The following is a 288,358-nucleotide window of genomic DNA, read 5'->3' on the forward strand; positions in this document are numbered from 1 at the left end:
GAAAATTACGTTGACTCAGAACTTTATCCCTTTAAAATTTGCTTCTCTATTAGGCTACACATTTTCACCTATAATAAGAGTTGAATTGTGAGTACATCTTTGCATTTCTACATCTGACACCCTTTCGTTTAAAAAGGTAGCACCCTGGGCATGTTGGTACTCCATAACTCCCATTGATACTCCATTCCGCCGTGTGTGTCCGTCTCCACTTTGTCCGTGTGTACCCTGTTTTGCGCAATTATTTTATTTAGTTTAAAAAGGGTGCTTTACGCGGCGCACGGGGTTTCGGGCAATCCTGTGTTCACTACACCGGGCTTTTCGCCGCAGAGGTTTTATAAAGCTTTCGCCATAAAATCTCCTGTCAATCCGCATTTCTTGTGAATACCAGTGTTGTGGGTTATGCATTCCCACTGAGAGAGAGCAACGCCAAGCTTCTCAATACGTACAAGTATCTATGCGGCGTAGACAACTCAAATTCCAGAGAAGAGAATTCCACAGTCCCTAGACGTGTAATTTTGGAACCACTCACGGCGATCTTGTGGGCAGTCTCGTTGCTTACGAAGGCGACCACAATGTCGAGCTTCCTAATATTTGTCTTGGTTTCTGTTTCCTGGAACGAAGAAAAGGCACCATGAGAATCTTACTTCGGTATCTCGTTACGCCGCCTTTTACTCAGACGGCATTAATAAAACAAAGGCCGTACTACACTCCGTCCGACGAAAGCAAGCGGGTGCGCTCCCGCTTGCAAAGTAAGTTTCAGCTGGGTCTTGGTCAGAAGTAAAAAAAAATGCCCAACTGCGCTTTGCCGTGACACCCAGCGGGTGCCTGAAATTAAAAGCTTGGCCAACCAACTCCTTTATGTGTCAAACTACGGCAGCCGTCTTGGTTGCGGTGGGAGCAGTGTTTCGGTCGGTAAGAATGGAGCGTAATTTTCATTAGTGTATTGTGATGCTCCTAAATGTGGTGAGTGGGGCGAGTGGGTCCAGTAGCTCTTCCGGATCTTCGTCCCCCGAAACCATAACCCGGGCGCCGGCTTCTTCGCGTGCCAAATGATGGGCTGGGCCGTTACCCCTCACTTCGGTTTCAGTATGGGACGGATCGTTCAGATGATGCTGATGGTCCGCTTCCCTTCAGGTGGTTGGTAGGCGACCAGGATGTGATGAGCGTCAGGGCAGATGTGACCAAGTAGGTAGGCACGGCAGGTGTCTTGAGAGTCGGTGTAGATGTAACGGGGTGCAGGATGATGGCGAGAGCAATGACCCCCTACACAGACTCTCAAGACGCCTACTGGGACTACCTACGTGGTACCATTTTCCCTGACGCTAATCACATCCTCGACACCCACCAACCACCTGAAGGGAAGCGGACCATCAGCATCATCTGGATGCTGCCCTATATTGAGATAGAAGGGAGTGGGAATTCCAGAGCCCATCATTCGGCACGCGAAGAAGCTGGCGCCCGTGCCATGGTTTCGGGGGACGAAGATCCGAAAGAGAGACTGGACCCACCTACCCCACACGCCACATTTTACAGCATCACAAAACACTATCTGGCGCCATGGGGCACTCCACCACTACCTCATCATTTGCTTGACAAGGGGCAGCAAGTCCTGCTCCAGAGCAACAGTTACCAACACCATCCAGAATGAATCTGCTCTACTCCAAGCTCTACTCCTTACTCGCATTTCCCAACTGCCAACAAACCCGCTGCACCATCTACCACATGGTCCTTGCTCGCCCCAACCATCCGGCACGTTAAGACTCCGCGTGACTGCGAGACCAACCCAACCCCTGGGAGACGGCCATAATGGCCTCGGACGCGGAGGGTCAGCGCCTGCTGGCATCCTTAGCGGATGAGGCCTGCAAGAGCAATGGGACACCGGGCTTGGGGACCAGCCAAGGTTGATCATCCGAAGTCCTTTGAAGTCATATGAAGTCATCCAAGGCTTCCTTTCCTTTAGGAGTGAAAGCTGCTCTGGGCACAGTTTCTTGTTTCATGCAGAAACACATGGAATATTTCTGACTGTCTTTTTGCTAAGAAGGGTCTACATTATGCCGTTCGCGCATAACTCCACGAGGCCATGGGCAGCAACTTCGCCTGCAGCTCCTGCCATTCTATTTCGTAAGCCCCCCATTACAGTGGTAACTTGACTGGGGCTGCGCAAAGTAAGCAAAGCCTTACCGACTTCTTGGCGTTTACAGACACCAGGACGCCGGCGGCCTTGGCACTCTTGGCCTGCTCGATGAGCTCGTCGTTGGTGGTGTTTTTGCAGCGGTCCACGAGCACCAATTTGCCTTCGAATGCGCGCCGCTCGTAGTCGCATTCGGTCTCGTTCACCATGTTCAAAAATGGGTGGAACTCCTGCGGATGTCAACAAGGACGATGACCACTGACATTGTCTTATAATAGCGAAATATAGCCATCTCTGGCGCGTAATAAACCGGTTAACCAACGCAGGCCAGTTTATGATCTGCTTTTAACTAGAGGCACGGGGGTTTCCTCAGATTGAACCAATGTAGCGATTTTTTTAGTGCACCGATACCAAAAGAACTTGGAATGAGTCTCATCTTCCAGCTTACTCGAAAATGAATATTGGGGTCGGCTTAACAGCTAATCAACCTTTTTTTCCGTGGTTTAGCAACTATATTGACGGATTCAGTTTAAAAGACCCATATATACCATTGTAGACAGCTCATGCTTCCAATCGAAAGGGCCTAATTTCTGTAGTGAATTTTAAGCAGAACATAGGCAACATTCCCCGGGAAGTGTTTTTTTAATACAACATGATTACAGTGTAAACGTGTACGGAAGGCTCAGAGCGACAATTTCGAAAAGTCATGGAGGAAACGTGTTAAATTGGAGAAAGAAGCGGACTATATCCTTTAAAGACTGGTGATACCCGTGAAATCAAGGAGGCCTTACTTCTATTCTGATCGGGCTGGCGCAATAAGCAAAATCAGAATTAAGCCTAAATGATGAAACAGCAATATCAGTACACTGCCAGTTGTCTGCGCTAACACGTATACCTATGCTATGGTTCCACATGTTCGAGCATTCCATCACGGTCCATATCTCTCCCAAGCACGAGATTCCGTTCCCTGGTGGGTGCAAGCCGGCCACTTCCTGTACGCACCGAGCGCCGCCACCTACTGTTTAACTTCGGCACTCCTCTAATTTTTGAGTAACTTCTAAAACAGCTCCGCTGTTCGGCATCAGTAACCAATAGGTAGAATCACAGGTTTCAGCGGTAACGACCTGGGTTCGAGCCCCAGCAGTGCTAAGTGTTTTTTGCGCGAAACCCGTTATTATTTCTTTTCTGCTGAAAAATGGTCTTAAAGTTAAATTAGACCAGTCTTATCGTAAATGAAATTGATTTTGCATCTTTCAGGTTGGTTTATGGCCGCGGGGTGTGGAACACCAACCCGTTCAATCAACGTTCTGCATCCCACTGTAAGTGCCTGACTTGTACGTATTTTTGGAGCGGGACGACTGACCCCTTTGACCACTGCCACACGCGTACATGCCGGACCAAACACCGAGAAGCGACAAAAAAACTCCCACCTCCCCTCGCGGGAACCCCTGTGTAGATGCGACGCATAGGCGGAGCGGCGAAGGGACCGCGTTTTATAGCGCGCATAACGTTGAGGGGACTGCGTCAGTCGGTCCCAGTCGATGACGACGTTGGCGTACTTGTAAAGCGGCGTGGACTCTAGGTGTTTGAGCCAAGCGTGGATGTTGCTTCGCCGGAGAACGGCACACCGGTTATATGCGCAGCGCGCCCGAAGGAGAGGAAACCGCGGAAGAGAGAGTACTGCACATGCGCCCGCCCCAGCGCGTCTGCCGCGGCTATGACGCAACACAATCCAACACAATCCACTTTAATCAAATCCAAATCCAATCCAAGCCAATCCAATCCAATCCAATGCCCCTCGCGAGAGAGCGTTCGCTATCGGAGAGGAGAGGCGGTGAGCGGCGGAGAGCGCAGCTGGCGCGGCGAGGAGAATGGGGGAGGGGTGGACAACGCCGACGACAACGACGACGATGCGGGAGGGACAAGGCGAGTGAATAAGATGCTCTGCATCTAAAAACACGGTAAGGCCACTAGTGAATGCGCCTTACGCCATGCGACTCCCACCAGACGAGCTGCACGCGCGCCGTAGACTCACTCATGAAGCAACCCAATCCCTGCTCCAGAGTAGCATGTACTCGCAGCGTGGGATTGGCCAATTAACCCATCCATCACGAGAAATCGTCGTTGGATGGAGCGGTGCACGATTTCCTTCTGAGGCGCTTGACGTGCCTTTATTGAAGCCCATTAAGATCATGTGCCCTCATATTGCGCAAAATTGTTGTTTTTCTGCAGTGCGTTTTCTCGTACAGTCGCCGTCAGTGAGGCAAAGAAAGCTTCGCTTTTTATGTACACACGCTTATACTTGGTCTTTGGGAAGAAAACATGGATTGCATTATCAATTGAAACTATACTTGTGAGAAACTTTGAATTGACGTGCAAAATGTCGTAATTGTTTAATTAACGTGTATAGTTTTCTGTAGTTACATAGTTCTTATATTATGATATTCTGCAATTTGCCTTGTTTTGCTATCGAATAACGCATTTCGTCAGTGGACCGGACACTCGCTTTTAGCTATTGGTTCAAATACTTCGTTGTATTAATTCCCAGAACCATTCAATAAGGTTGCCTTGGATTTCATTTCATCTCATTTCATTTATTCAAACTTCAGGGCCCGAAGGTATTACATAAGGGGGGACGTACATCAAGGTTGGAATTATCTAAGCAATGCAACAATATGAAGGTACACACTGATTACAAGAAATAAACAAATAAAGAACACAAACAAAAATAACACGCATAACAAAACAAAAAACATGACATGCGATAAATAAATTCTGTGAGTATAGTAAAAACACAACTATAAACACACAACGACATATGATGATGATGATGATGATGATGAACCTGTGTACTTCCTCCTTGTTCTTGCTTTAGCTTCTAGTACCCTACCCATGTATATGTTATCATTGTTTAATGTTTTTGTTGTTAAACGGGATATCCTAAGCGGTGACCATTTTAACAAAGCTCCCCCTCCCGTCATGTAATGACTTCGGCCCTTAAATGTTAATAGATAAAATGAATTGACATTAAAACTGAACGAAATTACAAATGTCTAATTAATCGGGCGCCCTCGCGCGATTAAAGGGGTCCTGAAATACCTTCCGCCGATGCATGGATGTACATGTAACCAAATAAAGCAATGTATTAGCAATGTCCTCCAGCAAGAATTTTGTTAAAGCGATGAGTATTAGCTGAGAAATCGTAAATCAAAAACCACGCATTATCGTCGCTCCGCGTTTCCTCCTCCTTTCGACTTACTCTCCGCTGTTGACGGCGCGCGAGCGTTGCCTCCCATGATGCTGCGCTCCTCAGCGGTGACGTACTTCCGCTATTGCGCTGCTCGCACTGCCGTCTGCTACGGGCAAGCTTTATTGACACCATGAATCCCGCACTCCGCTGAAGGTTGGAAAAGTGAACGAAAAATCTGGCCGCATGTGTGTGGCGGCCTGGCCTTGCCCTTTCGCGGTGTACGTTGGTGCAGTTGCTATCGGCGGCAGGTGACTTTTTATCAGCGGTGAACTCGCAGCCGCACGGGGCAGGAGCATCGTGCGCTCGTTCTCTTTGATGCATCGCGCACTGTTTATCCAAAAAGCGCCGTATCAGATGTGGCCCCGCTGGTGCCGGGTCTTATTTTGCGGCGGTGGTAATTCCTGCTGGCGGCATGTGAAAAAAACATTTTAAACCGACACAGAACCCGTGCACAAAACGCTTCAATCATGTGACCAGTTCATCTTGGGGCGACGCGTGGTGGAGAGCGGCAACGTTGGCAAAACATGCTCCGCCGCGGCTCTGAGCTTTCTAGCGCTGGAGCGAGCGCCATTTTTTTGACAATCTCAAACATCGGTTGCCTTGGCAACAAGACACAAACCACTCTAGAACCGTTACGGTTCTGTGATCCCGGTTCAGCTAGGGGCCCCACCTCGCGACATGTAGGCACTGCAGGCGTACCACTCACTCCCATTGGGAAGTGCGAGATGCGTTTGGCATTACAGGAGGCGATGGTGTGTGTGTTGTGGACGCCTTTGTTTCGCGATGAAATGCGACGTTGTGCTTCTGCGGGTGGATAGTGCTTCCCATGTTCTGGATTATCTTTCTCGAGCGACGTACGACTCAACCTCGCATGGGGTATGTGTAGTGTGTGTGGCTAAAAGCCATCTCGGCTTGTGCGCCAGAGTTGAGTGACTTGCTGTTCGTCCCCGCAAACCGCGCGTGAGGTGAGTGCCGAATTTACGACGGGCAGGAGGAGGCAACCCATCGTCTCTCAATCGCGGTTCAGACTTGCAACGCATGTTGTGACGTTGCGTTCGTTCGAAACGCATCTCTGGATTGTTTTGAAGTTGAATAAAATGTGTGCGTCAACCCGGGGCATTCGGCTCAGCGAGTTCGCTGCGATTGCACGAACGAAGTGCCACGAGGCTTCAACGCTTTTTATATGGGATGTACTCAGGTAAGAGAATATCCATGTCGTGTTATGGCCGTGATGCATTCAATTCAAACGGTTAAGCGTTTGTTTACACTTGTTTCGTTTGTCGTAAAAAGTCGAAGCACTCCGGCACTTCGCTGGCAGATAAGCCGGCGAGCCGACGCTGAGCAGACGACTCATCTCTTTGCCGGAAGTGCGTGAAAAAGCCGCCCAATAGCAGGATGTCTAGCTGATGACGAACATCTGGGAATCAATGGCGTAGAAATGTGAAGATGGCGGCGTCCAAAAACACGAAAGGAAGGGTGAGAAAAAAAAAAGCGACAAACTTTGCAACAAAAGTGTGAGCTTTCCGCTGCGCGTAAAAGAGTAATACTTGGCACAGGTGACGTTGACGACCCAATCTAACGATTGCGCTGGTTGATTTAGTGTGCTCAAAACGCCTTTCAGGGCCCCTTTAAGAGGCAAGGAAAAAAAATGAATGACGCTGACTGGGATTAAAGCCGAGCCTGAAATAGCAGATATAAAAGAAAAAAAACGAAAGATGCCCAAGAAAATTCTTCAGCATGCTATCATTAGCGGGGCCAGACGTAGCAAAAACAAAACAAAGAAACTCGCCCCGAAACTACATTCGGCTGGTTTAAAAGTACACACATGCGGTCAAATCCGTTCTGTCGCCTGATAGGACAGCGCCACGAAGACGATTAAACTGCGAATGTTGCGCACTATATGGCTACTTTCCAACAGGGCGCTTCGGCCAAAACTTTTCATAGTAGTAATTGGCTGCTTCGCCGGTATCTTTAGAGCTGACCGCGGTAATGCCGATAGCCAACCCTTTTTACGAGCACGGCGGCCTTCCCTCGGACGTCCTATGAGTACGCGATAAGCCGTTGTAGGTCATCTAGGGAGCGAGAGTCCGAGCAGCTATAGCAGCAAGTAGGGGAGATTTTGAAACAAGAGCAGTCTGCCAGCGGCGCTCAGCGAACGGAACTCACTGTCAAAAAGCCGGGCTGGAGAAGCCGTCCACGCTCCGTCCGCACGACAGGCATCACCGGGTTGTGTTCTTTCTTCTCAAAACATTTAAGGGCTTTAACAAAAATTAGTACAGCTTGCACTAGTGGTGCAAGGTCGGAGAAACAGTGGAGCTGGCGGTCTACCTAGATTCTTGCCACTGTGACAGCAGATCCAAGGAGGGAGGGAACAGATACAACAACTCTATGCACATTCCTAGTACGGCGAGCGGCAACCCAGGACTGTCACACTCGACTTAACGGGCCGCCAAGACGTCGTCGCCGCTGCCCGAGTCAAGTCCGCTTACGGAGCCTCCCTCTGACCCACCAAGGACTTCCCCGTCTCAACAACCCCGCCCCGGAATTTCTTGCTCAAACGACCAAAAACGCCACGCGGGCAACACAACGGCCTCCGGCTCTAAGGAGGGGTGGGGAGCCCTGTAGCGACCGCCGTGCCGAAGACGGCGACGACGAAGCCGGGAGCCCCTCACGTAGCGATATTCTGGACGACACCTGGCGCTCCTTACGAGGCGCACGCTAACGCGCACTCGTTATTATTAGGGGCGAAGCACCTTAGTAGGACCTCGCTTTGTCCGTGGCTTGTCCCTTGGGGTCCGTGTATACAGTGTTGCGTATGCGCGAGGAGCATTGGATTGGATTGGATTGGTTTAAATTGAATTGTATCGGATTGGATTGGATTGGAATTGTAAATAATGTACGCACGCGTTGTCACTAATTTACATGCGCGAGTGGGCAGCGCCACGGGTGATTTACAGCAAGAACGAAACCCAGTGTTTCCAGCCGGCCATTGCACATTGCCGGCCAGTCCGCTGTTTAAATGCCCCCCCCCCCCCCCTTCTAGCACTCAGAACGTGATACATACACCTGGGCTCTTCGATTTATAGTCGCAGACTCACCGCGGACTCCCCGAGAAGCAGTCCGGCATTCGATTTTCCCACGTATCCCTATGGCTTCGGGGAATCCTCGGACTACCCGCGGATATATTCGCGGTGACTCCGAGGGTGTAAATCGAAGAGCCCTAGTATCTAGGACTTCCATGCTTTGTGGCCCCGCGGGCGCGGTACGCGGAGGCCAGCATCATGGTTTAACTTCCCCGGGAGCTCTCCCCTCCCACCTCGCTTCCCTGCGCGGCTGGTGCAGTACTTGGAAGGCAACTTTTTATGGTGTAACACAAACCCAGCGGCCCGCCTTCCCAAGAAGCAGCATCTCCCTGAAAACCGGGAAGAGAGGCAAAAAAGAAAGCAACGCTATGAAAGAATGGCCTAGAGTCCCTGGCACTTCAGGGAGTCTAGACCCTGGTTCCATGGTACAGGGCCGCGACGTACTGAGTCACGGATTGGCAGTCATGGCCAATTTTCATTTTCGTTCAATCAGTGCCAATGCTCAACTAATCGTTGTTTCGTAAAATGCTTCCATTAAACGGTTTAAAAGCAGTAGGCCGCCTTTAATCAACCGGCCAGTAGCCAGCCAACATCCAATGTAGCCAACATCAAATGTAGCCAGCTAAGACTGCGTCCGGTAGTCTTAGCTGGGCTACATCGCATCATTCCCTCGTAGGTGGCGTGGTTGGAACGTTTATGCGCATGCGCCCTCTAAAGTAATTGGAACACGGTCTCGTAAATTTACAGGAACTTCTTCTCGTAACTGTCTGGCTGCATTGATGCGCGCCTAAAGGAGTCCTCCCTAATAGAGAAACCTTCCTGTAAACAGGCAATGTGTGTTTTAACGCCAGTAAGATAAATAATTTGTAATATTTCAAAAATTCCTTGTTCCAATTACTCATGGCGGCAACTGTACATTACAAGTTATAACATATCTGAACTGCGACGCTTTTGTGTAACGAGCCCGAAAAACGGGAGGGTTTTTGGAAAGCATTGCCGGTAAGTGCCCAATTGCAACTCTCTAGTTGCGACGGCCTGCCTTGACCTGAATGTAGACATAGTGACGACCACAATAGTTTATCGAGCACCGAGGCACGATTCTGGAAGTATCTCTCGCTTTTAGAGCAGGTTGGCAAAGGGGGTTGTCATAGGCCGGCGAATACCTTTGCAATTCTACCGCAACGGCACCTCACAACGTCACTGTTAAGCACTGGGGTTCTGGTCTCCGCAGACATGAGACCTTGGTTATTTCAGCACGCTAAGGCATTACGGATGAAGCTTGGTTTGTAATCCGGTTGCGTGCGGAGAGTGCTACAGCCCACGTACCTCAGAGTACTGCTACAATTAAAATATTTAGTAAGAATGTTTGGGAAGGTTCACTATGCAAAAACGTGTTCAGAAAACCGGGAATGAAGTACCGTTAGTTTATTCATGGGGGAACAGCTCGGTACAGCCGAAAAATTTGATATAAAAGCGTAGAGTGTATGCATATTAGCCTAGTACTTGAATGGTGCGACGGGACGCCAGAAACATCGAAGGAACAAGGAGAGGGGGAAGCAAAAGGCAACATCTGATACATTAGAGGTGAAACGATCCCCATCAGACTGGATCATTCGTCAAGGGAAGCGTGGCAGGGAGCGGCAGAAAGTTACGGGTATAAATTGGTCGCAGTTAGCACAGGATCACGATAAGTTGGGATCTATGGGAGAGGTCTTCGCCCTGCAGTGGGATTAGACATGATGATGATGATGATGATGGGGGGGTGGTGTTGGTTGTGGTGTTGGTGGTCCCCATCATGACCAGAAACGATGTTGATGACAGGTTCAAGAAACAGGCACAAGAGGAGGAGGAAGACATACGGCGCTAGAGAACTGCCTGGTGGACTCTAGTTTTGAGGAGGGTCCTTTAGCGGCCTGAAGTCTGTTGTCAGGACAGCCCGGAGTCCAGGAGGTCTGTGGCCCCTCGCAGCCGACTACGCCTTTGTTCCACTATAAAGTTTCCTTTACCGTGTAGCTTATCTCGAGCTGCTGCCTGCCCATCACCGTAACATGCAGCACTACTATCTTCAAATCGGGATACGCCTCCCGCAAGGTCAACACCCGGAATCTCGAAACTGTGAGACTGCGCGAACATTGTTGTCTTTGCCAGTGCAAGTGTGTTTCCCCGTTGCCGTACTTTACCCTGTATTTCACCCGTGAATACAATGTCACTTTATATGTATCGCCATGGCTCGCTTCTTAACGCATCACGCCCTTCTTTTTGTCCTTTCATAAGTGTTCATACTCAATTACACCGAACCCGTGTAACTGTTTCGCACTCCTGCATCCGCGCTACAGGTTCATGACGTCTCCCGCACTGTAATAACATTACAAACGGTACAATGTAAAGAAAAGCAAGATGTATACAACCTTCGTGAAAGAAGATTCGACGACATAATTATTGAGAATCATAATTTACAACTTTTCGTCTCTCGAAAATTGTGGATGTGGAGTCCAGCACCGTTAACTGCCCACAACAACCATGAAATTTTGTGAGCAGTTAATGGCCTCAAGTTTTATTTGCATGTTGAGTTAAACATTCCATAAGTGACCCCCAATGTTAAAGTGAGACCCGTCATATATAGAGGAAAGACAAGTACGCCCTCACCGCTTCTTCCTCCTCCTTGGGGATGCTCTTGATGGCGGGAATATTGGCGGCGCAGAAGAATACCGGAGTGGCGTTCTCAGCCTTGAGCAGCACCACCGCTTCTTCCGGCTTGTTAGCACACCGGACGGGCTGTGAGAGAAATAAAGTGTTCATTTTCACATGCAAATAATGAATGAAGCTCCCACTAACGCGTAAGACCTGATGGTACCAAGGACGCGAGTTCGATTCCCGGCCAGGGCGGCCGCTTTTCTGGTGAAGGCGAAAGGGGGAAACGCCCGTGTGTTCAAGATTTCACCGCACGTTAAAGATCCCCAGGTGGTCGTAAATGTGGTTGATCTCTCTTTCATCAGGATCGGTACAACACGAAAGTGAAATGTGCCTTCACAGGAGCAGTTGAATGTTCATTGTGCAGTGATGTGAACGTGCACACCGCTATTTAGATTTCATCGGTATAACACCTTTAGACGCGTCAACAATAGACACTGGATTACACGTGCTGGAGCATTGCGTAAATCCGACTGAAGTTACAGGTGCTCGCAAACCGTGCGAACAAAACCGAACTGGTTGTCAGCGAATCTTTTGGTGAAGTCACGGTACGCTGCAGCGACAGAAGCATTATTTGCGGGTCGGTAGCTGTCCTGTGGGGGTGCTTGGAGACTGAAGTCCTGCTGGCGGGTCGCTTCGGCAAAGGTGCGACCACTTCGGTCGTGCTCCGGGGTTGAGTTGCGGCGAGCTCAGCTTGTGGAACGCCTGAGCCAGAGTTCGCAGCTTGGACCGTGAATGCGTAAAGGCGTTCCGCTTCCCGCTGGCGTGTCTCTCGTCGCATCAAAGCAGACATGCGCGTGACATTCGCCAATCCGCGTCGTTGCCTTTCTGCCTTATTGGAAGATTTCTCACGCAGGGCTATCCCACCCGCAGCAGTAGCCCCAACTATCGGCGCTCATAAGCCCCACAACTTACTACTTCGCTTCACCTCTCGTAGACGACAGCACCATCTGAATGGAGAATATGATAGGGAAGGATATAAGGCGCGTTCGTAGAGCTACACAGGCGTGAGTCGTAGCCCAGTTGGCAGAGCGTCTCACATTTTCCTTTCCGCACAGAGTGATCGCAGGCTCGAAACCTAGGGCCGCCGGGTCAGTGGAACTTTTACTCGTGACGAGGTCACTTTCGTGACGCATATGACGTCGGTGAGGGCTTGCTGTACCCCGGCATAAAACACTTTCGCGTTAGAATCCGGAGCCGCGCTTCGTCGCGGCTCCGGAGGCGCGCTTCGTCGCCTGTGTAGCGTCGGCGCGTCTAACCGCATAATCAGAAGACTTGAAGGTAGTGAATCTGTACGCAACCTTCATGTCCATCACGACGGTTTAAGTTCACGATTGCAGCGCATTTGCTTCTTCGCTGCCGCAACGATCTTTACTCCACCTTCGTTGCTATACCGGCGAAGAAGAAGCGGAACGAGAGATCCCGTTCTTCCTATCACGTGTTCTCTGTCGAGCAGGTGGGGTGAATCCTCTCCCCACTGTCACAGCCAAGTGAGTGAGCCATTTGGCTCTCGGGTACTAACTCATGGTCGTAGCCGAGTAAAATAACGAAAAAAAAAATTGGTCGCACCCGAGTGGGTAAGACGACTGAGTAGTTGCGTTAGCCTACGAGACACAGGCTCGAATCCTCCCGTTGCCGGTGATTTCTCATCTTTATGCTGTTATACGGAGTTTGTGAAACGCCGGAATCAACGAATTGCTAAGCAGCTTCTCTGTTAATGCGATCTTTCCATCCAACAAGCTGCGCTTGCGTTTGTCATTTAGCTTCATTGGGAAGCTACTCGTTTCGCTGGAAGAAAAATTAAATGCCCCTTCTTGCACGACAGCGATGGTTGAAACGTCCAGCTTTCTCTGGAGGGATTCGTTCGCTGTTGTTTGGGCTGGAGGGGTTCCCAGAGTTTTGTTAACGGGGTGGTCGCCCTCAGTGGAACCTAAAAAGCGTCGCTTTAAAGGGGCCATGAAGACAAATGCGAGTTTGATTAATTCAAAAGATTGCCTCGTTAGAATCATGCTGGCACCACGTTTAACGTAAACTTCGCTCAAATAAGCTGTATAATTAGGAAAAAGGGGAATGGCCATGCGACCCAACAGCTTATTTCGCTCAACAGAACCTATTATTAGGCAGAGCTGATAACATTGCCGAACGAGCTATTTGCGCCTAAATTTAGGGCACATTCTTTTTATATCAGTAAGAATGGAGGCAAAAACACTGGAACTTATGAAAGCACACATAAAAATAGAAGTACCAATGCGCATTGCTGTTGGTACTGCGCGCTTTTTAGCTTGGTTTAGATGCACAGTACTGCGGGGCTTTAGGCTACCTAAAACGACACTGGCCGATTCACGCAAGCGACGGTGTCTTACGTGACCATATTTGTCGAGCGAGCACCATGTTTCACGAAAGAATTATTTCTTCCATGAACAAAAGAAGCCAGGTTTAAATACGGTCACAAACAAAAGGCAGAAAACAGCTTGCCGTGGTGTGGTGGCCCCATCTAGGTTGACTAACAGTAAGCAAGTCTCCGCTCCGCGCCTAGTTTAGCCGAAAGACCTGTGCTTGTGATGTCATTGCAAAGCTCGGTAAAACACACGTTTGTCGTCCTCGTCTCGTCCTTGGTCTTTTTTCGCTCTGTGTTGCTAACGAGAATAAAAATATTTAGCTTAAATGAATTAATTTCTCAGTGACTAAAGTATCGTGTGCTTCCGGATAAGCACATGGGACACTAAGGAACACGAAATCTTTAGAACAAAACAAACTTGTATTTTGTCTGCATGGCCCCTTTAAAGACCTGAACTGCGTCGACCGTGTCGGAGTAGCGCAGTCAGATAGACGTCGGCTTCATAACGCCGGGGACCCAGGTTCCATCACGACGATGGGAAGCGTATTCTTTTCTTTGACCTTCCCACAGGTAAAGTTGATCTTCACACAGTTCGTTTTGGTGATGGGTTGGTCGCCATAATTGAGGCATAAAATGGAAGGACGAAAATCATACGGCTTTTCCCGGCCGTCGTATCTTTTCATGAGGCATGCAAATAGAAATAAATCATTCTTCAAACTAAGCAAGTTACAAACTGACGCATGAACAGAAATGCACTTTCATATTTTCTTGTGCTACAGTCAACGTTTCTACAATATCTTCATTTTTTGTTTTTGTAGACAGACAGACAGACAGACAGACAGACAGACAGACAGACAGACAGACAGACAGACAGACAGACAGACAGACAGACAGGCAGGCAGGCAGGCAGGCAGGCAGGCAGGCAGGCAGGCAGGCAGGCAGGCAGACAGATGAATGGATGGACAGAGACATGGATGGATGGACGGTGGATAGACGGATGGATCGGATGATAGATGGATAAATTAATGAAATCGAGCTATGCGTGCACAGAAGGAAATGTTTTATTCGTATGGGTCTGGTAATTTTAGCGGGTTCTGTAAATTGTTGTCAAATTGAGGGGAGATTGTTAACATCAACTGGGATAATGACATACGCATGGGTGTCAGAGACCCTTCTACCAAGCGATCCTGACGTCCGGCTATGTATCATTAGCTTTATTTCCGGCACACAGTATTGACTCCCCATTGAATCAACCAACTTTATTTGCAAAACAAATTCCGTGCGGGATTCAACGTAGCCTGAGGATGGTCGAGTGTATACTATGACGAGTTTCAAGCAGGAAAGACAGGAGGCCGCAGAGGACAAAAAGTCTGACGTGACGTTTGGTTCTAAGGCAAGTCATGAATTCTCAAGGCAGGCGATTGGCAACACCAGCTTTGCTAATTAGACGCCGAAAAAATAGGAATATAGGGCATTACGACAATAATTGGACACAATTTTTTTTTCTGAGGAACCGCTGCTCAGTTTGCGCTCAACCGTCACTCGATGGTCGCATTTTCGGGTCTATTTTGTTTGACACCGGGAACAACGAAGATACTTACCTGTTTGTTCTTAAATAAAAACGATTTTCGCCTGTGGATAAATGGCGGCCGATTTGAACGTGCGAGCCAGTGCAAGCTGATCTTGCGATGGCGGCGCCACCTAGGGTATGCAGGGCGAAACGGACGACGGGGATTCACGGTCTGAAGGAGCCAAATGAGGTAACAGACGACCAGAAAATGTGAAAGCAGTTGAGTAAACCAATCCAACCTTTATTGGCAGCAATGAACCGTGGGGTATTTTATGATGATTGGTATCAGGTGTTCTGCAACTATTTGGGATCATCGTAAAGTAGAGTCTAAACAGATTTTCTGATTGTCTGCTACCTCATTTGGCTCCTTCCTGCCGTAAATCCCCATCGTCCGTTTCGCTCTGCATACCCCAGGTGGCGCCGTCGTTCCCAGATCAGCTTGCACTGGCTCGCACTTCCAAACCAGCCGCCGTTATCCCGTAAACGAAAATCGTTTTTATTTATTTGCAGAATAAAGTGGTATGTATCGTCGTTGTTACCGGTGTCAAACAAAATGGACACCAAAATGCGGCCGTGTGAAGTTATAACGCGAAGTGAGCAGCGGTTCCCTCGGGACATTTTTTTTAATGTGCTGCAATTATTGTCGTAGCGCCCTGTACTTCAGTTCTGAAAAACTTATACCCACAGTCTGTCTTTTTTGTACAATGAATGGGGTTCGAACGCACTCAGTAATCAATTTTCCTGATTGGCAGACAGGCGCAGAGAACTCTGAAACATTCGTTTCCAGATGAAACAGCCTGCAGCCACATCACAGCTTCATGTAAAGAATCCCGCATTCGGTTTTTGTCCCACTTACACCTTGCACACTATCGTGAGCTTATCAATGCTTCGCCAAACATTATCAGCAACGTAATTGCACATATTGTACCCCCCATTCGGGGCATGCACAATCACAATCATCATCGTGGAAATAACCATGCAGTTAAAGATGTCATCCCTGGAACGGGGAGTCATGACCCCGAACCCTGGCGCTTTTCTCCTCTGGACGTAACAGGACATGCAATTAGTACAATTTCCAATTAGCAATGCATGTATTAATTAAATAAAACGTCAGCGTGAACTGAAACCCTGGTTGTCGCGCTTACAAGTGAAAGTGCCTTAACTCTCGCACTGGGTTTATGACTTTCACAATGCAGGTACAAGAAATAAACAGCAAGCACTGCGGAATAACTGCGCCATAAGGAATGAGCTGTAGTATTCTGCTCGTCGGCAATTTTAGGCATCGACGAGCTGTTTGCTACCTGTAATAAGCGCACGGCAGGAAGCTTTACTTACTACCAATGCATTGCATAATCTGAAGACCAGACCACAGCATTATTTTGGATACCGTACCAGGGTATAATTGAACCTTATTCATCTACATCAACTTAAAAGATAACAAAGGACCCAATATCGCAAACAATAATGCGTACAATGTACTCACGAGGATGAAAAGTGAAAATTACATGTAAGCTTGCGTAATCGTGTACACTTAGCAGCGGTAGCATTTTAGTGACACTTTTATTCAACTGCAGAACTGCTGGGGTCCGCACCCAGGGCGTCAGCGTCAAAATCCGAAACTTCACCCCTGCGACACGAAAGCCGATAAGCGTAGCCCTTGGACCAGTAGCTCAAAGCAGGACACCACCCTGCAGTCTGGTTCACAGAATGAAGCGAAAAATTATCGCGTGGTCTGGTCGACAGAGTAGGAAATGTGAAATGCGACCCGGTGAGACATCTCCCCGTAAAAGAGATCCGTCGCACACGTAGCTTCTTTCGAAAGACCACTAAGCGACATGCGCTCAACTTACAGCCGCGACGATGGCCAAGAGCAGCAGAAAACTGGCAGGTACCACAACGTTGGCCTTCATGCTCTCTTCGGTTGAGTCTTCAAGGAAAATCCAGGGATTGATCAGGAGAAAAGCGTCGATCACTCAGCTGTCCGCTGAAGCTTCGAGAATGCGGGTGCTTCTTCGCGCGAGCCACGCGCCCACGGTGCTGCCACTGGTAAAAAGAAGAGAAGTAATAAAATAAGAATAATGTGGAACGCTGCTTGTGTATTCACATCTGTACAGCCGTGGAGTTGCTTTTGCAAATCTCAGTCGTACCGTAAGTTACTAGAGATGCTACCGCATTTGCTTCTGCATTCTCACCGGTGTTCGGCAGCTGGACAACAGTCATGGATCATCATCATCGTAAGCTTTGTTCAGGAAGACGGAGAATTAGAGGGGGAAACTAGGGAGGAACCCTCTCTCAAGGACCCTTTTGGCATTTTCCTCGGCCCAGGCTCTGTCGATCAGCTGACGCTGCTCCTTCGGGTGCTCGCAGGCCAGCGTTGCTTCCCACGCTGCTTGAGAAGAAGGAGCGTTGTTCTGTCTTTGCCGAAGGATGCGGAAATTCCGTATAGTGTGAAGTTTTCATGCAGTGACGGTATTAGGGATAATGATGATGATGTAAGTACCCCATTAGGGATGATTGGCCAACGTGAAAGGGAAGTGAAAGTGAGCTACTGACATTCAGCACTACGTGGCAATGAAAAATGGTTTTAAGAAAAAGAAAAAAAAATCAGCTACCACTCTGTCGAATCAACGATGGGGCAACGCGAAGCTTTCCAAAATCAAGTCCAACAACAAATGAACCAACCCAGACGCGACCGGACCAATCACCTTACAATGCATATAAGGTATTTCTTGTCGGGACGCTTTTCTGCGCTGTGATTGGACCAACTCTCTAGATTGTACTATCTAGTCATTTACTAATATGGGCATTGAATAGATTTCACTAGCGCTAAACCATTGTCCTTGCTAGATGGAGGGGTGCATTTTGTTGTCTAATTTTGCACGTCCATGCACCTCTCTGCAAATCCAAACTGCATCCGCCGTTCCGAAGTGGCGCAATCGGGTAGAAGCCGGCTTCATAATGCGAGGGAGCCAGCTTCGATTACGACCACGGGGAGCGTCTTCATTTTTCTTCACTCCACCCACGATCATCACAATCGTCAGAAAAAGTTGGCTTTTCTGCATTGCGTTTTGAATGGGGCTACAGATGATATCAGTAAGAGGCTGAAAGCTTCGCTTTAGACGCGCTCTTGAACCGTTCTGATAAACGCTTTCACTCGTTCCTTCCCGTCTGGAAGCACTGCGAAAGCTAGAGTTACCGCCAGCACGGAGCAGCAATAGATGCTTTTTTCGTCGCAGCAGATACCGCATCCGTTTCTGCGTTGCTTTTGTGACTTTCTTATTAAAGTGACTATCGAATGCGTTCGTTGCTCTAACCGAACAAAAGCCGGCCAATAGCTCCTACACTACTGTAATGACGCAATGTCAGCGGTCGAAGAACGCCAACACCGGGAAAGAAAGAAATTTTTTTGTCAAGTTTCTAAAATTTCTGGCTGAGATATTTTACGACCCGTAATCTAAGTACTGGATGTGTTGACTGACTACGTTTTTAAAGCATTTAGATTTTCGAAAAAAAAACGACAAAAAGTGTTGCAAGGTTCATTTAAAATCACATTGTAGGATTATGGAGAGCCTGAAGCTGTACCGGTTGCGAGAAACGGACGAACACCCGAATACAAGCAGGAGAACCACGATGACAAAATCATAACGGAGACGAAACCTCAAACTTCTCACACAGTTGAGTAATCTTGTCGGCGGTCGCATCTAGCTGGTCGGCTATGTTAGAAAAGTGAACATCACATGTAAGCGTGCGTAATCGTGTACACACGGCAGCGATAGCATTTTAGTGACACTTCTATTCAAATTTCTTGATAGCCCAATACATAGAGCATACGGCAGATGTTTTAAACGTATAGTAACTCATTGACAAGCAATAAAGTAATGTTTCGAATTCAACAAAAACAGTTGTCGGTAGAAAATAAAAATGTACGTGCAACAATATAACTCACTGTTGGCCCGAAAAAGGTAAATAGAACAGCCGACAGATGATTTTAGTCAGTTAATAGCTCACAAAAATAGAATGCATCGATGCTTTGAAGACAAAATAATTTGTTTTGATTGCGGAAGGCTATTCAGCGTAAGGACAAATTAAATGTACAAATACACTTCAGATTCCAGAAGGAATCGGAGCAGGGGGCCATGACGTGGACCTTGTATCCACGCCATGAAATCTGGCGGACGTCCGGGGCGCGGGGCGCAGGTGGCCATGTGCACATGGCGCAGGCTTCGCAGGGCAGGGCAGCTCCAAATGCTCTGCTGTAGCCTGGTCAACAGGAGCGGGACAAAAGAAATGGCTTAAAGTATGACACCTGGAACCTGGAAATGAGGAAATTCCCAGGCCGTGAGGGTGCGGATGATGATAATGGCGATGATGATGATGACGATGCACGTCCAACTTTAGGGGCGATCGCCCAACATAACAGCGAGATAACGACCGATAGGAGAAGTTGGTCATCAAAAAATGTTTTATGAAAAAGCCAAAGCGCTATTGTAGGATAATGGAGACCCTGAAGTTGTACCGGCAAACATACCCGCGCTTTACTAGCTTACAATTTTTTTCTTTGTTTAGACGTCAAAGCCTGTTTATTAACCTCGGTCACGTTGCGCAGCAAACGGTATTATGGCCAATGCCGGACATACGTGCATTTGTGGTCTGAGCGAGATTTTGTGGACATTGCGTGCTCCACTGCTTTTACGTCGGATACCACGGGGAACCTTGCAATGCAAAATACAAGGAACATCTCCTGAATTTAACACCGCTCCTTTCTTGTTAGTTGATAAGGACTAAGCAAAGAGAAAAAATTCCCCGCATTTCCCCGAGGGGAAGAATGTGAAAGTGCAAATGCACGAGTTGAATTTGCGCGGTTCGGTAATGTTCGCGAAAGAGAGATCACACACACACACAACTACAAAGAAAGAAAGATGCATTTATTCACAGACACCTATTTGTGTTGTCGCTGTACTTGATTGCTAGAGCGGATCTCAGCTTTGAAATTTCGTGTCAGTACTCCTTTAAGCGGGTGCATTAGCCCTTCTCACGCCCGATTCCTGGCCGATCCCCCACGTGGGTATGTGCCATGTCCGCGGCCAGGCAGCGCGCGCCCATCTCCCCCCGTTGCCAAGGAAGACGAGGAGATTCCTGGCCAATCGCCCACGTGGGTATGTGCCATGTCAGCGGCCAGGCAGCGCGCGCCCATCTCCCCCCGTTGCCAAGGAAGACGAGGAGCGCGCGCACCCGCAGCTGTTGCTATGCGGACTACGGCGGCGGACGCTTCAGGCTCGCTTAAGAAGTGCATTCGCACTTAAAACAACGGAACTTGTATGTACCTATAAGCATCCCAAGAGAGACTATCGTATTTTAAAATCCGGTATAGTTTTTAGTTTTTTTTGAAGACCCTTCACTATAACAGAAAGTGGGTTACGCAAGTACCGCATATTTCTGGTCCGCCACCACTAGTTCACATAAAACCGTGAACACGTTCAAGAGTTCATGTCACGCCATTTCGTCTGCGAGATTCCTGCGCAGCAACCTTCTTACAGCCTCGGTGGGATTATACAACCTTGTGTGATAGTTTAACAAGACTGTTTTTAGTGCCAAGTACTACCATATATGACAGTACGTGATACTAGATACAAGATAGAGTACGTGGTATGGGACACAGGATATTCTGAGTGAGTAGTCACTGCTAATATCTTTAAATGACAACAATCCTGGTCGACAAAAAGTCGTACAATGTAATCTTATTCCCGCCTGCTGTCAACAAACACGCTTCTTCTTGATGGAAACAAAGAGCCCAAAGTTTTCCTCTTGAAATAAAACTAATCTTTCCAAGTTTTGTATATCTACGTATACGCGTCGATTGAGAAAAAGCACGCCACAGATTCTCTTCTAGTCCCTCTTCACACTATGAAAATGATGGGGAAATTTTTCAGCGAAGCTCTAATAGTTACCCTGCGGCGGTGGTCGACGTCTCTTCGTCTGCGCGTTGCGTCTACATTGAAATTTTTTTCCGGTGTATGAACAAGAATTATATTGAAACAGGGGTAGCGTTTAGCAAAGAAATTCCAAGGAGTGCTCAATTTTCGCTGGAGGCGAAGGATCGTCGAAAAGGCGAGAGGATTAAGAAAAAATTCTTGCATCTCCACGAAGTGGATCATGACGAGTGGGCGAAGCACTGGGGATCCTTCTTACCGTAATTCACCCGTGGCATTGCCCACTCGCGCATGTTAATGAGTGACAACGGGTGTGTACAGTATATGCAATTCCAATCCAATCCAATCCAATACAATACAATTCAATTTAATCCAATTCAATCCAACCCAACCCAACCCAATACAATACAATCCAATCCAATCCAATGCTCCTCGCGCATGCGCAACACTGTGCATACGGAGGGACAAGCCACAAAGCGAGGTCCTAAGGTGCTTCGCCCCTAATAAACAAGCCTGATGGAAGGTTGCCACATCTTTATTGGTGGATTTATTCAAAGGGCTAAGATACCACTTCAGGCATTCACTATTATTCGAAGGTAAGCTTCCGACGACCGAGACGAACAGTGCTGCTTCAATGGGTTCTCCAATAGGCCGGCACCGGCCACGTAAATGCCTGCGACGTCGCTCACTACCCTGTTCGTCCTTGCCAACGCAGCTGGGCCGGAAAGAGGCCGCGCAGGAGAGAAAACCGAGGAGGCTGTTGGGAGACGTTGTGACCACGCGACCACCACCACTCGCCGGGTGACACGACCATTGCCGATGCATTTGGAAGGCGCCCACCGTAAAGGTGCATGGGCCGCGCAGTTCCGGGCCCGGATCGGTTGAGTGACCCGCCGGCGGGGCTGCGCTCGATGACGTGGGCAGCCGCGCACAGAAGCACGACGTACACCATGGCGACCACGACGAGCAGGCTCAGGCACCGTAGTACCCCCTCCGTCGCTGAGGGCTGCCGGATGGCCTCGACGGGGAAGCCTTGGACTGCGACGTGCTGGGCTTCGGCGTCTTCTACCCTGGCCACCATATCTCTCTTCTTCTTCTTCTGCTTCCGCGCGCCGAACGACGCTGCCTGGTGAATTGGTAAACTGTGTTCCTGTCATGCGTTCCGACCACCATCGTTTTTGGTTGCCATGAAAATACTATCAACGGGGAAGGAGGTGGAGTTAAACATTAACAAAACCTTGTTTCATCTCCAGCTTTCACTGGCACAGTGCAAGCAAGATCCACAGAGTTCACTGAAGCGACAACCACTGATGAGCGGGTTGGCTTTGTCACTAGAAAAAGCACTATCGACGTAAGCTTTCAGTGTGAACTTGGAGCATATTCTTGGCGCTTTCAAAAAGCATTTAACGGGTACTTTAGTAAAGGGTACTTTAAAGGGTACTTTAAAGGGTAGTTTAGTAGTCCCAGGAGCCCAAGAAAGAAGGTTATTAGGTGCCATTTCGTGGAGGAAAAGTAGGGGTGGGGGGTGGGAAAGATTGCATAAATATTTAGCGAACTCTAATATCGGTGTTTTCCCATCCGGGTGTTGTCAGTTATGTTCCACCAGGGGGCGGCGGCTACGTGGACGACATCGGGAAGCGGGAGATCACGAGGGAAAGGTTCTTTGATAATACCAAAGGGAGTGCACTGCTTTTTGAAGCCCTGGAGGGTTGCTTGCGGGCAAAAACTCTTATCCCCGAGCCGGTACAGGAAGAAATGTGAGAAGGTTGCGGCCGTGAGCCAGAAACCATGCGATATATTGGAACGGAGTGCAAAGGTATCCGTCCAGTCTTCAGTGAGGAAGACACCAAGCTTCCGGAAGCCCTTGGCTTTAAGTCTACCGGAAAACGGACTTGGATAGCAGTAGAGGTTAGTAAAAGAAAGTTACAATGTTGGTGGGAAAAGAGCAGAGAACAATCTGGGAAGACATGCGAACAAAGAAGTCAGACAAGCACAAAAATTCCATAAAGGGATTTCTCTTTTCCTTTTTTTTTTTTGGCGAGGTGATTGTACAGTGGCGCTACGACTATGGTCGCTGTGCAACGCCACTTTGTAACAAAGGGGAAGCCGCTAAGCATCATCATCATCGCATCGGGTGGAATAAACCAGGCAGTCTGCGCTGGTCTTCCCGTCCAGTTGGCGTCCCTCTCTTGTCAGGCCCTTTGGGGCCGTCGTAGACGTCACTGCACGAACAAATCTGAACGAATGACGATTGGAATAAATAATGAAAAAAATTATGAAAACGCCAAAGTATTCTTTATCACGTAATTATTCCGAAAGCACTAGTTGTCCTTTGCCGAACGGGTCATCTCATTATCATCCTTTTTCTTTGCGCCCTTTTCTCCTCCGCTACAATGACTCAGCACGTACCTGCATTTGCATCGCCAAGCAAGCAGTATTTTGAAGCGAAAGCTTTCTTTGTCGAACCAATGACGTCCTTTCAGAAAACTAATGCACTTCCCTATAGACAGGTTGGTCGACCGAAGAGCTCTGACAAGATCTCTGTATACGCAACGCGAGCGTGAAACCGGGATTCCATTTTGACAAAACGGTTACTTGGAAATCGCGAAACGGGGAACGCTTATAGATAAGACAATACACGCACCGATCATGAATAAGGAGTACAATAGTATACCTCGATTTCATCAACCCCGTACCGGCGCACATTTAGATCGTTGGTAGATGCGTTTACTTAGTGCGTAAAAATCGTCTGAGTGCATAGCCTGTAAAGGTTTCCCGATAGATTACACGCACTTTCAGCGAATGTTGGAAGCAATTTAGCCAAACGTTTTGATGCACTTTTGACGTAATTTTGATATCAGGAAGCTTTACGCTTCTCTTGATTTTGTTTATAAAGGGATGATAAAGATTCTGGCTGGAAAATACTTGGCCGCTCTTGTAATTGTTACTTGTGTAATTATCATGCTCAAGTTACTCCTTTAGGCCTCGGTACATGTAGGTGCAAATCAATTTAAGGCCGCACCGTGTCGTCGTAGCTCGCTCGCTGGACCCAAGTAGAGCCACGCGTCGTTCAGTCGTAGCGGCTGCCGTCTCGGCGTAAACCATGGAGGCTTCTAAAGCCAGGCGGATTATTTATCCACAAGTGATCTAAACTCGTGAACCACTGGCGCTTGTCATACATATCCCCGTTTAGCGCAAAGAAAACTGTAGGTACATTTCAGGCAAAATATACCGAATTAACCGGCAGCGCCCGCGTCCATTTTAGGAACGCTCGTTGAGTTGATTTTTACGACATTAAGCGAAAAAAAAATTAAAGCCGTTCCACTCAATGCGAAAGCTGTCGGAAGTACAGAGCAGGGATCCGCCATAATGGGCTGTACCGTCGTTATCCGCTTACTGCTACCACCCCATGCAATTCAAATTTCCCGCCTTCGCAGTGCTCGCGCGCCCCCTGCCTGAAACTGCACCAGTGGGGGTTCTGTTCTCTTTGTGCTTTTCTCCCGGCACGTGCCGGCGTTGCACTGCCAGATTTTGCGTTTACTGTCGTAAAAACCAACCCAACGGGCGTCCTGAACTAAAGGAACGCGGGCGCTGCCGGTTAATTACGTATGTTTTTCCTCAAATGTACCTATAGTTTTCTTTGTGCTAAACAACGGGAAGATATATGACAAACGGCAGCGTTTCACGAGTTTCGAAGTCTTATGACTACATAAACCGCTTGGCTTTTGAATCCTCTGGGGTACGCTGCGAACAACAGCGTTACCCAGGGACGCCGCCTTGTTGCTCTAGACAGAGTGATCAAAGTAAAGTCGACAGGTTTCTTTTAAAATTAGGGTATTAGGTCTACGTGAAGACCGCCTGTACAGTGAGGTTATGCGCTCAGGGGGACACAAAATTATGTGACAATTATTGGTGTCGGTGGCTTTAATTAACTAAAATTGAATAATTAACTTTTTTGTGGCTGCAGTAGGCGGGTATGTTTGTATTGAAAAGTTGGTCACGATCATGTTTATACGCAGTTTCAAATGGCAGAATTGTTCTAGCGCATCCGCACTCGGAGATATCGAACTGCGAAGTTTGCCGTTCGCATGATTACGCATTCTGAACAGCGAAGACCGGCGCAAAGCTCCTCCCTTTTGTTCTGTGTTTCGATAGCGGTTCCGATTTCTGCCGATTGCGATAACGCAAGCCAACAGTGAAAGGGTGCCAGTTAGCACCTTTGCTATGTTTCCACGTCGTTGTCAAACTAAACGCCATACACGGCGGGTACGTCACGAAGGGGAGGAGCTTTCAGCCTGTCCTCACTGCCTTGCATGCGTAATCATGTGAATGACAATTAAAATTCCAGTTCGATATCTCGGATAATGGATGTGCTAGAATAATTCTGCCAAATTAAACTTCGTAGAAACACGATTACGACCAGCTTTTCAATGCAAACATGCATGCCTACACTGTAAACGCAAACTAGCCGGAAATGGAGTTTTAATCAAGTAATGTGCCCTGAAAAGTACCTATAGCAAAAAATGTACTCCCTAGGCATGATCTAAAGAAGTGGACGAACCTCAATGGTAGTACCGTTGCCCATCCGGGTAGCAAAAGGGAGGATTTAGAACGTCTTAACACCATTTGTGAGATGGCGTTCCGTTCCTCGTATACTACCACGTCCACAATAAACGCCCTATCTGAGGTAATCATCTCAAGCGGGCGGTCGCCATGTTAGTCTTCTGTTGTCTCCGTGCACCAGCACTTCAACCCTGGCCTAATGCTAATTAGAACGAGTAAGCAGGACGCAACGGTTGCACGCAGCTACAAAACCAATACCGTACGTATACCCGTATAGATGCTTCAACCAGCGCGATCACAGGCAGAGAGCGCGGCCGTGTTGTCTCAATCTGTTTATTTTGGCGATAGGTGTTGTCAAACTCTGCTGCTAACGAAGATGCAGTTCTCGCCGTTGCAAACAATTGCAATGTTCATCTGCTTCGCTTGCTTGCGCATACATAGACGATTTAAATTCTCGTGCCAGCGCGCCAACGCACCCGACTTCAGCGACTCAACTTGCCCTGGCGGCACGACTGGCTGCCCGGATGTAAACAACTATCAACGCAGCGCGGCCGGTGACTCGGCGCGGCCGGAGCTTCAAGCCTCGCCTTGGGCCGTCGTTTTTTCTTATTTGTGAAGGACTAGTAGTGCCATTTGGTGGAAAGATTTTCATGTGCCCCTGTCAGACGAGGAACGGCCGCAAACAGCATTTGGATACGGCGACAGGTGTGGACAGCTCGCTGGTAAGTGGTCTTTCATCAGTCGATGCGTTTGTCAAACGTTTGGATAGGGTTAACAGCGAAGTACCCGGGTACCCGTGCCGCTCACAGCTCGTACACGCACGGGCAAAGAAAAAAGCGCACACTCGTATTATTTTACTTGTTTGTGGGTTTTGGGGTATGCGTTCGCATTCTTTTGTAGGCTGGTTTGTAACAGGGCATTCGAGATAAAATCGCTTGTCGTGCGCGGCGTCGTTTCAAAGCAACGTGACGGTTACTTCGTGCTGGCGAAAATCAGCGCAGTCAGACGGAAGCGGGAAGGAAGGTAGAGAGATCGGGAAAGAGGGCGCTAATATATAAAAGAAAGCGTAATAATGCAAGACGAGAAATATAACACAACCCGCCTGCATTTCTCCGAACTTCAGGACAGAGCCGCACACGGGTACGTTGTCACAAACTCGAGCGTACGACGTCTAAAAGTACCGTATATTTTTTTTTTTTTCATTTTTCAACGTGACCTGAGCCACTTATCTTCTCATTGCCGCGCATGCAGACCTGATTGTGTCCCTGTGTTTGACCGCACAGCCATCCTTTTGCGGCATAAGAACCAGCGAACGCGAGAAATTGTAGAAGCCAGCCACATCAGAAAAGCTGGTTCCGAATGTATCAGTCATCCCTCTATCGCCCTGCTTAATCGAGAAGTCGCATATTTAGACGCACATTGAGCGCTATTTCGGTGCTTCTTCTGGAAATGCGTGTTGGGGGTGGGAGGGGGGTCTTAATCCATATATGATGCGGTTATCTTTGCTGATTTTTCGCCTTTCCTGCGCCTCAAAGTTCGTTTTGTGGTTTTGTTGTTACGGTTTTTTAGTATTTTCGGCTGAGTGCGCCGAGAACTGTGACGCATTGGGGGCGCGGCAATTGGGCGCTTGGGCATATAAAGCTTTGAATTGTGCAATAATAAACTAGTTGCGAGTGTGCGCTTGTACCGTCTTCATGTGTTGTTGTCCTCGTTAATTTGCGCGCAGTTTATTTTTCGCAATGCATAATTACCAACTCGCCCAACTCGCAACCCTTTTACAGATCCTATACTCCGTAAAAATGAGTTGCCTGTCCTTTTAGGTACGGCAAAATCTCGCGCAGCGCATCATTCTGCCAGGGATCGATATCCTAATGTCAATGCACACACTATGAAAGCAGCTTGCACTTAATGCGTCACATTGTCTGCTGATAAGCATTTTAGATTCGCCCCTCTTATCATCATTCACTTCGTGGAGATGGCGGGATTTTCTTTCATAGCTTGTTGTCACTGCAGTAATTAATAGCAGAATCAGTCCTACAAATCACAGAAACGGTTCGTTTCACGTTGAAAATACTCACAGTAGCACACTTTGCACCACACGGAGGAACAATCGGTTGCAGTGATGAGGCATAAGGGTAACTTGTTGTTAAAGGGTCATTGAAGACAACCAGCAAGTTGATTTCAAACGGAAGTCGGACCTCCGCATAGCCATTTCAGCATTGATTTAGTGCCAAGATGCCTTAAGTGCTGAGAAATCGCTGTTCAACTGCTCATCAAACGTGACGCAAACACGACTGCAGTCGCTGTTTGCATCAGGATAAACCGGAAGCAAGTGAATCAGCGGTGATTAATAGCAGTATACAAGCAACTGAATACAACATTACCACGTATCAAGCAGTTTGGTCAGTTCCGGTCAAATCGCTCATGCTTCCCCAAACTCCCCTGTCATTTGCCGTTCGAGACCACTAAGCAAAATGTTTCTCCATTGGACCTGTGATCAGTATTTACGCTTCACTGAAGAAAAACATTGGCCTTTTGAGGCCCCGCAAGTTTTGGCGTCGAACGATTTTCTCATGCGTAGCTCGCATGCTCCCTTGGAAAGCGGTACTGCCACCCCAAGTATGGACGAGTAGCACCATCCAGCGGCAGCCAAGAAAGAAGTTGTGCGCGTCAGGCCACTTAAGCCCTTCCGGTGAAAACGTGTTTTTGCTAGTTTCAACCTTATTTTTAAAAAAAATGCCAGGTGTAAGAGGGGTATCATAGTGTTTTCCGTGAGCTAATCTATCAACCTAGAGAGACTTGCATTTTAACTTCACTGTCATTTAAAGTTGTGCTCGAGTATATTGTGCGGATGTAATATCTTTTTTATTGCTGCAAAAGCCAGGATGGTTAATGTACTGGCACTTGGTTTTATGAAGCCTTTGCATTCCTAATTTAAGTACTGAATCTTCGAAGGGAACCTGGCATAACAATTTTATTACTGCACCGAATTATTAAGTTCATTTAACCATAGTGTCTGTTTTGAATGTTACATGTGGGTCATTTTTTTTTTCTTTTTTGCTTTTACAGGTAGATGTTCCTTTGACTCCCTGCCTGCATTCCGCGAACGGGGAAATTAGCCTCCTCATCGATGGCCAGAGTGTCTTGACTGCATCATCTTTACTGGGAGGACTGTGTAGTCTGTTTGCATCGTTCTGGGTTTTCAACATTCAATATCCCAAGAAGGCACACAGAGCTCTAACGTTTGTGGAACATGCCTTTTTGGACCTTGCCAGCACCAAACCACGTGTGAAGGATTTATAACTAATTAACTTTTATCGCATCAATATCCCTCACCAATATTTTATTTGTTTTCAATCCTGTAATCATTGGATAGTAGTTTAAAGAATTTCGTATTATGTTTCTGACGTTTTCTTTTTTTTTTACTGAACAGGGGATATTTGATGGGCCCTTCAGTATGCTGATAATACAGCTATCTTTTAGTGAGCAATAATATTAACCAACTAGGTAATATAACTTGAAACAATTATCTAAATAATGTTGGCAACTGGTGCCAAATGAATCAACTTAAAATTATCGGAAAAACACGAATTACATGGCTTTTTCTTCTCACTCTGAAGAAGCTGTCGCAAAACCACGCATTCTGTTCTATACCCTTGCAATTAACCCCTCAGACTGGGTCACTTTTCTTGGCGCATTTGTGTCTTTATCAAAACGCACTGGTATTTTCCGCAGCATATTTCTCGTTCTTTATATTACTCATTTATCCATAGCCATCTCATTGCTGTCTGTCTCCTACATCATTTATCTCTTGTGCCTTTACCATCTACAAAATGCTCGTTACCTTTCAATATGAAATCGTTACACAGCTCTCGCTCATTTCACCACCAATTGAAAAAATGTTTTGTTGTTGTAAACCACTGAAACCATTTTTTTCACTTTGTGTACTGAGTACTGATGCGCACTGATAAGTACTCACGCGTTCTCAGTCCTCTAGTATTATATAATGATGTCACTTACCATGCCGTTGTGTTTGTGCCTATATGTTTTTCGCGTATTTCCAGTTCTTGTAGTAATATTGTTTCTACAGTTTGTTCAACTAGCACACAGATCGCTCATTTCACCACCAACTGAAATTTTTTTGTTGTTGTAAACCACTGCAACCATTTTTTTTCACTTTCTGTACTGAGTGCTACTGCGTTCTGATAAGTACTGACGCGTTCCCGACCCGCTATTATTATATAATGATTTCACTTACCATGTGGTTGTGTTTGCGCCTATCTTTGTTTTTCGCGTATTTCCAGTTCTTGTAGTAATATTAATTCTACGGTTTGTTCAACTAGCATTCTATTGCTGTCTTCCATTCCTAACTGGCGTGTTTTTAGCAATTTACCATTTTTGCTTTCTTATAAGGTCGCCCTAAGTTTTTATTTCGGAGCCTCCTTGTGTACACCATGTACCATGTAAACTTGTATGCGAAAGTTCGTTTGAAATAAACCTGAAACCGAGAAAAACCGTGTGAAATCAGTACTCCCGCAGGGAACTAGAAACTCTCCCTTGTGGCCTTGAAAAAACTCATTTCGGAAGGCCTACAAAACCGCCCCAACTTTGCAAAACTCCATTCAAAAGAAATATACTCTTCCTTTGAACCTCCTAAAAACTCCCTCGCGAGGCCTACAAAACGTAAAACTTCATGCAAAAGAAGTAAATGCTTCCCTTGAACCTCCTCAAAACGCCCCTAAAATAACATAAGTACTTCCCAAGGGAGCCATAATAGGCTCCTATTCAACCGCCTAAAAAGTCCATAAACATCACTTAAAAACGCCTTGAGGAAGTAAAGAATACTCCATTTTGATCTCCTTAATATCTCCCTAACATTTCTTAACACTCCCTAACTACCTCCTTTCTATCACCTAAAAACACCCTGTTTTGAGGAGGTAAACCAAACCTCCCTGTTCCATGTAGTAAAAAAACTCCTACAAGGAGGATCACTAGAGGACAGGCGAAAAAGAACCTCTAGGGAGTATATGGGTGGAAAAAAAGTTTAGAGTGTACTGCAGCAACAAAAAAGTTAATTATTGAATTTTAGTTATTTAAGCCACCGACGTCAATAATTCTGAGCCCATTCCGTGTCCCCCTGAGTGCATAACCTCACTGTATAGGTGGTCTTTACGTACATCTAATTGCCTAATTTTTAATAAACCTGTCGACTTAATTTTGATCACCCTTTATACTTGGGTCGAGCGAGCGAGCTAGGACGACAAGGCAAGCGCCTAAAGTGCTCTGCACTTAAAAAGTGGCAGTACAACCCCGGCACGTGCAGGAGGAAGAGCGAGCACAAAAGGAACAGAACTGCCACTGGCGCAGTTTCAGGCAGGGGGTGTGCGAGCATTGGGAAGGCGGGAAATTTGAATGGCATTGGGTGGTAGCAGTGAGCGGATAACGGTGCTACATCCCATTATGGCGAATCCCTGCTATGCACTTCCGACAGCTTTCACGCTGAGTGGAACGGCTCCATTTTTTTTTAAATTTGAAGAACAGAACGCATTCGTTAGGCCCCCAGAGCCACTAAACCTAATCACTGAACTGTCCTGGTGTTTGGGGTGTGTGCTTGCCCGGCATTCCGGAGGCGGCAGGTTGTGATCCTACACATAGCCAAAGTTACACAAATTTGTTTCACTTCAACTTTTAGAGGTGAAGCCTCTTAGGGGCTCAGGCTGTCGGCGTTTCCGGTCGTCGTCGTTTTATGTAGTCACAGTAATAAACACCGGGACACTCGTTTTCAACGCCACGTGCTAGAACGTAACGCGTACTAAAAGAAAAGTGTATTCTGGATAATAACGGTTCAAAATAAACTAACATGATCTAAATATTTGTGGAACGCTCCTTGTCCGCTTCAACAATAGTCAAGCACGCACAAGCAGAAGCTGTTTGTAGACGGGTTATAATTTTTGTTACACTCAGGTGCTCACAGGCTCTTGACGCTAGGCCTGCTGGAGTCGTGTGGTCGGTCGAAGCAAGAAATACATACTTAACTGGTGCCAGGGCCTCGTTGATCCTGAGGATGAACCCCTAGGGTGAGGCGCGGGCATTGCACTGCGCTCGCGTCGACCGCTGCCACAACCCTAAACTGGGGCAGATGGAGCATGCCGTCTGCCTCAGTTTGGTTCAACGCAAGAGAGGGCGCCACCGCTTCAGAAAGGGCGTGATCACTCCTCCCACCGGCGCTTCTCCGGCGCCCAATCAGCACGCGCCGTGTGGCAAGAAAGAGAATTACAATCTTTGCATGCAGTTATGCACTGCATCCTGCGCCTCTTCCTGGGTTTCACGTTAGTGTAGACGGCCCGGAATTTTTGTGGGAACTCCCGTGACGACTTCGGCGTCAATCCGAGCATTCTTTGACTGTCGCGTTCTTCGCGTCGCATATTCGTGTCTTGCCGCGAGAGTGACGAATGCGGACTTACAATACACGTGAACATTTGGCGCGTGACCCGAAAGTTCACCTTGAAGTCTGTGTCTGATAATGTTTTCACTGCTGTATCGTACCACTATGGTGGCCTCGGAAGCGTACACACACGCCTCTCCCGCGTACGCAGTTGCAGGGCTACTGCGGCAAAGCGCGACAACGACTGGCCGCGGCCAGTCTCTGCTTTTTCAGCGTTTTTTTTATTTTCGACATGGGCAGTTAAACCCTTTTCTCTGACAGTAAAGTCTGGTAATGCGTCAGCACCAACATGAATTCTTCCGCCTTCTTGCTCCGATTGGTCGTACTGTCTAGACCCATTTCAGGTACGTGTTACATACACACAGGCGATTATTTCCTCAAGAGTACGAGGAGTCAGGCTGGCAACAAAGGCTACAAAAGCCTTACAGAAGTCCAGCCCCGTTTGGTACAGTACAATGAATAACCAAAATGGACAACTTGAAAAATCAAGTGTTTGAGTAATAAAAAAATGTTTAAGCAGCGTGTACAGCCCCAGATAATAAAGAAAAATAAAAGTGATGTACAATAAAGTACATTAAAATACACCATAGTAAAGTATAATAAAGTAAAATGGGACAATGAGAGTAGACCTATGGTGGCGTTTTAAACATAGACACAACTACACAACTAGCGCATTAAACAACAATTCTTAAACTGAAGCAACACCTTCTTTGGGACAGGAGCGCGTTATAACACAACAGCACAACCAAACTGAGGAATACACGCAAATAAACAAGGCTTGATCAGAGCTCACCACAGCCATCGCTTGAGTACCCAAACAAATCGACCGGCTTTGGATTGCGGGGGATGTGCACGCACCGCCCTCCTCGTGAAGCGTTCCAAAAATAGTGAGAAAAAAAACTTAAGTAATAAAGAGCCATGGAAATGTTAAAGATTAAAACTATAAAAACGTGCAGTCTATTTTCATTGAAAGTTTCCGCTCATTGTAATCACGTGATCCTATGGTTCAATCAAACCAGATGACGTAAGAGCCATGAAACTAGTCGCGTAAAACCGAAAATACTTTTTGTTGTACCGAAAGGCTGCTATTAATAATTCAATAATTTATTGATTACTGTTTTCTTTGGCCTTATTAACGGACAAGACAAACTTCCTACTCGTTCTTTAAGACCAGTGATTCGCAGCGTAACGTTGAACCAGGACAGGAATCAACGGAAAGAGCTATGAAACAATTTTCTCAGAAACACGACCTGATCACGCTTTTGTCTTCAGTAAATGGGTATACTTTAGTGTGGACCCACTTCACAACCAGTTACTTCAGCGGCAGAATCACACGGCATCCAATAGTGACACGCCACTTAGGCTGACCTTTTGAAGACGATTACGAACACTTCACAACCACCCCGGAGGGTCCTTCCATCCGATAACGTTACTCCTCACCGAACACATCAGTTACTTGCGTACGCTCACATCTACTTTGAAATATTAAGATGAATACTCATTGAGAACAATTACAGGGGATGCCAGAACGTTCTAGGAATGGGAAGGGGAAAGCCTAGTCGAACTTTCTGTTAATCTGCTGTTGAAAGTTTTGTTGAACTCTGCGGCCGTTCCTGTCACCACTTGGCGAGACCCTGGGCAGCACCCATCGAAGCTCGTTCCGCTAGCTCCCCATCGCTAGTATATCCTTCTGGAGCTCAACTCACTAAAACGACGAGCGTCTACTTGAAGCGATGCTGTGCACGTCGCCTTGAGCATCGTTTCGGCCGCGGCACGAGTAAATCTCCGGGGGCACCCCGTGTGATTTATACCGTTTTCCGCCCCTCCAAGCGACGCCCCAGCCCAAGAATACATGCATTTGCATGCCAACACCGCGTCGCTTGAAGAAGACGCCCGTCGTTTCAGAGAAATGAGTCATAGTTCGCCCCCATCGGTTCCTTTACCGTATCTCAAGGAGGCTTGATTTCGACGTGCAGCCTGCCCATCTTCAGCGCTGTTGCTTTCTCCTCTCTGCGCGCACTGCGTCCCGCTTACTACGAGCTCTCCTCCGACCGTCCTCCTGAGCTGCTCTTTCCTTTGACTGGCTCGCGCTCCCACCTACACGCATGTTCAACTTCGAATGCGTTGCCATCTTCGCCGAGTACCTCCGGATCACCAAGCGTGTAATGCCCCGCATTTGCCCGAAATTGCGCAACTGACGAAGTTAATACATTTTATCGTTACAATAACTTAATTGAAAAAACAAAATAAAAACGTAAGAAATTTTAAAAGTAATAAAACTAAACTTTCAAAATCAAAATTATGGGCCATATACACCTCCCCTAAAATACGAATGCGAAATAAAAAAAAAAAAACTACCGCAACCCCAGTAGTAGGAGGGCCAGCTAGCGTCAAGCATTCAGAGGCTCCACCTTCCACTCTCTACCTCAGCTAGGGGCCATGATTTCAAGCGCAACAAAAACCACGGACGAAGAAACAGAGTATACGACACAGGCGCTATATCGTCTGCATCGTCTGCTGTATCGTTTAGCGCCTGTATCGTCTACTCTGTTTCTTCATCCGTGTTTTTTGTTGCGCTTCAAATCATGTCAACTATTCACCAACTAGCCCAGCAAGAAATGCTTCTCAGCTAGAGGCTTGCGCCCTAGGAGTTTGCCACAGGAATGCTGTGTCCGCCCTTGTCTCTTTTATTGCGCTGACAAGCCAGTTTTCCTGTAGTCAGCTAAGTGATCTGATTTACTTTTTTTTTTCTTCCTGACTATACGTTTACATTATAAATATATTTTCTGTTCTCAATCTCCTTTTCTCATTTTGGCATCCACAATAGTAGGGGTCCCTTCTTGCTTAGGTACACAACTTCTTGGCCACTCCCCCGCGTGCCATGCTCTGACGCAACCAAGCAAGTAACCAACCAGCTGGCCAGCGGCGACGTGGTTGACCAGCTTGAGCTCATATCCCGGTCGCAACCAGGTGCACGTACCCGGGGCCTCCTCAACTGAAAGTGGTGGTTGCGTCAGAAGATATGGCTCATTCCAACTCAGGGGATTGGCCAGGACTGTGGGTGCCCCCCGCAAGAGAGGAAAAGCTGAGCCATATCTGTTTCAGCTTTAATAAACGTGTTTACCGCCCCCCCTCCTCCCCTACCACCACCACTCCGAAGGTATGACAAAAACCAGTCCGGCACAGTTCATCGAACGCCGTTTTATCGAGCGTCATTTCGTCGTAGGCATTCCCGTTTTATCGAAGCCGTTACGACGAGCGGCGTTTGATCGAATCGGCGGGGCCCGTTTCATCGAATAGTAGGCACTTGCCATTGGGGCGTCAATTTCTTGACGCAAGTTTTCGGATCATCTTGCGGCTACTTTCAGACCATATGTTGGCTCCATCCCTCTCCACCTTTCCATAGCTCAAACATTTTGCTAATGGGACCTCTATGATAACCGCACGAGGCGTCCTACCAACGCAACTTGGCGGAGCAAAGCAACGAAAATTGGACAGACGTGCAGGATAGATTGGTTTTAAAAATATTACGCGGTGAAACAAACGACGCAGGATTCGTGAGAATAGAGAAATAAGACGAACAAGCTTGCTGTCAATCCTTCAGGTTGTGATCTATCGCTCTTAGGAAATCTTCGACCGGCATTTCCCCGATTAAGGCGAATTCCCATAATGCTTTGTTCTTCTGCAACGATTGCTTTTTTTTTTTTTTGCTTTGGCGGCTTCAGGAGTCGTAGCATGTAGAGGTTCGCTTTTCTCTTCAGTCGCTTGATGTTGTTGCTCAAGCCGGATTAGGAAACTGCTGAAACGATGGTAAGACGTGCCCACAACTTTGAGAAAGCGACTGTACCTGCTTTCCACGGCATTGTTTCCCCGTGGCTGCCTGCTTATATCAAAAGATGGGCAGACTACAACTGTTGACGAAATCGGGCGGGGTCTACGTCGCAACGCCGCCTGGTAGTTATCGTGCTTTGCCCACGATGAAATTTTTTTCGAACATTAAAAGTAGCTGCGACGGCGCTGGAGGGAAAGTCATTCCTTACGTGGTCAAATCCCCGAAAAAAAGATTGACACTTTCGCAATTCAGATCCGAAAACTGAGACGGCAGCGGAGCTGGTGTTTCTCACTATATAGCTTTAATCTGGCTTTTCTTAGGTCTGCCCTTTTGTTAAGAGAACGATGGTTCGAAAGTGAAGCTTTTGAACCATCAAAAAGTTAAACGCAAATTGAGTTAAATCAGTCCAAAATCGAGCCTCCTAATGTACAAAATCTAAACTGCCAAAAGTCCGAAGCCAACGCCCGCGCTACGAACCCAAAGGAAATGCTGCGCGCCTCGAATGCAACGATAGCGCAATCAAATAGACGCCACTTTCTCAACGATAGGGACCCAGGTTCGATTGCGACAATAGGAAGCGTTTTTTAATTGCAGGGCACTTCATGGCTCGCCTTGTCGTCGTAGCTCGCTCACGGTCGATGTGACTGCCGGAATCAGGCGGCGCAGCGAGCTAAGGGACCCAAGTAGAGCCTTCTGTACTGTCTTCAGGGAGTCACGCGGCTTTCAAAACACCCGCCGCGGTGGCTCAGTGGCTAAGGCGTTGCGCTGCTGAGCACGAGGTCGCGGGTTCGATTCCCGGCCGCGGCGGTCGCTTTTCTGATGGAGGCGAAAAGCAAAAACGCCCGTGTGTACGAGATTTCGGCGCACGTTAAAGATCCCCAGGTGGTCAAAATTAATCCGGAGCCCTCCACCACGGCGCGCCTCATCGCCTGCGTTGCGTCGGCGCGTTAAACCCTACAATCAATCAATCAGCTTTCAAAACACGCGGTTTAAATAGTCATAACCGTTCTATCCTCGTGAACCGCTGGCGCTTGTAATGCATCTCCCCGTTATCTAGCGCAAAGAAAACTGCAGGTACATTTCAGGCGAAATCTGTGTATATAACCGGCAGCCACCCGCGTTCATTTAGTTAGAAACGCTCCTTGGGTTGGTTTTTACGATAGTAAGCTAAAAAAGCGGCCACGCAAGAAAAAAACGGCGTGTTCGAAATGACGCAGAAAGGCTCCAGCCACGCAAGAACAAAATTACGCGTTCGAAATGACTCAAAACAGCTCCAGCATACAAAATTAAAGCAAGCGCAAAAAGAACAGAACTCCCGCTGGCGGAGTTTCAGGCAGGGGGCGCGCGAGCCCTACGAAGGCGGGAAATTTGAAATGAATTGGGTGGCAGGAGTGAGCGGATAACGGCGCTGCAGCCCATTATGGCGAACCACTGCTCTGCACTTCCGACAGCTTTCACATTGAGTGGAACAGCTTTGATTCTTTATTGAGGCGCGCACTCCCAACACCTGCTCCTGGGCTCCTTGCCTCCTCGACACTGTCCCTCACTCTTCTTGACCTAGCATTTTCCCCTGTTCACTTCACCGAGCGGAGTTTTCTGTTATCGGCCCGTATAAACAGAACTAAAGCGTAAACACCTTTTGTGTAATAAAGCAAATACAAATACTAAAGCAGCTTAAGCATTAAGGCTTCACCGTACAATTCCAGTGGATCCCGTCGCATGTCGGTGTAGCGGGAAACGAAAATGCTGACAGCTTAGCCAAGGACGCCTTATCTTCTACAAGGACGGTGCAAACGCGGTGCGATTTCCAACGCACACAGAAACAGACCGTTCGCGAGCACTTTAGGCAGCTGTGGCGACCAGTACATCAACCAGTCGTGACGAAAGGCCTGAAAAGAGCCGAAGTCTGTCTGCTCCACCGAATAAGATCAGACTCAGCCCGTACACCAGCTTGGCTACATAAAATCAACATTGTTTCATCCCATTTGTGCCCCTCGTGCAGTGTCACTGGTGACATTGATCACTTCATTATGAACTGCTCCAAAACCAACTCTGAGCGGTGGAACTTTTTTCGTGATCTCCAGAAGTTAGGAGTGCCCCATGCTACATCGGAGGACATTATTTTTTCTAGGGACCACTGGATTGTGCGAAGAGAGGTGTCTCATCTCCTACTCGAATTTTTGCAGTCCACAGGACTAAGTGAGGTGTGATGACATTGTGTGTCTGTTATTTTAAAACTAAGTGAGGTGTGATGACTTTGAGAGTCTCTGATATGGTATTTGGCACGATTAGGCGGAGCAATTGCCGGCAGCTATGCAAAGCTAAGTCCGCCTTTTTCAACAATACTTACTTACTACCTCGTCAAAGAAGCCTACGCGACGGATTCTCTGAGGTGGCAGGTACGCAAGCGCGCGCAATGGCCTTGCAGAGCTTGAGAAATCGTTGTCACTTGCTAACGTGTCTGCAGGCGAACCTTCCGAACACGCCTAGACGCAGTTTGTCATGAATGAAAAAAAGAAATAACAGCCGTGATTCATGCTTTCCGGGAAACCTATCGCTGTTGCTTGCGAATCGGTGATTATGAACCCGGGGGAAAGATGAAATACTTGGTTGTCGGATGCACCAACAAAATTCCGCGGGGAAAACAGGCGCGAAAAAAGATGGAGACCTAAAATCAACAAAAATACATTTTGGGAAGGTCACATTAAAACCGTGGACAAATAAGTGTAGGCGTCCTCTGTTTTTTTTTAACATAGTAGGAAGCAGGCAAGATCCTTGTAGAGTCGTATCTCTAATGGGTGTCTACATCGCTGGCAGCAAGGTTGTGCAAACGCTACCACATTTTCCTAGCTAACTTTTGCGAGAAGGAATAAATAACCGATAAAAAGGCGCTCGACAAACCGTCTTTGGTGAAACGGCGTTCGGTGAGACGCGATTCCACGAAACGGCGTTCAGTGAAACGGCTTCTACGCAACAGCGTTCGTTGAAACACCGTTCGATGAAGTGTCCGGAACCAGACGAGAACACGAATAAAAAGTCGTTAGAACGGACCAACCTTGCAGTGCCCTGCATTTGCATAAAAATACGTAACTGGCAAAGTTAACATTTTATCGTTATTATAGCCTAAAGCGAGATATAATTGATCGAACGGAATTTTGAAAAACCAAAGATACGAGAAGTGAAAAAAGTTCGACAATTTATAAAAGTCAAGCTACAAAATCAAAAACTTCTCTGGTATACACGTCCCTCCAAAAACGAAACGAACATGAGAAGGCTCAGTCTAGGACAATGGAAACTCGAACAAAAAGATAATGAAAACGAAACAGCCCTGTAACGCCCTCCATTTGCGCAGAAATGCCTCGTTGGCGGAGTTAACACATTCATTGGTTATAATAATTTAGCGATAATTAGGTGGAACAAAAATTTAAAGAACCAAAAAGAGCAAAAAATTATTAAACAATTATAAAACAAAACTTTCTAATTAATAAACCGCATTTTATTGATCTCCCACACAAAACGAAGACATAAATAAAAAGCCGGAAAAGAATGAGGGAAGCATGAATTCAAAAAGCGTGAAAATCTCTCTACCATGCTTTGAAACTGCACAAAAATACAAAATTGACAAAGTGAAGACCGTTAATGGCTATAATGCTTTGAATGTGCGTCATTGGCGAACGGACAAAAAAAGAAAACTGGAACAAAAATAAAACCCAACGCATTTGGTCACTTTGCCAAATCTGGCTGTAAAGAGCTCACAATGAAGAAAATCGGCGTAAGTATACTATTCATTAGTGGAAAAATTATTGAATTTGTGTTTTTGTACCACCCTGTTTTTTGTACCTCACAACGCGCCCGATTGAAATATTGAGATCTGAGGCTTTGGCCTTCAAAAAGGTGGCCTCGGGCATCAGTGGCAGGAACGGCTAAGCCTGAAACATTTCATACCACGAGGCAAGACCGTTTTCTCGTTTAGCCCCTACTCCATCCAATTCATTTACTTTTAGCCGCTTGTACACTCCAGAAAGGAGGAACGCTTTACTTTCCTTGAGTTTGCAGTAGTCGCGAATAAGGGGTGCGCATGCGCGAGCGCACATATCTGAAGCGGGTTAGATATGTCAGAAGAAAAAAAAAAACATTTCCAGGAAGCTTGCACTCCCGCGCAAGAGTTGAATGGCGTATACGCCATTCAAGTCTATAGTCTACATTAGCTATAGCTAATGTAGGTGAGCATTACCAGAGACATAGTTAAGCTTCAGTATCATTGTTTATTTTCACAGTTGCTGCGCCAGTAATCGCCGTCATTGCATCGAAGAGGTCGTCGTCTCCTTCGCGGCCAGCGGTTGATCCTCTGAGCACTGTAGACTTCCACCAGTTGTTTATCATCGACTGGAGGAAGCGGTGGCGGATAGGCAAATCGTCTCGGGAAGGATTGGCACACTTATAGCCATATCTCCAACCATCCATGATGGCTTCTGGAGAGTGCGGTGACCACTTCTAAGCAGTGTCTCTTCATCTGTAGCATTAGCGCTTGACTTTTTTTTTTTCTAAAGCCACTCTTCGAACCGGGGACACGGCGGTCGCCGCTAGGCACGCGCTCACTAGGACTCGGCCTTTTCTTCGTATTTTTTCCTGCAACGGCGAACTTACGGCCTATAGGTCAGGGGCTAGGTAGCGCTACTGATTCAAGATGGCAGCGCTCCGCAAAAAACAGTTCTGGCACGCCTAAACTCCGCAGCAGCAAGAGGTGCGTTCTTTGGAAGCACTCCATAGCACGAGGCGTTCCACACAGCGAGCTTAAACTCTGCAGTAGCGGGAGGTGGCCGTCCACACCAGCGCACCGCAGACGAAAGAAACGAAAGGATGCAGCTGACCGAACGAACCGACAAGCAGATAAATTCAGTCCTCGTCAATTCTCTCATTATACAGGAGGAGCAATGAGTAGCGGCGCAACGCGTAGGAGACAGATCAAAGACGCTAAGGAGGGTCGCAAATCGAGGTGTCCCAGTTGAAAGCCCATTGACAAAGTGAGGCGGAAGCAGATCGCGTACGTCAGGCGTTTAAATGGACAACCTACATGCTTTTGCATCCACAACTAACGGAGAGTGCGTAGATGTCCTCGGACTTTTCACCTTTCGTCGCTTAAAGTTAAGAAAGCTGAAAGTAGCAATTAACGTCATAAGAGTGTCGTACTGTCATGCGGATACGTTGGTGTTCACGTGGGACGCAGTGAAGCTCCGTGTCCTGCTCAGGTTTCCTGAGGAGTTTACCGCGCGGAGTACTTTGTGGTATACCTAATAGAGGAGCGCACACAAAGACCCCTTTTTTTTCAAAATTAACGAGGTCAGTTCGACACTGCGCGCTATTTTGCGGCGTTCGAACAGACATTGAGCGCGCTGCGTGTGCCTGCGCTCGATTCAAGGCAATAGGACGCACAAGCAAAGGCGAACGCCGGCCTACACGAAAACGCAAGCCTGTTCGTGTCTGCTCTCATTTGCATTTTTTGGCCTTCTACTTTGGAAACTCGGCGGAAAGCTCAGCTGACCAAAGATAACGGTGAACCTAGCAGTAAAACAAAGAGCCAGCGGAAGATAGGAATCCCGTGACCTGGTTTGGGTATTACTAAAACGTGTCACCTTAGAATACGTTTTGCTTTTTAGCGCTGATTCTAGGGTGTCTGGAAAGCGCAAGTTTAGACGCCGGCGCAAGAAAGACAACCGTGCCGGTGCGTGCTCAACAAGTCAACAACAGCTACAAGCCAGATTTAGTGAAATCTTAGTGTCTGTGCGCTTCCCAGAATTGTAAGTGTATTCGCTAAGCATGCCTGCAGTTTTCCCCGCTAATGCATAACGATGCTTTGATGGGTCAGATTTATCTGCTTTGTACATTTCATGGCCGGTTTCAAAGCGTTCATTTTGAGCGAGCCCTGATTGGTTGAAAGCGGGCGACCGGATGTGATGGAGCACAAGCAAGGCAGGGCGTCAATTTTTGTGCGCATGATTGGTCAGACGCCTCGCAACTGCAGCGACGGAACGATTGAAATGAATGCAAAATGAGCACGTTCGAAGCTGGGCATACCGCTGAATTCCACCCCTGATTTGAAAGCACACCGCGGCTCAGCTTTCCACAAAATCGGGGATCAGGAGCTGATTTGGAACCCTCAGACGATGCCGGCTCGTAGCTTACTCCCCGCCTTTGTCCTCCACGACGCATCGGCCGACGCACTCAAGCATGACCGTGAACATTGAAGCGAGCAATTGCTCCTCCTATGTCGAGTACAGTACACAGCGGCGTCTTTCAGCGCTTGTCGTAAGCGCGCGTGCGCTAACACCCGGCGCGCGGGGCGCGCGAGGCCCGTCTGAGGAAACTTTGCGGCCTTGGCGACGGCCAGTTTCGGGGCCGACCTTGCCGGTGTAGGGTGCTGCTGCTCGCGGTGGCGGTGGCATTCGCGCCGCATTTTCCCTTTCTCGGCCGATCGAGCGCCGTATTGAGCAGTTTTCCTCGCCAGGTGAGCGCGCGCGTGCGGCCGTCAGCCCGTCCAGGGTCTCTCGTTCCTATCACGTTTCCATGTCTGGCGGCCAACGGCACCGTGCTCCGAGGCGGTCCCCTTCGCCGGGGCCACCAACGTCGTCCGCAATGTTGGAAACGTGCACTTGAGTCTCCCTCCTCTGTAGTAGAAGCAGCGTCGGCGTCATCACGACATCGTTGTTTTGACGTACGGTTACCCGTGGACATCCCGGTTCTACTGTGTCCATTGTAGACGATGGGGTGGCCACCGGTCGTTGTCCGTCTCTGCGTCGGCTTTGCGACCGCGCTAGTGTTCGTGACAACAGTGTGTGCCGTGGAAGTGCTCGATAATTCAGCAAACAGCGGTTCATTAGCAGGCCTGGAAGACTTGAGGATACTGGAAGCTCGGTTTCTGGCACGGCAAGCGGCTTCTCAAGCACGAGAAGCGAGACTGCGACAGTGGATAGAACGGGCCCCAAAAGCGGATGTGGCAGAGTTTCGACGGTCTTCTCAGCGGCGGCAAGAAATTGTACGTCGTTTGAATGAGGATCCTCTTGGTTTGGCGACTGACACCGTAAGCAACGCCGAGGATTTGAGGATACCAGAAGCTCGGTTTCTGGCAAGGCAAGCGGCTTCTCAAGCACGAGAAGCGAGACTGCGACAGTGGGTCGAACGGGCCCCAAAAGCCGATGTAGCGGAGTTTCGACGGTCTTCCCAGCGGCGGCAAGATGTTGTACGTCATTTGAATGAGGATCCTCTTGGTTTGGCGACTGACACCGTAAGCAACGCCGAGGATTTGAGGATACCAGAAGCTCGGTTTCTGGCACGGCAAGCGGCTTCTCAAGCACGAGAAGCGAGACTGCGACAGTGGGTCGAACGCGCCCCAAAAGCCGATGTGGCGGAGTTTCGACGGTCTTCCCAGCGGCGGCAAGATGTTGTACGTCGTTTGAACGAGGATCCTCTTGGTTTGGCGACTGACACCGAAAGTAACGCCGACGCCTTCGAGAAAGGCAGTCATGACTTCTTCGGGTCGGCGACACGGGAATACCAGCGGCTTTGGAGATGCGACGGTCAGCAACGGATTAGACGCAGGAGAGCCTTCGGATTGGAATCTAGCGAGCCCCGGGCGACGCTGACCGACCCCGAGGCTGCGCTCAGCACTACGGCTGAGTGGTTCATGCGCAAACTGTGGGTTCCCGTGCAGGAGCTGGCGGGAAACGGGACACTGTCGTCCCAATGTGTGGCCGGACTGTTGGCCGTCTACTCCGGTATCAGGCACGGACACCTCTGGGCACTTAAATGTGAGTCCTTTTGTTGAAGTCAGTTTACACAATCTTGACTTATTTCCCTAGGGCGAGTGCGGGGCATGAGTACAGCACTTGTGGCAACTGTCTGCTTTACACGAACCAACTTCAATTAAAGACGCCCCAGGGAAGTTGTAACCCCCTGTTCACCGGTCATACACACAGAGATTGCGCTTCTACACCTGTGTGGGCTGCTTGAATGTAGAAGGGGCTACAAGTTCTCCTATTCCGGGGAAAATTGGGCATAGTGCCAGCATATAATGAACCTAGTGCATTTTATTATGTGAAGTTCCATCCCACGAGCCCTAACGAAAGGATAGCCCAAAAATACCCGTTTTTTGTTGTTGTTATTATGACGCCAGGAATGAGTAAGGTTGGACATAAAAATACGATGCCTTGGAGTAATCGTGCAGAGTTAGCGGCTTTAAAACCGTCTATTTTGCTCGAGTGTGGGCAGGTAATAATAGGGGTAACGAAGAAATCAATGTATGACTACTTTTGGGGGAGTGCAACAGACACTGTGTTACATCATGTGCCCGCGCAATATTATCCAGCGTGGTTAGTGGCTCAGATTATACTCATTATCGAGCATATTTAGCGGCTTAGCCGGTGTAACCTTTGAATGTCACGCTCCACCTGTGACTGGATCGCCATGTACGCTAGACGCATTTAAAAATGAACGATCCTATGTGCTCTTACTTTGATCCGCGGTGGCAGCACTGTGGCAGTGAGCTTCCACATCATACCTAATTTCATATCAACTCTCGTGTGCAAACGTCAATTCCAGGCTACAAAAAAGCCTGGCAAGAAAAACCTGCCAGAGATCGTTTAGTGGTTTTAAGTCAGTAGTTTTAGGTTCTTCCTGCTGTGTGTTTGCACGCATCTACCAAGATGGTTCTGAATACAAACGAACTGCTGTAGCTTGCGGAAAACTGAAGATGTATTGTTGTCCACAGCAATTCTTTCCTTGTGTATTGCTCGTGACCGATTCCCAATTTTTTTAGTGAAGCTCAACGTTGAAGCGTAAAATAAGATGGTAATTCTTCCACATGCCTCGCGATTCCATGCGGAATTTCGCTAAGTACTTCAAAAGCAAACGTTTAAAGCTTAGCTTTATCTTAAGAACACGACCGTCCGGCTTCTTTGCAAAAATGAAAATGCTTGTTCTCGAACCCCTATCACATTTTAGGCAAGCATTATTCTGTTTCGGGTAAACATATGCTCGCTGGAACTGTATGGTCACGAAGACTTGGAGGTTTAGCTAGGTCCGCAGTCTAAAGAATGTAAGAATACCGAAGTAAAAAGAGTATATATCTACGACTGTAATTGTAATAAACTAGAGGGCGGCGAAGGTTTTTCCAGGCCAAATGCCAGAGCTTGGTGACATTCTAATTGTTCTTTAGCGCCATCGTGATATCGAAGCTCAATAATTGTAATAATTATAATATATACAATACAAATTACAATTACACGGCATTACATTACTATATTAAATTAAAATAATGCTCGCAGCGGCATCGTAGTAATGGTACAATATTGTCATAACTCCATCCATGTAATGATGTAAAACGTGGCTTTTGGCTTTGCTCATTTTTATCATTCACTGAAGAAATTCTACGACCACATCAATCTTTTCCTGCTTGAGTGAATGCATCAAATTTTATTTCGGACCCGTGGCCGGTCTCTTTGTAGCCGGGTCGACGGTGAATCAGAAAATTAAAAAAAAAATTTTTGTCATCGCCATCAACAGACCACCAGGTTACGTTAAATTTGAACGTCTATGTTGCAAAATGTGTCTGCTTGCAAAGGCAGCGGTTTGTTCCCCAGCGGTTTTGGGAAAGCAAGTAAAGTGCGCAGCAGACGACGTCGCGTATTATACGTCATCACGAAAAGTGTCCCTTCAATCAGATACAAAAACATGTGGCATTCGCTTTCTCCATTGCTTCACAAAGATGCCGACTTCAAGGCGTCAGTGACACTAACGCGACGGAAGTATTTTATCGGCTTTCGTTCTGCTGCTCTCATTTCTTCTGATTGTCAAGATACACCTTTATCGCATTTTTACACAGTACATAGGTATTTAACTTTACAGATCAGGAAAGCGAGAATTAGCTTCGTAATTCGTTATGCATGCGCGACTGTAAAATGCGACGTCTTCAACGCGATTTCCTTTTGAAACTTTCGCCAAAGTTTTGTGTTATTATCAAGCCCGCGTTAAATCCGAGTAACGGGGTAGCCATTTCCCTAGCGCCGCAGGGGCTTCGCAGACGCCTTGCTCGTGTTGTCGCGCGACGCCCTATTTCCAACGTGATTCCAGACAAAACACACGAGATAGTGCACTCGCCATCGGAGCCTTGAGCGTGCCCCTTGGGGAGCTGCAGTTTCTGAGGCGTTCATACGGCCAACATACGGTTGATGGTATCGTTCGTCGCTGTTGCCGCTACATACATAGCATGCATAGCCCCGGATACGTAGGCGCACGTGCACGCGAAAATGCTTCCGCGCTATCCCCCGGCGATCTGGCTCCCGTCGCGGTGTTCCTCGCGCCTGGAGGAAAAGGGCTGAGGAAGTATATCAGCAAGGGGGGAAATATACTGGCGGAAGCAGGCTGCCAGTATCGGAACGCATAGACTTCTCTTTGACCTACTTGCGGTGCAATCTCCTCAATGATCAAGGTGAATCAGTCCCCTTTATGTATCATTATTTCTTAGCCTATATTTAAAGCTTTGGTTTGTCAACACGAAAACGCTGTTTGAAGTGTAAGGGCGAACGTCGTATAAGAATGCAAGCGCTACTAACCCAATTTCGCTTTGGGAGTGACGCGATGTAAGTTTGCTAAAAGTATGATGATGATCATGATGATGAATAAAGGCCCACCCTTTGAATCGGGGTGACGGCATGCGCCATCTAGCATGCCTTAGTAATGTAAATTTAAATTTAGTTGACCCTCCACTCGGATTTCTTTTTAATTATGCCCTGCCGCTACCCGTGGCTGGGATGACACTTTACCGACTTCCCTGATTTTTTTCCACCAATACTCTAGCCGCTGTCTAGTAATACCTACTGCTGACCAGTTAATGCTTCCATCAACTGCGAAGCTTAGTGCCTCAGGAAGTGGGACTTTCCCCCAATTCCAGCCGGCTGAACCTTTTGGCATTCTATTACTATGTGGTCGATTGTTTCGTTATCCCTGCCACATCCTACACATGTCTCATTCTGTGACGTATATTTACTCATGTAAGTTCGAGTTCACAAGCAGCCAGCCCATGCTTCAAAGAGCAACCCACTACCTTTATTATTGTCATAAAAGTCCTCTTTCCGGATCTCTTGTTTGATTGCTTTATAGATTCCCAGCGATCCCTTCTTTTCCATCCTCTCTGTCCACGTGAGCGTCTCTGTTTCCTTCACTTGCTTTTTAACTGCCCCCCCCCCCCCCCCTTGTTTATTCGCTGCGGTCAAGTTACATTTAGTCACCAGCTTGCGCGTCCTCTTCCGCCATTGGGTGTCCACACATTTACGGTGCAGGTACCTGTGCCCTCTGGCTGCCCAGTTCTTCTCATATAAATGTGTAAGCCGCTCCTCAAAGTATAGTATAGTCGTCATATAGTATAGTTGTCAGTATAGTCGTCATCAGCAGCGACCTCTATAACCAGCAGGCACGCTACAGCGTCCGCAGCTAACAGATTTTGCAACCTAGAGGCGGCGCAAACGAGTCTAGGAAGACCTTAATGGCGGCGCGACAATGACTCTGGAAGGGAGGGCGAAGTGGCCAGCCGTCCGAATGGACAGGAAAGATGAAGCAATCATGGTTGCAACACCGCACATCTTGTGACACTCCAGCAAGGATACAATCCTTTTTAGTGTCTACTTAAATCTTCCAACACGGACACTGGCATGGTCGTGCTAGCTGTGGAATGACGTAAATTAAACACCGGGAACGAGGAAAATCGATGGTTGTACTATTTCCCTGTACATGAACCCCCGCCTTTAGCCACATCTAAAAAATATTGCGGTGGTTATAAATCTACTTGCCTCTGCCATACACGCAGAGACATGGAATCCGTTTTAGACAGGCGGTTATTAGTCTTCTGAAGCGGATCCGAGTGGAAATGTATCGCCTCGTGCCCCCATAGGAGTGCGTTTGGTTATACACGAAGGCCAGTTTTTTTTTTCAAATAAATAGACATCTGGCTTGTGTTATCTAACTTTTTTTCCGGCCTTGTGATTCTGAAATGTGATACAAGTCACAAATCACCCCAGTTCCTTGTTTTCAAAGAAAGGAAGGAACTCAGAGAAAATGTTCGAACTGCTAAAAATGTACCGCACTGTGCACTCGGACCACCTGCCCTTTTACGGCTCTTGACGTAAAGATATTGCACTGTATGCTGTTAACTAAAAAAAGGTTTGCAAATATCTCATGTAAACAATCAAGACTCGCATTAGTTTTAACGTCTCCGTATGGACACCCTGGACACATTTTTTTTAGAAACAGTTAAGAATTGTGGGCCCAAGAATGCGTTTGGTGCTTCAGTGAGCACCGTCCGGTTCCCGTACCGTGCCGAGGAGGCATCCCAGTTCCCTAAGCCTTGAGGCAAATATAGGCGTCGAAGTCTGAAAAAACTAGAGAAAGAATTAGATGGATTCCCGCACATCTCGCAGCTCACTGGGGAGATTTTTGGTAATTTTGACATTAAATTTAGGCTTTCTCGATGAATTCTTGCGAACTTTCCTCATACCCGCTTAGCTTCGCCCAAAGTGTTACGCCTTCAACTAAAATTCTCTACGATAAATTGGTGTTTGTGGTTCCGAAAGCAAGGAAGCAGCCCTTGAACACGAAAAAAAGTTTACAGGACGCGATTTTAATTTTCAAAGCTTATTTCTCTAAGATCTTATGGTTCCACACTTGATTTGCGTTTGTAAGTGAAGTATCGCGCGTCGTAGCATTGCTGGCATACGCGTGGCATGAGCTTGGCCACCATACAGTGGTGAAATTAAATTTCAATGACGAAATAGAGACATTTTCCCCCCGAATGTAGTGATTCGATAAGTTATTTTATTGAGACCAACTACACAGACGCAATCCACACGTGTGAGGCCAACGATAGCAAAGCGGAGACATTGGAGTGAACTTCAAAGATTTTGCAAATACAGATTTAAACAGGAGGACGACGAAGGTGCAACACTCAATGCTTTCCGCAGCTTTGATTGAAATAACGCACATATTCGCTAAATAAACAAATAATAAACATACTAGGCTTCCGATTCGAGGCTTTTTTCGTGATAAGGTAATTTATATTCAGAAAACGTTAATATTCCCTTCGTCATAAAAGAAGGCGTCTTGCAGCTTGGCTGATACTTTCATTCGCTGTAAAAGGCACAATTTTTTAAGAACTGTGTAGTGTGTGTGTGTGTGCGTGCGCGCGTGTGTGTGTGTGTGTGTGCGTGCGGGTGTGTGTGCGTGTGTGTGTGTGTTTGTGTGTGTGCGTCTGCGTGTGTGTGCGTGTTTTTTTAGCAGAACATCGCCATACCACAAATCACTCTTGAAAGCTTAGCCAGCTATAAATATATCTAAATATTTACACCTCCCCCGCTGAGAAGGCCGTGCCGTGTATGACTACGTGAGAGATACGAGACTGAAGTTAGTGTATTAGATCTCTAGCAACAATAATGCAATATACGTTTATAAATAAAGAAAGTGAGAGAGAGCGATAGCTTTCTAGGTAGAACAAACGCACAGCAAATATGGTAGGAAAGACGTAGCTAGCTTTTCGCAGTCACGGTCGACTAACACAACGTTACGTGTATAACTGGCGCCTGGCATAACGTTCGCACGACCAAGAGGTTATTTTGTTTCGTTGGAGACTTCCCCACCTAAAGAGCACTCCTTGATACTATTAGCCTTCCTCACTTGACCTCGTGACGCTTGAAAAGAAAGAAGGCGGGTAATATAGAAAAAGAAAAAAACGGCACGTGCCGAAAGCAGGGTGCATTCTACAGCGGTCGCCATTAAAATGCCGTTTGCGAGGTCATTTTCGCTGCCAGAGTCCGCTGCTGCTGCTATGGGGCAGGGTAAAAGTGACGCCTGGAGCTGCAGGTAAGCGTCAAAGCGATCGTCCACTGCTCGACGCCGTCGTTGGCAGAGCGCCCTTTTGGCCCATCTCTTCGCTGTGTCCTTAATGGTCGCAGAAACTGCGGTGGTTCTCGCGTTTGGGCTTTTTAATTTAACGGGCATCTAAAACACGTTTGGAGCGTTCTTCACAATCTCAGGTGCTCTGGCAGCATGATGAATGAGCTCGTGTAGGCAATGCGTTTAGGGACCACAAAAGTTCTGAGCCAAATATTACCGCTCTGTGGACTTCAAGTAAATGGGAAACTTGCACGTTTATCGTTGTTTTTCAGTGGTTTTGAAAGCCTCAGAAATGTTTTGGTGCTGATGTGACATCACAGAAGTAAATTCGCCGCCATCGACGGTGACCTTAATTCGCCTGAAGTAGTAAAAGCAGCCCACCGTTGTTTTGTGCACGACGCCGTCGAGTGGCGCCGACGCCGGCGGGGCCTAGTCCCGAGGGCGACGTAAACGCGTCGGGGGGAGGGAGCGGCTCTGTGTAGCCCGGACCTCCCCTCTGCTGGCATTGAATAAAGTCTTTCTCTCTCTCTCTCTCTCGAGTGGTGCAATCCTACCGTGACGATACCACAGGAAATGGACAAGCATAAAAGCGTCTCCCACCTGAGTGTGAATCTTCTTTCAGCTTTCTCAACGATATGGCAGGACCTGTTGAAGCACTTGAGAATTTTTTAGCTTTGGGGGAAACGGGGCGAGATACCTTGCGAACAAACAAGTGACAACCAAATCCATGTGCGCAGAGAAGCTGGGTGGGTACATAACTGAGATGAGGTGTCCGACACTACACTCGTCCCCATTTTCCGGGCCTTAAGAGTCGCAGGCTTAGAACAAAAGATAGCATTTTCGTTGTGATATCGTTAACAATCGAGCAAATTAAAGAAAAACTTTGTTTATTAGCGTATACATCGTGCCGTCGTCGTATACTGAATGAACCCGCCACGCGTACCAAAGCGTGCTAGCCGTCAGTGAATAGCGGTCCGTAGACCATACAGCAAGAATGGCGCATTCTCACGTTGAGGGAATTTCTATCAAAGCACAATGTCTCGCTAAAGGAGCCGTATTTGTTCCCTAAATTTCGGAAAAAAAGCGATATTTTCAGTTTTCCTGCTGCCAGTACAAATACGAGAAATGAGGAAATTGCAGTGCTCGCCATGTGCGTTTGAAATAAATAAATCTGGAAAAATTATTACCGGCAATAATTACCACCGAGCTTTAAATATTTTAGCAGGCTTCAAAGGTAGTGAAGCTGCAGTGAATATGGGCTAAGCATACCTGGTATTCACTCTACAATTAAGGTATGTCACAGGAAAATCGTGAACGTTTTTTGTTGTCCAACGCTTAGCGATTCCAATTTTGGGGGCAGGAACAACTGAAATTTCGGAAGAATTACCAGGACGTATTTATTTACGAATTATACCTTAACCGGCCCTTTACAAATATAGAAATGCAATATCCACAGTGTGCCGCTTAGGAAGCAGGGGTTTACTGTGCGTATACTCTACAATAGTGGAATGTTCCACTCTAGAATAGTACAAAGTTAAAATAAAATATTAAAAAGACTTGCGGCAGCACCCACATGGGGGTACATACGCACCACAATAAATGGCATCTATTATGAACGGTTCACAACCATCGCCATATAATAAAAAGCAATTTTAAGCAAAAGATTAAAGCGGGGGGAATGTTTCTAGCGATGCAATGCAGATAATCTCTATACAATCTCCGTATAGTTTTCACCACAGAATGTCCGTAGAATCTCCGGAATCGATATAAATCATAGTCTCATTAAAACCTTGGGTTTGTTGTGCCAATGTGCTGGGGGAAATTGCTGGACTTAGAAAGATACTCAACGCCTAACCATACATTTTTGAAAATTTCCCGCCCTTTTGGATTATTTAAGTTTCGATTATACAATGTGGAAAACGATCTTTTATCCGAAAGTCGAAAATGTCGTGAATAAAGCGAAGGGGAAGCCCCTTCATTTTAAACTGTTCTTCGCAAGAAATTCCCCCGCATTTCCCCGAGGGGGAGAATGTGAAAGTGCGAATGCACGGTTGTCGGCCCGCTTGCGGCGCTTGCGCTCGGCCCCCGCAGCCCACCGCCTCGCCGCCTTCTCTTCCATCCCTTCCATCGGGTTTGTAGTATCACGTGTACACCACGCAGTTATCAAGCCGCTATAACGCCGCTGAGTCGCCAACGCACGCCGCTGACGACGTAGTTTGAATGCGTTAAAGATATAAGGCGCGTCTAACACTGATATCACCGTCGCGTCCGTGGCTTGGTCGGTAGCGCGTCGCGCTGCGGCCCGCAAAGTCCTCGGATCGAAACCTGGCGCCGGATGCTGTTTTTTCTTTAAAGAGCACTGCGGACGCCGCCGCCGCCGCCGACGCCGGCGGTGGATGGTTTGGGGTCGCTTATAAAGAGCATTCGCTCTTAAAAAACCCAAGGCAAAACCAGCACAGACATCAGCGCAATTATAAACGATTTGTAATTCTCTCAACGCTCTCTTTTCGCATTTAAGATTTAAGTCTGATGCAGCTTCCGGTGGGGGAGCCCACGTCAAGTAGACCTCACACACGTACACGCACGCGCATAGCAATTCAAGGGAAAAGCGCACACGGTCGCATCAAGTACACACGCGCACATACGCACGCGTACACTCATACAGACTTTACCACGTGTAGTGCGACTAACTGGCATCTTTTGTTACTATATCTTCACCAGTTCTGAGCAAAGCATCGAACGACAAAGGTTTCCCGGGGAAATCCTGCAGAGTCCCCAGGCGTCTCGCTCTTCTGCGTTCATGGAGGAACGTGACCGCTTATTCCGTATTATGAAGAGATGAAAATGTGCTCATTGGGAACGCAGGTCACGCAAACGTAAGCAAGGCGCTCTCGTGTGGCGAAAGTAAATTTTAAGTACTTTTTGCCCGTGGAATCTGTTTTGTGGTCAGTACTACCTGATATACAGTAAGATATTTCTCGCTGTACAAAAACACACAGTCGCACAGGGGGAAAATTGCTCGACTAAAACCGTGCTTTAACTCTACACTGACCCCGCCACGGTTGTCATCAGACAAATTTATGCTTACTTATTTTTAAAACGTTGACACAGCAGGTTTCCAGTTGGGTTTTACGCGTTCAAATACGAATGAAGATGTCTGATGTTGTTTCCCGTCGGATCTCAGAAGCCTAGACGACCACTTAGTTTTTTTGGCTAGGCGAGAACATCCATGCGTCAGAATCTGTCTGAACGCTAACACACGTACTCGCGCAAGCGTCCTTGCGAGCGAGAAAGGCCAGTGCGAGCATTATGCAAATCTAGAAAGGCGGCGACGGAACGTGCTGTTGTTATAGCTGCAGAAATTTGGAGACCCTTTCTGCCCAACTATATAGGTAATCTACACTAGGGTCCGAATGTCATTTGAACCAAATGTCATGTGACTCAAATGGGGTGCTTCGAATGACATTCAGTATCCGCCGTGCTAAACTACAATTTCGATGGCATTCGAAAGCTGTTGTCACCCTGTTCGGTTTTCGTACAATAATACAACAATCAAATTTAGGAGCAGTCTAAGGTAGTAAAACGATATCAGATTAGAAGAGACACCAGTTTTGACTCTAATGTGATGGCTGTGTGCGTAGTATTTTTTTTGTAACTGACCCACTGGTTTTGAGAGTATGAAAATTAAATATAAAATTAAATATGTTGATTTCATATTTTAAGTAAATGAACAGCCAACAAAGTTGCACAAACAAAAGTATTTTGTTTGTTTTGCGTACGGAAGTACTCTATTTTCTATTGCCGACCGAAGAAGCTGCGTGCGAGAGTGCTGGCAATGGCATTTGAAATCCCAAATGTCTCTCACGCTGCTCATTTGGCTCGAATGTCATTTGAGCCGAATGGCATTTCAAAACAGTGTAGCACCATAACTTGGCATTTGCGTCAAATGATATTTGGTTCAAAGGACATTCGGACGCTAGTGTAGCAGGGGTAAAAGACTGGGGACAGCACATCACAAAGCTAAGGTTTCCCTTTCTTCTTTGTTTGCAGTAATATAAAACGCGCCCAAGCGCGATTATACGGGAGTCCAGTGTTTTACAGAATCATTTTACTCTCAAGAACATTAGACATGCTCCATTTTATTAATGAATGCAGTGCTACCGAAGAGACGAGGTGAGAAAGGGCGCTTACAACGAGACGTAAAAATAAGGTTAGTTTGTGGTTGGAGCAAAGTTGTGCAAGGTTGTACCAGAAATGGGCACGGATGCCGAACAGGAGCGTTATTACCGACAAATCTGCCGGCTTCATCGGCTATTTCCGCTCCCCTTTATCAGAGACCGGCTGTAGCTGTCGCATCACTGCACGGTGTATGTCGAACGCATACGTTTAGAAGCTTTCTCTAAATAAATAATTCCCTTGCCTGGTGTCGCTATTTTTGCTCCGAGTTGTGCTTTAAGATTGGGCTAAGGTCTGCTCTAACCCGCGGGGCTCTTCGAGTGCTTAGAAGCCACCTGTGGCGCTATGGCGATCTTTCCTGTTTCAAATGGGCATATACATTTATGGGCATATTTCAAATGAGCACATATAATGAAGAATATATATTTAAATTTCAAGTATGGCGATATTTCTCCCGAGAAAGTGACCCGCCGCGGTGGCTCAATAGCTAAGGCGTTGTGCTGCTGAGCATGAGGACGCGGGTTTGATTCCCGGTAGCGGCGGCTGATTTTCTGATAGAGGCGGAAAAATTAAAGCCCTTCCACTCAATCTGAAAACTGTCGGAAGTGCAGAGCAGTGATTTGCCATAATGGGCTGTGGCGTCGTTATCCACTCACTGCTAACACCCAATGCAATTCAAATTTCCCGCCTTCGCAGTGCTCGCGCGCCCACTGCCTGAAACTGCGCCAGTGGGAGTTCTGTTCTTTTTGTGCTTGCTTTTACTCCCGCACGTGCCGGCTTTGCACTGCCACTTTTTTTCGCTTACTATCGTAAAAACCGACCCAACGAGCATTCCTAACCGAGTAAACGCGGGCGATGCCGGTTAATTACGTATATTTTGACTCAAATGTACGTGCAGTTTTCTTTGCAAGCGTCAGCGGTTCACGAGTTTCGAACGCTTATGACTATATAAACCGCTTGGCTTTCCAAGCATCTGGGTTAATCCACTACCACGAAACGCCGCGTGGCTCTACTTGTGTCCAGCGAGCGAGCTACGACAACAAGACGAGACCCTAAAGTGTTGTGTACTTAAAATGCCCATGTGTACGAGATTTCGGCGCGCGTTAAAGATCCCCAGGTGGCCAAAATTAATTTGGAGCCCTCCAACACTGCGCGCCTCATCGCCTGCGTTGTGTCGGCGCGTTAAACCCTACAATCAATCAATCAATCAATCAATCAATCAATCAATCAATCAATCAATCAATCAATCAATCAATCAATCAATCAATCAATCAATCAATCAATCAATCAATCAATCAATCAATCAATCCCGAGAAATTTGCGCTCACTAACAGAAGGGTTACCACCACGTTCTCGCAGTTCACCCTGACGAGCAACAATTATGATTTAAGCTGACCAGTTTTTTCAACTTTCAAGGAACAGTTTTTTCAACTTTTTTTCCAAATCTTGAATGCTTTCAAAACGTAGTCAACAAGCGTATCTAGTACTTAGACTAGGGGGTCACAAAGTACCTCAGCCAAGAACCACTGCTTTATGCCCATCAAATAACAGAAACTTGCTCAAATTTTTTTCTCTCTTTTTTCCTGAGTCTGGTGTTCTTTGAACAGCCGAATTGCGTCGCTACAGCAATTTAGCAGCTATTGGCCGCTTCCTTTCTGTCCAAGGAATAAACGCATTCAATAGCCACTTTAGAAAAAAAAAAAAGCCACAAAGCTATGCAGAAACGGAAGGGGGATAGTTCTGCTGCGACGAGCAAATCACGCACTGCCGCTCCGTGCTCTTGATAACTGTAGCTTTGACAATTCTGCGAGATGCGAGGAAAAGAGTGAAATCATTTCTTGGAAGTGTTGCAGAGTCCTTTTCAAGAGTTGGCAGTTCTTCGTCTTCTCGCCTCTCTTTAACGTAGCGCCCAGTCTGTCGCGCAAGTCCACAACTCCAACACGGCTGAATACTGTACACGCTGCTGTCAGCGCCCGTCACAAACAAACTTTCCTGCTCTTTTCTGCGGCCTTGCAGTGGCCGGGTCCCTGACCCATTGTTTACACATGCGGCACCGTTTTCCTGGTGCGCTTAAAACCACGCAGCTCCTGCACCGGGCCCTCGGTTTTCCTTCGTTACGCAATGTACCGTTGGCCGTACGACGGCAAATTTGTTTCTTGGGACAAGAGGCGCTATTGTTTTATTTTTATATTTTCTTCTTGAAGAATGACTTAGCAATCGAGTACCATTCCTCTTACGCTGTTCTTGAACTTTATTTAAGTTATTACGGAGACAAAAAACAACCTTGTTTCTATTGAAGAAAATAACCGTCACTACAATAAGAGAAATATTTACAATGATATTTACAATAAGAGAAATATTCAAAAACCGTCAAAATTTTGTCTGCGGAACGTCAGAAGATGATGACATAAAGTGGAGAGATGATGACTGAAGATGAAGTATTCGAGGAAATGCTAAAAACAGAGTTATCAGGGCTGTAACTCCATGTTCGCATTCAAGTAGTACTATCAAACGGAACTACAGGCACCACTACAACCGCGCTATCATGTTTTTTCTGCGCCGACTTTAGTTTTCGGCTGCCAATCACGCAAACAAGTCTGGTAATTTACGAGTGCAAGTCGAGAAAATGGCTAATTAAGAGACACTGCCTGACCTGTTCTTCTCTTCATCCAGTGCGCTGAAATAAGTACTATTTGTATTGGAACAAAGCAGTATTAAAAAAAACATTCATTCTGTCATTGCAGCCCCCTGAAGATCACGTGAGCATGTGGAGACACTATATTCTTCTCCCAATTATAGTCGCGAACACCGCATATATAGGTTCTACTTGCCAAAGGCTCGAAGTAGGACACTGACAAATCAATTTACTTGCAGCTTAATTAGGTTGGTTGGAATGAAGAACTTTTGAAAAATAGGCAGGAGAGATGTTGTACTAAAAATCAAAGAATATTAAAACAATTAGCGTGGTTGAGCCTACCAAACTGACAAACAGCTCACGACTGCCAAAGGCACGGTTATGTTCCTTTAGTGTATCCAAGTGACAAAAAACTTAATAGTCCAGTCACTTTTTTATGTAGGCACTGCTCTTCCAGAAAGAAAAAAAAAAACGAATGTAAAAACACCTCAATTATACCCCCAGAAACTCCTCGCGAAATTCTGCAGATACATTGGCACCCACATCACCCATGGCCTAGAAGTTCACAACCTAGCATCCCTTATTGTAATAAATTTAATTTGAATGCGTGCATAAGGCAAACGAAATATTTCGCCTGTACGTACGTCTGCAGCAAAGCATCGCCATCGCCTCATCGTGACCCGCTCCACATTATGGGAGGGGTCGGAGTGCGATCCGGCTACATAGGGCAGGCAGGGGAGGATGACTAGGGGGTAGTTATAGGCCATTGTGGCACTTAGTTGAGTACGGCATCACTACCTCTGCTTGTAGGATGACACTGTTTTGTCTCCCGCCGGAATGATGACAGTAATTACAGTCCTTCTTTTCAAGAGTGCCTTTGACGCGCTGTCACAAGGGACAGAACGAAAAAAGAGCGTGGTTTGCGTGTGTCCGCACGCCCACCCGTCAGCCCTTTTTTTTTTTTTTTTTTTTTTTTTGCTGTTACCAATGCTCGTGAAAAGGACAGTTGGAATTTTCGCGCGCATCGCCGAGCTTTCGTTACGTGGAATACAAGCTAATTTCATGAAAATCCTGTCCCGAGACTCGGTGCGCACTGAATGGCCAATGCGCAGCGATCGTGCTTCAAACATCTAGCAAACACTGCCCTCGCACCCGAGTGGTTCCTCGTAAAAGGTCGAGATAAAATCAAGCGTAGGAGACTGTTTGAGGCCAGCGGGAAGTGTAGAAAATAAACGTTCTATTGACGCGCATGTGAAGGGACGACGTCAAGGAGGATAAAATACGCCGACCTTTGTAAGAAAACACGACGTCTACGAAGTGCAAACGTCCCCCTTGTGACCTCACCACGCGTTCCCTGCCTTTTATTGGGACCGTATTGTCACGTGGTCGGCTTTACGGCGCGTGCTCGCATCATATAATGTAACGGTATGCTGTCTTGGCCCGTCATCAAACACCCGGCGGCATGGCCGTATTTCAAGTAGTCAAGTAATTTCCGCCGCAGCTCCGACTGCCGGGGATAAGTGTTCAACACGGGAAAAAGTGTCTGCGGTGTACGCGGAAACGTCCTCGCCTGCTTATATATATAGCAACTCGGGCTTATTTGCGCCACGCCTGAATTAGTTTAAATGGGCTATACGAAGCTATAAATAACGCCGCCATTATCCTCAGACTTGTTATTCAATCTCAGTGCAGTGAATGTCGGTTTAGCACCCGTCCTTCGGGGCCTGGAAAGCTGGTTTCGTCACGTCTGACAGACTTCAGCACAACAGGAAGTAATAGCGCTAATCATCGATGTGCCTGTGGCGAGGTCGGTGCCGACTTGTCCGCCGTGCTCGGCTGAATGGCAGAGCTCAATAGAGGCTTCGGTCCTTCTTGTTGACTCAGTGTATCTAGAAGAAAAGGAATAATAACATCAGAAGCATGTGATCAAACGAAGTTACCGGGTTTCTTTTATCAGCTACACATGAACTAGATGGTGAGACCCTCAGTTTAAAAAAATACTGCGAGCAAATCTGTGCGTAAAGGTTACGGGTGTGGCTGTTTCCGTATTATTCATCCGGAAGGTGCCGCCTTTATTCGTGGATGAAGTTTTAGCCGGAAAGGTTATCGGCGAAACTGTGCTAACGAACATGAACTAACGCCATTGCCAAAATTACATCTGAACCATTATTTTTGTCTGAAGAGACCTCAACCCCAAGTCCGCAATCCAAAAATACGCCAGAACTGCAGCAGGAACCGAAGTAAGAAAATCAGTTTTCGTGTCACAGAAGATGACTCCGCCCAGCGCAGCCTTCCAAGCTTGCATTTTGACGTTAGCAAAGCAGAGCACTGCCTTGTGCGCTGAAAACGTTTTTTTTTCTGACATACATGAAACACGTATATTTAAGTCTGAGCAGCTTCATTAGTCGCAATACATCCATGAGGAACGGTTTTTAATGAGTAAATAATTTTATTTTTACAATACCTGGCTGGAAATATAATTGTTACATTTCCCGGTATTATCGCATACATGCAGGATGGCAGAAATGTGAGGTATGGTCCAGTAAGCCTCAAGAAGAAACCCTGTTTCTGGAGTTAATTGACACATATATGGCTATATGTTGCTTTAAAAATAACTTTCACGAGACATATTTGTCGTGGTTTCGTAATTTTTCATATAATAGAGTTAGACTGGCTGCGGATTATTTTTTCAGGATGTTGAGGCGTTTGGGGCTGCGCGGCATTCTGAGTGAACAATTGCATGCATACAATACCTTCCGTATAGCGCACTATCGCTTTCAGCCCTGAATGTTTTCTCTCTATCAAAAAACATTTTTCTGTGTGTTTTCTTTTATCTTTGCATTCTATAAGTTTACAAACAAAAAATTGAGCTTGAGATGAAGGTAATACGCGATTTAAAAACATGAAATCTAATTAGTACCAGGCATTAAAATTTAGAAATTAGATGAGAGAAATATTTAATTGTTTTCCAAAATTCTTGAAAGCACTGAGCCCACACACAGAAAATAAAGCTTGCAGCATAAGTATATTGTGACTTACAGCCATGTATGAAAATAGGGCTTGCGCTCTCGGGGTCACCCTGACGTCAGTTTGGCCTGCACTGCAATGCCTTCCTCCATAGCGTTCAGCTTAAGCAAAAAACAAATAACGTAAATATCTATCGAAAGAGGCATCTTTGAAGAATTATTTCTCAGAAATCTAGCTACTTTGGTTTTGTTCTCAAATTGCTAGAAGGCGTTAGGTTAATGTCCTAATGCAGTACACCAGAGCCGAAAGGGTTAGAACATCCACCGTCATATCATCTTCGGCCCCTGAATCTGTCCCGTGTTGCCCTTTTTCATCGCCTGTTTCTGCTTTCTGTGGATACAATTAGAGCTTCGCTCGCCAAGTCAACCAACGGCCGTGCAAAACTACTCATATACTTCTTGAAATGCGTTTACTACCTTCTTCGAATTGCTTTTTTTTTTAATTCAAGTTTTCTCTCTCTGGGAACATTGGATCTTTGCCAGTAGCAATTAGTCGCTTTGTGGCTCTCCTTTTTTTAACATTTCCTTATGCCTTGGCACGCGTAAAGAACGAGTGTCTCTAGCCGGCCTTCATCTGATGAATGCTCCAATGTCAACCAGACCAGTTTGCCCCGTCAGGTTCGTTAGCTATACACCTTCCTATTCATGCGTCTCTCAAGGGTGTCATTTACTATCTAATAATTTCTCAGCATCTGACTAGGATTTTTTCTTCCTATAACTACTGCTGGTTATGACATTGCCGAAATGAGGCTGTTGTTTATTGGCTGTAATTATTGATTTATTGATTTATGAGCTTGTCGCTCAGTAATTGTCCATCATCACGGTGACGATGAGGATTTTGAATAAAATAACACTGAACGCGTTTGTACATTTCTCTTAATCGCCGGCCACATCTACACGCGCATGACCGATGATGTGAGGCACAGTGCCGTCAACGAGCATAAATGACTTAGGGAACATCACAGTACTGCGTATCATCCTGTGCAGACCCACCAAAGGCCGACAGCGTTATAAACGCGGCTGCAATCTTAAATGAGCCAAGTACGTTGGCTTTTCAATGGTTGAGAAACAACTGCCGGCGAAATGGCCCGTGACAGTTCTGGGTAATACGTTCACCTACGGTCTCCCTTCTGGAAAAAACAATTCTCACTTTGTGACAGGTGGGAAGTGCGCAGTCGTGCGTATGGCGGCAAGTCACTTTCTTTTCTTTGTTTTGTTCGGTGGCTGCATTCCGCCATAATGTGTGTCAGCGCTGCATGCGTGTGTTGGCCTATTCTTGTCTTCGTAGTGTCTGCTGCGCTACCTTTTCCTTTAGACACGGGTGTTGCTAAAAGCCTCGACGGCTTTGAAAAACGTCACCACGCTCTGCGTCATTCCCAGTTAATCTGGGTCGTTGTGTGGCCAGATAATGGGTTTACAATCCTGAAGCAAGTCTGCTCGCAGGGCCGCGCGTCAAAGTTGTGCCGGCTAATGGTCGTTGCCGTAGCTTGCAATTCAATATTCATTTTCGCGCACAGTGGGTGTGCGAGTACGCCCACGAAATTCGACTTTATTGCTCCACCCTTTCACTCTCCGCTTCCGCCTCAACTTGTGCGTTGGTCGACTGCGCGCAGGCGACCATGACGTCATGTGGGCTTCAGTGAACAAGGAACCACTCCCAACGAGCCACAATAGCGATTTTGGACGCTCAATAAATGTATTCTCTCTCCTCTCTCTCCACCTTCTTTGGTGTCAGTTGGTTGTTTTTTCTTTATTCAGCCTCCCTCGTCTTCGGCTCATGTGCCGCTCGCCGTACTCCGTTGACTAACAGCTTGAGCTAACATCAGCAAATGGTTTCCAACTAACTTTCGAGAAAAACACGTTTCATCTGTATGAGGATGTGAAAATTCGGGCGTTAAGTGGTTCGTCTGTGGAACCTTTCAAATGTGCAAGTTTAACGGAGAGAAAGAAAGATGTTCAAGACACTGAGAAGACGAAGTATGATGTACGGATCAAGACTAATGAACGGATATTTCGTGGGGAAGGGGGTATTCCTGGCGAAGTATGATGATAAATGAAGTGCATCATAGTGGTATGGCCTTTGTAAGCCTGCAGCATTGAATAACTAAAAAAAAAATAGCATCCCTTTCTGAAAAATGTTGAGAGATACGCGAAAGCTTTCTGGCATCAGAACTTCGTCAAAAGTGCATCCAACCTTCGCTGAAAGTGCGTACAATCGATCGCCAAACCTCCAAAGACCCAAATCGCGAACACAAGACCCGTGCGACGATTTTTCGCTCACCGAGTAAACGCATCTATATACACGAATGGTCTAAATTTATACCGATACGTGGCTTATGAGATATGGGTATACTATTCTACTCCTTCATGATCGATGCGCGTACTGTCTTGTCTAGAGACATTCCTTTGTCGTGATTTTCAAGTAACGGTTTTAACACAATGGAAGCCCACTTTCACGCACTGTGTCCACAGATATTAGCACAGGTTTTCGGTCGACCAACCTGTCTATGGGGAACTCTGAAAAACTGCGTTATTTGCGCTTGCTGCTACAACACAGCCCCCGAATTCACTAACGTAACTAAGTATCACTTTTGCTTTTTGATACTTTTCGGTGCCTTAACGCGTTTCAAGAACCAAACTTATTGAAAGGGCGCCTTTTTGCGAACTTCATGCTCTTTTCTACAGTCGAAATTGTTGAAGGGATGGTAGCTGGGACACTGTAACGGGAGGTGACGTTCTTCTTTCTCGCCGGTGGAGACGGCATTTAAAATTTTGAGCTTGTCTCGGAAAGACAAATCTTTTCGTATTCAGGCAGCAGAAATAATCCACGAAGCCACACCACAGATATTAGGGGACACACGCGACTACACGCCTACAGGCAGGCTAGCACCTAACCGACACCGCACCCACACGTGGAAACGCGGGAGAAATTCGCTAAATTAGAGCATTTCGCCAGCCTATTTTTCAGAAAAAAGGCAAAAAACCTTGACTCATCAGCGTAGCGAATTTATTACATCCAGGGTAACCGTCGCAACTCCTTCGTTAGAGGTCACACACACATGGGCTTCAATGAAGGTGAAAATGGGGAATAGAAAAACTTCGTTAAATCCAAGAATTCGTTACATAGAGGTTGGTTACACCCAGATTTAACATTAAATGAAATTACTTAATGAAGATACCATATTTTAATGACCCTTATACGAGCATCATAACGCTCATGACATTGTCGTCGTGGGCTCAGGTACGAATGCAACGGTGCAGACACGATCTCACAATAGTAGTGAGGAGGCTGTTTACACCAATAATGTTGCATCGCTGATTGGCTACTGGGGAATATTGACGTCGAGTGAAAATCGAGTCTCTTATACGACAAGCCGCCTCTCTATTTTGAACACTTTGCAACGCTGTTGCCACAGGGAAGGACATACTTTTTTAGTTACACTGTTTTCTTGAAACGAAGCTGAGCGTACTGTTGTTGCGAAAAAAGTTCCCGGACTTCTTGTCCCGGACTCCCACGCATGCTGACATTTTCATCATCATTATGTAAATAGAATCGATGGTTCCCTCTGCACGTACCGGTCCTTTGTCACCTGGTTTTGCACAAAATTGGTGCTGAAACAAGAGATCGAACCAGAGATCTTTAGATAGTGGAAAACCAGAAGAAAAAGGGCCGGGACGTGCAGAGTGAACCACAGATTCTATTTACATAACGTTGATGATAATTTTGGTATGTGCGGAAGCGGAAGACTTCTTTTCCAACATCCTTCCAACTCTGACAGAGTGAGTAAACTAGTTAGGCGATCACTGCTGTCCGTTTCACGGGCACATTCACTTCCTAGTTCCATCCAGTTCCGTTTTGGGACAGCTTAATCTTCCATCGGTGTTTGCAGCGTCGACCGCGCTTCTGACAGACACACTTGTGTACAGTTACTAGACAGCAACCACAGCTTATGTGATACAATTACTACCAGTATGAAGGCGGAAGATTTTCTTCCCAACAACTTGAAGCCGTTTATGATGGTATTTGTATAGATCATGCCTGTTTGGTTAAGTGTCTTTGACCGGTCGTGTGTGTTTGCTGAACAAACTGATATTGTGTGGCTTCCGAGGGTGCATCTGTTTGGTCATCATCACCAGCCTATCTACGCCCACTGCAGGGCAAATGCCTCTCCCATTATTCTCCAATTACCTTGGTCCTGTGCCAACTGCGACCAATTTATCCCCGCAAGCTTCTTGATCTCATGTGCTTATCTAACTTTCTGTCGCCCTGCAACGCTTGCCTATTCTAGAGATCCACTCTGATTAACGGTTATCTTGCCTTCGCATTACATACCCTGCCCACGTCCATTTCTTCTTAATTTCTACTAAGATGTCCTTAACACGCGTTTGTTCCCTGACCCACTCCGCTCTCTTCTTGTCCCTTAATGTTACACCTACCATATTCCGCTCCATTGCCCGCTGAGTCGTTCTCAATTTAAGTTGAACCCTCTTTGTGAGCCTCCAAGTTTCTGCGCCGTAGGTGAGTAACTGTAAGATGCAGCTGTCAGACACTTTCTTCTTCAGGGACAATGGTAGGCTGCCATTCATTATCTGAGAATGTCTGCCGTATGCAGTCCAACCCATTCCTATCCTTCTAATTATCTCTGCTTTATGGTTGGGATCCGGGGTCACAACTTGTACTAAGTGGATATATTCGCTTACCACTTCCACTGCCTCGCCACCGATCTCAAACTGCTGCGCTGTCCCGAGGTTATTGATCATTACTTTGGTTTTCTGCATATTAATTTTCAGGCCCACGGGTCTACTCTGTTTGTCCAGTGCGGAAAGCATGCTTTGCAATTCGTCCCCCGAGTTACTTAGCAAGGCAACGTCATCAGCAAATCTGAGGTTACTAAGGTATACTCAATTAGCCCTTACTCCCACCTGTTCCCAATCCAACGTTATGAATACTTCTTGTAAACATGCTCCGAATAGAATTGGAGAGATTGGGTCTCCTTGTCGGACGCCCTTCCGTATAGGTATTTTACTGCTCTCCTTATTGAGGATGATGGTAGCTGTGGACCCATTGTAGATATCCTCCAGTATTCTTACATAATGGTCATATACCCCCGGGTTCCGTAATGGCTGAATGACTGCTGAGGTTTCGACCTAGTCAAATGCTTTCTTATAATCTATGAAGGCTATATATAGGGGTTCAGTATATTCAGCACACTTCTCTATCACCTCATTGATCGTGTGAATATGGTGCATTGTTGAATAGCCTTTACGGAACCCAGCTTGTACTTTAGGTTGACTGACATCTAAGGTTGCAGAAATTGTGTTAGCGATTACCTTGGTAAGTACCTTGTAGACGACTGACAGTAAGCTGATCGGCCTGTAATTTCTTAAGTCCTTCATGTCACCTTTCTTATGGATTAGAATGATGTTCGCGTTCTTCCAAGATTCCGGTACATTTGCGGTCATTAGGCATTGTGCTTATACAGGCTTGCCAGTTTTTCAAGTACAATTTCTCCGCCATCCTTCAAGAGGTCTGCAGTTATCTGATCCTTGCCAGGTGCTTTGCCCCCTTTCATTTCTTTCAAAGCCTTGCTTACTTCTTCGGTCGTTACTGGTGGGATGTCTATCTCCTCTGGACTACTTTCTCGCTCGGCATTATCCTGGATGTCCCGGTTACTGTATAGATACCTATAGAACTCCTCGGCAACTGTGACTATTTTATCCCTATTTGTGATGATATTGCCTTGCTTGTCTTTAAGTGCAGACATCTGATTTTCCCCCACGCCAAGACGCCTCTTCACTGCTTTCAGGCTACCTCCGTTCTTCACAGCGTATTCGTTCCTCACCCGCCGCGGTGGCTCAGTGGCTAAGGCGTTGCGCTCCTGAGCACGAGGTCGCGGGTTCGATTCCCGGCCGCGGCGGCCGCTTTTCTGATGGAGGCAAAAAGCAAAAACGCCCGTTTGTACGAGATTTCGGCGCACGTTAAAGATCCCCAGGTGGTCAAAATTAATCCGGAAGCCTCCACTACGTCGCGCCTCATCGCCTGCGTTGCGTCGGCGCGTTAAACCCTACAATCAATCAATCATTCGTTCCTCTCCATATTATACTTCCGTATGCCAGCTGTCTTACGCTTATTGATTGACTTCGAAAGCTCCGCTAGTTCTAGCATCTGTTTGGTGCTGTTAATTAACTTCTTCGGTGGTCTACTAAATGTTCTGTCCTCGGAATGGATGTGCTTCCTCGTTTGGTATGTTAAACGGTTGAAGCGCCTGGGAAAAGGCCTAGTTGATGCGCATGGCTTTTGAGAAGGACGAAGCTCTTGAGGTTGGTTGTTCAGGCCTCTCTTTGCAGTTGCCGAGCGAGGGCTATGGGCAGGTTGAAGCGCGTCGTAATTTGTGTCCCGTGGGAGCCGCTTCTGTCCGGGTACTGGTGAAGGTAGCCGACAGTCAGGTTGGTCACTGACGAGCGGTGTGTTCTCTGAGTGCTGTTGGCGAATGGATTCTGGATTCCCAGTTTGAAAATGGCCACAAGAGGCTTCTTCAGGGCTGGCTCTATTGCTAGTAACCGCCGCGGTTCTCAGTCGCTATGGCGTCCTTGTCCTCAGCAGTCCAAGGACGCGGGTTCGATTCGCGGCCGCGGCGGCCGATTTTCTGATTGAGGCCAAAAGCGAGAACGGCTGCGTGTTCGAGATTTCTGCGCACGTTGGAGATCCTCAGTTGGTCAAAATTAATCTGGAGCCCTCCACTACGGCACGCCTCATCTGTGCAGCGTCGGCGCGTTAAACCACATAATCAAGTATTTATAAAGGGGGGACGTCAGAACTGAAGGATGTGGAGCTCGATGTTCCAGCAGTTCCTTCGTATGCTTCTTTACGATTGGAGAGTCGTATATGTTGGATAATACATCAGTGGCACCCTGGAATTTGGTTTTGATTTCTTGTTTAAAGCGCATCGTAATCTGGTTCGAGTGGCTATTATAATCTGTTCCCATTCAAAAGGTGTAGCAAATTCTTCGTCGAGACATTCGGTGGGTATGCATGGCTGCGCTTCGTGCTCCTGAAGGCGGTAAAGAAGGCTTTTGAGTCCTAGGTCACTGGACTCTGGGCACTTAACGCGGTAAAATATTCGTCTCAAATTTTCTGCATAAATGCATGGAGTGAGTGTCGTTTTACGGCAGAAAATCTAAAAGCAAGAAGCTTCAATATACTCCCATCCTTTCCCGCGTCAGCCATGATGTTTTTAATAGTTAAGATGCGGTTTTCGATTCCCTCACCGAGATTCCGCAGCGGCGATGAGCTTCTGCTGTGGTCAACATTTCCCATGGGCCCTTCAGTATGTAGGCGCGTCCATCGGCATCGGGGGGGGGGGTCTCTGGCGCCCATCGTTCTTGAACCCAAGATCGGACATTTCCGAGTCGTCGATTGGGTTTCGTTCCCTGGTTTCGGCACCAAAATTGTTGTGAACTGAAACCAAGATGCCACGGCAGAACAGAACTGCAACGCGCTTCCTCATCCTTTAATTCCTAATTATTATAGTGTACACGCCCCGCTTCTACCTCCTCTACTTCTACAACAGCACTGTACTTTGGCACCTTCGCCGCACCTACTCAGTTCCAAAACATCACCAGAATGGAGGACGGAAGAAGAGACGAACTTCGGCCGGTCGTTTACATCTCTGTTACACGCAATCCCCCTCCCAATGTGATGGCAAGTACCTCATCGTAACCATAAATGCCCCCAAAACGACGGCTCTGATTGGGAATTGTCTGAACGCACCACACTTCTTTAGATTTGAGAATTGGGAATTAGATTGAGAATTTGGGAATTGTCTGAATGCACCACACTTCTTACAATGGTTGAGCGGCACATTTGGCCTGTGCTGCTCCATTTTCTTAATCAGCGTTTAGAGCCATGACGCTAGTAATGGTGTGAACTCGCCAAAGTTGACGTATTTATATGTTGTCACGTAGCCAGGTAGAGCGCAGGGTTCTTGAAGGAACCCTTATATTTGGGCGAATCTGAACTCTGCATTCAACTAGTAGAAAGCACTAACGTAGAAGTCAGCAAAGTGGCACGCTGGGTCGAACGTCTACAAACGGAATTTCGCGCCGTTTTCCTCTCCATGCAATTATTTCGGAACGCTCTCATTCTTACAAATATCCAAATAGATGGAGGACATAGCCGATCGAAGAACAGTCGAGTTAGTGGTGGCAATGTTACTACCTTGTTTTATCAAGCAAAATTCCATGCTCGGGGTACGAGCAGCAGACGGAAGCTCCGGTTTGAATAGCCGATAAGATAACCGGGTGGGGCTGCGCTCTGTTAAGAAAACGTGTACCAATGAAAAAAATTACGCCCACCTCCCCTCGCGGGAACCCTGGTGTGATGCGATGCTGAGGGGGGTTCAAGCGCAAGCGGAGAGCAACCGTCGACCGAAACGCCGCCGGAGAGCGGCACACCGGTTATATGCGCAGCGCGCCCGAAGGAGCGGAGACCGCGGAGAGAGTGAGTACTGCACATGCGCAGCACCGCGCGCAGCGGCGCCCACCGGTGGAGTGAAAGCGCGCTGGGCCGCACACCCGCAGATGTTGAGCGAGAGTGTTCCCTCTCACCTGGGGCACGCGCCGGCGCCAGTGCGTCTGCCGCGGCTATAACGCAACACAATCCAACACAATCCACTTTAATCCAATCCAAGCCAAGCCAAGCCAAGCCAAGCCAATCGAATCCAATCCAATGCCCCTCGCGAGAGAGTGTTCGCTATTGGAGAGGAGAGGGGGTGAGCGCAGGAGAGTGCGGACGCCAACGACGACGGACGCACGCAGGAAGGACAGGGCCGCCGACAACAGATGCCCTCAGCGTCGCATCTAATAAAGCAAACACTGAAAGCTGGGCTATTTGGCAAACCATGTCTTAGGCCGGGTTCAAACTATTGCCGAAGTCTCGTAATTTCTTTAAATAATGACGTCATTTCACGTTTCAGCCGACCGAACTGCGTGAAACGCCTTTTTCTACGTCCATAGCGCACGATATGGCTGTTACGTCGGTAGTCTGAGCATAGCATTAGGCTATGGTAAGACTACCAACGTAACAGCCATATCGTGAACTAAGTACGCAAAAAACGGCGTGTCACGCAGTTCGGTTGGCTGAGACGTGAAATGACGACATTCTTTAAAGTTATTCCGAGTTTCGGCAGCAGTCTGAACCCGGCCTTACATAAAGACAGCGCACACACTGAACGTTTATTAGAAGGACGAAAGAATTTATACAAGACATGTGCGCATGCGTATCCGCACTGAAATAAAGGATGGCACGGCAGGAAAGCAGTGCGCGAAAAAACGCGCCCCAAAAAAAAACACATGTGCGCTCACAGACCGGCGAATCATACAAACATGTAGCTGATTATACGAGCTTCGTTTTCGTGGAGTGTAATCGAAGTTGCAGTGATGCATTTCTCTTTATCGCGGTTAATGTTGAACGCTTCTACCAGCTCTCTTGTAGTCTCGGTGCTAGCACCTCGGTGCTATCGAAAAGTGGCGTGCACCAATAAGATTTCAAGGAATAGTTCATGGTAATATCGTGCGGTGTATGCTGCGTCTGTATACTGACAACGTTGCGTGAACTGTAGGGTGAGGCGGCTTGCATGACGCCTAATTAAATACATAAAGCCCTGAAAGGCGTGTCTCTCTCTTGGCTTTATGCCGACAGAACTGTCTCGATCCGCTTCGTTCCCCTTATTAATGCCGTGCGGTCCTCTTGCAAACAATGAAGCCCTATTCATTGTTACCCCAATGACTTCGTACGTACAACGCCACTGCCGAGGATTGTTTACCGCGTGCATGAGGCTGGGATGCCTTGCATACGAAGCAGGCATCAAGCCGACCTCTATTCAGTCTCAAGGCCGCGCTTACACCGCTGTAGTTGCGCGCACTAGTGCGGAAAGTAGCACGTCGTATTAAAAGAAATCGTTGTAGCAGACTGGCTGGAACAGTGGCGAATAATAAATATGAGTATATTTCATTATATCGGACATCACTGAATTAAAGAAACAATAAATTATGAGAGAAGCCTCTCAAAGCGACACACATCTCAGATCTGAGAAAAAATTTGCACCATGATCAACGTGTGCAGAGACCGGGCAGTTCGTAAAGACAACCAGCGCGGGTGGCGGGCGGTGCGGGGTTCGACTGCGGGGTGGAGTTTTTAGAGCATAAGCTCTGTCACTCCAGGTACGAACCAAGGAATCACCTCATTCAGTCGATCTGACCTTCAAAAAATGTCAAGACGCCTTCCCTCCGCAACCTCGTTGGGTTTAAAGGGACACTGAAGTGAATTTGTCAAGCTCCTGTTTTTGCTTGAACTGCGTAGACTGGCTCAAATTAGCACACTTTTCATCATTTATCCGGTTGACTAATCGGTAATTATATTACAAAGCGCGAAAGAAGAAAAACTACCATGCGCGGTTTGCGGCGGCCGCACCAACTAAGACTGTGACGTTGGGAGGAGGGGGCACCGTGATTGGACGATACCCAAGGTTAGCAGTCAAACACGTTTCGGTTTCGGTTTCGGTTCTATAAAACACAACCGATGGCGTTGTTGGATGGGCATTCTCAATATCTCAGTAATCATCGTACCGCGCTTCTGTCATGTTGTCGGCTGTAAAATGCATAAGATTAGCCTCCCAGGACGGCTTGGAATCGTAGCATTCACTAGCCGATGCCTACGCAGTGCATGAACGCCCTCCGCGTCCCCGCAGACGCTCAAATGGCATGCGCTTTTCCCCCATATTTGGAGCTTGCCTCACTCATGCCTGTATCGTAAAAAGCGTGTTCGCACCAGGCCAAGGGTCTGTTGATTCTGGCCTGTGCCCACTGCCCGCAAGCAGTCGGTGCTTACGGGAACAGCACGCCAACGAGAACTCGCTAGCGCGCCAGTGCCAGCCTGCGCGCGTTCTGTGAACTAGTTCGTGGAGCAGTGAACGTTGCGGCCCCAAAAAAGGTGAACTTAGTACAGAAAACATCGGCGGAAAACGAAAAAACTAACTTATATAAAAAAAGAACGTACCCGCGGGGATTCGAACTTGTGACTTGCAAAACACTTGCGATAACACATCTAGCGCTCCAAGCCACTAGCCCACAGGCCAGCGCTGGCGACCTTGGAAATATAAGGTATATAATGCATAACCAGTTTACACTTTTATTTAGTTTTAGCGTTCCAAGCAGCTTAGGTGACTATTTGTTGTTTTGCGCTTGTGCAGTAAACATCCCTCAAGTTTTCACAATATCTCACGTCTAGCAATTGCATTACTTAGACGGAAAAGCGTTCGCAGATGCGTAGTCATGCTGCTGGCCGCTGTGCTTGTCCGCCCAGCGCAAAAAAGTGCTTCCCGCACCCTAGTTTACGCTGTACGGTAAAAATATCAGTTGATTTTATTTCCTTAGTACCTATATTGACTTCGCTGACTCTTCTACCCCTTGAAGAGGCCTTATATTTTCCTACTGGCGTACCAATCAGCGAAGCGTCGCATGTGCGCTTCTGCAGCGCTTGTGTGAAGCGACCTTGACTTGGAGCTAGATACAGTGTACAAACTAACCAAGTAAAGAAAGGCCCATTCTTCCATTCACAAACGTGTCCTGGCTTCGTTTCAAGTGAGCGAACGAATTGCGACGACCCGTCGGCGGCCGGCAGACGAAACGCTGGGCTGACTGACTCTGTCTGAAGGCCGGGGAGCCGTGCAGTAGCGCAGCCAATTGCGGGCTCGGCTCCTCACGACGTCACACGAAAACGCCACAAAAATGGGCGAGCGTAAAGAGAGGAGGACAGGATTTTCGAATTAATTTTTCTACTAAATAAAATCGCGTAAACGCGCCCAGAGTGGTCGAAACATGGCCTGGGGACTCCATCCTACATTTTGCACTAGTAATCCCGCAATGTTTACTTATCACTTCAGTGTCCCTTCAAATATCTAAAAGGTCTAAACATTCGCACTAGTATCACAATAAAGTATAGTATTGCCACCACTGTTGCACGCTAGTCACCAACGGCGGCCATTTTAATGCTTATCAGTGTTGCGAGATTGCGGCCTCTACGGCCTCGCCGCTACCTTTGAGCGCTTCGGTTGTTAACAACACTGCTGAAGGTTCAGCAAAACGGCATCTTCGCAAACACTTTTGCTGTTGAAATGCTGTTACACGCGTTGTCATTGATTTGCGTTCGCAGCGACGCAAGTAGCGCACAAAGCAGCCGCAGAGCAGAGAGGACAAGCTATGTCAACCAGAGTCGACCGACTAAAAACGGATAACCCACAAAATGGCGGCACCCATGTACCGTCGCAGTGCAAACAAATGTCACGTGAGGCGAACTGGCCAATGATCATGGCGGCGGCACGGAACAATAGGAGAAAAGAGTGCCGATACTCCGGAACCTTATCTAGTGACACTAGCTCGTACGTTTCAAGGAAAATGGGAGAGATGGGGGAATATGGCGAGAAATGTGGATGATTCCTCTGTCATAGGAATCGGTAAAACACTAAAGGGAAATTTGCAGCGAAGTCTGCAGCTGAGCATGATTTGCGGGTCGGCGGATGTCTTGTGGGTGGGCTTGACGAGCGACGTCAGGCTGGCGTGTCGCTTCGGCAAAGCTGTACTGGCGTCATTTCCGTGACGGATATGACGTAAGAGAAACCTTTGTGTACCCCGGCATAAAACACTTTCGCGTTAAAAAATAAAACCCGAGAACAAACAACCCTAAGTATTAGTTACTCTATAGTACTGAAGGTTGCTTCCCCGCAAGAAGACCCTATGTGCAGGAGTCCACCCTTTACAGGCCGCTTGTTCGTTGTACTGGCGTCACTTCCGGGACGGATATGACGTCAGTGAAATATTCGTGAATCCCTGAATAAAACGCATTCTTTTTAACGAGTAAAGGCGCGCGCCATCAGGAAATGGTAGAAGGAGGCGCTGGCTGCATCAAAGTTCCTGCGGGCACACGCCTAGATCGGCGACTGTGCCGAGCAGAATCTGTTTTGTCTTGCGGTGCAATTGTGTGCGCGTTCACTGCGGGATCTGGGGCCCTATTCTCGACGCACTAAATCCACTGTGAACTGCGAATTTGCCGGTAGTTTTTCCTGATTGGCTTTCAATTTTGGTCACGTGCTTCCGGTTTACGAAGCAGTGGTGTGTGCTTTTGTCATCTTGACGTTTCATGACGTTTACAGGCCTCCAGTTTTAAAGTCATTTCCAGTTTTAAAGCCTTATTTCTCTCTACTGAAAGCGCGTTATTCTTGGCGGGCAATGAAAAACTAGACGAAATGCAGCGGACATAACAACGTAGGCCTGCCTTTACTGTTCGACAACACTACGGCTTGTATGACACGCCCTCTTTGTGATTGGCTGAGAAGAGGGGATGTAATTTGAATAGTTGGCGGGAACGCTAACGCCGTACATGGGCAACTTCAGCCTGCGTAACAGTGACGTATTGTAACGTAACAGCCTGCAAATTCCGGTTCCTGTCGTCGTGAAATAGGGCAAAAAATTTCACCGACCCGGTGTGCGAAAACCGAGCTGTCGTGCGACAACTTGGTATAACCGCGTTCAACCTCGGGAATTTTTTTTATGCAAATAACGTTTAGCAATGTACGAAAAATTTTTTAAAAATAAATCGAAACAATTGAAATGCGTTTTTGTGAGCATTGCGAAAGTAAAAGCTGTTTGTAACGGCTGGTTTGGACTGGTAAAATCGCAGATGACACGCACGCGCGGAATGTTGACTTAATCATTCTGCCAAAAAAGGCTAGATAAAAGCAAACGAAAATCCGGAAGTATTAATTTTTTTCGATGTGCCCACATCTTTTTATTTGTTACCTTCGCAAGCATTTCTTCTGACATTCTGGCCGAATTTCGCGTATTTCGGCACTAGCCATAACGTTGTAAGCCAAGCCAACTTCAAAACTTGGCTTGGCTTAGAGTTCGAAGTTGAAAATATGAATACTTCCCTTGATTCTCACGGTGGCACGGGTTCAGAGAAAGCTGGGCGAGTTGAAACGGATTCATGATTAAATTCGAACTTCGCGACGGGAGTGGGACAAGAAAGGGCACGAACGAACGAAGTTTCACACCTAAATGTTTTATTGGAAAAAATTAAATGTATAGGTGTTGACAAGGTGCTTCACATTGTACTGCATGCAAGTAACCGAAAGCACTGAACTCCTGATGAAAAAAAAAAAAAAAAAAAACAAGAGGCTCCCGTAACACGAGCTGTCCGTGGGTAGTGACTCGCCGTCGCACTTGTCGAAACACTGCCGGGAATGCCAGGAAGGCTGTGGAGGCACGTGAAAACCAGCGTTTGCGGAGGCCGTTATTTTATCAAGAGACAGGAGGCCGTCAAACAGGGAATTAATGGAAGCCTTCCCCACTAAAAGAATAGGCGACGCATGCGTGAGGCAGCCGTCGATCATGCTTACCCAAAATGAGTACTCCTATCTAAGCAGTACATGCAACTGGAAAGACTACCGCCCGGATAACCGAAAGTTTCCAGATCACTGCGTCCTTGATCCCCCCGCCCCCCATTTCTTATTTTCAGTTTTTTTATCATGAGTTCAATGTTTTCGGTTAACTTGTCTACAGTAGCTCGAGAAGCAACTTGTACAGTCGAAAGCTTTATGACAGTAAACACGGGAGCGCGTGCCGCTGAATACATAGAGAGCGCTCTGGTGAGAAGCTAGCGTGCTCTCGCAGTTTGTGCGGTTGGCGGACGCACTCCCTGAAAGCGCTTTATCGCGCGGCTGCCTGCTGCACTAGTTACGTCACGAAGGATAACACATTTTTCATCACCCAATAGCGCAGCGAAGAGCAAACGTTTTAATGCGTTCGCTCCGTTTTGAGCTTGATAAAAAGCCCCTCATCGGCACATGTATTTTCTGGAATCGTTTCCAGATACCTAAAGTAGCTGCCGCAGCAGACAACAGCACAATCAACCGTTGTCAGGGAGTGGATCCACCAAATGTACGAAAACGGCAGTTCGCCCTCCCATCGCTAGACCGCTCTGCATGTATACTGAGCGACACGCGCTCCCGTATTTACTGTCATAAAGCTTTCGACTGTACGCACCAATATATTTACGTTTTTTCAATAAAAAGTTATTTACGAAACTGCACTCTTTGGGCCCTCTCTTGTCCTCGTCCCGTTGCGTAGTTAGCATTGAATCATGGGCATGGATTGCATCGTTGAGTCGCGTTAAGGCTAGCGCAAATTTCTTTGCCTGGAATATGAGGAAACGTTTGTTTTACCACGCGGCTCCTGAGCTTCAGTATTTTGCAGACGAGCCTGTCCGGGATATCCCGCACTGTGAAAAAAAAAATAAGCCATTTTCAGCACTTTAGTTGTATGTCTTATGTCTTGCAGTAAGGCGTGATAGGCTTTGATTTAGAGTAGCCGCGTTTGAGCGAGAGGTATTTAAAATGCTGGTTTAGTAACAAAACAACCATTTAACCCTGGGCCACTTAACTTCACGCAGTCCTGGATGCCACGGGCAAGTTTCCGAGCGGCGTCCTGGCGGCGTCGTCCCCTTCCTCGGACCCGGGCTCGTACGAGGAGTGCCTCGCTATCGGCTACGAAAACGTCGGGTCCGCACGAAGTGGCAAGCACCCCGGTGGAATCTTCGGCCAATACTGCAGCCTACGGTGGGATGTCAGCAAAGCTTCCATCGTTGCTAGACACACAGACGACCCCGGAGACGACGGAAACACGGTGCGTTATTCCCTGAAACGGAATCTATGATAATGAATTCACTGGGGAGATTAGGTCAGCGCGTGTACCCGCGCATGCAACCGCTAGCTTTGGGGCCACCTTTTTCGTTCGCATTCAAGATACCCCGAACGCCGAGTTCCATTATTTCTAGGATGCCTTTTGAAAGCTCCAACCAAAAAGGCCCGTGTGTACGAGATTTCGGCGCACGTTAAAGATCCACAAGTGGTCAAAATTAATCCGGAGCCCTTCATTGCCTGCGTTGCATCGGTGCGTTAAACCCTACAATCAATCAAAGCTCTTACGCGACGTTACACACCGACGCTTCGAAAAGTTGCCGAGCCCATGCTTTTTGGCTGGCGCAGCAAGTTATTGCAACCTAAGTTACTACGATCAGTTTCTGAAATTATGTCGTTGCTTTGCAATGCTCTTTCTTAGTCGCACATCATGCTTTCGCTGTGTTACCTTTATTGACAGGCTTTCAGACAGGACAGCCGAGATTGTGGTTGGGCATGCACCAAGGTGTCATGGTGGGGCATGGGCCCCGACACAGCATTCCTGCGTTGAAATTATGCGCGCACAAAGCCGCTATGCTGAGTAAAAAAAACGAGCAATGATAAATTCTTCACGCGGCGTTTAATCACACTGGGCAAAATTATCCCTGGGAAGATTTAAGGCGAGGAATAGTATTTGTAGGAGAACCTATGGACGCTTTTTGTGTTTGTAATCAATATGACAGAAGGTGAACAGATATTTAATATTGCATGGGGCTTCCTTCCTCGTTCCAGAGCCGCTTCACCAAAAACATTCGTCAAGGCATCTGCGTGCCTTCCCATTGCTCAAGGCATGAGCTTGAAGCGATTGCCCTCAAAGGTAAGTACCTGTGCCCTGTTGTAGAATGTGCCTTTTTCAAAATATATTAAAATGTGGTGTTGGCTCTTCAGATACCTTTTTGTCATACCAATTTCAGATATAATTTTAGCGAAAGTAATAGTTCCTCGCCCCCAGTTCAACAATGTCAACACACAAAAAATTGCTTTGAACCTACCAGGGCTACTCTGTTAATTCCGACTACGGAAGGGTGCAAGCTTCTCGTCAGTGGAGTTAACGCGTTGAGGTTAGCCCACTTCCCTAGTCAATTCGTGGTGTCCAGATTGAGTATTGTGCTTGTTTTGACAGTTTGGGGGCAAAGTGTTCAAACTAGTACCTGGGTTACTTGGTAGAATTTTGAAACAAAAGCAAAACTACTGACTTATAGCGTAAAAAAAAATTGGGCCCATCTCCCCGCGAGGGGGACTCGAGCAAATGCGTCGCATAGGGGGTGGGTGTATTGGGTTAACGTTTAGTGTTTGGGGAGTTGGTGGTAGTGAATGCGTTGTATCAGCAGCTTCTTGACGTAGTTTGAATGAGTCAAGGATATAAGGCGCGTTCGTAGCCCTCCATTCTGTGTCGGCTTTGTGGCGCAGTGGGAAGAGCACCATGTACCTCGCGTTCCGCCAACAGGTAGTGAATGCGTTGTATCAGCAGCTTCTTGACGTAGTTTGAATGAGTCAAAGATATAAGGCGCGTTCGTAGCCTTTGATTCTGTGTCGGCTTTGTGGCGCAGTGGGAAGAGCACCATGTACCTTGCGTTCCGCCTGCAGGGTCGTGGGATCGAAACCAGGCGCCGATAAGTATTATTTTTTAAATGCAGAGCATTTCAGTAACTCACGATGTCACCCGCGTTGTCCCGTCGTAGTCCGCACCGTCGTTGTCCGCACCCCTCCCCCTACACTTAATAAAAGAAAATACTATCCGGCGCCTGGTTTCGATCCCTCGACCCTGCGGGCGGAATGCAATGTACATGGTGCTCTACCCACTGCGCCACAAAGCCGACACAGAATGGGACGCTACGAACGCGCCTTATATCGTTGACTCATTCAAATTACTGCTGACGACCGCTCTCTCGTCAGCAGTTGCCACAAGTGCAACAACATTAACGTAACGCAAACTACTTAACGTCGTGCGCCCCCGGAAATGCTCTGCATTTGATCGTGCCCCTCGCGAGGAGGATGTTTCACTGCGTCGCCATGCGAACAGTTTGCCACGCTTTAGTTTCAGTTCTTTCTTTGCTGGGGTGCCGACGAGCGGCGCCACCTCCACGCACTTCGCCGCGGGGGGATCCGCGGCGGGGGCGAGAGATGGCGCTGGCGTCTCCGCGGCCGCGTCTGCGGCCTCCGCGGGCACCGGCGCCGGCGCGGGGTCATCGCCCTTCTTTAAAATTTAGTTCGCACGCCACCCAGGAACAATTTTTTTATATAGTGTAGGGGGAGGAGTGCGGACCTGTTGTTGAGAGCGAGGAGGGTAGCGTGATGCGGGAGAGGGCGCACCTGCGCGCAGAGCTGTTGCGGACGGACGGCGGACGCTACATGTGAGTTAAAGAAATGCTCTGCATTTAAAACAGCGCTGGAGATGGGACTAAGCCAGAAGCACACAACACCGGGCCGCTGAATGTTTCTTGCTTATTCCTAATTTCTGAGCTGTTTTTTGACATTTTTTTGATGGTAGAATGTATCAATAAAACCTTAGGTACACCCTTATTCAGATTGCTATTCCCAAATTTATTACACGCTCGTGTTCCGTGTAAATAAATTAGAACCCGCCGCGGTGGCTCATGCGTTGCGCTGCTGAGCACGAGGTTGCGGGTTCGATTCCCAGCCGCGGCGGCCGCTTTTCTGATGGAGGCGAAAAGCTAAAACGCCCGTGTGTACGAGATTTCGGCGCACGTTAAAGATCCCCAGGTGGTCAAAATTAATCCGGAGCCCTCCGCTACGGCGCGCCTCATCGCCTGCGTTGCGTCGGCGCTTTAAACCCTACAATTAATCAATCAAATAAATTAGGAAGGCATAATACGCAACGCATCAGTAAGAAAAGGAGGACTAGAGAAAATTAGGTAGAGGAAAAAGATTAAAATATAGGTACTTTGTGTCTTAGGGCACCAAAATTGGCGGTATAGCTACACTCAGTCGCTTGTCTAAGCGAAATTACGACGCCTTATGCTCTTTGGCAATTCCGAATCTGTACAGGTGCCGTCAGAAGTAATTGGAGCACGGGAGCTGCGGCCGACCCGCATAGGAGCGCCGTGTAGCTGCACCGGCGGTAAACGAAAGGAGCAGAACACGCATGCGCGCCTGCCGACGGTGATAGCCCATCTATACTTCTCAACCCACTTCTTTTAACGTGGCTTCGAGCAAATTATTCGCAGCATACTGGTCTCATCGGTGGCGCTGATAGAAGAGACGGTATCTGGCAACGTCGCTCACACACTTTCAGTGCCTTCAGCGCACGCGAGTTGCTGGAGAAGCATCGCAATCGCAGGGATCTGAAGTGACAATTTTTCTTTTCTAATATTTTTAGGTGGGTATTCCATCAGCGCCATCGCTGAGGCCAGCCAGTATGCTGCGAATAATTTGCTCGAAGCCACGTTAAAAGAAGAGGGTTGAGAAGTGTAGATGGGCTATCACCGTCGGAAGGCGCGCATGCGTGTTCTGCTCCTTTCGTTTACCGCCGGTGCAGCTACACGGCGCTCCTATGCGGTCGGCCACAGCTCGCGTGCTCCAATTACTTCTGACGGCACCTGTACGTGATGGCAAGGCACAGCTCATTGTAGAGGGCCGCAAAACGGGCTATCTTCCCCAGCCAGCAAATGCGCCTATTTGACGTCCTTGAAACCGGTTTGTGTGATGCTTCTTTTATTTTTCCTTTCATTTCGTTCAGTTCTTTTGTTCTGTAGGCACACATACCACGATAACCTAAAAAAGAAGTGAAAGCATGCTATCGCAATAAAATATTCAATGAGCCATGAAGACAAAACACAAGTTTGTTTCATTCAAAAGACGGCCTCGTTAGAATCATACTGACGCCAGTTTTAACGTAAACTTCGCTAAAATAAGCTATATAATTAGGAAAAAAGGGAATGGCCATGCGACCCACTCGCTCATTCCCCGCAACAGAACCTATATGATGTCATACGAGCCTGCTCTGAGATTGGCGGAGGCCGGCAAACGCAAACGCAAATTAGGCTGAGCTTATACGCTTGCAGAACGAGCTATTTGTGCTTAAATTTAGGACAAATTCTTTTTAAAGCAATAAGAATGGTGGGACAAACGGACAAACAGTGTAAGTTACGAAATCACATGTAAACATAGAAGTACTGATGCGTACTGCTGTTGGCACTGCGAGCACTATACTTGAGTTAGCTGCACAGCACTAAGGGGCTTTGGGGTTGTCTCAGACGACACTGGCCGATTGACGAAAACAACGGTGTCTTACGTGACAATATTTGTCGAACGAGCACTATGTTTCATGAAACAAGCCAGGTTGAAATACGGTCAAAAAAAAAAAAACAAAGGCGGAAAACAGCTTCCACGGTATGGTGGCGCCATCTACGTTCACTACCGTAAACAAACGCGTGAGTACCTGGATGGAAGAGCCGCCGTACAGGGTGGACACCCTTTGAACGGCCCCGTGCCGCTGCAATTGGGTCAACGTCCTCAACGCGTTGTTCTTTTCGTTTCACACGAGGCCCAACATCGCGAAACATATGAGATCATTCAAACTTCGCCCGTAAACCGCGTTGTGGCTATACTTTTAGCGCGGTTTCGAAACACTGGCTTGCTTCGGCAGCGAGCGAGCAACCCAAAATGGCGGCGCCAGCGTATACGTGTCTCCACCCTGTACGGTGTACGCGTGAATCAAGGGATTCTAGGCTGCAGGGTGGTCGGTTCCTGTGATGTCATTGCAGACCACAACAGCACACGATTTAGCGGGAAAATCAAAATTTTAACTTAAATTGATTAATTTCTCAGTGACTAAAGCATCGTCTGTATCCGGACAAGCGCTGGGGGCACTATAAAACACGAAATCTTTCGAATAAAACAAACTTGTATTTTGTCTTCATGGCTCCTTTCAGGCTATAATGCGCTTGTTTTGTTTGTTTTATTCCACCTTTTTTGGGGCTATACCTTATTACCACGCACCAAAGGCTGCCCATATAACGGAATTATCTGTACCTGATTGAATACTGTGGCGCGATTCGCGGCAGGCTAACCTTCAGCGAGAAGGCCTACAGATCTTGTAAGCTTACATTCAACACTCGGTAAATATATCTTGAGAAACACCCGCTGATATTTTAGCATTGGTAGCTATTCTGGTATTGATTTCCTGCTATAATTCTTTTTGAAGCTGATTTAAGGATTGGGTAACAATATGGAGCGCCGGTAAGATCATTGGGAGCCTGATAAGACGTGCATTTGTGTTTTTGGCTCTCGTAAAATGAGCTGCTGTTTTTTTCTTCTTATCTTTACATTTCAGTGCTCAACGGGTCCCAGATTTCAACCACAGTATCGGCATGCCGCTCCCAAAAAGACTTCACTATCAACCACGTGCAGCTTGCAGTTATGTATGTCACGATTTCTCCCTTTTCCTTCAGTGCTCCACTCTTTCAGTAAAGTTGAGGTCCTTGGTTAGTTGACGAAACCTATTTGACACTTGGGACGTTGATTTTAAGGCAGGTGTCGGTAATGCTACGAAAATTCCACTAATGAGAAATTAGAATGTCCTAAAAAACATGCCACAGTAGGGGGACATTGTAATCACGCGCGCACACGCACACGCACACGCGCGTACAGTGTCCCATTTCGGTATGAGGGTTTTTATTCTGCAGTGCCTCCATCTTTTCTGTAAAAACGAGACGTTCGTAGTCCCCATGATAGAATAATAGAAAACTGCGCTATAGCGCTATAGCTGCTGCCTTAACGTGGTTTTACTATTAGATGCTTGAAATGTTCATCTGCACAGCGCAATGTAAACAGGAACAACGGTAACGGCAGTGCTACTGCCAGTTTAGGAATTTTCGAGTGGTTTCTTCATACGTGTTATAGTGACGTAGTTCATGTTAGCAGTGCTCAAAGGAGTGTGCAGGGTGTGACAAATATTTGGACAACATTGAGTGGTTTCCTGACTGTATGGGCAAATGAATTGAGTAATCTGTGGAGAAACAACAAATAATATAAGAAAGTGACTATCGGATCATTAATATAACGTAAAAAATAATCTGACTTAAAACAGATAAGTGCTGCACACCACAAAATACTGACATCAACGAAGAGGTTGACCCAAATATTTGGGCGTATGATACTTTTTCTGTGTACATTGAGTGCAACCATTTAAGAAATTTCAGTCTTCTGAAAAAATTCTGGGCGTTAAAGCTGAAGAGCATTGTAATGCTTTTCTGCATCATGAAACACCTAATCAGTTATCCTACCATTGCGGAGTACCATTCATAAGGAAGTCCTTCTGTGCATTTTAGACCTATGCTTGGTATAATAGATAGAAAATGTATTAGTAACTGTGCTTTTGTGCTGTTGTGATCGTGCTGCGATGTATAACTTCGTGTAAATTTGTGAACATCACCTTTATTGCTTACACTGTGAATCGAGTGGCTGAAGCCCCTGTCAGGCCACATCCGCCTTTAGTCTCAGCCTTTTGTTGGTTTTCGCCAAGAAATCAAATCAACTCAAATCAAAGTTGTCGTGTGGAAGGTAGAGTTATTGTTGAGAAACTATATTTTAGACCGTCCTTGTTACTTTATAAATGCTGCTTTAAAGGGACAGACAACCGATTTTTGTCGAGTATATATTCTCTATCCCAAATGAAAGGGCATCACTTAAAGCACCTTGACCAGAAACGGTTTTGCTGATACCGCCCTAGAACTCTTTAAATCGAAATTTTTAGATCTGCGAGCGAGCTAAAAAGTTTGAATCGCAGACTTTCCAGTTCCGTTATGTGTTTTTTAATGCAACTGTCTCTTGTGCACGAATGCGCCATCTGTTGTGATAGACGATAGGTAGAATCTGGCTTCACGTTGTGGAGGTGGGAAGTTCGATTCTCTCCGGGCGCGACGTTTCTTTTTTAAGCTGCCGTTGGCGTATTTTGAAACTGAATCAAATATTTTGGCAGAACAAACGCCTCTGCCTCAGGCAGAATCGTCAAAGCTCCTTCACTGGGTCTGTTTACTGAACGCTGCCTTTGATACTGGGCATGGTGACTCAGTTAGCCACACTGAGAGCAATCCAGCGGCGGCGGGCGGCGTGTCTTTAGAATTTTCAAAATAATGTTTAGCAATACATGTACAATTTAACCTTTTACAAATACTTGTTGTAAAGGGTTTTCAATACGTAAATAAACGTTTCAGCAGTTACAGTAGCTGCTAGGTTTGCAGGTCACGTGACAGGAACACATATTGTAGTGCCAAGTTTCGACACTACGAACCGCCACCCTTCCGATTTCAGGCAGTTTGCTGCCAAATTAAAATTATTTCCGCCGATTTGTTTAGAAATTGCTTGTGGTTACCGGTCCATATAAAACGCTAGCTTTCATATGAGCTAGAGAACATATACGCGACAAAAATTGGTTGTCTGTCCCTTTAAAAAAGGATTAGATGCCTAAATAAACATTTTTGGCTGTGTTTCAACTGTTGCATTACAGAAATTGTACCGTAGTTCATGACAAGACTTGCTGCGTATCTATTTTACAGAGTGACATTACCATGTTTCGATGGGCCGCAACGTACTCGATTATAAAGGTCTGATTTAGGACTACGAAACGAAACTGTGGATACTCATCAACGTACCTACAGACGTACACATCTGCGCGACACTACGTATAAATTCAGGTGTAGCCCAGCCGATATCTTTCAATTTGTGGTAATGAAAGTTGAAATGACACCTCCGTCATTGGTGGAAATGTCCGGAAGTTGTAGCAAGTTATCCAGCAATTCTTTGCCATGACCAGCGCTTTTGTCCTTACATAGTTTGTTTCAGGTACTCTACGCAGCGCGGCTCTGTTTAGGCAAACTCCTCATTGAGAAATCTCGTCGAAGTTGAATAAGCCTTTAGGCGTATTGTTTAGAAGACAAATACGTACGAAATAAGCCAGAGACAGAAAGCTCAGTAATTAGCCTTAGCCAACTGCTGCAGGCACAATCAGAAAGGCTCATTCTTTCCCTGTAAAGCAGCGTGTTCAAAATGACTATGTTGGAGCGAGCGGGCGCAGGGCATCTTGGCCCCACCCATTATAATTCTTGAGTCCGTTTCTACTCGTAAGCTCCCGTACGCCTCCGTAATAATCATAATGAAGCCCTGAATCACGCTACGTGGCTTCAGAAACCCTATAATCATGTCCATGATGCCTGCCATTGAAACAAAACCTAGTTTGCCCACCGGGAGAAAATACGCTAGATGTGAGTCTGCCCAATTTGCCTTTGTAGACGACCCCTCTCACTGTATGCCGTCTTGTAAAGCCGACTGGTAGAACACGTAAAATTAGGATGCTTTTGCTGGCCCAGCATCGTTTAGGTTAGAGCTGTACGATGGATGCTCCATTCAATTCCAACCCCATTGCATGATTGAAATTTTCCGCTATATATTTTTCAAAATTCTCAGGAAAGCAAAAAAAAAATTCTCAGGATATTTAAGTACTTGCTAATGATTTTGAATACGAATACATTAACGTCCAATTAATGCCCCAGACTCTTTGCTCCAACCCTGCGTTCAAAGATGGTTTCATCCGTTTGACGCTTGAGACTATTTGCTTGCCAATCTGTTCCCGCCAGGCGTTTTCAAATGGCTTTGATCTGTCCCCTAAGGTTTTCGCCCCTGCAGGTACCTGCAGCCATGTGTCGGGAGATTAGACGACGAAGGTGGATTTCACTGCCTGTCTGTTCGGTCGCTTCGCTGCGTTATTCCAACCCCTTCATCTGCCATGCGCTGGCGTACACAGCCACCTTTCGCCATTGCCGAGTTTGAGCGCGTACTATGGAATGCCTTGCGCTGTGAAACGCTTTGAACAAGTACAGGTGGCCGAGGAACCGTTGCGCTGCTAAGGACGCCAAGGAGAATGCCAACGTTGACGACGACTTTTCACTCAATGACTATTTATTAAGTTCGCATAAAAGTTTGTCCATGCCCACTCCGGCCTTGGTAAGCACTTTCCATTACATTCCCATAATTCCATTAACATCGCACGTTGTAAGCGTGAACTGAAAGTTTACTGCCTCAAATTTAAGGAAGGAGTGGCTGGAGTAAAATCACTAGGCGCTTTCCTCAATTTTGATTGCTTGCGAAGGGCGAATCAGCAGTGTAATCCACGAGGATTCAGGAACAGACGAACGGCTAAGGGCAGCCTTGGGTGCATATATGTTGTTTGAAGAGTCATATTTACAATGCATGCTTGCATAGGTCAGAGCTGGAGACTGATACAGCTTTCAAAAAATCAAGACTACTCCATTGTACAACAAAGGCACCTAATCCGATTCCATTCCTCTAAGCGCTGCCGCCATTCCATCCGGAAGTCTTGACAGGGAACAATGACTTCGGACCACACCGAATCTGAAGCGGTAAACCCAAAATGCGGGTTCAGGCAGCCTTAATGATATTCTTAACGTGGGACCATGCCCTATTTCTAAGAAAAAACAGCGTAAAAAACGAGAAGAGAAAGAAGCACGTACAATGCATGGGCGCCATCTAATTGTAATGTTGTCTTAATCCTAGTGACTGCCACGACCTTAAATCTGATTAAGATGAGCTCGTAACTCATTCATGTGCTACGGAGTGCTCACGAGGAAGTTGCAGAAGAGCAGCCGCAGCTTCCAATTTGTCGTAACGCAGCATAGTAATATTAGGACGCGAAGGTAATATGTCTCTCCTTGAATTCTTTGTCGGGCCTTATGATCACAACCGCCACAATAGCGTGCATGCGCCGTCTGAATGGTGTGCGAGCGACACTTTACATTCCCTTGCATTCTGCCAACTAGTGAAGCAACGCGGCTCCCTTAAATACTTCTATATCATGAACGCTTTAAAATAAAATGTTACATTGTCAGAACAGCCTTGTGCGCCAATACTTGTGCTTCCACAGTTGAAAGACTATGAAAATGCCTACCTAATGCTTATTAAAGGTTAACAGTTTATGCGCTGTTATTTTGCAGAGAGATTCTAGAGCACGACGGAAGCCTATTGTGGAGCTGTTACAATGTAGTACCGGATATATAGCTTCGGCCATTGGGGCTGTTGCTGGAGAACACACGTTCCCAGCAGTCTATCGCGCTGACGACACTGGATCTGCGGATTATGTACTCCCACCCTGCTATTGAAGATCAATAGATAGAATGCAAAGACACTGTTTTCCTCCTTGCTGGCATGTGATTGTGTGCGTGGCAGCAATCTTTGGAATTTGTTTCTCCTAATTTTTCGTGCAGCTGCCTCTTCATAATGTGGGTCACTTTGACTGCCATTTCTACGCTGCTTCACTTTTGTTGGGAGCGAAAGGCGGAATCAACCAAAGATGCGAGAGGTAACAGCTTTACATCTCTAATTACCTGGAATGTATTTCAGTTGAAGGACACAAAACCTGCATTGTTTCAAGAGAGAAAACTGATATTAATGCGGAGCATTCTACGCCGAGTACCCCCCCCCCCCTCCCACCGAGCCAGCACCGTGTAACGCCCTGCATTTCCACAACAATAGATATTTCGCTGAAGTTCCACCTTTAATTGTTATAATAGCGTGAATGGAGGTGATTGGAGGGACAGAATTTCGAAAAACAGAACACTAAGAAAGCTAGAAAAAAAGGGAAAATTACGAACCGTGGAACGCCCAGAATTTCCACAAAAAGGCATATTCAGTGGAAGTAATACCTTAATCGGTATAATAGCGGGAATAGAGATAATTGGTGGGACAGAATTTCTAGAATTCAAAAATAGGAAAAGTAGAAAAAATAGCAATAATGGCAAACCGGGCAACGTCGCTCATTTGCGCAAAAGAGCTGATTTGGCGGAAGTAACTGCTCTAATCGTTATAATAGCGTAAATGTAACTAATTGGCCGGACAGAATTGGGAAAAAGCAAGAAAATTGGCTTCACAGAACTCACACTGTGGACAAACGGCATAAGAATGCTACGCTTAGTTGACTGTTTTCTGAATTTCTGCAGAGGTGTTAACGTGCGTGACGTGTATATAATTACATCGTCATGTAGCAGCAGAAAGAGCGCTTTTTTGCGTGGCATAGCTGGCATGAACGAACGTAATTATGGCACACCACAAATTAACTCAACTTTTAGCAGGCACGACATTATTTTTTTTTATTGTGCACAAAAGCAACTTCGTGATTTTGCTGGCTTGCGATTGCCGAGGCAACGCGCGAATTTTTTACGTTGCAGGACGATCTATAAATTGCTGCGAGCTATTTTAACAAATGTTTCTTTAGCACTAGCTGTAACTGAAGACAGGTACAGTGTTGATTTGATTACGTAATAAGGTTAACGTCTAAGATGTATAGAACATACTCCATGTTTTTTCTGTGTGATTAAACACTTTTGTAATGAGGGATGAGTGCTAAAAATTTGCCTTTCCAGTGCAGTATACTTTTGGTTGTATTCGCGACATCGAAGCAAGAACACATTCGTAACAGTGCCGTGCGCAATGCGACTGTTGGGGCACACGTGTATTCTGTAGAAAGCGTGCATGAAGGGAGAGAGAAAAAAAATTACACCATCTTCCCGTAGGGGAACCCTGAGTAGTATGCGAAGCTGCCATGGGGTCGACTGAAGTTCCCATTAGTTTTCAGTTCGTCTTTTTTGTTGACGTTCAGCTTCGCGTGCCTTCATTGTATCAGTAGCTTCTTGACGTAGTTTGAATGAGTGAAGGACATAAGGCGCGTTCATAGCACATGCTCCCGTCGCGGTTTGTAGCGCAGTGGGCGGAGCGCGACGTACCTCCCGTTGCGGCCAGAGAGTCGTGGGATCGAAACCGGGCGCCGCCTAACTATTTATTTTTATAGTGGACTGCGGTGACGTCAGCCCAAACGCTGACGGGGCTGAAGAGACACGCATGAGCAGTGGAGTGCGGACGGCGGACAAGGGAGGGAGGAACACAGCCCCGAGCATGGATGCTCCGCATCTAAAATTGCAATCTAACATAAGCTAGGGAACAGTCGGGATTTTGACGCTAAGACCAGATGCAACAATGTTTCGAATAGTCATGACGACTCCGTTCTACTTTGGTCGGTACCAAGGAATAGAGCATGATGAGTTTAAATAAACTATAGCTGAGGGGTTTAGGTAATTAGGGAAATTAATGGTTGTACGAGGCTAGATACATAGTGAAAAAGCGGAAAAGAGTTGATAAGGTCACATTCGGAGTCACTTTAAAAGTACAACACCTTTCTTTACTTGCCTAAATGTGTAACGTAAAGGTTTTCGACACCGAGATTTCATTGACTTGGGTTACGATGTTACACGTTTTTTTTTTTTTTCAGATTGTACCTACAGGAATTTAGTCATTGCCATTTCGGCGGTGACCAGCGTTAAGCGGCTGCTGCTCGTTCGCCAGGAAAGGCACATGGCCGCGGTTCAACCGTTGAAGGCGGTCAGCCTGGTGTGGATCGTACTGGGAATGACGTACCGGAGCAGACTCTTGGAGGGTGAGTGTGGCGTACGAAAATGTTTCTGTAAATTGATGTGAAATGCCTGTTTTAGGGAAGATGCATAGTTCTTGTATTTCACCAAAACCATACTCAGCTTTCCCGCTCAAAATTCTAACCTCACAGGAACCTAGGAAAATTACTTCAGGAAACTGATATTTGGCACAAAGCAAGAATTTAACGGGAAGATAGAAACACTGGAAGAACTTTTGAGGATTCTGAATAGTTTATGTGTTATTCGCGATCAAATTTTACTCCCCATGCATTTCTGTGGGATAGTTTCCATGGCTCAGGAACCTAGCCGCAAAACGTGCAAGACTTGAAACTGTGCGCAAAGCAAGTTTTCACCCCCAATATTAGCAGCGCGAAAGAACTTTACATTACGCTAAATAACTGCAGATTAATCGCTGTTGAACGCTGTTGCCATGAGCGGGAAAGCTGCACATGCGGAGGCTACATGTTGTGCCACGCCTATAGAATTATGCGAAAAGTTTGGATAAAAAGCAGCGGAGAGGGGAAATTCAAGTTCCTTTTACAAGCGGTAGTCTTCCTTGGCCTACCTAAAAGCAAAAAATTTGTTCCATCTGTCTGTCTGGAACTCGATTCAACCATCCGGTGGAAGGAAAAGAATGCGTGAACTCGACATATGTACAGGAAGCAGGTAGGACTGCTTAAAACAGCTATAATTGCGGTCATGGTTTATGAAGGTCCGCATTATTCAGCGCGATGAAAGCCTCAGGCGTATTTGAGGCAAAATCGTAGTCCATAACCGCGAGTTACCAGGTTCTTAATTAAATCAGAAAAACATATTCATTCGGTTTTTACCACAGCTAATGCAAAGAAAAAACGCGCTCAAACAGTGTTGGAGCGAGTCGGCCAGTGTCGGCCAGTGTCGGCCAGTGTCGGCCAGTCGAGTCAATGTCGGCCAGTGGTCGAGCTGTTTCAAGCTGAACAGAAAGGACAAAAATTCGCGCTGTATCACAATAGATGGTGCGTGGGCCGTGATGAGGCGGGAAAATTGACTTGAATTGTAAAACTGCCATTGCATTTATCATGACAAGAGGAAGAGAAGTGGGCGAGAGGATGAGGGGTAGGAGGGATTTTCGAAGACAGGAGGGTTACCTGACAGTGGTGGCTGGAAACATCTTGCGCCGACGTTTTCGGCATAGGAAGCACATATATGCGGCCAATTTTTATAAACCATGCCTTTAAAATGTTCTCTTGTTGGCATCCTTTTCGAACTTGAGGATGTGTTGGAAACATAACTGTTTTGTAAATTATGAAGCATTCTAATGCTCCGGAAGTAGTGGGGGAAAAAATTCAAATTTGATCTCACAGGAATCTCACATAACCGTCAAACCTCCAGAATGGCAGTGCAATGTGTAACAGTGGCGCCGCAGCGATATAAACTCCCAGGGGTTATGAAATGTAGGTCGAAATAGGTAGGTAGATGGACGTTGGGCCTGTGGAGTTTTTTTTTTTTTATATTTATTTTATTTATTGAAGGTTCTTGCCATGTTCTTAGTGACTTTGAAGTCCTTCTATAATACTACAATAGTCGAAATTACATGTTGATTGTTTAGGATGTTTTCAATTTTGATGTTTTCCCAGTTAGAAATGGTAAGCTGGGCTGACACATTTTTTTGTAACTTTTTTATCTTTAAAATTGCCCGTAGGTCAATTTTTCTCAGAGAATAAGACAATTCGAACTCTTTGTAATTCGGTCTCAGTAATAGGTCTCTGTGGAACAAAAGTCGTTTGTGCAGTACGCATACTCACAAAATATTATGGAGTGCTAGGATATAAATAGGTTTTAACCTCTTAATTAGTACTTCTAAGGAATGTTGTGTATGCGGAGCTAGGGGGATCTGGAATGAAAAAAAAGCTGTAAATGGCTCATAAAAGGATGCTTTACGTCTTGGGAGGGAAGCGGTTAAAATTTCACTGAATTTTCTTCAGGGGAATCGGAGGAACAATGGCGGCAGTGCAGTCTCTACACTCTGGCGGCGAGCTCGGACCTTGCGTTTACAACTGTGCTTTTAGTCAGGTAAGGGTTACGCGCGCTCCTTTTTTCAGTGGTTGTCGTCTGCATGAACATAAACGCGTGACTTTTTTTTTGAGCATTTATCATTTATGGTTGATAGATCGCTGCACCAGCTTGATATTGAAGTTGTCAAAAAATATCCCCACTTTAGAACCCACCACTTTGTGTAACAGCGACACTTTAAGCTTTTTATTTCGCGTAATGGTTACGCAATTTCTGCAATATGCTACTACAGAATTAAATTTGATTCAGGGTGTAATTGACTGAAGGCTGCAAGAAAAGTATAGACAGAAAATCAGTTTCATACAAATCGACAGCTGTGTTTGCAGGCGTTAAAGTGAAGTCATTGCTAAAAATTTTACATCAACTTTTTAACAGCAATTGCATGCCGCATCTCAATAAAAGCAGCACCACCGAATAAATCGTGCGAGATAGCAACTGTCGAATGTCGGACCCCCTCCCTCCCCCACGCCTCGTAGGTGCAAGTGCGCTAAAATGTAAGTATACAAAATTATGCAACTTCAGTGATGCGACTATGGAGTTAAAAAAACAATTGTAGGAGTTCAAATTGAAACTGGAGTGAAGAAAAGAGCGCTAAACGGACGTAGACGAAGGAGACGCATAAGACATATACAGACGTCAACTTCGAACTGTTTATTCAAACTGAAAATTCAAATTCCTTGAAAATGGAAGCGAAATAAAAACTCTTGTGTACTCTTCGGTATTAACACGACCATATTTGCTTCGAACGCAGTGGTTACGCCGTCGCCAACACAGCGCTGGAGCTGCACAGACTGAAGGTTGGCTACGTGAGAAGGCTTCTCGCTCTCCACTTCTTGAAAAGCAGGTAAGTTGTGATAAGTTGTTTTAACAAAGCAGTTGTCTTTCTCTGCATCACGAAGGTGTAGTGGAACATCACTACAGTGAGAATACGGTTTTCATGCAAATGAAATCTCTTCCAGATTTTCCGATTTGTGGTGTTGCTACTGTGTATGAGACAAGTTTTGCCTATGAGACGACACAATAAGGGCTGCATGGCATGGAAGGAGCAGTCTATAAAGAGCATGTCTTGGGAAAACGCCTGGTTTTAAATTGTGAATGCTTCCGGTGGTAATGGAGTACAGCGCAGAAACAGTTTGTGAATTCCTGGATTCCGGTAATCATATTCTTGGCTCCCTTATTCGCTCTTGCGGGAACTGCGTGGAAGTACACCCATAGACGCATGCGCGAGCGGACTACTCTTCCATCCGCTCCACACGTTGTTGAGGACCAGGTTACATGACTTTGCTCTTCTTGAGCAAAGGAATTATGATGCCTTTCCCCAAAAAAGCAATGCTGTCTAATCGTAGTAATTTATTTTTAATGTGAAAAAATATATGTGTCATGAGGCAAAAAACTCTTTTTCGTGAGCTGCGGCAGGCCCTAAATTCTACGTTCCCTTACTAAAATACCGTATTTATTCGAGTATAAGGCGGTCACGATTACAAGGCGAGGGGGGAGTTGAAGGACCCAAGAAAAATAAAAAAAGTTTGCACACTAATATAGGGCGAAATAAGGAAAGAAAAAAGGCAACTAAATTCCTTACCTTTCAGCAAAGCACACACCAAGTATTCATGAACTATCTGCACACAACGATATTTATTCGGAGCGAGACGGAAGTCCAACTTAGAAACTCTTCAGAGGTGGTGGTATCCGAATCTTCCTTGTCACTTGCGCACTCAAAGAGGCCATCGTCCTCGGTGCCGTCAAGAGCATTTGAAATACAGCACTTGCGGAACAATGCCGCAACCATGGCTTCGGGGATCGCTACCCAAGCGTCGACCACCCACTGGGCGAGCATAGACGGGGACGCCCGCTTCAGACGTCCCGACGGCGTCAGGGCCACAGTGTCAGACGCCATCCATTCATTGTACAGCCGTCTGACGTGTGCCTTAAAGTGCTTGTTAAGGCAAACGTCAAGCGGCTGTAGTTGACTCGTCATGCCCCAGGGAATGACGACCAGCTCCGTCTGGTTGTCCATGAGCTTCTTCTTCACACCTTCCGTGAGGTGCCCGCGGAAGGCGTCGAGCACCAGCATTGACCTCCGGGCGAGCAGTGCCCCTGGTCCCCGGCACCACACCAACGTTATCCAGTCAAGAAAAAGCTATTCCGTCATCCACCCTTTTAAGTGCGAAGGCACTTTATAAGCGACCCCAAACCATCCACCGCCTGCGGCGGCGGCGGCGGCGGCGGCGTCCGCAGTGCTCCTCTATATTTAAAAAAGAAACAGCATCCGGCGCCAGGTTTCGATCCGAGGACTTTGCGGGCCGCAGCCCGACGCTCTACCGAATAAGCCACGGACGCGACGCTGATATCGGTGTCAGTAACGCGCCTTATATCTTTAACGCATTCAAACTACGTCGTCAGCGGCGTGCGTTGGCGACTCAGCGGCGTTATAGCGGCTTGATAACTGCGTGGTGTACACGTGATACTACAAACCCGATGGAAGAGATGGAAGAGAAAGCGGCGAGGCGGTGGGCTGCGGGGGCCTAGCGCAAGCGCCGCAAGCGGGCCGACAACCGTGCATTCGCACTTTCACATTCTCCCCCTCGGGGAAATGCGGGGGAATTTTTTCCTGGCAACAAATGTGGACGTTCTGCGGGAACACCTCGTTCTTTGGCATAGTCTTTCTGTTCAGGATGATGAAGGGGAGAAACTTCCGCCCATCCGCGGTGCAGGCTAACATCACGGTTATCCGAGTCTTTTCGTTGCCTGTAGTGCGCAGGCTCACTTGGCGATCACATTTTTGGTGAATGGTCTGGGCTGACGGCATGTAAAAAAAATCGGAGTTTCGTCGGCATTGCCAATCTGCGCAAGTAGGAAGTCATAGTCACGTCGCAGGCTGATAACATATTTTTGGAAGGAAATTAGTTTTTCTTCGTAGTCTCCTGGCAACTTCTGCATCACGGAGATCCGCCTTCGCAACGAAAGCCCGGCCCTCTTCATGTACTTCTGCACCCAGCCCGGGCTGGCTTTGAACTTGAGAACGGGAATGTCATGCTCTCGCGCGATTTCGCGCGCCTTCATCTGCACGATGTCGGTAGTAACGGCCAAACCGCGGCCTCTTCTCTCTTTGACGAAGTCCGTCAGCACTTCTTCCACTTCCGGAAACGCGCCTTTTCGTGGGCCACGGAAAGCCTTTCTCATCGCGGCGCATGCTAAGAGCGACGTCTTCTGTTTGCGCCAACGACGCACGTTGTTTTCGGGAAACGTCAAACTTTCGACCCGCCGCGCAGTTTCCAGTGACTTCCGCCTCTGCTATGACTTTCCTCTTGAAGGCTGCATCGTAGTGGCAACGACGACTCGCCATTGCGCTGGTCTCGTGAAACAAGCACAGAGAAAGAAAATCTTGCAGCAGGGATTCTGAGAGCTCTACAAAAAAATGCAAAATGGCGTCCCGACTTGTTTACAAGCTTGGCGGCTACTACTGGCTTGGAACGGCTACTGCTGGCTCAGCTCGTTGACATGGTTGAAGGCGTCTGCTGCCATGGCCTCTTCTGTATCGCCAACTATTCAATACCCGTGCAGTTGCCGAAACTCGGTAATTACTATCTGCAACCTGCGTTTGTGTAAAATTTTATGCATTTTATCCTAAAATCTCTTTGTTACATTTCCAACAGTGTTGTCGGGCTCTTTTTGAAGCTTGGAAAGGGTTGGAAGGTGGAAACCAAAACTGTCACAACAGAATCCACATATTGGGATACTGAGCTTCGAATATAAGGCGGGGTATGTCTTTGAGACCGCACATTTTGAAAAAAAAACCTCGCCTGATATTCGAATAAATACGGTATATAAAAAAACGCTGCTGTAGCGGAAGTTCGCAGCTTCTGCACAATAACAGACAAGTGACTTAACCACTGCTCCACAGGCACGCTTTTTTCTTTAATCGGCTCTTCCAGATTGCATAACAATGGGCACGGAAAAGATATACAAAAGAACAGGTATGGCTACCAGCCTCACTTAAGCTGTCGTTGTCATTTAAGATTCCTTTATTGACATCAGGGGTTATGCCCTTGACAGCCACTCAGGAAGGCAGTCCTCTGACTTTTGCACTTCCGCGAATTGCGAAATACTCTCAATGAAATACTGTCTAGTCGGCCTCGCATCGACTTTACCGGTATATGGGGAATATCCACACGTCCGCCACGTGAAAGCAACAAGGCTTTCGAGGTACCCTTACATCTGCTCACGCACATTGAAAGCAAAAGAATGGAGTCTTGGAGTATTGATGCCTCCTTGAACCTACGATCACTGTGAGCTCCGAATGGTATTCAGACTGGTCTAGGACTAACACAAGAAGAAGCGCTAGTCCTGTCTGGTCTTTCTGTGTCTTTGTCGAATTTTTGCGCTCACATTTTCACTTATAAACATGAACCAACTATCCCAACAACAAGTTCTAATAAAACAAGAAGATTGGTCGATGACTACGGCAGTTGCCGCCAGTTTCATGCAGAACGGAATCAAATGCAGAGAGGCGCAGTGAGAACAAGTCACGGAAACCCTGCTTTACGTCTACGCCACAGTGAACAGAGTTTTTGAGGTGCACTAAAGTCTGCTTATGGCCTTTGACTTCTAAAGTATAACGGCTTCTTCTACTGGTGCTACTTCACTTCTACATGGCGTGTTTGTCTTGCTTGTTTTATGAATCTACGACAATACATATTCGGAGCGTCTCACTGCGGATGTATTAATGGTCGTTGGATTGGTCACATACGCACTCAGATAATGGGCAGTGAATATGACACCGGCGGTCAAAGCCCGAATCTCCAATTGTCATTCTTCTTTCGCATTCAAACCACATCGGCGAACTTCAGCGCCCCAGAAATTTTTCTCTCGTGCATGGCAACCCGCAATCAGATGTGTGCGTTCTTGTAAGTGAAGCACATCATTACACAAAACAAGCAGTGTTAAGGTGCAATGGTAAAGAGAAACACCATGGAATTGGAAATACTGGGATTCATAAACTTTTGCTCGTGACCGGGCGTAGTTGCAGAGAATTTTTTACTGTACACAGGAATTCACAATATCCCGAGATAAAGCCCGCCACCTCAAGTATCGCATTCTCGTAGAATAGCTTGATGAGAAATTTTCGTAGGAACATAAGGCGTGTGCAGTTTGCAAATGTTTTGAACCTTATCTGGCATGCCACCACGCAGTGTTCATGGTTGGAATATTTGCTGTTCCTGTGTATTAAGGAAGGAATTTTTTTCTCAGGCCGGTGGACGTCCTAGTCGCCGATAAGAAAAAAGTCAGACACATTTGTTACTAGCGGTCAGCAATGCCACCTTGTCGTTGGTCACGCTGTTTGTGAATACCTATGGCACATAGTGACAGTTCAACTTAGCTGAAATTGGCTCCAAGACGTAAGTACCATAGCTGGCTGCCGAAATACAAATAATGGTATGTGACATAATTGTGCTATTTTAGCATGTGAATTGTTTACTACTTGTATACTTTTATTTTTTTCTACAAACAGGCGAACTATTTGGCGGAATAATTAGGCTGCACAAGTTATATTTACTGGCTGGAAACATTCGCAGTGCTCGCAAGGTCATAAAATGATTTGCCGCTACAACTGAGCTTCTATGCGACATCAGCAGATGTTTACGAAACAGTCGTTTCAGTGATCATGCCCCTGTGGGTGAAAGTGTGATGTTCTTAGTTTATTGCATCCCATCCAATTGTAGTTTGCAGCATTTTTTCTCCTTGTCAACGTAGCAGTAGCCACGGGTCTGCCAAATGTTAATGGCGAAACATTTTGCGTAGATAAAAGGGAGACACAAAGGACGGCGCTTACCTCAGCTAAACACGTATTGAAACTTGGGCTGATTGTTTCATACAGTTGTACATGCAGATTGGTACAGCGCAAATGTTTGTACCTGTTCTCCTGTTTCCCGTCCGTCGCGCTGCTTCCGTTCGTACATGAACTAGTTCACCTTCCCGTGCTATTGTAATGCCAGATATCCCACAGCCGCGCATCCAGCTATGCTTCTCACCGGATTTCACTGTGCTTTTCAGGCTCACAATGTCGGCGCTTTTTACCCTGGGCGCCTTCCTTTTATATCCTTTGTTCGTGGATGGGCCAGCAGCCGATCGTGTTCTTCCTCGCCTATCCGGCGTCTGCCAGCAGCAATGGGGTTATGTCTTCGTTCATATGAACAACCTGCATGGACACGAGAACATCGTGAGTGCATGTCTATGGGTTGTGAGATATTTCATTTTACTCTAGACTTATTGCTTGCGCGCCGCGTCCCAACGTTGCGCGCAGAGTGCTGCTAGTACACGCTATTATTATGCCGCTTGTGCTCGAAGAGCGCCCTTAGCCCTTGTAAACAAAATTACACAAAAACTGCTTGCCACCAGTTTCGACAAGGACAATTTTCATTTGTGCTAGCAAAAACTGTCATGGCACGCCGTTATTGCTTGGTTATTTATTCATGAAATAGGCATCGGACAGAGAGAATGAACTCAATGGTGGCGCAATGTTCATGAATATAAGAAATCCCTGCCCCAAAATCCGCAAACATGCGGAATGGTGGCTGGTATTCCAATAACATAGCAAAAGGGTCACAGGCTTTCTAGCGAGCCTGTTAGGTTTTCACTGCGCGATAATGTTATACTTTTAATGATAATGTTAATGTTATACGATAATGTTATACCCTTTAAGGGTGCCGTTGAAGAACATATCGCCTTACGACAGCAATGTTCTCTTTACTTGCTTTGAAAAGTGTTTCAGGACCCGTTTAAGGAAAAAAAAACTAAGCCTACACCTGTCGCGGTGGCTCAGTGGCTAAGGCGTTCTGCTGCTGAGCACGAGGACAAGGGTTCGATTACCAGCCGCAGCGGCTACTTTTCTGATGGAGGCGAAAGGAAAAAACGCTTGTGTGTTCGAGATTTCGGGGCCCGTTCAAGATCCCCAGGTGGTCAAGACTAATCCGGAGCACTCCACCACGGCGTGCCTTATTGCCTGTGAAGCGTCGGCGCGTTACACCACACAAGCAATCACATAAAAAGAAACTAAACATTCTTCAGTGCTAAACTCTTGTGTAACTGCTCGTTCAGGTAAACTACGACGGCTCCACTAAAAACATGTACTCGCAAAGCGTTACAGGCTAAGATGAATGTGGTATCGCATTGCTTGATCGGCGGGCTGTATTTTAAGACACCGTTTCACTGCCTGGTTCCAGTTATTTTGTGTGTCTTCGGCTTACAGCTTGCAATGGGAACCGTCATGTTTCATCGTAGGAATGCATGGTTCGTATCACCACATGTTATATTTAATCGTGACTGATTAAACGTAAAGAGCACCTCACAATGTGGAATACTGGTGCTAGAATGACACTATCGATGTCGCAGTGAGAGCCGCAAGTGGTTTATAATGTTTTGAGGGCTGGTGGGGTGCCAGTGTTACGTGGATTTGCCACTATTTTTTTCCTGTTTCTACTCGCACGACGCTGAGAAGAGCAGGATTCGTCATCAGGTGGTGTTCGCTGAGTATCCTACTCGGAGGAACGAAATAGAGAATTTGATAGGGGATAGCCTTCCAGTATAAACTCCCTGGGCTGCATTTTTGTCAGTTACAGCGATGGCGTGTTGAAGCTGTGGTCATTTTCAATTGACCACAATCTGCCTAGAATTTCTCTGTACTTTGAATTTAACCTGACTTGTGCGTGCCGTAATCTTTACTTTCCTCTTGAAAACTTGCAGTGCTACGACCCCTTGTGGCTCCTATCCTGTGAGATGCAGATATTCTTCACTCTCTCGGCTATCGTCGTGCTGGTTAGAAGGTGAGAAACTAAAAACAACAAATTTTTATTCATCTGCCCTGGAGAAGAAAAATTGGTTATTTGAAATAACAATTACGGTTTCGACACTCTTTTTTCTTGATTAGATGAAGAGATAGCGGTGTTTAAAAGTATAGCTCGAAGGGGCGGCAATTCCATAACAGCAATAAATTACTCAAAAGAATTGGCACATTAGATTACCGGAAGTAAGCACGCCTTTTGCTATTTGTTACGACAATCACAATGAACGAGGACATGGAAAAGTAAATTAACATTGTTCTTGCTCTCGTCATATTTATTTGTGTTTTTATTTGCTCTTCTATGAACGCTTATCGATCATTTGGCCTATCCAAAATGCAGCTTTTTTGGCATGAGTGAAAGGTTTAATTAGGGGCGAGGTTAAAAGAAAAGTTGAATCTCAGTGTGGAACATAATACCATACTCGGTTTTCAGTGTTAGCTTTGCGCAGTTACTACTCGAAAATTTTCAAAACTCCGGAATCATTCTACCATTTCGATGCCCCGGAAACATTTGGCACGACGGTTGTAGGAAAGGAATTGAAGTGGAATTAGGCGCCTTGATTGCGAGTGGGGTGGTACGATTCTTTAAACAAGCTGTATCGATATTAGGGCCTACAACCTGGAGGTTCATGACAGAGCATCACTGAAAGTAAAGAAGCCTACCGCTGTCTATATTTTCTGAGTGGCTGTGGTGACGCTGAGGATGTAAGAGGTTAGAGTTGCCGCGCATTGGTAGTACAGGAGTACATCGCTCCAATGCCACTCTCCCCCCTCCCGCCCCCTATCGCCCTCTCCCCGCTGTGATCCCCAGGTCTGCTGCCGCGGATCTCATTGGGTGTGTAGCATAGATGAGCAATTCTTTTTTAAAATGTGAGCACACAGCGTGCAGATGAAAGAAAACGTAAAGCACCCAAATATATGACACCATTTTGGTTGGTTGGGAGTGATTACGACATGGTTACACTAAAGAAATTACTCTGAGGTGACGTTACTTCGCAACACTGGCACAGCGCTGTGCCATCATTCCAGGCAGCACAGGACTGTTCGGCCTAACTATTTCAGTCACTCTTTGAATCCATTATTTTTGTTAAGGCACCCTTTTGATTTTAAAGCAGTCATAGTAAACGTGGCCCATAAAACTGAGCGCGATCGCGAGTGATCACATGGTGAATGTGTGGACATACGGGAGAGGGAGGGGGAGGGGGCGTTTCATTAGTCTGTCGTCTGCTCGTTCAGAACGTTATTTTCGTTGGTTAATTTGATGAGTTCCAGCGGTGCTACACAGCAAAGGTTGACGGCGTAGAACAGCGTTATTTCATAACTGAGCTCATAGATACCAAGATGAAGATGGTGAATTCCGCGGCGACACCTGCAGGTGGACGCTCTGTAGTTTTCATTCTTGGGAACCAGGTCAAATGACTGGCGCTTCTGGGTGAAGATTGAGGGGTTCCAAAATGCTTGCACGGAAGCGACGTCAGACCGCCGCCAGCGGCCTCGGTGGCCTCGGTGGTTTAGCAGGCGTCGCCATCGCTGCCGCCTACTGGCTTCAAAAGGCAGCGGTTGCGTATTAAAATCTCGTTCATACTACACAGTGTTCCGATGTGCTCCCGTAATCACCAGTGTACCCAATCTCGTTCATACTACACAGTGTTCCGATGTGCTCCCGTAGTAACCAGTGTACCGATATTCTGTTAGCTTATTGTACTACCCAGAAGCAATGTTTAATACCTCACAGTAACTTCATCGCCCTCAGTGAAGTGGGGGCGGAAATGAACAGAGAATAATTCTGGAAGACATTTGTCGAAGTCGGCCCACAAAAAAACGCAGCGTCGAAACCTGCATGGGATAGGCTTGTGTTATTCAATTTGCTTGCATTAAGCAAAAAAAAAAAAAAAGAGCTCCGCAGCCAGCTCCGAAGGTATTACTACGGGCTGGCGGCATATATTTTGTGTGTGCCGACACGAACACAGAGGCACGTAGTAACATGTGCCAACTCGTATCCGGATTATCAGAGGGGGTCATGCACAATAGCCTGTATTGATGAAATAGTGTTCAGGTAATTCCAAAACAATCAACAAGCCAAATTGAGGTCACTCTGAAAACGGTAGTGGCTTTTGTACCGTGGAATGCGCAGCTATTAAGAGGTAAACACATGGAGCGATTTCGGTGAGCGCAAGTCATTGGGGGCAGGGGCATAGCGGCAAGAGTGTACACCGCCGGCGCGCCCTCCGTGGCCGACTCCTGTCGAGTCGGTCGCTTCTTGCGGGCCAAGAGCAAACGAGTATATTGCCAGAAAACTTCACTTTAGATTATAAAGTTTACACACGTAGCGTTCCACTACTTGTAAAATGCATCGGGATGAGCATGCACTTGTTTCGTGAAAGGCTTGCCGGTGTTAAGCTTTTTTGCGATGCTGTAGGGTTGGGCGGAAAAGCCACCAAGAGGGGTGCGCCATGAGGTGAAGCTTGAAAGTTGGTATGTCGTGCAGCAGAGCCAACTATAAATGCTCTATCGTTCGAAAACTTCGAATATCAAAAAAAAAAAAAAAACTCTACCACCTCAAAAACCTTCGAATACCTCGAACGGTAAGGCTGCGTTTAGAGTAGAATCAAATAGCGACCACTTCTCGCAAGCTATTTCAAGCTTCAAATATGCGCGCCCTTCTGCCTATTTCAAGTCTTGTCACTTCGGGTACAGTTTTGTAATGGCTGATTGATGTGCCCCACCGAGACGAAATGAAAAAAATATATTTGCCAACAAGCAAGCAAGAAATGACTCATACTCACAGATGTATGGGCGCAAGCTTCGGCAAAATGCAACCACGTAAAAATTGCAGCAGTCAAACACTAGTGAAACTTCCGCATTGCGCATTTCTCTTAAGTGTAATCCCCCATTCACGACCCGTGATGAAATTAACTTGCGTTTCGGTTTGCTGCATTTCATCTAGGTTCAAGAAAGTGGCGCCGACGTTGCTCGGACTCATTGGGGTCGGCGCTGTGGCCGGAGTGTCCGCCGTCGTGGCGGTTCTAAGCTACCTGCCTCCTGTAGCCATCAGCACGAGGTAACATTCACGTGCATGCGGGTTTAGATAATTTTCTGTGTGTGTAGCAATAGCACTTCCAGTCACAAAACCACTGGGAAAGACCAGAAAATGTGAACTGGTATGAATAGAGAGGAAAACAGAGCCTCCACAGAAGCGTTTGATTAGCCTATTTTGCTACCTGAACCTAGAGCTTTCTTTCGGCAACGTTCGAAAGGATTTTTCAATAAAGACAAGCTGCGTTAGTGAACGCGTAGCTCATTAGTCTCTTTAAAAAGGCGGTACATTTTAACTCTATCCCATTCTTGTACTGACAGGTTCCTGCGGCTTACAAGGCAAAATACCCTAAGCAGGCTTTTTAGGTGAATAGCTACCATGGGCTTGATAGGTGAAATGTTTGTCGGGGGAAACACCCTTAAAATGGGACGCTATTGCAGTTCTTGAGGCACCAGGGTCCCAGTATTCACTTGACATGGCCTCTGCATTCCTGTCGGATCAAGGTCAACTCCTCAAAAGACCATTCGTCGATGAATAGTCTGTTAATGAAAAAGGCAACTAAAATTTCTTCCTACTAAAAATATGTCAGTGGTGTCTATCCCTATGAGAGTTAGGCCTAGTAATCGAATGATAATCAACAATGCTCACTGAAAGGGTTTGTGTCCGCTGGTACAGAGGACACTGCGTTACCTTTTTGTTGCTGCTTCCAGAGTCAGCGTAGAAGACATCTACGCCGCAGCTGTGTCGCTAGCTCCTGCGCCAGGACATAAAATCAGCAATGTCTAATTAACTTGCAGATTTGGAGGTGTCAAAAGTAGTTGGAACATAGTTACAGAGGTTGCTGCACCTTAGCAGCCCAGGATGTAGTTCAGTTTGTCTCAGTGCCGTGGAAATTGATATCCAACGATCTCTGAGTAGTTGAACACAACCGTGTTTCGTCGCCGCGCCAAACTCTACACGCGTAGGTGCCAATTGCAATTAAACTCGTCCACAGTTAGATTCTTGACCAACCTCCAGTGCCCACAAAGATGACTAGCAGAATGACAACAGTCATCGCAGACAAGTCCCCTACGTTTCGAAGGCAATGAGGGCGGTTGTCAATTATGGTGCCAAAAATGACGCGTCTGTAATGGCGATGGTGGCAATTACATATCTTCACACCTATAGCTTCTTGGCTAACCTGCTGCGTGGGTGAAAACGCCCATGAGAACGACGATTACTGTTTCGTGGCTACCGGCCGACGGACCGAGTAAGCGAGACACTACACTGTGATGAAATGACGACGTAGCGTGAACTGTTGGACTGTATACACAATTCCTTGCCCCACTCAAGGCTAAGTTTATTTTGAATACACACGTAAGGACCGCATGATTAAGTCTTGCTTGCCTTTTTCTCCTAGAGCGTCCTTTGTTCTATGAAGTGCTATGTCGAGAAGTGTTGCTGCGTGCGAGGGGTACTTGGTGGTGATGATGAGGATAAATAAACTTTATTGCGTTGCCAATGCGTTAATGTGGGCGATTGTTTGCTTGAGCAGTTTTTAGTTCGCTGTTTTAGGGCTCTAGTGCTTCACTAGGCTCAGTCATTAGAACACCCGCCCAATGGCAGGTGTACTTAGTCCGGAATGCCTTGGATCTTATCAATAATTTCCAAGTCATGTTTTATCCAGTGTCGCCATGCAGACTGCGCGGTGGGAGCTGTAAAGAGTACAAAAGCGTTTCGTGTAGGTAGGCAGCGTACAGGTATGGTTTGGTGGCCTTTCCTAGATACATTGGACCGGCGCCATGTCTTTCAGCACCGCCACACTCAGTCTACGTCCTATGTAGCTTCTGTGCTAGGTACTATCGGCGTCAAATGAAACGCGAACACAAAAATATGAACCTGAACACACAAATAGCGCGATTTCTTTCTATGCAAGCCAAAATGATGCGTGGCTTAGTTATGAAAACAAAGTTGGGAAAAGTGGGTTTCCAAACATACCAATAGCAAGCCATTATATGAATTCTACGAACAGTATTTTTCAATTTTGCACGTTCTAGTTCATATTTTCATGTTCGCGTTTCATTTGACGCCGATGTTGCATCGCTGTTAACGTAGTGAACCAGCAAAGGGCGCTTCCATACCTACCTAATGATACTTCAGGGAAAGCAGGGAAAAAACGTGATGAAAACGAGTAGGAGAGATGAGACACTACATAAGAGGGAAAAGCAACTGACATATAATTGACTATAAACACATCGACGGAACTATCAACAGCTGACGCGGGCACAATGCTCCTAGTGACAGAAATTAAACAAAACAACATACGCTACTTCTGTTTCTAAACCCCATGACTGAAGCTATATGTTTAAGAAGGCGATGTCTTTATTGCTTGAGAAATAGAAGAAACATGGCCACGGTTTTTTTTTAATTTTGTTGGCTGATATGACAAAGTTGAAAATTGTTTACTCAGATTTCTTTCTCCCCTGCCCAATATCGTCAAAGTTTCAAAGAGCGTCGCACAGTTACACTGACTACACTAAAAGATACATGATTCCCTCATTGCCAGCGCACTGTGCTGGCACACTAGACAATTCATGCATTGGTTCGTCTGACATATATGAACTTTGCCACACGTGAAGAGAGTATTTGTGATATCATATGGGGTGCAACTTACGTATTCGATGACAGGAGTAACATTGCAGATGCATTTCTTTTTTGTGCTTCTTTTTTTGTGCCCTGTTCTGACAACTGACGCGAAGCTAAAAAGCTATTTGGACAACAAGCCACTAAGTGAACTCCTTGATATTGGGGGGCACTTCGTGAATATAGGCCATCGCTTCGACCTTGCTGCGAACCTTTTCTTTTCACTGGATATCAGCTCAGCCGGGTGTTGTATTTTAAATTTAACGCGTACAGCATCCAACGGCCGCATAAAACCCGAGTGCTTGAGGACCTGCATAAATTAACCAGTGTCGTCGTAAATCGAGGCATTCCTGTATAACGGGACTACTTCGGGCTTGAATGGTTTATACACAAAAACGGTGAATGCTTATTTATTTTCGCATTTTGTCCGGCTAAGAGCACCGCGCATGCATTGGCGGCGCATTGTTAAGATGATGCGTCAATTTTTGTTTAGATGTCAGTTTCTTGTCTTGCGTTAACACGGTGTCTCTTACCTCATTGGTGCGAGATTTTTGAGAAATTGTAAAATATTGTGGTCTTGATAACATGAAATTCTGTAACCCGGTCGCAAAAGACAATAGCACTCTAGTCAGTCCAGTGATGTCACTGGCTCTGATTATAGATAGTGAGTGGCTATCTCAAGTCACGGAAAGGCGGAATCAGAATTCTTAAGTGCTTCGTATTTTGTACAAATTAGTGTTCCTTGGCCTTAAAAAAGAAAACACGACGAATTATACGAACCCATTATTTTTCTCTGTAAGATAGGTGTACAGTGCAGATGGAAAATTTACGCACACAATGAGCGGCGCTTGATTAATTTTCCAGGGAATCCACGAGCACTCTGGGAAATATAGTGTACCTCCCATTCCTTCACCTACCAGCCTTCATCATCGGTGTGCTCTTCAATAACTGGATGGCGAGCGCTCGGAAGTCAAATAGCAACAAGGTGAGATGTATTGTTTTTGTCCTCAAGAATACTGCTGCTTGAGTCTGGTACCTCCCACAGAAACTGAGTACACCAGCGCGCGGGCGCAACCTAATATTTGATGAAACATAAAGTTAAGTTAAGGGTTGCTCATGGGGAAAAGGTGGAAAGAGCATTGTAAATGCAATGACGTCCGCATATTCAAAACTAGTATGTACGAAAGCGTTTCGTGTAGGTAGGCAGCGTACACGTATGTTTTGGTGGCCTTTCCTAGATACATTGGACCGGTACTGTGTCGTTTAGCACCGCCACACTCTGTCTGCGTCCTATGTACCTACTGTGCTAAGTACATCGCTAGGTGCCCTGCTAGCTGAGCCTTCCGCACAGAATTTGAGTTTTTTAAAGGAACAGTAAGAAAAACAGTTCTTGAAGTAGTTAATGCTGCGTAAAATAATTTTCTCTTTCATTTCTAACACAGATTTTATGAACTAAAATAGATATTTGTTAGAGCGTTTAAAGGTGTCCATTTTCGACTAAATTTTAGGTGATTTTGTTTTTCAATTCATCACCTCCTTATTATACTTCCATCGTTGTAGAAACAGGCTTGTCTTTTCGGGCATTTATTTCGACACTAGGCGTGGTTACTAGTTTACCGAAATTTAGCACTCTTAAGAGTATTTGGTGTTTGGAAGGCCAAATTTTTGTTTACGCCCTTCCTGGCACACATCTAAAAGAAATTCGGCAGAGTCAGTTAAGACTGCAAGGGAGAAAAGCATGATAGCCCTGCGAATTAAATGCTTGTTTAAATATTTCTATGTATCGAAGTGGTTTCTGGTGATTGTGGGCGCCGCCATTTTTCTCGGCCCCCAAGAGATGCAGACGAAGCTGCAGCATCTGAAGAGAGTGTAACATTATGTCGAGCAAAGCACCGGGGCTTTTTGGTGTGCTGTAAAACGATTTACACCCTAAAAGTGTAAATCACCACCTATGACTAACACCATTACATTTTAACAGAAAAAGCAAAGGAGGACACTCCTAATTAAGAGTATTTGATCGTCTGTAACACCCTTACACCTTAGCAAAAACAGAATACATCATTTTAAAGGGTGTTCAATTGTTAATTACACACCTGCAAAAGGTGTTTTTCTTTCCTACAAAAACATCCTTGACAAAGGTTAAATATTGATAAAACACCCTCTACAAATTCGCGGAAGCTTGCACTCACGCGCAAAACTTAAATGGCGAAGCTGACAATTGTTCGGCAATGGTGAGTATTGCCGGACAAATAGTTAAGGTTTAATATCATTGTTTATTTGCATAGTTTCGCTGCCAGTGTTCGCCGTCATATGCGTCGAAAATATTGTCGTCTTCTTCGCGGCGAGTGGTGGATGCAAAGTCATCCTTAGGATTGTGGACTTCCACCAGCTCTTCGTAATCAACTCGACGAGCGGCGGCGGTATCTGCAAGTCGTCTCGGGAAGTATACACTCGTAGCTATGTCTCCAATTATCCATAATTGCTTCTAGAGAATTCTGCGGCCGCGGTGATTTCTCCCAAGCAGGGTATCTTTTGGGCTTTAGCATTAGAGCTGAACTTTTTACATGCGTGGTAGCGCTTGACGACAGCGCTGGAGTTTATTTTCCTGTTTTTTTTTTTTTTGCTAAAGCCACTGCGTGATCGGGGGCCCGGCGGTCACCGTGAGGCACGCCACTTTCTCGCTCCTCGGGATTTTTGCCAGTTTTTTTTTTGCTAAAGCCACTGCGCCTGGCGGTAGCCGTGAGGCACGCGCTCATGAGCGCTTGGCATTTTCTTGGTATTTTTTTCCGAAGCGGTGAACTTACGACCAGCAACAACAGCTCCGCTGTTAAAAGGGTGTATTATTGTGTTTTTTCCAGGGTGTAAAGGGGTTTTAAACGACAAAACTCCATAAAGAATGTTTTCTTTTGGGCTTTTGCTAAAGCGTAAGGGTGCTATTTATAGACAGTTATTTACACCCTTAAGGGTTTAAATCATTCCGCAGTGTGGGTGAGGGAAGAGTAGGAGGGCGAAGATCGAGTGAAGGAGCGGTTGCAGCCCTGGCCAGTAGCAGTGAAGGGGGGGGGGGGGGGGTCGGACGCCATAGCACTGCCATGCTTACTTGCGCAGGCACGCACTAAATCAGAGCACACAAGTTTAACGAGCGCTGTTATCGAACAAAGCGACTGACAAAACGCGCTCTTTCACTTACCAGGTGAGCCCTGCCTGTCGTCTGCTGTGCCGCATCACTCTCCTCTTTTCCATGCAGCTCAGTGCTGCCCCGCGTTGCCTAGCAACGGGGCGTGCGCTCCTGCTGATGGGAAGTGCCAACTTGACGGGACAAAGTGAAGGCAACACGAGCGGTCCTCTTGTAGTCTCTCTGCCCCGCCAAGTTCGCGCTGTTCAATCAGTATAAACATACATATAACAACAAGCCCAGTTTTTGACCATGATGGGCTCCTTTTTTGTGTATTAATTCTGAGGCAAGGGACGTGCTTGATGGCGCATTTTATGAACATCTGTTGAGCACTGAAATATCGCCCCAGTTGCCTTTTCTTGTAGCGAGCATATAACGCCTTGGCCCTAAAATGGCTAAACAAATGTGGAAGTGACTACAGTATTCACGCCGAAACATGATGCAGTGCATGCGAGGAATCCTGTGGCTTCTGACTGCCACCATCCTGGTGTGGGGCGCATTCTACCCCTGCATCTGGAAGTCCTGGGTGCTGGATCCCACGTCCGCTGGTGCTGCAGTCATATTCATTGTGGGCCTGCGACTGGCATGGTGCGGAGCCGTCGCATTCGTGCTGTGGGCAGCGTCCACGTGCAAGGCCGGTGAGTGATTTGCAAGGACAGGGCGTTTGAACCAGCCACTATGACGCGCCAACAGAATATGTTACTAGAAAAAACGCGAAGAAAAAGTGCTAGCTTTTATGCCTTGAAACGCTAACACAACCCGATGGTTGTAGTGGTTCCAACAGTAACACAACTTCAGCTAGAGTACAATGATTAAGAGTAAAATGGTATAGTACAATGGTGGCCAGACGAAACGTGTTGTTCCTGCGTACTCTGCAATTATTCCTGTCAAAAACCCGCAGAACGTATGTACATAAAGATATTGTACTTCAAGGCACGTTTATAGACATAAACTTTGACGTGGACGATTTTCTTTTTTTTAATGTGATCCTCTAGTTGATATTTCGATAATTGTGAAAGGAATAACATATCTTGACTTGGTGATCTTAAGCCGGGTAATTTTGTAACCACTAGGCCAACTTGTATTGGGTAAACAGCCTTCACCGTTTGCTTCCACAGATATTAAAATTGTGTAACGACAGAAAAATATGATACTACAAGTATTACAATTGACCTTTTCATCGCTAAATTACAAGACGCTCATGCACAGTTCGGGCAGTTATGCTCACTTGGAGTTCCTAACGCCAATTATCCGTGACACCCTAGTTTATAACAGTACCATTCCTATTTTCTTCGGCACTGTGCACGTCAGGTTGAACTTATTCCCCGTTCCCGATGTCCCTTTGCAGGACTAGTTCGCTACATCCTGGAGTGCCGCACCGTATCTGCACTTGGTCGTCTTTCATTAGGGGCATACCTGTGCTCGTGGATGATCGCTATGCATGCTTCCCTTTCCCCTCGAAACACGCCAGAGATTGGACAGGCGTTTATGGTAAGTCTGCAACTTTACCAGCATCTAGCCTTGATGATTCAAGGCACGACGTTATGTATTTACGAATCTGTGAAAAAAGCATCTTGTTATACGGGGTGGGCTTGTTGTAATACACTTCGGGCAGTAACCGTGACCTATGGAATGTGTTAACACGGTTAAGGGCTTTATGAGTGGTGCGCTCCTTTCTCCCGTGTCTTAGAAGTTCCAGAAATAGCAGTTGATCTTTCTATATCAAGTCGCCGAGAGTGTGAAATGTGAAAAGAAACTCTCCGACCAGGCAAGCAATAGGCAAGGTAGAAACGAATCAACGAACTGATTAGCGTACAGCACTTTATAGCACTGGTGGACTGACAAGACGTAGAAGAAAAAATAAAAAAACTCACACAGGCGTTTTATCAGCAAGAGTGTGTTCGGAAAGGCGTCTTTGCCACGAAACGAAGCAGTGCTGAAAGGGAAGACGCATATACAAGTATATTTCCTTTAGCGTACGCAACGATGCTGAGATCGCCCCCCCATAGGCAGAGCTGGCGCGGGGCTACTTATTTTGGTTTTCTAGGATGATTCCCAAACAGACGCACCTAGCAAAAAAGAAACTTGAGTATGAGGCACTTCCGGAGTTCACAGAAAACAATTACTACCTATGGAGTTTTCTTTTGTTGGCATGGACGGTTTAAACGTTTCATAGCTTCGATGTATTGCCAAGAACAGAGAAACAAAGAGGTAAGACTATAGAGAGCAAAGGGTTTTTATAACGTGTATCAGCGGGAATTTTAACAATTGTTCATTGCAACTGCACCTTATCCGGAAAAGCCATTTGAGTTTATGGGGCGGAAAACAATTTCGTGTCCGATTTCTATACCCCACAGCTACTCTCAATAAGTCTTGTCAAGTGATGGGACGTCACCCTGCGTGCCTCTGTTCGTTGGCATGAATATTGCAGAAATTTGAAAGTGGCTTTTACGAATTAAGTTTGAATTTTTCCCCCTCCTATTGCTGTAAGCCACTGCACCTCGGTGCCACCAATGCTGTCCGCTGTGAATTCTCATTTCTCTATTCATGCAGTTGCGGGACTTTGTGGCCAATACAGCGCTCAGCTATGCTGCTGCTCTGCTGTTTTACGTGATGTGCGACGGACCGGCCCAGTCACTGTGCTCCCTGCTTCGAAGAGTGGCCATCGGACGTGAGGCAGCGAGGCGGAGGAGCTCTTTCGACGAATGCGACCGCAAAGTGCGCTTTTTGTCCGAACTGTTGGGCGTTGACGCTCCGCCGTCGCCGACAAAGGAGCAGCCGCCGCAGTATGGCTTGAAGACGCTGCAGAGGATATCTTCGCTCAAGGGGATGGTGTTACATCTGTGAACACTCATTTGGGACTTCACACTCAAGGCCGAGAGACTGAAGTGCACGTTGCGCAGTCCTGTGTGGGCGTGCTAAAGACTCCCCTCCACCCCCACCCCCCCACCACCACAAAAAAAAAAAAAAAGAAAACGCCCGTAGCAATTTTGAAATTCACATACAAAACAGGGAGAGTTCTAGAAAAATTGTCGTGAATGTCGTGTATCCGCCCAGACGTTTCACCATCTGGGCAAGGATATCGCTGAACATAGGTTATGCTCGAAAGACCACTAGAAATAATTTGATCTTGCTGTCTCTAGCCGTGTTGGCACTGTTTCCCCTGTAAGCCTTTTTCTGGGGTTATTAAGTGAAGAGGGATAGTAAGAACTCCCGGAAGCACTTATTAAATTCAATTGGTTGCGTGCATGCAGATACATCTCGAACTTTCGTAGTAGTCTATCATGAACCGTACGAGCAATTTCCCTCCAAAAGTCACCCCTACAATAACAGCGTATAAGTAAACTGGTTAGGGCTAGTGAATTCATACATGAAGGAAAGAGTTATCATTCTACAGCAGTCAATTCCTAGTCGGGATAACTGCCTGTTGTGAAGTGTTGAAAAAATAAAAAGCGCCCAAGACGTTGCAAACCTTCACAATGTCGCTAGATTTAAATCTCGTCACAGTCCGCGAGCATAAATTAAGTAGGAGTTTCTTATAAACACGGGGTCACAGTTTGTTACTGTACCAACGCTTTAGAAGGACTTGTTATGCATCACTCGTCAACACAAATGCGAGACATCGTTTCGCAATAAAGTCGAACATCTACAAGGCGCAGGTTCATGCTGTGCTATGTGAGAATTGTTTTATTGTAGAATACAAGACACGCACGCTCACTACGCAAACAGAAACAGCTATAACTAGTCGTTGGGATAACTAATAAAGTCATTTTGTAGCACGAAGCGCAATAGAATAGGACCCAGACAAAGACATCTACAACAAAATAAACTTATTTTCTAATCTAGTGTGATCTGCTCCTTCATTTTTACAGATTCTTGGAGATTGCAGATGAAGATGGTTACGTGAAACATTATATACCAAATAAAATTAATCAATCTCTGCACGTATTGAATCCTGTTTTAACGAAAGATAATCAACAGAATTCAATTGCAGACTGACTACCTATCCTTTAAGTTCAATCGTACTAGACAATGTCATTTATAGCTTTGTTTCTGTGAAGGAATTTAAATCATGTGCTAAAAATTGTACCCAGAGCAGTAAGCAGGCTTGTCAGTTTTTTTGTCCTTTTCATTTCGTGAAGCATTTTTTGTTTCGTTTACTGCAAGACAAGGGGATGCAATGAACCACACCGACATATAATCAACGTACGGATTAGAGTGTCTCTCCTTGCAGCCGTTTCTGCGGGGTATCACAATCAAGTGAGTGCTGAGGGCTGTAAGGTTGCATCGGTGCCCAAACGCAAGCCAGCGCTTGACGCATCGGCGACGTCTTTTTCGCATTGTTAGACATTTTGAGCACAGACGTTGTGGCTTTCGCTATGCAGGATCGTCCTAGGTGGGTTTTAACTCCGAAATTTTTTTCAAGAATATCCCAAGTCTCAAGGACAGCGAAAACTGTAATCAGAGACCTCGGTCGACACAAGCCATTGGCTTTGAATTTACAATTCTTCCTGCACATTGTAGACACGTTGGTTTTAACGCCATGTCGGAACCACTTGAATTTTGGCTGAGATGGAAAGCAGTTTTTTCTCCCGTAGCATAGGTATTGTACCAGGTAAAAATGCACGGTAATGCAACAGCGGCAGTATTTACGATACACGATTTATTAACTAGGGCAAGATCGATAAAAGTTTGCCGCATTCCAGAGGGGGCAGCAAAATGGGCTGGAGATAAATTTTTATCCTTCACTCGTTGCGAATGACTGTATACCGACTCTAAGAATATATTCCAGCATTCCGCGAAACCCACCGCACGTTTGCCCCGTGGCGCCGCCGTTCGAGGTTGGCAGTTTTTCTTAAATGACTCTCGGTTCTCCCGCAGGCGGGAATCATTTTATTTTGTTTTGTAAGTAAGCAGGTAAGTGCCATCACCGGTCTTCGCCTTAAACAAAAAGAAAGGCCAGAAGCTCCAATCTCCGTGGTAATTGTAGTGTAAAGGGAGAAATGGTTCGGCAAAGTGGAGTCCTAAACGAGTTCGGACAGTGCTTAACACGCTGATATATATAAAGACGTAGGGTGCATGTCACATGGCAAGAGCAGAAACACGAGCAGTTGCTAAGAGCCTGCACAAACAGCGATTACATGAGAGCCCAGGCCTATTCATGGTTTAAAGGCTGTGATGAATGGAAAGCTTCGAGGCAGTCAATTACTAAACTTATAGCGGTGACAAATAAGAGTGCAGGAAGAGCCTGTCTGGCGGTTATGTCACGGGCGGAAAATTTTATCCGTTCATTTTTGCAACGCCGCTGTGAACGATATGTTCTACTGGTGACGGTTGCCGTTGTTCTGTCACAGAGGTGGCCGCTTGACCAACGCCGTCCTGGTGGTCAAGGGTAGAGAGAGGGATATACAGGGAGAGAGAGAGCGAGCGAGCGAGCGAGAGAAAGAGAGAGAGAGAGAGAGAGAGAGAGAGAGAGAGAGAGAGAGAGAGAGAGAGAAATTCACGGCTGGGTCAGGGGGAGGTGGTGGCGAAGACCCAAAGGACTCCGCGACCTATTGTACCCTGGAGAGGTATGCACTCCAGATGGGTCTCCGGCGTAATGGGGAAAGGGTGCGCTGCTGAGTGGGACCATGATGACCGCCGCGGCTTGTGTAATACGGGAAACCCCGAAGAGGAACTGAGGACCTTCCCAGAAAAATGGTGGAGGAATTCATTGGTTCCAACAGGACATTCAGAAGCGATTTCTCCACAACCCGTTGAGATTTTTCCACAAAATAAAATTGTTCAGCGACGCCCTCGATTCAGTATATCATAATTGTAGCATTTACAAGCATCCTGCTTGGGTGTTTAAGGGCGGAAGCTCTAAGTTTCCAGGTCTTCGAAAGCCTGCCATTATGTTTGTAGTTGTACAGTGCAGGAAATTGGCGCCACTGGAAAGAATGAAACACACATTGGTGTTCACATGGCATTTCGACCCGGGTCTCTAGAGTAGAAGCCGAGTACGTTACTACCATGCCATCCCCGCGCGTTTGTAGCGGTGGAACAAAAGTTTTCCTCGAAGTTCGTTTTTTCGCGACTCAGAACCCCTTGGGGGGGATTGGCCAGCAATTGTGAGCTTTGAGGGGCCAACGCGCCGGCTTCACAAAACTATTACTTGGAAATTTAAAAGGCGTGACAGTTGAGCTTGATTTCCCGCGAGTAGTACTATTGTACTCCAGCCGCTCAGAACCCGGAATCTGGGGGAGTCTGTGGTCTTTGTTATCTGTCGGCTTGCTGAAGTAATTCGCGCTAAAAGACGAAGAAACGTAAGCGAAGAAAGAAGAGTGAATGCATTGTTGCAGTTTCGAAACATTTGTAAGTATCCTGGGGATTTCACCCTCATAGTACGTGAGCATACGAGAGTGTCTCGACTAATTTTTAGGTGCGGAGTACCTTAGGACCGCACAATGTCAGTCCGCGTCCGTGCGCATAGCATTTACAATCGCAAAAAATCCCACAGGCACCGGCAGGACTCAAGCCTGTGTCACGTAGACCAGACAGAGTTACTGTCAGTCGTCTTACCCATTGGGCTACGACCGTGAGTTAGTACCCGAGATTCAAACGACTTACTCCCTCGCATGTAACGGTGCAGAGTATCTTAGGACCTCCCAATGCCCGTCCGCGTCCATCCGTGCGCACACCACCATGAAGCGAAAATCAAGCGAAATTTCATTTGAGCCGTAAGTTGCAGTTTCATTAAGGGAATAATTAAGGTGCAACTCACGGCTCAAATCGAATGACGGTCTGGGCGCAAATCGGATGTCACTCGGGGCGCACCTTGGATATCATTACGAGTCCCCGTGCCCCGCACCCTCGCCATCATCCAGGGAGTGGAGATGCTGCCATTTTTTTTTTTTGTAATGAGAGTAGTGGCGCGATATTGGAGCCAGAACAACGCAACATCACAGCAGTAACAGCATATTACTGTCCCCCCTCTCGCTTCCGTTCGGCCGGTTGAGGTGTCGGCGAAACGCCAGACAGTTACCGGCTTCTATCTCCCCTTCCCCCACCCCCAACTACCACTTCCTCCTCCTCCATTTCACAATTGCAATAACGACGTAATTACTATCGTGGTCACGCAAAATTTTATTGCTATAGTATCATAACAATATTAAAATATTGATGTAATGTCGCTGAGGACTTATTATCGCACTGGTACGATAAGAGCATTAAAATATTGATGTAATGTGGTTAAGACCAGATCATCGGAATAGTACGATAATAGCAATAACATATAGATGTAATGTCAGTAAAGACATATAGTACAAAAGCATTCAAATATCGATGTAATGTCGTTGAGGTCATCCACCGTGAGGCGTCAATGACACCGCAGTGTTTCCGGATTAATGTAGCGCGTGCCTAAATAATCCCAATCTCATTATCATCCCCAATTATCCCCATATTGATTATCACAGGTAATGACGCTGTACATGCTGATATTTAGGACTACGGATATTTAGGCTACCCGCTGCTTTTTAGGACTACGGCTGTACAACGTTTGTATGTATTTAGGTGCAGAACAGTGCTCAATAATTTAATAAAACGTTCACCTATTGGGCGAGTTTGCTAATGCGCACTGTAGTGCCTTTTACTCCCGTTTTTTTTTTGTATCGATCTTACGTCATTCTAAATAATAGAAAATTGTTTTAAAGACACTACGATTGTGAGATTATCTCTCTAACGCGATTGCAAGGCAGCCGTAGGCGAATAAAAATATTTGGCACTGTTTGTCGAAGAGAATAAGTAAAAAAATTCAGTGCCCTTCCGTTCTTTGAAGAAGGATGACAAGTGAGGCTAGGCGAAGTCCATGGCAGTGGATGAAACAAAGCATGTTTGTTGGCAATTAGCGATAGAGCATACTTCATGGACAATTAGGTGAATAAAATGCGGGAATGCTGCAGTTTTATTCTATCGGACAAACGTGGGGCTGTTTGCACCCCCCCCCCCTCCCGTTCCGTAAAAGCAGGTAAAAGTACGTGCATGCTCAGCAGACGGGAATTGAACAATATGTAAAATTTCACCGTGAGATACGTACTTGCCAAATGTAAGCGAAACTCGGCGTAATGTTAGAGTCGTCTTAGCAGGAAAATATTCATATAATTTGTTTCGGGATAGTTCCGTTAAAGCAAGAGTTACAGCCGTTTACCGTAAGCTTACTTTCTAGGTGGACGGTTTTGTGTTGACAAGCTGACGGTAATTCTGCAAAGTTTGCAACTGCCCTGTGAATTAATTTTGTCAAGTGAATTGAGGTCGACTCAATGATGTGGTCATTCTAGCGGCCGATTTCGGCATGTTTTCTTTTAGATTTACTTTAGATTGACACCGACACAGCATTGACAAGGACAGGGATTTATACACCCCCCCAAACACCCCCCCAACACCCCACCAGAAGGACTTCGACACCCCCACAAAAAAGATTCCACAAGCACAACCACCCTGCCTAGGAATTTATACAACCCCCCCCCCCAAACATCCCACCGACACCCTCCCAAAATCGAAATTCTGCATAAACCCCTGGACAAGGAAGTTGGCTTTGCTTTTGCTTCAAGTTTCGAAATTCTTTCTCAACGAGGCTCAGTCAACGGACGCAAATATTTTCAATAACTAGCAATCGGTAGTTTTCCTGTAAAATGGGGATATATAGCCGGAATAGACGAGACAAGGGTGGGAGGCTTCGGAAGTATATTAAGGCGGCCGCATTCGCGCCGCCCTTCCTAACTGATTGGAACCTTCTACAAAGCCATAAGCCATTGAGGGCACTTTTCGCGACCTTGGAGTTTGCTCTCGCCATCTGGCGGCTAGTGCGGGCATTTCCACCTACTGGTTTCGTTGCTTTTCTCTCCGCGATGCGCCGCTGGCCGAGCTTTTGCCGTAGGGTGTCTTGATGCTCGCGCGCTCCGCAGGGCGCGCGCATCGAGGCACTCTAGCTTGCCGCGTTCGTTTCTGATGCCAGCTTTTCACTACAAGTTTCACAAACATGCCGCGACAGCATGACGAAAAAACGCACGGTGCGACCCTTTGCGCTGTTTTTCAAACGGAAACGTATAAGTACGTAGTCAACAGGCGCCCGCTTGTAGCACGCGCATGTTCTGATGTCGTTACGAATGGAGAACTGAAGGATCTTAATAAGTGGCGGTGAGTATGGCAGTATGGTGTAAAATTTCGTTCTGAATGACTAACATTGCATAGAAATATTCTCTGCTGCAGTAATGCGCAGCCCAAATTTGTACAGCTAGCATTATCATTTCGCTTCGCCTTTGCGCCCCTGATGGGCCGGTATTTTTCTTCAGTAGTGCTACATTTTGAACTCTGTTAAGTGCGAATTGCTCGAAGATGTTCGCACGAAATTTTACTGCTTGCATAGGAGTAGAGGCGCACGTTCGATCAGGGGCTACGGAAGGTTTTAAGCGCGGCGAGGTGCTCTATCGCGCGTTCCCTGGCGCTATCGCGTATGAATTTTGCCCAGTTCTGTTTAATTAACGTGAGCCGTGTGTTACGTTAAGCGCAGAATTTCTCTCTCTATTTTTTTGTGAACATCAGGGCGACAGGAAAAAGAAGAAAAATCCGCCCTACTGAGTGTCTGAATGAATAACACCTCAACCTGGCTGAAGAAAAGAAAAAGAGAAAACGACGGAGCAAGGTGATGTTAGGAAGCAGAGGAAATGCATAAGAGGGATTTCCCATTTTGGTTTCCACTACTGCGCACAGAGCCCACCACATTCACGGTTCTGGAGTCCTGCTGCGGCCGGCAGCGGAATCGTTAGATGTATACCGTACGCTTAATATGCCTGCTGTGGACCTACTGTAGGAGAGAGAGAGAATAGTCTTTAATGATACTGGTGAGGTTAGCCTGGCCAAGGCGCCTAGCTTGCTAGACCAGATGTATAAATAAAAATGAAATCGATGAAGAGATGATGATAATTACTGTGATGAAGATGACGCGCTCATTAAGAGAGTCCTGTTTAAAGAGTCTGATCAAGCCCTGTGCTTCGCAGGAAAGACAGTAGAGCTTTTGTCGCTCGAAATGCTCGTTTAGAGTTCGTCCAAGGGCCTAGCACGTCACTGAGAGTTAGGCCTCTAGACAGCGGAAGACCCAAGGACTCTAAAAGGGACGTTCTGGCGGCTCTATACCGCGTACACTCACATAGCACGTGGTTCAAGTCCTCGCGCACGTCACAAAGAGTGCACAAGGGGGAATGTCCTCTTGTATTCTTACGTAATGCTCGTTTACACCGTAATTTCGCAATACCTGAATGAGTGCTGGTTTCAACCGAGTCAAATGCTTTCTCATAATCTCTGAAGGCTTAGAGGGGTTCAGTATACGCCGGGCATTTCTCTATCACCTCATTTATCCTGTTAATATGGACCATTGTTGAATAGCTTTGACGAAACCCCGCTTGTTCTTTAGGTTGACTGAAATCTAAGTTGGCACAAATTCTTTTAGCGCTACAATGCGTCCACAGCTAGGCAAGGAGACACATTCTCTTCAATATTATTCACAGCATGTTTACAAAAGGTATTCAGAACATTGGATTGGAAACACAAAGGCGTAACGGTTAATTGCTTGTAATTTGCTGATGACGTTGCCTTGCTGAGTAACTCGGAGGCCGAATTGGGAATGATTACTGCAGTGGACAAGCAGAGTAGAATCGTGAGCCTGAAAATTAATATGGATAAGACTAAAGTAATGCTCAATAGCCTCGGGAGGGCACAGCGGGTTGAGATAGGTGGCGAGGCAGTGAAAGCGGTAAGCGAATATATCTACTTAGGACAAGTTGTGACCCCGAATCCCAACCATGAAGCAGACATAATTAGAAGGATAGGAATGGGTTGCACTGCATACGGCAGACATTCTCAGATAATGAATAGCAGCCTACCATTGTCGCTGAAGAAGAAAGTGTATGACAGCTGCATCTTACCGGTACTCAGCTACGGGGGCAGAAACCTGGAGGCTCACTAAGAGGGTTCAACTTAAATTGAGAACGACTCAGCGGGCAATGGAGCGGAAAATGATAGGTGTAACATTGAGCGACAAGAAGAGAGCGGAGTGGGCAAGAGAACAAACGCGTGTTAAGGACGTATTAGTAGAAACTAAGAAGAAGAAATGGACGTGGGCAGGGCATGAAATGCGAAGGCAAGATAACCGTTGGTCATTAACGGTAACATAGTGGATGAATAAAGAAGGCAAGCGTGGCAGGGGACGACAGAAAGTTAGATGGACAGATGAGATCAAGAAGTTTGCGGGGATAAATTGCTGTCAGTTAGCAGAGGACCGGGATATTTGGAGATCCATGGGAGAGGCCTCTGCCCTGCAGTGGGCGTAGAAAGGCTGATGACGACGACGACGACGACGATGGCGATTATGATGATGATGATGGTATACGCCTGCTGTGTCCCCGCTGATTATGAAGGGCGCCAATGGTTAAGGTATTAAAAGAAGATAAACACACTGGCACACATTGTTGGAACGGAACGCGTGACCAGTGCGAATAAACGCATTGTCGCGTATTTCTAGACATTGGTATACGGTGCGCCGAAATCGGAGACAAACGGGCATCTGTAAATTTTATATTAAAAAAAAAAACAGAATCACACTGACGCCCGTATGCATACCGGCGCGACAGCGAACCACCACGACGTGTGTCATTCCACCAGCCCTACGACGGTACTTCGTAAAAAGCTGATAATAATTAACAAAAGAGCTTTACCATCGCTTCCTAAACAAACGTTAAGAGAAGCGCAAAAGCTCTTCCTCATCGGAACTGCGTAAAAAGGGCGCCCAACCTTCGCTGAAAGTGCGGGCAATCGATCGTCAAGCCTTCAAACACCCAAATCGCAAGCAAAGAACAAACCCATGCGAAGATTTTTGGCGCACAAAGTAAACGGATTCACGAATGATCTAAATGTATACTGATACGTGGGTTATGAGATAAAGATATACCATCGTACTCCTCCTTCATGGTCGATGCATGTATCGTCTTATTTAAAACCGCTCCTTTCTAGCGAGTTTCATGTAACCGTTTAGCACAATGATAGATGCCCGGTTTGACGCACGCACAATGTGTCCAGAGATCTTATCAGAACTTTTAGGTCGACCAACCGGTCTACCGGGAAACGCATTGGTTTTTTGACCGGGCACCGTCGCTCCCACTAAGACATCTTCCGCTTTAAAAACGTCAGAACCGCGTTGGCCCTTCCTACGGCCGTCATTTTAAAGCATCCTTCATTTTGGAGTCGTGCCCGACTCACATGCGGTTAGAATAAGAAAAAGAACACTCGTTAAGAATAAGCGCAAGAGTAATAAAAAAGAACAACGTTATAAAATTGCCACCTCATTTCTCTTTTCCGCTCAAACTGTTAATTTCAGGCAGCTGGCATTCCCACAAGGCCGCTCTTCATTTACCCAAAACGAAGCGCCTTTTGCCGTCCTTTTGTATTCGCTGTGAAGTTCCGATAGCGGCAGATAATTAACCTTACTTGAAGCAGTGCATGCGTGCTGGCTGCACAAACGTCATTGCCATCTCAAACGGCATCCTTGCACAAGTGCTGCCTCTTCCAATACCTCGGGGTCACTGGGAAAGCCTTTTATTTTGATGAAGGTACCACATGGTTCCTCAGCTGTCCGGACAGCTCCCATGAAATGGCGTTTTCGCTGCTTTGGGTGGTGTGTCCTTGAAGCCGCCACATACGATTCGTTGTTTCATGCACGTACAGCGCATTGCTCTGCTTTAAATGAAGAACCGCAATACATGATGGAACGGAAAAATCTCAAACCTTGAGCAAAGGACGTTTAAGACTTGAACCTGCATGAGCTTTGGCGTGCTCCTTGGCTGTTTTGCACATTTTGGATATGCGGTGCCCGAAATTTTAATTTTGTAGCGTAAGCTACACTGGCCGAGGTTGAGCAGTTTCGCGTGGACCTTGAAGGGCAGTGCTGCGCAAGCGCGTGGAGCATTGAATTGGATTTGCTTGGCTTGGATTTGAATTGCATTGGATTGGCTTGGATTAAATTGGATTGTATTGCATTGGATTGGAAATCCAACCCAATTGGAATACGGGTGTGAGAGAATTAGATCTGCATATTCGCTGGTATGCGCATTCCAGGGGATTGACGTCATAGCAGCTGCATACGCACTGGCGCCGGCGCGTGCCAGCTGTGCGCCTCCGTTGAGCAGTAGCCAAGTCTGACGCTGAGCCGGAGCCGCTTGATAGCCATTTCGCGTGGCTGCTTCAGAGCATTGCTCCGCATGTGCGATGGGCAGTGACTGGACTGGACTGGACTGGATTGCATTGGATTGTATTGGATTGGAAATCGTTTTAGCAGCAGTAAACACGATAATCAGCTAATCCTAGACAACCAGGAAACCTAAAAATAACGTGCTGAACCTTAGCTCACGCTAAGTATATCCTGGCATGGCCGAGCTAAGCCGCTGCTAATTTTTTTATTTCTGAATTGAGCGCTCGAACCGCGTGACATGCCTTAAAATGTACGGTCCTCCGCACGAGACTGTTGTGTTGCCCGACAGGGTTCCTTCACGAGTTTTTTCCAGCCTGCGTTAGGGGTTATGGGTCCCAAGAAACACTTAGAAACACCCGGTACACTGACTGGGAAGACGGTAAGGCCGTGAAAACAATGGGCGGTTCCGATTTTCCCGCCCTGGCGCATACTCGGGCAGCCCGAGGACTGATTGGGGCAGGAATTTTAATAACACTACAGTGGAAAATCGAGTAACTGATTTTCTCCTCCGGTACTAATAATCGAGTAGGCGCAATGAACCTCGGCATTAATCCCTATCCGCCGTACTATATATGAAGTTGAGCGGGAAATCAGGAAGATGCAATGTTTCTGAAATCTGTACTACCTATGCTGTGCTCTAATTTATATCTGGCGCTCTATCAGGCTTAAAAACGAAACAAGTAATTGCAGGGTAAATGCTGTAAGTAACTCATGGCAACATGACGAATGAAGAGCTACACAGAAATGTTTGCCATGTGTTACTGGATAGGAGTTAGATAAGAAAATTACGTAGTTTATTTGGAGAGGACATCAACAATTACGAAGAACTCAGCCAAAGCTGTCGCGGTACTTGTGCATGGACAGCGTGGACACGGAATGGCGAAAACGGGCTGGAAGAATCACCACGAGGTACTTTAACCACGCCTAACTCAATACAGCCAAGAATCCGCAAAAGTGGAAAAATGCACAGACCTGAGGGAAAGCTAAACATCAACAATAAAACTGAAGTGGAAACGTTGTGCCCACAGTATTGTACACCAATTCGATCACTGTATGACGTCCCTTTTAAGGTACGTGTACAGTAGCGTCGAACCTGCCGTGCCACCCTGGCGTTAGCCGCCAGCGGCGTCGCCTGCGCTGCGGAGATGGTGCAACGTCTAGGTCAAAAGATGTGAGGGAAAGTGCCGGGCACGCAAGGAGTCCGCGAGCAGGTGTTGGGAGCGCGCGCCTCAACTAATGAATGTGGTCCCGGAGGTCCCGGGAGTGTTGGCCCGCAGTTCGTAACAATTACAACGAAAAAAAAGGCCAGGTCAAAATTTTCACAAGTATTAGAGCCAAACGGGTTAATTTTGAACCGAAAAAAAAATAATAAACCTGACAACAAATTGAGGCACCCAAAGCGCGCAAACGCCCTTCCATCTACCCTTCCCAGGCCGCTAGATTACGAGACGGCAAAAGAAATGCACACACCGGTTTGAGAGGTTGGAAATAATTAATAAAGGAACAAAAAAAAAAGAGATAACCTAACCCTAAAAAACGCCCCCCACCTCCCCGAAGGGGATCGTGCGGAAATGCGAATGCATTGGGTGCACCGATGAGTGCGCTGCGGCAAGCAGTAACGGAGAGAGGCGGGCGCTCCACTGCATTTATATACATTTTCCGAGCGCAGCGAGCGGAGAGAGGGTACGCGGAGAGAAGAGAGACCCGCGCAACACGCCCGCCCCGCGCGCGAGCTCTCTCTCCCGCCGAGCTCCGCGATGCGAGCGCCCTCACACGCCCGAGCGCGCTCTCCTCCTCTCCCCTTGCCCTCCGCTACTCCCGCCCGAGCTACCACCTGCTCCGGTTGCTAGGCGCGCCACAGCTGTTGCTAGGGGCGAGGAGGAGCACGGAGAGATAACACCTGCGGGCGCACGCCGACGGAGCACGACAACCCCCGACTAAGAAATGCATTCGCATTTACGACGACGACGACGACGAAGGCAGAACTACGAGGCGCGCGCTCACGTGCGCTCACGCTGGAGGAATGCAGGCGCACGCCGGCCAACGGAGCAAGACAACCCCCGGCTAATAAATGCATTCGCATTTAAAATTAAGCACAACATGGAACGATTAAAAGACCGCCTACGCATGAAACACGCAGAGACAAACCAGCTGAAAATCCAGTCGGAATCTTACCTGAGTTCCTCACATTATCAAACCGGCTTCAATGCGATGGCGTTCGTGGTGGGATCCCTCGCGTGCTCTTCTCCTCGTCAGTTCACGCGCGTTTGGGCCTGAAGTTAGGAGCACAGACGCCGAGTTCGTGCAGCCGCTTGCCGTGGGCTCTAGCGCCTGCTAACGCGTTCCACTTGGTGTGGGAAATGTGCAAGGCTGCGGAAAAAATGATCCGGGCCTGCCAGTCGTGAAGAACGTTGAGCGGCAAATTCGGAAATCCATGTGGGCTGCAACAGCCGTGTCTCGGACGATGGACAGGGGCAGCCAGCTCTGCTGTTTCTCCAGCCTCGCACCACTAATGCAAGCTGCGTCAATTTATTAACGAGTTGTTTTTTTAAATTCTCTACTCGTGTTGACGCAAAACCCAGAGATGGCAAGCTTTAATAAAAGAACCCTGTTGTTCTCCGTGATAGGCTTGTATTTTGCGTAAAATAGTGCTGAGGTATGCTTCGCACTGAAAGTGAACGCGTCTGAGTCATATGGCAGCGATTTATTGCAAGTGCAGCAGAAACGTGGCTAATTTTTTGGCCCGGAGCAAGTAGACTGTGCAATCGAATGTCAAACACAATGAAAAATTTTGCGTTTAGGTAGTTAAGGAAATAAGTGGTCCCCTTTTAACACTAACGCATCAGCTCATGTAACTTGCTCTGCTGCAAGTGCAGAGTGTCCCGAATCCCACTGTAGAGCGTTGTAGATAAGGAAATAACGGTGCTGCATTCAGAACTTCGACCTACAGAGTAGTTTTGAACGAGGTTTAGCAACGGTGTAGGAAACAATTTTCGGGCAACAGTATTTGAAAAAAAGTTTATTTCGTGACAGAGAATCGCAAACATTCGGGGCAGCATATAACAGCATTCACGCATAATTACCATCCGTGCTCGACCATTTGACCAACGCTTACACAAAGAATAAGGAAATTTTCCAGTACAGTAACTTCCGCATTGAACATGAAAACAGAAACGTAACAAAACAAGTAGAGTGCACAAGTCGCGTTGTCAATTTTTATGCCCGCGGTGAAAATTCTCTCGATCACCGCATTTCTGTACACACTGCTTCACAAAATCCAGCTGTCTGATGCAGTCGCTGCACGTTTGTAGGGATCGCATCAACTTTACACTAGGCTTTTAACCATAGAAAATGCAAAAAAGGCGTAAATCTACGCGCGCACTTCCAGGTGGTACAGTGGAATGCAGTTAAGAGCGAGATAATTCTGTTTGTTATGTTTACTTCTTTCGAGAGGAGAAGTATAAAGCAAACATTTGAGGGCGGATAAAAGTCTATAGATCATTTTCGAAACCGGTGCGTTCCTTTTATTTGGTTTTGAGAGTAAAAGGCTGTTCACTGAGGATCAGTTTTCCTTGCTTTCATTTTCTTAGACATATTTCGTGCAGTAGAATGTCCGCAGACGTAACGCTGGACGGCTGTATCTCAAGACAATTTGTATGCTGGCCCAAATCGTTATACAAAACTTATTGCCAGAAACTCAGGGGCATCTTTGATGCTAGTCTTATTTATTTTTTATCATCTAGGATCAAGTTATTTCTTTACCGCTTTACTGTTGGCACCAGTAACAGAACAAAGGCAAGTCTTAATTCTTTATTACATAATCAAGAATTACGATATTTCACCTTCGACAGTTGTAACGCAGACGAACGTTGGTAAAACAAAGGTATTCTCACTGGTCGACAGTCCACTGGAACGAGTCTGAAAAGGTGGTGTCTTCTGCTTCAAAGCTTAGCAATGGAATGACAGTGAAAGGGACATGCAATCCCCGAGACTTGCTAAATCTCAACGCTCCTGCATAAGCACTGGATGCTAGCGTTTTCTCAACAAACGACATTTTAAATAGAGTGGAACTAGGCTACCTAATACGTGACGCTAACGGATGCCCACAACCGCCGGTGGTCGGGACTGATTCGTGGCGCCCCGTTTCCCGCGCTGAGGACTCGAAGCCCGGTAGGTGTACACGGGAGACTGGTAGGCGTAAACAGGACTTCTGCCCACCAGCGCAACAGGCTGCCCGGACTGGGCTGATCTAGCGTAGTTCTGTGCAGCGACTCCTGGTGGAAGCGCCTGGTACACGGCTGGACTCCCGCCGGTAGTGTAGACGGTCTGCCCCGGCCTTCCGGCCGATGTCCGTGTAGCTCCTTGGGCTCCGCTACCCTGGACGACGCGGTAGCCCTGAGGTACGCTGTAAATGGCCTGTAACTGCGGCGGCAATGACTGCCTGATCTGGCCGATGACGGCCGCAGAGGTCGGCTGGTACGCAACGGAAACTGGTGCTCCTGGAGGGGCAGCGTACACAACGGGTCCTTGATAGCCTAATGAAGCCCGCTGGCCTCCCTGGTAAGTTTGCTGGGTTGGAACTTGCGACACGTACGTCCGCCCTTGGTGCGTCTGCTGCGGTGCACCAGAGCCCACTTGGTACACCTGCTGCGGCACTTGAACAAGGACTTGTGGAATAAATGCAGGCCTGTTAGGGATAGCCTGAGCGACTCTGGGCCCACCGGTAGCCGGTGAGGGTTGTCGCAGGGTAGCAGCACCTGGCTGCCTAGCGCTGGGGGGGACCCCACTGGGCCTCGCGTTCCTTGCCTGTACCGCACCCCGTGCTCCGTTTTGGACAGCAACGTAACCCGTAGGAGAATAGCTAGGTCTTGATACCGACGTCACCTTTATCTTCTGGCCGTTTTGTGTTGCTGGCACGTACGACGTGGCCGTTAAACCAGGGCTTCCTGGTAAACGTGCGGATGCTATGGGCACGTACGCGCGGACATTGTATACGCCATGAGTTTCTTGCTGACGTGTTTTCTGGTTTGCTGAGGCGATCGTTTGTGGCTGGTAAGGAATGGGACCTGTTGCTGGGCTTAGAATGACTTGCCTTACGACACCTTGCGGCAGTGAGGGAACGGCATAGCTTGGAGGGGAAGAAGGTTTGTATCCGGTTGCAACGTTACCGACAGCGAACGGCGGTTGAGGTTGAACGCGAGCAGGCTTGGGTGTCTGTGGAACCTGGAGTAGGGGGTCGTACCCAGCGTTCGTTCTTGCGGCTGCAGGGCGTCCGTTAGGCTGGACAGCTTTGTTCTGAAGGGGCAATAGCACATCCGCCGGAACTCTCTGCTTTTGCAACAGTGAGTTTCCTATCTGTGGAAGAGCGGCGTCTTCCTGTATTACCTGATCGTGTTGGATGCTTAAGAAAAACGGTGAAACGGGAAGGCGCGGGTTCTTCGCGCCATCTTGTTTTACAGGTGTAGGCGGAGAGAAGAAGATTCGTGTACGCGCCTGTCCAATATGCGGCCGTTGCCCAGGTTGCGCTTGTGGTGCGCCATAAGGCCTGGGCTGCTGGGCTCTAGAAGGGCTTCCTACGCCTTGACCATGCCCTGGGCGGAACGGAGCACTAGGGGGCTTTCTGTCGTTTTGACTGCTTGCCGGATATTTTGTCGCAAGACCAGAGCTCACAACTCGGTTCGTTCCAGGGACTCTTGTGTTACCCTGCGGCACTGCGACCTGAGGTGCGAGGAAAACCGAAGTCCCAGGTTTATTTACACCGCTGCTTGGAATGCGCCCGACTGGCTGGGCAGCGACAGATGGACGCGGAGGGCTGCTCACTACCGAATATTTCGGGCCTTTCGGAGGAGCTGGTGCTGAACCTTGCTGTGGGCGCGGTCCCGGCGGTTTGGAAGGCAACCTGCCAGGTGAAGTTCCAGCTGGCTGGCGTTGCTGAGGCGGTGAATAGGGCACTTGGAGGCCCAAAGGAAGGAGGTACTGCGAGTTCGCTCCTGGCCTTACTCCAGCTGGTAGCCTTTGTTGTTGTTGACCTTCAAGGGCTGTGCTGGGCAACCCTGCACCAAGGCCTGGTGAGCTACCAGTAAGTGAGCTACCAGGCTTAGGCGCTTCTGTGAGTTGAAGGCCAAGGGGCTGCACGTAAACGCCTGAAGTTTGAGCATTCTGGGGCAAGGAAGGCTTTTGCGCCTTCGCGGACGGGTAATTCGCCACTTGTAGGCCCAGCGACTGCAGATATTGTTGTGGCTGAGCTGGGGCAGCTGGAGGTTGACTTTGGCCTCCAATCACGCTCGGTTGACGAACCTGGATACCCAAAGGCTGCAGGAAAGCTGGCTGCGGGCCGTACGCAGGAGGCAGTCTTGGTCTTCCTGTGGCCACAAGGGGTGGATTGGTTGCAGGCGAGGTTGTCTGAGTTGGAGTGGGTGGAATTGTGGCTGCGCTTTGAGATGTGAAGACATCTGGCTGCTTCTGTGGAGGTTGCAATGTGGAAGCGTTAGGCTGCAGAGGTGGCCTTGCAGTGTGCGACTGAACGGCAGGAGGCTGAAGGGCTGGCAGGGCATCGGGACGCTGTGGAGTGTTGTCAGCTGACGCTTCTAACTTCCCGCTGTTTATGCTTCCTGGAGGAGGCCTCTCGTTAGCGTACGGTGACTGATTTGGCGTTGCACCGGCTGGTGCAAAACCCTTAGCGTCGTCCTGTTTATTAACACTTCCTTTAGTGCCCGTTGCTGCAGCACCGTCACTTTCAGAAGTTGCGACAGTCGCTGGCCGCTGGATATTGGGTGCGTACTGGGTTAAAGGAACGGCTGGGATATTTGTTCCTTGTGCGGGTGCCGTGGGTTGACGCGCGGGGCCGGAAATAAGAAAGCTAGGTGGTAGGTCCACTGCCGTTTGCTTATTTAATGACAACTGTGGGCTTTCAGTCCTTTGAGTAGTGACAGCTGTCGCAGGTCGTGTTGTGGTTACAGTCTGGATTGCCTGTTTTTCTGCTGGCGCAACCGTTTGAAGTTGGTCGCGCTCGGCACCTTCATTTTGCGCCTGGTCGCTAGGAACCAGGAACACTGCAACAGGGTTAGTGGGTGGCTCAGGGAGTGGAGGGAACAATGGTGCCTTCGTGGTCGGTACTGTCGCCGACTGTGCAGGCTTCTGGGTTGTAGTTTGGACCCTTGATATATCTAGCTCGGGAGTGGTCGGGAATGGTTCTTCGGTTAGTGCAGGCCGAGTCGTAGGCTCATTTGTCGGCGCGTTCGTCGCCAAACGTGTCGTCGCTTCAGTGGGTGCTTCGGTTGTAGCGTATGTAGTGGTATGCTGAGGGCGATAGCGACCTGGATAAAATTTCTTGGTCGGTGTTACTGCATTCTGAACTTCCTCATCGTTGCCTTCTGACACCGATTTTCCGGAATCGCTTGAAACTTCGTCTGAAACTACTGTGCCAGTTCCTTCATGTTCAGCATCTACGCTCTCGGGAACAATTTCTTCTGAACCGGTTGAAACATCGCCCGGGGAGGTGATGGCAACGTTCAATTTTGTGCCGTAAGGTGTACTCGGTGCCATGGTGGAAAATGGGGGTGTTCCTTCGTCTGAAGAAGTCGGGGGTTGCTTTGTCTGGTCGCTCTCAAAACGATCATTCTGTTCATTTTCTTCGTTCTTTGGTCCTCCACTGTTTGCTACGAGTGCTTTTGTGGTGTCTAATTCCTCTTCTGTAATTTGGCTAGTGAGTCGAACCCCGTGATCCTGCAGCAACTGCTGTTCGTCGAAAGTCGGTAGGGGGCTATTTTGCTCACCACTAGAGGGCAAGGGATTCACCGGAGCATCTTCATTGGAATGTCGTGGGCTTGGCAACTGGGGCTCGTCGCTTAGTGGCTCACCATACTCCACGCTAGAAAAGACTTTTCCATCAGTTTCTTGTGTTGAAGGAAGGGTAACTTCGGCCACAAGTGCTGACTTGGTTCGGTACGTTGTAGAAGCCGGAGCAACATTTGTAACGTAAGCCTCACGCGTTGGTTCATACGTAATTTCAGCAACAGCCGGGGTCCTAGTGCCCACAAAATTGTGTGTGTTGTAGCTGCTGTAGCGTACATTGTTGTCTTCTGTAGCAGCCGTTTGTGTAGTGTGTGGCACCTTCGGACGTTTTGTTCGGCGAGTGTGAGGAGGGCGGCTGTGTTCTCGGTTGAGAGGAACTGGTTCGAAGGGAATCGGCGACTTCTGTGCTGTTTGGGTGCGTCTAAACGACGTTTCCGTAACGCGAGCACCGATTCGTGCGCCAAAGGAGGGAGATGTTAGATGATACCCGGGCGCTGTATCCTCGGAAACGCTTGATGGTGTCGTTGGAGGCGCTTCTGACTGAGGCGGCATTACGGTGGTGGTACGGCGGTGCCCGGGTCTTCGTCCTGGCTTGCGTCTCCTCCCTGTCTTTCTGCCACCTGTTCTGTCGCCGGGCCCTGCCACACGATTACCTGACGTTGGTCTTGGGAAATGTGGTCGTCTGGACTGTGCGCCCTGCCGTCGCACACCAGCTACTACCTTCTCCCTTCCGGGCAGAGCAGCGGTGTTATCATCCTTTTGACTCTCTACTGGTGGCGCGGTTGACGTTGCGGGTGGCTTAGCTTGGTCGTCTTCGTTCCTATTATCTTCTGGCTTGACGTTTCTAGGGGTGGTTACGAAGCTGGATGGTCTTCGAAGTGGGAAGAGTGGCCTCTTTGGAACGTGCAAGGTGCTAATCTGTGGTGGCTTCACATATGGTGGTGGAGGGGGAGTAGAACTGGCAATGGTAGTATCAGCAACGTTGGGGTGGCTGGTCACGCCAAGGTTGACACGTTGGCTTGTGGTATCGCTTATTAGCGTGGCCGCATTTGGCTTTTCAGTTGTGGGTACAAGGTCAACTGAAGCATTTTCGGTTGGAATAGCGCTGGACGTTGGTGCCTCCGGCGGAATCGGAGTACTCGTGATGGGCAGGATTACTTCGGTAGCTTGTTCGCGTGATGTAGGCGTAGTAGGTTCTTTCAAGTTTTCATCTGTAGCCGCACCGGGGCTAAGTGTTGAAGTTAGGACATCTGTAGAAAGAACGCTGAACGTTTCTGTGGTTCCCGTGTTTTCTACAACCGGCACTGTATCTTTCGTACCTCCAAACACCGATGGTGTTTCAGGAGAAAGCGGAGGTCCAGTTGTGCTTTCGAATGAAGCCGCTTGTGTGAGTCCATTTGTAACAGTGATAGATGGCGGAACTTCTGTAGAGAGTTTCGGGCCCGGAGCCGTAGTTTCTGTCAGTGATGGTGGAGTGACATCGGCTTCGTTTACATATTGGGTTGGAGTGTCAGTAGTGGATGCTTTAGTCAAAGGTGTGCTGTCTGTTGACACCTGCCCTGTGGCGCCATGTGCACTAACGAATTTGGGAGTAAGATTAGTTACAGTGCCTTGAAGAGGGGTCGTGATTTCCGTTGGCGACTGCTCTGTGACAGCTGTCTCTCCAACAAAATTCTTCGGTGCCTCGGAATTACCGTCTTGAATTATTGCTGTTTGTGTAGTTGGCGGGCTAGAGCTGGTAGAGGTTTCCGGCACCTGCTGCATACTTCCTTGGGACAAAGGTGTGTCAGGCGATGCCATCTCAGGCTGTTGCTCACTCACACCTAAACTAGTACCTGTTGAAACCGTCAAATTAGGCTCAGTTCGTGGCACAGGACTTTGTGTCGTGGTATGTTTTCCTTCATCACCTGCTAATACGAATTCTGAGCCACTATTTTGATTGGATGAAACATCAACCACTTCGCTCCTTTTCGGTGATCGGCTGTCAAGCTGGTCGGCGTAGCCTGACTGGCTTGTGGCTGGAGGAAGAACGTTGCCTTCTTTAGAAGGGAGGGTCTGCTGCGAGGCAATTTGAATTTCTTTAACGGTCGCGTAGCCGAGAGCAGGTAGCGTGGCAGTCGAATGCCCCACACTGGAGATGCGGACGCTTGAAGTAGGCAAGGGAGTGTGCTTTGGGTCAGGTGGGTTGCTGGTTTCGTGGGATGACGTGCTAACATTTTCAGATGCGTTCGTGTCATTGAACATCTGACTGAGCACAACGACAATGCTCTTTTCCCCTGGCACAGTCGAGTTATTTCCAGGCGCCTCCGGCATGTCCACACCTCCCAATTCCCGGTCGTCTTTCTGGTCAACCATCGTAGCTGCCGGAGGCGTTGCTGTTTCGGATGTGGTTGCAGGAGTTGAGGATTGTACGAAATCGGTCGGAGTTGCTCCATCATCTGGAGACGAAACTGCGGATGTTGTAATTGATGGCCCGGTTGTGGTACTTGGGGGAGCCCGGTCACGATCACTTACATCTAATTTTGTTCCGACGACAAATCCGACTTCACTCTGTTCCAGCTGACGTTGTGGTTGCACTTCACTGCCTGTAATGACTTGAGTTTCTTGGTTGTTCGCTGGGTTGGTTGCAAGCGAAACGTGGGTACCGCTAACAGAAGGCGGTTGGTCACTCTGAATAGCCGGTATTTCCCTTTGCATCGAATCACTCCCGTTCGAAGAACTCACCCCGGTTTGTTCTTGAGGCGTTTCAATGAGCTCTTTAGCACCACCTGTTGGTGCCTGATCAGTCACGCTAAGAGGGATTGCCCCGAATACGACGGGTTTTCCGTGGGGACTTGATCCCGAATCACCAGTCATGTCCTGGTCTTTGCAATCTTCATTTGTCTTCGTATTTTCTTCTACACCTGGAGAAGGCTGTTCGTTGGTTTTTGTGGCCGAGTCACCATCAGGCTTTCCTACATCCACGCCTTTATGGCTTCCTGTGGAAGGTACAGAGGCGTCGTCTGTTGTCGTTTCCGAAGTTGTAGCAATGCCGCTTACGTCTATTGGCATGCCATGGCTTGCATCCTCGACAACTAAGGCCTTTGTGCTGTCAGTAATGGTTGTAGACTGCTTCGCCAGGCCTGAACTGCTGTCATTATCGCTTGCTGTTGTAAGAATTCCACTAACGTCAATCGGCTCATCAGCTACCTTATTACGGTTTTCTTGAGATTCTGTTCTTCCAAGGCCGCCATTTACAGCCATTTCCAAGTTGTCCACAGCGAGGTTTTTATCTTTTGCAGTGCTGACAGAATCGCTCCCCGCGAAAAATGACGTTGATGCTCCATCTTCAATGTTGTGCTCAGTTCCCTCTCCCATTCCTGCAGGCTGCTCAAGTGATGAAGCTGCTTTGTAAGTTTGGACGTCATTGGACGTTCTTATCAACTCATCTACGGCTGCGGTATTGTTTTCAGCTTTACTCTGGTTATTTTCGTTGCTTCCATTTGCAAGGGTCGTCCCAGCAGCAGTCGGGGTGTTCTCGCTCATGTTTGCTGGCGCCGCTGCAAGGGCAGACTCAGCGACAAACCCAGCGGAACTTGCCGGCAATGTTCCTTGGCCGAAAACTCTTTCAGACAAGAAGTGACCAGCACTGGCATCAGGTGGATATATAACACCTGTTGGGGTAGGTATTCCGTAATTGGGAAAACCGCTCACTGTTAGGGTTCCACGGCCGTAAGTTCTTCCAGGTAGGCCCAAAATCGCCTTGTCTTCTGGGGATGCTGCGGGGAAATTGAATTGGGTTCCAATGGGGTATCTTTGGTTTACGACACCCGATGACGGCAACTCTGTATTTACATTTGGCGACCGGTAGTTTACATTCTGACCCTGTGGTGATATTGGGCTCTGGCTTTTTACCTTCGGTGACTCGGCCGCAACTGTAACTCCTTCGGAGCCAAGCGTGTCTTTCGTTGCGATGGTATCAGCTCCCGAAACTTTGAGCACGCTCGATGAGTGAGGTTGTAGCGACGTGTCTTGTTGGCGTCCATGTTCCTTGAAGAAATTCAGAATTTCTTCCTCCGCAGCTTCGCGGCTCACACCATTCATGGTTACGTCTCCTCGGCCTGGCTTGCGTCCATTCGTTGGGTTTGTCGGGGGTGTAACAGGTGTTGGAGGCGGTGGATTTTTCGCGGTCTCAGAGGAATAAACAATCGTACTTCCTGTTGGTCCCGCTGCTATTCCGTCAGCTAGACTGCTTTGCCTTTCTGCAGTGGCGCTTTCCGGAGTCCCGTCTTTGAAGCTGGTCGGGACGGGTGAAGTAAAGCTCGAGTCACTGCTTCCGCTGCGGGGCTCCACAACCACGGAATCACCGACGGCAGGCGCCGTTTCCTGTTGAGCGCTGGTTTCTTGTTCATTCTGTCGGACATCAACACCAATGGTTGTGGTAGAACCATCTACCGATGTAACACCGCCAGACTCCCCTACCTTAACCCGCAAGATACCGTCTGGTGCTCTTTCGGCTGAATATTCCGCCTTGGCGCTTTGTACCACAGTATCTCCGGCTTCTTGGCCTGTCGGAAATGTACTGCTTTCTGTGTTGCTGCCGGTGACTCCGGGGTCTGATGTAGAAAACTCTGGCTCGGAAGGTGAAAGCGATTCAGGAAGCTGAGGCGATACTGTTCCGAATGATGTCGGGGGATTTGACTTGTCTTGAAGAATTGCAGTTCCCGGTAATTCACCTGAAAGGGTTGTGGATGGCACTGTAGGCTGCGTTTGGTCGTCTTCAGGGAAGCTGCCTGTGACACGATTCAGGTTGTCTGGATTATCAGCCAAGGAAGCGCCTGTAACTGTGTCAAGCTGCGCGATTGCCGAAGAATCCGTGACTTTTTGTGGCGAAGGTTCTTCCTCAAGTTGTGAACCAGCAGCGTTATCCCCATGTTGTCCAACACCGGTGGGGCCACGGCCATTGCTTTCCGGCGGCTTTACAGTGGTCTCCTGGTCGGGAGCAGGCGCGGTGGTCTGATTGTTTTTCTCTAAGTCGCCAAACTCCGACTGCTCTTCGTCGTCTTCATAATCATCGTCATCGTATTCTTCGTCATCTTCTTCCGGTTCAGGCTTTGTCGTCACAACAGCGTCGTTACCACCAATGCCCTGTTGCCCCTCGGCTGTTTCAGTTGTGGCTGAAACCGCACTGCCTGGACTTGTTTCTGTTTTCACTTCAAGGATGTTGTCCCCCGAGCCTGTAGGGAAATCTTTCTGAGTGTTCTTGTCTTTGCAATCAGCGGGGTTCTTCTTTTCTTCTCCGGAAGCCTTGTCCGTTTGGGTGACAGCTTTAGGCTCGTTTCCTGCCGTAGGCGCTTGTGGAAGATCTGCGCCAGTTTTGATGACATCAGAGTAGCTGTCCTTTAACGACCCTGGAGTACCAAAGTCTGGCTCGGAAAGAAGCACGTGGTAGTTGCTTTGTAGTTCCGGCTCCTTTCGATAGCCCCCTCCGTACATGGGGCGCCAGGCTTCGCCCTCGTCGGACCCGGGAAGCTTTCCATCGCTACCGCTGCTCAGCTTTGGGCCTGAAGGTCTAGCGATGAGTTCGTCGCTGCCTTCCGTGACAACGTCATCGTCTCCAAGCCGCCGCTTCTGGTTTATGACTCCACCGAAGCGGTTGATGAGACTCGTGATGGCGTCGTCCGAGCCACCTTCGGTACCACTGACGCCAACCGTGGCAGCTTCGACAGAACCGGCTGGAGCAACTAGTCGGCGGCGGCCACCGAAATTGGACAAGGTTTTGAAGATCACTCCCGGTTGCCTGGACGTGGTGCCATGACCGAGGTGCTGTGCCTCGTAGAACAGGGCAGGCCTCCGTAGCTCTCTACGGCCGATGATACCGCTCTGGTCGGCGTGGCCACTGAGGGGGGCGGCGAGTGACGTGCCCAGAAGACCCCACAGCAACCACAACTGGAAAAGAGACAAAAGAGACAAAATAAAGACTCCCTATCGCAATTTGAATGAGCTCAAATTATTACATTCTTTTGCTCGTCGCATTCAGAATAAATAACCGCGGTCTGTTCACCTAAATTCATTTGGAGAGCTAAATAAACGGTAGTGAATAAACATTGATACCTTGAAAGTAACTTTAGAGAGAGCGGAACGCAGCCTTAACGTTTATGTTTCACCGCTACAGACCAAGGTAAGCTGCCTACTAGCGTACAAACACTCTTCGGTTTAATTAATCAATTATTGCTGTTTATCACAATTCCACAGTTCATTTTTCGCTTTCGGTAAGGTGATTGTAATAGTTTCTAGATTACGGGCTGATTTATGCAATTTGTGCCTCATGTGTTACTCGCCTTGCAAAATTGGGAAGCTGACGTCAAGCGCGTTCAAGAGTACAGGAGACAGTGATAAAGGTATACGTGCTGAAACTGCCGCAATAATAGGCGATGTAAAGACTCGGAAAACAAATCTGTCTGAGATGTAACTACTGCGAGAACACTTCAAACAACGTTGCTGCCGGGCGAGGAGCTGCTAGTGAGCAGGCATCATTAGCCAAATGTTTGTCTACTACGGTGTAGCCGAATCTCACTCGGCTTCCAACGATCCCTCTCGGACGCTTACATCTTGTCTGGGGTTAATTACCTTTTCACATGCAATTCACTGCAGCGGAATTCTAAAAAGTAAGGGCAACTTTGAACTCCAGGGCATCGAATCGTGTCTTTCGTTAACCTCTGAGGAAGCTTCGATGTCTGCGCTACCTATGATAACATGGTTACGGCGTCAGCTGTAAGTTATTATGAAACACACAAAATAAAACGAGCATGTAAGCCAATAAGATGCACCATGCTCCCAAGTAAACATCACCCAGGAGCACGCTGGAACAAAACAAAGTACCCGAATGTCCTCGGTGTTCCAAGTGCTTAGGTCAAGCCGTTCCACTTTCATTACATAGTAGACCTTCCTCCTAACGAAGCCAGGAAAACAGGGAACTAGCTTCGTTCTAGGCGATACTTTGTTAAAAGTGTGTATTTCAAGAAATACTACTGATAAATCACCACTTCTAATTAAGCGATCAAGTTTTAAGGCGAGTTCAATCTGTGTGAGTCGCGGACGCATGACTGACTACAGTAGTCATTTAATGCAGTGCCCTCGTTCACACTGTGGGAAATGAAAGGTCATCGGCATCCGTTATTGTTCAAGAAGTTCCGGCAGCCCCTAGAAAAATAGCAGGAGCAGAGCAGAACAATTAACAGAAAGAGGAGAGCAAGTGGCAGCCGGAGCAGCGCAGCGATTTTTTCCCTACATAAAACAGTTGTATACGTAATGTGATTGCTTCCTGGGGCTGAAGGCTAGAATTCGCTGAAGTCAGAGCCCATTGTGACTGACTTGCAGGTGTTCTTTCAGGAGCAGAGGGCGTTAAAAAGCGTCGCTTCTCTTGCACTACTATCCGTACCGGCTTGACGGCGAGGAACCAGACGACACAGTTTCGTACTCCGCGAGGCCAAGTTTAGCGGATCGCGAGCACGTCTCACCTCTACAAGCGTTGACATAAGAAACAAACAAACAAACAAAAAAGTTGCACAGAAATTCCGAGAATTCTCTACCATGCCCCTTCTTATAATTTGTTTTTTTTTTTTACAAATATTGTATACGTACACCTGTATGACGACGGGATGTGCTAGCTTCACCAATTAGGCATTTTCGTGGAGATGCAGGGCGGTACGTGGTTGGTGGTGTTGACAGTCATTTATGTTCTGATTTATTTTTCCGCGGCATTCATATTTTTGGCTCCCTCGGGTGAGGACGATATATCAGACAGGCATTTGTGATGAAATGGGCTCGTTTTTATTGTTTTAGTGGTCGTAGTTTTTGCATTCGTTATGTTTAAAAATTTCTTTCGAACAATGTTTTCCTTACACTACTGTAAAGATCACATCTTAAGTGGAACGAGCATGTAAGATGCATTTACAATAAAGCAATGAAGAAACTAGGATTTTCAAACGATCCATCAGAAACGACTTACCGGAAGTAAATAGTCTGGTATACAAAACATTTATCCGACCCATTATAGACTACGGTTCTATTGTCTGTGATGCACACGCGCAAGCAAGTACCGCTGAAATTTGGAAATTCCAAAGAAAATTAGCTAAATTTATTTTCAATTCACAGAACTGTCGCACGTCCACATCATCTGTTCTAGAAGGTGCAGAACTAGAAAACTGTGCGACAAGGCGTTAGCGGGAAGTAATGAAAATTTCCTTCTTATTCAATGCAGTCAATTAGAAATGCACAAATCATTATAAAATCTACCAACTAGCCATCGCTGCACGCGATCTTATAACAATAAAATGGTTAGACTTTTTTTTTGTTCAGGACGAATGCATTTAACAATTCATTTTTTGTAGCGTAAGCTGCACTGGCCGAGGTTGAGCAGTTTCGCGTGTGCAGTGACGGCCGTTGTGCGCACGCTCGAGGGGCATTGGATTGGATTGGATTGGGTTGAATTGGACTGGCTTGGCTTGGCTTGGCTTGGATTACCTTAGATTGGATTGGATTAAAGTTGATTGTGTTGGATTGTGTTGCGTCATAGCCGCGGCAGACGCACTGGCGCCGGCGCGTGCCCAGTTGGGCGCCTCAATTGCGCAGCAGCCAAGTCTGACGCTGCACTGGAGCCGCTTGATAGCCGTTTCGCGTGGCTCGTGAAAAGCCACGCTGAGCATGCGCGAGGAGCAGTGACTGGACAGGACTGGACTGGACTGGATTACACTGAATAGGACTGGACTGGACTGGACTGAACTGGACTGCATTGAACTGGATTCGACTGGATTGCTCAACCTTAGCTCACGCTACGTATATCCTGGCATAGCAGAGCTAGCCACCACTAATTTTTTTTCACGCACTTTTTTTGTTATGAAAAGCACTACCCGCAACAGCCTAACGGTTTCATCATTTTTTTCTGTACTTGTGTATTCCTAGCTTTGAAAGCTTTGCAAGTTTCTTTATTTCGACAACATGGACAAGAATGGCTAGTGCAGTTGTCGAGGAGCACAGTGAAAATGACCAAGAAAGCCGGACAAGGTTACGCCCCCCTGTCCCCAGGCTGTTTTGGCACGAATTGGCGGGAAATGGCATGTCCTATGAGACCATACAAAATAACAGACGAGCGTATGTAGAAACAGACAATCACCTTTCAGTTTTCAGGTGTAAACAATAATTACAATGAAAGATTCCACAGAAAGACAAAAATGAGCTTTCAGTTTTCAGAAAACAGTAAGTAAAAGCCAAGGTGTCACAGTAATAAAGCAAAACCATCTGTCAGTTTTTATAAAGAAACAATGATTACAATAAAAGATTTCACAGAGAAAAAAGATCAGGTCTCAGTTTTCAGAAGGAAACAAACAATTACAAAATAATTTTTTCACTGTAGTTCTAGGGGGTACATGTCTAATTTCTCTTTGAAAGCTTGTTCAGATTTATCACCTTTTATTATGGTTAGAATTGCAGGTTAACTTTTTACGACGTGGGGCATCTGGTAGCTCAGTTTCTGGTGAACATAGTTCGTGCGAGGTTTTGGTTTTGTGTATATCATCCGCCTAAACTCGTATTCAGGTCTTCTTGACGTGTATTTTTGTACAACCCATTACGGTCAATCCTAAGTTTGTGATAAATAGTTAAAGACAGTTCTTCGGGTATAATATTCAGATTACAATCCCTGACGTTTCTTAAAGGGACAAACAACCGATTTTTGTCGCGTATATGTTCTCTAGCTCATATGAAAGCCAGCGTTTTATATCACGGTAACCACAAGCAATTTCTAAACAAATGGGCGGAAATAATTTTAATTTGGCAGCAAACTTCCTGAAATCGGAAGGGTGGCGGTTCGTAGTGCCGAAACTTGGCACTACAATATGTGTCCCTGTCACGTGACCTGCAATCCTAGCAGCTACTGTAACTGCTGAAACGTTTAGTTATGTATTGAAAACCTTTTACCACATGTATTTGTACAAGGTTAAATTGTATATGTATTTCTAAACATTATTTTGAAAATTCTAAAGACACGCCGCCCGCCGCCGCTGGGTTGCTCTCAGTGTGGCTAACTGAGCCACCATGCCCAGAATAAACGGCAGCGTTCAGTAAACAGACCCAGTGAAGGAGCTTTGACGATTCTCCCTGAGTCAGATGCGATTGTTCCGCCAAAATATGTGATTTCAGTTTCAAATACGCCAACGGCAGACCAAAAAAAAAAAAAAAAAACACGTCGCGCCCGGGGAGAATCGAACTTCCCACCTCCGCAACGTGAAGCCAGATTCTACCTATCGTCTATCCCAACAGATGGCGCGTTCGTGCAAAATAGACTGTTGCACTATAAGAACACATAAAGGAACAGGAATGCCTGCGATTCAAACTTTTTTTGCCGGGGACAAGTTTTTAAATATCGTTTTTCAATTCGCTTACAGACAAAAGTATGTTGCCGAGCTACTCTATGTCATGGTTGCCGGCATCATTTTTGGGAGGGACACATACGGCTCGCAGATCTAAAAATTTCGAATTAAAAAGTTCTAGGGCGCTATCAGGAAAACCGTTTCTCGTCAAGGTGCTTTAAGTGATGCCCTTTCCCTTGGCATAGAGAATATATACTCGACAAAAATCGGTTATCTGTCCCTTTAAATATTGGAGAACTATGACTGATATAGGGTGTGTTTTCAGTTATGCGTAAGACATCTTTTTGTTTGTTTTTTCTCTTGAGCCCCACACTAGAAGGCTGTAGTCATGGTGAGAATGGAATAGACTGCAGTAAAGTCGCTTTTTTAACCAAACCGATAGTAAATATTTCATCTTATAAATAATACGAATGCACCGGGATACATTTGTTCGTACTTTTTCAATATGAAGATACCAACTTATATTTTCATTGAAAACAACAGGAAGGAATTTTTGTGAACTAACTTGTTCAATAAATTCACCTAGGAAATAGACCTCGAAATAAACCTGTTGCCCTGCACGTTTGTTGCAAGCCAGAAAATATTATATTTTTTTTTCTTGTATTTTAATCCAGTTTTTTTACTTAGCCAAATCGACAAATGTTCAAGCCTTAAATTTGTATAATGCTCTATGCTTCCATTGTTTGCTCCCCCCGTCAAAACATGACGAGGAAAAACATTTCTTGAGCTGTGTAATTTTGTCGCATCCTTCTAAATGGGGACGGAAGTTGTCTACATACAGGAAGAGAGATTTATTAGGCAACACGCCTAAATGGTGACGTAAGCACAAGCGAGAATCGAACGTTTCCAATATGGCGGTGACAGCACAAGCACGCACGCATCTTTGTCGTCATCTTCGGTGGTCCGTTTGCACACCGCGCCACGGTCCATGCACATACCCGCACGGGGAATAGCGGCTATGTTGTGAATGCGCCGATGCACAGGCGACAATATGCAGTTTTTGTTCGATCTCTGTTATCTTGTTTGATCTTTTGTTCGGTTGTTTCGTTTTTCCAGTCCACTCCTGCCTAAGGCCTGGTCAACGACGAGGACAAGGCTGGCAGTACTGGCAAAATAAATCAATTAAAATAGTTTTTTTTGCCAGTGATGCATTTCAACGCAAATGCAGGGCGTACCGCGGTTGGTGCTGTGGGGTACAGGACAGAGATCCGCATGGAAAAAGTCGAGATTCTGTGGGATAGGGCTTAAACATCCGGATTACAACGAGGGCAGCAACTAAACACCTAAACACCGTATAGCGCAGTAGGCAAGACACAGGACGAAGGGGACACGGACGTCTTGCCTACGGACGTCTTGCCTGTGTCTTGCCTACTGCGCTATACGGTGTTTAGATGGAGTACCAACTAGCTCGTACCCATACGTTGTTAAAGAGGGCAGCAAACCACACTATGAACTAGTCTGACCGCACTGGTGCTAATTTTAAGGCAGTGGGGGGGGACGGCGCGTTTTCTTTTTGCAGCAACTATGCACATCATTATAGCTTTATTGCTGAAGCGCAGTGACAGAGATCATAGTGCACGGTATAAAAGAGAGAAACATTTTCGCTTTTTGGTAGGCCAAGAATCGCTGTCGTCGTAAGATTAAAAGAATGAATAAAATGGCTTAACATGCAACCTATGGGAAAGCCACTGTAACGTCCAACAGGCCCCAGCGCGCAAGAAAGCGCAGTATATTAACTGTCCGCCAGCTTTGGTATCGAGCGGGCACCGATCGCGATCGATGGAAGCCAATAGGGATGGGGAAGTATTCTTTCCATGCTTGGATTTGGCCAGGCCGGTGTGCAAAGAGCATTAACGTAGTGCTTCAGGGTTTTCTGAAATAGATATTATTTGCTAAAAATCGTTAGTGAAGAATTTCTTACAAAAATTGCCTTTCATCCTGGATGTTCTGCGCGATTCGTCACGTATCATAGCATACAGAATGCCTTCTACTTCGGTCGGCATCTCTTGCTGTGCTTCCAGATTCACGCGCTCTTTACTTGCTAGGATGGCAGCCATAACTTATAGCAGAAGGGGCTTTGAAGCAGCAGGTTTCCTGCTTTTCTTTATTTAGTTAGTTAAGAGAGGCGTTATCAGTGCTTTTTAGAAAGCTTGCTGCGTGCATAATACTACGAGTATACATAATTTTTTCTCGCGATGAAGGCCGTCCATTGAAGGTAATACCTGATGGATGGACCATTGATATAGGCGTATACGAGCTGTTTGTGCGTGCCGTTCATACGAGTATACGATTCGTTTCATTCCGTGATCCGCAGTAAGATCGCTATAGTCATTCTTGCAAGTGGATCGAAATTATGAAACGGTGACCGAAGTGCTTGTGGCTGCAAGAAAACATTCGTGAACGAAAAGTATGACTTGGTGGTGCAGCACAATTTCAAAGATCATTTTTTCAATCCTCAGCACGATGCGTTTGTTCTGCGTGGTTATCATCCAGAGGCAAGAATTCAACGCACTAAGCTCTCGCGGCAATAGAGCGCGCGGTTTGCATTGTTGATGTCAAAACGGAGTCTCACGCAACGATACAGCTTGCGGCCAACATATGCACGCTTTCGGCGTAATCTCGCTTCGCGGCGGGGCCTGTTCAACGATTCAGTTGTTTAAGACGCTGAAATATCACGGTAGACTGCCACATCGCTCCATCCATAGGCGACGCTATCATTTTTGTTCATTTGCCCGAGGACGGGAACAGTGCCGAGCCTTACAGTTGTGCTGTGCCATTGCACTTTTCTTCTCCTGGTCCGGCAATCCACATGAGTCTCCTTAATCGTTGTTCAAATTGTGCCAGAAAAATTTTGCATCGTGACGAGCGCGAAGGGAGCTTTCGTTTTTCTCACGGCCGACCAGACGTTCGCTCGTGACTCCATTAGATCGATAGAATCGACTCCACCACGTCGATTGTTGTTGCCAGCGGCTTACAAACAGCCTTGGCAAGTTCACGCTACTTCCACCCTGCAATTGCTGCCTGATTCACCTCCAAGTTCTTAAGCGCACTTCTGAGAAACATATGTGCACTCTTCTGTCTTGCAGAGCCCCTCCGCCTGGGGAATAACCGGCGCGGCGGCATGAAGAGATCGGCTTGCTAATGGCTTTAAGAGCGCACGGTAAACCCGTATCTGAGGGGGTCGCCTTGGCAGGTGGGAACAATACGGCACGGCAGGGTTTTCATTTTCGCCCAACCGGGCGAGAGGCCTCAGCAGACAAATTGTCAGGGACGTTCGGGCCACCGATAAGAACTCTTCTCCTTGACATCGTAGTCTATGCTGGCGCACTGCGGCTGGCACCCGGACAGCGGTGAACGCTCATGTTTGGTGGTGTAGTTATTACTGTACCATTCTGTTGTCAATCTCAAAAAGTACTTGATTGGCACAAGCAGGTTGACGGCGACAGTGCGTGCGCAGTGTAAAGAGAGCCAAAGTATGTACACACAATACAGACTCCTCCTCGTGCTCTCTAATCATGATCATCATCGCACCACCACCATCATCATCAGCATCAGCATCATCATCATATTTAGGTCCCCTGCAGGACGAATGCCTCTTTCATAAATCTGAAAGAGACCGTACGCTCTTTACCTCCGAATTTTCTTAGTTTGTTCCTCTGTGGAGTTATTTGTCTTTCACCTACCTCTGCTCTCGTTTCTCAACGGCATCTAAATAGTTCTTATGGTTGTCTAGTAGTTGTCATTTGAACCTAGCCCAACTATTTTTTCCCCTTAATTTCAACTGTGATATCTTCCACTTCATCCAAGAGACTCGTTTCCTGTCCCTGAGCGTTACCCATATATCATCCTTCGTTCCATGGTCTATCGGCCTGACCAAAGGTTTCTTTCCGAAGGTTTTGTAAGGCGCCATGTTGCGGTTACGCATGTCCTCCCTGGCAATTCGCGCTGATTGTATAATATTCTCATCAGCGATAAATACAGCTGGTATTCGTTATTTAGCAGCTTTTACCGAGCCGACGTCCGCTCCTTCCCATATTACGTCCGAATTCCTACCGGTTGTTTGGGTCAGCACTGCCAACCTGTCCCGGGTGGTCGTATTCGTCTACTGGTTCTATGATTTCGTTACCTGGGGTTTAACGCTTGATTCGTGCGTATTTGCCCAGTATTGTTTTGCTTTATTCGTGTTTCTCTTTAACTCGACCGCGAAGATTTGTAATGGCAGGTCCCGAAGGAACCTTTGCATCTGTTCTCCAGGCTTTGGGTTCGCGATAATGTCGTTCGCAAATATGATATGAAGTGGCTGAAATCTTCCCCATTTTATTTGAATATTTGATTTTTATTTCTTGGCAAAACCAAGGGGAGGCTGAGACTAAAGGCGGACGTGACCTGACAGGGCCTCAGCCACCCGATTTACAGCGTACATAACAACACGGCTGTTCACAAATTTAAGCATAATAGCATAATTTCTTCCTGTCATCACTCTAAAGTTAAAGACAAGACTTCGAAAGACATGGCTTTCCTAGAAAATTGTGGCTGGCCTGGTAAGTCGCCCTACGAAGGGACGTAACCACAAGGTGAAGTAGTTGGAAGCTCGAGAACGAAGACTCGAAAAGTCGGAATCGCAAGTGCCAGTCCGCTCTTTCCGAATTGGCGACTATAGTTTCTTCGAAGATGCCGTATGGATTAAGCCGCGAAGGTACCACACATTATGATGCAATACCGATTGCGACAACCGAACGTGGCGGGGAGGGGTATATAGTGAAGGGGAACGCAGCTTATTTGCAGTTCCGGAAGCGTTACGGTAGATAAGAATTTCGAACGGGGCGCTGGCAAACATTCACAGGAGGTGTTGCAACTCGAATGGGAGAATGCCTAGAAAGAAGACCATGGGACGTTACGTGCAACGTTCTGATACACTAACAAAGTAACACCGTTAATCACGAAGACAAACTTAAAATTCTCGTCGTTCCTTCGGCGGCTTATAGGAGCTCCTGCCGAGCCTCGATGGCATCCACAGCACGCTGAAAACCGTTGCTAAGCGCATTCATTTTCTGACCAACCGCAAGGACGTAAGTGAAGTGTTTTTACAAGCGACCTTTTACCAGCTACGCAATCATGTCCTGGAAACTTTGACGTTCCGAATTGCAAAGCGGAGAAAGAAATGTAGCGATGTCATCTGTCCAGGTGGTTTCGTCATTTTATATGTTATCAAGGGGATTTTGTCACCGAGTGCGCTCCGTTCGTAAACCACGCACGTTGTCGTGTGACCTTAAGCGCCCCCTGAAGGGCATACATAAAGACGTAATGTATTGCTAATTTCTTCAATTTCTGGTTTCTGCGCTGGCCTGACTGCCTTACACCGACGAAATGTCCCTCCACAACTGGCTTCCTGGTGAGTCGTGGGTCGTACGTGTCGTGGAAGAAATAACAGTCGGAAGCTTGGCTAGTGAGTCCACTTTTTGACTCCATGTAAGCATAGGTTGCCCGCCCACAAGTCGCTCTTTATCAGCATTCAAACAACGTAGGGGATACTTATATCTATGAAATCATCTCGAAAAGCAAAGAAAAAATGTACAAAAGCCGGCAAAATTTCCTAAAAATATAAACGGGGCAATCACGCGAGAAAATAATTGAATGCCTGTGTCACGGGGGAGCGTTGGATCGAGTTCGTGCTATCATGAAATGTAAACCTTCTCGGGGGATTACACGCAGCAGTTAGCCGGTCACCAAATACACCAACAATTGTTAAGGCGTTATCAGAACCTCACATTCTGACTCAATGCGAAAGCGGTTGACTGAGCTGTCTAATAAATGGGAAATAAAACATGACCCCTGTCTTGTTAGCCACCAACAGCAACAAAAAAGGAAAAAAATGTCTTCCCCTTTGAAATAATTTCTTAGGGGAAACATTTGTAATACATTACGTAGCGTGGGTATTTATTTAGCATGCTAACATAACACGCTTCGGCTTTATCAGCGATATAAGATTACGCTTCCCAGGGGAAATAACGTACGCTTTAGATACAGAGGCTTTACCAGCACACAGGGTAGAACCCGGAAAAAATTAATTGTTCGCCGTACCCGCTGGCAACTTCTGCCCTCCGAAGCTGAAATAGTCCACGGGGAAGCAGTGTTAATTATAAGACGCTCGAAGCTACCCTTCCGAAATTGTCTCTAGAAATCTTTGTATTTCCGTCTTCATAAAAGCCTAATTAAACGCCTGCCGAATAGTCATTTGGCACTGGCTCCTGTGAAGTCCAGAGCCTTATCTGACCATTATCGAGGGAACCATTTCTGCCAGGCCGAGATTTTTTCCTCATATGCACACAAAGTCAGCGTCGCCATGGCTGGTAAGACCGGACGGAAAAGCCTTGCTTGACAAACATATGCTACTTTTTTTGCAGTGGTAAATAGTTGACTCGACAGAACTTCATCCGCAATGTACGTCACCTATTCAAAATAAGTTTTAGGTGATAGATATGTTACAAATGTTGCTTCACAACTAACGTCTTGATGTTATAGAAGCTGCAGGTTCTCTTGAAACCAGTAAAACTAATTGTGGTCATTAAAAATTCAACGCAACCTAACTGCATCCTTACTAAATATTGTCCTCGGCTGAGAGAAAACAGGGTGTTTTAAAAAAACCGGGGTTACGACATTTGCACATCTTTATTTAGCAAGGTCGCACCAAACTGCATGTATGATTGCATTGAAACGTTAATTGAAGCTCTCAAGTGCACCTGGGCACTCAAGTGTACCATCAAAGAGCGCTATGGGTTGGTTTGGCCGACCTGTCGTTTTATTATGGCAGGTGAAATTAGCAGTACACGCGAGTGTTTTTTTCTTCCTACCTCGTGCAAAAGAGCGGGGAAGCAGGGAATTGAACGCGTGCTTTCGTGTTTAGAGGCAGAAGGCACTGCCATTGGGCAACACGCCATGTGCGTGGTTATTTTTCACTTCAAAAACTTCGAAGCCGGCAAGGGCTACCGATTGCCCACTCGCACAACTAATGCCCTTACATCCTAGCAGATGAATGTGAATAAACTTTATTTGCCTGGAGGGGCTGATGTTAGGGCACCCGCCCAGTGAAAGGCTTCCTTAGTACGGTATGCCTTGGACCGTGCTGGCCATCCGTGCCCCCTTACCAATCGTCACTGGTCTTATTTTCAGAGAGATCGGAGCTGGTCAGCAGCTCCACCCACTGCTCATAGGTAGGGTTGGGGTTAGGTGTAAGGGTAGGAGATTCTTGACACTCCCGTACGATGTGGTGCAGGGTGCCTGGTTGGGGGCAGGATTCGCGTGTGGCGGGGCATAGGGTGGGATGCAGGGCATGTAGAAGGATGTTATGTGGGTAGGAGTTAGTCTGTAGTTGCCGGAAGGTAGTAGCTTCATCACGAGGGAGGTGCGGGTGGGGGAATGGGTATTTGCGACGCTCGTTCCTGTAGTGGGCGAGTATTTCAGCGTATTTCAGCGTATTTCAGCGTATCGACACAACAAAGATAGAGGATCAACTTCACAAAAAGTGGCATCAGGGCTTTTCCTAAGTATTATCTCCTCCGTGCATTTTACCGCCTGCTCATCCAAGCTGCCTCCCCTGGTGAGTGAAGTCGCGGCCTCGCCATACATTATGTTCCACTTTAAGTAAGAGCTGACACCAAATTCTTACCTTTCACTTTTATTCCTTTTTATCTATTCCTATTGGCCGAAAAAGGCCGCAACGGCGTTGTAAACACACTCGAGAGCTCATTAAATAATTAGGCAAAATAGTTTCAAAATGGTCTGTTTTCGTTTCCATTTGTTAGCCCGGAGTGCACGAACGACCACGACATGACCTCACCGTTTTGCGCGGACGTCATAACACCCAGGAGCCAGAGGATTCGTTGGTTTCCGCAGAAGCTGCGGTTCCCTGAAGGCGTTAGGCCTGCCATCCCGGTGAATATTCGATGGCCGATTCCAATATATATACACGGACGGTGGCATTTATTGGGATTCTCGGCTATATCATCGCCTCCTATTCTACATGTGGAACTTTTATTTCGCAAAGAGTGGCATTCAAGCGACCTGTGGCACCTGTAGCAGTGGTTGCGTGCATCAGTTTGTGAACGCTGCCACCGAGCCACGCGTGTGATGGGACGTCACGAGTTCCTGGCAAACGTCGGAGAATATCGGCAATGTCATTCGGTTTTCCCTACCACGGGTTGACGTCACGCTGATGTCGATTTGCTGGGCAATGCTCCCCAACCTGTTCCGCAGCCATCGCGATAACTAAGGTCAAGTGAAAAATATGTTCCAGTCGCCGCAGACCATTCATACTTCAGACACGGCATTCTGCTGAGTTGGGGGAGCGAACTGTATATAATAATACTAACCCCGAAAATTGTTGTCAGTACCCTTTCAACCTGTGGAGTGTGAATGACCCGAAACTGCCTCTCGTGAGCAGTGAAATCGTACTTATTCACCACAGTGCTCAGGCGAGGCAGGAGCGAGCCATGAGGATGTCGGTGACGGTGAGAAATCCATGGTTACGTGCGCATGTCGACTGAGCACAGCTTTGCTCCTGGATCAACGTATGCATCATATCCTCCGACAATATAATAGCAACGATGGCACTGAAGACGGCGAGGCGTCCATGCGCCCCTATTTACTAATATTTGGTCAGCACCACGTATACACATTGTACTAAATCGTACAGCACCATTTTTCACTTAATATGCGCCGGGAAGCCAGTGTTTGGACGTTTTCAGCACTGACCCCTTTTCTCCCCGCCTACCCGAGCTTACTGCAGGGCGTCACCCCTGTCGCCTTCCTCCTCTTCGCGTGCGCAAAGAAGGACGAAGCGAGACCCTGCAGGCCGCCTAGATGAGCCGGATCACGTAGACGCATCCTCGACGCTTCTTGAAGGAGGCCAGAACGCCAGGAAGGAAGCGAGATGTAGTAGTGATCCGGCGTCAAGTAAAAGCGAGAGGTTGCGCCACGATTACGCAACTCCGACCGAGACAAAACTGCCAAGCGACTTCGGCCGGATTGGAGGACTGATACGAAGCGTATTGCTTCTGCTTGGAACAAGGCGACTTCTGGTTTGAGAGCTGTTTTTCACAGAGCCCTTAGCAGGTCAAAGTTATGTCTATTGTGACTATAGCGAAAGGTTATGAGGTCTTACGGAAGGCCTTTTTTTTTTGTGCAGGCGCACATTTTTTTAAGAAAACCCTTTCACCTTCTCTCCATCGTCCGCTTTTCCATCCGCAACCGGTCTCAGGATCTTTTCTCAATGCTTGCAAGTTTAGCCTTACTCGTCGGGGTTTTTAATAGTTTTAGCGTAGTGGCTAGCGTACGCTACGCTAGGGTCGGCGAATACCGGGACCTGACTGCGCATGCGCGCGCGAGTATGGTTAAAAGGCCACCCCATACCGGAACGAATGCGAGGGCTCGGCGAGGCGGGACGCCCGCCCCCGCGAAAGAATGCGCGCGTGCCCAGTTGGGTCCCGACATGCGCCAACCTTAGCGTAGCGTACGCTAGCCGCTAGAAAAAAACTCTCTAATGTCGAGCTGAGGTACAAAAACCAAGATGCACCATTGGGCACGACGTGGTGATGAACTTACTTGCATTACATTAGCACGATTGCAATACGTTACAAAACAACGCGATTGCATTTAACGCGGGAGAGCCATGCTGGCGCCGTCTATCCTCCCCCACCCTCCCCTATTTCGGTTGGAACCTGAACGATCGTGTTCCACTGGATTTCGATCTTCTCGTGTACTTCTTCTCGTGAGAATATAATAAGGCGAATTAGCGTATTGATAACCCTTATGCGGGGCCAAGCGCGTGTGCGATTGTCTATTACGGGAGAAAATGAGTTTTTGTGGCAAAGGGAAACCACCGATTTATGCTCCAAGAATGGCCAACGGTCGATGTTTCGTTTTTCTATCTGACCTGATTTGAAAAGTAGCCACGACGGGTTGCCCATTCTACAAATTTGCTGCCGGGTGCGCAGAAAAAAAGCGCGTGCTTTTTTTTTTTTTTGCTCGCTTTGAGACGGAAACCCAATTGCCAAAATAAAGGCTTTGTATAGGTGGAGTGAATCGGCTTCACCGGCCAAAAAGTTATCTTCGGGATGTTACTCCGTGTCATGTCTACAAGCTAGGGCCAATAAATTTCCCGCGTTTTTAACGGCGGAAGCCACTGTCAGGCTCCTCAAAACGTGGCTCTCAAGGCCGTTACTTTTTCATTTGTCACCGGAGGAAAGCTCTAATCATGCAGCATTCTTCGTCGTTGCGCGCGTACGCGCCCTTCCCGGGCACTGCTGTGATGCACTCGTGCTATTTAAACGCCCGCTCAATGCCTCGCTTGCTTCGAAAGCATTCGAGGTGCACGTCACACGAGGAGCGAAGAAAACGCTGCCTCGGAGTGATTCACTCCCCTCCTGACATACGCACAAATGGCCCGTCTACGTGTGGCCCGACGCGCCTTTTCCCCACCCCACCGACACCTATCTACTGAGCAGGCACACCCCTGTCGTGTTTGCAAACGAATACATTGCCCCAACTTAAAAGGGACTGCCACTTCTCCGAATAAATTACCTCCCCTAGCCGCCCCTTCTGTGGAGCAGACTCCACTCGGTTACACATGGTTGCCATGGATCCCCTCCAATCATCTCTTCAAACTGTATCCCGACAACCATTCTGAGCTGTGGAGGCGCGCCCTGTCCACCTCACGCCTTTCTGTCCAGCTTCGACTGGTGGATTGTGGCTGAAAACTAATATGGGGTCCTGGACTGAAGATGAAGACTCCACGCGAATTTGCGGACAATAAGGAGCTTCATCCTCCTTCTTTTCCTCGTATTTCTCGAAGTAGCGCACCCAAAAAACGTAAGGCTCTCCGTAGTCTAGGTAAAGCACGTGGCTCTTGATTGAAACTGCACGAGCGATTTAGATGTGCGTTACTCGTAAGTGTTTCTCTAAAAAAAGACATAATATATACATAAAATAACCCCCTGCCTGTTGGTTGGTATTTTGAGCTTACTGGACAAATGATGTCCACAAGCACTTCCTTAAAGGGTCTCTACAACACTTCCGACAAACGCTTTCACTCTTTCCTTCGCGTCTGGAACCACTCTGAAAGCTGCACTTATCGCAAGCACGGAGCGACACTGCGTGATTTTCTCGTCGCAGCAGACCGCCTTGCGTTCCTGCTTTGCTTTCGTGGCTTTTTGTCTAAAGCGGCTATCGAACGCGTTCATCGATGCAACTGCAGGAAAGCCGACAAATAGCTCCCGCATTGCTGCAATGACGTATTTTGAGCGCTTGAAGAATGGCGGGAACGCGAAAGGGAGAAAATGTTTTCAGCAAGTTTCTAAGTTACATGATGGACATAAAATACTTTTTGGCTGGGCTACTTTGTGACCCCCCCATTCTAAGTACCGGATATTTTGGTGGAATACGCTCTGCACGCATTTAGTAGTTAGAAATACCTTTAAAAAGTGTTGTAGGTTCTTTTTAGAAGCCGCATCCCATCGCCTTTCGCCATTACACACGTCTTAAATGGGATCCTGAAAGCCACCCATTTTTTGTAGCAATGGACCCAACGCAAACGCCGAAAGTTGGGCGGCTGATCAATGCTTGCGCGCTGCAGGTCGCCAGCCCAAAAATATACATTTTGTTTGCTTTGACAAACACCAAGCATCCCAAAGAAAACCTGAGCGTACAGCACCTTAAGCTGGCCGCAGTAAAATATGCTCGGTGATACAAAGTGTTCGTTGCGGGACACCTTGTTTCAACGCTTCCGGCAGGCTGGAAAATGTAACGGGAAGTGCAGGGTGCGCTTAGTTTACTGCATAGAAAGAGGGTAGTGACAACCGTGTCGATATAGCGCAGTGCCTGGCAGAAAGGGTTTCATTTCAGCAGTGTTTCCACGCCCTGGTCGGTCGTGACGTTCCACGCAGCGCCAAAAGTAAGGCACACGAGGACTCCGGAGCCTCCGACTGCTAAAAACAGATTGGGGTTGTTCGACCTGCAGAGGCGTCCCACGGAGGGAGATTAAAAAAAGAAGACACAATCGTGGCGATGGCAGGGTGTCTGCAGCCGGGCGCGTGCTGCACGTTCGATGTATTTTCTCCCCCACTAACTATTGAGGAGAGGCGTGAGGGAAACGATTAAGTGTGCCGTCGCGTAAGCAGCCACGCGTGTATGTTATACTTCCCTGCGCGCGAAGTTCGATCGCTTCGCACCATTTCGACGCTGTTTATCACGAGGAACGCAAAAAAGGCGCGCTTCCCGAGCCTGTTTACGTATTACCGCACCCGGAGCGCTGCCTTATAAGAGTTTATTTCGGTCCTTCCTGAGAGGAAAACTCGTCGATCTGATCACGAGCTTGCCTGACAACGCGGCAACATATGTGGCCCTCCCCCACCGGTCTGTTTCCTCAAAAAAGCCTGTCCCTCCGGTTTTCAATTCTTTTTTTTTTCTTTTATGCCCTTTCTTCGTTCGTTGCTTTCGATAGAAAATGAGAAGTAGGCTCTCTCTGATTGTTATTCGCGAAGCCACTCGGCGGCCTGCCGCCGGCTGGAATTCCGCGACTATCCGTCTGGCCCTACGCTATCTGCACCCCTTCCACCCACCACCACCCTCGATTCCTTCTCTTTCCTTCGAACGTTCTGGCTGTGGCTCGTCGTCGCCGGAGACGCCGCCAGAATTTGCGATGTGCAGACCCGGTCCCGTGCCCTTCCACCCCGAACGTGTGCTACCGGCGCTGTCTTTAGATCAGACCCACGGCGCCAAACCAGCTGCATAAGACGGTGGTGGCATGTGGCTATGGCACTCTCTACCTATCTCCAAACCCTTCTCCCCTCCTGGCGCTTCTTTTATATTTTCTTGCGTTTCCTTGGTAGTATGGAACGGCCTTTGCAGAAGACAAGCTGCTCCTCTTTCCGGCACGGCTGTGTCGGCGGACGAGAGATTAAGCGTTGGGCAGAACCAGTTCGCTTTCGCCGCACGCGTTGCACGCTTCTCCGCGGCACGCTTTGCGTTTGCAAACCGACCGCCCGCTGTATATCACGTACGAGCATGCAGATGCAAGAAGAAAAGATTTCTCGTGTGCTTTCTTAGGCGCAGTCGCCACTCCAGAGTGACTGGTGTCCGCATGCGGTGATCGTGCCGGGTGGTTTCGGTCCGACTGCAAGTTCGGAGTGGTTAGGCAAGTGCCGAATTTCCTGACATGCGAATAAGAATGGGTTTAGTGTGAGCCTAGTTCTCTCCTCGAAGGTGAGTTCTAAAGCAAAAAAGCTTTCTTAATAAAATCGAAAGCGTCCTGCCCAAAATTGATGCATTTCCCCATAGACGGGTCGGTCGACCGAAGATCTGTGATGTCTTCACAGAAAAAGCGTGTGTGAAACCGGACTTTCATTGCGTCAAAACGATTGCTTGAAAATCGCTGAAATTTTAAGGAATTGTTTGAGATAACACAATACACGCATCGATCAGGAAGAAGGAATACAATAGCGTACCTTTGTCTCATAAACCACGTATCGTTATGCGTTTGTATCGTTCGTTGGTGCGCTAACTTATAGCGCGAAAAATCGTCGCATGGGTTCCCTGTTCGTTTGCGATTTGGGTCTTTGAAGGTTTGGCGACCGATTGGATGTACCTACTTTCAGCGAATGTCGGACAATCCCTCTGGCGAAGGTTTTGACGCACTTTGACGCAGTTGCGATGTGAGCAAGCTTTCGCGCTTCCCTCAACTTTTTTATTAAGGGATGGTAAAATTTGGTAGGGGGGGGTGGGGGGGTGGGCGGGTGGAAGGTATTCGAATCCTTGTTGTAGCAGAGTTCACCATCTAATGTTCGCTGGAATGGCACATCATCTCGGGATAGACCAGCTCCTACGCTGGCTTTAAGAATGAAATGTGGCCGCGAATCAAAAGAAAGGAAAGAGAGCTAAGCGCGCAAGCATGTGGAATAACCACAAGGGGAGGCTAAGAGGGGGTTGTGTGAGCGTATAGATGGCGGACGCCGATCTTTCAGCGGAAATTTTTTGAGAAACATTTTGAATTAAAGCAATTGCAAACACTCAAAGCGAACACTCAAACAAACAAACAAACAAACAAACAAACAAACAAATAAACAAACAAACAAACGAACAAACAAACAAGGAAACAAACGAACAAGCTAACAAACAGACAGACAAACAGACAAACAAACAAACAAATGAACAAGCTAACAAACAGACATACAAACAAACAAACAAACAAAGGAGCAAAGAAGCAAAACAGCAAGCATAAAAACGCGCGCACGTGCACCCAACGCTTCGCCCTGCGGAATGCCTCACACTTGAAAGGAACGGGTAGCATCTGGAGGTTTTGTTCGCGAAATATCCACGGAACCCGAGCCATAGATATTGTTGCGGAGCAGGGAAAAGTTCATTTATGTTATGTACAGAGAATAATCTATTTACAAATAGTTTACAAGACAGATTCCGGCCGCGGCAGCTGTTTTTCTAATGGAGGCGAAAAGCAAAAATGCCCGTGTGTTCAAGATTTTAATTAAAAAACTTAAGAAATTAATTCGGAGCCTTCCACTACGGAACGCGCCTGTGTAGCGTCACCGAGTTAAACCTCGAAATCAATCAATAGAACCAATCAAAGCAGCTTCAGGCCGGCAGCTACGCCGTTTTGCTCGTGCATTCGCTAGTCCGCCAGAGCGTCTTCTACTTCTTCGACGGCTGGCTAGCCTGCCCATACAACCATGGCCCATACCCACTTTGGGGGGATTACACCCTTCGCATCAGAGTCTCTCGACAGTGAGCAGTGATCTCAGTTTTTTGGTAACTGCCCTGTGGCAATATTTTAAAAGTAAAAGCCTATCGTGCGTAAAGTTCACATATGTGGCCGTTGCGCCAGAACATCTGACTGTGTAGCCATGTCAGAGAGATAGTGGCACCGCCATTTTTTGGCATTCCCCCATGCGGATGGGTGGCAGGGGGCCAGGGCAAACGGCATGTACTACCATACTCCTACTTCAAATGGATCTTTTTCAGGCGAAGAAAAGAGCTCGTAGCGGTGAAAATGAAAAGCACAATTGGGGCCTGTTTCAGCCATGGCTGTCGGTGCCACTGATGGCCAATATCGGCAATCACGGGGCACGCCCATAACGATAGCTAAAGGGCAAGCTTTGCATGCACTCCGCTTTCTTAACCTAATGCGCACAGGTACCCTTTGTGTGCATTGTGGACGTAGTTTTGTACGTGTTGCAATGCCGGTGATTGGCTGCCCCATGACTCAGAACTTCTGCAGCGGCCCCGGTGTAGTCGGGCCCTGTGACCCTACGCCATACCCCAGAATCGATATCTGCGATAAGACCAAGCCACCTTAAGTAATTGCCGCGTCCCCAAGCGCACGCGCAAATGAAGGTGGTGGGAAAGGTCCATTGCGCCGCAATATGTAAGAACAGATGAACTCATACCTCCTTTGCTTTAAAACACGCCACGGGACCAGGCTTGCGCTGAAAACCCACATTTATACTTGTCTACAGCGTGGACTCGTGGATGACTCACAAACCTCATGTCACCCACAAATTCCGTGTTCATAATTATGGGACTGCTTCCGCCGTATATGCGCAACATGATTGATTGTGATTGATTGATATAGTGTAATGGCGTGCCCTTTTTAGAGGAATCATACCTGTGTTACTTTACCATAGAAGATCATTTTTAGCGATACGATTTGAATGGCAGGCTCAAATGAAGTTTTGTTCGTTACCAGAGGAAGCTGCTGTACGTTATATTGCCCCTTCTGCGCTTCTTACATCAACATTCCTATATAAAGTTACCTCTACAGCTTTGTAGATTGCTTCAAGAGCATCGCATTTAAACAATAAAGCCTCGGGAATGCTAAGCTTTCCTTTATATGCGTTTATGTGGATGCAGTCGCATTATAACGTTATGTGCCAAATCTTTGCTGTATCCCTTCCGAAGATAATGCATGCGTAGCCACCGAGCAATCTGTTGTAGCCTCAAAAAGCAATGAAGTGAACTTGGAATTACCATAGCATTTTTGTTTTCTGATAACGTAAGTCTCAGCCCTGTAAACCTCAATTATGTTTTCGGTACTATTTTTCCCTTTACACGTTTTTTTTTTCTGCCTCGCTTCTGACAACCGCATGGGTGCAGACACACATCGTGTCAGGATACAATTTTCTTTGCAGAGAATTTTTTGCTGACCGCGCTTTAAGAATTCTCAGGCGGGATTGACCTTCGTGTCCAATGTCTTCGGTTTTCTGGGTTTTAACGCCGAACACCGTTTGTTTTTAGCACTCTTTTTATAATGAGGGTTAATAAGTGTGATATTCTCCTGCCTCAGGCCCTACATTGATGCAATATTGAAAAGGTGTCCTGTCCGGGTGATTTTGATTGTCTCTTCAGAAGCAGTGTGCCTGGGTTCAAACTATGTAAGTATCTAAGGAACGTTGTTTTTCACATCCCTGCCTGGCAGCACATGCGCTGTGTTAGCCGCGTGGACACACGGCCATGTACAGATGGTGACAGGCACTCGCGTAGGTGAAGTATCCCTGTAAACGCACCGTATACCTAATGACAGCTCTCATTGTAAAAGATGTCGCAAAGATTGGTAAACTGTCATATTTTCGTCTTGGCGATTGCTTCAATAATGTCTCTGGTGAGGTTTAAATAATGAAGTGAGTGAGGAACGTAAGGTTTCATTGCAGGAGGTGCCAGGCGCACGAAAATTGGGGGTGGAAGGAAATGCGACAGGAAGAGGAAGCGTAAAAATCTCGGTGGTTAAGAAATAAAGCGAGAACGTAGGGAATACGGGTGTTGTACTGAGCGCAAGTTTTCTGTTGTTTTCTTAGTTTTCCGTTTTTATTCAAAGGCAGCGAAAACAAGCTGATCGTCGTGGTGATAGAAGGACGCCAAAGCCGCATGGGCTTGCTTCAAAGTTTCCAACAGAAGAAAATTGTTGGGAGGTAGTGTAAGAACTACCTTACAGTATACTATAAGTTGCTACAGAAACTTGTTGAGAGGTAGTATAAGTGGCCTTTACTACACCCCATGAACTCAAACATTTAAAAAGGTTCGCCAGTGAACAGAGCCAACTGCATGCTGACTCAAATTTAGCGTTGAAGCATTGCTGTCTAACAAAACCAAGGGCACCCCTGCAAACTGCAGCACATTGTTTATTAGCGGCTACCAATCCTGTCCCTGTGACGTCAAAATGGTGTTCTGTGAACGTGGCTGGTTGGTGAGACGGCACTCTCGCACTATGTTCCTTATTCTCTAGACTAATTGTTTGAAGTTTGAGCTAAAATTTATTTTATTTTTCTTGTTATTTGACAACCGTTAGAAACAACAAAGCTCCCGGCTAGGACTTCGCTCACGTTGTCCTTTTAGCTGACACTTTCGTGCCGAAAATTCCTACAATTTTTATTGCACACACGGGGTTCCCCCATGGTAAGGTTTATTTTGAACCTCGAAAGCCTTGTTCTCTATGGCGTGGCTAGAGTAGTGGTTACACCACAGGGATAACCTTGAGCCGCATCAGATTAGAGATCCCTGAGAATACGAGGTGATCATGAGCATGCGAAATAAGGGGATTAGGGACGTTTTTTTCTAGTGCTCCGCCTAAACTTGGAAGTAGATTAAAGGGAAGGCCATGGTACCGCTTGTTAACGCAGTCGCTTGTAAAGTCGTCTCTCATTAACAGTCAGAGAACTGGTATGAAATTGTACTCTCAATCAACGCAGAGCGGTACGCAGGCGCAGGCACCGACGGAGATGCCCATGGTGGATTCTTCAGAATTAGGTTCGCACCGATTCCACCATTATTATACTATACTGCAATAGGAGCAACTCAGCCCCGTCGTACAAAATACCACAAGCCGGGGACACATGCATCTGCATGTACGCACTTCACGATGCATCACCATCATCATCATCATCATCATCATCATCGTCGTCGTCGTCATCGTCGTCGTCGTTGTTGTCGTTGTCATAATCCACAACCATTTCTCACTAAATGATTGCTCCTCGCTACTGCAGCAATAGGATAGGTTGGTGGGATGAATGCAGCCGCTCATTTTAGCGAGGGAAAGGAATGACTCGTGGTTCGGGTTATTGTTCAGCAACTGTCATCGCTTGGGTGGACGTGGAGCGAAAGTGGCCCCATTTCCTTATCGGAAGCGCTTGGGGATGTGTAGGCGCTGACACGACATCGTCCCTCTTGAAGAGGCAATTCGTGACCATTAGTTACCCTTACGAGGCGCAATTTCGCGGCACTGTTCACTTTGATAACTCATCTTAACCCGGTAAATGGTAAATTCAATCATAACCAGTCATAAATTTGCCATTAATAGCCTTTCATCGTAACTATGTTATTAGCCATTCATCCGACAAACTAAGAAGGCGGGAATTTTATTCCAGAATTTATGGTATACCTCAGGTCAAGCAAAAAAAAAATGCCTCTATGTAGGTACGCCCTGAAAAACCATCCACATTAACGTCATGCCGCTCGGCGTACATTCCTGTTAAGCTTGTCTGAAGCCGAGAAATAAAGCAAGGTAAAACAGGGAATAAAGTAAAGAGAACAACCAGTGTGAAACCCTGTGAGCTACCACACGATCGGGAGGGGGGCAAATGGGTGGAAATTGAAGAGGGCAGTTTTTGCTGAGCAAGTTTCTTTGTACCCGCGACTCTTCCACAAGGGGAGGATAATCCTGTCGCTATTTTAAGTAGATTGGAGACAAGGGGAGCACTCATGATCTTGCTCGTGAGGATGGACGTTGGTGAGCGGTTCGAATTGCCTATGTACTCAACCATCACTGCATCCCACTAGGAGGAGCGACCGATAACATCCTTCCTTCTCGAACCGCCTCAGTTTGGAGCGGAATGGATCGCTTGTTCTGATAATGTTATGTCATGACCACACTGGCGATAGGCTAATCAGCGCATGAGCAATGAGAAGGTGCAGAATGACGCTTCGTACTTAGGGGACACAGAAGACGCACATCGTTCAGGAAGTGCATGCTAGCACAGCATCGAGGAAGTGTGTGTCCGAGCGTCTATGTTTATGATTACAAATCTGTCATCAAAGTTGCGTTCTTGCCACTTCCCCGAAAGACGTTTACCATCATTTTGTTTGTGTATAACGGCTTTCAAAAAGCACTGAAAGGAAATCAAGCTCCTGGAAATAGAGCTTGGAGGGTTGAAAATTTGGTAGGCGTTCGTGCAGAGAATAGTCGCGTCTACAATGGTCACACATCGAAAAATTCTAGGACAGCCGATTGTCCGTCACATTTTTCCTCGAAATGTGTGCTACTCAAGATATGTCGTCAACACTGGCGGTCACGCTAGGCTTCCTTTATTGCTGAAAGTATGTAAGCAACCAACCAATAATTGATTTTTCGTACATTCGCCGTCTCGCACAATACTATTCTTTTGTTTATGTTTTCGACATGTTGCACCGATCTACCTTCGTGACTTGTGACGTCTCAAATATTCAAGCGTCAAAATTAACATTAACATGTAATAAATGATACAAAACAGTAGTGCACGCTCAAATTTGTCTAACTGTGCGCGGACATCTAGTGTTTCTGCCATCAAGCGCACCTTGAACCTTACGATTCTAGCCCTACGCAGAAAAATTGCGCGATTTTTAGCCTTTTATAAAATATATCATTCAGTGGCACACCCCCAAGCCGATCTTCTTTCTGCAGCGTCTTATGTATCCTCCCGTTTTGACCATCGTCATAAAGTATACACTCCGCACTGTTACACTCACTTATTTTTTGCCTCTCATTCCAAGAACAGCTCACGAATGGAATCGCCTACCCCCTGCGATAGCTACTATGATGGATGTGTTCATTTAAGGCCACCATTGAAAATCACTTTTGCTTATCATTACCGCAGTTATGTTTCCAATGCTGTTTTATATTTGACCCGCACTTTCGTTTTCTACTACTTATTTCTTTTGCCGCGAATTGTGTATTTCGCATTACCACCCGTTTGGGCCAAACCACTTCCTCGTGTAACCACCTCTGCTGATTGGAGTGAAAAATAAATAAATAAATGAATGAATAAATAAATAAATAAATAAATATGGCAACACACACTTTTAACATCCCTGCCTCCTTCGCGCCCATCAAAGGGCTCCCTTCTCCTATTATGGCGCGTTTTTGGATTTGGAAAATTATTCCGCTTACGCAGATTATTGCTTCATACCTTAAGATCCCAGTAGAAACCTGCAAAAGTGCCAGTTTTCTAAACTATCGATTTTAAAAGCTATTTTTTAGTGCAACATAGCCGAACTCCTGTTCGTCACTGCGTGCTGTAGTTCAAGTCAAGGAATTCTTCATTTCTCTCTCTGGCGGAAGCATACATACTCTGAAGACTGTAAACAGACACATTTTACAACCATGTGATCCTTTTGAAGATATCACCGTCCCTCTTCTCACCGGACTGCCCACACTGCAACTCGCCCCTTATGACGTATCATCTTCAAGTCCGCTGCCCACATAACCTCAACCCCAGTCTGGGCTCAGTCCCCAGCGCGTCTACACCTCATCAACCCGCGCTCATACGTGACCCCACAGTGCCCGTTATGCCCCGCAAAAGGCACGACTGAACATCTTCTATGGCATTGCCCTGCCTGTACCGCGGTTTGGGAGACTGCACTTCATTCTCTCGGCGGAAGCCGACGAGGCACCCTTCAGGAGTGGGTCGATCCACCATCACACGTAGGACCATCGGACGCACTTCGGCTCTTCAATATTTTAATATTGAAGAGCCGGAGAAAGTATTCAATATTTTCTGCAATATTTTAAGGACGAAAAAGGACCCGGTCGTTTCTTTGACCTCGGGACCACCCCACCTCGAAGACGTGGACAGCGGCCCCCATTCCCCTCCACCATAAATCATGGCTGGGCGTATGTCGCCAAGCCATCGATAACACTACAGCAAAAAGAAGTTAAATTTTTGGATGCAGCAATCGAGGGTCATGGGGGATGGTAATGCATGATAACAAAAAAAAAGCTATCTTCATGCTCTTTGCGCATGTGTTGGGAATGAACTATCGAGTATAAATGTGTGCGCGTTTTTGTATTGAATGAACAGTTGATAGAAAGCGCATGTGTTGTCCTCTTGTGTTTCGTCTGTCCGCGCTTCAAACATGAATAAATCCCCCATTTATGTCGCAAGGTATATAACCTGTCCAATGCAGAAATACAGACGTAAAAAATCCTCAACCCCACTATCAACCCATCCTTTGATAAGTGAGAGTCCGAGCTAACCAGCTTGGTGACACCGGAAGTTCAAGGAGCCCTGGTGCAACGAGCCCTGGATTCAGCGCAGGCGCGTGTCCTCCTGGACATCGGAGGCTCACCCTATCCCAGCCCCAATACCCTCTCGCTGGAATATATTTTAAGGGCAGAGCACTTTAGGGCCGCGCCTTGTTGCCGTAGCTCGCTCGCTGGACCCAAGTAGAGCCACGTTCACGGCGTTCCGTCGTAGCCGCCGTCATCGCGGCGTAACCGAGGGGATTCGAAAACCAAGTGGTTTATATAGCCATAAGCGTTCGAAACTCTCGAACCGCTGGTGCTTGCCGTACATTTCTCCGTTGTTTAGCGCAAAGAAAACTGCAGGTACATTTGAGGCAAAATATACGTAACTAACCGGCAGCGCCCGCGTTTTCAACGCTCGTTGGATTGGTTTTTACGATAGTTGGCGGAATAAAGTGGCAGTGCAACGCCGGCACGTGCGGGGGGAAAAGTAAGCACAGAAAGACCAGAGGTCCTGCAGGCGCAGTTTTAGGCGGGAGGCACGCGACCACTACGAAGGCGGGAAATTTGAAATGCGCTGGGTGGTAACAGTGAGCGGATAACGGCGCTACTGCCCATTATGGCGAATCCCTGCTCTGCACTTCCGGCAGCTTTCACATGGAGTGGAACCACATTAAATTTTTTTACTCCTCCTCTCCCCGCCGGAAGTTTAGAATTTTCCTTTGTGTGTGAATTCCGGGCGAAGATAGAACAACAATCACTCGTCGCAGGAAGTCTTACAGTTTACACTTGTTTTGCCGCATATTTGTCGCCCTGGAACCCACACCCAAAGAAAAGCGGAGTCCTTAATGGGCGTAAGAACCTAGTTGTGCGATGACGCTATATGGCCTGCAACGCTCTGCGTGTAACTATCGCTGTTTCAAGGAGGATTACCCTTAGGTACTCACCAACTAACGTGGCCACTGCACTTGTGAAAATCTTAAGCTAGGATGACAGGAAAAGTGATGATAAGTGGGTAATTGACCTGATGAAATACAATGTTGCAGAAACCCGGCAAATGAAGTTTCTTTTCTGGTTACTCCCAACTGAATCACAGCACTCCTCTTTTTTTAAGTGAAGCCTAGGGGCTTAAACTTAAACTTAAACAGCCGTAACTTCATGTTCCATTGACAGGCAGCAAGAGCTTCAGAGACCACCGCCCGCTTATTTGTGCTGAGACCAGGTGGAATTGTACGTAGAAAACTAGACGAAACAACTAACCTTTTTTCTGCTATAATGACGGGTGGAGAGGCGAGAAAAAAATATTTGTAGAGAAGCCCAGTTTGCATCGACATGACGTTGTAGGTATGAATATAATGTCTAAACTAGAAGTTTTAGTTTTTTAGATATGGGGTTTTTTAAGTGCGTAGCTCTTCAGCGGCCCGGCCTGTCGTTGTACCCACGGCAGTCACGTGGCATGACGCAGTCAAACAGGGTTTCCGAAAAGATACCCTTAAACAAAAGCCTTCGGAGAGATGCCATCTTTCCTCTCAATTCAGCCTCCCGGCTAAAAGTTAAGAGAATGCTCGAACAAGAGGTTTATATAGTCAGAACCGAACGAAACTCCTGGAATTACTGGCACTGGTCATACAAGTCCCCTTTAGTTGGTGCCAAATTTGAGGCAGAATGTATGTATTTAACCGTCAGGCCCCGCGTTCATTTAGTTAGGAATGCTCGATGGGTTATTTTTTACGATAGTGAGCGAACAAAAGTGGCCGCGGAAGAAAATAAAAATGATGCGTTCAAAATGGCACAGAACGGCCCCAGCCCGTGCAAGCTGAAACCAAACGCGCAAAGAACAGAACTGCCGCTAGTGCTATTCCAGGTACACCAACAACAAAAAAAAAAAAAGATAAAGAAAAGGATGCGCTCTGCCCCAGAAGAAAATGCACGAACACTGCGAAGAGGGCGAAACTGTCTTTCATTGTTCAGCAATAGAGGTGTGAGGCAGGGATGGAAAAAGCGTGAGGGGTGATAGCGATGAGCGGAGAACGGCGCCACAGCACCTACCGCTCCGCACTTGACCGCGTTCACGTTTGGTTGAACGGCTTTAACTTTTTAAAGAGACTTGAAGGAGAAAGAGGCTTTGTCTAGTACCGACTTCCCCATTACTGGCTGAGGTAATCACGGTCTTCAGTTCCTCCAGGTATGTCTCATTAAAGGTCTTCTAAATTGTCAGGCTGCAGCTGCGGCGTCCGCAGTGTTGCCTCTTGTTGTGCAAAGCGTCAAAAATAATTTCAAGCTGCTCTGCTTCGGTAATCGGTCACTGTAACGTTTACTTCATCCTTACGGGCTGGTGACGTCGGCGTCTCATGTCGTCGTCATAAGCGTCGTGTCATGTAGTCACGGTACTACAACACCGGGAAACTCGCTTACGCCTCATGCTAGAGAGCTTCGTGCTTCAAATACAAGAGACTTTTACACCAAAAGCTGTATACCTCTACCCCCCAATGGTTTCATCTCTGTTGGCAAAAACGCCAAGGCGCCAAGAATGCAATTATACACTGCATGTTTCGCCCCTCGTTTCTCGTTAGTAGAGATGTATACTCTCCACAGTGGCGTATTCTTTCACTGTGTAGGCTGTGCAATTGTTTGTTGTGTTATAGCGAGTTGTTTATTTATTAGACCGACTCTTCCCGACAGGTATCTGTCGCCGTCAGTTTTTGGCCGGTATCACTGTGCGAACTCGACGAGCGAAGATGTGAAGATTCCCGTAAGGTGATCCTAACTGATAAGGCGTTTGGGCAGCTTGCGGTTGGTATAAATTTGTTTTGCCGATTTTGTCGAAATGAATTTCCTTAACCCCTCTCATACTCCCCTTTATAAATAGTGTCACCGCTTAATTATTCTAGTCGTATGTATACGCACGTCAACAGCTTTCGCTGGGTCGTAGTCCCTTCAGACGACCAACTGTGAATTTTTGTGCTGTTTTTTGTATGGATCGTAATCATGCGGTGCCGACTTAATCAGCAGTGGCGCCACTTCTAATACCCCGAAGAACGCCGTTTAGTGAATACACTTTACCTTCACCCGTCCCATTCGGCTCGAAACTTTTGAAACGTCCCCCATCGGTGCAGTTCACACGGAGACTGCAGCGCGCAATCTCGCCCACTTCATCAAAGCGCCCCGGGCGGATCGTGCTTGTACCGCATTCCTGCGGGCAGACAGGTAGGGGATGTATATAGGTGAAGGATGATGTGAGCGACGCTCGTGGGAATCAAAAAGCGTCGCCGCATTTCAACTCGCTTTGTTGTTGCCCCGTTTGTGTCGTTATCAGGCACGTTCGTGGCCACTCGGCCTCAGTGGCAACGAGGCGGCGACCTGGCCCGTCGATCGGTACTTTCGATTCCTACCTTTAGCGACGCCGATGCCAGCGTCGCCTGGCGTTAATGGGCCACTTCATTGCTACGTCAATGCACTTTCTGACGTCGTTGAGACGCTCAGCTGCCCCGCTTTTAATTGGGTGAACAATAAGTCATGGTGGGGAAATGTTTGTCGTGCTCTGTTCGTTTTGACGTCTCTTTGTGTGCAGTGCGAGGTACACGGGAGAACGGAGTGGCAATGTGAAGATAACGCGCGAAGAGAGCTGACGTCGCACGTCGGGAAAGGTTGTTGCGGAAACGGCCAATGAGAAGGGCGGCGCACAGTTGCCAATGTCGCCACCTGTCTTGCGGCTTCCGCACCCGTTCGTACGCGTTACGCAGTCGAGTCTGCAGCCAGTGTGGACGGCTGTAGTCGAAGGAATTGGAATGTCGGCGGCAGAATGTTGAAACAGGCGGTTAAGGTAAATAGCAGAAGGCAGTCAGTGCCGCCTCTCAAGCGAGCAAACGGGACCACTGCGAAGGTTAAAGCCCTAAGCTTGGTAGGAACGGTCTACGAGAGACGAGAGATGTGCGAGGACGTTTCGCATTGGCTGAGCCGGAACAAGGCGTGTATATAGGGCTGAGCCTTGAAAGTTCGCGACGGAGAGGAACAAGGCCCTCACGCATTCTTAAAGATCCACCAATGAAGCTTCTGTTAATCTTGTTGGGACGCCATCTTGTTCCCGTCGACAAATGCAAAGTCTAATTTCGAGAGACAATACTTGTTCTGAAACTTCCACATGTTATATGGTATTCATAATGGAGTTCTGCGATGAACAGTGTCAGTCTTGACGAAAATGGGTGTAGAATTGACCGTCCTGTCCAACTTGACGAGGCTGAGGTTCGATTCATACAAGCGCTCAGCAAGTACCCTATTCGGGCTAACACCAAAAAGCTAAAACACGACAGACAGAAATTGTAGCGATTAAGACACAATTTCACCGCCGGGGGAGAAGACCGCTGCATAGGTTACACAATAGCGTATTTTTTCCCTTAATGACCTCAGTGACTTAATGACCCCAGCTACCTCTCGGAAAGATGTGGGCAAAAAAAGAAAATTAAATGTGCAAGTAGGGAAAGGGGAGGGGATAACTCTTTAAAAAAACTTCTATTCCTCAGCGTCAGCGCGTGCGTTCGAATCCCACTTTGGGGTGCGGGATGTGACCCTCCTTAGCAGGTGACGGCGCAGAGTGAATAAATGGACTGTTACTCGCTCCTAAAAACGAAAGTCCTTTCATGCGGCAGTGGCGTGTAGGGCTGCTATAATTACGGAGACATACTCATCAACACGACCTAGAAACATGCCAAAGGTATGTTTGCTTTCGGAACTCGTTACGGGATTTCTCTGTGAATTATTTTTAATTCGGTGCAGACAATCCGATTTTGCTGCGCGTAGAAAGCAAAACAAAAAACCCCGCATCCACAACCTTGCAAACGGCGAAATGCTCGTGCACCTTACAATCATTCACAAAATGATGCGATTGCGAAAAAAAAATTTTCAATATCCCCAGCTGGCTTATCGAAACCCTTGGTCCTTCAGCAGTGTGGATCGCCTATCCTTAACTGTGACGTTTTTGGGCACGAAATCTCAATTTGACCTTGGATACCGGAACCAGAGCACTTCTCCACAGAGAACGCCGTGCAGGCGGCTTGCAGCTCCGTGAGGAATGCATTTGAAGCTGTAAAGAGAATTTCCGGGACCCTGTGCCAATAAGTTTGTTTCGCAGTTCGCGAACGGACCGTTGACCTTTGAGTCATGTTGTTATTCTCTTTCTTGACCTTTTTGTACAAGCACTCGAGTTACTCTAGCTGAAGTCTCCCCGAGCCCTGAGTCGAAAGAATGCTGCGAAAAGTGTACTCATAATCCCGAAAGCACAATGATTCGCGCCTTCAACCAAAAGTAAGACACAAATTTTATGTATTTGTCAGCCGTAAAGTGCCGTATTACATGCTTAGAGTTTACTGTGTCTGAAAACAAGGGCTAGTAAAAAGTATTCGAAACATCACAACGTGGTAGTACATTTCAAATTATTTTTTTTCTTTGTTCTAGTGTTAATATAGTATTTCTCGCACCTCGAAGCTTGTAGACTGGCTTTGTACTCACAGAAAGTTGCCTGTGCGGTCCAATGACAGCTATATTTGGCCATAGACGTAAAGAAGGTTCTCAACAACCATTACGAACACACGTTCCTGTTTCCATAGCAGCTGTGCTCTTCCACGCATATATGCACTCCTGCACAAGCTCATTTGCGCATCAAATTCTTAAATTATGAAAAACAAAGAGCGTTGCACGCAGAGGCGTAATTTGTAGGAAACTCTCGCGGTTCCAAGAAACACAGCTTAGAAAGAACAGGACAACGTCAGCGTATGTCAAAGCAGAGACAAATTGGGCGTAGTACATTTCCGAGAACTTTTCCTCCAGCCACATGCGTGTTCTCTCGTGTTAAAAATTTCGTTAAAGTTAGGTTTCTCTCGTTGTACAATGAGAGGGATGAGAAAGAAAAAAGCACAAATCCCAGCGGCTTAGTCTCTTAACTGAAATTTAACAACTGCGTCAGGGCCCTGGGCTTGCATTTAACCATGCTGTGTGTCGCATCATTTTCCTTTTCGTTACACTTTTCGAGGCATAGCATACTAGGGTCGCGTTGCGTGGACCCTTTATAAAATTTTCTGCTCGGGATTTTATTGCTAAATATGCCTTTTACGCCGACCTTGAACTGACCAAGTTATGTTGAAGTGGTCGGAGAAACAACAAAAAGGAAAGTTGAAAGAAAAAGCATAAGCATATTTCTTTCACGCTAGGACAAGGAAAATAAAAAAAACCTGAGTTATTGGCTGAGTCAGCTAGGCATGCGGACTGTACAGGCAACAAAGAGTCTACGGGGAAATACGTGACTTGCAACACACTCTTTGCAGGACAGCATTGCGTCAGAACAGATATACAGTGCAAAAAGCGCTGCTTTACAACAGGATCCAGATATTTCAAAACTCATTGAATTTCCAAAGATGCCCCTCCGTTCGGCACTGGCTTTGAATAAGCATTTCGTAGTGCAAGAACACAGGTTACGTGCAAAACTTAGGGGTCTGCAGATATACCCCTATCTGATGCACTTTTTTTTTTAATTTGACGCATTCTGCTCAAAAGTAAATGTAGGTGAAGGACCTTACAAACTTTAAGAGGCCGCAGTGGCTATCGCTTAAATTCGAGGCTTTAAAGGAATTCCATACTGATTCCATACTGATCGCAGACTGAACCCAGATTAGGAGAGATTAGCCGCAGTTCAAGGATGTTTTCAAGCAGCAAGTCATGGAAACTTGCACTAGACTACTTACTGCAGGCACTAGATGGCATTACTGCATAAAGTTGCTGTAATTTGACAGACTGGAATATGTAGAATTCAGGCTTGCCAAATGCGATCTTCTCCAGGCGCGCTGGACAGACCAGCATTCCGCGTTGAAAAAACTGTGTCTGTGTTGAAAAAAACCCATCACTGGAAACCCGCCCTTACGACAGCATTTCTTTCTACTATTCGGATTGGAATCGTTCGTGATATCGTATGTGTAATATTTTGTGCAGCCTCTGGAAGCGTATACTTATGTTCGTGACAAAGACTCCTGCGGCGTTCTTTGTATTTTAAATTCCACAAATTTTTGCCGCTACAACCTTTTCTACCAGTAACTAGATTCACCGCATGTACTTGACGATTCTAGCTATAGCAGACATGTGACCGAGAAGGAGTGGAGTGGAGTACCTTGAGTAATGAATGGCTCGAAGTCAGAAAGGAAGAAATGGAATTAAAATAATGGTCTGTCATGGCAGCCTTGATGACAAACCGGCCAAGAGAGTCGAGCTTCTCTCTGAACCGTGGGAAAATGCTTCCTTGCTAGTCCTATTAAACACTCCAAATTCCTATCCATAACACCTAAGCTTCTCACTAGAGTACGCAACTTTTATGCATTCCCAATGGCCGTGACACGGAAAAAAATATTTACTGCTGGTCACTCAATACCATTATATATTCCGGCGTAGTTTCAGCTTTTTGATTGCTTCCACTTAAAACGGTAAAATTTAATGCTGCTAACAGCAAAACAAGCCCATAAGAATTATTTTCCGACCATTATCTGTTAGTTTAGTGTTGTGTACTCTTTTCATGAAAGTTACAGTGACAAACAAAAGCACAACTTATACTGCACCGAAATTGAAATATTATTTTCAGGACACTGTTCGGTACGTATAATATCGGAATTTTATTTTCTTGTCAGAACAAGGAATATTGTTCATTGATCGCGTCGTAGCTCGACCGGTGTTGGCCTCGTTGATATTCTACAACGTCAGCAACGTTGATTTTACGACAAAAATGAAATTACAAAGTCGGTAGGGCTGCTTTTGGGCGGTATTTGTTAGCGAGCGAGAATGCGGTAAATTTGAAATGCAGACTGCTTTGTTAAATGCCTCCCATTTCTCTTGGTAAGGGAAATTGCCACCTTTTACTAATTACAGCCACGCTCCTAACCTCGCGCGCTCTAGAAACCAAATGGATAAGCTCTCCTTTTAAAAGGGTATTGGATGTTCCCTTTACAGCCCCGTGAACATCATCGTAACAACAAAGTCGCCGTTTTCCCGCCGCCACCTCTCCCCTATAGCTGTTACACTCAACTACACTACAGGTTGTCATTGCAGGAGGGTTCCGTCATCCTTCCGCCGGTCTTCGCGCAAAAATGTGCTCGGTACGGCGTTTAGCCGATTACAATGCTCCCAGCTGAATATATCCGCGGGGACACGGCAAGGGAGGACAACCACTTAAATAGACAAGGAGCAAACAAACCAACGTCACGAGCTCGTTCCGGGGGCGATTCATCACAGAGCTGAACTCACCGTCGCCATGAGTGACAGCGCCACACCCCGAGAGGGAAGTCCAGTAGCGTCCGTGGCACTGACGCTCCTCACGGACGAGCACTGTGGGCGGCGATCGCCTAAGCTCCAAGCGCGGCGGACGCTGCCGCCGACCGGTGATCCGTCGTATCGAAAGTAAACGGCGCCGGCACCGCAGCAGACGGGATCCGGTGGAAGGGGGGGCTGAGGAAAGTGTTCCAAAACAGGTTGACATGAGAAGAGGGGGGCATACGGGGGGAGAAATCAGGGCAACATGTAATGGGAGGGAGAGAGGGAGGGATCAAAGTGAGAAACGGATGGGATGAGGCGAGGGGGGTACAAATTACGGGGATGATGATGACGTACGCACCTCAACGCCGCGCTTCGCTCAGCTCCTCTTCACGAGTTGGCGCACGTGCGCGGCGTGGCTCTGAGGACAAGAAGCACGGGCGTGAAAGCGGCGACCAGCTGCCCTCCTCGCGCACCCAAGGCCCCTCAAGGTCGGTCGCTCTCGGAGCTAAGGCGAGCTTGCCCTGCCACGATCTCGCTGTCCATCGCCGCTGGGAGCAGAAGTCCGCGCATGCCTCCGTGTCCGGCTTTGTGAGACAGCGGCACGCACTTTTTGTCCAGGGGGGCCCCTTAGCGCTGGTGCAAAGTGACGAAACGCGTGCAGGCGCCGTAATTTCCGAACGCCTCCTTCCCTTGCCCAAAGCCGTGCTCGAGTTCGCATTTTTCTTTCTGTAGCCCCCGGTGCCCCTCACTGGGAGCCCCCCTCTTTTATTCCGCCTCTCCCCGTCCCGGTCGCGTTCCTGTTCCTCCCCAGCTAGCCGAAGAACAGTCGGAGGAGGCGCTCTCGGATATCGACACGATCATCTCATCGCGCCGCTCTCTCCTCCGCCTCCGGTCCGGATTATTGTGCGCGCCAGAGGCGAGGACGATTTTTGCTGCCTTTGTATCGTTCTAGACCGCACGCGCTCCTTCTTTTCTCGTCGTCCCCCTCATTTCGCTTTCAATCCGGGTTGCCGCTGGCGGCGAGAAGGCGCCACCACGCACGGTGCACGGGCAATAAAGTGGCTGTGCCGGTTTCAGCATCTCCGAATTGGGTCTGCGCTAATCGTCCCCTTTCTTCGCCTGGCTTGCCATTTTTGAATCGTTGAATCCACCGATTTGTTCACGTTAGCTTATGGTTGTTGCTTGGTGGTGTTGTAACAGCAATGGAAGCTACTTTGAAACACCCTTGTGAGGTGGCAAGGGATGGAATTGTTAAGTTTGGCTTTTACAGTACGTCTGCTTGTGCCGTTTTGTCGGGAGGTCACCGTGCCGTTCTACCGGTCGGTCCGCCGGTGGAAGCAGAACAATCATGATCATTCTCGCCATCACCGTCGTCGTCGACGCTTAGGTTTAACCAAACAGCTCACTCGAATACGTTATCCTTGCCGCCATCGTCTTCGTCCGCGCGTAGAAATGTCCCTAGCAAAAATGGGCACTGAAACAGGAAATGGGCATTGCAATGGGCAATAAAACACTTGGAGCTCGCATGCCAGGTCTGTCATCCTCATTACTAGCCTCCCCCCGTCCCCAACCGCCTTCCCTTTGTACAGTGATCAACACCCTTGTCTATAACACTGAGTTCAACTTGAACTGGTTACCTCTCAAAACTGAGGACTCAAACTTGTCACAAAAAACGCTGAGGTCAAAATATATGGTCAAGACTTCAGAATTACACAATCGATTTCTTCAAGTGTTTTTTGGCCAAGGCAAGATAAGGCTATAAGTACGAAACCTGTGTTATAGACAAGGGTGTTGCCCTCTGCACTCAGTATTCCCAGCCTGGGCCATACCTATGGTACGGACATGCCAGCACACCCCGAATTTGTCCCCACTCCCCACTCTCTCCTTAGGACCGTGGTGAGCATTCGTGGGCAGCCTGGATCCGCATACTCAGCCAGCCTGGTGACTCAACGAGCACAGCCAGTCGAAACCAAGCCAGCTTATACTTGGAATACCTCCACGCTACGAGGCCGATGAAATCAGTTTTATTGAGCGATAAATAAATTTTATTCTCCCCCCTCGTCGGCGCAGAAAGTTAGCCAAGACATGTAACGGTAAATATCATAAAAATTGCTACCGACATCTCTGCCGAAGTACAGGATGCCCTCAAGCTTCACCATCGTTGTCTTCGTCAGAGCAGAAGATCGGCCAGGAAGAGTAACAGTCGCAATTGTTGTCGCGGTGTTCGTGTGCGGTTTGTGGGAACGTTTCGCACCGAAGGTGTGTTGCCCTGATAGCGAGGTGTGAGAATCAATATCAGCCAAGTGAAAACCACCCACAACTTCCAGCCGGTCGGTCAGGCTCGCCCCGCGAGCGAAAGAACGCTGTTCAGCTGTCGCTCTCCTCAATAACACCTATGGTAAAACTGAGCGACACCGTAGTCGAAGCCCTGCGTTGTTCCCAGTGCAGGCGAAATATTTCTCCGGTGGTACTTTAACGATTTTGCATTCATACACATAACTAGGCTTAAGTGTCTCGTCCCAGGTTTTCTTTGCTAGATGCAGTGTGTGCATTTACAAAGACATGTGCAAATGAAAAGATGCCAGGTACATTCATTTGACATCAAAAAACCCTTCCATAATGGTTTTTTTTTAATGAACTTTGTACAGTTGGGTCACCAGCGAAGCTGTAACATTCGTGCAGCGGTTTACGTACGACGCGCGGCCGCTGTTCGCCATTGCTACGTTGTAGCTGCTTCGCTCGCACCGCCGCAACCCTGCCCGACGTTGTCGCTTGAGCTGTGCTTCATTCAATAGCTTGCTGCGCGTGAGTTCTGCTGCGAGAGAGGCTGTTTTCATTCCCTCCGATGAGCGTTCTGACTTAGCAGTGTCGGTATATGCGCGAGTGTAGCTACATCATCTATAAACCGTGCTCTCTTTCTAGTTACATCTATCTACGTTCCAACCTGCAAGTTTTCGCGCATGCGTATAGGGTTTCGCCGGAGGAGTTTTCTGCGTACACTGCGCCGTCAGGTTTTCTTTTCGTCTAGTTATTAAAAACGTCCCTTTAAAAAAATATAGCGCTTGGGCGAGCTACACCAGTTTCATTTCGTGGTTTGCTCTTTTTGACATCTCAAAAGGCAGTGCAGCAAAGGGCATTAGACACAATAAACTGTAGCAGGGTGGAGAGTTGGGCGAGTTGGTGTACTTGCATCTCGGGGAAAAGTGCGAACTAACAGGGACACAAAAAGAAAGAAGTGGATAGGACTAGCGCTGACTTTCAACTCGATTTATTGGAAAAGACGTAACTACTTATACATACACAGAATCCTCCTCCGCCACCACGCCACGTGCCCACAGCAGCCAATGACATACTATCAAGACCAAAACCCTCCACTGTTGACAACGCACATTTCTTAACACAGGAACACCTTAACAGGAACACAGGAACAGGAACACAGGAACACAGGAACAGGAAAAAGAATTAGGTTATTTGGAGCGGTCGTCGCGATTTTGTGACGAACTGAAAGGCTATGTTTCTAAATTTCCTCATCTCAAAATAGCTTGCCACCACGTTCGGCAAGAAGTTGAATCGTTTAGCCGTCATGTTGGTAGAAAGGGACCCGCTGAGAGATATTTCCTTTGATAGAGCAATACTTGAATTTTCGAATTGGAAAGGCTACAATATACCGGTTTAAGTTTACTTCTGCAAGCTTCAGCTTGTCCTGGTTTCTCTCATTTGCTTGTTTTTGATCAGTGAGCAGCGTGAGGGAAGTCGTTCTCTATTCCAATTTTGTCACGAGTGATGGAGTTTGAGTCTGACATGTTTGCGTTTTTTTATTCCGTTGGACGGAAAAAAATTACGCCCATCTTCCCGCGAGGGAACCCTGATGTGATGCGACGCATCAGGGGGGAGCATTTGGACTGACGCTGGTATTGGATTGCGTCAGTCCACTCGCTGAAGGGACTGTCGCTTCCATCACGTTTTCATCGGAAGAATCAAGCCAAGCACGAAGTCATCAATCGAAGTCACGCGGAGTCGAACGAGAGGGAGCGCTGACTGAACCGCCGCAGCGCGCTACCCGCTTTATATTCACAGCGCCTGAAGGAGAGGAGACAGCGGAGGAGAGTCGCGCATGTGCGCACTTGCGCGCACGCAGCAGTTATTTATGATAATGAGAAGGAGTGAGAGTGTTGCGCACAGATGTCGGAGAGAAGAGCGGAGGAGAGTCGCACATGCGCAGGTGGCGTGCGGACGCCGCCGACACCGACGCAGGAGGGACATGCCTCAGAGCACAAGATGCGTCGCATCTAAAAATAATTTAAAAGTGAAGTAATTATAGTTCACTCGTATGGTTGCTTAAATAGTGAAAGTTTGCGACTGTACACACATTTTATGTTGTTTTATACGTTTGCAACTTGAAGGTAGAATGCTTAACGAAATGTTGCTTCTTTTGAAGGAAATGCTATTTTGTTTTTTGGCGTGTGCTGCGTGTCGATGCCCCACTTGGATAGTTTAATATGCTCTGACACAGTCTACTAGTTTCAGTTGCTTCTTCGTCAAGGCAGTGGTTTCAGCGTAGTGCTCAATTGTGATGTTGGTATACCCATGCTTGATATTCGTTGCGACACTGGTGACGTAGTCGTCACTTTTCGGCGTGTGTTCGTACGGCGCCGACGCTTTTGACGCAGCGCTCGTATTTCGTGTTTATGGGATTCCTTGCCACGTTGATGAAATTAGGCGTGGGTGGACTTGTGACCCAGACATTGCTAAGCAAGCGTCCGGCATCGATTCTGTACCCCCGGTCAGTGTGGATACATCGACGCAGTGCATATCTTGGTGAAAAATGTGCTCTGACAAGATAGAAAGAGTAGAAGGAATGTTGTAGAATAGAAATAGAATAGTCTGTTGTTTGGTCCTGGTTATCTTAGCAGTTTTTTCTGGCAATATCGCGCACACTAACTAACCCGATCGTGCGTTCTGCTGCTGAGAAGTGTCATTCAAGTGCAGAAGTAAATTAACCCGAAATACATTGATGCGCTTTTAAGGGTGTCGTGTGTTCAAGCGGCCTCCATTACTGCACTTGGTTCAGGAGAAGAGAGGCGGCAGTGCCGGAGTTGGGTGACAAAAAAGGTGGTATAAAAGACTTCATCAAGCGCGCGGCGGGAGAGCCGAATGGGAGATAACAAGCGATAGTGCAACCAGAGGGTACAATGCCTTGGAAGGACTCTGGTACAACATCAAAAAGAGTAGACATGTGAGTTCAGAACGCACCGCACCTCCGCACTGTGTCAGACTCAGCACCGCCCCCACCCGGGCATACACTCTGTTGGCCAATGAGGTGGCTCCACCAACCTATCATCGCGCTGCGCCGCTACCTCACAAAAGGGGGCAGGATTCAACGGCTAACCGCGCTCTGTGCAGTCCACCTCTTCACTCCCTTGTGGCGATGTTGCCGCTGTTGTTCCTTTCGGCGCCGAAAAAGATGGTGGTGCACATAAAATTGGCGAAAGAACTGTATGCAATACATGTGCAAACCGTACTAGAACGCATTTAACGTTTGGGGCCATAACAGTTTCGCATTCCTTCACGTATACAGACTTCCGTATTAGACCAATTTTCACTCATTCGCACAAAAAATGAAGCTTTCGCTATGCATGCGCGACAAATTCAGTGTGGCAAATACGCTTGACTGTTGTCTTTCTTGCGTCGGTAAGAACAGCGTCGGATGATTCTACAGTGATCAAATAGGGGCTTACACCTACAGGTGCGGCAGTGCTCGGGTAGCAGTCCGACGTAATTAATATTTAGTGAATTTAATGTGATGCAGGTGAACCTTTTTATCTCGCCCATGTATTCTTGATTACATAACAGGGGACGCAGTATCGAAAAGCCGTGTACCTTGTCGTATATTGCTTTCTACAAGTATTTCTCTTTTTACGGCCGGGTCCACTCTGGCGCAGAGGCTACTTATAGCCCTTGCGCTATAATTAGCTGGCCGCGGACGCGAGAACCTGCTTTCTATTTCGTCTCTTTTCTTATTTTTTTTGTAATACTTGACACGCTCAGTGAATGCCAGAAGAGCGAGATTCCGGATGCTCGGATTCTCCTCTATTATTTACCTGGTTGACTACTTTTTGGTTTATTTAGTCACGTAGCAGGGACTCAAGTACGCTGGCTAAGAAACGAGACGGAAAACCTTCAACTTTAACCCAATCGATTTGTATGCCAGAACTCTGTTGAGTGCAATGCCGGCGTGACCTAGTTAGCAGCGAGTTTAACAACCAGACGATTTTGTAATAGAGGAAAATTCCACCAACCGGGATCCCGCACCGCTGTCATGTCCTGCGCACGTAAATTATGAGAGGAGGTTAAGAGAAGATGCTGAAGATCGCGAGCGCCAAGGTTTTCACGTCAGCGCCGACCCGATTGGAGCAGGCCCTTCCGAACGTAAAGAATGACGCTATAAAAATAAAATGCATACACACAGAAACACATGATGGCTGGACATGTGGTTTTCAATTAGTGCAAAATATATGATGTTTATTTGCCACGTGTACAATGCCAGCATTACCTAGACATGAAGATGCATTCATGTTCGGAATCTATAGCATGCAAATGCATTACCAGTACTGCTGGCGAACGCCTATCTGCGCATTGTTGAAAGTGGGAGACTGGTTCCCATGAGAAAAATTTGCACTAATCTGACGATTTGCTGACCAATGCACAATACAAATTTAAAAAGCATTCTTGTATGAAACAGTTGGTGAAGCATACCTGAGCATAGCTTCGGTGTTTCGTACGCAAATGACACTTTTGAACCCAATGTAAACATTTTTTTCACATTTGTGGGTATGTGTGTGTCGGGGTTGGGGGGGGGGAACTCACCTGTTAACAGTCTTGTGAGACTTACTACTACTTCATTACCAACAAGCTTGAAAACTATCGTTCACCAATTATAACAGTTTGCATAGTCCATGAAAATTCTCCAAACGTCCTAGTTTCCTTATTTTGGAGATGTCACATCGGCATTGAAATAAAAAAAAATTAAACTCTCATTTGCTAGGCAGCTAGCGCCTTCTAGGAAAAACTATATAAACCAAAATGTGTTTTTTGCGTACTTTTTTATTTCAGAAAAGAAATGACATATTTTTAAACGAAGCAAACCAAGGTGTTAGGAACATTTTCACGGATCTGTAACACTTTACACCTGAGCCATCGGACGAGCCGTAGTAGAGCTCAAAATTAACTTCGACCGCCTGGGGATCTTACACGTGCACTGCAATTTCGTCAACGGAGTTTTGTAACCTTGATAACGGTGAAGTGAGGACCATTAGGAATCAATCTAGGGTCGCGACCCTTATTTATCGATTGTATTGTAAAGGTGCACTTAGGCCGTTTAAAAAATTCATCATATCGTTGTCAATTACAACTGTGTCTGTTTTCCATTATTGCACGTCCCGCCCGCAGTGCAATTTCTATAAATAATTTTTTTTGAGTGGATGTCCTTCCGCTCATTCCAAGGCGTTGCATGATAGCTCATTTGACGTTCCATGAGCACTACGCTGTTGACGCTCTTTCAGCCACTGATCGGAGAGCGCGCTTATCTTGGTTTCTTAATGAGCGCTACGTCATAGAACCTCGCATAAAGGAGGAGGAGGAATGCCTTTATTGTCAGATGGGACATGAATGCCCTGTTGGGGAAGGAAAGGGACATGAAGGAAGGGAGGGAATAATCGAAAAAAGAACAATGTTCAAGGTTTAATCACCCTAAATGGTGGATAGCATTGTAAAGTCCGTGAACATATAGTTCGCAGAAACCGTGAAGAGATAGGTGCGACGATTTTTAGAGGTGTCGGTCCAGGTTATTACACCAGCTTGTAAAGACCACTGGTTAGTGCGTATTCAATAACTTTCTCAAGTACTGAGGGGTCCTCTCGAACGCGTTGCAGGTGCGCTTCTTCATCTCCGGGTGGGGAACCGAGGTCCAATAGTGGCTCGCGATCGGTCTTGAAGTGCTCACAGTGCCATATCAAATGGAGGAGAAACAGGCGAGATAAGGACGATGTGTACTGCAGGGGTATTTGTTTTCTGCCTTCGCAAACACGCCAATCTTCATGTCGATGGTTGTTCTGGCAAGGGGGCTTTACTCGATTTACTTGTTCTACTCAACTATTTATTTCGCAACCATGAACCTGCAAGCCTGAAAGAGCTAATCACCGCGCGTTCTCCGCTTCCTGGAGTAACTTCAAAATATGCACGACGCAGCGATACAGGGAGCCGTGTACATTGCCATAGTATTTTGAATTACACAGCTTGCTCCTAGACTCTTCTGCCCTCAACATAGAGCTAGGACCTACATCAGCGCTTCATGCGAGCGTATTATTCTTACCTTTCACCTTTGTGTTACCTCTTTCTTCTCTTTGCCCATTTTATGTTTCGGACGTTTAGCCTAGCCCCCCACGGTGGATTCTGGTTGGCCTTCGCGCTCTTTTCTGGCATTTCTCTTCGTTCTTCATAGGCATTAGCACTAAGTCCCCTGTCTTGAATGACTAAACCTGAATCCCTTTTACACAACAGGAAAAGGTACAGCTAGGTGTCCAGACATTGTGCAGAAAGTGATCAGGATGATGTATCTGCAAGCGCCTTCCAAAATAGAGCAATTATGATCCATAACCATAGCTTAAGTTCAATTACTCAAGTTCATCGTATAACTAATGCAAGTTTTTTTTTTCTGGTATTGCATTTGCGGGGACCGTCAATAATACACGGAGACGAGGCAAACATCTTTGGGAAACACATTTTACTTGCAGTTCATGACAACGTCGAAGACAATACAGAGTAAATGTATAAATTAGTTCGAGGACACCAAGGAATTGCAGACGCCGGCGCCATGATGTTGCTGAAGTATGGGGTGCTAATGTGAACCTCGCCCAATTTGTGCGGGGTAATTATGGAAATGCTCGGCCACGCATGAAGCAGACAGCGGAGCGAACGTTCGTCTTGGAAACGTTGCTGAGATCAACAATATTTACTGTACAGTTCAAAAATGAAAATCGACCCAACCACCCGCCTTATACACCCAATAACACTGCCACACAGCGATGAACCGTCGAGTGCTTGATCCCTCCGACACCACCAGTTTTTCTTGAAGCATCCACCCTATACATAACATGTGTTAGTCACCGTGACCTCTCCGCTCCTAGTTAAGAAAAATCTATTCGTAACTTGCACAGATTCGCCCAAGGCGTAAAAAGGGAACTTAGAAGAAGACACACACAATAGCCTCAAACGACGCGACCTTTACCGAAATGGGTCGTCGCTTCGTAGAAGATATATTTGCGCAACGGGTGGGTCTTTAGAAGAAACTTCACTTGCAGGCTGTAAGGTTGTGGTATTACACCAGAGTAAAATCTATAAGGACAAATAAAAAAACCTGGGGATCGGAGACCTGCAGGAAAGAACGAAAACCTCAAGATGTCTGATACAGGGCCAGCTCCATTTAGCCAGAAAAAGATTCAGACGGCCGTGAGCAACGTTTTGATGGACGGAACAATCTTTGTCAAGGCCGTGCCAAAGTGATGTTTATGTGAGGGCTGTCGTAATCCTCGCCATATGAACTGGAAGGTGTGTCAAGCGCTTTTTTCGTTATGAAAAAACTTGTGATTTAAAAATATTACACTGCACGAAACACTGAACCGGGTAGATGGGTGAGTTGCCATTCTCCGTCATAGCGGAACAACGTAGCCAGCCACGTCGCGCCAATAGCTGGCGTCAGAAACCTCTATTTCACCTACACGAAGTCGATTAATTAAAACTATGAGGGCCCTTACTATTAGGGCTGAGGGAGTCAGAGCAAAAACTGAACCCAATGTAAAAGCTCCGGACAACTTTAGCACATTTGAACGGACATATCGCGCCTTAGCTTTGCGACTTTCCTCTTATACAATATGTGGAGGCCCCAAAGACGCTTAAAGATGAATTGACTCGGCGCATTATGGCAGTTTTGCGGCGTACTCTTGCGTTCCTATTTTTCGTCAAAACGTGGAGCCTGTAGCTGCACAAAATTTTTACCTATGCCTACCTTATGCTGTCCCAGAACTAAATGCAACACCGAAAGCCAATTGTTCGCTGAAGATTGCCACTAGCAGACAGAACAGACATATGCATTCTACTAATAACAAAGTCCAGCGTTCTCTCTGTGCAACTGTAAGATAACACAAACATGCTCTAGTATATCACACGTCCTTCTATGTCAGTAAGGTGGAGGGGTGCTTGCTGGACGTCGTCTGCTTTGTCAGGTACGGGGTCAGAGTTCTCTCCCTCGCTCATGGCTAAAGACACCATCATGTCATCCACACTGTAGGAAGACGGACCTTCTGAATCTGCTGGGGAGCCTGGCTCGGCGATAGGGTCAGCTGTGTCGGTCGGGGCCGAAGGGTCCTCAAGGGGTGCAATCTCCGCCTTGTGAAGCTGCTCGAGGATCTCCAGGGCGCTCTGCTGGTCACTTGAGGAACCTGAGAGACCGAGGGATTCATCTTCAGGGCCGGAGTTGTACGCTGGCACTGGTTCGACAGCCGGCGGGTCCTCTTGCACTTTCGATGGTGATTTCTTGGGAGGAGGGACTACTTCGGTTTTTGGCTCCCCCTTATTCTCCCCCGTAGTCACGGCTGCCGGCTCCACACCGAAGTGGTGTGGTTTGGAGGGGAGAGACTCCACTTGTGGCGGAGCATCCTTGCTTGGCTTCTCTTTTGACATCTCCTGATCGTTGTCAACACCAACTTTTCCACCATGTTCCGTGACAGCAGACGCGCCGTCTTTTTCCGAGTGCCCGTCGCTTGGAATTGCAACCGTTTGCTTAGTTTTCTGGGCACCATTTGTGAGAGGTTTGGCAACCGGAGCATTCCCTACTCGCTTGTCCTCGTCATGATCCTCAGGCACCTCGGGAAAGAGTTTATCGGGATTTACAGAAGGTTCGGTTGAGATCAAAAGATTTTGAGTCGTTGTTTTTGAGTCCGAGTTGGTGTCGAGCACTGGTTGTACAGCTGGTTGTTCCTCCTTGGTGAATTCATCAACAGCTGCGTAGTGGGGTAGAGGTTGTGGCTCGAGTGGCAATCCTGGAGTAGATGGCGTAGGCACCGCTGATGTGCTGGGTGCTGCCGTTGACGTCGTTTTCTTGAACGGTTGGAAAGTCATGCGCCTCCTCGGTGGAAAGGGAAGTGGGGATTTTGTTGTGGACGATGGCGTTTTTCCTGGCTCGTCGTATTGGCGAGGCGTCGTTGTCCGTTTTGTTGGCACCGTCCCTGGAGAAAACCGCGAGTGCGCTGGTTTGCTGTGCTGATTAGAAAGAACTAGTGCATCCGGCAAATACAAGTGCGTCGGGAAAGATGCAACCGAGGCTGCCGTGACTGGTTTCTCTGACTGACGTTTCGGTGCCTCTGAGGGCGGAACTTCTTCAGTATGCACACTACCGGGGTCCTTTTGTGGCACGGCAGCTTCCGTTTGCGGGGGTTGGGTGGTTGGTTGGGCAGCTTCCGTTGATGTTTTATCAATGAAAGGAACTTTTGCCTCGGTTGGAGGTAGTGAAGTGCTCGGCAAAACATTCGCAGAAGGCTGTTGGGCTGAAGGCTTTAAGACCGTGTCTTCACCTATTAAGTCGTCTACAGCGTGCAGTAGAGCAGGCTTCTCCGCCACGGGCTCCGGAACGAGCTCTAATTCTGGAGCGGCCGTTGTGCTCACCGGGTGAAAGGGAAATGGCGTTGGAGTGTGGAAGGCCACTTTTGTGGAAGGGTATCTCGGTGGAAACATTGTTGGCAAACGCGTTGCAGGCATGGATGTTGGTAAAACTGTCGGTAGTACCTCGGCAACTTTGCCTTCGTCCAGGAGAGCGGGGGCTCCGGCAGCAAATGGCTCCGGTCCTTTGCTGTTTTGATATGCCTGTAGCTGTGGTAGCGGAATAGCGGGTCTCGCGGCCAAGTGCTCACTGGAGGAGTAAAGTGGCTTGTAGACAGGCCTAGAGCGTGACCTGAGTCTGAACCCGAAACTGTCACCTGAAGACCGGGCTCTGAGCACGTGAGGCGGGAGAGCGCGTTTTTCGGCTAGGTGCTCGGAACCAGTGTACGAAGGTGGTCCGGGATCTTTGACGAAGTCTTCGGGTGGAACCGCGTCCTCGGAAGTAAGGGAACGGGCGATATCGTGCTGCTGTTGATTCGAAACCCTGTTGTCGTCGGTGTTCTCAGGGGCAGCGCCAAGGTCGACGTTCGAGTGCTGGTTTCCGCTGGAATTTTCAGACAAACTTATGCCGCCGCCGTCTTCGCCTCCGATCACTGCAGAAGTTCCGCTTGCACCTCGACGCATGCCGTACCTCGGAAATGAAGAAGTCTCCAAATTTCGGAGCTCCTCTCGTAAGAGTCTGGCCAGCGCCTCCTCTCGGCCGGCAGCCTCGTTTTTGGCATGGCGAGCGCCCTTCTCGGCGGGTCGTGCTGCAGCACCACCCACAAGAAATGCGGCCAGGAGAAGCGTAACGGGACACCTCCACATCGCCTCCTGCAAAACAAATAAGGAAGGTAACATATATTATAAACTGTCAGATGCATTTGGAAGAAAGGCTTCCTGATTATTTTTTACTCTAAAAGCCCCACAATTAAAGTAACACTTTTTTCTCTGCTGCCAGGAAACTGTGAGCCCATTGGACAGAAATCTTGAAAGATTTATTGAGCGCACGTTGCAAACAAGAATATTGCAAGGCAGTACATGTAAGGCAGTCAGTACTTGCAACTAATAGAGGAGACGGCAGAGGAGCTGTAAAACAAACTACCGAAATTAAACTGAGAATTCGTACAAAATATAGTTGCTTTGGGCAAGAATTAATACAAAAGCAGAGTGGTAACGCACAAAAAATTGATATTATGTCATCAAAGAAAGCAATGGTCGAAGACTTTGAAAATAAAAAATTGGCCGCGTATCTGCTCCTTTCGTTGCAAATGTAGTCAAAACACGATAGTCTTTGTAGACATTTGCCATAGAAATGCCCCCCTTTGCTTTCCTGCTCACCTCTCATGCTGTTCCTGTACCATCGCGCTCATCCCAAGGTAAACACACTAAAGGTTTGTGCAAGGCGATTTGAATTTACCGCGTTCCACTGCTACAGGCCCGGTTCATCGATGCCAGCGCTGCAGTACGGCGGAGACGAGCGTGAATGGAGGCGGCCGACTACAAGGTTTATAGAACCGCGTGGCCGTGCTCCACGTGCGTTCCAAGCAGAACGTGGAACCTAGATAGTGGAACCTTTCGTTGCTGTTGCCGCATAATTTTTCATATGCCGCCAGGAGGCGGCGGTTTTCCGCAGTAGATGTATAGAATATCATTTGCTATCGAAAAACCAAACATCCATGAATTTTTTAATAAACGAACACTGTAAATATCCCTTGTGTACTAATTTGCTGTTTGCTGTCTTATATTTGCGTAATGTCTTGTCCTTGTTCAACAAAGTTGACAAGTATGAACATATAAACTGGCTTAGACGCTCACGTTTGGCTGTGAGTATAAAAGACTATTGCGCAGTATGCATTTTACTTTGGCCGGATGGCTGAATCGAGTCACAGACAGACAGACGGACAGACAGACAGACATACAGACAGACCAAAATTTCTGGGTTTAAGTACCCCAAGAAAGACTATCGTCTTTAAAAACTGAAACTGAAGCTCTTTCATTCGAAACAACGCAAAACTAGTCGAGACTAGGGTCTCGCTTGTTACGGGCTGTAGCCTAGGTAGTAAAGAACAAACCACTCCATGTGCTTGCTGGGGTGGAAAAGTCAGAAAATAAAGATGCAATCAATCCATCAATCAGGCAAGCAAGCAAGCAAGACAACGGGCGTTCCTAGCAGTCTATTCTGAGGCCTTATTCATTCGTTTCCATTTTTTTTGTTTTGCACGACAGATGACATGAAACAGTTGTGTCTTATTCGAACGAAATTACCATTGTATTTTGTGTAGTGATCGAGGGGTTTTCGCTGTTCCTTCAACCGATTGCGCACTAAGTGCCGTAGTGGTAATGAGCCGGGGGGTTATCGACAGCATCAAACTTTCACACTTGTGTAACAGCTTTAATTTTTGGCGTTTCTGGTTGCACATGACAAAAATTTCCAAGACACACGAGCACTCCTCATGATGTAATGAATGCGATAACATTTGTGTGTCATTGCCAAACGTAAGTTCTAATCTTATAGCAGTTTTTTGGTTTTATGTCGCTGTTGTCCGATACTACAACACTACCATTACGAGACCTGTCAGGCCTATATAGAGTAATAAAGTGACTGGGCCATTACATAAACCTTACGCCATGTCAAAAATAGTCGTACTCACGTCACGTCAAATCGCGGGTACCGGTTTATTACGTTTATTGATTTACTTGTTTCTTCGTGCTTTATTTATTTTATTTAGTTATTTATTCATTTATTTATTTATTCATTTATTTATTTATTACGTCCGATACACTTACTCGTTGCGGCATGTACACTGCGGCGGGAAGGGGGAGGGATACACGATAGGCTCAAAGGGTACCGTAAGGCCGGCGCGTCACCACGTTATCACCGATACCACGCCATCTGTCGGGGAAGCCCTGTGGGATCGCAGTTTTCAGTGATATCGCACGATTTCGCTGCTATCGTATGAGGGAAACCGCGTTCGCATCGCTGAACCAAGAGGACATTTAGCGGTAATGTACTTTGCTACTCCCTTAATTGCCCTTAATTGCTACTTTGGTAATCAATAAGCTCAAGTGGGTAACACACGTTCCTAAGTTGAAGGCCACAATGTGTTTAATAAATCCGCCGTTATTCTACTGGTAGATCATGATGGAAAAACAGCAAAAGACGACGAACGTAGAAAAGAAGGGAGACAGGACGCTCGTCCTGTATCCTTTCTTTTCTAAGTCCGTCGTCTTTGTGCTGTTTTTTCACTATGAACCAGTTCCAACTATCCCATTTGTCAGTCCTTCGGCAGTTTATTCTCCTAGAGACATCGACTGGCCTTGGTGGCGTTGGGAATGTACGTTCGTCGCGCGTTCCGGAGGTCCCTTGTTTATGCTACATCAGCATGAAATTTACCCACGTTTGTTGTGAACTCCATTACAAACTAAATTAATTCTATTTCTGCAGCGTTTGCGCCGTCGGCAATTTTGTTTGGTCCTTCTGGTTTAGCAGGCAGGACGCCGGATCTTCTACGCACACGGTGAACTAATGCTTCCCAATTAAAATTTAATGGTTCATCATTATTTTCTTTCAGTTTGAGAGCTTCACCAGGATTGAGAACTTTCGCACAAAACTGCAGTAATAAATTACAAAACCAGCCTAGGTTGCATGGTTATGATTCTGCCTTTTGAACCTACAGGTTTTCAGATTGACCAGATATGTTATGCCTAATAAAATAAAGTGGTTCTGTCGTATATTCAGCCACATGCTTAGGCAATGGGACTAAAAATGAGTCCTCAAAAGCGTAGATTTGCAAGACCTTCGCTCTGTTACGGGAATCCTCCAGCGCACCAAGGGGGAAAGACCTTGCAGATGCAAATGACTTGTTTACATAAATCATGGCCCAAAGAGCTGGGAAAGGTAACGCAAGATGCCCGTTCCCGACGCAAGGCCGGCGTCTCCTCAAGCATGGCGACAGAACATTCAGACCGATCCACTTTAAAAGTTCACTACTTCTGTAGGAAGACGAAGCTGTAACACTTCGAAGACCTATTCCCGTGTGGTTAACCAGAAAAGGTCACGCTCATCAGAGGGCATTCAGAACGCCACCAAATTTCCCACTGCTCGCTTCCGCGTTGCCCACCGCGAGTTAGGTGTTACGCACGGCAACGATAAAATTTGTAGAAGAAGCGTCACGTGGAATAGAGCCCCTTCGTTCTATGCATGATAATGGCGTGGTGCCTACAGCTGTACGTGTCCAGTGGTAGGCATCCGTCCTTATTATCCTCCTCATTGTCGGCTACGATGGCTCAGAGGGCTGAAAAATTGTCTTTCTTAGCCCAGATATACGCTATTATAGGGGATGGATTTAAGACTCAATAATTGCTGTTAGTACATTAATTATGTTGGGAATTTTCTTGCAGTACTAGCATATCTCTCAAACACACGTAAGTCTAAGGCCACACAACACTTCCGCCAACTTCACCCGTGGTCAGTTCGAATCATCGAGCTCGAGCAGTAAAGGGTTTCCGTTCCGTTCGCATTCTGGAGGATTGAGGTTGGAATAGCCCTCAGCGTGACATTTCCCTACTGTTTTTCCAACTCAAAAAATTGCCTTGTCCTAGGAACTTTCCTGGGATATATGGCGTCTTTTTATAGAGCTGCTTTTAATTTTTTTAGCGGACGACCATTTTGCGTGCCATGGACCGTATTTCCTCCCAACACTGTAAAGTAGTGCTTTCGCAATAATAAACTCAACCGGCACAGCATGACCTGAGCCTGTTTCCGCGAGCCTTCCAACCCTCGCTGCTCCCTCTATCGATGCCGAGGATGAGTGAGCGCATTCGAGGAAACAATGTTTTATACTTTTCCTAAACCCTCTTCAAGAAAATTTATTAATCGCCGATACAAAGACCCGCTGTGCTAAATACTACACGGGTCGCCTAAACCATACACACTGCATGTATCACTTCACTTACTACACCACTCACTACACACACAGTTCACTCCACAGTTCTCCATAGTTCACTAGTACACACACTATTAGAAGCACAATTACTCTGAAAGATCACTGTAGATCACATCCTCGAAAGTTCACGACAATACGCCAAGATCAATACAACAGTCAATAGGGTAGAATAGACACTTCTATTTGTTTGTTTACCACACGGATAAACCGAGTGGACCACTGCTGAAGGAACTGCTCTTCCCCCAGCGCGGCGAGCTCAGCCTCCAGGTGATCGAATAGACGCGAGCGCATTTTCCGAAGCATTGGAAACATGTACTTTTGCGGCCGCGCTCTGAGAGCCGCAAAGCCGCGCCTTTTCCAGGTGATCTGGGCACCAACGCACAGTAAAAACAGAACAAATGCGTCGCGCGACTTTGTGCGTGCGTCGAGTTTGTGTCCAAACATCCGAGCTAACAATTTCCAGTAGGTCTTTGCAACCTTGCAATCGAAAATCGCGTGCTGCAGGGTTTCACGCTGCCCGCACTGTGGGCACCTGTTGGAGGGTGCCACTCCCCATTTTGCGATGCGGTCTGCCGTGGGCAGGACCCCCCAGCCGCGTTGCCAGCTGAAATCTCTGACGTCGGCCGGTAAAAATGAGGCCGTCAGCTGCTTCCACCTTACCGCCCTGCTCTTTCGGATCTGGTCCTGAGTGAGCTGCGTCACTGCGAGGGTTTCGCAAATTTTACTCGGCGGTGTGTTGAAGACGTCAATGTCAGGGAGTTGCGTTCTCAAATTTCTGAACGACTTTATGACGTGCTTATAAAACGGGGGTGGCTGCTCGGCTGAGGGTCCTACCCGCACACCATCGAAAAACAATGCTCGGTCAGTGCCAAGGAAGAACTCACAGAGCTTTCGCCCCGGGTATTCCTCATCACTAGCTAGGTTGAGCAAGTTCCTTATTGCGAGGAGACTACTCATTGTTTCTAAACAGGGGATACTGAAACCGCCCATGCTGCTTGGAAGTCGCAAGCAAGTGCGGGCCACTTTTTCAGTTTTCCCACTCCAGAAAAAGGAGCCGAGCATAGTTCCCAGTTTCCTGAGTACATGCCGTGGTGGCCGCGCCACCCTCGCTACGTAGTAGTAGGCTGCCGACACGCAGGCTTTTATCACATAGCTTCGCTCCTGCAAACAAAGGTCGAAGGATGCAGCTACTGCTAGCCGCGCCTCCGCCTTTCCTTTCAACTGCCTCCATGTCTCATTCACCACTTCGCCCGACGCGCGAAAGACAACCCCCAACACTTTCACTCGGGCAACCCATTCAATGCCGCCAGGCAGGTCCGACGCGAACGCGCCAAAGCGGAGCGCCTTGCTTTTCCAAAACCCTGTTCAGCTGGGCACCAGACAGCTCGCTGTACTCTGTGAAAAGCCGTAAAAACGCTGCGTAACTGTCTTCGTCTCTTATACCCCTGTCACACGGGCACTTTCAATCGCGATTGAGTCGATCCGGATCGAGCTCAATCCGGATCGGCCACCTGCTACACGGCAGTTTCAATCGCGATCGAGCTCGATCCCGCTCGAACTCAATCCTGGTTTCTCAAGCGCGATCGAGGCTTCCAAGCGCGATCGAACGAAAGCGGCGATACTCTCGTCCCCGCTCAGTAATGGCACCGAATGTGACAACTTCAACTAACGCCACAAATTGTGTCAAATAACTTGACCCAAATAAGCGTGAGGTAATATTTACATAGTTACGTATACCTACGACCGCGCGAAGTTACCAGACGCCGGCCGCAAGTACATGGTTAGCGCCATCTGGCGAACACGAGCGCAACCCGTGCAACTTCTCAATCGCGGTTGAAACGTGCCGTGTAGCAGCGGCAGTACGCCGAGCGCGCTCGAAAACTCGATCGCGATTCACTTCAATCGCGATTGAAAGTGCCCGTGTGACAGGGGTATTAAGAACAGGGAAACGTCGTCCGCGTACGCCGAGACCTTGACCTGGCCCTGGCCAGGCAACGGGAAGCCGCGTATCGCAGGGGAGTCAATTATTCGACGCAAAAGCGGATCAAGGCATAGGGCGAAGAGGAGGGGCGACAGCGGGCAACCCTGTCTTATTCCACGAGTCACGGGGAAGGGTTCAGTGAGCTGCCCGTTCACAAAAAGCTGCGATGTCACGTCCGTGTACAGTGCCCCCAACCTTGCCACGCAGTCCCGAGGAAAGCCGAAGTTTTCCAGGACGGCGAGCAAGTACTGGTGCTCGACCCGATCGAAGGCTTTCGCCTGATCGACCGAGACAAAACAGCCGGAGATGCCCGTCCGCGTGGCGAAGGTGAAAATGTCTCTAGTTAGTGTCAGCGCCGAGAATATAGTGCGGCCGGGGACGCTGCACGTCTGCGCTAAGCTAACTATTTCCGGGAGCGCCATGCCGATGCGTTTAACCAGCACAGACGCTACCAACTTGTAGTCCGCATTCAGTAGAGTTATCGGCCGGTAGGCATGCGGTTCTGAAGGATCACCACCGGGCTTAGCTACTAGAACTACCCTCCCCGCGCGAAACGAGTCGGGCTTCCTTCCTTCGGCCAAGAATGCGTTCACCATTCCTAGCATCTGCTCTTTGAGGACCGGGAAAAACACTTTGTAAAACCCCGCCGGGATTCCGTCAGGACCAGGAGCGGAGGAGTCACGCATATCTTTCAGTACTTTCCATAGCTCCTCCGCCGTGACAGGGGCACAGAGACGCTCGTGCCAGTGGCTAGGGACGCTGGGCAGTGCCCCGCAAAAGTTCCGTACGTGATTTTTGAAGCTGTTCTCATCAAGGTAAGCCTTCTCTGAACTGAAAAATTCTTGGAAGTACTGGGCAAACGTCCTGCAGATACGCTCATTAGTCGTACTCCGTTCACCATTCGGTGATTGTACGTATGGTACATGAACACGCGATGCCTGATCTATTGAGCCTGCTTTAACATGCCTTAAGACAGACGGATCTGAAACTGGGCGCCCCAAAACGAATGCTTTGCTTGCTGCGCGTGACGATTGCCGCAAAAGGCGCTCGTATCGCGCTTTTAGCAGATCCATGTAGTCTCGCATAGCAAACGTTACAGTATCTGCGCTCTTAACTATTCGTAACCTCCTGAGGGTTTCGTTTAGATCACGCGTGATGCGAACCTTGCGCTCACGCCCTGCTTGGGTAAGAAGTGTACGCCATCCAGCTTTCAAGCAGTCCCAGTCGGCTTCCCCTTGATGAGTGTCCCTTTCCTCCACTAGAGAAGCCCTAATTCCTGCCGCGCTAACGGAATCAGTAAGCAAGCATTGATCCATTCGCCACAAATTGGGGTTAGGATCACCTGTATGGGATTTTAGTTTCACCGAAACTGGCACGTGATCTGAAATTCTGGGCACCTCCTCTGGGAAGGACAACACTTCGCAACTCTCTACCAAGCCACTTAACTCGGGCGGAAAAAGAAATTTGTCTAAACGACTGGCCGATCGACCCCCAGACCATGTTGCAATAAACACGTCTCCGTGTAGATGAACCCACGCATCGCAGAGGCGAAACTGATCCATGAGGTCGCGCAACGCGCTCGCACCTCTATACGGCCTTCCTCGGCCTGGCCCTCTAACGTCTCGCTCGGGGTCAACAACACAGTTAAAATCGCCCACTAGAAAAGTTGGGTAGGCATCCAACAAAAACATGTCTAGCGAACGAAAGAAACTGGCGGAAAGATGGCGCGGTGCAGGCGCATACAAATTAACTGCCCTCACCCGGCGTGAGAACAGGTAAAAATCAATGGCAATTACCCGGCCGTCAAAGCCAAAAGTTACATGTGCCTAAACCCATTTTAAGCTGGTAAGCTCGCAAAAATTATCATTCGTAAGCTATATTTTAGCAGCAAGCGTTGAGATGGTATGTCTGAGAGGTGGTTTTATAGGAAGGGGGTGGCCACCATCGCGTGAAAGGGTACAGTCATGGACAAATGAAACGAGATCACCAAAATATGAGTCTGAACGCACCACTGGCGCGATTTCACGCGTTTTCTTTTCATGCAATTCAAATTGATGCGCAGTTTAATTACAGTTGCAAATTTGGGAAATTTGTCTTCGAAATACACTGAAAGCTCGTTAATTCGAACTTCAGTATTTCAAACTTATGGGTAATTCTAACTGAACGATTTGTTCCGGCTAAGTCTCCATAGAAGCCTATGCATCGAAAGACCCGTTAATTCGAACACGAGGGGCCTCCGCCACGAATATTTCGAACTACAGGCCACCACGTCGGCAGCTTGTGGCCTGGCCCACGGCTAGAGAAACGCACCTGCTGCCTAAACATGAGACTGCGTCGCCCCCGGGAAGGAGAGAAAACAGAGAGGGAAGTTATATCGCGCGAAAACAACCTAAAACCTCCATAGCTGACGTTTTGGAAGGAATTTCTTTGCGGTCTACATCGATGTGTACCCGAGTTTGGGAGGCTTGCTGACAGATGGCACCATTTCTGGAGTTATAGAAGCGTAGAAACTGTGCCCCGAGTAACCACAGCGCCACCACGGACGAAGCACCGGTGGTGCTTCGTCCGTGCACGTGGTAACACTTTGTTTTCGGTGTGCGAAGTGTTGGAGGTCGCTGAGAGATCCGCTTCTACCGTTTAAGCATAGCATGATACCCCAGCGTCGGCGCATGCGGCCCACGCCACACGGGTGCAAGAATATGGCGGAACATAAATTTATTATCCTGACTCAGAAGGAAAGACGCCACTGCCGCTTTGAGCTCACCGTCGTTGCCCAACTGTGATGCCCCGGGATTGCTTTTGAGGAGTCCCAAAGCATACACAACCGCTCCATTAGAGGTCTCTTGAGAATGGCGTCCATAGAGTTGAGGCAGTGGAAGCTGAATCTGAGGCGCCGCGCTTGTAAGCGGCGAACATTGTGGTTCCAGTCAGGGGTAACATGATCCCATACTCTGTCAAGATCAGCTTGAGGTAGTGATTAATGGCTTGGATAATACAAAATGCCGATCCCTGCTAATGCGGTCTTCGCAAAGACATCGTAAATATCACTGGTAGTTTCCTTGCGTGCGCTGTTATATTGTTCCTCGTGAAATAGCGATGTCCTACATGGAAATGTGCCGAGCTTTATAGTGCGTTTGCTTTTGTGTCGCTCTTTCACTTTTCGAACTGGTGGTATAGAGGGGCTACCTGAGGTAGTGTGCTGTTAGCATTGACAGCTGTATATCGTTTAGGCTGTTACAGTCCGCGCAAGAAACTCGGTTACCAAACGGCCCTCTTTCTTGATGGATGCTGACCTGATGCAACCCCTACTTCCCTCGCCGGTGGGTTGTGAGCCACAGCCTCGTGTGGCAGTATGACAATTAGAACAGCCTTGGTTTGAAAGTTTCACGGGGACAACTTATTTTATGCTGCGTCAAGAACAAAATTCTACCTACAGGGGACACTACAAAACAAATGTGAGGGAGCCTTCAAAGCTCCGTGACACGCTCCAAAGCACTTTATACGTTGCATTCGAAGCACCCCACCTTTGCTGCAATGTTTTCCGTTGAGCAGATGTCTACAGCCTACTTCGCCAGTGTCGCGTCGCACCAGGCTCAAGGCGGGAGGGTTTTCTAGTTCAAGCAAAAGCAGGACGGTTTGACATAATCTCCACCTGTCAGCGGTACACTTCTAAACTGCCGTGAAGAATAATAATGGAACGATCCTGCCGACTTGCAAGCCAATCCTCTCTGTCAGTTGAGTTGTGAAGTCGCAAAACAACGCTTTCTTTTGGTTTTGAGGCCCTCTTCTTTGTGCTTACTTCAGAAAGAAGCGCTTCAGCATCGCGGCATGAAAAAAGAGAGAAGTGCTTTCCTCGTAAATCAGCCGTTGAAATCGGATCCAAGGATCGACAATATCCTCTGGGGTTAAAGTTCAGCCATCGATAATTCACGACGCGGAAAGCCTTGGTCCTTGGCAGCAACATTGTTATCAGATGCCGCGCAAAATAGGACGCGCACTCAGGCCGCGGGACTATAGGAAAACAATGAGTATCTCCGGGTAAGCGGTGGGACTGGTGGGCGTTATTGAATTTTGACTCTGAAGGGCTTCGATTGTGTTAGGTTCGAAGAATAGTGCTCTTGCGGCTCCATTCTCATCGTGCTGTCCATGCAGAACCGTGCATGCAGGATCGTTCGCGAGAGGTTGAGATCAACACTTGCTCCTGTAGAGGTATGGATAGCGTCTAGCATGCGAAGGTTTTTTAGAGGACTGGATTGGGAGGGGTGTAAACCCTGTGGAGGCATGGCTACAGAGAGCTTTCTCATGAGCTAAACGTAGGGAGCATACTGCATTGTATGGGGGGGGGGGATGGCGTTATTTATTTATTTATTTATTTATTTGTTTATTTGTTTAAAGTGCTCACCAACAGCAAACAGCGCTGGGCCTTCTGAGGAGATGCACTTTGTACGTGAGAATTGTAAGGCACACAAAGGGACAACATACAAGGTATGGTAGTGAATAAGAAATGGCTAAAACTAAACGCTGAGGTATGCACAAAAGGGGTATCTGAACGAAGAAGGCAGCAAAAAAACTTCTCAACAAGAGCTCCGTTGTCGTGTGCGGCGCATGCAAAAGTTAACGTAGACAAGCATGAGCAGTGTGGTCCTTTTGGTGTAAAGCGCACAAGAATAGAGGGAAAGGTGCAGGTGCGACCACTCCAAGACATGCGTAGTCAAAGTATCGTATTTTGAAACATCCGCTGAATTAAACAGTGTCGTCACAAAAAGTGCCAATAAAATGTTAAAACAGTCCGTTGAACGCATGTTGGCATTGGCTAACTGGTGCCAGGCTCGGTGTTCTGAGTACGCAGGAATATGCTTCCTGTTCGTAGTGTAATGACCTTAGTTTGATAGCATTGCTGGCACTGGTGGGGCAGAGTATTATTTCCTAATCCTGTTAAGCAGGACGGAGTTGCTGAAAATGCGGGTGAAAAGTAATGGAAGATTCCATTTGGTTTGAGCGCAATAGAATGGAGTGCTCTTTATTTCCGGAATAATTTCTGGCATATAGGGAACGAGGGAGTGGAAGGTGCATGCAAGGCCTACAAATGCGAATCATCAACAAGATTTACAACCGGAAAGATTAAGTATGATGCGCCAGCTCTGTACGAGGACCTCCTGTAAGATAAAGGGCTCTTATCCGTCCTAGTTCATACTGGAACGTCTTAACGACTTGTGGAGATCCATCGCTCCTGACTTGACATCAAGGCTACAAGCCGTACCGCCTCGCTCGTTAAAAAACTTGCGTAGTGAGTTCAGGTTTGAACATCGCTCAGTAAACGGCGGCTGTTTGGCATCTGGCAGAACAGAAACTCTGGTATTGATTTGGACGCAGCCTCGCGCATGTTACTGCAGCTTCCCGCTTGTGTAAAATCGCTGAAAAACATTGAGTGCCTCAATCCACGATAACCAATGCTGGCGGTTACATATGCAAGGATGCTTTTTCAATATTAGGTCATTCATTTCAAGTCTGCATTTATTTCACGCTTTTTGGTACACAAGGAGGCGGGAGAAAAAGCCACCCAACGGTAGCTTCATGAGGCCCCTGCCTCCTGTAACATGGACAACATTGAGCACAGTACATACAAGAGCATATTGTTTTCAACCATAGACAAAAGAATATGTTGTCAATTTTTCAACATTGTATAAATACATAGTTACGCACAGATACAGTAGATACATACATACGCAAATGTAAAATCAACTTGACATGCATGCCAAAATTCCGATGTAACCCGAATGATTGGAAGTCAGAAGTGTAACAAGTGTTTACACCTACATACGAATGCAAGAAAGACCAATACATTTTTTTCATACTTATACGTCGACATCGATCTTCCAGTAAACACACAATTTATTTAATAAAATCAGGCGTATGACACAAGAAAATATTAGAAAGTTCAAAATAATTAATCATGAAGGTATAGCTCAAACACTTGTTTAACAGATAAAGTATCTATGTCCTTCCCCAATCTGTGAAGGCCGTTTAGCAATACCGGTATTCTGCTTTGTAGCATATTGTCTCCGTACGTGGTTCTGTTGAAAGAGACCGACCATAACTCCGGATGTCTCGTAAAACGTGCATGAACATTTTTAAATAATTTAGACATAATAACCAGGCTATTTGTACCTTTATTTCTTTCTGTAATTAGCTTCTTGCAGAGACGGTAATCATAGAAGTTTGGGATGCTAATAAGGTGAAGTTTTTCTATCAGAGGACGCACGGGGTGGTCAGAGACGACGTTTGAAATATTTCTTATTATTCTATTCTGTAATCTAGTAAGTTTATGTATATTTGTAGAAGTAGTGGTACCCCATACAAGAAATCAGCATTCAATGTATGGTAAGAACAGTGATTTATATAGTAAGAGTCTAGTTTTCATTGGAAGCAAGTCTCGGTGACGGTAAAGTGCACCTGTGACACGTGATAGTTTAGTGACTACTTGATCTGTATGCAAGTCCCAAAGCATATTTTCAGAAAATGTTACTCCTAGCGTCTTAAAACTACTTACTGTTTCAATGGGGGAGCCGTTCAGGAAAAGAGTTTGATTTTGATGCAGCTGTTTGTTTTTTGCTCGGAATACAACAGCTTTGGTCTTTTCAGTGTTTATAGCTAGTCCGTTGCACGATGCCTATTCACCAAGCTTAAGCAAAATTTCATTTCCTCGTTTAAACAAAACTTCACAGTTAGTATCTGAAATGAATAGACTTGTATCATCTGCGTAAATTACGAACTTAACTGAAGGATCGATTTGAACAATGTCATTGATATAAATGTTGAATAGGTAAGGTCCTAATATACTCCCCTGGGGGGCTCCGAACACAGTCTCTTTTTTTGAGGAATGCTGATTATTTATTGAAACATATTGGGTATGATTACTTAAATATGACTCGATGATATTGTGCGCTATGCCACGTATACCATAGGATTCCAATTTTTGCAACAAGACTTTCCTATTAAGGGAATCGAATGCCTTGGAGGTCGGCCCTGCATTCTTCTTGTACGATCACCTTTGAGTAGATATGGGACTTGATTAGGCGGTAGGTTTCTGGGGTGGAATATTGGAGAATTTTAGCGTTTCGTTATCTGCCCACTCCACTGCCGTGATCAACGCTCACTTAAAAAGAAGGCCATAAAATACTCCTAACACCATTAGGGTACACCCTCTGCAGCTGCCACAGCAAATTCTGAGTTCAGAAATAGGAGATTAAACGTCTTGCTAAATTTTGGACGCTGCGAAGCCTTGTTTCTGTTTTATACAACAAAAACAGTTATTTGGGCTGTTGTTTTGTACAACAGCCCCAAGCGTCATTTTATTGAAGCGGCGCTGTGGGACAGGAAGAAAAATAAAATAAAATGGAATGCATGACTCAATCATAGCAAGAAAGCGGAAGGGCCTGTTTTAGAATAGCTGCGCAAGGATATGGAAAAATGGTTCAAAGAATTTGTGCACCTTCAAACCGTGCACAAGTAAGGACTGTAAGAAAGAGAAAAAAATAATTTAAAAGCTCCGTATCGTGGATGACCATTCGATGCCTGCGAGAAGGTTCTTTATTGCAACAGGCCCCCCAAGGCACTCACATATTTCTCTTGCGGTAGTCACCTGCCTTTGGACATTTCCTGGAATTGAGCGGAGTTGTTAATGTTCACAAAGTATCCCGCCAGACCGAGTACGTCACAAACGCTCTTTCCGGCTCATTTGCGCAATAGTTCTGGGGAGTGCTCTTGACCTGTGTAGAGTGAAGCGCAACAAGTGTGGAAGATTAATTGTCACCCAAGACAAGTCGTAGGTACACAGAAATTTATATACCATGTATTCCACAGATAAAGCATGATAGTTGCTACGGTGATTGCTAACAAGGCAGACGTCTCATACTCCTTGCACATGTAGAGGCACTGGCATAACTTTGGAAAGCCGAGAAGACTGACTAGTGGACTCAGCCCGTTGTATCAATCCTTCTGTCGATATAATTTTCAAATGCATGGATTACCTTTCCCCCCGCAAGAATGTTTTAGTCCAGCTGTGTTCGTCCTTGCTATAAAAAGTGGATTATGGCAAAATCTTTATGTAACCAGCTCACCGGGTGCCCAGTCGGCCTAACATAATTGCACCCATTCTTGCGAAAGTGCATAAAGCGAGCAAAACAAAAACATGACAAAACAGCGCGCACATGAATCCTGAGCTGCCCAAAGCTGGTACGGTCTATGCCTTTAGGTAACGATAGCCTGACGCGCTAACTAGAAGCTGTTTTTCTTTGCTCGGATCAAAGGAAAAAATAAAGGTTTAAACTTAGTATGGAGCAGAAATGGAAACGAACTAGCGATAGAATGGAATGTTGTGGACTCAACGTTGACATCAAGCAGAAAGCGGGACTCGACTAAATTGAACAATGGAGAGTTACTGGTCCTTAATTGCCCCCTTTTTAAACCCAAACAATTTGTTCACTCGGACTAAAGCTCATTTTAGCTTTGTAACATTTATCATCTCCGATATTTAGAAATGTAGGACCAGCCGACCTATTCGTAGTAAAAACTCAATTTAACGAAACCCCATTTAACGAAAGCTAATATTTTATGAAGACATCCCGATCCCCCTTTAGACGCCCACAGACCTCAATGGTTTGACGAAATCGAAATAACGGAAACAATATCACAATTTCTCCCGGTTTAACAAACCCTTTCTAAAAATATGCAGCTAGAAAATGTTAGTTTTTCGTCCAGTTTGTAGAGTACCTCTCAAAGTTGATTGATTAAGCGCCAAAGATAACATGGCGGAGCACCTTTGTCCCGCTTTTACGAAACTGCGCGACGCAAAACGGGAGTTGTAATTTTGAGTTTAATTCAACGAATGGCGCCAGCGGTAAAAAGTTCGCGGTCGAATTTTCTGAGCGGTCTTTGTGTTCTTCATTCGCCATCGTTTTACATGTAGTTCCTGGGCTCGCACTGTTCGTCTATATTATTGTCTGTTAGAACTCATGCTGTTTTTGTGAAGTTCAAGTTGTTAAGCCTACGGTCCGTCTACTCGTGTCTAGTCGTGCTACACGTGTGCGCGGAAATGGTGTGTGCACGCAAGCCCACCACTGAATCATGTGACCGGTGTGTCGGATATGGAACCCGCCGAGTCCCGTGCACCATCGGGAAGATGCCTCAGAACACCTTTGTCCAGTGGACGAAGGGCCCGGCGGGATAACTCACTCCGACTACATGAGCGCCGAAGCAAACGCAGTCACTACGAACTACGGAAGTTCTGGACTACGGAAGTATCTTCCGGCTTGTAGAAAGCGTGGAAGAAGTGGCGGCTAAAGACGCTGAAGAAGACGTTGAAGATATTTGACCTCCCGCGCCGACACCGGGTCAAATGATGGATGCCCTTGATATGCTGCGAATGTTTGCTGGAACGCACGAGGATACGGAAGACGCGCGACAAACTTGCGAGGAATCCGTGCGGCCGTTGTTTACAAGACGCACGTAAGCAGAGATCACCGACTTCTTTTGTGGAAAATAAATTTGTAGTCCCCCGGTGGTGCTTATTGTTCAGGTAACAATTATCGTGGTTTCATTTCATTCACGAACTAATTCGCGAATACCCTAAACTGAGTTGAATAGGTTTGTGAGTGTATAAGTATTTTTATGCGTTTTTTTTTCTTTGCGAAAAGAAACATTTCCTCGGACACACTTTTCTATGGCACGCTGCCTAGACAAGGGGTCATTCTTAATTACGTCCTGTTGAAAAAATGTAAATACAGCTCTATTTATCTAAAGGCATGGCGTTTCGAAATTAAACTTTTCGATGACTTATGCTGAGGTAATCGTGATGCCGTTGTGTTTTCCGGTCTTATCGCGTCCGCTTCGCTGTAACACGCAGGGGCATTTTTTTTTCGAGGACGTGAGTCTGCCAAGTCTATTTGGTTACCTAGTTGAGTCGGTGCTATTAACACTGACGCACTATGTCCTGACTTGCAACACGTTGACCACAGTATTGATGTTCCTTCAAAGGGTAGGGCTAACTTCGCGACTAATAATGCAATTCGAGAACATTTTTAAGTGCAGAGCACTTTAGGCGCCGCTCGCCTTGTCCTAGCTCGCTTGCTCGACCCAAGTATATTGAGCACCAATGCGGCGTCCCGGCGTAAAGCTGTTGTTCGTGGTGCCCCACAGAGGCTTTGAAGGCCAAGTGGTTTATGTAGTCATAAGCGTTCGAAACTCGTGAAACGCTGGCGCTTGTCATACACCTTCCCGTTGTTTAGCGCACAGAAAACTATAGGTACATTTGAGGGAAAATATACGTAATTAACCGGCAGCGCCCGCGTTCCTATAGCTGTGGACACCCGTTGTGTTGCTTTTTACGATTGTAAACGCAAAAAGTGTCAGTGCAACGCCGGCACGTGCGGGAAGAAAAGCACAAAGAGAAGAGAACTCCCGCTGGCGCAGTTTCGGGCGGGGGCCGCGCGGGCACTGCGAAGGCGGGAAATTTGAATTGCATAAGGGTGGAGGGGGGGGGGGGGGAGGGGGCGGTACAGCGCATTATGGCGAATCACTGCTCTGCACTTCCGACAGCTTTCACATTGAGTGGAACAGCTTCAATTTTATCACTTGCAAACTTGCTTTCTGTGGTTGAACCAATTTCTCCCAACCATCACGTTGTTGTATATCTATTTTTACTGAAAGGTATATCCTTGTGGGTGGTCGGGAACTAAATAACGATGTCAATCGGTGATAATAAGGTATTCTATGGGCAAATTATGCGGAGCGATTCACACAGCTTTATATCTACGGTACCTTGTTATAACACTTATGACAACATCGTGACTTTCATTAGCGAAATAAAAAAAACGGCGACACGAATAGATGTGGTTAGGTGAAAAGCAAACAGAAAATTAATGAAAAGTGAGACTCTCGTTACCATTATACCTCTGGCTCACCCAAAATGCGCCACACAAAAATTCACCATCAGGGCAAGTTTTAATCAGAGTTGAAATAAAGGAGATTTAATCGCACATCTCGCCGAAAGTTATTACTTCTGGATATAGTTTATAGGTGCGCGCAGTGATATTGTGAAACGTGTGTATGTTAGTGCGTAGCACTTAAGCGTTCGCTGCTGTGGTTTGGCGTGATTATCGGCGTCGTAACCGAGCGGCCAAAGGAAGCACCGAACACAGAAAAAAAATTACGCCCACCTCCCCTCGCGGGAACCCTGGTGTGATGCGACGCTGAGGGGGGTTCAAGCGCAAGCGGAGAGCAACCGTCGACCAAAAGGCCGCCGGAGAGCGGCACACCGGTTACATGCGCAGCGCGCCCGAAGGAAAGGACACCGCGGAGAGAGAGAGTACTGCACATGCACAGCACCGCGCGCAGCGCCGCCCACCGGCGGAGTGAGAGCGCGCTGGGCCGCACACCCGCAGATGTTGAGAGAGAATGTTCGCTCTCATCTGGGCACGCGCCGGCACCAGTGCGTTTTCCGCGGCTATGACGCAACACAATCCAACACAATCCACTTTAATCCAATCCAATCCAAATCCAATCCAAGCCAAACCAAGCCAATCGGATCCAATCCAATGCCCTTCGCGAGAGTGTTCGCTATCGGAGATGAGAGGGGGTGAGCGGAGGAGAGTGCGGACACCGCCGACGACGACGGCGGACGCACGCAGGAAGGACAGGGCCGCCGACAAGAGATGCTCTCATCCAGCGGCCGTGCTCTCAGCGTCGCCATAGAGAAATAAAAACTCTCTATGGCGTCGCATCTAAAAACGGAAAAGGAACGTGGGGCGAGAGTGTGAGGGGGAGTGTGGTATGTCGAGCCCTCACGAGGCATGCTGGGCGGGGGAAACGCGCCACGATATAACGCCATAGCAGCGCATGGCGTAGTTCGCTCGACAATGACACGTCCACTTGCTTAGATGCAGTTCGCAGTCCTTTCACTAGGCGCAGAATGAGATCACTTCCTGAGACGGAGTTCGCGCCGCCGACGCAGAGGCTTACCATCGTTGACATTCGCGCGGGAGGTTCGAACACGATTGACAAGAACATGCTGGGCGGCGGTGAGGCGCTGCGACATAGCGACCGAGCAGCGCGCGCAGCCGTGCGTTACTAAAAAGTAATCGTCAGACAGTTTTTGAAGGCAAGGGAGTTTCTAGTGCAGAAATAAGCAAGGGTGAATAATTTTTCTCAATTCTTTCGTGGTGTACAGGTATTGCGATGACTTCAGCAGTTCACGCGTATTGCTTCACCAAATACAGGAGTTTGGAAGTTACAAAACAGTGTTGCTTACTCGGCCTACTTGCCATACTCACCGAAAAAAACTTCAGGTCAATTCTAGTCGTGCTCAAGATTAACAAGTCGCCAAAAATCAAAGAATTGATATAAATGCCTTTTCACAAGAATTTAGACATTAAAACTGCTTTCTCGTGTTTTGTGATCCAGGTTATTGTAAGTTCCCAAAGAATCAAAGAAGGCAATATGAGTTACTTTATATAAGTATGCTGCGCGCCATAAAGTGAAAAGCTATGGTCTATCTAAGCTCTTCCTTGCGGAGGTCAGGTAATAAAAATCACGTTAAATGTAATAACGAGTTGTTACTGACTCATGATGTTTTGTCGTCTCTTCCGTGAGGGTTGTTAGTACGATAAGGTGCAAAACTTTCCTAAGAATTTTTGAATACTCAAATGGTAGTTTTCAACGCTACCATACGGCTTGTGGACATTTTCTCGCTGATGATAATAATGCATGAAAGCATGAGCGAAACTTTCGGCTAACCAAACATTTTAGATTTTAGATTTAGGTTTAGATATTGAGGCAACCATCTGGTCATGCTCTTCAGATTTCGTACTACTTTTATGTTATGCTGTTTAGCGTGTAAAATATTGTAGCCTTACATCTTTACAGTACGGTGTTCTTAAAGAGCTTATACTGGGCGTACTGTTATTTGTCTTGTACGTTATTGACTTTGCTTCTGCTTCACATTCTTCCATATATAGTTCAATAAGCCGATGACAGCGAATTGTGTTTTGCTCCCAATATTTTCTACTGACCAATGTCACATCAGCCCACCGCTTGGAATCTATGAATTGTCCTAGGACAAATTTACTTGGCGTTAAAACAGGAACAATATGCTTTATTAATGCCCCTCGATAAAAGCTCTGGCAAAACATTTATCTCCACAGTCAGGGGTTTGTTGTCCTTGTTATTTTTCTTCTGTGAAATATGCCTCGACAATAAAATTTTCGGCTTTGTGTTTTTATATAGTGACCTTTCTTGGGATGCCCAGCTCGCTTATGTATGTTAAAATGTGTGTTAGAAAAATTGGGAGTATAAACTACGGCTTATAATCACTTCCTATTCAAAAATAGTTATTGTAGTGTCCCTAGCTGCTACAGTCGAACACGGATATATCGAACTCCAAGGGGATCGCGAAATAGTTCGATATATGAAAAATTCGATATAAAAAATATGGGCTCTGAGACCTCACCTATGGCGAAAGATCACTTACCGATGGGTGCATTCAAGAATGACAACTAATTCCGCACTCACGACGCAACAGGACGCTTTATTTCCGTGAAAAAAAAATCGCTGATCTTGGCCTGCTTCTTCATCCTGGAAATGAAATTAAAGACGCTGGTCTCAATCTTCTCGAGGCCGTCCAGGTGCGACAGCCTAGTTCCTTCCATGTCGCCGCAACAACGGCGAATCAAGCTGAACGCAGCGGCCACTTCACCCGCGGAGTACGATCGTGTAGCCGCCTCCTCGTCCGGACGATCTTCACCACTCGAGCTATCGGCCTGGGTTCCTGCGACCGCAGCTACAATATCGTCGTCACCGAGGCTCGAAACAGCCTGAACATTGGTGTCAGCGTTCACGAAGTCGTCGGCAGACACTCCGGCTGGAACAGCAGCCGGAAAAAGGGATGACAACTTACGAAACGTGTCGCCCATGCACTCGTCGTCGTCGTCGCCGTCTTCGCAAGCTTCGGAAAGTTCGGCCGTTACAAAGCCTGCCTTCCGGAAGCAGTTGGCCACGGTCTCCTTCTTCACGCCGTTCCAAGCGCTTGTCATCATATGTATGGCTCCCAGCAGGTCAACCTTAAGCTCGGTGCCCACGCGGAGGTCCATCAAAAGCCTATCGAGGAGTCGCCTCCTGTACCCGAACTTCGCCATGCCCGCGCATTCCTCCACATCCTCCTCAACCTCAATCGGGGATGCAGCGACAGCCGAACAGCACCTACCAGCTCCCGCGGCGTTCGATATACCCGATGTCGGGAAAAATACGGTTCGATATAAACGTACGAATTCCTATACTTTTACACAGAATTTTCAAGGGGATAATTTATGAGTTCGATATAGACAATAATTCGATATACCCGTGTTCGATATATCCGTGTTCGACTGTATATGGTGTGCTCAAGTGAAAAACGTGTGTACGGAAAACGTTAAACAACAATTTTTACTACGCAAGCGCGGAGGGTACACATGAATGTACTAGCACAAACAAAAGAGAAAGGGTGACAGAGTGAAGTGCTAGCTAACAGCCGTTCATTCACATGGAAAGGAATCCTAACATGGAAGGCATGCATAATGCACAAAAGCAAACTAATTATGCTGACAAAAGCAAGGCGTTACTGGTAAGCTACGCCTGAAGCGGGAAGTAAACGTCGTGCCCCGAAAGCCTTACGTAGGCTGCTCTGATTCACTATATTTCTTTCCTCCTTATCATTGCCAGCGCTTCTCGTACCTCGTAGGTTATCTTGTAATTCTAGGGAAGGAAGCTTGAGGTGCTCTCTAATTTTGGCGAGCATCCACATCTCTTGACATGCAAGAATTTCTTCATGTTGCAACTTGTTCACAAGCGTGGGGTAGTTTTCACTTGGGCCAGTCGGGTCGCTGTATCAACGACAAATTTACGGCAGCACCGCAAGGCTCGCAACATATTGAACACGCGGAAGTTTGGCCGTGCATTTTAAGAGATGCGGATGTTCGCCAGAATTTTAAAGCCCCACAATCTTGTTTCAATAAAAGGTGTGAGTGCGCACTGAAGCATGGGAAGCGTTCTCGACGTTGTTGGGGGAGAAGAAATGGCGCGTAAGCGCAAGAAATGCGCTCGGCGCGCGAAGTTCACTTCCTGCAGCAGGCGTAGGATTTGCGGTCAGGTCTTGTTTTTACGACCCTAGTTTTGTAGGAACGTGTAACACGAATGAAGCTCCCAAACGACGCAAAAGTAATAAAATGCGCTTCGTGAAACAGCACTGTTCAACATGCGCTAAGGCGCCTTTGTCGCAGATGCTGCTTGCCGATACAACGCGGCGACAGGTTCGGGCGATCAAAGTAGTCGGGTTTGCGCTGCTGAGCCCAAGGACGCGGGTTCAATTCCCGGCCGCAGCGACAGCTTTCCTGGTGGAGGGGAAAAGCGAAAACGCCTGTGTGTTCGAGGTTTCCGCGCACGTTGAAGGCCCCAAAGTGGTGGAAATTGATCCGGAGCCGTCCAGTACGGTGTGCCTCATTGCCTGTATAGCGACGGCGCGTTAACACCACAATCAACCGAAGTTGCCAGGTAAACCAACAGGTAACCCAGCCATTTCGCACATCCCGTATTATAACTTTATATGAAGTAATCTTGCCGTAAAATTAGCTGCGAGTTTGTAACTAAAGCGGAAATTGGTAGCTAAAATTTATACAGCAGTTTTTGGGCCGTAGCCGTGTAACATAGCCACGCCAAATAAAATACCAGGAAATTGCTAACATTTTCAGAGAAATCAGCCATGTCTGATTGCGTGCAGGTTTGCATGCTGAACTTGGAATGCGTTTAGAGAATTCCCAGCTCAGCTCTCAAAGGTTATAACCCGCATATAAACAGGGTAATTTTCGTATGGATAAGTTCAGTTAAACTTGATAACCCGAATGTATAAAAGCAGAAAGGGCCGCAAGGACTGCTGGCCATGACACCACCACGACACTACTGCAGCAAAGAGCCCGTTTAGGGGCAGCATGGCTAAAGCTACTGTAAAACCGTGCCGGGGGTAAAATGTGTTTTAATCATGCATTGCAGCACTGATAAGGCAGTAAGAGCACTAAAAAGTGTAGTTCACATTCAAATTCACGGCTTGAAGAAAATTATGTCATATTTCCGTGTTAATGCATCTTTTACACCAGGTGTAGTATTGTCGCATTCGCTAGTTGTTTGTGTGTTTGTAAATGACGCCAAGCTTTCGAACAAAGCCTCAGGCAAGAGCGGGCCACAAGGAAATCTTGTGAGAAATGTACGGCAACAGAAAATGAGGAAACGAGATCATGCGTACCGTTGACAACGGTGGATACAGCCCGAAATATACAGTGCCGCATAATTTGCTGTGAAAACCAGAACAGCCTTCAAATAAAAGCATTACAAACAATAAATGAAACACGGAGCTTGATTTTTTTTCTTCAAAGAGGGGTTGAATGCCATATAATTGAAAGGGGACCTTCTGGACGACCAAGCAAGCAAGAATTCAGTGAAAAAGCCATTAAGCGGTTGGTTTTTGGCCCTTCAACCACAGAGATGTTCCATACTTGGGAGAAAAAAAAATGCCCGACGATTACAATAATTTCCAATACACAAGCTGTGCGCAGCACGAACTGCAGTATTCTCTGTCAAGGCGCATAGCTGCTGTGTCTCAGGAAGTGATCACGTGATCAGCGAACGTACGGCGGCGCGCTCTACACTGCCGTAATCTCGCAATGCGTCGGCGCAACCGACCATCTTTTGTAAATCGTGTTTGAAACTCCCGCGCAAATGTCACGTGGTTAGGATGACCACTAAACGAGGACGACGACAAAGGACTGGAAGGAGCGATGAACGTGCTGCATGCGGAACTTGAAAAAACAAGACGGTTGCTTTGATGGACGCCGGGTTTTGCGTTTCCTTTCTGATGATGCGAGGTTTGGCTTACTGGCATCATTTTTTTTCTTTTAAATCCAGCACTACTAAAATTCCTTGCATCTATTAAAGATGCCGCTTTTCCCTTTTGGCCAAAATTACAACCGAAAATTCCCTTAGAATTGGAAGTCCCCGCACGGAGCATCACTGATGAACCACCGAGGAAGGCCGGAAATGAAACAATTTACCAGTAATGTCACTGGAACTGCACCCGAAATATGAAAAAGTTGGCAATAAAACTCGCCTTTACTGAAGCCCTGTGAAAGCTGACGGAAGCGGAAATTCTTGAGAACAAGATGCGAAGCCGACGTTTGTTCACGCTTGTATTGCGATATATTTGCGCTAGTCTAAACAGATTCGCGGAGGCCGCCATTTCACGCACAGGTCGCTGAGCCCTGCACCATAAATCCAACAGGCTTTCGCGCTGTCACCGGCCTACAAATATGGCCCGCAGCACTACTAGGTGCTCCCCACCCCCCCCACCCCCTCTTCCCATGTCCGCATGTGGCAGCGGCATGTTCGTTCTATTTATGTCACTATTAGGTTTGCCAGATCCACAGAAGGAAAGGTCTGTGGAATATTGCCGAAAGTAGCCAAAAAAAGCCGCCATCTTAAAGAAAATGTTCGAAAATGAGCCAGAAAAGTTGCCATTTTCAGCAAGGCGGTACTGGAAGTACTTTTTGGCTACCTTCGCCGAAAAAAATCACTAATTCCGACAAGTAGAAAACCGTATTACAAATTATATTCGTTTGCTGCAGACCGCGGTTGATGACTGTCTACAGATAAGTTAAAATATGCAGTTCTAGGTAAAGCATTCAAAGAATAGGAATTACTTGGGCTGGATGTTTGTTTTATCACTTCTTTACTACTTTCGCTGCCTCATTACATTTTTGTGTCTACACACTTCGCACCCATCTGCAGGACATCTAAAGCTCCGGTAAACTAGTGAAGCATTACACTTTAAGTCTATGGCGTTGCTTGAAGGGTTTGGCGCTATTCATACGACATCAGGTGCAGGATCTTAAAAAGAGCAAGGCAAATATCGATTTGTGACTGATTTTCTGGGACCTGTTCTAGACTTTGCCAGATAACCGTCATCGGCCTAAACGTTTGTTCTCTTCGGTTTTTTCTGTTTGTCTCAACGGGTAAAAAGCACTGAAAAGTCATGCAAGGCCTGTTTTTGGAAAGTGGTGGATCGGACGGGCCAGGAAATATAGAAAATTAATAATGCTCATAGGTGACAGAAAGTAGCCAGGTCGCGCTGCACTGAAATGTCCGTCGCCACGAGTCCTCCAAAGTCGCCAGTTTGGCAGCATCGGCAGCATCGAAAGTAGCACTTTTACAGTGACTCACTATAAAAGTGCTACTTTCGATGCTGCCGATAATCTACAAACCGTAACATATTGACCTTCCACCTCCTTGACTTGTTATCAGCCAATCACTCTGGCACATAAAACATCTGTCTAGCCCATCAGACTCATTATGTAACCTAAAATGAAGCGGCTTTGATTGCTGTCTCAGAAGCTGTCGTGACGAAGTACCACGCCCATAAAGAACGAGAAGTAAAAGCTAGCATTTATTTAATGTAAATCTGATAATTGTATTACCGCCACACACTCTCAAGGAGTGGGAAAAGACCTCGGCACTGCTGAAATCATTTTTTGTGCTATATATGCACCCTATAAAAAACCGGTCTCGACAACGTGATGAGTGCGCACATAAAAGACCGGACATAGCGGGTTAATGTGTGGTCATCTGGCGCTAAATAGGCTAAAATTGGTTCAGCCTCATAAGGCCGTATCGTAAACGCAAGGGCCAAAAAGATAAGAAATATCTTGTGGAAGGGAAGGGTTATGAATAGAAAAGGAGATAAAAGAGTTTACTCTGCAAGACAATTAAAATTCTTGAAGTGTGCGGGATAGAGACGCCACCGCCAGTAATTCGAACAAACTTGCTAGATCGCAGTATTTGCAACTGGAGTGTAGCCGGTATAAATACAGTTCCGGGAGAGCCAGGGTTTCCAATAAAATTCCAGCCAATGCTCGAGAGTACGATAAGCTCCGCAGGAGCAGTGTTCTACGTGTTCCACGCGAATGGTTTATTCAGAACCCTGATGTTCATTGTAAAGCACCTACAAAAGAATTGGCTGGAAATACTCAGCAACGTATCGATGAATCCGCGATATTCTCCTCCTGAAGAAACGCTCCTGGCATTTTTAAAACTTCCTAAAGGACCCTGCAGTGATGGTATTCTCACTGTTTCGCCATTCCGAGCTGCAGCGTTTCTTTCTTTTTTAAGCGGAGCGGCAGCCAAGGTCACTGCAGTGCAACAGAGCAGTGCATGTCAGATTACCTTCATGCCTGGCTTCGTTGGAGACTTTGGAGATTACCCACAGACAACTGTGTGGAGAGGAGGTAGCTGGCGCCATTAGGTTCAAGATCATCGACATCCTTAGCATCAGATTTAAATAGCCCGTTGTCTCTAATCCCTCCTAACCGGCCAGGCTATATCGCCCGTTGGCGTTGTGTCAAGTCATTTCGTATTCGTTATGCCGGTTACCATCGTTGCTCCTGGCATAATTTTCCGGGAGATGCTTTACACTGCTGGCGTTTTGCATCACCATAGCGCAATGTGCTAATTATGCTGCAGAACGGTGCCTATTCAACGCTAGTGCTACGAAGAAATATAAGTTTGAAATGCGGGCTGGCCATCGAGTATAGCTCTTACTTCACAGCTCAACGGGGAAAACGAACGCCAGAACGAGGTTTGGCGAAATTTTAAAGAGAAACTTTCTATGCCTCACTGATGGTGCCGTTCGTCCGAGTAAAACAGACTACAGGAAAATCAACTTTACACCATGAGTTTCACAAAACGATGATGATTATAAGCGAAAGTACATAAAGTGGTCGGAATCGAATCTATACTTCCCTCGCGTAATGAAGCCGACGCCTATCAGATCGTGCCATTCCGACACGGTATATAGTTTGGATTTTGAACTAAGACTCGCGTTGCATGCGAAAAAAGCTTCTCGTTTTAATCATCGTTCTCTCTCTGTCAAGAAACGGGCTTTGATTTTATTGCATCCTTCTTGAACTGTAACTGTCCGCCCCTGCGGCCGAATATACGGCTGTGAAAAAAAAGGGCACACACTCTAAAATGCAAGCTTGATGGTTGAGGCTGTAGTAGCAGCCAAAATGCAGCCTTCTCGCATATAGCACAGAAAAACAATCACAGGAAGTGAAGGAGAGCGTTTATGACAGAGCACTTCAAGCCGCCCTCAATGACCTCTGGTGCCTTCAGTTGAAACAATCGACGCGATGCGAATGCAAGAAAATTCGACCACATATTGTTTGTCCTAAAAAGCTAGTTATATCTGCAGGGGAAGAGACCTTGAATGTTGCTGGCGGTATAACAGAGTGAGCCTCATCTGTAACAAAGTGCCATTCATTATAACGCATTGAAAAAGGATGGCGTACATGCTGTACGTACGAAACGATGGTAGAAAGTTGAAGGACGCTAAGGCGCGCTGGTAGGCGGGGAAGTGTATCCTCGCCGGTGCGGTCATGACGCGAGAACATTTTGGAGGCTGGCAAATTATCCACTCGCTTGTAGCCTAAATGTTACCTTATCCAATGCAACAATAGCTTTAGACAAAAAGGTACAAAAATTTGTGAGAAAGGTCGAGTAATTCGTGAACCTGCTTACCTGCTTGCTCATCTTCTCCGTTTCAGCATCTTTAGGGTGGCGTTAAAGGAACGCCAAAAGCCATACAACGTTTTATTCTTTCTTTTGTTTAACATGAAGGTGTATTGCACTAAGTTCTGACCAAAATTGCGTGCGTGTATCGGGCGGCGTGGAGAAAAAATCTACGAGCTCGCTCTTCAGCTGGTGCAAGATTCTCTGCAGCTCTGAGTCTATAATGTAGGTGTCTTGAAAGACATAGTACTGAAGTTTGCTGACAAGACGACTATCACTACAGCGATTTTTATTTTATTTACTTGTCGCAGTTAGTTCAAAGGTTGTAAACGTTAAATAATTCTGGTCTGCTGTTTTTACATTGCCGTCTACACAGGGAGTGTGGTTACAGGAAACGGCTGTAAGTATCGTTTTATCGAAACTATCCCGAAATAAATGACAGTGGCCTCCTTATCTCTCTCAACTTTGGTTCCGGAGAAAATTACGAACGACGTTGCTGAAACCGGAAAACAACACCGAACAGGAGGGCGAAGAGACAGAAAGGAGTTATGCAGAGTTGGATGGAGGAGAGAGGGGGTTTAAATTGGGAGCTATGGTCAGGGTTTCGCGGGAAGTGTATGCTAGAATAAAAGAAAACAAAATTCTCTTGGATCCTGATTGCGCACTTGATGCATCATCAGGATGTGGTGCTGTACAGTTTTATATCCACAACTCATTTAAATTTTCATTTTATTAAAAAAATCAATGGGAAGGGCACATGACCCCTCCCAGAAGCTCCCAGTCTTTTGGTGACCTTGAATACGTTCAGTTAGGAAAGTTTATTTGGCGCGAGTGTATTCTCAGCATTTATTGATACGGGCTGAAGCTTTAAACTGGAACCAAGCAGGAATGACATTGCTATTTAAAACGACAAGACTTTCAGTTGGTTACACAGTCAGTACTGATGATTCCGGCATCTCTCTTTCATGCCACACCACTTTTAGATCTGTTCTAAAGCGTCATAAATAGAAAGCCATCCACGTTACTGCCATGATTATCCGGTGTAGAACGACAACGGTTCTGCCATAGACGTATTTTATTTCTAGGGAAAGGGGTGAGGAGGCTACGGAATGTTAGCACAATTAGAGGCCAGTAGCTCCGGTGCAACAATGCTTCGTCTTTATTCCTAGATTTATTTCAACCGGTTTAAAAGCAAAATAGTATGTTTGAAGGACCTCCTGCAGATAGCCTGACGAACAATGCTCGAAAACGACAGCTGAGAAAGTTTTTGGTGAGTACCTGCTTTCACACCTTAAACAAAAGCATAATTATGGGTTGCCTCTATAAATCAACAGTTTAAAAACTTGGGTAGTACTTGCACTGAGGAGCCACTGTAGTTTAAGGAATAACACCGGCACTGTACCCCCGAGTGGGTCCACCTACGTAGGCCAAAACGGGCTTACCCGACAATTTAAGTTCTCTTTAGTTTTTTTTTTTTTTAAATTGACGGTCATCTGAGCTGACCGCAGTGGAGACATAACAACGGCCATCATGCAACAATGTCGCAGCCGCTATAACGCGAGCACTCACGGTGTTGCTGCCTTGGCGCAGCGATGACCTTCACTGCCGGAAATGCCGGGCTTCCTCCGACGACGGGCTGGCGGCGCTCGTCCGGTCGCGCCGTGCAGGTAGCGGGCGTTTTCGGGGCACTGCTCTCCCAGGGGGCCCCCGGTCGGGAATGAAGCGAACACCGGTGCAGCCCAGACTCGCGCTGCTTTTTCTCGGGGATGCTGCCTCAGCCAACGACGCCGCCGCCGCCGCCGCCGCCGCAGAGTGGAAGAACAGGTTGACCCCCTGCGGCACTGCCCCCCCCTCCTGGCTTTTCGGCGGCGGGGGCAAAAGACGGGGGTTATTGGCCCGCCCCCCACCACCACCACCACCACCCTTCGGCTTGGCGGTGCCGGCAGTGCGGCGGCTTCCTTTCCCCCTTCTCTCCGCAGTTCTTCCTCTACGCCCTCGCCAGATATATGACGTCATTAAGCAGCGAACACTAAAGCTGCCGCTCACGCACAAACAGGAATGTACACATGAACAGACGCGGCGCGGATGCACCGCAACCAGGACCACAACCGGCGCCACTCACGCGTAGTAATCCGCGCGACGTGCTTCGTATCGGACGCTCAACGCGCGGAAGGACATCGTCCCTGGAAAAATGCAGTAATGCGAGGCAGGACCGTTGCTTTTGAGGGTCGATGATGCGAATGTTTTCTTCGATGTAACGTCAGTTGCTTACAATTATGTTTAAGCAACTAAAATAAGAAACTTAGCAGCGCTACTCGTTTATATAGCTCCAAGGGTAACAGGAACACCGGTTCCTGTTCCTTCAATGCCTGAGTGGGCATTGAAGGAACACGTTACTGCAACACCGCAGTGAGGAGTCATTTTCTCGTTAATTTGTCAAGAAAATACGGAAATAATGCTGTTGAAGATATTATTATTGTTTCATTCTCAAGCGCACATTATTTCGCGTAATCATTAGCCACATTTAAGTTTTCATCCGCGGTGTTTCTGACGTTGCCGTAACATCCCCAGGGAAACTAAACAGCCGCTTTCCCGAAGCGGTTGAGGGAGCGGAGAGGTGTTGCCTCCCAAGCGCTTGCGCATCATTATGAATTGAGAGACAAGGCAGTTCAGGGGCGTAACTGGAAAGCGGGGGGAGGAGGGGGCGGGGGCAGGTGGTACAAGTGCTTTTGGAACCACTTGGGAGAGCGCGCCGAGCGTACCTAGTCCAAACAACATGTGCCCGAGGCAAAAAAATGGCAGCGGGGCTACGCGACCGTAGCGGGAGGTTAGGGGGGGGGGGGGGGGGAGGGGCGCAGATGCAAAAGCCGCTGTTGAAGAACGTGCCAGTTTGGGCTAGTTGGTACGGCATTGTAACAAAGGATAGCGCTAAGGAAGGCAAGGGCGAAGAGAGGGGGAGTTTGGGGGTATATCCGTTGTTCTTTTGGATTGGGAGCCCCTCGATGATCCGAGAACAGGTGGTGCAGTCGAAGACAACAACGCTGATTTCCAATGGCAGCAGTCTTTCCACTCGCCCCAACTATTCCTCCTACCTATTCATCATCGTCATCATCATCATCATTATAAGCCTGTTTGTGCCTACTGCAGGACGAAAGCCTCCCCCAAAGATTTCCAGCCACGCCTATCGAGTGCCAGCTAAATCCATGTTTTCCCCAAATTTTCGTAGCTCCTCTACCCAACGAGTTTTTGGCCGACCCCTATTGCGTTTGCGGTCTATTGGCAGTCACTCAGTAAAACGGATGGTCCACCGGTTGTCCCTTATTCGCATCACGTGACCAGCCCATGCCCATTTCTTCCGCTTAATTTGAACTAGAATGTCCTCCACCTTTGTTCTCTAATCCATGCGGCTGTTTTGCTGTCGGTCAACGTTACCCCTAGCATGCGGCGTTCCATGGCCCGTTGTGCCGATCTAAGCTTCTTTTCAAGTCGTTTGGTGAGACACCAAGTTTCTGTCCGTAAGTTATTACTGGAAGAACGGATTGATTAAATACAAGCTTTTTGAGTGACAGAGGAAGCTTACCAGTCCGGACGTCGGAGTTCTAACCAAGCGCAGCCCACCCCATGCTTATTCGGCGGGTAATTTCCCGTTCATGGTTTGGATCAGCAGCTATGACTTGCCCAAGATATACGTATTCGGTGACTGTTTTCAAGACTTTATAGCCTATCTGGAAATGATGTGCCTTGGCGTGCTGATTCGACATTACCTTGAATTTTTTTGCGTTTATTTTTAAGCCTGCAATCATACTTGCTGAGCACAATTGGTAAAAGATGCGTTGCAAATCCTGCTTGCTTTGACTAGACAAGACAATGTCGTCTGCAAGTCTTAGATGACTGAGAAATTCCCCATTGATGCGTACTCCGGTTTTCCTCTACATGAGCTTTCCAAACACACCCTCCAGACAGGCTGTAAATAATGGTGGCGATATCGTGTCCCCTTGCCGGAGCCCCTTTTGTATAGGGACTTTACAAGTTCTGTGATGGAGCCGTATAGTTCCCGTACATCCGTCGTCTATATCTTTGAATCGCGCAATGTATGCCTCGAGGATGCCGTGATAACTTAACGCGTTTATTACTGCTTAAGTGAGCACTGAGTCAAATGCCTTTTCATAACCTAATAATATCATATACAGCGGCGCATTATACTCTTAGCACTTTTCGATTACCTGGTTGATAGCGTGAATATGATCTAAAGTTGAAAAGCCCTTCCTGAATCCGGCCTGCTCTCATGGTTGTTGAAAGTCCAAAGGGGCACTGATGCGGTTAAGAATTACCTTAGTAAACAATTTACAGGTAACGGAGAGGAACCTGATGGGCCTGTAATTTTTAATCTCTTTGGCATCAGCTTTGTTATGTAGGAAAACTAAATGCGCATTTTTACTCTCCTTTGGCACCTTTAAGAAGCTCAAGCACTGCGAGAATAGGGCTGAAAGCTTTGTTAGCACAACGAGACCTCCGAGGCACAAAATTGCATATGTAATTCCATAATCTCCTGCAGCTTTGCCTTTCTTCAGTGCTTGGAGCGCCGTAGCTACCTCAGGTGTAGTAACCGCAGGAACCCGATCCCCATGATTAACGGAAAAAACTTGTGTCTGAGGTAGGGGTAGACGCGAACAGTTTTCAGAAGAATTCCTCGACTATTTTCAGTATGTCATCAATATTGTTTGTTATCTGACCACAGGCGTTAAGGAGTGCATACATTATATTTTTGTCAATAGTGAGCTTCCGTCTAGTCGCTTTCAAACTGCCTCCGTGTTTCAATGTTGCTTCAGTTTTTGCTACATCTTAAGCACGAATGTCAGCAGCATTTCTTTTGTTGATCAATTTGGAGAGCCCCGCCATTTCTACGTGGTCTCGCGGAGTGCTGAATAACATTTTCCGGCGCTGATCAATAAGGTCCTTAGTTTTCTGTGATAACTTGGATTCAAATGCGAGCTGTTTATCTCCTACGGCTAGTGCCACATGCAGGACTACATCATTGCAGAGTCTACATCATTGCTGCTATTAGACAACGCAGATAATTTTTTTTCAAGTAAAAATCGAAATTTTTCCACTTTCAGTCCCACGGTAGACAGGTTAGGCATCTTCTCATTTAGCATCTTTAATCTTTCCGTCCTTAAATCGAGACTGGTACGACTTCTGACCATTCTGTGATCACTTGTTTTAATCCATCCAATACCCTGTACATCGTGACTCATGCGGGGAGTGCCAGTTAGAATGAAGTCAATTTCGTTGTTCGTTTCACCATTCGGGACTTTCCAAGTCCATTTTATATTCAGTCTTTTTCGGAAGAAAATTAATGAGTGTTTCTTCCGGCGTAAAGCAGTATAACCCATCTGACCTATTTCCGTAAGAACTTAACAATGCACATTTATCGTCTGTCTGTTCTTATAAGTACCTTGGTGCCCAGATTAGCAGTACTCTGCAATGACACGGACATAATAATTATGTTACTAATAATGCCAATCGCATGCTTGGCTTCTTACGCCGTAATTTTGCTCTTGCTCCAGTGTCTTTAACGCTCTTACTACACAAAACCCTCGTTAGATATAAATTGAAATATCCATTTTGGGGCCCTCATATGGTGATGTTGTCTTCATTTTTGGAATCCATTCATAACCAGGCTGCTCGTTTCATTGTTACAAACTACTCGCGAACCGCTAGCATCCGGTCAATTAAATCTGCTCTTAAAATAAGTGACCTTGCTTCTAGAAGAAAAATTGCGCGCTTGTGCCTTTTTCATTAGATTTACTTTACTAACCCCATTTTCAAGCAGGCTCTCATTTTTGCTCCATCCTACAACTCCGCAAGTAACCATCACAGGTTCAAGGTAGGGGTTCGTAACTGTCGCGCACGCCCCTACTTTTACTCATCTATTCCGAAGACCTGTTGCGACTGGAACCACCTCCCCGCCTCAATCGCCAGCATTCCGGATTTTAAATCATTCAAAATGGCTGTAACTACTGTTGTATGAATTTAACCACTCCCCTCTGTAACGCCTTCGGGCTTTGAGAGCATTTTAATACACAAATAAATAAACGTATTCATAATGCGCAGATTATTCCTCTCGGCAAAGTAAACGAGCATGTCTCCGTGGTTGTCTCCGTGGCATGCTCCCCTATCTGTGTTTCCGTATTTTTCATTAATTTCGCCAATAATGACTCTGTACCGAGTTTTTACGGGTTTAATTGTTAATTCAATGTCTTCGTAAAATACGTCCACAGCGTCATCATAGTAAGTGGATGTAGGCGCACAGCCCTGCACCACATGCAACGTGTGCTTCATAGTGAGCCCAATCACGAGAGATGGTGCACACTCATTAATATAGTGAAATTCTACTACATTTCCTGCTATAGCCCTATGAACCACAAACACTACACCGAAATGATGGGTTTCAGAATGCCCGTGATAACAGAAGATATACCAGTACGAAGCACCACAAATCCCTCCCCAACCCTTCTTACCTGGCTTAACCCTACTTTCGAATATCGGATAACTCATGTACAAGAACAGATAAACTAGCTTTGCTCGAAAGAGTTCCAACATTAAATGTACAAATATGTAGTTCCCATTGGTGGCCTACCCAGACCCAGAGTTTCTTAGCCCCTTTTGCTGTACTGCATGCCTTCCCGCCGCCATGGGTAGAGGCTATGCAGCTGCGGGGACGGAAGGCCGGTAGTGTTTGTCAAATCATTAGGAGTTTTTTGGCAAATATACTCAACCAGGGTTGCCAAATCCTCGTATGGTAAGGAAATGCTGTTAGTGTCCCAGGGGGCCTGACGTAGTATGGTTGAACCTATCTAGTACAGCCTCCCGTCGTATCCGGCGATTGTTATGACCAGACCAGGCAGCATTTCGGACCTGGTAATGTGATGGAGGGCGGTTTGTGACACGCTCCATTGATGCACATTATCTGTTGCATCTACAAATCACCGTATTTTGCTGAATGGTTATCGTGCAGAGTAGAGGTACAGTCCTTCCCCCAAGCGCAGTCATATTTTTCAAGCACTGTCAAGCACTTTTTTCATATACACATGCGTTATTGTGCAATATGTACCTTTCACTGTAAGTGGGGGAGGACAGCGCTTTGACAAAAAAAAAAAAAAAACGCTTTGTGGCAAGTGGACACAGGGCGCAGGGACAGCAGCAAGGCTGCCCCTGCTCTTACTCTGCCCTGAAGCGCTTTTTTTCCTCCGCCTCACTATTGGTCCTGCTAATGGCGAATTCCATTGGGAGAGCAGGAGCAATCAAAAGCACTCTGAAAGTGCTCTCTCCTGAGCAGGCGTGTTTCAGTGGTCGAGCGTGTTTCAGGAGCACTGTCATTCAGTGGTATAGCGAGATCACTTTCGCTGCTCCGAGAGCAGTCGGGAGCAGTCCGATCTGCTCCCGCTTGAAAAGCGGAGTAAGCACAGTACGAAGGAAGTCACATGACCTTTAACGTCGTATCCTCCCCTTTTTTTGGTGTGCGTGTGTGGTGTGTGTGTATGTTTTTTTTTTTGCGTGGCCCGGAGAGCGTGGCGGTGTCCATCGTGCATTTGCAACTTTGCGGAATGGGCAGCGAGCTCTACAAGAGTGCTTCCTACCGCCGCACGTGCTTTGCCCAGCTTTGCTTAAATGTTTTTCCGGTGCTACATGGAGCGACGACATGGCGCACGCCGCCGCGTCGCTACTGGGTTGCTCTCAGTGACCTTCATGGCCAGAATAAACGGTGCCGTTCAGTAAACAGACCCAGTGAAGGAGCTTACCATTTTGGTTGTACGTCATTTAACGATTCTGCGTGGGGTGGGGGCTTTTCTTCTACTGAAATATTCGTTATCACTTCTGAAGAACGCTAGAGGCAGAAGAGGAAAAAAAAAAAACGAACAGCGCCGGGGAAAATCGAACCAGCGACTGCAAGAAAAAGTAGCCGGCATTTTAACCTATACTCCACCAAGAGAGCTGGCGCATATGTGCAAAATACAGCCTCTTAATACGGCTAGCTGTTACTTGTTTTTGTCGTATTTGAGAGGCCCTCGTAGTGATACCGCCTGATCCTCACTCGCCGATCTTGCAGACGGGCCTCATATTGCTACTACTACAAGTAATGTGGCCGGTTCGCCCTTATTTAACCTGATAAATGCTATCGTGCTTGCTGATCTCGGCGGCACAAGCCACGACAGTCGGGTCGGGACCGTATTTTCCCCTCGTCGCTTTTTTCCTCTCCCACCTGCTCTTCGGGTGCGTGCCGCATTCTAACGGCAAGTGCAGTGGCACTGCTCCCGCGTGCTCCCAAGTGTTCCGTCCCATACCCCTCACTGCACGACGCCACTGCTCCTGTTCACTCAATGGAATTCGCCATAAATCAAGCTATGTCCTCGCCCCACTGCCCCCACTGCCGAGGAAAGACGTTCTCGTGGGAGGGGAAGAGTCAACACCCTGAATACCACTGTAGGCTAATTGCGCCGCCAAAGCCGGCGCCTGCATGACTAGTGAAAACAGGTGCTGCTCGACAATGCCAGCTTTAGGGATTAGCCGCCACAAAACCCTGCCGCGTCCGCCGTCAAACGGCTGCATGAAAGCCCCTTCCCGAGAAAGCCCCTACACGAGAGAGCCCCTTCCCGACGGAAGCACTCTGCGTGTCTTAGTTCCTTTGTTAAAGCTCAAGCCGCCCCGTGCCCTGCCACCTTACTCCGTCCGATGAAACAACACGAAAGGGATATGCAGCAAAGCGTCGCCGCTGCCGCCAGCTTTTGGCGCGGGGCACAAATCCTGGCCAATTTTGCTAAGAACCTCCGATCCGAGTGAACGTGGCGGTAAGTGAGCAATGCCCTCTGTTGTGGCATTGCACAACGGTTCGAAAAACACGAAGAGCGTACGTAAACACATCCATAACAACAAAATAACATAGATCAACATAAGTGGGAGTCGCACGTGGGGTGCAGTGCAGTGCTTGAGAACACAAACGGAGGCCCCGCGCCCCGTGGAAAGGTTGTCCTTTTGCGGCGAGCCGCACCTTTGTTCACTTGGGGTCGAGCGGTGCGGAGGGGGGCCTTGTGACGCCGCCGGATTGCCTCTCTCGTTGTTGGGGGTAATTACCGCATGAGAGCTTGTAAAGCGCGGGGGCGTTTTGTCGGCGGGCTCGCTGCAAAGAGCGGCCAGATACGAATAGAGAAAGACGCGCCGCCGCGTCTGAAGGGGTTGTGCAGTTCAAGGTACGCAGTGAAGTTGACATTCTCTATGGATCTAGGGTGTCGCCGATGGCGGAAATGTGTGACGGGAGAGTGACGGCTCCTTTTCTAATGCGCCCGCCACGTTGACAAAGACAGGAATTCCGTGCGCGCTGGGCGTAATTTCAGCGCTCGTCGTATGGACAATACATTAGAGGGACCGCCCGAGGGTCGATGGCCAACGCTCAGATTCGCTTTTAGGTGGTTGGGTTTTGACGTGCTTCTTTTTCATGAGTATTTGGGAGTTTGTGGTTGAGAGTGGATCACGTGGTTGGTTGTGTACATTTGGTTGTTGTTGACGTGGTCAATCAGTAGCCCAGTGTGAGTTAATATGTCCGGCCTCCCCACTGTATTGGTATACACGCCCTTGGAGGCGTGGTCTTTGTGTTATAAAACTAAACGTTTTGGTGTTCGTGGGGGTCGATCTAGAGAAGCCAGAAACGAGGGTCAGTCAACCTAACGAGAGTGGTCAAGAGACACTCCTGATATAAATGCATATTCGTTAATTGGTATGTCTTGAGTTGTCACGAAATTTCGTCGTCCGTAGATGTCGTCCTTCGTTGTCGTCGTCCGTAGGGCTCCACGGTCACTTAGTATTTCGTCTCCGGACCGAACATGATATCGTAGCGGCAGACGAGAACCAGTCGCTACGCACGATTCTATTCCTGCAAACCCCGAGTCCAAATCACAACTCACTCGTCGAGAGCTTGTCACCACGACGAGGAGTGTCTAGCTCTTTTTGGTACAGGGCGGTTCGGTACAGCGCGTCTACTCGGTACACAGGTGTTTCGGGACACGGGCGTTTCCGGACATGGGCGTTTCGGTACAGGACATTTAGGTACAGGGCGGTTTGGTGCAGGTCGTTTCGGTACGGTCTTTTCGGTACACGGACGTTTCGGGACACGGACGTTTCGGGACACGGGCGTTGCGGTACAGGACATTTCGGTACAGGGTGGTTCGGCAAGGGTCAGATCGGTACGAAACCGAATTCGAGGGAGCGTTTGAGGCGGCAAAATTCGCGTGCGTTTTTAACATGGGAGTGGAAAGCACGCAAATCGAGCCTGTTTATTACAACGGTTGTTGCTAGTATTTCTGCATTATTTTAGGCCAGTAAAATTTTATGTGGCCTTGCCAAAAAATGCCTGTCTATATGCGTAACAGTAGCCAGAAAAAATTACCTCGTTCATTACTTCGTTTCTTGAGCTACACTATCACCATGTATTTTATTTCGCTCATTTTATCAATAATCAGCGACAGTAAGTATTTTTGCACTTTCCATAAACTACAATAACAGCTGCGTAATTGAGCGCCACCGCAGGGGCATTGGAACTTGTAACTTTCCGACATAATGACGAAGAAGGTCTTGCAATATTTTGTGATTCCGTATCTGTGGGCGTTGCCTTATCCTGATAACGCAGTGCACATACCCAGTCATTACCAAATGATAAGAGAAGGTACCGGTTGTACATTGTCGCAGGCTTCCTTCCCGCCCTATCGTCGTTAGCAGTATGCTGGGTTTACTGTTTTTTTAATGAATTGGAACTTGAAAAGGGTCTTGTATAATATTCAAAGCTATCTGCAATGTTTTCTGCAACCTACAGAGATATATTTTTTGCAAGGACTAGTCGCTTGTAATTGTCAACGTTCTGCCGGAAAGGATACTTGTCATAATGTGGTCGGGTTTTATTCCTATCAGATATAAATGTCATCTGGAGCTCACCAACATCAGTATCTTTTAAAGACGATAGTCTTTCTTGGGCTCATTAAACGCGGAAAATTTAGCCTCTCTGTATGTGAGTTTGTCTGCCTGTCTGCATGTCCCTAGATTCAGCCGCCCGGTCAGTTTTTGCAGAGGTTGAACGACACCTTTATAGGTAGCATTTTGTAAACGCGTTGTTAATTAACGTGTTGTGACTGTGTCGATTAGCTCGCATCATGCATTCGCGGGTAATTCAAACGTATCGGGGCCCTTAAAGTCCGCGGATCTGTCAGTCCGCTCTAGTTACAAGCCCCCCTTAAACAGTAAATCACAAAATTTTCATAAATCATGGTACGAGGCTTATCTTTTTAGTATTTTCTAAACCGTCGCTCCCCCTCCCCCCACAGCTACTGAAAAACTGTCCACCTAGAATAACCACCCGTATGATTTTAACGGTCGAAATTTGTGTGTCGTTTTTTCAAAATTTGCTTTCGTTGAACTTTTACAAATTTTATTGTTCGAATGACCAGCCGAATCTTTTATTCTCAGCGTTGCTGAAACAATTTGAGCAGAGTGATTGTTCGTTGATTTTCCGCCTTGCACGTCTTTGCGCTCTTCCGGGTACGAGGATTCCGATCCCGTCGACAAAGTAAAATTAGAGCCATGACGACCGAAGTTTGAAGTATACTGTTAAACCTGGATATAACGAAGTCGACAAAAGCTATCAATTTTTCGCTACATTCCAGGTCTTCGTTGCATGCAGGTATCGGGTTAAGGTTATAGCGTGGATGAAACAGAAACGAAACCAGAATGCTTGAAATCAGCGAGGGTGTACTCATCATTAGAGAATTTATTTCACGGTGAAAAACTGCGTTACTGGCGCCTGCTGCTTTCGCACGAGCTTAGGCATTACACGGAGCTCCAAAGAAGCTAGGGCGCTTACCCCCGTATTCACAAACGTACCTTACGTATCACGTTTGCGTTTCAACTTGGGTTCCAAGCGCGTTTCAAGAACCCAACTTATGCTGAAAGCGCGCCTTTTCTGAAACTTGATGCTCTTTTTTCCACTCAAAATTGGGGAGGGGGTGTTCACGTGATACTGCACCAGAAGGCGGCTGAACTTCAAAATGCGAACTAGTTTTGCAAAAGAGAAAACATCGTTTTCTAGCAGCAGGACTCATCACCGACGAACCGACACTTCAGATAGCATTGACGACGCGCGACTACAGGTCGACAGGCAAGCCTAACACGTCAAAAGTTAACTCTCGAACCGACACCGCACTTCCGCGTAGAAAGACGCGGCAGTTCACGGTACGGGCGAAAAAAAAAAAGACTCACGGAATAAACTTTATTGAAGTAAAGGTGGAAGAAAGGGGAGTGGAAGAACAAGATGAGAGAGGGGGGTAGGAAGATTGGAGACAATGCACGTCGCTCCAAAAACTTGAAGTGCAGTTATTTTTGTCGCCTGGTGTCACGCTACACAATCTCAAGTTGGTGCTACTTTAGCCATTAGATGGCTCTAGCTGCTGCTTTAATCGTCATCATCACGGCTAATTTTGTTTTTGCGATTCTAGACGTTTTCATAGCTGCTGGCTCCTTAAGGCAGTGCTAGTACTTGGCAAATTAGTAAATTTCCTCCTGCCAATATTGCCGTAAAAGTGTAAAAAGGAATGGCTGATCAGATTAGCCCGGAAACGGAAAAAATGGTCCCGGAAAAAATGGTCCCGGAAAAAATGGTCCCGGAGAAAATGGTCCCGGAAAAAATGGTCCCGGAAAAAATGGTCCCAGTGACCATCTAGGAAAAAATGGTCCCATGGCCCGGCCAACGTGTTTCCCTTCAAGTTAGCCCGATCTGAATTTTGTTGCGGTTTGATTTTGTCCCTTTGCATTTAAGCTAAAGGCTTGAGAAAGACGGAATGCTTTATTATTCTTATAAGGGGCCGAAATTAACGCCTTTGGAGGCTAAAATCTAACAAAGAAAATTGGGCAGACAGACAGACGGATGGACGGACGCTTTGATAGATGGATGGATGGATGGATGGATGGATGGATGGATGGATGGATGGATGGATGGATGGATGGATGGATGGATGGATGGATGGATGGATGGATGGATGGATGGATGGTAGGGCTGAGCATGGATTAAACATTTTAATGCAAGTAATTGGATTAAAGCCGCACAAGCAACTGCGAGGCCTGGAACCGTCGGTTTAGTAGCTTAGTCGAAAACAGCCATCTCAGTGTCTGGAAGGTCATAGAAGCTCTACGCTTCGAGGTTTCGTCAGTATCGGTGAAAATTGCACAAAAAGCCGTGGGAGCTCCATCAAAGAAGCGCACAGAGTCGTCCCGGGTCTAGGACATTTCTGTGCAAGGCATATCGGTGCAGGACGTTTCGGTGCAGACATTTCGTTGTACGGATATTTCGATGTTCGTAGATATCGGTGTATGGATACCGTTTCGCTGCACGGACACCTCCGCGCGCAAACATTTCGGCGACCGAATTATCGTGTGCTTGCTTGTTTGAAACAGCCATTATATTTTTATTTTCGCTTAACATGGGTTATAGACAACAATCTAGCGCAGCGCTTGCATTTTTAGATTGGTGCCGTCTTCAATTTTTTCCGGGTATTTTTAGAAACTGAACACTTCTATATTTTTCTTTAATACCTCGTCCATTTTAGCAAGACAAACGTTCTTGGTTCGATTAACCGGCTTTACTCCAACAAGACTTTTTCGCGCCTTGGCTTCGGGACCAATTTTTCCGGGACCATTTTTTCCTACCTTGGATTTGGGACCATTTTTTCCGGGACCATTTCTTCCGGGACCATTTTTTCCAGGACCATTTTTTCCGGGACCATTTTTTCCTACACCCGATTAGCCAGCTCGTTACATCAAAGTTAACCGCCGGAACGCCTTTGTTACACCAAGGTCCAAACACATCGGCTTCTAAGGTGGTTGCATCGGGGAATTGAAAAACTTTGTTAAATCCAGGAATTAGTTACGGAGAGGTTCCTTATATCCAGGTTTAACTCTATAGCAAAAAAAAATTATGTGCACCTATTTACATTCACACAAAATAACAAAACGGGGGGTGGGGGGGGAGCATAGGAAATTGACTACCAGGGAACGAATCCCTCTTCGGTGAAGCCGATGGGGCAGCGCACCGTGCACAAAAATACAGAAATACTCACATATTCGTCCTCTCGCGGGAGGAGGAGGAGGAGGAAAACGTTTATTCAGAAAAAGGGAGAGGGGAGGGGGAGAGAAAGAGTTTGGAGTGGTGGGTGGCCATCCTATTCCGGTAGGCCGCGCAGGGTCGCCGCCGCCTTCGCCCGAGAGATCAGGGCTTCCTGGTCCTCGAGCTGGCAACTGCGCAACGCGCTTTCCCATCGCTGGGGATTCAGTGGGCACATCCAGACAAGGTGCAGGGTCGTGTTGGGAGTGTCGCAGCGTGAGCAGTTGGGTGCATAGCAGGTGGGGGAGATGCGGTGGAGGGCGACGTGGTTGTGTCAGTTTGAAGTCGAGGGAAGGATTTTTTACCTACAACCTCGCGTTTCCCATCCACGTCGTCGCCCACGTGCTCGCTTTCGCTTCGGCGCATTCTGCGAAATAAAACCGTGCATTGGCACCCCGGACGGGTTGCCTTGGCCAGCTGAAGCTGCGGCACGTAATTAGCGGCACGAATTGCAGCGGAGGCCCGATCCCAGGGCGAGCGTTACAGGGGAGCTTCCGCAAATGCAGGCGCCATGCACGCTCCTTCCCTACTTCCCGTGCCGCGCGTCGAGAGGAATTCGGGGAAGACAGGTGGCTGACCCGCAGGGCGAACCCGCTGACCCGCTGGACTCTGAAGACCCTACGGTCCAAAATATCGGTCCAGAATAAAAGAAAATTACGTGTTTCAAGAAGTTTTTAGTGCACGAACATATCAGTTTTTTTTTGTTTTTATTTGTTTGCGGACAGGATGTTTAGCATCTATTTCTTAAAGACGGCATCTGGGCTCTTATTGTGATTATTTATCGCCTACTCGTGAATCCGCATACTTTTCAAGCGATTTCTCCTGTACATATTTGTTGAGGACAGTTCGTCTTTCATTTGTTTACTTTTCGCATAAATGTTCCTTGAATCGAATATTGAATTACTCAAAGACATTCTTTTAAATTTTTTTTTTCTGAGTTGCGAAGTGCTTTTTCACAAAAGTGCCAAATGTGAGCTTCAGAGGTACCAATGAGCCGGAATCCAACGTCGCTCCAATTCGGGGACGCTGCTTTGACGTGCATGATTGCTGCAGAAAAAATATCTTGCGCACTAAGCGCTCTTCCGTGCTGCTGAACTAACTAAATACCTATCTTATAAATAAGAATGAAATGATTTAACAGTGCAGATAGAAACAAATTATCAGTCGGAATAGTAGCGCTAAAGTGTTACACTGGGTTTTTCACTTTCATCATTCCACGCGATTTGAGTTGCAGCGGCTCATTAGAACCTGCAGCATGCCTGTTACACTCGGCACTTGTTTTTTTATACATTTTATACATATACCACGTATATTGTCGTGCCGACACCTGCTTCTGCGAACGATATTTAATGGGTAATGTGCGGCTAAAAACAAGTACTGATGATGGGGAGCTGCAGGTGACATTGGTCTGAGATCACGACGATATCATGGGAATGATACTCCCCGCAAAACGCCAGGAATTACAGAGGAGCAGTCATTTCAAAGATGGATAACTGTACGCACGCTGCAGAAAACATTGCAAAGTGCTTTCAACGTCATTACACATATTTTCCAACTTTTGATTCACAAACACCCTAAACCCGCCGCAGTTCCTGCTAACTACGAATAAGTCGGGATGGAAGCGGCATAGAATGACGGGATGTAAGTCGGGATAGAATACAGCTGTAGTACTTGTGCTATTGGAAGAAAGCAATGGACACAAATGGAGAATGCCAAGAAATTGCAACTTCTTTGTCATTACTTTAGAAAATTGCAGGTTCCTTTCCCCGTGCTGTGGCACTCATTTGCGCAGCCGTTGTCGTAGGGACTCCACAAAGTGCAACGTGAATAGTTACTGTCACTGGTTTTCGAAAAAAAAAGCAGTTGATAATAAGTCCTCAAGAAACGAGTGAAAAACACAATGATACTGTCACTGATTTGTTATATAAAATAATGGTGATAATAAGTCGCTAAAGAACAAAATAATGAACAATTAGATTTTATAAATGCTACAAATATCGCAGCTAATATTTAACACATAAACCGACGTTTTTTTTTTTTTTTTTTTTGCAAGACCGTATAACCATTCTGTTTCCTAAAATAACGCACAATTTCGAACAAGAACATAACGCGCAGCCTAAAGCACTCGCCAGAATTCGTCTTCGTACCGAAAGGTCCGTGTCCCGAAGGGTCCGTGTCACGAAACGCCCGTGTCCCGAAACGCCTGTGTCTCGAAAGGTGCGTGCACCGAAAAGACCGTACCGAAACGCCCTTTACCGAAACGTCCTGTACCGGAAAGACCGGAGCCGCGACGTGGGACGTCTTCGTAACAGAACTCCCACCCAACTGTGAGTACTTTTTACGTACTTTCTCAGCCCGGAATATTGTCGCTGCGTTGTCACCGACTGCTGAGTGTATAAAGGCGCCTAATCTGGGGAAAATATATACTCAGCGATGTTTTCTCCTAGAACAATGTTTCGGGAAATCGGGTTAATTGCGAGTTAACAAAAAAGTTATGTATAAAAAGCGGCTGTAAAATTTGAAATATGCCGCATACCTTATAAGTTTAGCAAAAATTCTTAACCAAGACCGAAAATGTCAAAGCAGTAAATCATTTGCAGTCACCATGTTTTGTTTGCTTCGTTGACGGCCCTTAAACACTGGGTTGAAAGCACCGCATGAGTTTTCTTGAAGGAAGCTGCTAAGAACGAACAAAAGCTTGATTATACTCTGCGGCAAAACGCTAAGAATTACAGATGAGCAGCCCTTGCGAAGATGAATAACTGTATGTACGCTGCAGAAAACATTGCAAAGTGCTTTCAACGTCATTACACAGCATCGAATAAGTCGGGGCGGAAGCGTGCCGCAAGATATTATTCGTAATGCATTGCTAATAACGCCTCAAGTACTTGCGTTAGCAGAAGATGCGTTGGCACTCAGTTCCATATCTGGAGACCGACATGGGGCACCATCTCTTAATTAAGTTATCTTTCTCTCTGTTCGATGCATATGACGATGGTTACTAGCACCGAAACTATAAAAATAAACAATGATACTGAATCTAAAGTATGTGTCCGGCAATGCTCACTACAACAGCTTCGCCATTCAAGTCTTGCGCGTGAATGCAAGCTTCCCTTAATTTTTTTGACCGAGTTCAAATGTGTTATTTCGAAACCATAGACGTTGCCATTTTGGGAACCTCATACATTAACGCTTGCTTAAGTATTCGACGACAATTTGGGCCAATTGCTATCACAGGCATCCCTGGGACACGGAAACGATGGTATCGATATACCGACTGCCTTTATACTGTGCTTTTGTGTGATTTATTTACTGTACGTAGGACGAGTACGAACAAGGACACAATTTATATACATGCTTCTGCGGAAAGCTTAGCAACTAAGTGTTTCGACGGTGAAAACTAATTCTTCATAAAAGCATAAAATAACTTTTATTTGAGCGTCCGGACGCCCGACACAAAAGCTTTATCATTTTGCAACTAAGAGTTGCAAATAAGCTGTCTACACCAAAACGCCGCCAAAAGTGCGTCAAAACCTTCGCTAAAATCGCGTCCAACTTTCGCCCAAAGTGCGTCCAATCGATCGTCAAACCCTCAAAGGCCCAAATCACAAATGAAGAACGAAGCCATTCTACGATTTCTCGCGTACTAAGTAAACGCATCTACGAACAATCAAAATGCATAGCGATACGTGGTTAAAAAATCGCGCCATATCCACGGAATAAATGATGATAAGTGGGGCGAAGCTCGAGAGGGGGAGATCATCGGTAACCGTAACTCTCCCGTGAAAGTTCGCCCATTACATCATTAAGAAAGACGTAAGACTGTGTGCGTACATTGTACAAATCAACTTTTATTTTGTTCTTTCATTTTGTCCTTGTTCGTTTGTTGTTTCGTTTCTTTTGTTCTTTTCATTTCGTCGTTGTCATGACTGGATTGCGAGGTCCCTTCATTACGACGGCTTTATGATCTGTGAAATGAAGCGAGAGAGGTTCTTGTACTGGCTGCAATGGGAAGTTTGCAAACACTAAGTCTATACACGTTCCTCGGATCGTGGTAGGGTTCATATGGATACATCTGAGTGCGTATTTGAAGAAATAACTTTTATTTAGGGCGAACTTGTGCCCGAACAAGACGAGAGGAAACGAGCAAAGGTCCTTGCGTCTCGTTCGATCTCCGAGAACGACTGCCTGCGTTCGTGGCGTGATCTCTTGCGTGATCTCCCCCGCGCAGTGCACGTGCGCTCGCGCCTCCGTTGGCGAACACAGACAAGCTCGCGCTCCCGGTGCCGAGTTTGCGCTGCCGGTTGCAGCCGGTTCTTGCGCGTGCAACGCGGTCCACTTTGCGCCATCTCCGAAAGCATGCGGCGGTCACGTACCACGAGACACAAGGGATGGAAAGACCCATGGCTTTAGGAGCTTCGCCCCTAAAAGATAAAAGGATACCATTGTACTCCTTCTTCATTATCAATGCATGTATTGCCTAATCGAGAACCGTTCCTTCATGTAACCGCTTTTACACAATGCAAGCCCGGTTTCAGGCATGCGCCGCGTGTCCAGACATTTTATCAGATCTTTTCGGTCGACCAACCGGTCTATGGGGAAATGCACTAGTTTTTAGACAGGACGCGATTGGTCCAACTGAGAAAGCTTTCGCCTTAAAAAGTGACCACAACCCGCGCCAAGTTTAGCAAACGAATAAAACCGGCCGACTAAACCCCGAAAGTTTCGCAACGACATCCGCCCCAAAGTTCTACGCACCCACATAATTCAAGCGCATGCGTTAATCCGTATGTGAGTCCTACTCTACTGCTAGGTCGTGTTCAATAACCTGGACGGAACGACCAGCGCGTTTCAGCTGCGGTTATCTCTCACACTATTCTTCCTTATCCGGCGACCTTCTGGCTACGTAATACCTCCGGCTTATATTTCATCGGCTCCGCAAAGGACAGCGATTAGGAGCACGACTAATTTTTGCTGAAGCAACCGCGAAGGTTTAGCTCTTTCAGTACAATTTGTTATTCCGCCTTTGACAGCGGAAGCCGGTGCAAAACGGTGAAGCAAGCCACACAGCGGGAGGAGAAAATCGTTCCGGCTACGACTAAGCCATCCTGTGTGCGACTGATGTGAAAGAGGGTATTCCTCTGTTTTGTAGCTAGGTACTCGTATTCTCAACCGAACAGTTTTGATAAAAACTAAACGCGAATTAGTGCCACCCAGTAGATAAATCGGCCCGATGGGATTAGCCCGACCACTCTGCTGCGGTGCCTCGCAGAGAAAGGTCGCGGCCGAATACGTGCCGCCCAGCTAGTGCAAGCTCACGCTCGCTTTTACCACAGGGCGTCGCACGGCCGCCGTGACCGCCCCCTAAGGTCGTTACCAACTACGTTAGCTGCACTGTCGATTCAGAGGGATCGCCCGGATGCACGCTCGCCATTTGCATATCCTGCTCGGATTCATTCATCTCTTCGAAGCCACCCCGCTGTTCTGCGCACTAAGCGGCGCAGCAGTTTACAGTAACCAGGAAGTTGGAGGGGGTAATAGACGGCATGGTATGAAAAACGCAGGGGTGGAGTGCGAGGATTCGCACGAAAGAGGAACACTAACATGTAACTGGAGCGTTTGCTAAAATCGAAGGGACGCTTTGGGCACGCTACTTTGTGGTTTGTGGTGCCCGCCAGGCTCAATTCTCCCTCATCACCATCAACTGGCGATGTATGAATGGTGGAATGAACTGATTAAAGCCTCAAATGTCGGCGATGTAGGAAACGACTCTCTCGCATTTTGGTTGCCAAAATCTTTGGTAGATTGCGGGGGTTTAACGCGCCGACACAACGCAGGCGATGAGGCGCGCCGCAGTGGAGGGCTCCGGATTAATTTTGACCACCTGGGGATCTTTAACGTGCGCCGAAATCTCGCACACACGGGCGTTTTTGCTTTTCGCCTCCATCAGAAAAGCGGCCGTCGCGGCCGGGAATCGAACCCGCGACCTCGATCGTACTCAGCAGCGCAACGCCTTAGTCACTGAGCCACCGCGGCGGGTTTCAAAAATCTTTGCAGCTCTAGATAAAGGGAGATAAATCTTGTTATTGAAAGAAGAAGCCGACAGATCTGCTGGTACGTGAACGTCGGCGTGCTACTTGACTTCGAGTGGGGAGGGGGAGAAAAAGCTATAAAGGCAGCAGGGGAGGGAAGAGGAAAATGAAACAGAAAGAAAGGTCGTGTTTTATTGCAATGCGTCGAGGGGAAAGTCCGGACTACCGCGCTTCAAGATGGCCATCTGGTCCGAAATAATCTTCAGTGACACGAATATCTTTTAAATCAGGGGCACACAGCACGTGGTTCGCCGGGAGGTTTCGTACGGCCGGCAGACAGGTCTCCGAGGAGGGGGAAAATTTGTCGCTGCTGTGATCACTGCCTGAAAGCCAGAATAGTTGATTTATCTTTCTGTATCATCAGTCGAGAGCTGAGAAGGCATGATGGTAGAGGTGAAGTAAAGGTTATTGCCTTATTATCGGGTAAATATGGACATTTTAGGGGAGAAGTGGAACTTTTTAGGCCCTGTCGGGGATTAGTGGCTGGCCGAAGTGCGTGCGCAATGAAAAGCCACCCCGAAGTTTTCCGCGTTCGTCCAAGTGCCGACCCGCCGGACAGAGCCACTTGTAACCCTAGAGGCTCACTATTAAAAAAAGAGTGCTAGCCAAGAAATCACGCACCCCTCCGTCTGGCGAACACGATGGTTAAACACGAAGCCTTCTCGTGATGGCTAGCTTCCTTGGTTTGCCGGCAAATCTCACACTGCGAGCGTGTGCTATTTGCCGCGAGATCGACATGTAGGTGGCGACAGCGTCGCGCTACTAGTGTGGATGCTCCGCTGAGCGGCCCGGGAGAATGCACACTGTGGGCGCGCTTCCTTTCTCGCACTGTATGTGCGCATGAAAGGCGCAGACAAGAGTGGTATGCAGTAGTTCGGTTCCTCAACGCTCAATGTATAGCATGGAAGCGGCAGTAATTGTTTTCATTATTACGCCAAAAAAAGCGACGACCCTTCGGGAATCTCAGAACGGTCGCAATAATTACAATGAACTTGTACACCGTGGCTCGTAGCAAGCTCGATCTTTCCAGAGTATGGCTTTAATCCTATAATAACATCATAAATATAAACAAACCAGGAAGCCTCGATATCAGGAATTCTGTTTACAACGGCAGTTTCAATCACTTTCACTGGTACCATGACGCATTCTTGCATATGTGGGATGCCCTGAAATGGTAGCACCACTTACCTGCCCCGACATTTTTTCTATGAGCTTACAATATTTTTTGTGTGCACGAAAGGCAACCTACAATTACTGAATTTTAACCAGCGCAGAGATATAAATGTAACCGTCCTAACAGGTCTTTTGCGCGCAGCTTTAGGCAAATAAAATTTTAGCGACTGTGAAGGCAGGTTTGATGAATAACGGCATCAAATCACTTATTTAAGGCTTTCGTCGCAACTGAACTTGCGAATTAAAGTGCTAACGCACGCAGTACAATCAACATCTCATGTTTAGCTAGACTTCCAAAGTGACAAGCAGGTTTGCAGTGTGTAAACTAAGCTTCCGGGACCTCACAGCGAGCACAGATTTTCTGTTACGGGTGCACTGTTGACCACTTGCGTTCCCTTTAAAATCTAACAGGTGCCTAGAACAGCGAGATGTGTTTGCATTCTTGCGTAATGAAAGATGGCAAATGAAGTTGCCCTGTTGCAGATGCAGTAAAACGTTCCCTTTTTTTATTTTTCGTTACGAAACAGCGCAACGGGTTCCCGGTAACTACTTTGTGTTGTTAACTGCACCTCGCTTTTGTCTTGGCATTTAATTCTTGAGGATTGGCTTATAAAGGCGCGGATAAAAGTTTTATGTGTATTTCATTTTTTTTTTTTGGGGGGGGGGGGGGCAGGGCGCCAACGTTCTATCGCAGTGAGAAGAGAACGCATGTAACGCGAAAAGCCAAACGTTGGTTATCAGTATTACTTGCAATTGAAAGTATACGCTAGGCGCCGTGTTCCGTAGCGGTGAAAAAGCAGTACTTCAACGAGTAGACGCCAGTATTTTCAAAACTGATTAACCCCCCTTTTGGCCCGAGATTGTCCAGGAATTGCGGCTCGCCTTTTTCAAAGTTGTATAGAAAGCGAGCATTGTGGGAAAAATAAAAAGAAATCCATCGAGTCACGGCACACACCCTCTAGGCATGTGGGCAACAACACGTGCATTACATTACACGATTTTTCCTCCTTCTTTAAACTTAGGTCCATTTTAAGAGGTTAAGACGTGACCATTTTAGGCATTTGGTTATGCTGAGTGAAACACATTTCTGGACAAGGTGATTCATGTCGGGATTTGAAAATGGGATACATGAAAATGACACACGAAATGCCACTGGACAGGAGCAAACTCACAACTGCTTATTTTTACCGAGACATCCCCCCGAAATAATCTTGCGCATCCACAGAAACGTATTTTAAATAATACTTAAAATTAGCAGCACAGTATAAGCATGCGACTGTCCAAAAATGGCATTTATTTTCGGAAAGGTACGGGAAGAATTCGATCACACATGTGTGATCGAATTTTACACCCGCAAGCGCCTGCAGGCGCTGGAGGGTGTAAAATACGTCCTTGGTAATGTATGGTCGATAGCACACAAGTCGTGTGCAGTGCAATTGTTTTTGTTTGGTTCCACTTTCTATAAGTACACAGCGCAATTTTACAAGGGTGTGGCAAATGCACGGGTATGCACAGGTCTTGTCGCTTCTTACCCATTTCGTGTAATAAACTTTTATCCATTAAATAACCACCACGCCACCTTCAAAAAGCACCCTTTGACGTTCCCGAAATGGCAGACAACCGAACTCATCAATAAGAAAAGTGCAATGTGTAGAAGCAATGTTTATAACATGTTCCACACGTAAAACACGTTTCACCACGCCGAAGATTTTTCGTGGAATTAAACCTGTGCATTAACCCGCAACGGCCGCTAATTATTGCGTCTCTAGAGTAAATGCGCAGCAGAGGTAACTATGTCATTGCTTATTGCCAAACAAGTACACATATTGGTCGTTTTATCGTGTGCAGCACGCGTCTTTCCCCGCGCGCAACGGGAAAGAGCAGACGACGCCAGAGCGCCATCCACACCAGGAGTGGTTCGTCCCGCCGCCGCCAGGGGCCGACTCTGCTCGATCTCGTGGCGAATACTCTGGAGCTACGAACCACTTTTCTAGAGAGAGAGAGAGAGAGAGAGAGAGAGAGAGAGAGAGAGAGAGAGAGAGAGAGAGAGAGAGAGAGCAACTTTTATTTCGCGTATTTATGCGTGGGAGTGGCTTCTCAGTCCAGAAGTCCAAACGCTGTCTTCGCACGTTCAGCCCTCTCCGTCGGCATGACCTGGTCGGCGCGGTGTGCGCTGGACAACGCAGTCTCCCACTGCTCGAGGTTTGGGCTAGAGAAAGAATACCCACAGCAACTCTCGGGTGTGCACGGAGTGGGCCTAACATTTGCTTTACGGTGTACGGCGTGAATCGGTACCTGGTGCTTGGCGTTTGCTTCGACCATGTCGAAATTAAAGGAGCCATGAAGACAAAATACAAGTTGGGTGTATTAGAAAGACTGCTTAGTCCCGATAACAATGCTACCAATATCATCGCAATCTTCGAACAAATAACGGAGATATTGAAGAAAACGTGTGAAGAAGTCGCGACCCCCTAGCCAATTTCCCGCAACTTTTCTGTGACGTCACGGAACCTTGTTTGTGCGATTGGCGGCCGCCTAACTGACCTGTCGCGACGACAAATGACTGGACGTCTGTAATGGGGCCTTTAGTTCCATTTGGCCGCATCACTTGAATGCTAACGTGCAGTTAACGCACTCAAACTTATGTTTTATTGTTGGCCCGTATGACGTCACTCCTGCTCATAACACGTCACTGTGGCGCAAAATTTGAAAGTTTTTAAACACTTGCTTTTTTTGTTAAAAAAATCTTTTGGGGCTGTAATGGGCTGAGTGAGATACTGAATCCTAGTTCTTTCATATTACACGAACTTGTATTTTCTCTTCATGGCTCCTTTAAACAATCGGATAGACGCCGGCTTCATAACGCGAGGGGCCCCTGTTCGATTCCGTCCACGGGAACCGTTTTTTCCTTTCACTTCACCCACGATCATTCACCATCATCGTCAGAAAAAGTTGGCTTTCCAGAAGGGAACATTGGCGTACAACTACATCAGTGAGGAAAGGAAAGCTTCTGTTTAAATGCGAGATTACGTTGGCATAAACACAGATCACCCTGTTTCCCAAGCTGTTAATCCGTGGAGTGATCGCCGCATGGCGACGCCCTCACCTCTACTCCCCTTCTGTCAGCCTCACCATGATACTAATTCGGATTAACGCATTCATCTAGTAGATTATTTAACGGATCATACGCGACAGGAGAGTTAAAATACTGAGAAGGGCCTGATGTAAAAGAAGTAAACCTATGTAACGCAGCCGACTTGGCGAGTAGGTGTAGATTCATCTCGTGTACAGCGCAAACACGTTAGGACTGCGGAAATGAATGGACTCATAAGCGCTGACTATACTGGTGTTTTAATCAAGACGTGTGCATCTTTTCCTTTCTTCTCCTTGTGAGTTGGCGCTGTTTACAAGAAAGATTATCTATTAGGACAATCAAACCTTCAGTTGTTTCATTGCTATACAGTTATCACGCTGGTGGGGCATAATGGGACGATTAATTGAATCCTCAAGTGACATGTAGTTCAAAATTCACACAGCTACCTGTGCGGCGGACGTTATGAAACGCAGTGTAAATCTAGTTAATCTCGTATAAGTTTTAGTGGACTCGCGGATTGCCGCGCGATACCTATTGGAGGTAGCAGCGCCTGGAAAAATCCTGCAGTCTTGCATTTCAACGCAATAGAGACGTTATGTTGAAATGAATATCGGATCACGAGAGAGAGAGAGAGAGAGAGAGAGAGAGAGAGAGAGAGAGAGAGAGAGAGAGAGAGAGAGAGAGAGAGAGAGAGAGAGAGAGAGAGAGAGAGAGAGAGAGAGAGAGAGTATTCAGGATCAGATTGTGCTAATCCGGACCGCCCTAGTCCAGTCTGTCTCCTGCAATCCACAGATCCAGCGCATTCCTTTAATGTGGCTAATCAGAAAGCGTTGGTCAGGAAAGGAGGTAGCCTGAGTCATCCAGATGGGACTCAGAAGGCTGAGCTACTTTGTTTTTGGGTAACTGCAGATATTTGGATATAATTCGGGAGAGTTCCCAAAGAACGTGGCTAGCATTGCGGTAGCCTCCGCATTAAGTTCAAGGTGGTGGTCCGGTCATATCAAAGCTAAGGGTGTGCAATCTGGTCGGGGTGAGTAGGGTGTCTGGGCCTGACGAAGTAGTGTGACGTGTTGTCCGCTAAGGTCGGTGTGTAAAATTAGAAAGTTTCTTCTAGTCAGTGTTAAGTGTACAAGTGTTATGGTAGACCTCCGCATGCGGCATGCCAGTTGGCGGGATTTTTATCTCGCTGGTGAGCGAGCCGGCCCTTTCAATTGCAAGCATTCCGTCATTCCAAAAGGTTCATGTGTTGTCGTACGTATGGTTGATGTACTATTTTAGCAGAATCACTGTTTTTTTTTTGTGACTGTGTTCCGTATAATTTGCCAACATATGCTTCCAGTGAGTCGGCGAATAGGGTAACTTCATTATCCTGTGCATTTGAATCGTGTGGGGAGTTGTTGTTGGGGCATCTGATGGCCCTGGCGATGACCTGCTCCATATAGCCTCCATGTCTGCTACTGTGGGGAAGCTGTTTATATTAAAGGTGGCTGGAACTGCTGCGTGGAGATTTCGGTTCAGGGCTGCGATGCTGCACTGCTTGTTGTCGCCTGCGCTCACACCTGCATAATATATTGCGTGTATAGAGTTCGGTCTTTCACAAAACTTTCTTTGGAAGATTGCTGTTTACATCGGTCATCCTTTCATCATTTCTTTAATGGTCCATGTTTCTATGCAAAGGTGGAAGTCTCAGGTTTTGTCTTGTCCTAGTGGTCAGGTGGGTTCCCTACCAATTGGTGGGTCGAGGCAAGACTTGGAGTCATAATTAATGCTGACTAGAAGCCACCTGCCTTGCAAGGATGCGCGGAGACATTGAAGCTGGCTTGCAAGATTAACTGTTGCTATTTAGTCTATGGTGCTATATGCGCCGGTTTTCGGTAACACCTCATTGCTGGCACCAATCGGTATGCCGAGGGAAAGTTTCGTTGCAGTGCCAGGCCACGAGGTGGCCGATAAGCCTCTCGGTGCACTAGTATCTACCCGTACTGCGGAGCTATAGTGGCGTGCCCACAGCCATGAGAGCTCTGGAAAAGCTTTTAAACTTTACAGGATTTTGCAATGATCTGTCTCAAGCACTGCAGTGATCTGTCTTAGCCTATATGTTAAATTAACTTCAGGTAGCCATAGCGCTGGTCCGTACGACGTGCCAAGGAACATCAAACTGATTGTATCCCAAGCTGAAGTACGTCAAACTTTCGAGGACGTCAGAGGTCAGGCTGCAACACTGGGCTTAGCGACAGGCGGCAATACCCTGTTTCACATAGCTAAGTAAATTAACATTTTCTGAAACGCCCTTTTCTACACCTGTCTAATTACCACTTCCCGACAGCAATTACTAAATAGTGTGGGACTCAACCCACGCCGGCCGCCCGAATACAGACGCTGGCTTTTTAGGCCGTATCACCGGAGCCTTTTAGACTTTCTGAGTGAAAACGTCCGGTCTGCGTACATTTAGACTCACTCGCCCCCACCGTTTTATGCTGCAGAGCAAAATTTCGCAATAAAAAAAAACACTTCTGTAATTAGCACGCAAAAAGTTATCATCAGTCACGCAGGCCTCACTACAAATTTCTAACGCACTTTTTTAAAATCGAAGGCCGAACCGCATTAACTCGGTTAAGATTTATTCAGTTGCAGCCACCCAGGACTTTTTGTTCCCGTGCTCGTTTTGCATTCCACAGTCCACGTGTTATTTGAATTTGAGCGGGAATTGCATAAACCGATTAAATTTGCGCATCTGATGTCCAGCCGTTGAGCTACCCGTATTCATGGAATGGGCGCACCACCGCTAGCTCCACGGTCTACTTTTGCAACTAACACGCGAATTACTCATTTTTCCTGTGCTGACGCTACAAATACTATTGCGGCGAAAGGTATTCTTGTAGCGCGAACCCGCTGGCTCGCGCCTCTTTCATGCAGGCCGGTGCATGCCGTGCAGAGAAGCCGCTCTGTCGAACAACGGAGTGAAGTAGTGTCGCTGTACAAATTGATTTTTTTCTCTGCTAAAAGAAAAACTGTTCTGATTAAACTTTCTCAAATAAACTGCGATCATTTGTACTAGTGAATAGCTTGTATTTGATATTTTTACTACGAGCACAACAATGCGCAATTTCAAGGTGAATATAGGCCAGAAAGGAGATTTTTCCAAGTTTGACGAACGTTTTCTCGCACATTTCACCTTTTTTCAGTGTAAATATAGTTTTTAACAATTTTCAACAATGCGGAGATACAGGTACAAATGCTTCATTGGCTGAGAGAATGTGCTCGCATTTGCTAAAAATATTTGAAAATGCTCGACATTGTGTATATTCTGAATGGCGTAATCACAGCAAAGAAAAGTAAAAACATTTTAAAAAGGCTGCATAGAGCAGCCCAGGGCCTCAAAATGATGTTCACAAAAAATGGTCGCCATTGTAAGGGAAGTTACTTTTGCATGAATTTTTTTCTCAGAGGTAAGTTTGCTATAAACCCTGAAGGTAAAAGGGACAAAAAGACAACAAAATTTTTTTGGACAAAAACGCATTTAGGGAGCGTTGGGGGCCATGCGAGGATGACCCACAATTGGTACTGAGCAAATCCGTGATGGTCGATTTTACGGCTGGGACGTTTGGCATGGAATGACCCACCTGGGTCCATCATCGCGTTATGAAGTCAGCGTCTATGCGATGGTGCCATTTCGACACGGTCGGAACAGTTTGGGTTTTGGACTTTGACTTTGACTCAAATTGTATGGGAGACAGCTTCGCGCTATAACCACCTTTCTCTCAAGAAAGGGGCTTTGAATTTTTATGATGGAGACGCACATTTAGTGGCGTAATTACAGTCGCAGCCGCGAACCTTCAAGGGTGGTCGCTTCTTCGCAATGAGGAGATTCGTCCCCAAGGTTGGTGGCTTGCCATTTGTACTTAAAAAATGCCACAAAGAGATCTCACTAGCATTCCGCAAGTATATATCAGTGAATTGTAAAGAAAGGCTCACGAGCTCGTCTATGACCGTCAAAGACGCTTGTAAACGAGCTCTAATCTAAACCGTACCATGAAGGGCACAATTCCAAAATTTCAGCGAGGAGCGGTTAAAGGCACTAAAGCAATATCTCGAACGAAACATCGCACGAACTCATTGGTGCCTCGGGGTAATATGAACGCAATCTGATCTGGAGGCAACAATCCACTATTCGCACTAGCGCCTCGAAGGAGCGCCTTGAGAAAATGCGCTTCTTCGCCTGGGGCAACCTAAACTGTCGAAGGACAACCCTGGAGAGATCACAATGGATAGGTGAGCACAATATCTTTATCACTGTGGGAAGGTGATAAGCAAGTAATTCGAAATGAAGCTGATCTCTCATTCTCTTCCCAGAGGCACATTTAAACCAAGTAAACCAATTCCCACGAGTCAATAATCTAAAAAAACTGAAGCGAACGTCCTACGCTAAACAGACAAGCAAATTTGCACTGATTTGTTTCCTGTGGATAGCCGTTGTCGTCTCAGTTGAAGCATTGAGCCAGTTGGGCTGGCTGGGTCTGGAGTGTTGTGCGTACGTTCGAGTGACCATGCTTAGGCGGTGGGAACTGCACGTAGAAGCACGCGCACCTCAAGGGGTTCGACGCTTTCAGCATTTATTCACGTTTGCTAAAAGCCATTGCCCGCTGAAGTTTCTTTGTTTTATTTTTCATCCCTTCTAAGGACAACGCACTGCGCCAACTACGAGACGTGCATACACGACGCAATGGCCGTATCGCTTGGATCCCTGAATTCAAACGACGCCGTGTCGGAAACTCTTCTACATTTAAGCTTGCGCAATAAATGTCGCCATGAGAAAGTAGCCATGAAAGTTTTGAAAGCAGCCTTTTTTATTCTCGATGGGGTCGAGCTTTGTCGTTCCGTCGGTATTGAACTAAGATGCATCCTACGGGCAGAACTGACAAGGACTCCTCCACTTTTATGGGCTCTTAAACGGCGCGCCACAAAATCAAAGCATCGGGGGCCTAAAAATGGGCAAGTCGCTCAACCCGAAACCTCGTAAAACGCTCGGGCTTTTCTTGAAGTGGAAACTGGGCCGATGACGCTCTGTGCTTGCTGAAAAGAAGTAACGAAGCGCTTTTATGTTTATCTACTGCAGGCTTATCGTTCTGGTCTCTACGCTGTAAACTACAGCCCAAGTGTGCGTTATTTGGCTGCCCCACATGATGACTCCTGCAAGGCCATTTAGAACTTTCGGTGACTTCGCAAAAGCGCGAGTGATTGAATATGTGCACGAGGCGGAGGAACGGATTAGCAGGGTGTGGGAAAAGAGTGACAGGAATTGCAGAATGAGGCGCCCAAGGGCTTTTTGAGTGCCGCATATGGAGATGATCGCCTGCCACAAGCACCTTTCGAGCAAGAATAGCCAAGCTTATACAATGTGGGTGAAGTATAAGTATAGGCAATCTCTCTCGTCCTCTATCCACGGTCTTTCCTCCCCTTTCCCTTCCCACACACAGAATAGCTGGCCAGATATACTACCATCAGTTTCCGTACATGTTTCCGTACATGGAGCTACGATTTGATAGCTACGTTTTTAACACAGACACGGCAGCGCGCGGGAAACCATATGGAGATCTCGGCGCCATAATAAATGGAGTAATGGGCAGATGTACCGGAAGGGGCTGTGAAGGCGGGAAGGCGAGAGCGGGGGTGATAAATTTTGTTCTCAAAAAAGTGCGCGAAAACCCATTGGTCTTGGCAGGATTAGCAAAGTTATGTCTCCAAATGAAACAAAAAGAGTAACGGCTGGAGTGGATGGAAGTGAAAAATTCAACACTGCTGATTCACTCTGCCAGAACAAATAACCCGTCTGCCAAGGCTAATCATTACTGAGTTCCAAATTGGCCTTTGTTATTTCCTCCATGTAACTCGTTTTACGCGGGCTCTCGATTACACATAAATTACTGACAGATTACTGGCATGGATTACTGACAAGAAGTACCAACGTCATGAATCACTGCCCCATTACTATCACTGGAGTTTTGCTGTACCTGTAAGGAGCAGTAAAAGATTCACTTTTTCGCTATTTTGATTGTATCACGCCTGAAAACATTTGCAAGCACATTTAGAGCGCACGGAGGAGGTTCAACTATTCTTCCCGAAACAAACAAATATTAACCTTAATTATTATATTATGTTTGATCTTTGAAGCGGCTAAAGGGCTGCTTGATTCAAAATTAATTCAACTGGCGCTTGATTCAAAATTAATTTTAAAAACGCAAGCCCGACCTTTTCGGAAAGCTACCTATCACCGACACCTTAAGAAGCGCACGATAGCTTGTATAGAGCCACACATTTGTTAACGCTGTCGCCGTCAGCCGCATCAGCGTCGTCATCGTCGTCGTCAATAGTCATGAGGGGACATTGAAGACAACCAGTAAGTCGGTTTTAAACGAAATTCTGATTTTCCCATAGTCATCTCAGCGTTAATTCGATGCCGAAAGATGCCCCAGTTGCTGAGAAATTTCTAATTAAATAACGTATTTCCCTTCCTGATTTCCCTCGCAGCAATTCCATGATGCCAACAGCTGCTGCTTCCTTCACGATACACCAGAACCAAGATAGACAGCAATACCACGATACAGCGCACCATAGGCAGAGACTACGGGGTGGCCCTCGGCGGCCGGGGCCCCGTTTCGGTGTTTCCCAGGGGCAGCTCTGCGCACCGCCGCTCCGGCGATGCTTATCCCTACCCACCGTCTCCGAAGTGTCATTACCAATGCTTTTATCAGTTGACATTTCTTTAGAGCTGCCTTTACCTTTTCACTTTAATTTTATTGGAACTAAAAGCTTACTGCATCATTGAATGGGCGCAGACGTGGACAACTTACTTTCATACTTTCCATTTTTATTCTTGGAATACTTACCACAGGAGGACAAGCGCACTAGAAGCGCACTAGAAGCATGCATGCATGATTCTAGTGCCCTTCTAGAAGCATGCATGCATGCATGATTCTAGTGCCCTTCTAGAAGCATGCATGCATGCATGTGTGCGTGCGTGCGTGCGTGCGTGTGCGGGTGTGTGTGTGTGTGTGTGTGTGTGTGTACAATATGACGGGTACGTTTTATCATAATCATCATCATGGGATGCAAGTCGGGGTGGGGGCCGTGCTTCCCCCTCCGGAAAAATGAAACTCTCCGCCTATGCCACGTGTCAAGCGGTTCCGTCAGTTTCGATTTAATCAGTCGGGCTTTCCCGAACTACCACGTTCTTTGCTGGTCCGGACAACTGGAAAAAAATATTTCTTCACGGGGCCCGTGATCACTAGTGACGCTTTGTTGAAGTAAAGCATTTTGTTCTTTTCCGGGCGCGTGAAAGTTGGCATTGAACAAACCGCTCGTGCACAGCACGCCTTTTCGCATTCTGGTAAATCCACAAGCGCAGACCGTTAGCGCCATCAAGCGGCAGCCACGAAAGGCGTTGCGGGCTGGAAACGTTGCGTACCTTGCGCACACTTGAAAATACTGACTTTACCAGAATAAGCATTCCATGTTTTTTTAACGCTGTAAGAACACAGATAGATTCACAATAAAAGTGGCTGTGCACATAACACTCTGCAAGGTTTGCCAATTATCTCGCCGAGTATTGCACTAGGTACTTTACCGAAATCAAGACGAACTGGTTGGCGTTTGGGTTCGCTGCGTGATCTATAGGCTGGGCTCCGATTATAATGTTCCTAGCTTTGTTTTTGCTCTCTGACGTTCAAACATGACACTGCAGAAACTTGCACTTAATTTTCACGAACTTGTGAAGGCGTATTGCTGAAATATTGGTCACGCAATTTTAGCCACTTCCGGTGTAAGTTCCTCGGTATAGCTGCTGGCGGCTTCACCTGTCTTCACCTTTTCGGTATTTCCTACCTTATTTTACAACAGCAGCGTTTAAGAGTGGTGTATTTGTGTTCTCGGTGAGCAAATCTATCCAGGTAGAGCAACTTGTATAATGACTTGTGTCCCTTTAAGCCCTACACTCCCACCACACCCTCACGCACCAATTAAAGCGCTTGCGAAGCCTCTGGTTTTGGTATGTTAACCGTAGCCACGATGCTTAGATCATGCGTTGAGTTCCTCTCGATAGAATTTTCTGAGCATTGCTTTCGAATTATCATCATCATCATCAACCCATCTACGCCCACTGCAGGAGAAATGCTTCTCCAATATATCTCCAATTATCCCGGTCCTGTGCTAACTGCGTCCAATTTATCCGCGCAAACTGCTTGGTCTTATCTGCCCATCTAACTTCCTGCCGCCCCTTGCCACGCTTGCCTTCTCTAGGGATCCACTCTGTTAGCCTTAATGACCACCGGTTATCTTGCCTTCGCCTTACATGCCCCGCCCACACCAATTTAGCCTTCTTAATTTCTACGAATGTCTTTCACGTGTTTGTTCAATGACCCACTCCGCAAACTTCTTGTCCTTTAATGTTACACCAATCATCTACCGTTTCATTGCTCGCTGAGTCATCCTTAATTTAAGATAAAGCCTTTCAGCGAGCCTCCAAGTTTCTGCCCCGTAGGTAAGTTCCTGTGAGATTAAATAAATGTAAATACAATTTTTAACAATGCCCGGAAGGAGGAGGAAAGGAAATATTTTTGAGCCTGCTATAAACATCTCTGACGTCTACCCGCGCGGCTCGGTACGGGAAGGCACCCTGGTGGAAACTGCATAAAAATGTATCGAAGTACGCCTACGGAGCGAAGTGCTATAAAGAAAAACAAACGCCCCGACCACAGTCTTATATACGCTGTATACAAGCGCTTCGCATTCACTCTTTGCTCTAGCTTTTTCTCTTCCACTTTCTATGAGCCTCCTCGAACTTACCCTGGCCGCATTGACTAAGCGCGCAGGGCAGCTACGCGCTGCAGACGCTCGGAGGCGCATCCTGGAATGAAGGACGCCGCCGGGGGGAGATAGCTGGCCGGAAGGCGACGACCGGGCGTTCCGTGGTGTCCTCCCTCCTGGAATCGGCCGCGAACGGCCCCTCACCATTTCGCTCACTAACTGGAGCAAGCGAAGCGACCACCACGCGGACAAAAAAGATTACAATCGGAAAGGTGGGGAGGAAAACAGAGTCGAGATTTGTGGTCTTCTTCTACTCTTCGTGGACCCGGGGAGGGCATTTGCGATGCAAAGTGCGTACGCGCGGAGGCGCCACTGCGCAGCCGCTAATCGCAGAAGAAAAGTCATTAATGCGCCAAAGGACAATTTGGCCTTAAACGCCTGCCTTGAAACTGCCAGGGGAGGACGGGGAGCAAAAGAATTCTCCCGGCTGTAGTGCGCACGCAAGTGCGCAGAGATCGAGCTGCGGCGCTAGATGAGGTCGAGTGATTATGGAGGCCACTGTTGACCGTCAATAACAACGCCATGGGCTTCCAACTGCGTGTTGCGTATCTTTGCGCTACACGGGACAGATGCGTTTATTATCTTCAAGTAATGCTACTCACTCCCGTGTACATTCAAATTGTGGCGCAGAAATTAAGCGGTACTAAAAAGATCGCGAAGTTACCACGTGTTCTGTGTTTCTGTCTTTGCGCGCGTACGTCGTCGTCTGCGTATCGCATATGTCAATGCAGATTTAGCCTAGCTTTTGCACATGTGAAAATTACGCACTACTAAAAGATATTTCCGTCTGTGCATGAATTTGGTGTACCTAGAATACCAATGTTGTTAAATTTATTTGCTTAAAAAGGTTATTTGAGGAAGGGCAATCAACACATAGTGTGATATACACATTGTGATTACGCATAGTTAATGCATTTAGTCGCCGGTATGACTCCATTGTGTAGGTTCCCGTAACTGGATTCGTTGAGACACTGCCCACAGAAAAAGCAGTGCATAAAGGTATTACTAATTGTAAAATATGGGGATGCAACTTCAGATGGTGGTCTCATAGCTGCCCCATGAAAAGATTTTTTATGTATTTCTTTTCTGCCTACTCCAGGCTCATGCTGACCCAGATGAAGGGTCACAAGTAGCGGTGCATTATATCAAAGCCTGAAAATACCTAAGAAACACAGGGAAACAAAGTATGCAAATGCTAATCGGAGAAACATCGCTATCAGTCTATGTTACGAGCGAACTGTAAAGAAGACCAGTGTGAGTTGTTGCAGTCGATAATCGCACGGGAGAAGAATGGACATTTAGAGAGATTTCTGGCACTATTACGCTGTAAAAATTCTTGATGTCGGCCCCTTGACAGGCCCCTTTAGTGAGGCATATGGGAGGTTACAGGAGGAACGTATGAGCGATGTTTACTATTCGCAAAAAACTGTTAATCGTTGCTAACGTATTCTGCCATCCGTATAGTTATAAATGTCTGACAGGCCAACGCGCTTAAGGCGTAGTATCACCCTTTCGTAGGTAGCAGTAATGTAGAATTTCAAACCGGTGTAAAAATGCGTCAAAAAGGCCACTGTTTATTAAATTGAGACAAGAAGGAGTTGTGCTTGGAGTACCGCTTTCTGAACCCATACTAATACTGGTTAGGAGAGAGTCGCGATTGCAAAGAACTTAAACCTGGGGCTTCTATAATTTGTTGTTATTTTGCAGTGGGATGTAGGACGATCGTTTTCAGGTGAAAAACGGTTATCTGACTTGATTGCAGGACTAAGGCGCGTGGCCTTCATATCGCCTGTCAGCTTCAGAGGCTAGTGCAGACAAAACGTAAAATGTCTACTTTCCTGCATTTGAAGACACCAGTACGCTACATCTGCTCGTCCAGTAGGTGATTTGGTTTTAAGCTTTTGTATTATCGAATATTCAGCACAATAGAACACAAGGACGCATGACACTTGTTGGACGCGGCATCGTTTCGTGCAGACTAGGTTGAGCCAGAAAGCACGTTTTGGAAGTAAGTAAGAGCTACTCTGTAGCATTTATGGATACTTTTTGTCACGTTTTATGAGTTTAAGCAGTAACGTCTTTTAGGAGCAATCTTCCAGGGTTCAACAAACACGGAACCAGGCATATTCTTTTGTAATGATTGTATTTTGCTTTTTAATGTCTATTATTGCGTTTTGTCTAGGGTGGTCTTAAACACATTCTTGCACTTTTGGGAACAGATTCATTGATGCAATAAGGACATTTCTTTAAACTGATTCCACATTGAAAGCGCGTTAACGCAGTCACAGCCACAAAGACACGTTTATACGTTTTCTATTACAAAAATGTTCTATGATTTCTAGTAATGGACAACTAACGTGATGGAAGTTGTTTTTTAGAAAGTCCTTAAATTTAAGGACCAGTCAGGAGAAACGTTCTACCGCGGGAAGATGATTTTCATGACGACTGTGTGGAGAACTGCTGTGACGGATTTCGGTCTTCTGCGCGCCATTGGAATTTTTATTACGGTGTCGCATCATGGCCTAGGACCTGCTTATACCGTAAAAGCGAATAAGGGACGCAGTCAAGATTTCAAGATCTATAGGCGGACAGTTTTATTTTGATGTGATTTCTTATGGACAAAGAACGTTATTGCAGTCTTCGCAAATTGGGAGGCTTCAAAACGATACATTCATTTGTACGAAAAATTTTGCTTTAATTGTTTCATTAAAAGTAGTTAATTCTTTTGTACTTACGTAAAAGAACGCTATCGCGAGGTGATGGCATTTTTCAAAAGCTTTTGTTAAATTTATGAGGCGCAAACAAAACCTTCGCGTTTTTTGTGCGACGAAAATTTCAGGAAAGACGGCAATTTTTCAATGTGTTTTTCTTTGTTTTGCCTTGTAATACGTTTCAAACAGGCGTTTTTCGAACAGCATAGACACTGTTTCCAGATTGAGCACAGGGCAGGCGTAAAGCAGCATGTGCAAACAAATTCATCGTGTCTTGATATTATGCACTTAAACTCGTCCAGTTCCAGATCTTAGGTTTACGGAAACTCTTAAGCATGCAAAAATGTATTTTATTGATTTTATTTTCTCAGAAGTACGAGGAGGCAGGCTGGGTCTAAGGCCTACAAATCCTGACAGAGGCCCCAGCCCCCTTTGGTACATTACAATCAAGAAACAAAACCAAACAAGCTGGAAATTCTAATGTCTGAGCTATAAATATAGAAGCAACATGTAGAGCACAAGACATCAAAAACAATATGAGAAAGGTACAGTAAAGCTAAAGTAAATTAGATTACCAAAGAGTAAAGTAAAACTAAGTACAAGGGGACAATCAGTGCAGAACTATGAATGCGTTTGAAAGAGAGACAAACTACAAAACCTGCTCAATAAACAAGTCTAAAAATCCACAGTTCTAGCCATTGAAGTAGATATTAGGATTTAAGAGGTATTCTTTCGCCTGTGTTATAAATATGTTTCTACTGCAGTTGAAGTCAATGTGTTTTCCAACTTTGTTGAGTATGTCGGTGCGTTGAAACAGAAAATAATACCTGCAGTAATTTGTTCGAAATTCCGCTGTATGTATTTTGGCACACCTGAAAATGTATATACTGCTACTGCCGTTATATTGGCCATGAAGATTTTCTTTGTGTAAGCGAACGTGGGTTGCGAACAAACTTAACCCAATAAAAATAAATCTCGAAGCTGGCGTACGCCTTCAGTAACATTCAGCTAAAAAAAAGTTGATTTCGGTCTCAAATTTCCCACCTATCCTCCTCATGCTCGATATGAGCTTGAGCAGCGCTATCATAGCGCCCGTTCATTGGCGATGAATCCAACGTTTTTAAGTGCGAATGCACTTTATAAGCGACCCTGAATTCCGTTGACCGCCGTCCGTCCACATAGCAACAGCTGCGGGTGCGCGTGCTCCTCGTCTTCCTTGGCAACGGGGGGAGATGGGCGCGCGCTGCCTGGCCGCTGACATGGCACATACCCACGTGGGGGATTGGCCAGGAATCTCCCCGTCTTCCTTGGCAACGGGGGGAGATGGGCGCGCGCTGCCTGGCCGCTGACATGGCACATACCCACGTGGGGGATTGGCCAGGAATCTCCCCGTCTTCCTTGGCAACGGGGGGAGATGGGCGCGCGCTGCCTGGCCGCTGACATGGCACATACCCACGTGGGGGATTGGCCAGGAATCGGGCGTGAGAAGGGCTAATGCACCCGCTTAAAGGAGTACTGACACGAAATTTCAAAGCTGAGATCCGCTCTAGCAATCAAGTACAACGACAACACAAATAGGTGTCTGTGCATGGCACATACCCACGTGGGGGATTTGCCAGGAATCGGGCGTGAGAAGGGCTAATGCACCCGCTTAAAGGAGTACTGACACGAAATTTCAAAGCTGAGATCCGCTCTAGCAATCAAGTACAACGACAACACAAATAGGTGTCTGTGAATAAATGCATCTTTCTTTCTTTGTAGTTGTGTGTGTGTGTGTGTGTGATCTCTCTTTCGCGAACATTACCGAACCACGCAAATTCAACTCCTGCATTCGCACTTTCACATTCTTCCCCTCGGGGAAATGCGGGGAAATTTTTTGAGGAGAGAGGCGGCGCAAAAAGGAGGGGGAGTATATATATATATGTATATATATAGGTCCATATTGTTAGGCACCAGCAACGAGTAGGGACACTACAAAGAGCCACACCATGGTGAATTAGCTGAACTACAGCTAACACAAATTACCTCCGACTGAGTACAGTATCGCAGCAGTGCCACTCGTGTACACACCCGAGGTGCGCTATTCCCACGCAGCATCATCCCCAAGCCTCAGGCACAGCGCAGGCAAGCACGGGCACAATTTTTGCGAAGCTAGTCCCGTGACCACCCCAATTTGCAAGCGTAAACCACTACGCCTCCCACTCTGGCACTGCGGCAAACGTCCTTGACGCAGCAAGCAATGTCATAACGTTATCAGGCCCCATTCACACAGCATGACGCCTGCAAACTTTCCGAGATGTGAAAACGTTGCACTTCTGCTTGCATGACATCTATGAAGGAAGCTCCCTACAATCCGGGGGGCCCTAATTGCCCACCTGGGCAGGAGGAACTGCGTTGCGGGAAGAAACCGGACTTCCCTTTGTTCTTCTGCACCGCGAGCTCAGCACCACAGTCATCGGCCGTGATTACCGTGATGTAGACCCACGTACGCTATTGCAAGAAACAAGAACCTACGGGAATTTTCTCTTGCACTTGGGTCTGTTTATGCGTTTTGAAAAAAAAAGCCTTGCAATTATTGGACTCCTACATCGTGTTTACGTCTCTTTTGTCATTTTTTTTGTCTTATGGCGCAAATTCGAAAGGCACATTAGTTTCACTTAACGCGAAATCTCCACAAAGTTATACCTCATGGCTGGTGTGCGTGTGTTCAACTCTGTTTCCGTCACGTTATCTTATTACGCAGCGCACACCGGGCCGCTCCCAGAATTTTCTATGATTTCCTATTGCCTTACTGTAAGATTTTCGATAACCTTTCAGACTCCTATCGCACAGCAAAAGCTGGCCGGGCAGAAACAATAAGGGGGTTGCAGTCAGGCACGGGTACTTAGTCAAGATTCGTTTAACGCCATGATAGTCAGCCTTATTTTGTTTAGGAATGTTTAAAGAGATGAGCGCGGGCTAATAAAAATCGTACTTATTGAGAGTTCGCTCTTGTGGTGACCCGCCGTGGTGGCTCAGTGGCTGAGGCGTTGCGCTGCTGAGCACGAGGTCGCGGGTTCGATTCCCGGCCGTGGCGGCCGCTTTTCTGATGGAGGCGAAAAGCAACAACGCCCGTGTGTACGAGAATTCGGCGCACGTTAAAGGTCCCCAGGTGGTTAAAATTAATCAGGAGCCCTCCACTACGGCGCGCTTCATCGCCTGCGTTGCGTCGGCGCGTTAAACCCTACAATCAATCAATCAATCGCTCTTATGGTGAAATTATTGTTTGCATCCACAGGTCTTACAGATATGAGGCGATGTGGGTTGGCACACATATGCATCTTTCGGTCACAATTTCATAAAACAAGGTCACCTTAGTTATGCTCCGTTATCTTTTCACCTTAGTGCGGTCAAGTGATGTGCGGAATTAGCAGAAAGAGAGGAGAAACGAGAAGTTATCTGCAAACGAAATCAATGCCAAATGGGAGGAATGAGCCGCTGAGGTCGCCTAGCAACTACGGCAATCAAACCTTACATGGTGACTTAAATCCCGGTGTCGGACCGTCTGTTCGTTTCATCTTTGTCAGCTTCAGTTGCCGTATTGGAGTGACTGATTCCCACATTCTCTACATCACTTTTACTCCCACATGTAAAGAAGGTGCCTTTTAAGCTCTTAAAATGCGTTGTAAGACAAACTGGCTGCATTGCCGCTAAGGACGCTCATTCCAGCTTTATGCACGGTTTTGTGACGTCAAGGGTTTGGGAAGAATACCTCATCATTGTTCGTGCATTGAGTTCGAAGTGAACGAAGCAACCGGGAACTATTCGGATGTAACCTCTCCAGGGAAAGAATTGGTAAAAAGCTCGTTCCGCTCGCTCGCCATCTACAGGAGTCACCTGTCAGCACCTGTCGGTACCTTCAACTAGCAAGGCGGCTCACACTGCACGCGCGGTCCGCGGACAATCTCCTCCTGCGCGGCTGTTTCCGTTTGCATGCGTGCTACATTGCGCACTGTCAGAGCTGTCCTCCGACCCTCCCAACGCTGCGATTTTGTGTGCGATCCTGTGAACCTCACAGCGATTTCTGTGTATCTCACACGTTTCATAAAACATGGCAGTCGTTTCAAAATGATAAATGGTGTATTCATAAACTCGAAAACGGATGCACTGTTCCTCTGGCTACTGAAGCAAGATAACCATTGATTTCTCTTCCGAAGGCAAACTATGATGCCTTGGTCGACTTTGAAAGAACCCTTGGTTGTCCCTTTCAGGGGTAGATCGACATCTATCTTCTTAGATGGCAATGCCATGCTTTTCAACTTAATACGTATTGTTCAGTGTTTACGATGAGTGATAAACACTAATCCTGGCTAGGTAATGGTTCTTCCATGCCTCTTTTTTCCCCACATTGTAGTGAGGCCATCCATGGTCTACCACCGGACATTGACGCCGCAGCACTGCAATCGAAATCGTTTGGCAACCTCCGTGAGGGAAGAGCAGGACATGATGACGAGGATGAGAGCGAATAATGACACATGTACCTGCGGACAAATTTGTCCTTGAATTTTATCTTTTATCAACGCTTAGCTCAATGTAACGGTAGTTAGTAACTGTTTACAAACTTGCAAACAGGGCTTAAAGCAGGATCGAAAGAACGCAACAAAAGGAGTGCGCTATAATTGGTGCGTTTTATTTCGTCACAGGAAATACAAATCTTTAAACATGCGAACTGCTGCTGGCAAACATACCAAGGTGGGCCCACTTAGTTTTTTGCAACTTCAACCATCAAAGTAGCATTCAATCTTACTCAGTACGACGTTCAACGCCGTACATCGCCTGCGCCTGAGTGGGGTGCATGGTTAAAAAGCTGTGCCTTCAAAGTGAAAAAATAATTATTTCGACATACCTTAATGGTATATGCACGCCTGCCGGCTTGCTATGTCACTATTTCTTCAATTCAGATATGTCTCCTTTACGCCAGATCTATTCCTGTCGAAAAGCAGTACCAACTACTGGAAAGCCTTGTTCACGCAGCACGTTCCCGAAGAATAACAAACAGAAACATGTCCAACATAAAAAAAGGCTGAATCGACTCGCAGTAAAGACGCCATTTTTTGTAAGGCACAATGTCGACGAAGCACTAAGTAAATGAGAACATATCTAGATAGGATAGCTAAAATATGTGTGGAATGCCTCGACGGCTGCTGGAACTGTGGCAGAAGTCATTCGATCAATGGCTGGTTGCAGATTGCGCCGGCAAGAATCCAGTAATCCCGTGGCAAGTCGTGTTCTCTGTCATACGTTTTTCGCTAACACCCATGGCGAACGACCCCATATCGAAATCTAGTCGGGTTAAACTTGATGTATGGGCAATTGTAGCTATTTAAAAAGAACAAACACGCAGACTAATGTGCGTAGGCGCAGCATAGTTTGATGATAATTTATTTCTATATACCGCGTGGATTGGTGACGTTCAGAGCTCCAGCGTTTCCGGATCCACGATGCAATGTTAAAATGCGTGAGACTGAGTCCCCGAGGACTGGTGCACTTGAGGGGCCTTCTTTCCAGTGTTATTACCTACTTGAGGGATGTCTGAAAGTAATAAAAGAAACGCAACACCAGCAATCATTAAAAATCTTTTGTCCAACTTTTGTAGCGGAGCACACACATCCGTGCAAAATATTTCGTTGGAGTCAACAGAAACAAGAGCGCAATAATCGTGGCGTATACCCATAGTAAACAACGCACGCAATAAATACAGAAATCTTTATTTGTTGCAGTATTAGCCTCAACTAAAGGTTTGTATGCATACAGATGTCCAAATGAAGCAAAATACAACTATAACTTTTTATAACAACTTACGGCTGGAAAATAATTTCCATCGTCACTTGGTTCGCGGATATTCCTGCCATAACTGTTTTTCAGTGTGTCAGCATGACCTCGAAGTTTTTCTGCGAACGGCGGTAAGCTGAGCAGCGTTTTGAAAAAAAGGGCACGAAGGTGCCAAAGCTTCAACATCAATGTAATTCTTGTCGCCGTCTCCGTCGACGTAAGAGAGTTACGTCGACGTTATGTAGGTCACCGTAGTTGCACCATCATTCTTCACAGCTCGCGTTTGCCACTGAAAAAATTGGCCGCGTATCTGCTCCTTTCGTTGTAAATGTCGTCAAAAGACGATAGTCTTTGTAGGCATTTGCCAAGGAAATGCCCCCCTTCGCTTTCCCGCTCACCTCTCATGCTGTTCCTGTTCCGTCGCGCTCATCCTAACGTAAACACACTAAAGGTTTGCTCAAGGCGATTTGAATTTACCGCGTTCCACTGCTACAGGCGGGGTTCCTCCATGCCAGATCTGCAGTACGGCGGAGACGCGCGTGAATGGAGGCGGCCGACTACAAGGGTTATAGAACCGCGTGGCCGTGCTCCACGTGTGTTCCAAGCAGAACGTGGAACCTAGCTAGTGGAAACATTCGTTGCTGTTGCCGCGTGATTTTTCATATGCCGCCATGAGGCGCCGGTTTTCTGCAGTAGATGCAGAATATCATTTGCTACCGAAAAACCAAGCACCCAGAAATTTTTTAATAAAGGAACACTAAATATTATTTATGTACTAATTTCCTGTCTTATATTTGCGTAATGCCTTGTTCTTCTTCAACAAAGTTTACAAGTATGGACATATAAACCGGGCTTAGACGTTTACATTTGTCTTTGAGTATATAAGACTTGCGCAGCAAGCATTTTACTTTGGCCGGGTGGCTGAATCGAGTTACAGACAGACAGACGGACAGACAGACAGACAGACCAAAATTTCTGGGTTTAAGTAGCCCAAGAAAGACTATCATCTTTAATAAAAATTATCATTGAAGCTACTGTCAGCGTTGGCCTAGCAGCTATCATGATGGTAGCGTTGCGGTCGTCATCTTCGTAGAAGCCTTGATGGTGTCATAGCAATATTTTTGCGACATCCTTACATGTACTCCGAAGAACAGTTTGTGTGCATTCAATAACTTTTCTTCGAAACATTAGCATTCAGACCCTTACTCGTTTCGCCCACTTCCGATTACTGTTTGCAGTACAGTCTTCACCTTTATTTTTTGTCATTTCGTGCTATTCTACGCGCTACTCATGTTTTGTACACAATAGGCCACCGTTTACGGCCTTCTACGACCTATTCAGTTTTTTTATTTTCCCGTTTTAATCACCGCAAACAATATCGATTCGATGCACTTCGAAGGGTGTTCGCAATTGGGTGCACATCGAAGGGCGTTCGCAAATGTAATTATTATGCGGGAAAACAAAAGCAATAATGCGTTCAGAAGTGTTTCTATGAGACAAATAAGCTCCGAGTACAAGGTTCTGCCTACTTGTCTATGCACGTATCTTAAAATAGGTGAACGAGCGTTCGCGTGCAAACGAAACATTGTAACTGTGTTTCACGTCGTTCATGCTGATGCTCGAACGAAATGACAACACCCGCAAACACGAGACGCCTGAAGCGTTGTGCTGTGGCGGCCAGAAGAAGTTTTGGATAGATGAGACGCATTACTTTGTTTTAGCGACACAAGGTTGTTCCATGAAAAGACAAAATCTCAAGAAACATTTCCCTGCAGAAGCACGTGAGTGCCTAGCTGCCCTTTGAAGTCTGAGGGTTCTACCTCTAATGACGCCAGGAGCTACCTCACACCGATAACAGGTCTTCCGAAGGGTTGTTGAACACGCGTTTTAAAGGTCTTATGTGGCGGGTGTGAAACGAAGTAGTTCATCGTCCTGCTCTCTAACCCGTCTGATACGCACCGCCGACACCCCTCAGTTGTCCAGCGAGAACTCAGAAAAGCAGCTGTGAAACATTATTATACTAAATCAGCAAACTATAGCAGATGTTATTCTATAAAAAATGTCCATCATATTTACAAGGCCTGATAACTCTATTACGCCACCAAAGCACGTTATATTGTGGTATTCTCTGAGTCCTTCCTCCTGGGTACGAAATGTATACAAAAGCACTAACGCCACATTCACTGGATGTCTCTAGCAGGCTATTGTAGGATCCGAGCATACTTTCTGGGGCTATTCCCCATTGCAAACTATTTTGTTTGCACCCTGAAAAATCTTCAGTATTGTGTATCAATTCTTTGTGAATTACATCAGCAACGCTAGCAAGATGGAGGACCAGTTGATAGTGATGCATGCTCGGTAGCGCTGAGTGTTTACACGGGCGAATACGAACGACGGGCAAAATACAGAACACGAGCACGTAAACATTCACCGCAAATATGGATCAGTACAAACTGGCCCCTTTCTTAGCATTGTTGAACTATCTTTCATGTGCAAGGGGCGTGTTTTTCACCAAAGTTCCTCCAATTTAACATCGGAAGGAAAGTTGCGCGCGTGTTGTGCATGTTCGTACATTTCTAGTTGTTCGTCTCGTGTAACCACTAAGCGCAGTCGAACATAAAATACTTATCCTATATGCATACCGCGAGGAAGGATTTTGTTCATCATCGTCTGTTTATTTTAGAAATCTTTTTCTGCGTTAAGACAGCATTGCGTCTCCCTTTCCCCTTCAAATTCTTTAAAAAATCCTCAGTTATATATGCTATCCAACACGCCCTGGGCCTCATTTACAACCGAGTCCACCAGGGTTCAGTATAATTGCTCACAACCACTCTAAACATATTGCTGCGCGGATACGTTTTCTGTGGCCTCCCCTTGTACACCCCGAATTAATACTACCGTTTGGCTAGAAAAACCATAACATAAAATATGCACTGGCTACACATTCAAAAGGCCGAGACAATACGCTGTATGGGCTCCAGGGATGCAATATTCGCCAAATATATCCAAAGGCCCAATAATTAGGCATATGAGAAGAACGTGATGCTGGACGAGTTACTGAAAACCTGACGACGTGGTTTCGGTGCTTAAATAGATAAACACTTGAATGGCGACAGGACGAACTCTTGTGTTGTCGCCTCCTATGTGTTCGTTTATTTTAGCACTAAAAAGAAATCTTTAAGCATTAGGCACATTGTTGGGCGACGCTACACCTGTGCGAGGAACGTAAATTGAGTAAAGTGATGAAGAGCACAACATGGACTCACAACAAAACGGAAGTGACATCAGCAGCCTTATAACACATAAAAAGTTGGATTGGTTGGGCTCCTATTTCTCAGAATCCGGCCTTGTACGCTCCACGTAAAGTTGTCATTCGTCATTATGCTTTAAACCACATTTAAAATGTTTCCTGCCTTGTCTGACAGCCGCTGCTTCTTTTGCTGGAAAGGTTCTCCCAAAAAATCATCTACCCCTCCGTCTAACGACGACGATGGTTGAACGCGAAGCTTTCTCGTGAAGGATTCTTTGGTTGGCCAATCCCACACTGCGAGTATGGGCTACGGTGGAAGTAGGTACCACATTCCTAGAATACCCACAACAACTTTCGGGTGTGCGCTCCGTATGTTTAATGTTTGGGTTTTGGGTGTACGGTACGAATCGGTACCTGCTGCTTGGCGTTCGCTTCGACCATGTCAAAATAAAGCAATCGGATGGACGCCGGCTTCATACGCGAGGGACCTTGCAAGTTCGACTCCGGCCGGGGGAAACGTGTTTAGATGCGAAGAATCTGATGCTTGGGGCTGTGTCCACCCCTTCCTTGTCGTTGTTGCCCGCCGTCCGCACACCAACTGCGCATGCCTCGCCAGGCACCGCTGATGATGATTGTGGCAGGATGCCTCTAGGGATTGGCCAACCAAAGAATCCATCACGAGACAGCTTCGCGTTCAACCACCCTCGTCATCTTCCGGTATGGGAACCCTGAGTAGTATGCGAGGCATTCCTCCTCCTCTCCGAAGCTCCTCTCCTCTCCGGGATTGCGCAACGAATGGCAACACCTGCCCCGCACGCGATAACGCGAAGCAGCTTTGGGTTAGAGGCGCGACAGTAGCCGCTGCATACTCCCCTGGGGGTGCCACTGTAGCTCCGCGGTATAAATGACGCGCGCGCGCGCTCCGCTCCCCTCATTGTCCTCCCGTAACGCCGCGATCGAACTGAAAACTAATGGGAACTTGAGTCGACCCCATGGCTGCTTCGCATGCTACTCAGGGTTCCCCTACGGGAAGAGGAAATTTGTTCTTTTACTTCACCCACGATCATTCATCATCATCGTCAAAGTTGGCTTTCCTGCAGGGCGGATTGGTGTACAACGGCATCAAAGAGGACACGAAATCTTCGAATTAAAACAGCAGCAGTAATTCGCCTGTAGACGGTGTAAGTAAACTAGCGGAAAGAATCCACTAGAAAATGCCACAAATGCAGACTTCATAGATTAATTGTGGAGGGTTCTCCACAAATTGTTGCAAACAATGGACGATTGTTAGATATGAACGGAGAAATGAGGTATACATTGCGCTACGATGGGCTTTTCTTGAAGGTTCTCATGTCGTTTATCCTGTTCTTGTAATTTCTGGGGCTCTCAAGACTGCGCTAATAAAACTATCCTAGAATAACAAGAAAGTGCGTTAAAGAACGTACCCAAGTAAATTTGCGGTCATCTACTACGCCATGCCAAAGACGTCAAACGTTGGGATATCCTCCCTAGTACCCAAGGCGGCGTGGCCGGAACCTTTGACGCTACGACGAACTTTCGAGGAGTTGGTGGACGCAGCAGCGGCATCACTCGCGTCGGGTGCCGTTTCATTTGCTTCGGCGCCCGTACTGCTTGAATCATCTCCAGAGCTGCCAACGGTCGATGTCTCGGCAGCAGGAGCCACTGTGTCTATTTGCGTACCGCTATGGTCATCCCCAGAGCTGCTAACAGTCGATGTCTCGGCAGATGGAGCCACTGCGTCTACTTGCGTACCGGTATGGCCATCCCCAGCTGCTTGTGCGTCCGTTGACGAGGTCTCCGTTTTCCCTTCAGGTTGTTCCGATCCTGGGTGATCTGTATCGCCGTGCGAAGAAGGCGGAGTATTGTCCTGCGCTAATACAGACGAAGTCTCGTTGTCTTTCGAGATATCCCCGTCTGCTTTTGACTCTTCGTAACTTTCCTCCGCGGTGTGGGGCCCGACAGAGGTAGCGTCTCCACCACCTAGCCCGGAGGTGTGCTCGGCTGCACTCGAGGAATTGTCGGCACCCGGACTTCCCGCTGGGGAACCTGGAGCCACGACAGAATCATTTAGAAGAGATGGCGGGTCGCTAACACCTGAAGCAGAGTTAAATGAGCTTTCCCACATTTTTGTAGTGTTTGTAAACAATAACCCGAAAGCTTTTGATTTATTTATTTATTTATTTATTTATTTATTGGTTGATTGATTGATTGATTGATTGATGATTGATTCATTGATTGATTGATTGATTGATTGATTGTAGGGTAGCCCAAAGTTTTTACTTTGTAAAGGCTGGCGTTGTCTCAGTAACGTCAATGTGAAGCAGCACAAATACCTCATCCATCTTTTACTTCTACCGCAAAATGGTTGAACTGTGATTAAGACGCTGTTCTGACCGTCGTTACCCCCTTTATTCCCCTCTGATACATTTTACTCTTGCCAACGACAGAAAATAAGGGCATCAGTGGGAAAGCGATCATGGCAAATATTAAAAATATTAGTGGTTGTTGAGCTCGTTTCGGAGGTGAAGGGTGGCTGTCCGCAGGCGTGCAACTCCTCAACAGCAAATTTCTACTCTGGAAGCCATCGTGTTGCACTATCTGGCCATATAACAGCGGTTTTTTTTCAAACTATATGTAGCCCACGATTGACGAGGGGGGGGGGGGGTGTACACTTTGGTGAACCTTCCGGACGTGTAAAGTTATATTTGAAGCTCATTCTCCGCTTATACCCCTATGTTCCTGGGAGTACATTGAAGGCTTTAAATAATGACTGGCAACTAAACCTGCTTGGAGCTTCATTTTTATTAGAAGAAAAGAAATTTAAATAATCATTTACAGTGATATTATTGCTTTTTTTGCAGCAAGAGCCAACCTTTCAGCCTGTTCTTGAGCCATTCCAAGGACAAGTGGAACGGGCCTGCCCTGTACATTAGGGAACCTCGCTGAAGCGTGGCTCCCCTAGACGGTGGCGCCAGGTTTCCCTCTCGTATATAATAATATGCAACTCTATGGTTCATTGTAGTCGTGGAGCTCCTTTAGCGCCACACACATGTTTTTCGCCACGAAAATTGAAACAGGATGGCGTTCTGGTTGATACAGTCGGTCAAGTTTTATCTTCACGACAAGTATTGAATTTTATTGCAGTGGGGTTTTAAATATAAGCTTTATTCACCTCTCTCGCTGCTTTTTGACAGGATCGTGTTGCTGCTGCTAGCGCCTGGCAACATGCGACCCTGGGAGCCCGCTAGCTCGTACTCGCCCGTCGCTCCAGTGACTGGAAGCAGCTTCCCGGAATTCTTAACCAAAAACCAGGTGGCGTGCCGGTATCTGACAATATTGGCCGTTGTCAGCGCCTCCGACCCGATAGTCCATTGCATAGATCTTCATACTAAGATATACTGGAGGAGAGTCCTGCGCTGCACGCGCGGGCCGTCTCGGGCGGCGCCATTGCAGCTAGCGATGTTCCTCGTCTACTTGGCTTAGCTAGCCATATGGAATCTTTTCTGTCTCGAAGCCAAAATAAACAAAACTGGGTAACATTTTTTTATTTTTTATTTTGTATGAAGGTTTTAAATAATGACTGGCAGCTAAACCTGCTTGGAGCTTCAATTTTATTAGAAGAAAATTATTTTGAATAATAATTTACAGTAATATTATGGCTTTTTTTTCAGCAAGAGCCAACCTTTCAGCCTGTTCTTGAGCAATTTCAAGGACAAATGGAATGGGCCTACCCAGTACATTAGAGAACCTGGCTGAAGCGTGGCTGCCCTAGGCAGTGGCGCCAGGTTTCCCTCTAGTATATATTAATATGCAACTCTAGGGTTCATTGTAGCCGTGGAGCGCCGGACGTCTTATTAATTTCTGTGTCGCCATGCGCCTGGAGCTGGCACCCGTCTCCGCTAACAGGAACAGTGGCGCAGACCGCGAGTGTATGCTGGCTCGAACACATGAGTTAAGGCAACAGTGCGTGGCGGCAATAAAAACGGCGAGCGTCCGAAGAAGAGCGCCCAGTAGAGACAATGGGACAAAAATCCGCACCCACTTTCGTACCACTCACTTAGGCCACAACACCAGTGCAATGAAATTAACTTCATAGAAAACTTCGATCTACACCGATTATGGCACATCCTTAGGATTCACCAATTTTTTGCTCAACCAAAAACTGGGCCGTCGAATACCTGTACTGTTGTCAACTTGGTCACCTTCGGACTGCTCTCTTGCCACTCCGGCAGATCCCGGTTGGGTCGCATTGGGATCAGCAGCTGCAGTTTCATAGAGTAAGAGGGCTTCAGTTGTTGAAAATGGACACAGAGGTGGAGGGGTACAGGCGAAGGTAACACTCGTCACGGCACCAAACTTCTTTCAAAACTGCAGTGACGTTCCCGCCTGCAGTGTTCATTACAATGTCTTTTCCACGGAAAGAAACGCAAATGACCCACTAACAGAATAGCTCGTAGCGTTGATATTGAGTCACATTAACCATTGCATCTGATGTTTCAGCTACCCTTAAGATTTTATTTACTTGTTTTATTTATTTATTTGTTTTATTTATTTATTTATTTACAAAATACTGCACGCATGAAGCCCAAGCAGGAGTGGTACAGGCAATAAAGAAAAAAAATGGCTATCAAGTATACATCGCACACATACAACAATGAATTACAGGGGATTTACATAAATTACATTTTTTAACGCAAAAAAAAGAGGGAACAGGAACATGGCACTGAAAGAAAACAATGCAATAACACATTGCAGCAGCAGAGAAGATAACTGCAAATCGATATCACATCACTAAGTAAACAGCGCGTCAATAGAATCTGTCGACAGAACGGCTTCAAAGGGCAAATTGTTCCGCTCAGAAATCGTGCGTTGAAAAAACGAAAATTTGAAAAGATCAGTTTTGGCGGAATATGGAGTTAAGGCAAGGGCATGTAAATGACGACTGCGCCTTGTTGCCAGGAGGCTGATGTAGGGCCTGGAATCACGTAAGAGATTCCGGTTAACAAATTGATAAAGAAATTTTAGCGGGAAGGATTTACGTCGGGACTATAAAGTTGGGATACCATGTCTTTCCATCAGGGCAGAAACGGAGTCTGTTCGCCCCTACATACAATAAATAAAGCGGACAACTCTTTGAATTATCTCGAGGCAATCGATATTGGTTTTCGTGTGTGGATCCCAAATAACGCAAGTATATTCAAGTTTCCGTCTAACGACTGAAGTATAAGCTAATTATTTAACTTGTGAGGGAGCGTCCTTCAGTTTGTGCCGCAATAAACGAAGTTTACGGAAAGAGCCAGCGTATATGTTAGCAATGTGAGAGGTCCAACTTACGACTTACGGTACTGGTAAACGTTACGCCGAAATATTTGTGTTCATCGACTCGCTTTAGTGGTTAGTGACAAGTACAGCAAGAAAATTTTAGGGGGTGTTTTTTTCTAGTCATACGGATGTGTACTGTTTTGTCATGGTTTAGTTACATGTTAGACGTTTTGCTCCAAGAAGCTACGTTTTCTAATTCCTAGTTTATCGCAAGTAGATTATCGATGCTTTTAATTTCATTAAAAAGGATGCATTCGTCTGCGAAAAGACGTATCTGGACCGGAATATTTATAGCATTACAATGTCGTTACAAAAAATAAGAAAAAGAAGGGCCCTAGCACACTTCCCTGTGGTACGCCAGCAGTAAAAGGGAGAGCGTCAGAAGTGCTTCCATTAATGTCGACGTACTGTTCGCGGTTAGTTAAATATGCAGTTACCCAAGAAGCTAGAAACGGTGGAAACCCGATTTGAAGTAACTTTCCGATTAATTTGTCGCGTGGAACGCGATCGAATGACTTACTGAAATCTGAAAGAATAAGGTCAACCTGTCCTCCCTTACCAAGAATTGAAAAAGCGTGGTGAACAACTGTAAGGAATTGAGTGATGGGGGAGAATCCCTTGCGAAACGCGTGCTGAAACGGAGAGAGGATTTGATGGGTACTGAAAAATTCCGTTATGAACGTGGCAACGACATGCTCAAGTAACTTACAGGCAGAAGATAACATAGATATGGGTCTGTAGCTAGGTATTAAGACAGGGTCGCCTTTTTTTGGGAATAGGAACGATACGGGCGATCTTAAAATCAGAAGGTAGCGTGGCCTATTGAATGGAAGATTCAAAAATAAGGACAAGGAATTTCGCCGAAGTTTCATCATAACGCTGGAGAAATGCATTCGGTATGCAGTCGGGCCCCGGCGTGGACTTGTTTTTAAATCCGAGTAACATATTTAAGACACCATTGTACGTAACTATATTATACCCTGTTACTCTCGTCCAAATGAGACTTCGAAAACACACTATGGAAATTCAAATTAAAGTGATTCGCGATAACTCGAGGATTGGTCAAAGTAAAGCCACTAATTGGAATTTCAATGACGTTTTCTTTTCACTGTCTAATAAAGTTGGAGAATTTTTGTTGTTCTTCTCTTATGAAGTTCGGTAAAGTAGTGTTAAAGTAGAAATTGTTGGCAGGAGTAATAGCATTGGAAAGGGAACTACGAATCTCGGTGAGCTGTTGAGACGCTGCAAATTTTTTTCGCAAGCGCTTGGCTTTACGTTTAAGGTGGAATATATATCTAGATAGCGACGGCGTATATTTGGCAGTGTTCTTAACTTTATTGGGCACAAAATTGTGCAGACCGAATAAACACATATTTTTAAATTTATTCCAAAGAACCTCCACATCATGCTCAGCGAAATTGGGCCAATCATTTTCGGAATACTTCATAACTGCGGTGTCATTAGCCTTCGTGAAGTCTCACATTTTTGAGTACTGGGGAACTTGTTACATTTGTGTATTAAAGAAAAAGGGACACAAAAACAATTTTGTGACCTGCGAAGTGTGGTCGACAGACACATCGTACTTTTGAAATATCTGGGCAGAAAAACAAGGTCAAGTAGAGAGCACGAATTTCCACAAACTCATGTTGGTTGCTGAACTATTTGCACAAGGATGTGTGTAAGCATAATGTCAAGAATGCCGTCTCTGTGACAGGAATCGCGTCTTGCTCTCAAGTGGTCCCAATCAAAGTTCAATCAAATCCCCAAGGACGAGAGGCTCATTTTTACTAAAAGAGGCCATATGGGATCGCAAGTTCACAAAATAATCAGGCCCATAATCAGGTGGTCTGTACACAACGATAATCAATACTCTGTTACCGAAAGAAACTTTTAAGCATCGGCTTTCAGTATCTGGCGATTGCGCAAGAATGGAGGTTTTAATACTAGGCTTTAAGGTTACTGCAACACCGCCACCTTTGATCAGCCGGTCTCTTCGAAATATTTCGTAACCTGGCGGCCCTGGGTTTTCATCTGGCATCTCACTCTGAAAAGACGTTTCCGTAACGGCGGTGGAGTGCGGGCTGTGACATAACAAAAGAGCTTCGAGCTGTCCAGTTTTGTTAACGAGACTGCGGGCATTTAGGTTAATAACCGTGATGGTATTTTCAGACGACTGTCACAGTGCAGAAAGCCCATGATTGTTCCCACTATCATCAGAAGACGTGTCTAAGACAATGACCATGCGCGTGCCGTTGCTAATCGCCCATCTGGATTGTGAAGGCGTGTGCCGTTGATCAGAACGAGTGGAAATTTTTTGGCGCTTATTAGAGGTCGCGCTCCAGATAAAAGTATCGCCGTGGACGTGCAGTTTATCATGTGCGAGATAAACGTTTTTACCCGCAGCTTTCTCGGTTTGGCACTTTCACATATCATTTTTTTTTGTTTTTTAAGGTATGAGCGGAGTAGTCATTCTGAATGAAAATTTTGATCCCCTTTGGTTTTTGTATATTCTTGAGGACAGCAATCTTTTCATTGAAGTCCTCGAAAAACAAAATAACGGGCCTTTTCATAGGACCTTTGCCTAGCCTGTGAAGTCGACCTATGGATTCGTTTTTGTTGAATTGTGTCCCCAATTACTTTCCGCTTAAAATCTTCTTCTGTTTCGTCACTGTCCTCAGTGATGCCAAAATCCACCAAGTTGGACCGTCTGCTTCGGTATTCGAGGGCGACAAGTTTGCGCGCTTGTGATTCCACCGAGGTAGAAAAAGAGCTTATGGCGTTGTCGATGTTGTTTAGTCTTGCAGTTTTTGATTTCAGCTCGTTAATATGAACGTCAAGTTCCAGAAAACGTCTCTTTAGGTCCCTTAAAAGGCTTTCAGTTTTCACCTTAGGTCTGCCCCCTCACCTCGAAATGTCTCTGCCCTTCCAAAATTTGCAACACTAATTCTTGGGTTTTAGGACCAGGATTGGTTTTAACCTCTCCGCAAAGATGCATTTCGAGAAGAATAAAGCACTCTTCAGCACATTTGTAGCACTTTTGGGGGCATAGCAGGACCAGCAGAAAAGAATCGTCGCTTTTTAGACAGGTGTAAACTGAGCCAACCTGCATGAAGTAGAAAAACGGCTTAAACGAGCCATGCTCCGGTCATGCCCACCGTGCCCACTGAAGACGAAGTGTTGGAGACGATCTTTTATAGGCACCGCATCGGTAGACGTCACGGCCCCGAATTGCATAGGTGGCATCAGAGAGACGATGACGTCACCCAGATGGGGCACGTGCAGGTGATGTGGCTCTTTGACAGATAGAGGCTGGTGCAAGGACGGCGGGAAGGTGTCCGAGGGTGAGCCGAACTGTGCGGCATTATGATTTAAATGTTTTAGGTGCTACCACAAATTTTGCCGCGAAATATGGCGTCATGGTGCTCAAGTAGTGTGACCATGACGAGGTCGTTTTGGGCTGTTAAAAACTCCCCTATGGCGAACTTTTGTGAGCTGGTCCATTACCCGAAGCTGTACAACGGTACTTTATGATTCGCGACTTTCTGAAAACACCAAGTCAGGAGCCAAGAGAGCCCTATCGAAATGACGGAACCTGCCAAAGGAACACGAAACGGTTCCGTAAGAAAGCACTGATCGCACAAAAATGCAAAAATGAACCTCTGATTTAACGAGGAAGCAAATTTGTGAGAGATCAAACTACCAAGAAAGCCGGGCGGGAGCGCTTGTTGTCTCAGATAATTGCGCGAGTAATATATTTGTGAATATTTATTTTGCACTGTCGATTAATTAGTGCGTCGATGCGCCAATCCTCCCCTCCGCTGTTGTCCATGTCTTAGGATTGAACAGTTTTCTTTTCCCTACTGTATCTTTCCGTACAGTTTGACATTCTCAACGTCGGATACACTTGTAAATGTGTCTAACATCTTAGTATCATTCGCCAACCCCCTGCGAAGTCATAACGATGGGCATGTAGCTTAAAGTCCAACTGCACTCAAATTTCTCCTCGCTGAGATTTACTTCGAGCGTACAGTATGTAGCACCAAACCAACTAGGACATGACTGGTTGCCCCGTGAAATGCGTTGTTAATTATATACGCTTAAAATAGCTCAGTCGCAGGCGACGATGCACCTGCCGGCGGATCGCGCAAATAGCGATAAGCGGAAGTGACATGATGACCGGCCCTACGCTTTTTCCTCCGGCCAGCCAAGAGAACCGGTCGAGCTCCATTGGGTGCGCTTCTCCTAGGACTGCGGCGAGGGCGGAGCATTGCGCGCAGGTTTGCTCCCGCCGCCGGCCGCTTGCCGCCGCTCGGTTGCCAACTGGGTCGGCTGGAGCGTGACTGTAGCCTGGTCATAATGGCCGCGCTCTTCTCAATTTGGGTCGGCTGGAGCGTGACTGTAGCCTGGTCATAATGGCCGCGCTCTTCTCAATTTCGGTTTAATAATCTCCGATTTTTGGTGATCGTTTGCACCGTGCAAAGATGCATTTCAGCTGCCGTGTTTTGTATCTTCCAGTATCATTAGGCAGACTATATGAAAATATCGTATTCATGAAGTAGCAATTGTGAGTGGAGTTGGCCTTTAAGGGGGTGCGGATGTGGTCAGCTTTCGGACTCCAGTAGCATCTCAATATTTATTTAGCATGTACTTATCTCTCTGCAGTGGGAGGTTAATTTTGATAACCTGATGGAAGCCACCACGAAATATTTTTAAGCCTCCTGGACTTCCTAACAAGGCAGATGTACAAAACCGAGTGGTTATGCTTATAGCGCCACAACCGTTTTTTGTTGAGGTTTGACTGAGTTTGAAGTGGGTTGGATCGCTTCAACTCATTGAACGCAACCTTTCCGCAGTTGGTGCTGTACGAGAGCAGTAATAAACACACTTAAAGTGTGTCACGTAAACAAATAACGCGAGCGAAAGCGAACACTGCGCGCGCAGTGTTTCGTGAAAGTTTGCCTTTGCTTGTGATTTCACAGCCTGCCATCTAGCTCTATCTAGTGAATGGTTGGATTCATCACCGAAGGGCCCGCACACACAGTCCAGCCGGCACGTCATCGATGGCCCGACTGAGGGACCAAGCGCCGCCGAAGCAGCCGTAAAACCCCCGCCTAGACACGTGGTTCGCTTGCGCTGAAGAACCCGTTCAGACAGCCCAGCCGATGCAGAGAGATCAAGCGCAGGCGAAGCAGCCGTTTATTCCTTTTGTCTAGTTATGTGGTACCGCGCAACGGCAAAGGTCTGAGTGACCGAAACGGTAAGAACGAAGGGCGTACGTTCCTTGCCGTTAGGGGAATTAGGGTCTCTTCTATAAGATGGATCACCTTGAAAATGTACCATTGCTTTAGCTCTAATAGTAGCAAGTATGTTGTATTTAATACTACTATAACAGTAGCCGAGGCTCAGAAACATACCGGAAACAAAATGGTACTTTATGCTCCACTGAAAGAAACTGATAGAAAAATGGTTTGCGCGGTTCTGTGAAGCTGTACAGACCTTTATTGCGTAGCATTTATTGCTGAGCACCTCCACAGCCACGACCGTTTAAGTCCTGAATTTAAGCAAAAATGCAGATTTGGCGGAAGTAACACCTTTAATCCTTATAATATCGTAAACGGAGATAACTGGTCGGACAGAATTTTGAAAAGCCAAGCAGAAGGAAAAATAGAAAAAATAAAATTTTCAGCAAAATTGTCTGACAAAATGAAAAATATGCATCTTATACATCTCTACCAAAATCCGAAGAATACGCAAAAAGCTTCGCAACAAAACGTTAGAACTTCGAATAAGAAATGACGAAAAGGCCGAACCGTGTTAACTCTCTGCATGTACTCAAGAATCACAAAAATGAGGTTTGGTAGAAGCAACACCTGTAATCTTTATAATACCCTAAATAAGGATAATTTTCCTACCAGATTTTTGAAAAAAAAATAAGCAAAGTACGAAACATAAAACTTTTACAGAAATAACTTCACAAAATTCAAAACATGCATCTTCTACATCTCCCCCAAAACCGAACAACGATAAAAAAGTGCACAAAAAAACGTCGGAGACACAAAATTAAGTAATAGCGTAAACGTACCAAGTCTACAGTAAGCCTTGCATCTTCGGAGAAAAAAAATCAATTAGTGAAGTAAATGCCCTTCTCTCTAATGGTACAAATTTACATCAGTTGCGAAAAGAAAGAATAGAAAACATAAAAAAGAACAAAATATTCCAGCTTCTTTCGCTACTCGTAGCCATATATATGGCTGTAAAAAATGACGATGTAGAGAAGCGGCATAAGGATGCCGCGCATTCGTAGACAATTCTGCCAATTTCTGCTGATTTTTTTTTTTTCAAAGTTGCATTACCACTGTGAAAACTTTAACTCTCCTCTTCGTTCCGTCATAATTCATAGGTCTGTTCGGTGACAATAACACGTATTATTTCTTTGCGTGGGGTGGCCTAATTGCCTCCGCCTTTAAAGAAATGCGAGCGCGCGTAAACAAGTGCTATTCGAAAAAGTAAACGTCTCTGTACAGTGGGCTTCCGGTCAAAACACGATGGCATAAAATAATTGTCCCGAAGTTTACTGTCATATTTCTGACCGAAACGTGAAATGTGTGCCTGTTTAGCGAGGCGCACCTTTAGAACACGCGTTAAGTGCTGGCGTTACTGACTGGGGTAACGTTAGAGGAAGAAAGCTTTGGCTGTGTTATCTATTTTGACATCCCGTTGAAGGTGCGAGAAACACTCCTGCGCGTAGTCTTCCGTTGCACCAGGTCCTCCACACTGGTTTCTTGTTAGTTACGCATATACGCGTAGTTTGTCTTCGGCCTCACGGCTACCTCCGGCCATCGGCTCCGTAACTCTTGCATAAAAACAGCACCCTCTCTCGCCCGCGAGCTGTTATTTAAGTTGTTGCAATCTTTTGTTGATGGTTTGAGCCCATCCATCTGAAGTATGCCTATGATCCCCGGAGAATAAAGGCCCAAAAGAAAGAAACAAGTTACACCACACCAAAGCACTTATCAGTTCCGAGGTCTGAAGCCTTAATGCCTCGCGGTCTCGAAGGGATTCACCCTCTTCGCGCTTGAGACGCCTTGGGTCGTCATACTATTCCGCCTTACTCTTCTGAAAGGCTTCGTTTTCTTTCCTAGCGCATTAGGCCAGTGGTCATTCTTGTAATGGTTCATAGAGAATGTTGACAATGACGGTGGATGTCGGCGCTTGTCGGTATATGCTCATATGGGGCGCTTTTCTGCCCCCCTTACTCCACCAGCGATGGACTGGTGTGGACATCTCCCTCTCCCTACCTCTGAAGTTTAGAACAAGGTATGCCACGCCCCGCGAGATGGAACGCTTCAAACACATCTGGTCTTAAAGCCGTTTGGTGCTTCTAAATCCGACGCCAATGTCACGTTTTTTACTGTTGGGCCACATTTCGCTATAGCATAAAACTGCAGCAGAGCCAGATACACTGGGAACAGGCAAACATTTAGGAGCAGGAATAATACGAAAGAAACAGAATACTGTATGCCTGCAACGCCTAATGCACCCGGAATAAAACGAAAAGCAGAACCACAGAAGAGCGGTACAAGACAACAGGTCCACACTCACTCTTGTTGTTTCTCATAAAATTATTATAGAATAACAGCACTGGGTATTTATTGTGACTACGTATTCCCGTTTAACTTGCAGTCCCACAGCATGCCTTCTAAACATGGATACCGCGCGTGCCTGTAACTTTAGTGGTACCCGGAGGTGACATTCGTAGCAATTAAAAACTATTTTCTGTGACGCTGAATTGATATTGAAAGCGTTGCCAGTGGCGCAAACTTCTGATTGGAGCTCCAAAGGGGATTTTGCATTCGTAGGATTGTCCTCTGAACCAGGAGGGGCTAAAAGCTCAGTATAACAACGTTTCTTGCACCTTAACTCTACATTACAGTTTTACTTAGCGATGAAATAGTTATCGTTGTCAATACCATCATGAGTCAGTTTGTGCTCGCTGCAAGACAGTGGTTCAGCTGGATTTTCCAGTTCCCTGCCACCAAATTTTTATATTTCATTTTCCCTTCTAGTTAATTGTCTTCTCTTGATACCCCGCAACTACAAACGAAAAGGCGCATGCTACCTGCCCATCGATAGCAGAAAACGTTTCGAGAATTATGCATGAAAACGAATGCGGTTTATAAGTTTAAAGCACCAGTTTGAAGCATCGACCGATTACTTACTTTCTCGGGTATCCTCAGTAAGGAACCTGGCGGCAACTGTAAGAAAAGCAAAACCGTCGCACAGAAAATTAGCCCAGATTCACTAACTTAATATTGCGAACACTGATGTAAAAAGCAAACCTTCCTGGCATTCGCTAATCGCAAATTCGAGCTTTATATGAAGCTTAACCAGCTCTCGGCATATTATAAATGAAGGAACTGTTTGAAGCACTATTTACTAAAGTGACTATTTCACTAAAGAATATAGGGTTGCAGTAGAAAGGAGTGGCGCTGCGAAAAACGGAGAGGTATATATGTAAAACCCAGAGCGTAATCTAAGTACGAAAAAACAGTACGGAACTACTATGTTCCGGAAGCGTTCAATAAATTGAGTGAATAATTATGTACGATAAACACGAAAGGAAAAACGAATAAAACAAGTAGAAAATGTTGTGCAGGTTCAGTAAACACCGAGTCGGTAATGCCACTTCCCATATGTGGATTTTTTCACTGCCGCAATTTTTAAATTCTTTATATTCACGTACCATTATCTCTGCATGATTTCGATGCCTCATTTTCCTGTCACTGACTGTGGTAATGAAGTATCGTTCTGGTACGAGTTACTGTAACATTGCACTTTTTTTTACTAAAGTAAATAAAAGCTGATTAATGTTTGGGAGCAACAAAAACGTCTTTTTTTGTACATTTGGTTTTTTGTTTCATGAACTAGGAAGTATTCAGTGTATGTACGCAAAAAAAGTATTGTGCAACTTTTCATGAAATTTGTATGAAGTGTTTGGTTTGTCCAACTGCCTGGTTAATCTACACGCACTGCGTCCTTAGATTAACCAGAAAAAGTATTCCTGTACACAGGGCTTCGATAAATAAAGGAATGAATGAATGAACGAATGAATAAATGAACAAAATAGAACGTCTCGAACCAAGCACATCTATTTCCGTTCGCGCTGAATCATTTTTGCCGCGTTCCACTTCTCCGCCATCTACAGGAACCTTTTGCTACTTTTCAATTCGCAACACTGCCACACGAGGGCGCTGCGAGCGAGTTTTGTATTTTCAGAGTGTATTTTGTATTTTCCATCGCAAAAATTATCTGCCATGTATTTTGAATTAAAATAACACTGCAAATACCACTAATGTTTTGATGTCGTCCCTCAAATACGCCTAATATTTTCTTTTTGCTGAGCAATGCTTACAAGGATAAAGACTGACAGCAGATTTTGTACTTTATTTTATTTTTCATTTATTTATTTAGACAATACTGCAGGCCAGAATTAGGCCCAAGCAGGAGTTTAAAGATAAATACTCAGCATACCAGGCACATTTAATTATATAATCTCTATCTTAGAAAACACCAACAAAAGAATGGCAAACGATGAAAAATTTCTACGTGTGAAAAAGCTGATCAATTGATGCATGAAGATTAGGCGAAGTTAACACAGAGGCCGGAAGACTGTCCCAATCGGATATCGTTCGCGGGAAAAATGAATATTTATGAGTGTTTGTTCGGGCGAACAATGGGGTAAATTTAAAGGGGTGGTATTGCCTGGTGGGATGGGAAGAGAGATAGGTCAGATATATTGATGGGTCAATGCGAAGTTTGCGGTTCCGAAAATAGGCAAGAAATGTTAATCGGCTGATTCTTCTTCGCGATTCCAGCGTTGGAATTCCGTTGTTCTGCATTAGAGTGGAAGGGGGGTGGTGTCTTTGATAACGGTTGTAAACCGAACAGCTTGCCGTTGAATTTGTTTGAGCTTGCCAATATCTTTTTTTGTATGCGGATCCCAGACCACTGAAGCGTACTCAAGGCGAGATCGGATTAATGTATTTCAGGCCAACAATTTAATGTTGGGCGGGGAGTGTATAAATTTATGTTTTAAGGTCCCGGTTTTCTTATAGCCGAAGCGCAAATGTTGTCACCATGAGCCGACCAGGACAGGTTTCCAGTAACCATCACACCAAGGTATTTAAAGCTATTTATTAAACTCACAGGGGTGTTGTTTAATGTGTAGTGGTATTCAAGAGGGTTTTTTGTTGGTTATACGCATGAACACTGTTTTATTGGGGTTTAGTGCCATGCCCACAGGTTGCACCGTATGAGCACGCCATCGAGACTTTCGTTTAGAGAGACCTGATTGTTAACAATTTTAATATTTTGAAAAGCAAGCAGTCATCTGCATATAGACGAATATTTACGTCCGGGTTTATACAAGCTGTTATATCGTTAATACAAAAGAGAAAAAGCAGCGCCCGAGCATGCTGCCTTGGGGGACGCCGGAAATAACGGTGAGTGTATCAGACTGAAAGCCATTTAAATCAACAAATTGTTCCCGGAGTTCAAGGTATGATATGATCACCTTAGATATGCTTTGCTTATACAAACGTGTCGGTCAAGCATCATTTTAACTTGCTTCATGTGTGCTTGGTGCTTGCTGTCCTCCTAGCTAGGCTATGCCCTCTCCACATCGCTGCGACCGCGTAACCTCATTTTGTCCCATGGAAGCCTAGATTCACAGGAGCTTTGATGCTAAAAAAAAAAAAAAAAAACATGAGTCGCAGTGATCTCCAGGCGCACAGAAACACAGTGGTCAGGCACCAAGCTAACAAGAATTGTTACCACACAGGGTCTATTGGCGGATTTTCGAACATTCCTGAGTGTTTCTTTCCTCTCCCTTGCGAACTTGAGGATTGGCCCGATGCACGCGCCTTGCACCCGGCTTTACAAGCTCACAACAATATGTTTCTCGCACGCCTCTACCACACCACGTCAGCTGCGTTTTGCTTTCGAACCGCCTATAGGGGTCACGTTTACTCGCTTTGGCGGCGGCACTGGCTCCCTGTTACCATTTTTTTTGTCGACCAGTTACTGCTATTTCATGGTCGTCATTCCCCTTTTATTCTCTCTTGCCGGCTATTCGGTCCCCCACTCGCTGCATGCTCCATTTTACAAGGCGTAGTAATAGCGATGGGAGGCGTAGGGGCGCTGGACTATGAAAGTTTCGGGAAGAGAGATGGGCTTAGCCACAACCGTTTCGACTTGCCGCCTCTCTAGTTGGCCCGTCAACCACAGTCGATGCCGCCACGGTGTGCTCATCTTGACGTAACCCCTATCTGCACGCGCTCTGCCATTATTTGTTCTTTTGTTCCTCTTTGCGATTCGGCAATGCGAATTTCTGGCGACGTTGCCAACCTATTCTACACGCAGCAAAAAAAAAAAAAGAAAAAAGAAAAAGCAACTGTTAGGACAAAGTGCTCCTGAAAAGTGCATTCTGACGCAGTTTTTGCTCTAGTCGTTCCGAGGACACACTGGATGGAAAGACTTCCCTAAATGAAAGTAGCTTAACACGAGGCAGACCCAGAAAAAAATTGAGTGTAGCCGCTAGAGTCCAAGGGGCGAGGTTGTTGTTTTCCGTGAGTGGGGGAGTGCATTTCATGATAATTCGAAATGGCGGTTTCGCAGTAGGGCACCGCACGCAAAATAAAACAGCATGAATGGGAGTTATGTTTTACATAAATACGTTTTTCAAACTCCGCGCTACAGAAGCCTCACTCCTACGTTGGGTAGCATTATGACGGAAGAACCATCAGTTAACTGCAGGTGCTATAAGCCATTGTAAGTTGGTAGACACAGCAGCAGGATTACTGCTACGTTCGGTAGCATGATGGTGGGGATGCTAGAAGTGTACTGCGGTGGCCAAGAGCTATCGTAAGTTGGCGTTAATAAAAGAGGGCTTACTCCTACGTTCGGTAGCATGATGGCGGAAAAACGACAAGTTCACTCCGGGTGCCAAGAGCCGTCGTAATTTGGCGGTCACAGCAGAAGGCTTACTTCTACGTTCTGTAGCATGATGACGGAAAAACTAGCAGTGTACTGTGGTGGCCAAGAACCGTGGTAAGTTGGCGCTCCCAGAAGGAGGTTTACTCTTACGTTCGGTAGCCTGAAGGCGGAAGAAATACCAGTTCACTGCGGTGGCCACGAGCGGTCGTAAGTTGGCGTTCACAGCAGAAGGCATACGCAACCCTAAGTTCGGTAGCATGATGGCGGAAAAACTACCAGTTGACTCCAGTGGCCAAGCGCAGCAGTAAGTTGCATACATGGCTAAAATCTAGCAGTTTGCTCCGCGGGGGCCAAACTTCATCGTGAGTTGGCGTTCACAGAAGAAGGCTTTGTCTATGCTCGGCAGATATCGGTTTTGACGCGGCGCGATTAAGCACCGAAAAGCGGGCGGCAGCGTCCGGGTTTCCTGTCAGTCTCGCGGTTTGGGTCATTCCTTTCCGCAGAAAACAATCAATTTATTTTTAAGCTGCGGTAATCGGCTGCCTTGAGAAAAATTGCAAGCTATTTCTGTTCTAAAGCGCTCATTCATTCGTGGCTTGTGTGGCTTTCATCGGGAGGTCGGGGATTTGCGGTAGCTTTTTGTTACCTAAATAAGGGATATTTGGCTACATCGCTTGATTATCAGCATGAACGACGTGTTTGCAAGATCGGTGCGTGACGAGCAAGAGTGATTCATGAGAGAATTCTGCTAGCGTTACTGAGGTTTGAAATGTGTTTTTATGTATTTCCGGCTACAAAGTGTGTTTTGAAATAATTAGTTCTTTATGTGTTTATGGTTTGTTCTGTAAATTTTTTTATGTATAACTATACTGAAACATATTTGGTATTCTGCTTTGTATTCTTTGAGGACCAACCGCATTTAAGAATGCAGTTCTTTCTTTTTCTTACCGCTTGTTTCTGCTGTTTGTGTAAACTATGTGTATATAAAATTTGCAAGCCCAGCTGCCATGGTCTCGGGAAGAGACTGGTACTATTGAAAATAAATAAATAAATCAATTATAGCGGCGCATTCTATTCCATTCGTGACTACGGTGGCTTGCGTAGGGGAGAGGGCGGATGCGCGATAACTGTTTTTGACCCAAACAAGAGAGCTTTGGTTACATCGCTTGTAGTACTGGCATAATTGGCCCCGCCTGCAAGATTGGTGTGTAAGAAAAAAGCGTTATCATTGCCCAAATTTCTTAAATACGGCGAGAAACAAAGCCACCTGACAATATTCGTTCGTAGCCTAGCTTAGTGCACCAAATCCTTGCCCCCGCCACGTCTCCAGGCGTGGTGGAGAGGTTGAGTGTAGGACTTGTTTTTTGAAAGTACGTGGTTCGAATGTTGACACACCCCATCTGTTTCTTTTTTTTTTTTTTGCGGCGAAGCTTTGATCAGCTGTTTTTGCAGGGTAAAGAAAGGGTGCCTGAGTACCTTGCCTTTTAATCTAGAAGTGACGTCTGACTCTAACCTCAATGACAAGGTACCTCTGAAATTTGTTTTTCTTGCGGCTATCAGGCGTCCGTACATAGCAGCAAGGAAATAAGTATCGAGGCACTAAATTGCTCGAAGTGTATTTTTGTTTATCAGGTTTTCTTATTTTGTCTAAATTTGACGGTGATAACTTGAAATAAATTTCGCACAATTTCGAGAAAATGACCCGTAAGCATTCGTAGCAATGAATAAAGTTAGTATGGCTGTGGGGCTAAAAATAAATATGAATAAAGCTAAAGTAGATAGACATAAGTATGCGAAAAACGTCACCCTCAGCTTAGGAAACGAAAAGCTGGAAGAAGTGAAAGAATAACACTTCCTCGGACACATGGTCAGTGCTGACCCCAACCCCGAAAGAGAAATCCGGCGAGAATGTGTGCGAGTTCGGGAGCACTCGACGAGCACTCCCGAATAATGAAAGGTAAGCTATTTCTGTCGCTCAAAAAAAAAAATCTACAACCAATGCAGACTGCCGGTTGTGACGTATAGAACTGAAACTTGGTGCCCTATACTATACAACTTGAAAGCAAACTTAAATCAGCTCAATGGGCCATGGAACGAAGAACGTTAGGAGTAACACTCAGGGACAGGAAATGAGCTGCCTGGGTGAGAGAACAAGCTATAGTAGAATATATCAGAGTTGAAACAAAGAAAAAGAAATGGACTTAGGCTGGCCATGTAGTGAGGCGAACCGATAACTGGCGGACAATTCCGGTAACAGAGTGGATACCACGAGATGGGCCTAGAAGAATGGGAAGGCCAGTAATCCGTTGGAGGAATGAAGTAAGGCAATTTGGGAGTAAACTGTGGCCCCGAGCAGCGCAGGACAGGTGCAGTTGAAGAGGAGAGGTCTTCTTCATGGAGTGACCTGAGTGTGATGATGATAGTGATGATAAAGTGTATTTTTATGGGAATTCTAAGGTCCTGATTACTTCATCTAAGCAATAAGAAATAACTGCTCATAAATGGTCCAAAAATTTAAAACGATGGCAGAGTTTATACAAACGTGTCACCAACGCACTTCGACGCAGTGGCTGACGCTTGACTTCGCCGGTCTCATGCCGTTACTAGCCCTCTCCTGCGTGTCCGCGAGGTGTCGCCGAACTACGCCGACGCTCGCACGACACGTGATTTTGCGTCCACGTGGTTAGGACTTTACCCCTATGTTCGGTAGCATGATGACGGAAAAACTGCCAATGTACTACGGTGGCCGAGAACCGTGGAAAGTTGGTGTATTTACCACCATTGTGCCTCCCCCAAAACAACAAATCTGGCTGTGAATTGCACACTTGTCTTAATGGAAGCTCGAAACACCCCAGGAAACACTTCGTGGCGGGCATTGGTTTAAATTACAAAAGGGCTGCCAGAGTTCGTGTCTTGTGAGCTCTAGCGTCCCCGAAAATTATTGCCGATGTGAACTTATTGCCGCACGAATGAACGGATGCTTACCGCCGATCTAAGCTGGTTGTGAACAGTGAACATTGAGAATCGAGCTTAACCGGCGACACACTGCAACATCTCCTCCGAGGCACCGACCTTTGCGTCGACGGTGTACGCCAGGGAACCAACGCGAGGACTAAATGCAGTGACCGCAAACAGAGAGCGGTTCGTTGAAAACAAGACAGTTGCGCCTCTGCGAGCCGGTTCAAGGAAAACCCTGCATGGGTTTTTATCGCAACCTACATTTTGGGTGACTTGTGGCCCTTGTGGCGTCAAATTAAACTCATTATACTTCCCGAGTCACTGTACAGGCGATTCTTCGCCACTCGATGTGAACGTCGTGTGTGAGAGAAGGCAACGTGCCGGCAACGTCATTGGAGAGCCCCTAACGGTGTAAAAGCAATGAGGTTATCACCACTCGCAGCTTGAGTTTTGTGTGTGCGGGTCGCAAGCACAATGAAAAGTGTCTGCCTTCTGAATGGCGATAGAGAAAGTAAAAATGCTAGTAAGTGTTTTTGTTTCGCTGTATCCGTGACTCTTCATTGGCAGGCGAAGCTAAAGTATCACGAGCGAGAGCCACAAAGCTGATTTTCGTGACAAGTACGAGCGGTGCCGGGGTGCCTGGTACGTGGTGAATGACCGCCGCGCGCACCTCGCGGCCGCATTGATTTTCCTGGGGACGAAGAGGGTCGGGGCGCCGTGTAGAGGTCGTCCAAGGCACCTCCATGCACTAGGCGCATGTACGTTGAACCAGCAGGCGCCATTTGTGGGATCGTGCTTGTAGGGTCTACGATCGCAGTTTTTGTATTTGAGCCCTGGAAACCCTGATCAGCTCAAGTGTCACAATCACGGTAATCTTTCCCAACGTAGGGGGGAGAGGAGGGGGCGGAAAGGGAGGGGAAAGGGCGGGTGTTAAACCAGGGAAACCTAAAACCCGCTACCGCAGCACTACACAAGATTAGAAAAGGGAGAGGGAAAAGTATTTTGAGACACTGGTCGCAGCAAGACTCGCACTGTATTTCGAACCGTTCGTTTTGATCTTCTAGTGAACGGTGGTGTTTCGGATGCAAATACAATTTTGCATGGTTTTAAATAAAAAAATTGGCGCGGCTTACACAAGTACAAGGCTGGAGGCAGCCGCGCAGGGGTCGACCTGGCTTCTCTCAACATTGAAAGCGGGCCCAAGGAGAGAAGGAGCAGAAAGAGCAAGTCTGTGCAATTTCCTCGTACTGCGAGCGGCAACCCAAGACTGTCACCCTCGACATTAACGGCCGCCGAGACGTCGTCGCCACAGACATAGTCAAGCCCGCTTACGGCGCCTCCGTCCGACCCACTCAGGGCTTCCTCGTCTCAACGACCCCGCCAGAAATTCCGGACAAAAACGCCATGTGGGCCACACAGCGTCCTCCGGCTCTGTGGGGGTGAGCCATGTAGCGACCGGCACGCCTGGAGTATACGCCGCGCCGTAGACGATGATGATGAAGTCGAGAGCTGCTCACGTGGCCCAAGCCCGCGCTCCACCCTTGACTACGCCGGGCGCTCGTCATAAGGCGCACGCTCATGTGTGCTCGGAATTTTGTTTGCTGAAGCAACTGCGCGGATGTCGTGCCGCGGGAGCACTTTTATTGGTATTTGTCCTGCTAACGCCAACGGACCAAGATCAAACTCACACAGATGTGCTGTTAACATTCGGATATTATGTAAAGTAGACCATAAAATGACAAGTGCCGCGTAATTGCAATGCTGTTTCTTCTTTTTTTTTTAAGGCTGGTTGTACAACACGCGCCGGTATTTGTTGCTGTAGAATTGAAGCGCTCCATTATCCCCGAAATCCCGGTGGTACCATTGCTTAATGGGCAACATGCGAGGACGTGGCGGCAAAGTCAGCGTTTGGGAAAACAGTGCAATGAAGCACCGTAACTATCAATGCCTGGCCCGACCTATTGTTTGGAAATGGTTTCAATTTTTTATTTTGTCGAAGAGTGTTGTTCGAAAGTTCATTACAAAAGGTGCCTTGTTTCCTCCATGTGCTTATTTTTTTATTCAGCGTATTTATATCGTGTTGATTTTTCTATGTTCAAACGGTCTTTTGTATTTATGGGATTGGCATACAATAAATTGGCAGTGTGCAATAAACTAGCCGTCCACGTTTTGCCGAAAACCCCTAGAAATTATGCCCAATGCGGCTCCGCGACAATCACGAAAGAAAATAAGAATACGTCCTGCGCGCATATGAACACAGGTAAAATACTCCGAACGCGCCTCTTCAAAACTCCTAGCGGGAGGAAACAATATCCTAGCAACGTTCCATTGACAAAACTGCTGTTATAATGGCAATAAAATTACACTGCTATATAGTACTAACGAAAAACACCGGAAATAATTTGAGTTGCGGGATACTGCCAGTGGAAAGAGTGACGCGTGCTCTGACTGGGGATTGAGTCATGGGTCAATCCATTTACTCCATTTTATGTTTGTGGTTCCGTGTTTAAGAGCTCATATGGCGTTCTGCAATCTAAGGCGCAGGAGGGCCTGTAGGTTTACGGCGAAATCCCCCAGGTTGACCGCAGGTACTGAATATCGGATCAAAAAGACGAAAATTTGAAGGGATGGTCTCACTTGCAGAATCCTCCTGCTCGCAGTACAGCTTCCAGAAAATGGCAATGCAGGCAGCTTGCCAGCGTGTATATGTTGGGCTGAAACCGACTGCAGGGACACACAAGTCTGGTTCAGAATGAAGCCTGCTACAGAACCCCGCCGAGCATATTAGCAAGAGACCACGGACCGCCGCAGACACGACGAAGTTTTATGCAAACGTGCCAAAGGGCGTCCACCTTTTGCGGGATTGCCACCCCTCCTCGCATGAGTAGTACGAGTAATTTGTTTACACCGCCCTCGAGAGACGCACAGACTCGCGTTAACAAACACGAAATGACTTCACCCTAACCCAAAGGGTAACCAAACCGGTATTTGTTTTTTAAGTGCGAATGCACTTCTTAAGCGAGCCTGAAGCGTCCGCCGCCGTCCGCAAGCAACAGCTGCGGGTGCGCGCGCTCCTCGTCTTCCTTGGCAACGGGGGGAGATGGGCGCGCGCTGCCTGGCCGCTGACATGGCACATACCCACGTGGGGGATTGGCCAGGAATCTCCTCGTCTTCCTTGGCAACGGGGGGAGATGGGCGCGCGCTGCCTGGCCGCTGACATGGCGCATACCCACGTGGGGGATTGGTCAGGAATCGGGCGTGAGAAGGGCTAATGCACCCGCTTAAAGGAGTACTGACACGAAATTTCAAAGCTGAGATCCGCTCTAGCAATCAAGTACAACGACAACACAAATAGGTGTCTGTGAATAAATGCATCTTTCTTTCTTTGTAGTTGTGTGTGTGTGTGTGATCTCTCTTTCACGAACATTACCGAACCGCGCAAATTCAACTCGTGCATTCGCACTTTCACATTCTTCCCCTCGGGGAAATGCGGGGAATTTTTTAGATTCCATATACTTCTTTTAGGTAAGGTCACAATTCCAGAATAACTGCCATGGCATTCTACCAGCTGATGCGGACGGATCTCGTTGTAGATTCCGCACTTTTCACTGGTTCTGCGATTGTTAAGCAAAAAAGCAGTGTGCACATATAAATTGGATTCCGACGTGAATGCATTTGCCAGGACGGTGGGGAAAGGAAAAGAACATTTTTCATGGTACTTTTAATATGGCACAAATATTCGCGTCAGTCAACCGCAACTGCTCTGAACGTGCCATACAGGTGTTGAACGCGAGCTCCTAGAAGTAATAAAGGACGTTTATGTAAAGACGGGATATATGGGAAAACGGAATTTCATTCCCGACCGTGAGCTTTAGAATGCGAGATATGGGCCTGAAGGCCAAATTTTGTGAGGACCATGAACGCATGTTTTTAAGCAAGTGCTAAATGAATTTCACTAAAGAAGGCGTTGTGCGCGTGAGTCAGAGCAAGAATATTTTATGTACGTGAATACCAGTAGTCCCTGACAAAGGAAGCTTGAACGCGAAAACACGGAGGAGACCATAAAAAATTGGATATCAAGCTTCATGCAGGCTAGGCCAAGGTTTTCGCCAGAAGTATATAAAAGAGCAGCCGCAGAACTGTTTTTCAGGGTGAGAGTCGTGGGATAATGTGATTTCTATACAATCGAATGGTGGAATTTGTGGTTCATGGTTCGTATCTTTAGGGTCACGGTAACAAAGTTGAAGGCGAATAAACAAGCTGGTTTTTTGTCCTAGGGATGTTCTGCCCACGCACCGAGAAAGAGTTGGACATTGAACACAGTTTTTAACCACAGAAAGGTACTTACTGACTGATAGAGAAATTAGCAGCCAACTCTTAAAATAAACATTTGGTTGTTGTCATCGTATTCACCAAAGGTTGTTGATGCACCCAAAGGAGTCAGTTTGTTAGTATTTTACCTTTTTTTGCACGAACAATTGAAGGCGAGCACTTATTAACTGACTCAAAATAAGCATCGTCGTGACGTGACTACGCAAAGAACGACCGAGCTTTGAAGTGTTTTCGAACAATATGTGCACATGCGCTGCCATATAATTGGGGAATATTATATTGCATATAATATAATGCGATGATGTGAGAATCATGTTACTGATAATGAGAATAATGACAGGCCTCGCGCGAAAAAGAAGCATCTGCTTGATTATCCTTTGTGGTGCACATAAAACCACTGGTGTATATTTTCTACTCATTTCCTACACAAATTTACGCTGCAGAAGAATATAAAATTTCCTGTACGATGCCTGAAGCGCAGTGCTTTAATAAAGCACTGAGCACTGTTGATGGGTTCACCGTAATGCCATTATTGTTGTCACAATCTTTTAGTACATTCAATTTGTGCTATCGGTACTCTGGATGAGGCGGCGCTGTTCCAGCGGGCTTGTTTCCCCAAGCGGAGGTATTTAAGTGTTGGCTAACAGTATTGTCGACGCATCAACATTTCATGTTACTAAAACTGGTTCAGTCTGATAGCAGACACACAATCTAGGTGCTTGTAAGTACTTTTGCACAAAAAACAGGTCAGTATGAACGACAGCTTACTGCAAACACAGGGATCCTCAAGACAACCGCCAGCGTCCAGCGAAGTATTGTAGGCGCAGACTTGTCCACCAGAGCATGGGTTGGGGCACGTATCATTCACTGCGTAAAAACAGGGCAATCAGGAGTAAATAAAACGAAAAATCATATTTACGACATGGTCCTGTTGCTGCGTAGTTCATTTATGCTGCATATACAAGTCTAAACGAAGCAACAAATACGCTGGCAACAGGGAGCTGAAAGTAAAATGATAGGTTATAGAGGGAGGTCAAAAATGCAGGCAAGGTAAAGAATGAAAACAAGGTAACCCGCTTCAAGAATATGCGCAACATACGTCGTTGGATATGACGGACTTTTTCCGCTTCTGCTCGAAGGCGACGTCGCCATTTCAAGCCCGTACAGCTGTGAGAAAAAGTTTACGGGCCACAAAGACAGGAATTTTAGGTTATTTCTTCTTGGTTAGCAGCCCACAAACTGTGGTACGCATTTGAGATGTCGTATAATTTCTGAGTTATTGCAAAAATTACCACACAGTACCCGGGCTGCCATGCGGCAGATAAATCTCAAAACTGCTGTTTTCATGGTCCGCAAACGTTTTCTCTTGACGGTACATTGTATTTATTGCCTTGTGATGGCATCAGAATGATGCCGGCTGGGGAGTAGAGAATATACCTGGTCATATCAATCATATTCGTGTCACTATAAAGCAGTACCTGCCGTGCAGTCCAAGTATCCGAAAATGAGCCAAGCAAGGACAACTGCCATCACAGCGGGAGAAAACCAGCATGAGTTGAATTATCGCATCACTAAGGCGGAAAACGTCAAAAAATAGAATATGAAAACCACCACCCGCACGCCGAAAGTATTCCAGTTGTAAGATAGTACCCTCGCCACTCATTTATAGTAAAGAAAACAGCAAGTGCTATACAGTTCATCCTGTATTTCACCTTTGCATTGTCATGCAGAGTAGCCAGGCTCTCCTAGCTCGGGACGTTGCCGAAAAGATGGTTTCTTCATTTATCATTCTGCAGGAGGTATTCCGCACACTTTCTCCTACATATCCAACAACAGGCTTCAGAAAGCCACCGCACTTTTTTAATTAATCATAAAGTCATGCCACTTGTAATAATATTAGCACCGGTTGGTCTAACCATACCGCGTGATAAAGTGTCTGTTAGCTGCTGTCTATGAAACAAATTTTCCCACAGCACCGGTTGGTCTAACTATACCGCGTGATAAAGTGTCCGTTAGCTGCTGTCTATGAAACACATTTGCCCACAATCCTAGATCATGAGAAGCGGGGCCAGTGCACCTGCTATCTTCCGCGTTTCAGAAAAAATCCGTTTATTTATGTAAACAGCAAGGCAGATGGCAAACCCCGTTTTATGTACGCTAGACTGCAAGATAAAAATATAATCGATGATTGCACCTACGTTGAGAAGTAGCTATGCATTCACGTGCGAACATAAAAACCTTGGAAGCCGAATCTTAGGACACGTGCAGGGGTTTCTATGGCACTTATAAAATATAAACACACTTCAGAGATTAAAACAGTTGTGACTAGAGGTAAATTATGCCAATAAAATTAAACACGCGTATATGGTGAGGCGTTATACCTATGATACAGTTGCCAATAACCAACATAACTATATTAACACAGGTTGTCATGGCGCACATGCCGACAACCTTAGCAACGGGGACACGCGGTTTCGGGCATGGCGGCGCACGCGTGAGGCCGTCCCAGGGATCTCAAAAGCATTACCACAACGTTAAAGGGGCCCTAAATAAGCTTCCGAAGGTTGCCATTTCAATCGCGAAATCACTAGAGTACCCCTTCACGACAACGTATACAAAATATTAGACCTCTGCGAAAAGCCAGGGCTGCTCAAACACGCACAAAAGAGATCTTCCTTTCTTTCTTTACTACGGATCCTCGTCGCCATACTGCCGTGCTCTGACGTGCGGCAGAATGCTCCGACGCAGCCTCCATGACGCACGAAGCACTGAACAGTACAAAAGGACTGCAGAGAAAATGAATCACATGAACCGCACCAACACTACAAGGTAGAAAACAGGATACGTTTTGCTCCATAGCTTCCAGGTCTATGTAGCTGTGGAGTAAAACATGTATCATGTTTTGCTGCTTGTAGCGTTGGTGTGGTTTATGTGATTAAGTTTTATACTGAGCAAACGGGCCGATGCCTTAACATTCGACTAATGGAGCATAGACGTTCTTTGAACGGTGATGACTATTCACACATTACACAGCATTGCAACAAATGTAGAGGTTCTTTTCCTGTCTTTAAAGATGCAAAAGTAGTCATCATCATCATCACCAGCCTATGTACGCCCACTGCAAGGCAAAGGTCTTTCCCATTAATCTCCAACTACCCCCGGTCGTGCGCTAACTGCGACCAATTTCTCCCTGCAAATTTCTTGATGTCATCTACCCATATAACTTTCTGCCGCCCCCTGCTACGCTTGCCTTCTCTAGGGATCCACTCTGTTACCAGCCAGCACGTCAGAGAGTTAATAGAGACTTTCCATATTACAACGAACGAGGGCAAGTGCGTTAGGGCTCCTTCTGTGCCATTACTTCACAAGGAATTTCAATTTATTATCCGCTAGCAGATTGTGCCACTTCTTGGACGTCTTCTTGGAATGAACATCTTGGAATGCACGCCGTTTAAAGATGTCAACTGCAATGCGCTCACATGCATTCCCCGTGTTATCCGTTCACGCGATGGTACGGTTTTTGTGTATGAATGCGTGCTTTCTTTCAAATAAACTTTCAGTTGCGAGTTCAGCGCTGTCCGTTGTCACCTGTTATTTTTCATTGTGTGTTCCTTGCGCTGTTGTTCACCATGAATCTGCATCTGCGCCATCTAGCCCAACTTGCCATCTTACCTCAGTGCTTTTGTGGAAACCCATCACCATCATGTGACCGATTGTGTAAAGCTGGCTTTTCTGCAGCGTGTTCTGGCGTTCGGTCCCCATTAGTGAGACAAAGAAAGCTTCGCTTGAAAAACAGAGCTGTTACGCCATTACCGCACTGAATTATTGCCAACAATGGGCGATTGTTTAAATACGCTCGTTCGTGTGTCATGTCTGCATTGTTATGTACGACACAAAGTTTTCCTCTCGGCTAACACACTGTAAAGACGGTTTCCCGTTCTCGAGCGGAACTTACTGTTTGAAGTTTCGTTATTTCCATAAACGTACACCGTTATGGCGGAAAATAGGGTAAAAAGTTGCACTCAGCAACTTGACGGAGCCATCCTTCACGGTCAGAAACAACAGCGGCGGGGAAAAAAAAAACCAATACATAGACAACAGCTTAAGGATGTCAAACAAAACTAGCACCACAAACACAATATATTCAAAACTACAATAGAATATGTCAAACTGTCTACAACAGCGCCTAATCGAACGTCTGTATGTATACGTCGTGCAGGTTCCTTGGCTATTCGTAAGTTAATTGTTCTTCTCAGGTGGCCGCACTCGTTGTTTTTTGATTGAGGGCCCTTTTATTTCCGCACCTGTGAGAGCGTGTACTTCCGGTGGGGTGGTGGTGCTGCTCGTTTCTTTGGTCACCCGGTCTGCACGTCAATTCTGATGTGTTTGCTTACGAGCGCCGCTTTTAGTTTTTCGTCTTCCCTTGAAATTGTGTGCACTGTTTTTTGCCTAGGTTGTATTTTAGTTGTTAACTAAACTGTGCTGTGTCCTCCATCTCGTTAAGGAGGGCCCAGCTTCGAAAGAAGTGCAGCGTACGTTGTAGGCTGTTGCACATATTCACTCAATGTTCGATGTATAGTTTTATCGTCTGTTTGTTTCATTCCGCTACTATCTGCGAAATTTTCACCCTGAGCTTCCCGTAGCGTCTTTGGCGTTTGATCAGGTCCTTCGCGCATTTTACCGATGTAAGGTTGCAGGTAAGAAGGTCTGCCGAAAATTTGCCTCCTGCTTTTCGCACGATCACGCTCGTCTGCATTTTTTTTTTGTTTCCAGCTGACCGCGGGGGTAATTGGCTAAGATTTTGCCCTGCGGACACCAAGGATGCGGGATCGATCCTGGCCGGGGTGGGCACTTTCAGGTGGATGAAGAAAGCAAGACCACCGGTCGGCCGACAATTAAGGGCGCGTTAAAGACCCTCAAGTGGTCAAAATTAACTCGCAGCACTCCTGTACTGCGCGCCTGATAGCCCAGTTGTAGGTTCGGCTAGTTCAACCCCATAATTTTATTTTTGTATAGGATTAGTGTTTGCATTGCCGACTTATACTATGACTCGGATTCCTAGCTTCTATGGGAGCCCAAATTTTCAGACCGCATGCATGTCTGTTATTTTATTAGTTCTGATATTTATTTAGCGCGCTGTCTTGGCTATGCAATAATTACTACGTCGCGGTCATTTCTTACGCTTCCTTCCGTGTTTTTCCAGCTGACTTGATAAGTATTTCTGGCGATTTTAAGATCTCGACAAGCACCTCTTGCAGCAGTCATCCAAGTTCTGCGTGGAATTTTTAGGTGCAGCGCTCAGTATTAGTTCTCGCTAACTCACTGTTTCTTACATTTTTTAGCTGCTGTGTATTGTTTCGTGACCCGCCGGTTAGAATGTGCAGTGTTGATATCGCCTAGCATTGTGAACAGATCATTGCTATTTTCGCTGTATCTTTCAGTAGTAGGCGTGTTTGGAAGTACTTATCCCTAATTGGAGTAAACTGTCCAATTCTCGGTAAGCATTTGTTCACATAAATATTTTGATTAGTGCGTCAGCGATATCCGTTGTGTCTATATCTTATTAGGTTAGAATATGCTTCTTTTGAAAGAGCATAACGACTTTGGAAGGACGTTTGTAGGCAGGATGTAAGTCTAGTTCCTATTGCTACCGCACTGATTTGCACTGCAGCTGTTACATCTATGGTCTAGGTGCTAGTCTGGGCGTAGAGTGGCAGGGCGCTTCATATTGGTAATGGACACCTACAATTACGTTGCGTCATATTAACAATTCCTTTCGTTTTTTTCGCTCCTTGATCTCACCAACACTCGAAAAAGACGACAAAAAATTTCTGTAGTTTGTCGTATTTTCGCGTGTCGTACTGTCGTCTTCTCGTGTCGTGATGCTGGTGTTCTGTCATGTGTCGTATTCCGGTCCTAATGTTGATGTTCCGTCGTGCGGAATTCCTGTCTTGTCGTGATCCTGATGTTCCGTCAGTAGTTGCACATCGTTTGAATGTTATTGCCCAATGTGAACAGTAGCAATGGCAGTTCTGTTGTGACTACAGGAATGTTTGTCCTTGAGAAAATTGACTTCATCGTTACGACAGATATGTGTTTCGTAATAACCGATGGCTTTGTAGCAACAACAGGACTTCGGTTCACACAACAATGTTTTTTGTCGTACGATAGGAATCCTTGTTAGGTTCTTGCGGTATTCCTGTCGGGATCGTAGACTGGGGGTGGCTTTGCGGCCAAGGTGAGCTAATGAGCACGAGGACAAGGCGCTGATCCCGGTAACGGCGGCCATTTGGCGCACGTAAGGTAACACATAGTGGTTTATACTAATCCGGATGATTCTGTATGCATGGTTTATAGCCCAGGTGGAGCTATTTCAGAATTCCTTATTGTTTTTTCATGTGCAGCTTTCCGGCTAACGGCACTTTCTTCAGCAGTGATTACTCTGTGGTTCTTCAGCAAAATGGAATACATTTTTGCGCACTTAATATTTGGGGTTAAAGCTTGCGTAGCGTGCAGTTTGAACTTTAGCACGTTGCGCGACCTAACTCAAGAGCCATTAAAACTGTTCTTTAGATTTGCATGGGGATAATTTTGCACATCGAATTACACAAATATAATCACAGTCTTGGAACTATTTTTAGCTTCATGTCCAAGCCAGCGTATTGCTCTATGAAGAAATATTACTTTCCTGAAATGACTTTGCTGGGTTCCTGAGAGGTCCGACTTTGGAGTGAGAAAGCTGGGGACGTTCCAGCTTCAGCACGTTAACACGTTTGAGTTTTTATAGTGTTCTGGGTTTGCGATTTGCGTTGAATTCTTTTGTTATCTCGATTTTGTTCGCTCTGTCCGTGCTTTTTTTATAGAGGATGAGAGCGGTTGGTATTGTTTACTCGGCTTGTGGAGTGCATCTGCCACAAAGACAGCGTCAAGAATAGAGTGGGTTGTGTCTATTGGGATGAAGGTGGCAAGATTGAGGTTTTAGAGCCGGTGATGCGGTTTAGCTCTTTTCAGCGCTAAAAGTGGCTCTTTTTCTTCTTACTATAATCATCATCGTCAGCATCATCATCATTGCCAGCCAATTCACGTCCTCTCTAGAACGAAGGCCTATCCCATTGACCTCCATCCACTCGTGTCCGTGACCTGCGCTTCCGCTAGCCTATTCTTTGCCTCCTAATGTTCTTATTTCGTCGCTCTAAAAGTTAGTGGCCTTCCTCTTCCTCTACTACCATCTCGGTATCCACTCTGTTACCCCCGTGTACCAACAGTTGTCGGTTCGTATCACTACATGGCCAACCCAGCTCCATTTTTTTCTTTATTTCAGATATGGCATCTTCGACTCGAGTTTGCTCACAGATCCACAATGCTGACCTCCTGTCCCTAAGTGTTGCTCTTATCTTAATTGGCTCCATGGCCTGCTGGGTGGACCTTAGTTTGATTTCTGGTTGTTTCGTAAGACGCCAAGTTTCGCTCCATACGTCATCACCGGCCCAACAATTTTGTTGTATACCATTCTTTTTAGGGATACATTGAGTTAACTCCTGATTATTTGTGAGTGGTAGACGAATGCACAATAGCCCATCCGTATTAGGGGGAGGATTTAATTCTTGTGGTTGGGATGAGCTCTGACAATCCGGCCAAGATAATTATATTCTTCCACTTGTTCTAGCGTTTCGTTACCTATGCTGCAGAGGGCGCATTCATCATGTTTATTTATGATTACCTTTCATTTATTCATGTTTATATTTAGGCACATGGCAAAGCTTTCTTATTGTAGCTCTTCAACCATCTTTTTCAGTTGTTTTTCAGATTCACTGTGCAAGACCATGTCGTCTGCAAACCCCGGATTATTCGAGTATTCTCCTTTAATTCACAACCTAATACTTTCCCAGCAGAGCTGCCTGAATACCCCTTTCATACATGAACAATGCAGAGGTGGCATAGCCCTGTCGCCTTCCCTTTCGGATAGGAGACCTTTAGGTTTGCTCGTGAAGAATGATCGCCACCGAACGCAGCTCGCATATGTCGCCTAGGAGTGTTACGTAGGTCTCTTCAATTTTTTGTTTGGCGCTTTTTGCCTCAGCTGGCCTTGCGCCAAAAACTCCAACCATCATCAGGTCTCTTCATCAGGTGTGAGGGCGAGCGCCCTCACACGCCCGAGCGCGCTCCTCCTCTCCAGTCACTCGCCGCTGATCCGCCCGCACCACCTGCTCCGGTTGCTAGGGTAGAGGAGGAGCGCGCGCGCTCGCAGCTGTTGCTATGGGAGAGGGGGTGAGAGTGGAGAGATAACACCTGCGGACGCGTGGACGCCGCACGACGCCTGACATGGCTCGACTAAGAAATGCATTCGCATTTAAAACTGCGGACCCTAACGGCAAGCACGGGGGTGCTCGCATGTCCGCTCGCGCTGACGTTGCTTAACGGCAGCCTGCTTCTCTGAACGAATTGCACGTAGTCTACACATCACGGTAGCCAATCCCGCACTGCGAGTATGTGCTACTCTGGAGGTATGGACCCCTTTGACTGTTATTGGACAGCCAAAAAATACATCACGACAAAGCTCTGCGTTCAACCATCGTTATGATTCAACTCAACAAACGACAAACTCAACGACTAAATCTTCGTGTTTTTCCATACGACAAACTCAACGACTAAAGCTTCGTGTTTTCCCGTGGTTGTCGTCAAACAGAGGTATAGTTGATTTTTTTTCTTTCACTTCACCAGCCATCATTTGTCATCATCGGTCGCCGATACGCCCCACAGGAAAGTTGGCTTTCCTGCGGGGCGTATTGGCGTAAATAAAGTTTCGCTTTAATAATGTATCATTTAATGACACGACTTACCGCATTTGCACCCGGCTTCAAAACAGTGGTTGACGTCGACCGGGCTGTGCGGGTGACAGGAGCTCCCGGGCGCGCACACGTCAGGGCAAGGCTGCGCGCTTGAACCTGCGAGGAGCCGTATACCACCAAAAGGTACATTAAATGTGCAGTCGACGTGAGCTGATCGAGTTTTCGCGATTGTAAAGCCTAGCTTTCAGCAGAATTAAAAACTTTATGCTCGCTTTTTCAGAGGAAGTGGCGGGTCAACAATACCCGAATAGCGCGAACCACCGTTTGACAGTGACCAGAGAATACAGACCCAAAAAACCGACACAGGAACAACGTTACCATGTCATTCTCTTAGAAGTTCTGAAGTATTGCTCTATGATAGAAAAACATATGTAAAAGGTATCGCATTAGTAGTAACATAATGGGCTTTTTTACTGCACCACAATTTAAAAGTATATTATGCATGATCCGGTAGTATTTCCTGGACTTACGTAGAAATATTCTGAATTATACCCCAAACAATTTTCGCACGTCTTCCGTCAAACGGCTAAATTTTTAACGCTTACTTAGTGTCTACAAAAATTTTGCCGTGCTCTCCGTCGCTTGTTGAGGATGGAATCAGGGTGGCTGTTCCACCGTGGACCTCTATACTACCATAATTTTATGTGCAAAAGGTATTTAAGGTGGTTTGGCAAATCAGCTTGAGCAAAACAAATTCAGCATGAAATGGTTTCTAATACTTCGCATGTACATCACCTTGCAGCAGAGGAAGACATTCATACCGGCTGAGTTCTGTCATCGGAATTCTAGTTGTCGTATAGATAGCTTTCGCGGAAGCAACATTGCTGATTGTTGTAATTTTGTATGGCGGCTAAAAATTTTATAAAGTACACTCAGTTCTATTCAAAAACGTTCTATTCTCATAGTATAAACTGCTGCTTATATAATCCCGGTAATTGGTTGCCCGAGTGTTAAGACGACCTTTTCTTTCGCTGCCTGAAGCTTCACCTGCGTTGCGAAGACCATCAATCAATGTCCAGAGGCAGGCTCAGCGAAAAGAAAAACTCCAGTTTTCATCCTGTGTACGAAGAACCGCGAAAACGCTTTGTTCGAGAGAACAGTACCTAACTGTCGTGTGTGTTTCAGATATTTCGAATGAATGTTTATTTAGTTCACAAGCAAGTTTATGGCCAGGACAAATAGGGAAAAAGTTGCATTCATGCAACTTGATGGACTCTACAAATCCAATATCAGTTGTCTATAAATTCCGATGCACCTATTCACGTTCCCGGGGCGTGCGACCCTTCCCTTCCAGGTGGGAAGGCGCTCTGCAGCAGGCCTTCGTTGGAGGGAAGATCTGGGGGTGGTTCGTACGTGAATCCGTGTCCACAGAGCATGTTCAGCGAAAGCGTACTGGTCGTAGTGTGACCATCTGTAATGCCTCTAAGTCCCTCTATGCAGTGCCGAGCGTGCTGTGTTGGTATTGGGAACTGGTGCTCCAGGGCGAACGAAGGTTGTAGGTCAAAGAAAATTTGTTCGATTTATCACACGAAACGCACAGAAAAACACAAGTTTTATATTCTAAGTTTTATGTTCTAAGTCAAGTATACCCTAAGTTTTAAAACTTCGAAAATACTTGAAGCTCCCCCAAAATTATGTTGTCGGTTTAGAGCAAACGCCACATACTGAGCCACTGCGTTTAAGCAAATACCTCTGTTCTTCTCATGGGAAACCGTAAAAGAGAAGAAAAGAGCGGAAGGAATAGAAGAGGCAGACAGGAGAGGGAATAACGTGGCAGGATTGGCCAAACACTGGCATCTTTCGACATTATTTTCTGTGAAAAATATCCGAGCCCAATTTTTATGTTTCATGGAGCTGGGTATTTACAAGAAATGAAGAAGAACAATGAGCAGAAACACAACATGAGGGCAAAGAATAAACTGCTTTGTTCCTAAAATGCAAAGCTATATGTGATGGTGCTTGTGAAAGGCAACAATAGAGTTCAATGCATTATTTCATGCTTACTCTTTATGTCAAACCTTTCCTGTCAAACTTATAGTGGTGCCATCACTCGTTCTGCTGCTTGGCGAAATATAGCTTGCTTCAACTACATTTTAATTTTTGAGATCTTTCCCTTCGGCCAATTTACGTCTTCACCCCGCAACAATGCACTCGGCAATCTGGACACAGTCAAACATAAAGCAGTACTAACTGGCCCCCATTTTAGTGTTCGGTCAGTTGTTAATTCAAAGAGGACTTTTAACATTTGCCAAGTATTTTACCATGAAAGTGTTTTATTCCAGGACACAAACAGATTCCACCGACGTCATATCCGGAGGAAGTACAACGGAGGAAGTGGCCTGTAAAGAGTGCACCCCTGCACGCAAGGTCTTCTAGCGGGGACGCAACCTTTAGTACTAAACAGTACTAAGTGTGAGGGTATCCATCCAAATATACAAGACAAAATATTCGGCTTCCACAAGCCCTAGGATTTTAGGGTAGCACAGAAGTTAACTTCAAGGCTGTCGAGGCGACGAAAAGAAGATTAGAATGCCGGTGGACGAAAAGCAGAGGGGAATATTGCCTAGTACAGTTACCACCTGTAACCGAAAAACAAGTGCTGCCCTAAGTGCTGCCCTAAGCAGCACTAATATTAAACCAAGATCATCAAACATAGGTATATTAGACCTTTTTGGTAAGATGACATGTCATACATGTCATCACCCCGCTACAAAGGGGAAACCGACAGCAATAATCATCATCAGTACGTTAAACTTAGGGTTGTTTGTTTTCGGGTGTTACATTTTAGCACGACAGTGCTTTATGCCGGCACCAA

The 288,358-nt window shown here is 46.7% G+C and overlaps 4 protein-coding genes across 4 annotated transcripts in view; 1 reads left to right on the forward strand and 3 right to left on the reverse strand.

Moving 5' to 3' along the window:
• LOC144146534 (uncharacterized) overlaps window positions 1-22,074 on the reverse strand; it is a 100,068-nt gene extending 77,994 nt beyond the window's left edge. Inside the window, exons 1-5 of the mRNA XM_077678477.1 lie at window positions 21,834-22,074; window positions 16,914-16,990; window positions 11,111-11,239; window positions 2,182-2,361; window positions 530-610 (exon numbers count right to left, since the gene is read on the reverse strand). Coding sequence (XP_077534603.1) covers window positions 530-610; window positions 2,182-2,361; window positions 11,111-11,239; window positions 16,914-16,990; window positions 21,834-22,074 — 708 coding nt within the window. The remainder of the gene's footprint in view (window positions 1-529; window positions 611-2,181; window positions 2,362-11,110; window positions 11,240-16,913; window positions 16,991-21,833) is intronic.
• A 19,891-nt stretch (window positions 22,075-41,965) lies between these two features.
• LOC144146988 (uncharacterized) lies at window positions 41,966-110,453 on the forward strand. The gene is made up of 15 exons (XM_077678983.1): window positions 41,966-43,638; window positions 75,111-75,343; window positions 76,129-76,213; window positions 80,693-80,780; window positions 85,638-85,732; window positions 87,695-87,859; window positions 89,819-89,906; window positions 90,658-90,750; window positions 95,961-96,126; window positions 97,650-97,729; window positions 100,694-100,807; window positions 104,270-104,390; window positions 107,026-107,218; window positions 107,929-108,071; window positions 109,134-110,453. The coding sequence occupies exons 1-15, from the start codon at window positions 42,594-42,596 to the stop codon at window positions 109,425-109,427; spliced, it is 3,003 nt and encodes a 1,000-aa protein (XP_077535109.1). The 5' UTR covers window positions 41,966-42,593; the 3' UTR covers window positions 109,428-110,453.
• Window positions 110,454-122,855: 12,402 nt separating this feature from the next.
• On the reverse strand, window positions 122,856-167,793 carry LOC144146989 (uncharacterized). Its single transcript, XM_077678984.1, has 2 exons — window positions 167,611-167,793; window positions 122,856-133,578 (listed from the first exon to the last, which is right to left on the reverse strand). The coding sequence occupies exons 1-2, from the start codon at window positions 167,617-167,619 to the stop codon at window positions 123,949-123,951; spliced, it is 9,639 nt and encodes a 3,212-aa protein (XP_077535110.1). The 5' UTR covers window positions 167,620-167,793; the 3' UTR covers window positions 122,856-123,948.
• Window positions 167,794-176,407: 8,614 nt separating this feature from the next.
• Window positions 176,408-180,138, reverse strand: LOC144146990 (uncharacterized). The gene has a single exon (XM_077678986.1). It carries the CDS (start codon window positions 180,136-180,138, stop codon window positions 177,829-177,831), a length of 2,310 nt encoding a protein of 769 aa, XP_077535112.1. The 3' UTR covers window positions 176,408-177,828.
• Between the last annotated feature and the right edge of the window lie 108,220 nt (window positions 180,139-288,358).

Source organism: Haemaphysalis longicornis, unplaced genomic scaffold, assembly GCF_048455015.1.
Source record: "Haemaphysalis longicornis isolate Haplotype H1 unplaced genomic scaffold, Haemaphysalis longicornis Haplotype H1 scaffold_7, whole genome shotgun sequence".
NCBI lineage: Eukaryota > Metazoa > Arthropoda > Arachnida > Ixodida > Ixodidae > Haemaphysalis > Haemaphysalis longicornis.

What these genes read in the sequence shown, in the direction of transcription:
- LOC144146988 (XM_077678983.1), top strand. Translation starts at nt 42,594, where the DNA reads ATGGGGTGGCCACCGGTCGTTGTCCGTCTCTGCGTCGGCTTTGCGACC. An exon ending in ATCGTCGTGCTGGTTAGAAG is followed by an intron (nt 97,730 to 100,693) that starts GTGAGAAACTAA and finishes CATTTCATCTAG; the next exon opens with GTTCAAGAAAGTGGCGCCGA. An exon ending in AGCGTCCACGTGCAAGGCCG is followed by an intron (nt 107,219 to 107,928) that starts GTGAGTGATTTG and finishes GTCCCTTTGCAG; the next exon opens with GACTAGTTCGCTACATCCTG.
- LOC144146990 (XM_077678986.1), bottom strand. Translation starts at nt 180,138, where the DNA reads ATGTGGAGGTGTCCCGTTACGCTTCTCCTGGCCGCATTTCTTGTGGGT.